This window comes from Saimiri boliviensis, chromosome 1 (assembly GCF_048565385.1).
Source record: "Saimiri boliviensis isolate mSaiBol1 chromosome 1, mSaiBol1.pri, whole genome shotgun sequence".
Lineage (NCBI taxonomy): Eukaryota > Metazoa > Chordata > Mammalia > Primates > Cebidae > Saimiri > Saimiri boliviensis.
The window spans coordinates 82,399,410-82,687,767 of NC_133449.1; the positions used below are offsets into that span (position 1 = coordinate 82,399,410).

A 288,358-nucleotide genomic window follows, 5' to 3' on the forward strand; every position below is an offset into this window, starting at 1 on the left:
ATAGGAGCTAACTTGAAGGGGATCCCAAGACAAATCTGGGACAATTTAAGCAACAAAATAAATAATGATAGTAAGAGGTTGTAACTTATGGAATAAAACAAATATCCATAAGTCTGGAGTGATAACAAGTTGAATAAATAAATCATTGGGGGAGTGGAGGAAATTCTTCTTTACAGTAGAATTCCAAGTAATAATTGATGAAGAAGTGATGGAAACAGAAAATTACCATTTGCCAGACACTACAATAAAAATTGTTTCAAGCAAGAGTCATTAACAAATGCAAAAATTGGTGGGCTAAAAGGAGAAATGGGATTTTTTACATAGTGTCACAGTATCTCCCCAGAAGATACTTATTAAATGGCAAAGAGAAAAATAATGTTACAGTAGAGAAATCTGGCAGATACTACCTTAATCAGGTGATCCAAGTTAATATCACAGTCATGAGGCCAACATATATAACCTGATTTGAATCAAAAAGAAACATCAGACGAAACCAAAATGAGGAACACTCTACAAAACTATTGGCACATACTCTTCAGAATTGTGAAGGTCACAAAAGATAAAGATTTAAGAAACTATCCCAGATTAGAGTAAGGAGACAAGTTAGATAAATGCATTGTGTGGTCTTTTATCCTGATCCAGGAAAAGGGGCACATAGGGAAAGTTGACAAAATTTAAATACAGTTCATAAATTCATTCGTGGCATTTAGTGTTATTTTCTTGGTTTTGATCATTTTACTCAATTATGTAAGATTAAACATTTGGGGAAGTTGAGTGAAGAGTATACAGCAATTCTTTGTACTATTTTTGCTATTCTTTTGTAGATCTACAATTATTTCATAATGAAAACTTTAAAATACATATTAATATATATATTCCTGTTTGTGAGTCTTTCTAGGCTCTTCTAATATATGTATTAGCAATAGACATATTTGTATAGATAGAGCTTTGTTTTGTTTTGTTTTACAGAAATGAAATTGCAATATACATGACTTTTCTTCCCACTCAACAATTGTATTAGCTCCTTTTTGGGTGTTGGCTTATCTCACAGAGACCTAGCTTGCTTCCTCCTCCTTAAAGATGGGCCCCAGACAGCCATAGCTCTGCTATATGACATCATTTCTTGGTTACAGATAATCAGACCATGTGAGGATATCTGACCCAAACTAGGACATCAGATTCTTTCTCTCAAGAATTTGAAATTGGACCGTAATATTCTTATTCAGACTGAACTATTCTCCTTAGTGAAGGAAATTTTAAAACTTCAAAGCGGAGGTTCAGCTGTAACCTGATGTATGAATTGAAAAGTAGAGACAGTTGCAAGGCAGAGAGATGAGACCAGAGAGACAGGGACAAGATGAGAAGACACTTCCCCTGCTTGAAAACCGTTTTCTTATCTCATGCTCTTTCTGAGGACTTCTGCCTTGGGATTCCACAAGACACATTCAAATTCTTTTTTTTAATTTTAATTTTTTAAAAAATATTTTACTTTAGGTTCTGGGTTACATGTGCAGATCATGCAGGGTTGTTGCATAGGTGCATACTATATTCGACATTTCTCCCCATGTTATCCCTCCCCACCCTTCCCCAAAATTTTTATAAGACATTTTCTTTAAGGCTCATGCCAGCTCTCAAGAGGCAGAGCTCACATCAGTTACGTTTTCAAGACTAATTTGAGGCTGGGCATTTAGGCTTACATCTGTAATCCTAGCATTTGGGAAGCCAAAGCAGGTGGAGGTCAGGAGTTCAAAACCAGCCTGGACAACATGATGAAACTCCATCTCTACTAAATATTAAAAAAAAAAATAGGCTTGGTGGTAGATGCCTGTAATCCCAACTACTTGAGAGGCTGAGGCTAAAGAATCGCTTGAACCTGGGAGGCAAAAGTTGCAGTGAGCCAAGATTGCACCACTGCACTCCAGCCTGGGCAAGAGAGTGAGACTCCATCTCAAAAACAAATAAATAAATATAAATTATAATTATTTATAAATATAATTTATAAAAATAATTATTAAAAATTATAATTATTTATGTAAAGAATTGCTGGCTGGGTGCAGTGACTCACGTCTGTACCCAGCACTTTGGGAGGCCAAGGTGGGCAGAACACTTGAGGTCTGGAGTTTGAGGCAGCCTGGCCAACATGGTTAAACCCCATCTCTTCTAAAAATACAAAATTAGCTGGGTGTGGTGACACACACTTGTAATCCCAACTACTGGAGAGGCTGAGGCAGGAGAATCAGTTGAACTCGGGAGGCAGAGGTTGCAGTGAGCCAAGATCCTGCCACTGCACTCCAGCATGGGTGACAAGAGTGAAACTCAGTCTCAAAAAAAAAAAAAACAAGAAAAATTGCTAACTAGCTACTGATGAACTGAAAGTGCAAAAGAAACTTTTCAATGAAAATTGAAATGTCAAAATTTGTTGACAATTTTTTGTTGAAAAATTCCTATAGAAAAATTACATGAATAGTACAGCAGAGTATCTGTATTCCTTTTAACTTGATTGATCAAATTGACTTTCTCCACATTTTCTTTCTTTCTTTTTCTTTTCTTTTTTCTTGAGATAGAGTCTTGCTTTCTCACCCAGGCTGGAGTGCAGTGGTGCAATCTTGGCTCACTGAAATCTCTGCCTCCCAGGTTCAAGTGATTCTCCTGTCTTGGCCTCACAAGTAGCTGGGATTACAGATGCCACCACCACACCCACCTAATTTTTGTGTTTTTGTAGAGATGGGGTTTCACTGTGTTGGCCAGGCTGGTCTTGAACTTCTGACCTCACGTGATCCACCTCCGTTGGCCTCCTAAAGTTCTGGGTAAACTATACCTGGCCTATTTTCTTCTTTTTTAAAACATTTATTGTTGAATAATTCAGACATATTTAAACACTAATTCTGAAGATTTCAAAATTTTCTATGAAAAAGTCCTTATTCATTAGAGATGCATACGGGAAGTATTTATGGCTGAAATGGCATGTCTGAGGTTTGCTTTAAGGTACATCGGCAAGGCCAGGCATGGCGGCTCATGCCTGTAACCCCAATACTTTGGGAGGTCAAGGCAGGCAGATCATTTGAAGCCAGGAGTTCAAGACCAGCCTGGTGCCAACATGGCAAAACCCCATCTCTACTGAAAATACAAAAATTAGCCAGGTGTGGTGGCCCACACCTGTAATCCCAGCTACTCAGGAGGCTGAAATACTAGAACTGCATGAGTCCAGGAGATGGAGGTTGCAGTGAGCCAAGATCATACCACTGCACTTCAGCATGAGTGACAGAGTGAGACTCTGTCTCAAAAAAAAAAAAGTACGTCAGCAAAAACAGACAAAAAGTTGGGGAGGGAGGTGTAAATAGATAAAGCAAAATCAGCAAAATAGTGACACACTGTTAAACCTAAGTCATGGGTTTATTTTACTATTTTCTCCACTTTTACATATGTTTGAAAAATTTAAACTGAAAAGTTAAAAAAAAAGTTCCCTTAACTATTTCATTTTTAAAAATAGATCAAACTGGAATCATTTGACATCATATTATGTAAAATCTAGCTCTTGGCTGGGCATGGTGGTGCAACCTGTAATCCAAGTACTTTGAGAGGCTGAGGTGGGAGGATTGCTTGAGCCCAGGAACTTGAGACCAGCTTGGGCAACATAGCAAGAGTCCATCTCTAAAACAAGAAAAATTTAAAGACAAATCAGCCAGGCATGATGATGCACACCTGTCATCCCAGCTACTCAGGAGGCTGAGGTGGGACGCCTGAGCCAGGGAGGTCAAGGCTGTAGTGAGCAGTGATTTCACTACTGCATTCCAGCCAGGGCACCAAAAAAAAAAAAAAAAAAAAAAACCTGAAAAAAGAAGGAAAGGAAGAAAGAAAGAGAGAAAGAGAGAGAGAAAGAGAGGAAGAGAAGGAGACAGGGAGGGAGACAGGGAGAAAAGGAGAGAGGGAGAGAGGGAGAGAGGCAGGAAAGGAGAGAGGGAGAGAGGGAGAGAGGGAGGAAAGGAGAAAGGAAGGAAGGGAGGGGAAAGGAAGGAAAGGAGGGAGGAAGAAGGGAGGAGAAGGGAAGAGAAGGGAGGAAGGGAAGGAAGGAAAGAAAAAAGAAAAGAATAATCAAGGTTAAATTAGCTTTATATAAAGAGTTAGAAAATGTTTCCTCTCTCTTTTTTTTTTTTTAAATTCATTGAAAATATATATGCTGTATTGTTACAGGATCTTTGGGATATAACTTTTCTGGTCAGAAACCTGTGGTCAGTGACACCTTCTCCCAAGTTATTGTCTGTGTCCAGGAAGAATGAGGTAGATAGACAAGTAACGGGTGAGCAAGATGAAGAGGAGCTTTACTGAGTGTTAGAGCAGCTCAGAGGAGAACTGTAGTGGGTGGCTCCTGTCTGCAGGCAGGTAGTCCTGACAAGCATTCAGCCCTCAGCAAAGAGGGTGGCTCTTCTTTGCTGCTGGTCGTCCCATTGTCTGCAGCTTTCAGTGGAGAGGAGGCCCTGGAGATGGTGGTTCCTCTCTGCAGCTGGTTGTCTCAACGTTTAACATGCTCTGGTTGAGTCCAGGGGTTTTTATGGTCTTCAGAAGGAGGAAGTGCATGCTGATTGGTCCATGGGCAGCCATGGGTGGGCCCAGGAAAAAGTGCCCTGAGTTCTGCCTCCAGTCCACAGGACTGGATGCCCAGCCCCCAGGTTTCAGGCCTTCCCCTGCCTAAAGGTGGGGCTTCACCACGTTCCTGTTCCCTTCTGCCCAGGAGCCTGTCTGCCTCCCCTGCTGTTCATGTTGCCCAGACTGTTTGCGCCAAGGGATACCAGCAAGCCAGCACTGAGCTGCCCTCAGCCTCCCCTCAGCTTCCCTCCCACACTCGTGGGTACAGAGAGTCTGGAGGGGCCTGGTATGTCAGGGCTGCCCCAAGCATGTACCCACCTGGCTGGGCTGCAACACCGCCTGGGCTTGGCCCCAATCTTGCTCCACAATTGGAGTGGGTACCGGGAGCAGGGAGAGGCCAGGCAGTGGGAGCAGGCACTTTGAGCCTGTGGGGGTGCTGGGAGGTCTTCCTGGGCCCCTAAGAGCACAGAGATGCCCAGGTTCACAGCCAGGCTTGGGCCACTGCAGCTGTACCCAGGGAGCTCCTGCCTCACCAACTCAGAAGGGGTGGGGCTCCTGCTTGTCCTTGGCTCCTGCCAGCTACATGGAGTGTGCAGTCCCAGACACACCTCCAAGATGGGAGTGGGCACTGATAGCAGAAGAAGCCAGGCAAATGGGAGCAGGCAATTCTGAACCTGCGAGGTGTGGTACTGGCACATTTATACTCACAGCTACTTGGGAGGCTGAGGCAGGAGGATTGGTTGAGCCTGCGAGGTCAACACTGCAGTGACCAGTGATCGTGCCACCACACTCTAGCCTGGGCAACAGAGCAAGAGCCTGTCTCCAAAAAAAAAGAAAAACGCTTTAGATTTTCTATTTCTTCTGTCAGCTTTGGTGAGTTGCGTTAGCATTTGTCTGACTCAAACAAATTGGAGGTTGGGTCTTCCATGGTTTGTTCTCTTATTCCACCCCTCTCCTCAACATCTGTAGGGTCTGTTGTGATGTTTTCCTTTTTCATTCTCAATATTGATAAATTTAAGTTTTGTTAATTTTCTGTATTATACTTTTATATCTCATTGATTTCACTTTTTCATTACTCATTTTTTCTACATTCCTGAGGTTTTATTTAGATATTCAGTCTCGAAACAAAGAAACAAGGAAACAAACAAAATTTTGAAGGTTTGTGGCAATCCTGTGTTGAGCAAGCCTATCAACACCATTTTTTCTTTTTCTTTCTTTTTTTTTGAGATGGAGTTTTGCTCTGTTGCCCAGGCTGGAGTGCAGTGGTGCCATCTCAGCTCACTGTAACCTCTGCCTCCCCGGTTCAAGTGCTTCTCTTGCCTCAGCCTCCTGAGTAGTTGGGACTACAGGAGCATGAGACCACGCCAGGCTAATTTTTTTTTTTTTTTTGTATTTTTTTGTATTTTTAGTAGAGACAAGGTTTCACTGTGTTAGCCAGGATGGTCTTTACCTTCTGACCTGATGATCTGTCCATCTTAGCCTCCCAAAGTGCTGGGATTACAGGTGTGAGCCACCACATCCAGCCTATCAACACAATTTTTTCATAGCATGTGTTCACCTTGTGTTTCTGTGTCACATTTTGGTAATTCTCACAATATTTCTATCTTTTTCATAATTATTATATGTTGTGGCGATCTGTGGTCAGTGATCTTTTTCTTATTTTAATTTTCTTTAGAAATGGGGTCTTGCTATGTTGTCCAGGATGGAGTGCAGTGATTATTCACAGGCACAATCATAGAGTACTATAGCTTCAAACTCTTGGCCTCAAGTGATTCTTCTGCCTCAGCCTCCTGAGTATGTGGGACTATAGGCACATGTCACCATGGCTAGCTTTGATCACTGATCTTTGATGTTGCTATTTAAATTGTTTCAGGGCGCCACAAACCACATCCATATAACATGGTGAACTTAGTCAATAAAGGTTGTGTGTGTTCTGACTGTCCCGCCAACCAGCCATTCTCCCATCTCTCTCCCCCTTCTCTGGCCTTCCTGTGAGACAATATTAAAATTAGGCTACTTAATAACCCTACAACAGCCTCTGAGTATTCAACTGAAAGAAAGAGTTGCATGTCTCTCACTTTAAATCAAAAGCCAGGAACAGTTAATTTCAGGACTAAGATTAATGTTAGTTCTCATTTTCTCAAGGTGTGATAAAAGCCAAGATAGGCCAAAAGCTAGCCTCTTGTGCCAAATAGCCAAGTTGTGAATGAAATGAAAAAGATCTTTTCTTTTCTTTCTTTTTTTTTAATTTAATTTTATTTTTTTTTTTGGAGACAGGGTCTTACTCTGTGGCCCAGACTAGAATGTGGTGGCATTATCATGGCTCACTGCAGCCTTGACCTCCTGAGCTCAAGCCATCTTTTTACTTTGACCTACTCCAAGTAGTCAGGACCACAGACATGTGCCACCACGCCTGGCTAATTTTTAAATTTTTTGTAGAGATTGGGTCTTGCAAGTTGCTCAGGGTGGTCTCAAACTCCTGAATTCAAACAATGTGTCTACCTTGGCCTCCCAAAGTGCTGGGATTACAGGCATAAGCCACTGTACTAAGTCTAAGAAATGTTCTTGAAAGAAATTAACATGAAAATCATAAGAATGTGAGAAAATTAGAAAGGCTGTTGGGAATATGGAAAAAGTCTTAGTGGTCTGGATAGATCAAACCAGTTGCAATATTCCCTTAACTTAAGGGAAGAGAGTTAGCAACTCTCTTCAGTTCCGTGAAACTGAGAGAAATAAGGATGCTGTAGAAGAAAAGTTGGAAGCTAGCAGAGGTTGGTTCATGAGATTTAATGAGGAAGCTGTCTCTAAAACATAAAAGTGCAAGGTGAACAGCAAGTGTTAATATAGAAGCTGCAGCAAATTATCCAGAAGATCTAGCTAAGATTATTGATCAAGGTGGCTACACTAAAAAGCAGATTTTTAATGTATATGAAACAGCCTTCTATCAGAGGAAGATGCCATGTAGGACGTTCATAGCTAGAGAGAAGTCAATGCCTAGCCTCAAAGAACAGGCTGACTCTCCAGGTAGGGGCTAATATAGCTGGTGACTTTAACTTGAAGCCAATGCTCATTTATCATTCCAAAATGTCTAAAGCCCTGAAGAATTATGCTAAATCTACTCCATCTATTCTATTCAAAAAATTCTAAGGCCCTGAAGAATTATGCTAAATCTATTGGAGGAACATCAAAGCCTGCCCGATAGCACATCTGTTTACAGCATGGTTTACTGAATATTTTAAGCCCACTGTTGAGACCTACTGCTCAGGAAAAAATGATTCCTTTAAAAATAACATTGCTCATTGACAATATACCTGGTTACCCAAAAGCTCTGCTGGAGGTATACAAGGAGGTTAATGTTTTCATGCTTAATGTTTTTATACATGCTTGCTGACACAATATCCATTCCACAGCCCACATATCAAGGAATAATTCAACTTTCATCTTATTATTTAAGTGATTGGAGAAAAACTCTCAAAGTGCTTTTTCTTCTGCTCTCACACCACAACAATCAACACTGAAGACTTCTGTGATTAAATTTGTGGAGATTTTTCCCCATCAACAAGCAGTGAGCAACATGTCTGACACTACTTAGAGACAGATCAGATCCCAAAGGTTGAGGTGTCAGTCCTCAAGATTGATCGTCAAGCTTCAGACACAAGTTGCAAGTCTGGGCCTGGTAAACTTCTGACTGTCTTAAAGTTGGAGTCCCCACAACCCCCTCTTTGGGTTCAATTGACTTGCTGGAGTGGCTTGCAGAACTCAGGGAAATACTTATTTATTAATACATTTACTGGTTTATTATAAAGGATATTACAAAAGATACAGATGAAAAGAAGTATACAGTGAGGTATGGGGAAAGGAGCACGGAGGTTCCATGTCCTCTCTGAGTGTACCACACTCTAGGAACCTCCACATATTCAGCTATCTGGAAGTGCTCCAAATCCTGCCCTTTTGGGTTTCAGAGAGGCTTCATTACATAGACATGTTTAATTAAACCATTAGCCATTGGTGTTCAGTTGACATTTGTCCCCCATCCCCTCACTGGAGGTTGGGGAAATGGGGTTGAAAGTCCCACTCCTCTAATCATGCTTTGGGCTTTCTAGTGACCAGTCCACTCTGCAGCTATTACTCAACATTAGTCAAACAAGAAGACAGCATTTTGGAGAGTCCAAGGATTTTAGGAGTTGTATGCCAGGAAATGAGGGAAAAGCCCAAATACATATTTCATGATATCACATTAAGAAATAAATTTTATAATGATATCACTGCTGAAGATAGTGATTTCTGTGATGGTTCTGGAAAAAAAATACATTGAATACCTTCTGGAAAGGATTCACCATTCTAGATGTCTTTTAGAATATCCATGATTCATGGGCGAGGTCAAAATATTAACATTAACAGAACTTAGGAAGAAGTTTATTCCAACCCTCATGGTTGACTTCAAGGGTGTTCAAGAGTTTAGGAGAGGAAGTAACTGTGGTGGAAATGGCAAGAGAACTAGAAGTGGAGCCTAAAGAATTAGTTGAACTGCTGCAATCTCATGATAAAACTTGAACGAATGAGTAGTTACTTTTTATAGATGAGCAAAGAAAGTGGTTTCTTGAGATAGAATCTACTCTCAAGTGAAATGCTATGATCATTGTTGAAATGACAGCAAGGACTTAGGATATTCCACAAAATTAGTTAATAAAGCAATGACAGGGTTTGAGAGGATCGACTTCAATTTTTAAAGAAGTTCTACTGTGGATAAAATGCTATCAAGCAGTATCTCATGCCACAAAGAACTCTTAAATGAAAGGAAGAGTCAATCAATGTAGCACACTTCATTACTGTTTTATTTGAAGAAATTGCCACAGCTGGAAATGGTCCAAGATGGCCAAATAGGAACAGCTCTGGGGTGCAGTTCCCAGTGAGAATGCAGAGAGTGAGTGATCACTGCATTTCCAAATGAGTTTTTACTGCCCACAGACCAGGAGATTCCCAGACTGAAAAGTGCCACAAGTCTCCAGCATGGCTGTTTCAGCCAGCACAGTGGGTCTCCACACAAAAACTCACACAAATCTGGGTGGCCATTTCAACTGGCACCTGAAACACCTGGGAGACAGGGTCATGCATTCAACTGAAAAAAAAAAGGGGGGGTTGAAACTGGGAGCCAGGTGATCTGGCTCGGTGGGTCCCACCCCTCAAAGACCAGCAATCTGAAATGCTCTGGATTGAGAGTTTCACAGCAAGCACAGCTGGACCCGGGACAGTCCAGCTCTGTGAGGAGAAGGGCGTTTGCTATTACCAAGGCAGTCCAACATTACTGAGGCAGTCCATCATTGCTGAGGCAATCTGCCATTACCAAGGCAATCTTCCATTACTGAGGCATTACTGTCTGCCATTACAGACAGTCTGCCATTACTGATGCAGACCACCATTACTGAGGCAGTTCTAACTATACCTCTATAAACAAAACTGCAAGGAAGTTCATACAGCAGCTGGGCAGAGGCCATGGCAGCTCAGCAATGCCTCTGCTGGCAGACTGTGAATAGGCTACCTCCTCAAGAAGAGCAAACAAAACCCAAGGTGCGTAATTGTCAGATTCACCAGGGTTGAAATGAAGGAAAAAAATGCTAAGGGCAGCCAGAGAGAAAGGTCGGGTTACCTGCAAAGGGAAGCCCATCAGACTCACAGTGATCTCTCAGCAGAAACACTACAAGCCAGAAGAGAGTGAGGGCCAATATTCAACATCCTTAAAGAAAAGAACTGTCAACCTAGAATTTCATATCCAGCCAAACTAAACTTCATAAGTGAAGGAGAAATAAAATCCTTTATGAACAAGCCATTGCTTAGAGATTTCATCACTACCAGGCCTGCCTTACAAGAGCTCCTGAAAGAAGCACTAAACATGGAAAGGAACAACCAGTACCAGCCACACTAAAAATGTACCAAATGGTAAAGAGGATCAACACAATGAAGAAACTGCATCAACTAATGGGCAAAACAACCAGCTAGCATCAAAATAGCAGGATCAAATTCACACATAACAATATAAACCTTAAACGTAAATGGATTAAATGCCCCAATAAAAAAACACAGACTGGCAAATTGGATAAAAAGTAGAAACCCATCTCTATGCTATATCCAGGAAACCCATCTCATGTGCAAGGATACATATAGGCTCAAAATAAAGGGATGGAGGAAGATTTCCCAAGCAAATGGAGAGAGAGAGAGAAAAAAAAAAAGCAGGAGTTGCAGTCTTAGTTTCTGATAAAATATTCTTTAGACCAACAAAGATCAAGAGACAAAGAAGGGTATTACATAATGGTAAAAGGATCAATGCAACAAGAAGAGCTAACAATCCTAAATATTTACGCACCCAATACAGGAGTACACAGATACATAAAGCAAGTTCTTAATGACCTACAAAGAGACTTAGGCTCCCACACAGTAATACTGGGAGACTTTAACACTCCACCGCCAATATTAGACAGATCAACGAGACAGAAAATTAACAAGGATATCCAGGACTTGAACTCAGATCTGGACCAAGCAAACCTAACAGACATTTACAGAACTCTCCACCCCAAGTCTACAGAATATACATTCTTCTCAGCACCACATCACACCTACTCTAAAATTGACCACATAATTGGAAGTAAATCACTCCTCAGCAAATGCAAAAGAATGGAAATCATAACAAACAGTCTCTCAGACCATGGTGCAATCAAATTAGAACTCAGGATTAAGAAACTAACTCAGAACTGCACAACTTAATGGAAACTGAACAACTGGCTCTTGAATGTTGGCTGGATAAACAATGAAATGAAGGCAGAAATAAAGATGTTCTTCAAAACCAATGAGAACAAAGACACAACGTACCAGAATCTCTGGGACATATTTAAAGCAGTGTCTCGAGGAAAATTTATAGCAATAAATGCTCACATGAGATTCAAGGAAAGATCTAAAATGGACACCCTATCATCAAAATGGAAAGAGCTAGAGGAGCAAGATTTTAAAAACTCAAAAGCTAGCAGAAGACAAGAAATGACTAAGATCAGAGCAGAACTGAAGGAGATAGAGACACAAAAAAACCCTTCAAAAAATTAATAAATCCAGGAGTTGGTTTTTTGAAAAGCTCAACAAAATAGACCACTAGCCAGATTAATAGAAAAGAGAGAAGAATCAAATAGATGCAATAAAAAATGATAAAGGGTATGTCACCACCAATTCCACAGAAATACAAACTACCATCAGAGATCACTACAAACAACTCTGTGCATATAAACCAGTAAACCTGGAAGAAATGGATAAATTCCTGGACACTTGCACCCACCCAAGCCTAAACCAGGAAGAAGTCAAAACCCTGAATAACAAGGGCAGAAGTTGAAGCAGCAATTAATAGCCTACCAACCAAAAAAAGCCCAGGTCCAGATGGGTTCACAGCCGAATTATACCAGACATACAAGGAGGAGCTGGTACCACTCCTTCTGAAACTATTCCAAATAATCCCCAAAGAGGGAACCCTTCCCAAATCATCTTATGAGACCAACATCATCCTGATACCAAAACCCAGCAGAGGCTCAACAAGAAAATAAAACTTCAGACCAATATCCATGATGAACATAGATGCAAAAATCTTCAATAAAATACAGGCAAACCGATTACAATAGCACATCAAAAGTCTTATCCATCACAATCAAGTAGGCTTCATCCCGGGGATGCAAGGCTGATTCAACATATACAAGTCTATAAATGTAATTCACCACATAAACAGAACCAAAGACAAAAACCACATGATTATCTCAATTGATGCAGGGAAGGCCTTTGACAAAATTCAACAGCCATTTATGCTAAAAGCTCTCAATAAACTGGGTATCAATGGAATGCATCTCAAAATAATAAAAGCTATTTACAACAAACCCACAGCCAGTGTCATACTGAATAGGCAAAAACTGGAAGCATTCCCTTTGAAATCTGACACTAGATAAGGATGCCCTCTCTCACCACTCCTATTCAATATAGTATTGGAAGTTCTGGCCAAAGCAATCAGGCAAGAAAAAGAAATAAAGGATATTCAATTAGGAAAGGAGGAAGTCAAATTGTCTCTATTTGCAGATGACATGATTGTATATTTAGAAGACCCCCATCGTCTCAGCCCAAAAATCTCCTGAAACTGATAAGCAACTTCAGCAAAGTCTCCAGATACAAAATCAATGTGCATTAATCACAAGCATTCCTATACACCAATAACAGACTTAAAGAGACCCAAATCAAGAACAAACTGGCATTCACAATTGCTACAAAGAGAATAAAATACCTAGGAATACAATAACAAAGGATGTAAAGGACCTCTTCAAGGAGAACTACAAACTACTGCTCAAGGAAATAAGAGAGGACACAAACAGATGGAAAAACATTCCATGCTCATGGTTAGGAAGAATCAATATTGTGAAAATGGCCTTATTGTCCAAAGTAATGTATAGATTCAACACTATCCCCATCAAGTTGTCCCTCTTCACAGAACTGGAAAAAACCACCTTAAACTTCATATGGAACCAAAAGAGAGCCCACATAGCTAAGTCAATTCTAAGCAAAAAGAACAAAGCTGGTGGTGTCACACTACCTGACTTCAAACTATACTACAAGGCTATAGTAATCAAAACAGCATGGTACTGGTACCAAAACAGAGATATAGACAAATGAAACAGAAGAGACGCCTCGGAGGCAATGCCACACAGCTACAACCATCTGATCTTTGACAAACCCGACAAAAACAAGCAATGGGGAAGGGATTCCCTATTTAATAAATGGTGTTGGGAAAACCGGCTAGCCATGTGCAGAAAGCAGAAACTGGACCCCTTCCTGACACCTTACACTAAAATTAACTCCAGATGGATTAAAGACTTAAACATAAGACCTAATACCATAAAAACTCTAGAAGAAAACTTAGGCAAAACCATCCAGGACAATAGGCATAGTCAAAGGCAAGGACTTCATGACCAAAACACCAAAAGCGTTGGCAACAAAAGCCAAAATAGACAAATGGGATCTAATTAAACTTGCTTCTGCCCAGCAAAAGAAACAATCATTAGTGAACCAGGAACCAACAGAATGGGAAAAAAATGTTTGCAATCTATCCATCTGACAAAGGGCTAATCCAGAATCTACAAAGAACTAAAACAGATTTACAAGAAAAAAGCAAACAAACCCACTCAAAAGTGGGCAAAGGATATGAGCAGACACTTTACAAAAGAAGATACACATGAGGCCAACAAACATATGAAAAAATACTCATCATAACTGGTCATTAGAGAAATGCAAATCAAAACTACATTGAGATACCATTTCATGCCAGTTAGAATGGCGATCATTAAAAAATCTGGAGACAACAGATGCTGGAGAGGATGTAGAGAAATAGAAACACTTTTACACTGTTGGTGGGAGTGTAAATTAGTTCAACCATTGTGGGAGACAGTCTGGCATTTCCTCGAGGACCTAGAAATAGAAATTCCATTTGACCCAGCAATCCCATTACTGGGTATATAGCCAAAGGGTTATAAATCATTCTATTGTAAAGACACATGAACATTTATGTTCATTGCAGCATTGTTTGCAATAGCAAAGACCTGGAACCAACCCAAATGCCCATCAATGTTAGACTGGACATGGAAAATATGGCACATATATACCATGGAATACTATGCAGCCATAAAAAATGATGAGTTTGTGTCCTTTGTAGGAACGTGGATGAATCTGGAAACCATCTTTCTGAGCAAACTGACACAAGAACGGAAAATCAAGCACCACATGTTCTCACTCTTAGGTGGGTGTTGAACAATGAGAACACATGGACACAGGGAGGGGAGCATCACACACTGGGGTCTGTTGGGGGGAAATAGGGGATGGACAGCAGGGGGTGGGGAGTTGGGGAGGTATAACATGGGGAAAAATGCCAGATATAGGTGACAGGGATGGAGGCAGCAAACCACATTGCCATGTATGTGCCTATACAATCATCCTGCATGTTCTGCACGTGTACTCCAGAACCTAAAGTGCAATTATATATATTTTATTATATATTAATATATATTAATATATTATTATATATTAATATATATATTAATTGCAATAACATATATATAATCGCAATTATATATATAAATTGCAATTATATATATATATATATATATATATGACATTGCCAAGCCACCCTAACCTTCAGTAACTACCATTCTGATTGATTAGGAGCCAGCAACATTGAGACAAAACTCTCCAGTAGCAAAATAATTTTGACTCATTGAAGTCTCAGATGATCATTAGCATTTTTTAGCAATAGAGTATTTTTAATGCAAGTATATGCATCTTTTTTTATACATAATGCTACTGCTACTGCATGCTTAATAGACTACAGTATAGTGCAAACATAATTTCCTGTGCACTGGGAAACCAAAAAATTTGTGTCTCCTGCTTTGTTGTGATACTCACTTTATTGCAGTGGTCTAGAACCAAACTACTTCAAGGCATGCCTATACTTAAAACAATGATGCCTTAATTTATTTGCTTAAAATATATTTGTATGTGTATCCTAAGCAGACAAATCAAGTCATGACTATTCATATTATTAGAGGTAAGTGAAGTTTAGAGAGAGATCTCCATGCTAGACCATATTCATTTCTCTCTTTGAAGAACTGTGGTTGTTATTGTCTACACTATCCGCTTCCTACTCTAAGTGTAATTTCAGGGGTATTCCTGTAATTTTAATATAGTGCTGATATATGTCTTTTTATGTTACCAAACATAATAAACATTATTTCAGGAAAATGGAAATACCATGAACAAATGAAATGTGAAATAATGCCCTTGATAGTAATTTATTTTCCTTTCTACCAATAGAGGGCAACATGAACAAGTTGCTGACTTGATGGTAGTGTCCAAACCTGTTTCAGTAAAGTTCAAAAAAGTCAGTATTAAACTTGAAACAAACAAAAGCCGTGCAAGTTGAAACTATAAAACATTAGCAGGAGGAGTTCCTGTCTGGTTTCTCTGCCTGCAGTCTCACCTCTTTCTAATCCCCCTACTATAGTGCTGCTAGAAATTTCTTTCTAAAAGAGAACTCTGATATAATTCCCTTGATTTTTTTTTAAAGCCTCAATTGTACTCTATGACTCATAGGATAAAAGGCCAAGTTCTTTAGTGTGACATTTGGGTTTCTTCTCAATATGACTTAAACTTTCATTTTTCACCAGTGTCCACTTTTGGAAACTTCTTTAGCCACACAAAGCTACTCATGGCTCCACAAACACAATATACTCTTCTATGATGCTTCGCTTTGGTGGTTCTTTCGCCTGAAATTCCCCGTACTTCCACTTCCCATTGAACACTTACTTTTCATTCACTGCCTGGCTCAAAAGTCATCTTTCTGTGCAGACTTTCTTGACTTTCCATTTTTGAACCTTCTTTTCCCCCAAAATAGTGTATATTACAGATTTAATTGTTTTAGCATAATCAGTTTGTATTCCTTAGCAGACTACAAGGTCTCTGAGGTTTCATGTGTCAAAAGGAAATATCTTATTCACCTTTGTGTCTCTAGTGCCTAGCATGCAGTAAATACTCAAAATGTGTGTTTGTTGAATGAACAAAGGAAAGAAGCTAAATAGAGAGTTTTCATATTGTACAAAACACCTCGTGTGAAATGTTAGACAGACATTGCAGCTCAGGCATGTGGATGGTGCGTCTCACAAGTTCAGGAAGCATCAAATGCTACTAAAAGATTATTTTTGAAATATATAAGTGTTTTTGGTGAATTTTAATTTCCCTACTGTCTCTTAGTAGTCAGGTTTTTTTTTGGAGTATAGTTAAGATGGAGGTTCTTTGGTGCAGAGGTACAGGGATATTATATTACTTACAATTTAGAGAAATCCTGGTTGCACTAGGTCACTTATTTCTAAACCAGGTGGAATTCTACTTTTCTGCTTCTCTGGAGACGAGGGATGATCTACAATCTGTGTGCACTTGGCATACTCAGTAACCAATTCCAGTCTCATTTATACCTGTTTGCTGAAATTAGCATTCACATATTGACGGAAGAAGAAGGTATTCCTTTTATGATTCTGCCTCAGACTTGTACACTGCAATACATTGAAAAACACATGATGTATATACCAGTACAGATGATGTTTTGCAGAGGTAATCATTGCTATACCATCTGCCAGGTTTTGCGGTTGGTTAAAAAAAAAGAAAGAAAGAAATTAGTTCAGCAGGATTTGCTTTTCACAAAATCATGTTGAATTTTGCCAGGTCTATGTAATTTGATATGCTCTTGCTAATTGAGTAAGAGAGAAATGCTTTCACATTGCACTGCAGGAAGAATATGGCCATTGTCCTTATGACCCTTGTTAAAAAAATATTCAATCATGAGTTAGATAGGGTTATAGTAAATAAAGGTGAAAATAAAAAAGACAGCTTAGTAACTAATTCAAAATTGTAACTAAATCAAAACTGTTCGTAGCTACCATAATAAAATTGATATACTACTGTCATGTCTTAAACTAAAAAGAATGAGGAAATTGAGTCTAAAACTAAGAGTAGGCTGCCTTCTGGGATCAAAATAGATCCAATCCAGGGCTTGGAGGTCTGTCTACTAGTAAATTTCCATAAAAAGTGTGTAGGAGTTTGTGATACATCACACATAATTTCTTCCTAGTTCAGAGTCGAAATCCTCACATGATGAATGTATTGCAAAATGTAGGCAATCTAGCTGATGATTAGAAAAAAAGATTTGTTAAGAGGTTTTTTGGCCTTTTTTTCCTTTTTTTTTCTTTTGAGACCGGGTCTCACTCTGTGACCGAGGCTAGAGTACAGTGGCATGATCACTGTTCACTGCAGCCTTGACTTCCTGGATCATCCCACTCCAGTGTCCCTAGTAGCTGGATTACAGGTATGCACCATCATGCCTGGATAATTTTATTTTACTTTTTGTAGAGATGGGGTTTCACCATGTTTCCCAGGCTGGTCTCAAGTTCTTGGGCTCAAGTGATTCTCCTGCTCTGACCTCCCAATGTGCTAGGTTATAGGCATGAGCCACTTTGTCCAGCCTACTATGTTAATTTCATAATGATTGAAATTAATTCAACAAATTTATATATTCCACTAGTAAAGAGCACATACTATATGCAAGACACTGCAGGACACCAATACTCTATATTCGTCAGTGAAACAAAAATTGTTGACTAGGCACTGTTGCTGACACCCGTAATCCCAGCACTTTGGGAGGCAAGGGCAGGAGGATGACTTAAGCCTGTGTATTGAAGACCAGCCTGAGCAACATAGTGAAACTCCATCTCTTAAAAAAAATTAGCCAGATGTGGTGGCACACACCTATAGTACCAGCTAGTCAGGAGGCTGAGGTAGGAGGATTGCTTGAGCCTAGGAGATCAAGACTGCAGTGAGCCATGATCATGCCACTACACTCCAACCTGGATGATAGAGCAAGACACTGTCTAAAAAAAAAAAAAAAGTTAATATCTTGAAGAAATAGATCATAGATGTTGACCTATATGCCATACATTTTTTTTTTCAAGATGGAGTTTTGCTCTTGTTTCTCAGGCTGGAGTGCAATGGTGCAATCTCGGCTCACTGCAACCTCTGCCTCCCGGGTTCAAGCGATTCTCCCGTCTCAGCCTCTGGAGTAGCTGGGATTACAGGTGCATGCCACCATGCCAGGCTAATTTCTGTATTTTTAGTAGAGACAGGGTTTCATCATATTGGTCAGGCTGCTCTCAAACTCCTGACCTCAGGTGATGCACTCACCTTGGCCTCCCAAAGTGCTGGGATTACAGGCATGAGCCACTGCGCCTGGCTATATGCCATAAATTTTATGGCAGTTTGTGAACATTACTTGTCAGCTCCCTCTGTTTTTTCATGACATTTTACCAAAAGCTAAAGCTTCTGTTAAATTGAAAATGATTGCCATATTATGAGACTTTGAGAAAATCTACAGGAATGGTTCTAGGTGTTCTCCACACCTTTCACATGTAGCTCTGTGCTACACAGTCTTCTTCTGGGGCTTCTGGTCCCACTCTCACTCTGTTCTCTGTGCCCTGAAGGTTGACCTCTATGGACAGCATCAACTAGGGTTTCTTGTCCTTTATTTCCATGGGGTTCAGTCAGAATGGCAGTACTGGCCTGAAATATAAGTGAGGAGGACAGAGAGATTGAGAAATTAATTTGCCTTTTTTCTGCATCATGATTATGGCAGTGGCTTCATGCTCTATGGACACAGTTCTTATTTAGTGACCCCTCTTCCAAAACTCCAGGTCTTTCAAGGTTCTGGCAGCAGTTTCCACCTCTTGCCCCTTCAGGCCTAGGGTTGAGAACAGCTCCCTGCTATTTTTCATCCTTGGGTGGTTCCCTGCTCCCATACTGGTTCCCTTACCTGCCCATGCCTCTCTGAATCATCCCTTCATTACTGTCTTTTCACGTAAACACTTTTTTTGTATCTCAACCAGTCTAAAGTTACTTTAAGTGTGCTCTCTGCTTCCTGCTAGAACTCAGGAAGATTAGAAACAAACAACAAAAGTTTTATATCCAGAAGAAGTTTTCAACGATAACATGCTGAGAGAATGAAGGCAATTTGAACTATATCTGAATCAGTAGAATAAAGAAATTCAGCTTCCAAGGAGCTTGTAGACCACTTCTGCAATTCCAGAAGATAACTATATGCAATATATAGTTGGATGATTCATTTAATTATTTGTAATCAATTAATTCACTGGGAAAAAAGTCATTCCTGTTTTTTGTTTTGTTTGTATCCTGTGTATTCAACAAGGATAGAAGTCAAACTGTTGTCTGGGAATCAAAGCTGGTCCCCAGATTCTTTTTAGAAACAGAGTTTTAGTAGAATACAGCCACGCCTATTTCTTTACCTAGAGTCGGTGGGTGCTTCTTGCTGCAATGATAGAGTTGAGTCACTGCAACAGAGACCTTATGGCTCACAGAGCCTAAAATATTTACTACCTGGCCTTTTACAGAAAAAGTTTGCTGACCTCTGAACTAATTGATTGAATAATATATAGTTTGTAGTTTTATTTCTTTTGGCCTCATTTAGACACAATCTTGTGTCTATGCTTTATGTGTCAATATGCTTATTTTATACATATGGTGGTTCAATAAATATTGATTAGTGAAGAAATTGAGAAAGCATGACAAACCTTGAACTCATGACCTCATTTTTATGATAAACATGGAGAATATATTTTAATTTTTTGTAAGATTTATTAGCCAAATTTTATACATGATTATAGAAATTTGGACTCTGATGTAAAAATTGTTAACCTGGGTTGGGTTTGGTGCCTCACACCTGTCATCTCAGCACTTTGGGAGGCGGAGGTGGGCAGATCACTTGAGGCCACGAATTTGAGACCAGCCTGGCCAACATGGCAAAACCTTATCTCTACTAAAAATACAAAAATTAGCGGGGCACAGTGGCCCATGCCTGTAATGCCAGCTACTTGGAGGCTGAGGCATGAGAATCACTTGAGCCTGGGAGGCAGAGGAAGCAGTGAGCCAAGACTGCACCACTGCACTCCAGCCTGAGCAACAGAGCGAGACTCTGTCTTAAAAAAAAAAAAAAAAAAAAAAAAAAAAAAAAAAAAAAAAAAATTGTTGACCTGGCAGTACAATACATTTAGTGTATTATAAATATCATTAATAAAAATGCATTTGAATTCTACTTATTGATTAATCCTGAGAATCATGTTCAGACTTTGTTTTTGTTTAGAGCAGGCATCCCCAAACTTTTTACACAGGGGGCCAGTTCACTGTCCCTCAGACCGTTGGAGGGCCGCCACAAACTGTGCTCCTCTCACTGACCACCAATGAAAGAGGTGCCCCTTCCTGAAGTGCAGCGGGGGGCCAGACAAATGGCCTCAGGGGGCCGCATGCGGCCCATGGGGCTGTAGTTTGGGGACGCCTGGTTTAGAGACAGGGTCTCATTGGGTCACCCGGGCTGGTGTGCAGTGGCACAATCATGACTCACTGCAGCCTTGACCTTCTGGCTCAAGCTATCCTTCCACCTCAGCCCCCTGAGTAGCTGGGACTATAGACACGTGCCAACACACCTGTCTAATTTAAAAATTATTGTGTAGAGATAGACACTCTGTCGCCCAGGCTAGAGTGCAGTAGTGTGATCTCGGCTCACTCCAACCTCCACGCAGCCTCCCAAGTAACTGGGACTACAGGTGCCTGCCACCATGACCAGATAATTTTCTGTATTTTTAGTAGAGAAAGGGGTTCAATATGTTGGCCAGGCTGGTCTTGAACTCCTGACCTCAGGTGATCCGCCTGCCTCAGTCTCCCAAAGTGCTGGGATTACAGGCATAAGCTACTGCACTGGCCTATTCTTAAGTTTTTTCTTTATGTGTTGTCAATTTATTTTCCAAATATGACAATGAAATGTATTATTTTTATGAGAAAATAAAATAATTTACAAAATATGTAAAATGGTAAACTTATTGTAACCGAATATTTTATATTGATATTTTAGTTGAAAAAATCAAAGACAGATATTTAGTTTGCAAAATTGTTGAAATAAAATTGGGTCTGAGAACTCTTCTCAAACTAATATTTTAAGAAACAATCAATTAGCATGTATTGACTAAAAATTGGGAAATAACATTTAAATTGTAAATTTTTTTAAGTTTCATGTGAATTTTAACTTTTCAACAGAACATCAATTACATAGTGGCTTATAAATGCATGCATTTCTAAATGTCTTCCTACCATTCACCAGAAGGAAATAAACTATCTTCAGATATCCTTACTTGTAATGTTTATTATCATCTGTAATTTTTTTTTTTTTTTTTTTTTTGAGACAGAATCTAGCTCTGTCACCCAGGCTGGAGTGCAGTGATGCAATCTCAGCTCACTGCAACCTCCACCTCCGGGGTTCAAGCAATTCTCCTGCCTCAGCCTCCTAAGTAGCTGGAATTACAGGCATGTGCCACCATGCCTGGCTAATTTTTGTATTTTTAGTAGAGACGGGGTTTAACCATGTTGGTCAGGCTGGTCTCAAAATCCTGACCTTGTGATCCACCCACCTTGGCCTCCCAAAGTGCTGGGATTACAGGTGTGAGTCATCGTGCCCAGCCTGTAATTTGTATTTTTTAATATGAAGCAGATCTTTGCTTTTCCTATGGTTCAGAGAATTTAATTGTTTTAACTTAGGCTTACTTTCAGTATCCTTAAAACTACCAATGGTTCTTTATGTGGAAATCTTGTTGCTCATTAATCTTAAAGGGAATGCTGTGTGAAAAATTTAAGTCATGTTCTAAAGATGGTATTATTACACCCAAGAATGCCCAGTTTGTGTTTCTTTTATTAGAAGGTCTTAAGCTTTTGTGTCATGCTATTTATGAGTTATAATTGTGATCTTCATCATAAGGCAAGTTCCCATTACATGGAATATTTATGTATTTTATTAATGATCCATCAGGTGGTCTGCCTAGGTTCTCTTTCAACTAGGTATTGCTAATATCTGTCTCTAAGATGTAAATGGTTGAATAGTAGAGGTTGGGAATAGGCTTATGATTAGAATCGGAGAGTTAATTTTTTTTCAACTTTTAAAAGTTTATTTTACAATATGTGTTCTTTTCTGCATATTTTTATTTTCTCCTCTTGACCCCTGGGCAATAGACTGATGCTGGTCCATAGCCATTTAGGAACTAGGCTGCATAGCAGGAGTTGAGTGGCGAGCCAGCATTACTGCCTGAGCTCTGCCTCCTGTCAGATCCGTGGCAACATTAGATTCTCATAGGACTGAGAACCCTGTTGTGATGAACTGTGCATGTGAGAGATCTAGGTTGCATGCTCCTTATCAGAATATGATACTTCGATCTAAGGTGGAACGGTTTCATCCTGAAACTATCCTCCCTCCCTGCCCAGGGGAAAACTGTCTTCCACAGAACTGCTTGCTGGAGCCAAAAAGATTGAGGACCACTGCTCTATAAGGTTTTCATTTGCTTAGTATCTTTCTGTTAGCAGTGTACTGTTTTGTTTTGGTTTATTTGAGACAGGGTGTCATTGTGTCACCCAGGCTGGAACGCAGTGGTGCATTTCAGGCTCACTGCAGTCTTCCCCTCCTGGGCTCAAGCAATCCTCCTTTGTTGCTAGCTGGGACTACAGGTGTGCTCCAACATGCTCTGTTAATTTTTTATTTTTCTGTAGAGTTAGGTCTCACTCTCTCTCTCCCTCTCTCTCTCTCTCTCTCTCTCTCTCTCTCTCTATATATATATATATATATATATATATATATATATATATATTGCCCAAGCAGCATCTTAAGAGGAAATGAGTCACTGCCTATTGCTTGGATTTGAAGAATTAAAGAAAGAGTGATGCCAACACAAGGACTGATTATATGATAGGACACTCATATCCTGGAAATACTCTGTAAGTGACCATTAACATACAGGACTTTTGCATCACACCATAGCAAACTACTTAAATAAACTGAGTAACACCCCAGTTACTTAGGTAAATAGAGACCAGGAAACTGAAAGTTAGCAAAAACATCGTACCAAGAGACACTTCAGGCCTATCACAAATCCATCCATTTTACTCACCAGAGAGCCTATCAGGACTTCCCTCAAAGATTATTCATCCTTTCAGAGTGTTTTAACAATGTGTGTATTCCTAGCATCCAAAAAATTAGAAGCAGCAAATTTGACTGGGGACTACAGATAGGTAGAGATACTGAGAATCCCAAAAGAAGATAGGAAAACTATTCAAAGTAAAATAAAACTCAAAACTTAGTTAACTGAAGACTGTGAATGCACCTTTGCACTTTTAAGAACCTCTGAATTTATCACACATTGGAAGCACCACACAATCGATTAGGTCAAATGTAGTGATACAATTTCTTTAAGAAAAGGTCAGTTTATGTTAAGAATATACTGTTCAACAAAGCTTAGCCACATTGTTATAAAATTTCAATCAACGTGATAAAAAACAAAAAATAGTTTAGGTGTTGAGAAGGATATATGTCATTACATGTTGCCTGAAAATTAAATATTATATAATGTTTATATATTCCTCTAAGCTTTTCTCTGAAAAAAAAAAAAAAAATATATATATATATATATATATATATATATGGAAAAAAGCTCTCTTGAAGGCTATTTTATGACCTCAATGTCCTTGGGCAAAATCTTTAGTTCTTCAAATTCAATGGCAAGCAAGAATCTAGCTAATGCCTCCTCAAGGTCATCAGTTAATGGAATAATGGAATAGTTCTCAGAAGTCACTCTGTTGTAAGCTCTTGCCAATTGTTAGGAATTTACATTGGTCACCATGGCAGGAGGAAAATTCTGATCCATTGACCGAGAGTGCCCTCCACGGCATGGCACGGCACTGCCCTAGACCCAGGGACACAAAGATGAATAAAGGAGAAGTGATTGTAGGCAAATACATGCCATTTAGAGCAAGTTGCAGAAATGAAGGGAAGATTCCATACTATGCAGACACAAAAAGGAGTGGTCACCTAAACCTGGAGTAGAGGAATGCTTCACAGAGCGCTAACACTTGAATCCTGAGCGATGAGTGGGAGTTGGCCTAGCTAGCAAACAGAAAAGAGTATTCTGGACAGGGCTGGTAGCATGTGCAGAGGCACAGGCATATGGAATATTACAGTGAATTTGAGAAGGATCACCTTGGAACATGGAAGTAGGGTGTTTGAAAAGAGCAATCGATACTGGCCTGAAAGGAGGACCCCTTCTCTATTCCCTGTCATAGCTTTCCAACTTTCCTCTCCTCTTCTCAGTTGAGTTTCAGGACAGAGCAATAAGTCCACTGGTCAAAGCAGAAGTCCAGTAGAGAATGAAACCAGTGTGCCCATTCTCTACTGGGGAAACTGATGCTCAAAACGGTTAAGCAACCTGCCTAATTCCTCTTTCTCTCTCTGTATTAGATTTCCTCTAAAAACTATGTTGGGTAATTAAAATATAAGCCTTCTGTGTTCTCAGATGATTTTAAAATCTTATTTATTAGATCAAGGGGCCCTTTAAAAAAGTCTATTAGAGACAAAATTTCTTGATGACTTAAAAACATCTTCATGAGGCAATGGTGCCATTCTTTTTTATAAAGCTTTATTGAGACGTAATTCACATTCCATACAATTCAGCCATTTAAGGTACATAATATTTTCATTTTCTCAAAAAGAAACTTCACATCCTTAAACCATCACTCCCATTTCTCCCCCAACTTCCCCAGCCCTAGGCAACCACTAATCTATTTTCTGTCTCTATAGATCTGTCTTTTCTGGACACTTCACGTAAATGGAATTGTACAATATGTTGTTCTTTATGGCTTTCACTTAGGATAATGCTTTCATCCATCTTGTAGCATGTATTAGTACTTAATTATTTTTTATTGCCAGATAGTATTATGTGGATATACTGCATTTCATTTATTCATTCATCAGTTCATGGACATGTAAGTTGTTTTCACTTGTTGTCTATTATGAACAATGGTGCCATTCTGTTGCTGTATTTGTAGTATTTTCCTCATACTAGCTTATTAATGTGATTAGCTTTGTAAATCTGTACTTAAAAATATTTGTCAGTCAGCAACCTGGTTCTGGGTGAGTCTATCACTTCCTACGGTGTAGATCAAGATAGACATGGGTAGAAGTGCATATGGGTGCTTTTGGTATAAGCATTGTGTTATTCATGTGCAACCTGAAGGAGAAAGCCTCAATTATAATACACAGTGGAGAGCCTTTCTCTAGTGATTTCTAAATGGGACCATGGTCCATTCTAACCATTTACTTTTGGATTAGAAGAGAGCTGAGCAAATAACGTACATCGTAACCAGATGGGTATGATTTTTCCAAACTCCTTTCTTGCTGGAACATTCCAAGAAAGGATGGATTCAGGACACATAAATGACTACAAAGTACAAAACAAAAGTACTTTGAAGAAATCTTAAGAAATTTCTTCCTAAGTGAAAGGTGGATAGGAAACTTTTGGATTTAATCTTACAGGATGTTGCAATTCAAAGACCATTAAATTGGGTATAAGGTACAATCCTTCTTTAGCCAGACAGAGAAGATTACTGATTATACTCTTGAGATATTATAAAGCATTTTTAAGGCTTCTGTTAAACTAGGGAATTGTGAATTGGTAGGTTTTCAAATAAGTTCTTCCAGACCTCGGTCTGGTCTAAAGTTTCCTGTTTTTACAATTAACTCCTCATGTTTCTTTGTTGAGTGTGTGCGTGCGTGTGTGTGTGTGTATGTGTGTGTGTGTGTGTGTGTGTGTGTGTGTGTGTGTAAAACCTAAAGATAGACCAGAAAGCATCTGGGCCATCTGGCTCTAGCGGAGAATCCAGATTTCTATGAGGGCTGGGTAGTAAATTTCATAAACAATAATATCTTAATGTATGATTCCTGTGCTAACCCTCAGTCACCACTTTAAAATACCCTTAACCTGCTGTATTTGGTGTTAATATATTTTGGGTTTTTGTCTATGAATGAAGCAGATTGATTTGTCCTAGGATAAACCCAGTTTAGGCCTAATTACTTCCATATTGTTTTATCAAGCTTCTAGGGGATTACAAAGAAAAGTGGATATGTCAAGCATTGGGCTGCTCCTGAAAGCAATGCTGTCTTCTTGGTGCCCACTCTCCTGTCTGCATTTCATTTGCCAGTAAAGTACTACTGTTAAGAAAGAGTCATCAGTCTGGGCGCGGTGGCTCACGCCTGTAATCCCAGCACTTTGGGGGGCTGAGGCAGGCAGAGACTGGCCTGGCCAACATGGTGAAACCTCCATCCCTACTAAAAATACAAAAATTAGCTGGGTGTGGTGGCGGGCACCTGTAATTCCAGTTACTCAGGAGGCTGAGGCAGGAGAATTGCTTGAACCCAGGAGACAGAGGTTGCAGTGAGCTGAGATCATGCAGATGCACTGCAGCCTGGGTGATAGAGTAAGACTCAGTATCAAAAAATAAAAAACAAACAAAAAAGGAGTCACCAAGCCAGGTATGGTGGCTCACATGTGTAGTCCCAGCTACTAGGGAGGCTGAGGTGAGAGGGTTGCTTGAGGCCAGGCGTTCGAGGCCAGTCTGGGCAACATAGTGAGACTACTATCTCTAAAAGACTTTTTAAAAAATCAAGAGCAGATGGAAAAGATTGCTAGCAACCAGGATGTCTCAAGGCTTGTGTACTGGCTAGGAGAATGTAAGGTTCTATTTGTATAGCTCCTAGCAAAGTGCCACATGAATGCATCCTAATTTTAATTAAGATGATTTTCAAAAGGCATTTAGTTCCCTACTCAGAGCAAGACCCTTTCTCCTGTAACTGAAGTGAAATAGAAGAGGTTACATTTCAAATTTTTCATAAAGCTTCTTATTTTGAAGGAATAATGTTAAAAAACAACATCAATGACATTTACAGAACATTTATTATAAGCTGCCATTTCACTTAACCCTATTATTAGCCCTGCTTTCCACGTGAAGGAACTGAAGCACAGAGAGGCTCAATAATGTGGCTAGATTCACACAGCTGGTGTGTATTGGAATCAGGCAGGAAGACTTCAGAGCCCAGGTTCTCAGCTACCCAGTTAAGAATTGTGCTGTTTCTTAATTGTGTTATGACAAAAAAATTTTACTGCTAATTTAAAATATATACTCTACATAAATATTTATGTGAACACAGCACACATTATAAAACTATATTATCTTCTCTCAAAAAAAAAAAAAAAAAAAAGATTGTGTTCTACATGCCCATGTTACCCCAGGAAAAAAGGTCTTTCTTTTCCTTTGAAGTGAGTGACATTTGATTTTGCCAGGGAACTTAAAATTATTTTGAGGTTCCAGTCGTGCATGGCATAGAGATTTATGACAAATATGTGATCTGTTTATTTGTCACCCAACTTGGATGACTTCCAAATCTTTCTTCTTTGTAGCTCTTGATTTTGCTTGGGTTTTTTTTTCCCCCAATGGCCAAATAGCAAAAAACCAAACCCAACCAAAAAACAATGTCTGAATCACGTTTGCTCCAGTCAAGGAATACCAACCTGCTGAAGAGAAAAGACAACTTTGGTTTTTAAAAATCTTACTGTATGTTATTTGCAACTTTGAAGAACATTCATGCTTTAGTAGACTGGGTTTGAAAGAAAAAAGAAGAAGAAGAAGAAAAAAAATCCCAGCAAGTTGTGGCTTAAGTCTCTCTGCCATTTGCTGCAGTGAGTTTTCCTATTCCATTTTGCTGGGGAGAAGGCATGCTTAACAGAACACATCAAACTGTCCGAAAACGGCTGTCTGCATCCCTCATGTTTAAAGGAGAAGGATTTCTTTCCCTTTCCTTCACACATCAAAGAAGGCACTCGGGGAGGAAATAAACCATAATTAGGCATGAGCAAGCGAGCAGACAGACCCCTTGCTCTGCCTTCCCTGTCCCCTCCCCCCAGGCCCTGGCAACGGTCCTGGGCTCAGGAGAGGAGCGGGCGCCTCCGCAGCAGCTGCAGGGAGCGCGCGTCCGCCACCGCGCCCGCGCCCGCGCCTGCCGTCAAGATCTGGGCGGCGGCGGGGCTAGGCGGGGGGCGCGCTCGCTCGGGAGCGCGCTCATGCAGCGGTTTTCTTCTCCCACAATCCAGAGGCAGCTGCGCGGGAGGGGCGGGGAGTCGGCGGAAGGATATCGGCGCGGAGGGAGCAGCCCGCTCCCTTTGACGGCGGATCCGCGGCGCTGGCGGGAGGCGAGGGGTGGGGTGTGATGCGGCACTGCGGTTCTGAGGCCGTTACTCCGGCTCCTCCATAGAGGGCGGAGAAAGCTGGAGCGCGGCGGAGATTTTGTGCCAGGGATTCCCAGGGACGCGCTGAAAAGGCTGGCAGGGCTTAGGAAGCTGGGGGGTTAGGGACACACATTCGAGCCCCCACCCCCGGGAGGGGAAGGGGGCTGGAGACGAGGCTTGAGGGCGGCGGAGGGATGGTGTCTGCTCTGGGGGAAGGGGCGAGCCCTGCCTGTTGGTGCTGAGGGGCTGCGGGCAGTGGAGGCTCCGCGGGTCGAAAGCGGCTCCATGCCCATCGGTGGGTGTAACGTGTAGAGGTCGGAACGCCGAGGTCCAGTCTGGCGGCGCCTCGGAATCATTAAACGTGGTCTCTGTCTAACGTATTTCATTTAGCCCACGTTGGGATTAATTCATTGGGGGCAGTTTCGCTGGTCTGGCTCCTCCAGGGGCTGGACAACCTTGACGGGCTTTTTGTCTTGGGCTCCAGCCCCCTTTCCCTTCCTCCTCCTCCAGATGCCTTTTCTCTGCCCCTCCTCGCCCGGTACAGACATTTCCAGGGCAGGCTGCTGCTCGTGGTGGCCGTCGTCGAAGCCACTTCTTGGGATTTCGTCTCGTTTCCCTCTGGGGTGTTTTTTGAGGAGGGAGAGTTTCCCCCTCCTGCACGATGGGATTTTCCTCCCTTGCCGAAATGGATTTTCATTGATTTCTACTTACTTCCACGTTTAGTGACCTATTCCCTAGGCGTATTTTTGTGGTAGTTCCTTTTTTTCAAATACATACTCTGTAAAATGGAGAACGAAATTTTTACTCCTCTTCTGGAGCAGTTCATGACCAGCCCCTTGGTCACTTGGGTAAGTGGAGTGTCCTTTATTGTATATGTTGCTGCGTTATTTGTGGCTGCAGAGATGGAGGTGGGCGTTCATGTCGTGGTGATCCTTCTGTTCTAGGTTAAAACGTTTGGACCTCTGGCTGCAGGAAATGGGACCAACCTTGATGAATATGTGGCTTTGGTGGATGGGGTATTCTTGAACCAGGTCATGCTCCAAATGTAAGTTCTTCCTTCTTTCCTAGGTGACTTGTTTTCTTTGAGAAATAGCATAGGGTGAACTTTGAGACACGATGTTTTAAGCCCCTAATTTGGTTTATTGGCCAGAAAAATTCAGGTCGTTTAAGAATCGGATCTTGAAAGGAATGCTAATATTATGCGCTCAGCCCATTATCACAACCTAGAAATTCTACATGTTAAAATTGTGAAACTTTAGCTTTTCATTCTGTCAACCATGTATCGTCACTTGTCTTCAGTACCGAAATCCAAGCCACATTGTGTCTTCTTTGATAATTTGGTAAAATAAGAGAGAGAATGAGAATCTGGTTTCCTAAGAGGAAAAAAGACTTTACTGTGAAGTTGTGTGCATTTGATGCAGAAATGTTTCTTATTAACCTTTATATCTAGAAATAAATGGCTCAGATTTTGAAACTGGTTAAGTAATAACAGATTTCAGAAGAGAAAATTTCAAACAGTTCTGATTGATGAGGATTCTCCCTGTAGTAAGTAATTTAAATGTCTAATAACTAAAGCTTGATGAGATGATTTATTGTGTGAATTATCAGGTTGCTTAATATTTTAGGGATCATTTTAAGGTATTCTTACAGGTTTTGAAAGGTAAGTAACAAGTCTTGATAACAATTAGATAATGACTTATTAGGCAAATCTTTGTCTTTTGTGTTTATAGTATTGGGTTTGTACTAAGTAGGAAAGTATGCTTTTGAGATGGGAATTGAATAGTGAAAGTGTATTGGTAGCTGGATCAGTAAAATTAAAACTCAGTTTTTATCTAATTGCAAATATTGTAGCATATGTGCATTCTCAGTATACTAATATAGTTCGTCAAACTGAATTTTTCAGTTGTGCTCAAAATAATGTGTACTTACACTTATTTCTCTTGAATATAATCTGATTAGAAGAGGTAGTTTGGAACTTTTGATTTGAAGACATTCTTTAATATGTATGGGAAATTAGTGTGTTATTAATAAATAGTTGTTACCAGAGAATAAGTCTACCATTCTTCTCTGATAACCTTATCAATTTTGTATTTTATTGTTTTAGATTTTTATGTTTAAGAGGGTAGAAGTCAAATCTATAAAAAATTGCTCTGGTGTTAACTTGTCTATGTGCTCAAAGAGATTTGTGAGCTGTTTTTCATGTACGTGTTGATCCTATAGGGAAGTCTTATACTACTATACATTTTCAACCAGTGTTTTATTTTCATTGGCACCCATAGAAATACATATGTTATCTAAATATATATGTTTATTTTTTCCTTAAGAAAGAAAAAAAGAGCATGGACATTATTTCCAGGGTCAATACATTTATTTTTGTCAACTGTGACATGGAGTTATTTTTTATCCTCAAAATATCTGACTATTTTCTAAGCAAAATGGTAGGATAGTAAACTGACTTCTATTTTGGGGAACCTACATGACAGGAAGGGCAGCCATTACAGTAGATAGTCAGAACTTGTTCCCCTATGTCTCTTTACGTGCTTATTTTTAGACTGAAAATTTTGAATTTGTGTGCTAAAAAATATGTGTGTTCACAAAAATAGGGAAATATATTACTTTAGTTTTCCACTTTAATGGTTTTTATTTGAATGATTCTTTTTCCAAAAAAATTTAGATTTTTTTTTTGCATCCTAAGTATGTAGCTGAGGTGCTAAAAACAAACACATTAGCTTGTTTCCACTTCAAATGCAGTTTTATGCTTAAAAAATATGTATATTTTGAAAAATGATGGTATTCCAAAGTAGTGGTTGCCAGGTTGCTGTTTTTCATGAGGACTAGCTCCTTTCCAAACCTCAAATCTGCTTCTGTATTTTCAGTTCCACCTCCCAGTTTCTTTAGATTTTTTTTTCAGTGTCCTAATTCTATTCTGAATGACCTATATAAATTAAAGGAAAAGAAAATTAAGAAAAAAGAGAAGTGTACTTTTTGCTTTGTTTGAATAATTTGCTAAAATAAGATCAACACAAATTTAACAAATTATTTAACTGATAGGGCAACAAAACATACATTGTTTTAAAAGCTATGTTTTGCTAATTTTGAAGTCATTAGGATTTCTGTTAAGCACTTTACTTAGGTTAATGTATACTTTAATGTACTGCGGTCTAAAGTGTCAGTTATAACTCTGTACCTAGTTAATGTAAAAGTTAGGCTTAGTCTAATTTCTACAGTACATTTAGTTCCAGAATTTGTGAGCAAGAACCCTTTGTAAATGAAACTATATATTTTCCATGTTTCTTGTGCTTGGAATTCGATGAGTGTCTTGGATCTGTGGACTTGCAGTTTTGATCAAGTTTAGAAAAGTTTAGTTCATTATTCCTACAAATGTATTTGTATATATTTGACCTCTTCACCCTCTTGGAAGTCCAATTACATATATGATGTTAGTCAGCTTGATAAATTTATTGATGTTTAATGCAATTTTCTTTCAGTCTTCTTTGTTTCATTTTGGATAGTTTGTTGTGATGTCTCCAAGTTTATTGATCTTTTTTTCTGTAATGTTTAATCTGCTCTTAATCTCACCCACCATATTTTTCAGTCCAGATATTATAGCTTCATCTGTAGAAATTGTCTTATATCTTCCACGTCTGTGTTTTTCGTGCTTTGTCTTTTCTTTAGCTTCTTGAACATAGGGAGTACAGTTATAATTGGCTTAATGTCTATGTCTACTAATTCTGTCTGTGTCATTTTGGGGTTGGTTTTGGTTGATTGGTATTTCTCTCCATTATGGATTTTGTTTTCCTGCTTTTGCATGCCTAATTTTTTTTTGTCTGACACTAGACATTTGAAATTTTAGCTTGTTTGGTGCTGGATATTTTTGTATACCATTAAATACAAAAATCTTGAGCTTTGTTCTAGCATGCATTAAGTTACCTGAAAACAGTTTGATCTTTTAGGGACATGCTTTTAAGTTTTGTTAGGCAGTACTGCTTTGTCACACTACTGAGGCAAAACTCTTCCGAATACTCTAGCCGGTGGGAACAGAACTGACTTGGTGGTGTTCACTCTCAATCTTTTTGATGGTTTTTTTCACGATCTTTGGGTAGTTTCCTCACACTTATATTCTGATAAGTACTCAGACTTGAGGGATACCCTCTGCAGATCTTTCTCACTGTGCATTTCTCTTAAGTACTCTGCCCTGTGTACTTGAGCCACCTTGCTGTCTCCAGACACAGTTCTGTCTCCTCAACTCAGACCATTGTGCTCTGCCTGGATTCCCCTCTTCCTGTTCTGTGGCCTGGAAACTCTTTCAAGGCTATAATGCTGAAGCAGTTGTTGGATTCATGCTTGTTTCCCATCCCATCTATTGGGGATCACTGTCTTTTGTTGCCTCAGTCCAATGTCTTGAAAAATGTTTTATGTATATGGCCCTTTTTTTCCCCCACTTGTTTCAGGGAGGAGGGCAAATTGGGTCTCTGGTCACCAGTAGAATATGTTTGTATAATTTTTTTTTTTTTTTCAAGACAGGATCTCGCCATGTTGCCCAGGCTGGAATGATCACAGTGCACTGTGGCCTCAAACTCCTGGGCTCAGGCCATCCTCCCACCCTAGCCTCCTGAGTAGCTGGGATGACAGGAACGCATACCATGCCTGGCTGTTGATATACTTTTAATTACATTTTGCTCTGCTAGTCTTACATTATTGTTTTTAGATGTGACATATACTTTTGTTATAGGAACTTTATTATTTAAGTTTTTTCATATAAAGTATTGATTAAGACTAAGAAAATGGATTAATTGAATGACTCTGGTGTTGCTGTTTTTGCACCCAGACCCTAAAACTGAAGAGCTGTCTTCTTCATGACACTGTTTACTGATTCTGCCTCACAATTTTGGAATCTGTTTGCTGACTTGAGATTTGCTATATTCAGAGATGAATCCTAAATTTCATTGAGTACCTTCTTGAATCAAATAATCTCTTTAAGAACTTGTAACATGGCATCAGTCCTCTTTAACTAATGAGAAGGAAGAGGGAAGCTATTTAGAGATCTGGAATGATGGGCCAGCTCTTCTGTACACTGCAGGGCATTTTCCTGCTTCAATGGGTCGAAATCTTATTTCTTTATTGCTAGTTACCAGTTGTAGGATTTGGTGACAGTAAAGTAGGAATAATTATTTTCCTGTTTGAGATGGCATTTAGTTCTGTAGCCAGTTTTTAATATTACTTACTGTGAGTTTTCAAAGAATTTGTGACATTGTAATTAATTTCATAATCCTAAAATTTTAAAAATGTGCAGTTACCTAAACAGGTGAAAATATGAATGTCTTAGGGTTTTCAGACTGAGAAAGTTGTTAAAAGTGTCAGAACAATATTTGGAATTATTATTTGTAATTCAACCCCAACCCCATTAGATAGTTACAGAAATCTATACTTGGAACACTTGGTAATGGTGATGTACTTGTTATGGCCTTTCTTTTCCTCTAGAATCTTGGGTTTGAAGGGACTTTAGAAGTCATCTACTGTTTTGTGTGTGTGTGTGTGTGTGTGTGTGTGTGTGTTTGAGACAGTGTCTTACTCTGTTGCCCAGTCTGGAGTGCAGTGGCATGATCACTGCTCACTGCAGCCTTCACCTTTTAACCTCCAGGGTTCAAGTTATCCTCCTATCTTAGCTTCCCAAGTAGCTGGGACCACAGGCACGTGCTACCACACCTGACTAATTTTTGTATTTTTTGTAGAGATATAGTTTTACTATGTTGCCCAGGCTGATCTCAGGCAATACACCTACCTTAGTCTCCCAAAGTGCTGGGATTACAGGTGTGAACCAGCCTGACTCTTTGCTTGACTCTGCTGACTAGCATGTGAGATTCCTGAAGCTAGGGAGTCTACCTTTAACCTCTGTATCCCAAGGACAGTGCTTGACATACAGTAGGTTCTTGATATATTTCCGTTGAATGGTTGAATAATAGAGCCATGTGTAGTAAAGTGGAATGAATTTGGGCCTTAATGTTAGACAGACTTGGGTTCATTTCCAGCTGTGTTGCTTATTGGTGTGTGAACTTAACATCTCCAAATTACACAGTTCCTACATTTATAAGATGGGAGATAATGTTTCCTTCCTGGTATGAAAGGATTAGACGTAATCTTTACTAAGGCAGGGACAGATAGGTCTATTTTCTGTTTTGTTGACCCATTATATCCCCAGTGCTGATTGCTGTCATTATTATTATCCTGTGCTATAGTGTATCTACCTACTTATGGTTCCTTAAGTAAGTCATGATAATTCACAGCTTAATTTTTTTGTTCCTTTGTTTTGATTTCTGAGATAGGATCTCATGCTGTGACCCAGGCTGTACTGCAATGGCATGGTCGCAGCCCACTGCAACCTTGAACTCCTGGGCTCAAGCAGTCCTCCCACCTCAGCTTCCCAAGCAGCTGAGACTGCAGGCATGTGCTACTGCACCTGGCTAATTTTTAAAAAACTTTTTGTAGAGATCGGGTCTTACTTTTTTGCCTAGGCTGGTCTTGAATTCCTGGGCTCAAGTGATCCTCCCATCTCAGGCTCCCAAAGTGGCTAGGATTACAGGCGTGAGCCACCACGCCTGGCCTACAGCTTAGTTTTGTATGATCTCTGTTAGTGTCACCTCTATATAACTGTACAATGTTTAGTAAGTTACTTAATTTATAAATGAGATAAAAAGAGAATCACAGGATTATTATGAAAATTAAACAGAATAATTTGTGTACAAGGCTCAACATATAGAAAGTGTCCAATAAATGTTAGCTCATCTTTATTGTTTTATTTATATCATTATCATTAGAATTATTTTTCTCTAGACAAGCAGTCTCCCAACTTTTTGGCACCAGGGACTGGTTTCATGGAAGACAATTTTTCCATGGACCAGGAGCGAGGGGAGTTTCAGGATGAAACTGTTCCATCTCAGATCATCAGCCATTAGATTCTTAAGAGGAGTGTGCAACCTAGATCCCTTGCATGCACATTTCATAATAAGGTTTGTGGTTCTGTGAGAATCTAATGCTGTTGCTGATCTGACAGGAGGTAGAGCTCAGGCAGTAATGCTTGCCTGTCCACCACTAACCTGCTGCTCTGTGGCCCCCATTTCCTAATAGGCTGTGGACCCAATCCGTGGCCCAGAGGTGAGGGACTCCTGCTCTAGACTGTCATTTCCCTTTTCTTTGACTAGCCAATTCTTGCTCTTCCTTTAATACCTTGTGAAGTCCCTTGGCAGAGTTGTTTTTTTCCTTATGGTTCTGAAATACCTTCACCTGAGTAGCTACTGCTCTGCATTATTACTGTTTAGGGGCTGGATGTTTTGTCTTAGCATATTACTAGCACCTAACCTAGTACTTAGCATGTATCACCAGCACCTAGCATAAAAGTTGGCATGTCATAAGTTTTCAGAAAATGTTGAAGGAATAAGTGAAGAGATCCTATAATTTTATTTATTTTCAAAATTTTGAGAATACCTTCTAGTTTTAGTACTGTAGAATGTAGTTTATTTTTTAGTTTGTCTCCTGTTTCTCCTTTTCTTTTGTTCTCTTTCTGCCCCCTTATTTTTTTAAATTACCTTTATTGGATATTTTTCCTGTGTATGTTATATCTCCCTTGAGGCAAGGTGATAAAAACAAGATGTCATGACCCATGGTATTTTAGAGTATTAGAATATACAGTGCTTTCACTTTGGTTTCCAGTGACTTTCCTGTTCAACATGTTAAGTTCTTTTTTTTTTTTTTTTTTTGAGACAGAGTATTATTCTGTCACCCATGCAGGAGTGCAGTGGTGTGATCTCGGCTCACTGCAACCTTCACCTACTGGGTTCAACCAATTCTCCTGCCTCAGCCTCCCAAGTATTTGGGATTACAGGTGCCCACTGCCATGACCGGCTAATTTTTGTATTTTTAGTAGAGACAAGGTTTTGCCATTTTGGCCAGGCTGTTCTTGAACTCCTGACCTCAGTGATCTGCCCGCCTTGGCCTCTCAAAATGCTGGGGTTACAGGTGTGAGCCATTGTGCCTGAGCCATGTTGAATTTTTTTTGTCCACAGCTTTGTATTAAACTGTCTTCAAGAAAAGTCCATTATGATTCCCTCATTATCATTATGACTCAGATTTAAACTACAGAAATGATGAGAACCTAGAGAAGAACAATTGAACTAGTTGTTCTACCTGAGAGTATTTTTAACTGAAAATTTTCTCTTAATATATATTATGGGAAACTAGTTCTCACAGGATAAATGGAAAGGAGGACCAGTTCTTTCAAAAGGACACCAGTTGATACTCTTTTAGGATCCATGAAACAGTTTGATAAAATTCTAGGCATGAACTTTTCAATATTTAGAAATAGTATTAGAGATTATACTTGGTATTGGGACATCCGTATAATAATTTATTAGTTAGTAAACTCCTGCTTTTAGAGAGTCAGAGCGGTAGGACGACGGCAAAAACAAAAACAGGGACTTGAGAATTTCAATCCTGAATCAATCGTTTAATATTTAACTAGTTAAAGAAACAGGAAAATTACTTTAAATGTTCTCTTTATTTCTGATTCTATTCCTATGCCTTCTTAGACTTATTTTGCTAGTTTAATAATTTTTTTTTTTTTTTTTGAGACAAAGTCTCTATTGCCCAGGCTGGAATGCAGTGGCACAATCTTGGCTCACTATAACCTCTGCCTCCTGGGCTCAAGCAATCTTCTCACCTCAGCCTCCTGAGTAGCTAGGACTACTACTATGCCCAGCTAATTTTCCTTTGCTTTTTTTTTTTTTTTTTTTTTTTTTGTAGAGGCAGAGTTTTGACATGTTGCCCAGAATGGTCTCAATGTCATGGGCTCAAGCGATCCACCGTCTCAGCCTCCTAAAGTGCAGAGATTACAGGCGTGAGCCACTGTGCCTAGCTAGCCTAGTTTAATAATTAATAAAAATAGGCTGATAAAACTCATTAACTTCACTCTGAGAGGAGATCTGACCCTAAAATTTGTAAGATCCTGGAGAAGCATTCATTTACCACAATAGGCCTAAATATTTAAAGTTTATAAACCAGGCCAACAAATCATTAAATATATTTTAGTCTTTTCGCTTGATAAATACACCTTCATAATGAATTAAAAGGAAGATTCAAATTAAGGTCCGTGGAATTTAGAATTCATAAATACACCATTTTGCAGCAGAATATGCTTAACCCCAACCTCCTCCCACCATCCGTGGCTCTTTTTGGCACTACGAAGAGATCTCATGTACATTCCTTGAATACCCTGCATGCATGCACAAAGTCCAAGCTCTTGTACTCCCTCAAACAACTACTCCTTGGCCTAAGGGTGTACACAAGTGTGGCACAGTCTATTCTAAGGACAGATCTAGGAAAGAGGCTATGTGGGCCCCAAAATTGAGTTAGAAGTGTTTGGGCAATAAATTGCAGAGTTCCGGGTACCTGGAGTGTCATTTAAAAGTGGGGAGGTAGGCTGGGTGTGGCTCACGCCTGTAATCCCAGCACCTTGGGAGGCCAAGGCAGACAGATCACTTGAGGTCAGGAGTTCAAGACCAGCCTGGCCAATATAGTGAAACCGGTCTCTGCTAAAAATACAAAAATTAGCCAGGCATGGTGGCAGGCGTCTGTAATCCCAGCTACTCGAAAGGCAGAGGCAGGAGAATCGGTTGAATCTGGGAGGCAGATGTTGCAGTGAGCTGAGATTGCACCACTGCACTCCAGCTTCGATAATAGTGAGACTCTCTCTTAAAAAAAAAAAAAAAAAAAAAAGTGGAGAGACATATAGGCACATCTCCTTGTTTACATGGACTTCTCTTCCAGTGGAAACATGTGGGCTAAGGAGGACCAGAGTGGGACTCAGGGCAGAGCTCTCTCTTGTCAGGATCTAAATGTAATACTCAGTGAGAGGGGTGCAGGGATAGTTCATTCAAAGATCAGTTAATTCGGGAATAGTTTCTAAATGCTTACTGTGTAACAAACTGTTAGATGCTAGGAATAAGATGCTTTGCCCACGATAAGGGGGAGGTAAATGTAAACAAATTGCAGTGTGGTATTTGTGCCATGATGTGGAATTATGTTCTTGAGACAGTGTTGGCACAGAAAGGGAAGTGATGATTTACATGGAGGAAAGGCTTCTTGAAGGATATAATGTTTGAGCTGGACATGAGAGCTCAGTAGGAGAAATCAGACTGAACAGAAGTCATAAGCAGTGGGATAGTGGGAGGAAGGACATTTTAAGCAAAGAAAATAACATGAAAAAGAGGCACGAAGATGTAAATAACGGTGGAGGAATTAGGAGGTTTGAGAAAAGTAGAAACATTTTACAAGGCTGCTAAGAGGAAATCACAAAAGGTGTCAGTTAAAGATGAATACAAGTATTGTCATGCAGGGTCGATGGCTTTTTGAGATTTGGAAACTACACATTTGTAGTTTAGCCAGTGAGCATGGTTGAGTAACTAGTAATGCTTAGCTGCTCAGAAACTGAATTCAGAATTCGATGATTCTGAAACATACCGTAGATTCTTAGCTGAATAGTTGAATAATGTGCAAGCATTAAAGTGAAGAAGAAAGCAAATATCAGGAGGAAGCTTATCGATTAAAGGTTGTGTTACTGGAAGGGGGTCCGGATCCGGACCCCAAGAGGGGGTTCTTGGATCTTGGGCAAGTCTATAAAGTAAAAGCAAATTTATTAAGAGAGTAGAGGAATATAAGTATGATTATTCCACAAGCAGAGCAGTCCTGACGGCTGCCGTTGCCCATTTTTGTGGTTATTTCTTGATTATATGCCAAACAAGGGGTGGATTATTTATACCTCCCTTTTTTAGACCAGATAGGGTAACTTTCTGCTATTGCCATGGCATTTGTAAACTGTCATGGTGCTGGTAGAAGTGTAGCAGTGAGGACAAACAGAGGACACTCTAGTCAGCATCTTGATTTTGGTGAGTTCTGGTCAACTTCTTTACTGCAATCTGTTTTGTCAGCCAGGTCTTTATGACCTGTATCTTGTACCAACCTCCCATCTCATCCTGTGAGTTAGAATGCCTGACTGGCTGGGAATGAAGCCCAGCAGGTCTTAGCTTTTATTTTACCTAGCACCTATTTAGGATGGAGTTGCTCTGGTTCAGACACCTCTGAGAGTTGTAATAAGAAGGAAGGAAGTGTAGGTTAGAAGAGAGGGCGTGAGAGAGGGCGAAAAGATAGGAGGTCAGAGTCAGAGTAGATTTTCAGAATTTGAGATTTTGGAGGGTGCAGTTCTGAATAGTGATTAGGACCAAGGTTAGACAATACTAATGGGTGGATAAAGTAGAATAAAACGAAGATAAGTAGAGTTGAGATAGAACTTTCTTCCTTATTTTTTTTATGAAACTGATATCTTGATTTAACACTAGAGGCAGAAGTTAGTATTTTGAATTAAAGTAGAAAGCTGGGGCCAGGCGTGGTGGCTCATACCTGTAATCTTAGCACTTTGGGAGGCTGAAGCAGGTCAATCACTTGAGGTTAGGAGTTCGGGACCAGCCAGGCAAACATGGTGAAACCCCATCTCTACTAAAAATACAAAAATCAGCCAGGTATGGTGGTAGGTACCTGTAATCCCAGCTACTCGGGAGGCTGAGGCAGGAGAATTGCTTGAACCTGGGAGGTGGAGGTTGCAGTGAGCTGGAATCATGCCACTGCACTCCAGCCTGGGTGACAGAGTGAGACTCCGTCTCAAAAAAAAAAAAAAAAAAAAAAAAAAATGAAACTAGAAAGCTGGGCAATAGAAATATTAAGGAATAATGTAATAGTGGGGAAGGAAAAATAAGGTAATTATTTATAACTTTTATTTCTTTTTATTTTATTTACATATATTTTTTGAGACAGAGTCTTGCTCTGTTGCCCAGGCTGGAGTGCAGTGGTATATTGGCTCACTGCCACCTCCATCTCCTGGGTTAAAGCAGTTCTTCTGTGTCAGCTTCCTGAATAGCAGGATTACAGGTGCCTGTCATCACGACTGTCTAATTTTTGTATTTTTAGTAGAGACGGCATTTCACCATGTTGACCAAGCTGGTCTTGAACTCCTGACCTCAAGTGATCCATCCACCTTGCCCTCCCAAAGTGCTAGAATTACAGGCATGAGCCACCGTGCCCGGCCCATAACTTTTTATATTAACGTAATCCTTAAAAATCAAACTTTGTGAAATATCTCAGTAATCCTTCAGGAAAATTTTTAGATAGTATATTTTTTTTTTTTTTTTTTTTTTTTTTTGGAGACAGGGTCTTACTCTGTTGCCCAGGCTGGAATGTAGTGGCATGATCTCAGCTCACTGCATCCTTGACCTCCTCGTCTCAGACGATCCTCCCACCTCAGCTTCCTGAATAGCTGGTACTACAGGTGTGTGTCGTCATGACTGGCTAATTAATTTTTTTTTTTTTTTTGTAGAGATGAGGTCTTACTTTGTTTGTTTCCCAGGCTGGTATTGAACTCCTGGGCTCAAGCAGTCTTCTTGCCTTGGTCTCCCAGAGTCCTGGGGTTACAGGCATTAGCCACTGTACCTGGCCTGTATTCTTAATGTGACTGACTTTCATAGTGAAGGCCAGAAAAAAAGTTCAACTTCACATTATTAATGATAACGTAATTGTTAATGTCTCCTTTCTCTGGGTGGTGGAGGACCAAGGAATTTGGTTTAGTTTTAGGCATTGGATACTAGTCCTTGATATTTTTTTTTCTGAGACAGGGTCTTTCTCTGTCACCCAAGCTGGAGTACAGTGGTTCGATCACAGCTCACTTTAGCCTCTGCCTCCTGGGATCAAGCAATTCCCATGCGGAAGCCTCATGAGTAACTGGGATTAAGGTGCGCACCACCACACCCGGCTAATTATTTTTTAATATTTTTAGTAGAGATAGAGTTTTCCATGTTGGCCAGGCTGCTCTCAAACTCTTGACCTCAATTGATCTGCCTCAGTAATCCCAAGTGTTGGGATTACAGGTGTGGGCGACCATGCCCGGTCACTAGTCCTTAAAAACTGAGTTATTACAAAGTAGTGGAGGATGAGAATTTACAGGGAAATACCAATGGAAAGACAAAACACCCACTTAATTTTTACCAGGATTGGTTTAAAAAGGGTGAACTACAGTAAAATCCCAGTTAACTTGAATAATCAGGGAAAATGGGTTGAGTTTTCTCATATTTGAATGTTAACTTAATTTTTTCCAAATCCTTATTTCCACCTTTGTAAATATAGTGTACAGGTAATGATTCAGAATTTGTATCTTTTTTTTTTTTAACTTAAGTATTAAGTGTAGCAGCAGCCCCCAACCTTTTTGGCACCAGGGACCAGTTTCATGGAAGACAGTTTTTTGCATGGACCAGGGTGGAGGGCATTAGATTCTCATAAAGAGTGGGTAACCTAGATCCCTCCAGGGCAATTCACATAGGGTTTTTACGCTCCTAGGAGATTATGCTTGCCTGTCCACTGTTCACTTCCTGCTGCTGTGTAGACTGGTTCCTAACAGGCCAGGGACCTGTCCTAGTCCTCAGCCCAGGGGTTGGAGACCCCTGAAACATAGTACTGAATGTGTATACTGACTAAGACAAACCTGTAGTTAATAGCGAATGATCCCAAGCAGGTATTTGAAAACAAATTTCTGGTTATTAGCTTGCTTTTTTTTTTTTCCTTTTCTTTCATTTTCATTTTCTTTTCATTTCTTACATCTGCATGGATTTCATGTTTCTTTTGAGAGAGAACAAGAGTGTGCTGAGAGAGAGAGTTGTGCCGATATGTGAACTGGAGTAGATTAGGGATGTCTAGAAGTTGTTTGGCCTCTGGAGTTATGGTTAGTCAGGGAAACCTATCTGTGGTGGAAGTTAGATTTGATTTAAACCTTGAAAGGTGACTGAACTTGGATAGTTATCCATGAGGAGTGGGGAGGGTATTTTAGGCCAAGGAAGTATTTTGGGGGAAAAGCATACTGCATGTATGATTTGGGAAATGGTGAGGAGACTAGCCTTAGTGGAGGAACCAAGTTGAGGAATAGTACAATACAATATTTAAAAATCTTAGGTTATTTATTCCTTTGCCTTTTAAAGACTATTTTGTTAAATTGGAGATCACCAAAACAGTTTATTTCTCTTGGACCATTTGTAGACCATGACTGCAAGTTTTTTAAACTTGTCTATTAATAATTCCTTACCTTTCTGTATGTGCACCTTCCCTCTAACTTGGTTCATCACATCTTGAATGTGTGTGGCTATTTTTTGTCTTCTATTTTACTTTTTATTACATTTCTAATTTAATTTTTGGTTTTAGCAGTGCTTTTTTAATAGGTATCTATTATTTTGCCTTTGATTGGTGGGTTTATAATGGAGTTAGCATTGATCCTTTTGGACCATTTTTCTGGTAACCGAAAAGGACAAACCAATATTATGGTAATCTTACTCTACTCTCTCTAACAGGAATTCATATACTTAGAGTTGTCCTGTATGGGGACTTTTAAAAAAATATTAGAGAAATTGTTGATTGGAAAGAAGATTTTCTTACCAGATTTGAAAACCACTCACTTAACTTTCTATGACTAAATTTAATTCATTAATTAGAAGAGATTGTTCTTTGTTTTTGTTCCTCATTTTTAAGAGCTTTCTTCTCAAAAATGAAAATGATACTTGTCATCCATAATTGATCAAGTGAACTATTTAAATTACCTTAGGAGGGGTGTACAGATTAAGAGGCCTTACTATACTGAATTGATGGTATGGGAATGAAAGGCATAGTAGGTAAGTCTGTTACTGATCAAGGGAAATAACTGACTGTATATCAGCTCACTTTGGAATTCCTTGAGTCTCTAGGCCTAAGCAGATCTGGAGCAAATGTTACTCTAGAATACTGATTAAAACAAAACCAACTTCTGTGACCCAATATTAATTAAGGCAATGGGTAAATGTTCCATCACAGATCAGTGCTGTCCATTGAATCGATAAACAATCTTTTTTTGTTTCAGTTACTGGTCATGAGGTTGGCAACCAGGTAAGTTCTGGATTAGCATAATATTAAGTCCCCAGGTCTCTATACCAAGAACAGAAATTGATTTGCCTGATACAGTAGTTCTTAAAGTAAGATCAGACCCCTGCTAGCCCAGAGATTCCTTCAAGGTTGTCTGTCAGGTCAGAATTATTTTCATAACAATGCTAAGATGTTACTTGCCTTTTTTTTTGGCTTGTGTTGGTAAAGTACTGATGGTCCACAAGCAAAGATGGGCAAAACTGCTGATATTTTAGTATGAATCAAGGAGTTGTACCAAATTATATGGACAATCATTGTATTCTTCTCATTATACAGTTGTAAGATATATATATAAATAAACCCAGTTTCACTTAAAAATGTCCTTGATGAAGCAGTAAAAGTTATTTTGTTGGGTCTTGACCCTTCAACTTTTTTAACATTCTATGGGTAACTTTTTAAACATATGGGAACCATATGTAATGTTCCTGCATAACAAAGTGTGATGATTATCTCAAGAAAAAGTAATCATGATTTTTTGAGTTGCAAGGTTGAAGTAGTCCCTGTTTTTTGGAATACCATTTTTATTTGAAAGAATGACAGACAAACTGTGGTTGTTAATACTTGAGTACTGGGCAGACATTTCCTCAGAAATTAGAATAAAGTGAGCCTGTCACTCAGAGAAAACAACTGATTGTATTTGCTGTCAGTGATGAAATCTGATTTGTAGAAAACATGAGCTTGACAGCTTCTCAATATTTAAAGACTTTTCTGATGAGATTGGAGGTGATATCAATGAGTGGTTTTTTTCTATAGAAATAAAATGTGCCAACATTTGGAAGATCTGTATAACTCAGAGAACCAATCATTTCTAAATGACCGATGCACGTTAAGAAGTTACGCATACGTAGTAAAAAGATCCATTCAACGTGGCAGGTAGACAATGGATTTTTAATGTAAAACATAGTAATAAAAGTTCATTGATGGAGTTTCAGATTCCACATTGCATTTAACCTTGAAGAAATAACTCCTACTGAATTTTGGTAATATCAAAGAAGAATATCAATAATTGTATGAATATGACAATCAAATATTCTTTTCTAAGTTCATACTTGTGTGAAGTCAGATTTCTTATACTTAAAGCAGAACAGTGTATCACAACACACTGCAGAAGTAGGTTTAAGAAGACAGCTGTATTCTATTAAGCCAGACACTAACGAGATTTACAAAGATGTGAAAGAATGTTATTTCCCACTAAAATGTTATGTTTTGAAAAAGTTATAAAAATGTTCTTTATGCTAACAAACACTTATGTTTAAGTGAATTAATATTTTTTAAAATTCTCTTTCAAATTTTAATATAGTAAATATATATAGATATGACCCACATAAACAAAAGCTCTTTGGGAGTCTGCAATAATTTTTAAGAGTAAAAGGGGGTTCTGAGACCAAAATTTTAAAAACTGCTAACTTAATATTTGAAGTGCTAATGTTGACTTATTCTAAGAAATAAAGGGTAGTTTCAGGCATTTTATTCAATTTGGATAAAACAGAAGTAAAGCATATGTATAGTACTGTTTTTTAATTATTTTGTGTCCATTTGCAGTTTTTTAATTAAAGCATTGCTTCTCTTTGTTAAATCAGCGACTATCATGCTTTACTGCTAGGTTAATCTTGGGCTAGCTAGAAGATGTCATAGATTTTCCAACTTTTGAAAAGGTTATTTACTGTGTATAAAATTATGATAATAAAAATATGAAAGGCTGTGTCTGTAATCTCTGAATGATGATTATATGTCATATACCTCTCCAAGAATGACTGTTCAGTCAGTGTGAAGATCAAAATAGTTAATATATGTGAAAATATTCTGTAGATAGGATTATTAGATTAATATTAGATTCATTATTGGCTATCATGCAAAGTGATTGAATTTATGAGAGCAGGAGAAATTAAGTTGAAGGAATACATACATGTTACACACACACACACACACATATGTATAGATAGATAGATAGATAGATAGACAGATAGATAGATAGATACAGAATCTTGCTCTGTCACCCAGGCTGGAATGCAATGGTAAGATCATAGTTCACTACAGCTTCTAACTCCTGGCCTCAAGTGATCTTCCTGCCTTAGCCTCCTGTGTAGCTAGGACTACAGGCACACACCACTATGCCCAGCTAATTAAAAACATTTTTTTGTAGGCATGGAGTCTTGCTATGTTGTACAGGCTGTTCTCAAACGATTCTCTGGCCTCAGCCTCCCAAAGTGATGGGATTATGGGTATGAGCCATCTCCCTAGCCAAGACATTTTTCCCTTAAAGCCACTAGTTTTCCTGAAATATCTTACTACTTGGATAACCCTTAATGGTAGTGCTATTTACCCAGTTAATTATTTTTTATAAAGCAAACATTCAGATTTATGCACATTTAAAGTTAGATACATAAATTAGTTATTTCAGATGTGTCATAGTGACATGCAAATATTATATAGTTATGTTACCGTATAAATTATCTCAAAAATTTTAAAAGACCACTCTACAAGCATAGTTTTAAATTACAGTACCATGATCAAAAACATGAGCCCATTAGGCAAAAGCACTGATGGTGCTTAACCACCATCAGTTAAGCACCAACACAGAACAGATGGTCCAAGAGGACATACAACAGGTTTACAGTCTGGAGGAGAAGAGAATAGAGCCATTAAAGCTATCAGATTTCTGTTTCTTATATATGTTTGTCAATGAATAAGTAAAGATATAATCCTTGGTCATACAAGGACCAAATCTTAGAGTATTAGTGTTGCAAAACAGTTAACTTTAACTTTTTCCTGATTTACAAATTGTTATATACAATGGTTGATCATACTACTGTCTGTTTATTATTTTAATTGAAATTAATGCAACTTGTCATAAGTAGGTCATTTATAAATGTGAAGTTGCTTGAGGCCCTCTTTTACTGCCATGTTGCATTTAACTCCTGGTTGGACAGATTTGAGCTATATTGCTAGGCTATTTGTTACTCTTTCAATTTTATTTTTACTTTTCATCTTATAAAGGAAGATGGTTGACTTGAAATTGTGTTGCCTTGGAAATAGCTTTGTATGATATGAAAGGTATTTGCCCACATTTCACATGCTACATGTATATGGTTTAATAGCTCATCTTGTATTTTAGAAAACGGCCTATCTTTAGCCTTTCCAAGGATACATTCTTTACAAAAAAAAAAAAAAAAAAAAAAGTGGTATGGTGTGCTTTCAAAGAGAGCCTGATCAAAACTCTATTAATTGTGATCATTTATTTTGAATTAATTTTTGTTTTGCATTTTAAGTATTAAACAAAATGAAAGGCAGAATATTTGGTATGTTTGATAGACTACATTTTCTTTTTAGAGAAATCTGGGGTCATACTATACTATTTGTTTAAATTGCTGTACAGTGATTTTTATGATATTAAAACTATTAGAATACAGGATTCAACCTGAGGAAGCTGACCAAAACACACACACACACACACACACACACACACACACACACAGGAGTGAGACTTTTTTTTTGTCTTTATATAGGATGCATTCTTTTTTTATAGCAAAAAATTTTTTTATCTTATTGTTTATGCTTAGTTTTTTTATTTTATTATTTTTTAATCTTATTGTTTATGCTTAGTCTTACAAATGTCTTATGACTCTGAATTCCTGGCATTGAATTCTGGGCAGATATGGCTTTATTAAATGTGCTTCAGCTAAGTAACAATCCAACACAATTATTAATATTTTTCTCTAGAAGTAAATGAAATAGGTTTCATGAAGCAACAAAAACACTTAAAAAATGTTTTATGTGGTTAAAAGATTAATTAATACCAAAAGGTTCACAGTGACAATAAAAAATTCTTTGCTGTATTTTTGCTTACATCTCAGTTCACTTCTCCAGAGTGACAACTTTTTAAACTTTTAAAAAGCAATTTCTTCGTTATTTAGCCCCATATATAGTGATAATATGTTTTTTCTGGTAGTTCTTGGTTTATTCCTTTTAGACATTACCTATTGACTTCCTGATAGTGGTAGATAAGATTTTATCTTTTTTATGCTCCTGTATTTCTTCTTACCCTGACCTTCTAATATATTTATCACAGGTTTATTTAAATCAGTCATCAGTATTTATATTATTATACCTATATAATATTTACTGCAAAGCCAGGTATTATTTTTCCTGAAGCTACCAATTATCTTGATTTACATAATTTTCTATAAATTATCCTTAAAGATTCAACTGGTTTTCATGGAGGTGGAGCTTAAGTCTGGCCTGCCTTCCTTCCTTTTTTTTTTTTTTTTGCAGAGTCTTGCTCTGTCACCAGGTGATTATACCAGAGAGTGTAATGGTATAATCACAGCTCACTGCAGCCTGGAACTCCTGGGCTCAAGTGATTCTCCTGCCTCAATTTTTTATTTTTATTTTTTTGTTGAGATGGGATTCACTATGTTGTCCAGGCTGGTCTTGAACTTCTAGGCTTAAACAATCCTCCTACTTTGGCCTCCCAAAGTGGTGGGATTGCGAGTGTGGGCTGTTGTTGCCAGCCCAGGAGCTTAGGACTTTTTTGGTAGTTTGACTTGAGGATAGTACCTCTCACATAAAGAAATCACATCCTTAGGGTGAAAGGGCCTGTTTTCCGTGATCCTAACATATGTCAGTATGACCCTTACTTAAATCGGGCATGCATCAAATGAGAAACCTAAGCCTTATAATGGGAAGTTTATTGCTTTCTAGATCCATGCCAAGAATGCTTAATGGTTATCCTGGGCTCTAAGTACAGAAAGTTTATAACAATAGACTATAATATATTGTCTGATGATGATAAAGAAATAGGAACTTTTCAGTTCTGTTTTCATACTAAAATAACTCTCAAATAGGTGCAGTGGAGAATTTGCAGATAGAGGCTTGCAGAGCCTAGGTATTAAGCCTATTCAAGAACTCCACTATTCTATTGGTTTTCCTAGAGTCAAACCAGAGCACAGAAATCCCTTCATATCCCATATACTCATTTTATAGATTTATAGACACAAAGCAGCACAGTTTTGTGAAGGGATATAGAAAATTTTTATTTCCCTGTCTTTACGATCCCCGTTGAATGTTAGGTTAATTTTAGGTGTCGAAGTACTTTTCTGTCAAGTATTTAAATTGTGTTTTTCATTTTTCCTCAGATTTCTAAAATTTCATCTGATATCATTAGTATATAACTATATTATTCCTTCCTTTTATACCTAGAATTATTTTGTTAAAAATAGTCTTTCACAAAGTCTAAAAAAAACTTAATATAAAACATCAATTTTTTTCCAAAAAATTCTTAAAACATTTTGATTAAACCAAAATTCTAAATTCTGAAAACTTGCTAATTCTTTAAAGAGCTTTCTTCAAAGACTATAGAATTTCCTGACAACTGAATAAATTTCAAGATAATATGTGAGGAATGTTAGACACAAAATTTAAGAAGAAACATTAATACTTTATTTTTAAAAAATCACTTTAAAGGAAGCAGAAACTTGATAACATTGTGTCAGGGACAAAGATAGGATTTACATTACAAAATGTATTAAAGGAATGATACCACCATGTGTTCATTAGAATAGTATATATCTAAAGTATGATATAATCCAAATTATGTATTTGGATAATCCAAATTAGTATAATCCAAATTGTATATTGTCATGCAGTAATGAGCCTGCACTACAAATAATATAGCTTTAAAATTTATGTCCATTTTTAGTTCTAATAATAAAATTTTCTTAGGCTGGGCAGGGTGGCTTATGCCGGTTATCCCAGCACTTTGGGAGCCCAAAGTGGGAGGATCACTTAAAGCCAGGAGTTCGAGACGAGCCTGATCTACATGGTGAAACTCTGTCCCTCCTAAAAATACAAAAATTAGCCAGGTGTGGTGGTGGACTCCTGTAATCCCAGCTACTTGGGAGGCTGAGGCAGACAAATTGCTTGAACCCAGGAGGCGGAGGTGGCATTGAGTTTGAGATCATGCCACGGCACTCCAGCCTGTGCAACAGAGCAAGACCCATCTTTAAAAAAAAATTTTTTTCTGAAGTACTTATTGTTAGATTTAAATACCCAGGTTTATAATAAAATATCACCACAGTGAACTGGAGGAGGGAAGGAAATTAATCATCTTTAGTTTGATTACCCACTGTAAAAACCGAATTGGAATATGCTCAAACAATAGAGTAAAACAGTGATATATGATGTACACTTGGATTTTAGGAAAAACATTGCCAAAACCTTTTTTTTTTTTTTTAAAGTCAGTCTTTTCTTTGTTTTCTTGAATGATCCTATAAGAGGAAAAATAAAAGAGAGTAAAAGAGTTCTAGGATCATAGACAGATTACTAGTTTGAACTTTGGTTTTCTGATTTATGGTGAAACCAGGTATCTCTAAAGTGTTTCTAGGTCTAAATGTGGTCAATGTATAATTAGGAGACAGTCTTAGGTGAGAAGTATATAAGGGTTTCAAATGTAGAATAAAGAAAATAGAAATATGGCTGGGCGCAGTGGCTCACGCCTGTAATCCCAGCATTTTGGGAGGCCGAGGCGGGTGGATCACGAGGTCAAGAGATCGAGACCATCCTGGTCAACATGGTGAAACCTCGTCTCTACTAAAAATACAAAAAATTAGCTGAGCATGGTGGCGCATGCCTGTAATCCCAGCTACTCAGGAGGCTGAGGCAGGAGAATTGCCTGAACCCAGGAGGCGGAGGTTGTGGTGAGCCGAGATCGTGCCATTGCACTGCAGCCTGGGTAACAAGAGCGAAACTCTGTCTCAAAAAAAGAAAAGATAGAAGAAGTCTAGAGAGGAAAGATATTTACTGAAAGTGATTGCAAATGAAATTTATATTACTGTAAATATAACTTAATTTTTTGTTACTGGTGTTGTTCTTACTCAGTTCTCCCAATTACTTTCCTCCACAATGATAGCTTGACTAGACCGAGCATTAAGTGATATGGCCAGTACAGTAGGTCAGTGAGTATTTGTTTAACTACTGACTAAAAAAGATACCAGACAAGAAAAAAGAAAAAAAGACAAAGATAGCAGAGTTGATTGCCTAAATAAAACAGGATTTTTCCTTTAGTTTTCCTTGACTTCTTGATGGTGCTGCTGTTTGTCTTTGTTTGCCATGACATGTGAACTGATTTCTACAATATAGCCTACTTGTTTTTATAAGTCTCTAGTTCTGGTTGATGCTTTTACTTGAGAGACTCACTTTACCATTTAAACTCTCATTTGCCTTGGGCTCTTCTGATATTTTTACTGTTTATCTTGCAGTAAGCACAAATCAGTGACAGGTCAGATTTAGCCTGCCTTACTAATATTCTTCCTTGTTCTACAGATCACAAACTGTACTTTAGGACTCTATTATTCAACTGATTGTTTGTTTGTTTTCTTCTCTTTTTTTTTATTTTACTTTTAAGTTCTGGGGTACATGTGCAGATCTTGCAGGATTGTTGCATAGGTGTTGAGACACACCTTAGTGAGAGTACCTATTCCAATAGAGTACCAGGCTGCCAACTGTGTTTTTAGCTTGGAGAATGTCAGCTGATAACTTTCAGCAGAAAGCAGTGGTTTAAAAAACTACTATGCTTTGTCTTTGTTTACTCTTATTTTTATTTATTCAGACAGTATTTGTGTTAGGAAATATGCTGAGTTTTAGAAATAAAAACATGAATAAGAAGATATGGTGCCCCTTGTCAAGGAACTTAGAATCTAGTGAGAAACTGGGAGTAAAAAAGACCAATTACTGGAAGACCTGTGACAGTAATGTACAAATAAAAGGGAATAGTTATGTTATAGGGTGGAGCTGAGAGAGTATATAATCTAGGACTTTAAGAATGATGTAACAGTGTAACTCACTATATTAACATATTAATAGACAAAGATCAGATGGGAATAGATGTGGGAAAAATTGAGTATGCCAGGTGTGCTGTGGCTTGTGCCTGAAATCCTAGCTAGCCAGAAGGCTGAGGCAGAAGGATCACTTGAGGCTAGGAATTTGAGGGAAGCCTGAGCAACATAGAGAAGCTAAAACATTTTTTTAGGCTGAGCACGGTGGCTCATGCCTGTAATCCTGGCAATTTGGGAGGCTGAGGTGGGTGGCTCACTTGAGTTCAGGAGTTTGAGATCAGCCTGGCCAACATGGTGAAACCCCGTCTCTACTAAAAATCCAAAAATTAGCCAGGCATGATGGCGCACATCTGTAATCCCAGTTACTCAGGAGGGTGAGGCAGAAGAATTACTTGAACCTAGGAGGCAGAGGTTGCGGTGAGTGGAGGTTGCACCACTGCACTCCAGCCTAGGTGACAGAATGAGACTCTATCACAAAAAAACAAAACAAAACATTTCTTTAAAAGTTAGCTGGTTCATCCATGTCCCTACAAAGGACGCAAACTCATCGTTTTTGATGGTTGCGTAATATTCCATGGTGTATATGTACCACATTTTCCCTATCCAGTCTATCATCAATGGGCATTTGGGTTGGTGGAAACCATCATTCTCAGCAAACTGACACAAGAGCAGAAAATCAAACACTGCATGTTCTCACTCATAGGTGGGTGTTGAACAATGAGAACACATGGACACAGGGAGGAGAGTACTACACATTGGGGTCCGCTGGGGGGAAATGGGGGAGGAACGGGGGGCGGGGAAGTGGGAAGAGATAGCATTGGGAGAAATGACAGATACAGATGAGGGGAAGGAAGGCAGCAAACCACACTGCCATGTGTGTACCTATGCAACAATCTTGCATGTTCTTCACATGTACCCCAAAACCTAAAATGCAATAAAAAAAAAGTGAAAAAAAATCTAAAAAGAAAAAAAAAGGCTATTAGAGCAAATAAATTTATTTAGAAAGATGAAGAACACAGGTGAATAAAAACATATTTGTAAAATTAGCAATGAACAATATAAAATGAAATAAAAAAGAAATTGTATTTTACGAAGTTAAAAAAAAAAAGTTAGCTGGGCATGGTGGTGCACATCTGTAGTTCCTACTACTTGGGAGACTAAGAAGGATTGCTTGAGCTTACAAGTTCAAGGCTGCAGTAAGCTATGATCATGGCACTGTTCCTGAGCCTGGGCAACAGAGGGAGACTCTGTCTTCAAAATAAATAAATAAATAAATAAATAAATTATAATACTGGATTAAAGTTCAGCACCCATTTCAGACGTTAAATAGAAATGAAAGGGAACTTAGCCTGATAGATGGTACCTATCAGAAAATTACAGTAAACATGCATTAATGGTGAAACATTAAATGTCATTCTGTTAGAGTACAACAAAATAAGGATATCTCTTGTCTCTATTTCTATTTGCTAATGCAATAAGTAAAGAAATAGAAATATAGTGCAAGATTGGAAAGGTAGAAATAAAGTGTCATTTACTGATGATGTTTTTGTTTTTTTTTTAACCTAGAAAAACCAAGAATGTAGCTGTGTAAACTTAAGTTTTGAAAGGTGGTTAATTAGAAATTTAGCATTCAAAAACTTTGTAGTTTCGGCTGGACACATTGGCTCACACTTTGGGAGGCCAAGATAGGTGTATCACTTGAGGTCAGGAGGCCAATATAGTGAAGTCCCATTTCTACTAAAAACACAAAAACATTAGCTGGGCATGGTGGCATGTGCCTGTAGTCCCAGCTACTCTGGAGGCTGAGACATGAGAATCACCTGAACCTGGAAGGCAGAGGTTGCAGTGAATTGAAATTATGCCACTGCATTCCAGCCTGGGCGACAGAGTGAGGCTCTGTCTCAAAAACAGCAAAAAACAAAACTCTGTAGTTTTCCTGTTGTACAATAGAACCAGTAGACAATGCAATAGAAAAAAAAAATCCATTTCACAAAAGCAACAAAAACTTTCTTACCCAAGTAAGTTAAAAAATCTTCAATATATAAGACTTTTGTGGGGAAATTATAAAATTTTACTGATGGAAATTACTTGCCAGTTTTTAATCAAATTGATGTATCAATAAATCCCAACAAGGTTTCTCATAGAACCTTATAAATATCCTAAAATGATAGAAAAGAGCACTATGTTTGATTAACGAAGACAGTGTAGAAAAAACAGCAAAGGAAAGGGGCTTAGTAGAACTCAGATCATAATAGGATAAATTTGAAAAAACAATTTAGTGAGGGCGTCTTGCCCTAGTATACATCAAAATGTAATGAACTATAGTTGTTAAGATAGTGCTGTTGCCATGGGAATATATAGATAGACCAGTGAAACACACTAGAGAACACAGAAACAAGCCAGGCCTATGTATTAATAGGATGCATTGAGAAGAACACAGCATCTCTTCTGTGTTTTTCCTGTTAAGGATATATAACCTGAACTTAATTATGAGTCAACACAGTCTTATCAGACAAACCCAGTTGAAAGTAATTCTATGAAGTAAGTGGCCTATAACCCTTCTAAAGTGTCTGGTTCATATATGTCAACAAAAGACTGAGAATCCTCTAGCCTGAAAGAGATTAAAATTGCACTCCAGCCTGGGTAATGAGAGCGAAACTCCTTCTCAAAAAAAAAAAAAAAAAAAAAAAAAAAAAAAAAAAAAAAAAATTGCAGTTCAGGCTAGCAAATGCTAAGTGTGATTTTCAACTGGATCTATTTTCTGTAAAGGACATCCATTCATTATTGGGACGAATAGGGAAACGGGAATGGATTCTTAACATTGGACTATGTAGTAATGTATGTTTAATATTGCCCCATAGATCATTTAGTCTCTGTTTATTCATTTCAACTTTTTTTGTTCTCTCCATGCTTCTTTGGATTATTTTTATTGTAATGTCTTCAAATTCACTAATTGTTTGCTATACAGTGTCTAATTCATTGTTAAGCTTGTGCAGTGAATTTTTCATTTCAGTTAGTTGTATTTTGCCGCTTTAGAAGTCCCATTTGAGTTTTGAAAATATAATTTACATTTCTTTCTACTTAATGTTCATATTTTTCTTTAAATCTTTTAGTAGGTTTATAATAGCTGTTTTAAAGTCCTTGTCTGTTATTTCCATGATCTTTTTCATTTCTTGGTCTGTTTCTGTTTACTGTTTCCATTTTCTTTTCTGGTTATGGATCACATTTTTCTCATCTTTTGAGTCTATTAATTTTTTATTGTATGGAGGACATTGTAATGATTACATTTTGGAGTATCTGGACCTTGTCCTTTTAGAATGACAAACTTTGTTTTGGCAGTTTGTCAAGTTACTTGCAATCAGTGTGATCCTTTCAAGGCTTGTTTTGTTGGTGGTGGGGTTCTTGAATAGCTTTTGCTCAGCTACTGATTTAGTCCTCCTAAGACCAATGACTCTTCTGCAGTCTCTGCTGTTTGGTCAGGATGTTCATTAAGGTCTCTACTCCACTCTGCTTGCCAGAACTCAAATTTCTCTCTGTACATTGTGAGCTTTGAGAATTGTTTAGCTTACAGCTTTCTTATATTTGATCTCTGCTTAGTCCTGTGGAGTTATAGGGTATGCATACACAGTTTAATATTCAGCCAAAATCTTGTTGGTTTTTTTTGTTTTGTTTTCGAGATAAGGTCTCACCATATTGCCCAGGCTGGTCTTGAATTCTTGGCCTTAGGCATTCCTCCTGCCTTAGCTTCCCAAAGTGCTGGGATTACAGGCATGAGCCACCACATCTATGCCTGTGCAAGGCCAAAGGCAAAATCTTAAAGGCAGATTTTTGGAGCTCTTTGTTAGTGTAGCTTCCTTTTCACTGATACTCTTTTCTGAATGTGTCAGTCAGTTCGGCATCCATGAACTCCAGCACTATCTTCTCTAGTTCAACAAGACTTGGGCTACCCATTTTCCTGTACCTCATTCTGGAAAGCACCTCACTGCCTTACTAGAGAGAACCCAGTCTTGCAGACCTGCTGTTCAGTCAGCAAACAGTTTTTTCATGCTTTGTCCAGTTTTCTAGTTTTTTTTTTATGGTGAGAAGGCATCTTCCTCCTTTTTGTAATAGCTACTTCTTCCTACTTATTAATAGCTTAGTTTGATTGCATTATTTTCTGAGCTCTAGTCCCTTGAGCAATCTAACTGTAAATGGTTGAATTGATCCAAGGTTGGGGATTAAGAATATGGGGGTGGGGTCAAAGGACAAAAGATCAAGATATTGGGAGTGGTGGCAAACAAATAGTTGAAGCAGTGGTTCTCAGTATGGATGGAGGATGCTTTTGAGGGTCCCTAGGGTCTTCCCACTACTAACTACATGTGAGGATGAAATGTCTTCATATACTTGAACCAAAATACTAAACAATGGATTAAATGCAGAAGCAAAGTTAAGAATCTGTTTTGCAAAAGTTAAACTACACATTAAAGAGATGCAGAAATAGTAAAGCAATACCACTCAGTTTTCTAAGTTCTTCTTGTTTGGTTTTTGTTAGCCTGTAATGGTTTTATTATTTTGTTACAGTGAGTTAGTAAATAAATAACTTTGAAATTTTCTTTCTTTTTTTTTTTTTTTTTTGGGATGGATTCTCGCTCTGTACCCCAGGCCGGAGTGCAGTGGCTCGATCTTGGCTGACTGCAACCTCCGCCTCCTGGGTTCCAGCGTTTCTCCTGCCTCAGCTTCCCAAGTAGCTGTGGCAGGGACTACAGGTGCCTGCCACCACACCCAGCTAATTTTTGTATTTTTAATAGAGAGGGGTTTCATCATGTTGGCCAGGATGGTCTTGAACTCCTGACCTCAGGTGATCCACCCACTTCAGCCTCCCAAAGCTCTAGGATTACAGGCATGAGCCACCATTCCCTACCTCCATCTTTATTTCTAACACAATAAATATTTACTATAGCCCACAAAATAAAAAATTGTTTGGAGTTATCAATTAAGATTATAAAGGGGTCTTGAGACTTAAAAGTTTGAGAATTACTGAAATAAAACACCATAGAGTCTAATCTGTTTAGGGAAGGAACTGAAGGATTAGGAGTGTAATGGACTGTGTAAAAAGAAAACAGATTAAAGAATGAGGTGTTTCTATTCAGTTTGTATTTTGGGTGGGTGTCAATTTCTTTTATTTTAAAGTATTTTTTTTTATTTCTTACAGTAATCCTAAATTGGAGAGTCAGAGAGTAAACAAAAAAGTCAATAATGATGCCTCCCTTAGAATGCATAATCTATCCATTTTGGTGAGACAGATAAAATTTTACTACCAGGTAAGTGCCCTTTTTAAAAATCTGGGGTTTTAATACTACTTACATTTTTGTATTATTTAGTATCAATCATCTAACAAATATTTAAGTGTTTATTGTATGCCAGATTCTGATCTATTTGCTAACATTAGAGTAGGAAATAAGATAGTTTATTTCTTTTTTTTTTTTTTTTTCTTTGAGACGGAGTTTTGCTCTTGTTACCCAGGCTGGAGTGCAATGGCGCGATCTCGGCTCACCGCAACCTCCGCCTCCTGGGCTCAGGCAATTCTCCTGCCTCAGCCTCCTAAGTAGCTGGGATTACAGGCATGCACCACCACGCCCAGCTAGTTTTTTGTATTTTTAGTAGAGACTGGGTTTCACCATGTTGACCAGGATGGTCTCGATCTTTCGACCTCGTGATCCACCCGCCTCGGCCTCCCAAAGTGCTGGGATTACAGGCTTGAGCCACCGCGCCCGGCCGATAGTTTATTTCTTATGAATGTTAAGGGCTTAAGTAAGCACTTAATAATTTTCTAATATTACAAATTGTTGCTGTATTTTATCTGTTTTAAAAATCAATTCCCAGTTTCCTGAGAACCTGCATAGCGTAATATTTTGTTGTTAGCTTTCTTGAATTGTGCCTTTGAAAAGTGTATTTCCATTTTTTGCAAAATATCTAAATTGGATGCATATTTTAGTTTTCAAATATGAACATTGTTGAGGCTTTCAGTATACCTCTAAGAATTGCTATATCTGCATTGCATAAATTTTGGTATGATGTGTTTTAAAAGATGATTATTTCTGTGCATTTTCTTATTTCTGCTATGATTTATTTCACGTATAAGTTACTTAGACGTATGCTTTTAAATTTTTGAACATGGTATTTTTTAGGTAACCTTTTGGTGGTTTTCTTTTGGTCAAAGAATGTGGTTTGTATTATACTGATTCTTTGATATTTTTTAAGAATTACTTAGCTTGGTCTAGTATGTTGTCAGTTTTCTTTAAAGTTCTGTGTGTGCTTGAAAAAGATACTTATTTTCCAATTGTTTGGGTGCAGAGTGATAGCAACCTTGTTTGCTAATTGTGTTGTTCAAATCTTTTATTAGCCTTATTGATTTGTCTTTTGAGCCATTAGTTACTGAGAAAGAGGATTTGAACTATGCCATATAATAATGAATTTATCAAATTTTATTTTATAGACTTTGAAACTGTTAATAGGTGCAAATGAATTTAAAATTGCCTGTAATCCCAGCACTTTGGGAAGCCAGGGCAAGCATATCATGAGGTCAAGAGATCGAGACCATCCTGGCCAACGTTGTGAAACCCCGTCTCTACTAAAAATACAAAAATTAGCTGGGCGTGGTAGCACACGCCTATAGCCCCAGCTACTCAGGAGGCTGAGGCAGGTGAATTGCTTGAACCTGGGAGGAAGAGATTGCAGTGAGCTAAGATTACACCTCTGTACTCCAGACTGGCGACAGCGCAGGACTCCGTAACATCCCTCCCCTCAAAAAAATTTTTAAATCATCCTGAAGAATTTGATTATTTATCAGTAATTGTTTCTTTTCCTATTTTTTTTTTTCTTTTTCTTTTTTTGAGATGGAGCCTCACTCTGTCACCCAGGCTGGATTACAATAGTGTGATCTCATCTCACTGCAACCATCACCGCCTGGGTTCAAGTGATTCTCCTACCTCAGACTCCTGAGTAGCTGGGACTATATGCACGCACCACCACGTCCAGCTAATTTTTATGTTTTTAGTAGAGATGGGGTTTCACCATGTTGGCCAGGCTGGTCTCAAATTCCTGACCTCAGGTGATCCACCTCCCAAAGTGCTGGGATTATAGGCATGAGCCACTGTGCCCGGTCTATCAATAATTATTTCTACATGTTTTTCCTTTCTACTGGCTTAAAATTTTTTCATTCTTCCTATTTTTACAGAGGTGACTTTTGAAATTATACATTTTATACTGAAAGATAGGAAAGGCCAAAATTAATATCTTTACCCTTTTATGGAATAGTACTATGACTTTAGATGTTTTAATTCTGGTCATTCTCTTTTATGACTTTTAAGCTCTTCTTGTCTTGTATTTTAGGGCTTTTTCTTTACAAATTAAATATTGAGAAGTACTGTTAAATAAAAAACAGTTTCTTTATTATTATTATTTTTTTGAGATGGAGTCACGCTCTGTTGGCCAGGTTGGAGGCAGTGGCACGACCTCAGCTCACTGTAACTTCCATCTCCTGGGTTCCACCAATTCTCCTGCCTCAGCCTCCTAAGTAGCTGGGATTACAGGTGCCCACTACCACACTTGGCTAATTCTTTTGTATTTTTAGTAGAGGCTGGGTTTCACCATGTTGGCCAGGCTGCTCTGGAACTCCTAACCTGGTATGATCCACCCACCTCAGTCTCCCAAAGTGCTAGGATTACAAGTGTGAGCCACTATGCCCAGCCCTGTTTCTTTCGATCAAGCTGCATGTTTTTCTTTGAGAATGTTTGTCTGAAAATGCCTTTATTTTACTCTTGTTTTTGAAAGATAGTTTTTTGTTTGTTTATTTTTAAAATAGAGATAGAAGGCTGGGTGCAGTGGCTCACACCTGTAATCCCAGTAGTTTGGGAGGCCAAGGTATGCAGACATAAATAAAAAAATTAAATAAATAAAATAGAGACAGAGTCTCACTATGTTGCCTAGGCTGGTCTTGAACCTAGGATTGCAGGCATGAGCCACCGTGCCCAGCTAAGCTGTCTTTTTTCTCTGCTAGCTGCTTTTAGTATTTACTCTTCTAATATTTCTCTTTTCTATTCTAATCCTATATAGTTCACATATTTCTATTGATATATATTAGACTTTGTTACTCTGTTTCTTGCTTATTAAACTTTTATTTATTAAGCTTGTGCCACATTCCAAGTCTTGTTTTCAGAACTCTCTAATCTACTAATTTGCTCCTTATTTGTGTCAAATCTTCTGTTTAACACATCTGTTGATGATATCTTTCATTCTGGAAGTTTTATTTGGTTCTTTGTACATTGCCTTTTCATTTTGTTCATTAATCATTTTCTTAACTCTTTCCTTTATTTCTTCAGATATTTAAATTTTCTCTATTTTAGATTTCGTATCTGATAATTCAAAAATCTGAAATATGTACAGATCTGAATCTGTTCTTTGTTTTCTGCTTGCTATTTCTTGTGGTGGTGATAGTAGTGGTGGCCGTGGTGGGGGTGGCAGTGATGTGTGTGTTTTAATTGTGAGCTCATTTTTTGGGGTGGGACTTTGTAGGAATTCTTTGTGTTCAAGTCATGGATTCGTTTCCTTTTGTGCAACCAACCCTGAACCACCTTTATTTTAAGCAAGTTTGGCAGGGGTGCAGTGGCTCATGCCTGTAATCCCAGCACTTTGTGAGGCCAAGATGGGTGGATCACTTGAGGTCTGGAGTTCCAAACCAGCCTGGCCAACATGGTGAAACCCTGCCTCTACTAAAAATACAAAAATGAAATGAGCTGGGTATGGTAGTGCATGCCTGTAGCCCCAGCAACTTGGGAGGCTGAGACACAAGAATTGCTTGAATCTGGGAGGTAGAAGGTACAGTGAGCAGAGATCATGCAACTACACTTCAGCCTGAGCGACAGAGCGAGACTCTGTCTAAAAAATATATATATTTAAGCAAGTTTATGTGAAATATGTATATATATTTAAGCAAGTTTATATAGAAGCAATATTGTTGAGTGTAGAAAATTAGAAAAAAGATAATATAGTTTCAGTGCCAGGAAATTACCACTGTTATCACCTAAATATATATACTTCTGGATTTTTTTTCTTTTTTGAGACAGAGTCTCACTTTGTCACCCAGGCTGGAGTGCAGTGGTGCAATCTCAGCTCACTGCAACATCTGCCTCCACCTGGATTTTGTTTTCCTTTATGTGTTTATAAATTACATATTTATTTGTTTACATTTTTTATTGATTGATTGAAACAAGGTCTCACTTCGTTGCCTAGGCTAAGATGCAGTGGTGCAGTCACAGCTCATTGTAGCCCAAGACCTCCTGGGCTCAGGCGGTCATCCCACCTCAGGCTCTCAAGTAGCTGGGACTACATGTGCGTGTCACTATGCTGTATTTATTTATTTTTTGAGATGGGGTCGGGTATTGTTGCCCATGCTGGAATGCAGTAACACAGTCATAGCTCATAGCTCACTGCAGTCTTGAACACCATTACATTCACAACAACCAATATTTTAAATTGTCTTCAGAAATGGGTCAGACATTTTATATATATAGTTAATTGGCTTACTGAAATAATTTTTTATTCTCTTTATATCAGAGAGGATCTGGTTTAATATATGACACATTGCCAAGTTAATATGTCCAAATCAATGGAGTTCTCATCAGCACTTCTATTACCCTGTCTTAGAAAAATCAGATTTTGGGGGAAAGGCTGTATAGAACCATTAAATTTTTTGTATGTCATATGCCCCTGAGAAGATGTAATTAAGATGAAATATTTTAGTACTTTTTTTTTTGAGATGAAGCCTCACTGTGTCACCCAGGCTAGAGTGCAGTAGCGCTATCTTGACTCCCTGCAACCTCTGCCTCCTGGGTTCAAGTGATTCTTCTGCCTCTGGCTTCTGAGTAGCTGGGATTACTGGCGCCCGCCACCACACCTGGCTAATTTTTTGTATTTTTAGTAGAGATGGGGTTTCGCCATGTTGGCCAGGCTGCTCTTGAACTCCTCAACGTAGATGATCCTCCCACCTCAGCCTCTGAAAATGCTGGGATTATAGGTGTGAGCCACTGTGCCTGGCCATTTTAGTACATTTGATTGTTCTGACTCATAAAGGGGAAGGTGAATTTGGGTAAGTTAAAATTCAAAAGTGTATGTTTCAAAAAAATTTTTTTTATACATTGGTAGGCATCAAGGTCATCTTGTAAAGATGATTCCCAGGGAGAAAAGCAATTTGACAGAATACCCTCAAATGATTGTTGGGGGTTATTTCATTTTATCTTTTTAGTAATGATAGGTAAATTTAAAGGTCAGTATGCTTTTTTTTTTTTCATTTTTATGATTTAGAATCTGTAAAAGCTCAGTACAAATTCTAATGTTGTTCACATTTTCCCTCTCCCATTTCTTGAATGCCAAACATTCTACCTGGTACTGGGGCTGCTTTGGTGCATAGGACATACCATGTCCCTATTTTCATGGAACTATGGTGCTAGGAGAGGAATAATAGGCAAGTAAAAAGCTAAATAATTTCTATTATGATAAGTAATATAAGACCAATGAAGTAGTAATATGAGAGGTCATGAGAGAGATAAGTGATAACATTAGATTATCAGAAAGTTCATCAAACATATACTTCATTATGGTTAAGTGGCAGTTCAGACCTTTTCAAATAATCACTTGATCCATAGCAAAAAAGGAAAAAAAAAAAAAAAAAAATCTGGCTGGGCAAGGTGGCCTATGCCTGTAATCCCAGCATTTTGGGAGGCAGAGGCAGGAGATTGTTTGAGTCCAGAAGTTCAAGACTGGCTTGGGCAACATAGTGAGACCTTGTCTCTACAAAAAATAAAAAATAAAAACAAATGAGGCAGGTGGATCACTTGAGCCTGGGAGGTTGAGGCTGCAATGAGCTGTGATTGTAACCAATGCACTCCCACCTGGGTGACTAGAATAAGACCCTGTCTCAAAAAAAAAAAAAAAAAAAAACCAACCTGCAATGACAGTCCTTATAATTTTGCTTCAAGGCAAGGAAACTAAAAATTCAAATGAAGTGGTCAGGCACAGTGGCTCATGCTTGGAATCCCTGCACTTTGGGAGGCTGAGGCAGGTGGATTACAAGGTTGAGTTCAAGACTCGTCTGGATAAGTTGGTGAAACCCTGTCTCTACTAAAAATGCCAAAAAAATTTATCTGGGTGTGGTAGTGGGCGCCTGTAATCCCAGCTATTTGGGAGGCTGAGGCAGAGAATTACTTGCACCTGGGAGGCAGAGGTTATGGTGAGCTAATATCGAGCCACTGCACTCCAGCCAGGGTGACAGAGCGAGACTCTTGTCTCAAAAAAAAAAAAAAAAAAAAAAAAAATTGAAGTGGAAATTTATTCCTTTAAGTCAATTTAGCTGTTACACACATAGCTATAGCATATTCTCTCTGAAGATAACTTGCTTTTAACTGGAACACTAATTCATTAAATATCCAAACTCTATATCATTCATGGAGTAAGTGATTTTAGCAATTTTTGATATTTGTTATTCTAACATGATGCATATATCAAGTAAGTACTTTTCTTTAAATGCAGTCATATTTTGGCAATAGTTTTTTAAAGAGCTAATACGCCAAGGAAATTTTTGAAACTTTCTTGGATGTATCTATAAAGAATTATAGCTAAGAGATGAATTCTAATTAGCATCTGGTGTCATGCCACCCACTGACCATCGGTAAGTGCTCTTAATGGATCTAGAATTAGAAATTTTTAAAAAGCAGTATAATTTAATTTTTCAGCTATTTTTCAAGGTTATTTGCTTTATTATCATAATACCAAGTTAAATAAAGGATTCAAAAAGAGTTGAATACTTTCAAAAACTTATTCCTCAGTAACTAGTTGTATCTGAACAGGTCAATTTATAAAGAATCTGTCATAGTTATTCCTTAATATTGCAAAGATTCAGTAATTATCACATGGCATCTATCTATCCTGTAGTCTAATTCATCCCAGACCCTTTGCGTATCATCAGTGTCAGTGGTTGTAATGACAGACACAATGTATTTCTTTATTTCTTCAGGGAAGAGTTGGTATAAACAGAAGGTGCATACTTTATGTATTACCTAAATTGAAGAATTTGAAAGCATTCAGTTCTTTCTGAATCCCCTTATACCTTCAGAATCTACATACATTCTTACCACTAAACTTTTACAGAAATTAAACATCTGTTATAGAAGAGAGAAATAATGGTTCACTGAGGAGGAACTGACTTTCATGAAATGATCATTAGATAGCATTTTTAATTAAGCAATTAGGTTTTTTAATTTTAATATCAATTGACATTTAAAAAATATAGCTCTCTCATTATATTAAAAATATGGCCAGGTGCAGTGGCTCATGCCTGTAATCCCAACACTTTGGGATGTAGAGGTGGGTGGATCACTTGAGTTCAAGAGTTCAAGACCAACCTGGGCAACATGGTGAAACCCTGTATCTACTAAAAATACAAAATTTAGCCAGGCATGGTGTTAGACACCTGTGGTCACAGTTACTCGGGAGGCTGAGACAGGAGAATGGCTTGAATCTGGGAGGCGGAGGTTGCAGTGAGTTGAGATCACACCATTTCACTCCAGCCTGGGTGACAGAGTGAGACTCCATCTCAAGAAAATTTTTAAAAACCACATATATATATATACATACATGTCACTGTACACATATGTATATATACACACATACACACATATATATGTGTGTATATATACATATGTGTACAGTGACAGTAATCATAAATTTGTATGATGTATTTTTAGTTTCCTCAGCAAGAACTAACGAGAACAAAAAGCACACATGCTCCAACTTTTATTGAGGAATGTTTCTTAATTTTGCTTGATCTTTTATTGAGGATGTTTCTTATATTTCTAGCACCTAAAACTTCAGATTTCCAAATAATAAATATTAGATCATTTTGACTTGGATGCTTTAATTTGGAGACTCCCGTCTGATATTTTTAAAACTTTATTATTGTTTGTATGTGTGTAGAGATGAAGGTCTAACTATGTTGCCCAGCCTGGTCTCAAGTGATCCTCCTACCCTGGTCTTCCAAAGTGTTAGGATTACAGGTGTGAGCCATTGCACCCAGCCTGATGTATTATTAACTTAAGCCTATCTGGTATTATAATTTAAGACCATATGTAACTTTTTTCATATATGTTTGTTTTAATTGCAGTATAGCACACCTACAGAAGAATGTACAAATCATAAGTTACAGCTTGATGAATAATTACCTAGTTAGCATTATCCATATAACAAGTATTGGATATCTTTTCACAGGAGACTTTGCAGCAATTAATCATGATGTCGTTGCCAAATGTCTTAATCATTGGCAAAAATCCCTTTTCTGGTAAGTATTAAAATTAACATAATGTGATAGTAATGTCTTATCTTTGTGTAATACTGTGGTGTTTATTTTTTACTAAGAGCTTGCTTACTTACATTAACTCACTAGATTTTTTTACAACTGTAGAAGTTGGAGGTCATGTTCCATTTTATAGAAAGAGACAAGCTTAGGATGTTTTTAAGTTGTAGGTAAGATCGGAGATAAATTTTACATTAAATTCAGTTTTTTTTCTACTATACCAAACAGATACTTTTCTGTGATGATTTTTAGTGTCTCATTATAGAGAAGTATAGAAGATGATATAGTTATAAACTTAAAGGAATATTACCTTAGAAAAGAAATGATTTTGAAATAATTTCCAGATTTCTATTCATACAGTATCTAACATTGCCAAAATTGTTGAATCTTAAGTTTTTCTGATTGATATAATTTACTTATTTATTTACTTATTTATTTTGGAGGTGCAGTTTTGCTCTCGTTGCCCAGGCTAGAGTGCAATGGCAGGATCTCGGCTCACTGCAACCTCCACCTCCAAGGTTCCAGTGATTCTCCTGCCTCAGCCTCCCAAGTAGCTGGAACTGCAGGCATGGCCACCATGCCCAGCTAATTTCTGTATTTTTAGTAGAGGCAGGTTTTTACCATGTTGGCCAGACTGGTCTCGAACTCCTGACCTCAGGTGATGTTCCTGCCTCGGCCTCCCAAAGTGCTGGGATTACCGGCCTGAGCCACCACACCTGGTCTGATATGTTTTAGTTTATATTAAACTTCTTCTGAATGGAAAGAAAAGAGGCAGTTTCCTTCTTTTTTCTTTTTCTTTCTTTCTTTCTTTCTTTCTTTTTTTTTTTTTTTTTTTTGAGACAAGAGTCTCGCTCTGTTGCCCAGGCTGGAGTGCAGTGGCATGATCTCCACTCACTGCAGTCTTCCTCTCCCGGGTTCCAGCAATTCTCCTGCCTCAGCCTCCTGAATAGCCGGGACTACAGGCACATGCCACCACACCTGCCTAATTTTTGTATTTTTAATAGAGACAGGGTTTCACCATGTTGGCCAGGATGGTCTCGATCTCCTGACCTCATGATCTGCCTGCCTTGGCCTCCCAGAGTGCTAGGATTACAGGTCTGAGCCACCACGCCCAGCCGAGGCAGTTTCTTAGATCATTTAAATTTTTTCTTCAAAATATTCTGCCCTTTCCCAGATTTTAAATGTGATATTTTAGAATTGTAATTTTTGAACAGTTGGGGAAATTAACAGCTACCTAACAGTTTCATCAGTGGACTTATCTTTACAGGTTATCCAAATTGTGTTTTCTTCTGCTCATACCTCCTCTCAGTCAAAACAAAACCAAATAAAAACTTAAATCGAGTAGCTATTTTTATAGAAGAAACTATTAATTAGATGGGGTGAATTAAGAGCTTAGATAGTTTTTAGAGATACCCTGGGATTTGATTATATAAATTTAAAAATGAAAAAAAAATCTCATATAGGATGGAGTTGTTTTCCATCCTATATGCATTTGGTAAGTACCTACCAAGTTACAGGGACCAGGAGTGGAAATAGTCTATGTTCTGAAGGCTCTTCTGGTTCGGTGAGGGATGCACAGATTATGTGGAAATCATGTAAAAGTTAGCATGAAGTAGAAATATGTACCAGATGTTCTGGCATATAAAATATGGAGCCATTAATTATTCTTAAAGTTGGCATATAAGTGAGGGTTGGGGACCATTGATGATTGGGTCAGGGAAGACTACACAGAAATGATAAGAACTATGCCTAGGATTGTGATTAGCAAGCAGTTCTCTAGCGGGATGAGGAGGTTGGGGAAGGAGTACAGGCAGAGGGAGCAGTATTAGTCAAGGCAGAGGAGTGTGTATATATGCATACTTAAGAGGAATGGTGATTAATGTGGCTCAGTGTAGCTAGAAAGTAGGTTGTTTCATTGAGAGTAGAAGGAAATGTCTGATAAGAAGATTGGGACTTTTTCATAGACAGATTTGCCTAGTGGTAAAAACCTGGCCCAAAGATGTGATTTTTTTTTTTCCAGCTGAATATTTTAAGAAAATCTTAGTTGAATGCTTTTGGATAGGGAATATTCTCTCCATTTATGCTATAGGGTGTTAGCTTTTACCTGGCTTGTTATATATATTTATTTGAACAACCTCACTGTAACAGACATTTAAGATTCTGATCTTCATGAACATGCGCAGTGGAAAATGATTTAAATTTGATAGGAAGATGAATCATAAGATCTGTGTTTTAACTAAGAAAATGCTAATAGGCCTAAGAGGAGCCAGACCTATTAGGAGCCATTTTGGCTGCCTTTGTGGCATGTCCCTATATCAACCTGACTTGGTAGGTTCTTGATTTGTTAGTCTGGTATAGTACAATCATTTATGGAAAAGGAGTAGATTCATAGTTAGCATACTTATTGCACAGAGCCTTGAAACCTCTTTATCCACTAGCCCTTCGAAATTGATATGATATCCTTGCCCATTTCTTCTGCTGTTACCACCTTGTACGTGCATAGAGCTGGTGTTTTAAATTCTCCACTATATGTGCTTAGACTGAATACTTCAGTCAGTCAAGTTACTATGCATAAATACCTCTAGAAGTGATTCTCCAAGTATAAGAGAGTTGAAAATACAGCAAAATGTCGTCCTTAATAAATTGTTTCTGTTTTAGAACAAGGCACAGAAGAAGTTAAAAAACTGCTTTTACTTTTATTGGGTTGTGCAGTTCAGGTAAGTTAAAATACTTTTTCATATTTTCACTTTAACAACCTCTTTATATCTTTTTATTAGGCTTTAGCTTCTGAAAGACTTATGGATGGACCATTGGTTTTCAAAGTCCTTGTTAGGAAATTTTCAATAACTATATAACCTCCTAACAAGATTACGTTGAAGAAAAGCACTTACTTTATTTCAGAATTTAGTTATATTATCATAGTCATATCATTTAAAATATTTAATTACTCTTTTCCTTATTTTGAGGCTTATCATGACCCTAAGTTTTTGAGTTTTTTTCCAGAGGTGCCGTTAGAAACCTCTCCCAAAACATCCTTATGATTTATGTTGTACTTGTGTATGTTTTAGAAGGGAAGGAAGAAGAGAAAGGAAGGGAGGAGGAAGAATTTATTTAAAAGAAAAAGTAAAAAAGGGGGCACAATTTGTGAAAAGGGTTTTAGGAGTCTTGGTTATTATTATATTGCTCTTTGATCAATAACTATAATGATAGCTGTGATTTGTTGAATGCTTTCTTTGTGTCAGATATTATGCCTTATGTAGATTTTCTCATAATATCTTTTTTCAGGTAAGGAGTTTGGGTAGGGTAGTATTTAAGTTGTCATCCAAATTAGGACACTTGTGAAAGTCAAAGAAGGTACTGTTAATAATTATAGTGGGCTGGGCATGGTGGCTCATGCTTGTAATCCCAGCACTTTGAGAGGTTAAGATGAGAGGATCACTTGAGGCCAGGAGTTTGAGACCAATTTAGGCAACACAATGAAATCTCATTTCTGTTTTAAGTACATATAATAATTATGGTGGAATGGCATGTGTAAACTGGAACTGTCTCAGGCAAACCAGGATGACCATTCTAAGTTAAAATTTAGGTCATGTTGCTAGTAGGCCAAAGAACTGAGATTCAACTCTGGTTGGACTTCAGAATCTATTATACTGTGTTGATTTTTCATTTCAGCCATTTTTGGATGAATTATTACAGTGTTATTTTAAACTGTTACTTCTTCGTGGAATGTTGTTATAAACAAATAAATAATATGTTACTAGTAATTTTTTTACATACATATAACAGAAATTATATATCCCAGAGAATATTGCCTTTTAGAGCTGACTACTTAGGAGGTATAATTATATAAATAATATATGTTATTAAAATTTCATGCTGTGTAATGTAGAGGTGTTCACTTAACAATTGAATAAATATTAAGTTGAATATGATGTTTGTAGTCTTCTAATTTGGTTATTAGATCCTGAGTTAGAAACACAGTTCTTATTTACAGCCTTTATGTACTATATTTGCTTTAAAAAATGTCCTGTGTTGGTGAATGTCGCATAAATTTAGATAGCAACAGCATAAATCTGGTTTTTATTGCTGGTTATTGCTTGGTAGTTATTGCTGGTTACTAAAATTGACAGTAGGAATGGAGCAGAACCAAGGACATTTTTTTGAGACAGAGTCTTACTTTGTCACTTAGGCAGGAGTGCAGTGGTGTGATCACGACTCTCACTGCAACCTCAACCTCCAGGATTCAAATGATCTTCCCATTTCAGGCTCCCAAGTAGCTGGAACTACAGGCATGTGCCACCATGCCTGGCTGTGTTTTTGTTGTTATTGTTGTTGTGTGTGTGTGTGTGGTTTTTTTTTAAAGAAATGGGGTCTCACTATGTTACCCAGGCTGGTCTCAAACTGTTGACCTCAAGTGATCTTCCTGCCTTGGCCTCCCAAAGTACTGAGGTTATAGGCATGAGCCACCCTACCTGGCCCCAAAGGATAAATTTATCTGAGAATAAAGAAAGACTAAAATTTTTTTTTTTTTTTTTTGAGATGGAGTTTTGTTCTTTATGCCCAGGCTGGAGTGCAGTGGTGTGATCTTGGCTCACTATAACCTCTGCCTTCTGGGTTCAAGTTATTCTCCTGCTTCAGCCTCCTAAGCAGCTGGGATTTACAGGCACGTGTCACCACATGCTACCACAGTTGTCTCGAACTCCTGACCTCAGGTGATCCACCCACCTTGGCCTCCCAAACTGCTGGGATTACAGGTGCGAGCCATCATGCCCAGCCAAATTTTTTCATATTTAGAGAGAATAAGTTTTATCAACTGTAGAAAACAAACCGAAGACTCAAGGAGACTGTCATTCTGACCTATGTCAGCATCATTCAAGGTTTTTGTAGAAATGAGGAGACAGAAAGGTTGTCAGACCTTGGTCTTTGATGTGATTTGAGCTTGTCAAGAAACTTGGAGACCGTCTTTATACATATTGTATGTCCATGTAGTCATAGCAGAATTATACTTTTATTTGAGAGCCCTTAAGACTTGCATCTATTGTGGTCCTAGAATGACAGATCTACCAATAAAGGAGGAAATATCAAATTTTGAAAAATATTGGTACCATTCGGTATTTTTAAAATGTTAGTGACCTAGTTTCTTTTTAATGCTTCCTATATATAAGGTGCTATAGTAAAGGATAGGGACAGGGATTTTAGAAAAAAGATGTAAATCTTAAGGAGTTTAAATTTTAGAGGAAAGAGAGTAAACAGTTTAAGGTGATAACCATAATGTAATATACATTGGTGCATAAAAGTATTTTCTTAAGTTTGCTTGTGGTATTAAGAAAGGCCTCTGACAAGGTAATATTTGAAATAAGAGCAAAGATGTTGAGAAAACAGCCGATTCAGGGAACGTAAAGTGTGGTTGGGCCAGGAGCAGTGGCAGGGGAATCACTTGAGATCAGGAATTCAAGACTAGCCTGGCCACATGATGAAACGTTGTCTCTACTAAAAGAAAAATACAAAAAAATTAGCTGGGCATAGTGGTTTATGGTTGTAGTCTCAGCTACATAGGAGGCTGAGGCAGGAGAATCGCTTGAACCTGGGAGATGGAGGTTGCAGTGAGTCAAGATGGTTCCACTGCACCTCAGCCTAGGGGACCACAAGACTTCATCTGAGAAAAAAAAAGAAAAAAAAAGTGTGGTTGAAAAGTAGCATTCATGGAGAAGAACGGCAGGAGATTAAACTAGTGAGTTTACATGAATTATGAAAGACTGGATTTGCCACTTTAAGATAGAGTTCAGATTTCAGGCCAGATGCAGTGGCTCATGCCTGTAATTCCAGCACTTGGGAGGCTGAAGCGGGTGGATTACCTGAGGTTAGGAGTTCCAGACCAGCCTGGCTAACATGGCGAAACCCCGTCTCTACTAAAATCACAAAAATTAGCCAGGTGTGGCGGTGCATGCCTGTAATCCGTGCTACTCGGGAGGCTGAGGCTCAAGAATCACTTGAACCCGGGAGGCAGAGGTTGCAGTGAGCCAAAATTGTGCCATTGCAGTCCAACCTGTGTGACAGAGCAAGACGCCATCTCAAAAAAAAAAAAAAAAAAAAAAAAAAACCAACAACAACAACTGTCAGCCTTCAGCTGTGACCGTATAAACAATTAGAAATCTTTGTTGATGCTTAATAGCCAGAATGTGCTTCAGGACAAGAAACTATTGAGGAAGCCAATCAGCCAACAAGTATTGTGGAATACTTTGTAAAATGTCCTCTCTATTACAGAAAATTTGTTCATCTTATAGTGAAGAGATTAAAATTCTAACAATTATTATAATATATAAATAGCATGATTCCCCACATTTTATCAATTTTATCTGTCAATCAATTTTATCTGTTATAATTGTTATTTGTAGGTAGAATTAGCAAGATAAAGTTGCTGACATGATTCTAGAGTTTAGGAAATCAGTGGGCCAAAGATTTCAAGAGATACTATATTCATGAAAAGAAATAGGGGCCAGGTGCAGTGAATCATGTCTGTAATTCCAGTACTATGAGAGGTCAAGGCAGGAAGATCACTTGAGCCCCGGAGTTTAAGACCAACCTGGGCAACGTAAGGAGACCCTGTCTATCAAAGAAAAGAAGGCGGGGGTGGGGAGAGAGGAGAAAGAGAAACAAACATTGGGAAGTTGAAAAATATGTTCTTCTTTTGAAGAAAAAAATAAATTCTTGAGAGGAAGCAGCATTTGAAAACAGTAACGTTAACCACTATCCAAAGATCTTACCTCACAGAATAAATTATAATTATGACTCTTAATCCTTGATTATATATAAGTAAAAGCCACAGAAAGAACTTTAAGTATGAAGAAAACTGTCGAAGGGTAGGCTTGGGTATTTTTGTTTTTGGCTGGCCAACTCAGTCAAGTTTCTTCAGAATCTTTTTCAATGGATAAACACAAGCCTTCTGAACCAGTTCTGAGCATCACCTAGAATTTCAACAGATCTGTGACTCTTCATCCTAGCCCTGAAGTAGTTGAGAGAGTCCTAGGTGAAACCATCCTATGCAGAAGTAAAATCGTTGCAGTGTTTTGTTTGGAAATTTCTTTTGTTCTAAGACTATGTGAAATTCACCCCTTTTTTAGCAGAACTTAAAACCTATATAAAACCTATTAGTGCAGGCTACTTAGTATCCAGAAATATTATTTATTTTGGACTTTCGCCAGGTTGGGTAGTGCTGAAAGTAACTGGGTGTTAAGTGTGGTTGGAATTAAAAATTTGACCCCTTTATGTACCCTCAAAAGGCATCTAACATTAGTATTTGATTCTGAAACCAGTTTTGAACTAGGTCAGTTTGACTTACTTATCAGTGATCTGTAAAGCATCTTAAAAGTTAGCATTTTATAACTTTATCATATCACTTTTTAAGGAAATAAAACTATTTCTGCTGGGTTCAGTGATGGACCTTTAGTCTCAGCTACTTGGGAAGATCACTTGAGGCCAGGAGTTCTAGGCTGCTGCTGTTTACTATGATCATACCTCTGAATAACCACTGTGCTCCAGCCTGGGTAATGTAGCAAGACCCAGTCTCTTTAAAAAAAAAAGAGAGAGAAAACAATTTCTAGCAAGATGTTTGTTTTTCTGAGTATATATAAAAATACAAATATACCTCAAAGAGGGAGACTTTTGTTGATAGACGTATTGTTTTAATATACGTGATAGGAAATTTACCATTTTAACAATTTTTAAAGTACATAGTTCACTGGTATTCTGATTGCTGTACATTCACATTGTTGTGTAAGCATTACCACCATCCATCTCCAGAACTTTTCTTATCTTCCGAAACTAAAACTCTGTATCCATTAAATAATGACTCCCTTTGTTACCAGCCATTGGTAACTACCACTTTACTTTATGTCTCTATGAATTGGATTGCTCTAGCAACCTCATATAAATGGAGTTCACACTGTATTTGTCCTTTTGATTGTCTTATTTGACTTAGCATAATGTCTTTAAGTTTCATTCATGCTATAGCATGTCAGAATTCCCTTCCATATTAAGGCTGAATAATATTCCATTGTTTATACCAAATTTTGTTCATCCATTTATCGATGAACATTTGAGTTGCCTTCATTTTTTGGCCCTTGTAAACAGTGTTGCAATGAACATGAGTGTACAAATGTCTGTTAGAATCCCTGCTTATTGCTCTTTGGTAGAACTGTGGTTTGTTTAGACATATATTACTAGTTTTCTTCTTTAAAACACAATAATGTGTTCCTTGTTTTATTGTCTTGTTCATTAGCTTGTTTTGGGTGCTATTTCCTCTATTTTAGTATAGTTTTTCCACGTAAACTGGTCTTCTTTCTTTAACATCAGAGAACAGTTACTGAAAATATGAGGAATTTGAGGAATAATGTATTAAGGGCTTAAGCTCTCTGGTGCAAGATGTACAACTTTAGGGTTAATGCATTTCTCCCTCCTACCCACCTCCCACCCTAATCACTTTGCTTTTTTCCTGTGTCCCAGTTTCCATATCATATTCTTTTTTTTTTTTTTTTTTTAATGAGACAGAGTCTTGCTCTGTTGCTCAGGCTAGAGTGTAGTGGTGTCATCTTGGCTCACTACAACTTCTGCCTCCCAGATTCTAGCAAATTCTCCTGCCTCAGCCTCCCAAGTAGCTGGGATTACTGGTGCTTGCCACCAACCGTGGCTAATTTTTTATATTTTTAGTAGAGATGAGGTTTTACCATGTTGGCCAGGCTGGTCTTGAACTCCTGACCTCAGGTGAACCACCTGCTTCGGCCTCCCAAAGTGCTGGGATTACAGGCATGAGCCACTGTGACCGGCTTCCATATCATATTCTTAGAATATCATGGTACTCTACTGGCTTAGTAATCAGTTACTATAATACAATAAAGTAAAAAAATTAATTTTAGTGTCCATGATAGTTTAAGAACATTACATAAAGATAAGAAAGCTTAATTTTAAGTGGAAAAAACAATTTGCTGATATTATTTAGTCTTCACAGCTGGAATAAAGCTAAATATCTGTTTTTAACACCAGACTTTTCTTATGCTCTAGGGCTGGGCTATTCTATCCAGTAGCCACTAGCCGAGTGTGGCTATTTAAATTTAAATTAATTACAATTAAATTAAAATTTCAGTTTCTCAGTTACACTAGCTACATTTCAGTTACTCGATAGCTGCATATAGCTAATGATCACCGTATTGGGCAGCTCTGATAAAGAAATTTGATCTAATTATTCAACTTAGAAGTTTGAATCTTATATTCTGTCTCTTTTCCGTCTTGACAGTCTTTCTCTTTTCCAGCCTTCAAAAGCCTATAAAATTTATTCTGTATTCTTTAAAGAAGCCCAACCTGTTTATAAAATATTTGAGAATGCTTAACTTATAAGAGTTAAATAAGGTGTGAGATTTAGTAGAAATTGTGTGTGTTAGAAGGATAAAGGAAAAATTCTCATTTGTGTTGAGACTGTGCTAAAGGATGAGCTCCTAAAGATAGTACAAGTAAAAAACCAGTTGCTCCAGAGCTTAGAAAGAGAAGTGTATCTATTTAGTTGAATTAAGGAACTCTTTTGGTGAGTCATAGTCATTATCTTTGATAATAAATTAAGCTGTTGTGTGTTCTGATAGGCTCAGAAACTTTGCATAGGTCAACGATTTTGGTAGTGTTAAATTTTAAAACTGATGTTACTATACCTGAAGAATTAATATTTTATATATGCTACAAATTTATGCTTAGAATGTAATTCTTAATTGTTCTCACAAGGCCTGTCAAGTATTATTTGCTAGACAAAAATTCTTGTGTTTAAACCCACTAATTTTTTATTCCATCCACCCAAATCTCGGACTTCCTAATCACAACTAGGAATTACACATTTCTGGCAATTTAGTTTTAACCATTTGATTATTCTAACAATTCTGTGTTACAAGATATAGAACTTTCTGCTGATGGAAGTATGTTTAAATTGTGTAGTAGTAGAAAATAGAGCATTACAATTTGGTAAAACAAATATGTAAAGTATAAATCAGAGCCTTTTAAGTTTCATGATCAAAGACCCAGTTTTTAATTTTGTGCCTATATTGTCCTTCCTGGTAGTTCAGTAATTGGCCCAGGAGATGCATCTAATTTAGACAAGGCAGTGCTGTCTATTTTGTAGACACTTCTCATTTGTTAGCAATAAGAATACAGTGATACTAGCAGCTGGTTTGCAGTATTAGTGATGTAGGTGAAGGCAGAGATTAAGATACATGTTAAATTGTTAATACTGACTGGAAGGAAAAGATTGTTTTGCATTTTAATATTTGTAATTTATATAAAGCTTTTTAAAAGTTACACTATAAAGAATTACCCCCTTTATTCCTTTTTGTTGCATGTGTACTTACATATATATTTTTAAATTTTGCCCCTGGTAGCTTTGCTATATTAGAAACAAATCAAATATTTATTAGATTACCTTACAAATCTTGAACTGGGCCACAAAAGTGGGTTTCTTTTATTAAGATTGTTAGGATGAAGATGTGAGAATGAATTGCAAGCTTGAAGTAAAAATTGCTTAAATTTTTTTTCCAAGAAGAAAGGCTGTGTTGTTTGGTTATAGTCAAGGACTGACTGAGCATTTTGGCTGTTTTCCGAATTCTGCCACTGACTCACTGTGTTTTTTGGCAAGCAACTTATCCTCACTGAAACAAGTTCTTGATTCTTTACTTCTCTGTGTGTAAAGTTGGCATAATAATATTGTGCTAACCTCAGATGAGTTGTGTAATGGTTTCCCACTTTAGAACTTTCCAGCATAAAAATAGTATGTATTTTCAGTGCCTTGCTTTTTAAAATAATTATTTCTAAATTGTTATTTGTTTATTAGGTAAGTATGTTAGACAATTTAAATGTAAAACAGAACCTTTACTGTTCAAAATATAGCAAACCTCATAAAGTTTTAGTTATATACAACATTTTAAGGACTATACCCTATAAAGTATGAATAATTATTTTATTCATTTTTTTTAGTGTCAGAAAAAAGAAGAATTTATTGAAAGAATTCAAAGTTTAGATTTTGATACAAAAGCAGCAGTTGCCGCACATATTCAAGAGGTAATGACCTATATGCAATTTTATGTGCTATTTATGAAGCTTGTGGTATGTTTATTTGTGCATCTCCTAAAATAATTAAAAATCATAGAATAGGTGAGAACAAATCAAGATCAAATATAGATGGTGCTGATTTTATACAAATTGTCTTCTCTTTAGAGATAGTTCCTTACATGTGGCACAGTGTTGACTACAAATATATTGTTGCCTTTATTGTATAGGCAGAAAGTGTTATTTGAGGAATGAGGTATATGTCTTGGTTAGAATGGATTACAAAGCAGTAAATGGAAATAGCAGAAAGTGGAACACTGCTTGTAATTCAAAACAATAGTGAGGTAAGATGACAAGCTTAGTATTGTCATTCCAGTGATTTTCTTTTGAATGAATAGACAGCATAATTTTTATTAAAGATATTACTTGAACTATAAACACATTAATGATTTGTAGCATTCATATAAAAACTTAAGTCTAGGGCATATTATGCAGTGTCAAATAATTGAAGTTAATAAAATTTATTAAAATTCATTTTAAAAGCTATTTCTGCATCTGTCTATTAGGCTTTTAATCTTATAAAGACACCTTAGAATTAGAATATGTTAAATTTTGTATGTTGATTAGAAAAGGGAAAAGAGAAAATTTTTAAATAGTGAAAATTGGTAGTATTTAAAGTATTCTTTATTTAGAAGACTTTTGTGTTTCATAGGTCATCTTTTCTCTTATTTAGCATTCATAAAGCCCAGATTTCTTGTCAGTAACATTGTTGTCAACAGTAAGCATATTAGTACTTTTTAAGATGTAATTTTATTGGTAGTCTCCCATTACACAGTACATTTTTGCTTTATGCTAGTTATGTGGTTTTATTTTATTCTGAATAAATGCTAAGTAATGCAAGTTACTGAATTTACCACTATCCTTGGAAGTATAATTCTTTTTGCTGCTTGTTATGAAAGTTAGAGCAAATTACTGGAATTATAGTGAGAAATGGAAGGCACTGATATAACTTTTCCATTCTTTTAAAAATCTTTATATTGGGAATCCTTTCTCCTAAGCTTCTATGACAGTGTCATCTTCAGAATCTATAAAGACTTAGATATTCAGTTACAACAATGCAGTAACATATATCCTACAAGGTTAAAAACGTTTTGCTCTTGAATTCAGGTAAAATAAATTAAAAATCTTATCCACAAAGTTCAGTTGATTTTGTTAAAGAAGTTGTCAGGATATATCAACATTACTTTCCTTTAAGAATGTCTTGAATTAAATATTAATATTTTATTTTTGTTGGCTAGAAAATGAATATTAATTCATTTGATTATATTAAAAATAATTGTTAGTTACAGTGTTTTCATCATGAATTTCAAATGTTCTCCTTTTAACATCATATTGACTTTTCATATTTTTATGGGATATATAATATTTTAGCTAATATTGTACTATAGTCAAATAGATTTTTAAGTGTTAGCCACTTTTTGGGTTGTTTATTTTGGTTACTTTTCTAAAGGTAACTCATAATCAGGAAAATGTGTTTGACCTGCAATGGATGGAAGTGACTGATATGTCGCAGGAGGACATAGAACCACTCTTGAAAAATATGGCATTGCATCTAAAAAGACTTATAGATGAGAGAGATGAACATTCAGAGGTTTGTAAATTTCTTTCAGTATATTGTGAAAGTTTGCTTTTCAAAAAAGAAAATAGTAGCTTTGGGAAGTTTTCAGAATCAATACTATTTCTTAGAGACAGGTAATAAAGGAGTGTCTTTTTTTGTATGGACTACAGAAACCTGAAAGGATGTGTAAGAACCCCAAATTGCCAATAAAGAAATTGCAGTTAGGTTTCTCTTCTCCTTTCCTTTTAAATTAGTATTATTCTGATTTTTTTTTCTGTTTTTCAAGTCATCCCCACAGCTTTGGCAACCATACAGAAGTCTGAAACTGAAAATATAGTTGATGTAAGTGGAAAAATCATTGCCATGAAGCATAAGAATTTGCTTAAGGCTAATTTCTTAGTTTTATTGCCACATGTTGAGGTTGGAAAAGTAAGTTTTAATAGAAGGAGAATAACAGGTGTTCTGAATAAAATGTCCCACAAAAGATCTCAAATGAGGTGTGATTTTAAAAAGAGAATTATTTTAAGTCCGTTAAAACAGAACTTTGCTTTTTAAAAAGAGTACAAGTGTACTAAGTTTTCTATCTGCACTGTCTGAAAGCAGTTTATAATTTTAAAGAGTCTAGACTTTAGTGCATGCAGTAGTGGGTGATATTTTCTTAATAGAAGAGCAAAGTACTCTGCCATTCTGCTGAATGTATAGCTTTTATTAGTTTCATTTACATGTGAGATACAGTTTTGAGCTTATTTGTAGAGAATTCGTATGAGTACCGTTGAGACCAATGAAAGACTACATAGAGAAAATTCCTAAGTTTTTTTTTTTCAATATAAAACTTTCTGGTCTCTCTGGGGGATAGTCAGTTCTAATGTGAATTTTCAATTTTTCTTTAGACATTAAACAAAAAGAAAGTATAGGAAATAAATATATTAGAGCAACAGTTAAATTTTTTTTAAGTTAGGACATTGAGACCAAAGGAAGGAAAGAATAAATTGGAAAACATCCCTACTATGTATCAAATTTATCCTGAGATACTTAGATCATTTCACTTTCAAATAGATTTTTTAGCCATATGCTATCTTTTTTTAGTGCCTTTTTACTGCTTTATGCATTTTCTAGAACATGTATTTATTTGTATTTCAGGTTGTTAAAGGTACTGCAATAAGGTATCCTCCAGTTTCTGAGGAATTATTTCTAAAAATCTGTACTTTCGTCTTATATTATTTTTTGTTATTTAAAAAATTTTTTGAGACAGAGTCTAGCTCTATCGCCAGGCTGCAGTGCAGTGGCACCATCTTGGCTCACTGCAACTTCCACCTCCCGGGTTCAAGCGATTCTTCTGCCTCAGCCTCCCAAGTAGTTGGTATTACAGGTATGTGCCACCATGTCTGGCTAATTTTTGTATTTTCAGTAGAGACATGGTTTCACCGTGTTGGCCAGGCTGGTCTCTAACTCCTGACCTCAGGTGATCCTCCCACCTTCGCCTTCCAAAGTGCTGGGATTACAGGTGTCAGCCACTGCACCCGGCCTATACTTTAGTTTTATATGACTGATGGGCAGGTATAAAATGTTTGATCTCAGGTTGGGCACGGTGGCTCACGCCTGTAATCCTAGCACTTTGGGAGGCTGAGGTGGGTGGATTACTTGAGGCCAGAAGTTCGAGACCAACCTGGCAAACATGGCAAAACACCATCTCTACTGAAAATAAAAAAAATAACTGGGTGTGGTGGCATATACCTATAATCCCAGCTACTTGGGAGGCTGAGGCACGAGAATCGCTTGAGCCTGGGAGGCAGAGGTTGCAGTGAGCCAAGATCATGCCACTGAACTCCAGCCTGGGCAACAGAGCAAGACTCTGTCTCAAAAAAAAGAAAAAGAAAAAAAAAGTTTGATCCCATTTAAGTGAATTGATTAATATGGGGTGAACAGAATACTTACCATTTCAGCAGAACATTTTCCTGAGTGATTTAAAAAAAAAAAAAGAAGAAGAAACAAAGAAAAGAGAATACTTACCATTACGTGACTCTGGCAAACTAAAAGGATTATGAAATACTATATAGAATGATTGAAATCCCTTTTAAAATATATTATCCTGCCTGTTTAAGCATTTTTGTTAATTTTTTTTTCAAATGAAGAAAAAGAAGTGGTCATACTCTTCTGTCTCAGATATTTGGGAAAAAAATTGATAGCTAGGGTAGGGTTGGGGAGAGATACCCAATTATCTGGGAATTTTCTTTCCCCCAATTTGGGCTACCAGTAGACTAATTTGAAAAGGTCATTTAAAAAACTGTGGAAAATATTAGACAAATGTAAAGGTAGTATGTAACTAGAATTCTGTGTCATTCAATTAGATTGAAACAAGTTCTTCCTTAGATTTCTCCTTTAACTTTTTTTGTTTTGACTAGCTTTTGTTATAATTCTTTAACTTGAGTCTAAAAAGTATGTATTTGGTCACCTTTTTTTAACATTTCTTTTTACTTTTGTATTCTTAATGCTATAGAACAAGTATGTCTTTAGTCCTCTTCTTTTACTAAAAACCGAATAGGAGAATTTAATGAATTTAAGATCTCCTTATTAGCACCGTTAATTTTATGCCAGACTTCGTGCTGTAAATTTAACATATACTGTTTTATTAAATCTGCATGAAAACCCTATTTTATAGTTGAAGATACTTGAGCCCCAAGTAGTTAAGTAACTTGCCAGATCTAACTCCAGTGCCTGAGGTTAGAAACATAATGTAATACCTTTGCCTAACTCCACGGTTGTACTGAGCACACCTCTAATTTCTTTTCCTTAATAATGAATTCTACAAGCAGAATTAATAGGTCATCTGTTTTTGTTTTTTTTTGTTGTTGTTAGCACTGATTTATCTTTTTAGGTTTATTCTTCAGTATATATTAAGACATACCTGCTTTTTGCAAGGGCTTATGTTTGGGAGCAAAAAACTGGCAAACTATTTCAAAAAAGAACCAAAGATTGTTATAGTCTAATAAGGAAGTTATTTTAATAAAATAACTGTAATAAAATTTTGAACATGGTAAGTACAAAAAATGATATATATCATTTTTATATATATTCCTATAGCATAAGTATATATTCCTATATATATTTATATATATATGTTATAGGAATTGGAGAGCTCACAAAATTAGCTATGCTTTAAAAACATTTCCTGTCAGATTATTTTGTTTTTGCATCAGACTATTTTGAAAATGTATTGGAAGTCTTGAGCTCAAGAAGTTACTGACATTAGAGTAAACAGTCAAAATATCTGAAGAATCTTTAATGGAAAATACTCTGGGAACTCTTAACTTTTGAAGTACCAGATTTCTTTCTTTCTTTTTAATGTTTTGTAATACATAGTTTATTGACTTCTTGGTAGATACCTCCATTTCACCACCTACTAACTTCAAATGTAGTATCTGTCTTCTGTACTTTTCTCCTGCTCTTAATTTTATGAATTATTTAATTGAATATTTTTGAGCATCCATTTTTGTGTAAAATACTATGCTAGATAAAATGAGAGATTGAGAGATACAAAGGAGGTGTAAGAAAGATGGTATCTGGCTTATTGAGAAAACTGCATCATTTGTAAGTCCAAAATATGAGCTAGCATATAATTAAGTGCTTGTTTATTTGTGCATGAGAAAATAGTAATACTTACTATCTGTCAGCTTTGTTAGAGTCAGGAGATGTTAGAAAGAAAGATTAAAGATAACTGAGACAGTGGCCGGACGCGGTGGCTCATATCTGTAATCTCAGCACTTTGGGAGGCCGAGGTGAGTGAATCACAAGGTCAAGAAATCAAGACCAACCTGGCCAACATGGTGAAACCTTGTCTCTACTAAAAATAGAAAAATGAGCTGGGTGTGATGGCATGCACCTGTCATTCCAGCTACTTGGGAGGCTGAGGCATGAGAATTGCTTGAACCTGTGAGGCAGAGGTTGCAGTAAGCCAAGATTGCACCCCTGCACTCCAGCCTGGTTACACAGCAAGACTCGGTCTCAGAAAAAAAAAAAAAAAACCAAAAAATCAAAAACAAAGATAACTGAGACAGTAAGAAAATATACAAATAAAAGTTGGCTCTGAGTACGTGGAGTCTGGGATACTATGGAGATTAATAACACTGTTCACAGGGAAGTTGGGATGAGCCAGCTGATCATGGGATAGAAGAGAATAGTGTTATTAGACATATGAACCATCCTTCAAAAAGTGCCAGGAAGGGAATGTGATTTTTTTTTTTCCTGGGTAGAAGAAACTTGGATATCTTTGAAGAACATAGAGAAAAAAGCCAATAAGAAGAAAAATTGAACTGTTTAAGTAAGGAATACGTATTAGGAGCAAAAAAATGCATAAGAAGAAAGGAGGTAATCCCAGGTGGTTTTGTTTCTTTGGCAAATTGGAGGAGAGGTGAAAGTAATGATAGCAGTTTGCAGTTGGAGGCTTAAGTAGAGAAGAAGTAATACATTTACATAGTCATCATAAAAATATTTGAAGGGAAATCAGCAAGGTTTCAATAAAAGGATAGATAGGCAGTGGAAAGAGTTTGATTGAAAATGGATGGCACGATCTGTACTAGGACTGTGTAACTTGTTTTTCTGTAAGAGCTTTATCATCTTGGAGCAAAAATAGAGAAAACTGATGGTGGGTCAGGAGGATAACAGTGTTAGAGTCAAACTTGAACTTAACCTCTGCTATCCTTATCACTAGTTGTGTGACTTTGGTTAAGTTATTTAATCTATATGAGCCTAAGTTTTCTCATGTCTAAAACTGGCATATTACCTCTATTGCAAATTATAGTAATCCCTCACAAGTTCTATAAATGTTAATTCCTTTTTCTTTTTTTGCAAAGAATGAGCCAGTAAAGAGCACAATAAGAATGACATTTAAGGGCCTAATTGTAATTCCAGGATGAGTAGGAACTCTAGAGTAGCCAGGAATAATCTCTTAAACTGAGTAAAACAGGGGAGGAATTGAGTGAATAAAGGTTCAGGAGTAGGTATGGTGACATGGGAAAATGATAGTAAAGGAGGCATACTACGTTGGAAGAATTGCTTCCTTTGCTGGAGAAAACTGTATGAACTGATATAAGGAGTGGACATGGAATTAATAGAGAGAAAAAGAAATGGGAAGTAATTTTCTGAGGTTCATCAACAGACATACTGGAATTGGAAAAGCAATAGTTACAGGCAGGAAGATAAGACGGACCTTGATACAGGTGCTGAAATGTATCCTGAAGATAAATCAATTCTGGTAGATGATTTAAGAAAAAAGAAAAAGAAAAAAGTAATGATTCAGGAAATACAGATAAAACTTGATGATAAGAAATAAATCAAGGATGCTATTTCATGATCCCAAGGTAGTAATCCTACCCATCCTTTCTAAAATCATAGTATAGCTGAAATTGCTACATAAGGCAGTTTATTTGCCTGAGAAGTTTCAAAGAAAAACCTGAGAAATTGGGTTAGATTAAGAGAATTTACATACAATGAAAGGAAAATTAGGGGAATTGAGAAGGAACATATAGCCCTTAAAGTTTAGATTTAGGAAAATGAAAAGGAGGTTTGTGTCCCATGGAGGGTCTTGGAAGAGAGAAAAAGAGAGAGTGAGAGAAAAAGAGAAGAAAGGGAGAAAAAGGAAGAAGGAGAAAATGGAAAGGAAGGAGAGGGGAGGGCCTTTGAGAGGGGAACCAGATTGGAATTAGTATTAGAGAGAGCATAAGATGTGAAGTCAGACTGGCATGGAGTCATAAGCTATTAGCTAGTTGTATGATTATGGACAAATCAGTCACTGTGCCTCAACTACTTACTGCAGAGTAAAGAGATTGAGCTAAATTTTTGAGGTATTGTTAGGACCCTCCAAGATCCCTGTTCATAATTCAAGAGTAGTGCTGTCCAATTCTGCAGTGACAGCAAGATTGTATTTCTCGGCTGTCCAAGATTGTATTACTGGGCTGTGCAATACAGTAATGGCTGTGTGCACTTGAAATGTGGCTAGTGCAACTAAGGAACTGAATTTTATTTTATTTTTTTGAGACGAAGTCTCACTCTGTCACCCAGGCTGTAGTGCAGTGGAGTAATCTTGGCTTATGGTAACCTTTACCTTCTGGGTTCAAGTGATTCTCCTGCCTCAGCCTCCCGAGTAGCTGAGCTTACAGGTGTGTGCCACCATGCCCAGCTAATTTTTTTGTATTTTTAGTAGATATGGGATTTCATGATGTTGGTCAGACTGGTCTTGAACTCCTAACGTCAAACGATCCGCCTGCCTCTGCCTCCCAAAGTGCTGGGATTATAGGCATGAGCCACTGTGCCCGGACTGGAACTGAATTTTTAACTTAAAAAATTTTAATTAAATAGCCACCTACGTTCGCTACTGGCTATTATGTTGGACAACATAGTTCCAGACAAATCACTCTTAAGTTTATTTCTTTCCTATGTCAAAGGGTCTTTTATGCCTTTCCAACATTGGCTATCTGATCATAATTGATTTATTTTGTTAAAAAACTAGGAAGGGAATAATAGCAAAGACATGGAATAAACCCAGATGTCCCTCAATGACACAGACTGGATAAAGAAAATGTTGTACTTACAAACCATGGATACTATGCAGCCATAAAAAAGAATGAGATCATGTCCTTTGCGGGGACATGGTTGAAGCTGGAAGCCATTATCCTCAGAAAACTAATGCAGGAACAGAAAACCAAATACCACATGTTCTTACTTAAAAGTGGGAGCTGAACAATAAGAACACATAGACACAGGGAGGGGAACAACACTCACTGGGCTCGTCGAGGGAGGCCAGGAAAAGAGCTAATGCATGCTGGGCTTAACACCTAGGTGATGGGTTGTTAGGTGCAGCAAACTACCATGGCACACATTTACCTATGTAACAAACATGTATATCCTGCACTTGTACCCTGGAGCTTTAAACAACAATAACAACAATAAAATTTAAAAACTAGGAAAGGAAAAAATGATTACCTTGTTTAGTGTTATTTACTAAGTAGCTCATGCATGAACTGTTGAATGAAACTTATAAAGAGTGACAACTAAATATGATAGTTAAGATGTTTTTGACCAATGAATTATTTTTAATATCGTAGTACAATTCTTACACCTAGTGCATAGTGTTGATGTGTCTTTTTTGCTAATATGTAGAATACTGAAAGTGATTCTGTGTGTATTTCTAGACTATCATAGAACTCTCTGAAGAGCGGGATGGTCTTCATTTTCTACCCCATGCCTCTTCATCTGCACAATCACCTTGTGGTTCTCCAGGCATGAAGCGAACAGAAAGTCGACAACATCTGTCAGTGGAACTGGCAGATGCTAAAGCCAAGATAAGAAGGCTTAGGCAGGAATTGTAAGTTGCTGATTTTTAAGGTTCATTGAATTTATATGGTCTCAAAGGTGATCCAAACAACATTTTTAAATCGTGGAAATATTGCCAGCTTGTGTCAGTGTTTTTACAAGTATGTGTCAAAATGAGAAAAATAAGGAAGCTGGCATAAGGTTTTCCTATTGCTAAATCTTACCAATTTAAAGGACGCCTTTTATTCTAGCGTTACGGCCTTTCTAGCTTTCTGATGTTAATGTCTTTTTTTTTTTTTTTTACGTAGAATAACTCCTCATTTGGCAGATTCAGGCTGTCAATTTTTTGTCTTTACATTCCTTGAAATCCAAATTATTAGGAACTACTGATGTAGGTCAATAAGTTTAACTCTTTTGAAATTAATGTTTTGCACCTAAAAAACTGAGTTGTTGGCATTATAGTATTACCAAAAAAATAGTTTTTCATGTATGTATCTTGGATTGAGATGCCTGAGCCACGTACTTAGTAAAGGTAAATACAGTCATGTGCCACGTAACAACATTTCAGTATACAATGGAGCACATATATGATGGTGGTCCTATAAGATTATAATGGATCTTCATCTAATGAAGCCTTGATGTTCCTGACCCTGTGTAGGCCTAGGCTAATATGTGTCTTAGTTTTTAACAAAAAACATTTAAAAGCCAAAAAGAAAAGAGAAGAAAAATGGTTATAGAGTAAGTACATAGGCTGGGTGCAGTGGCTCATGCCTGTAGTCCCAGCACTTTGGGAGGCCGAGGTAGGCAGATTGCCTGAGGTCAGGAGTTGAAGACCAGTCTGGCTAACATGGGGAAACCCCATCTCTACCCAAAATATAAAAAAATTAGCTGGGTGTGGTGGCATGCACCTGTAATCCCAGCTACCAGGGAGGCTGAGGTAAAGAGAATCACTTGAACCAGGGAAGTGGAGGTTGCAGCGAGCTGAAATCATGCCACTGCCTGGGTGACAGCGAGACTCCATCTCAAAAAAAAAAAAAAAAAAGAAATAAGGATATAAAGAAAGAAAATGTTTTCTTACAGTTGTACAATGTGTTTATGTTTTAAACTAAACATAAAAGAGTTAAGTTTAAAAATTTGAAAGTTTATGAAGTGAAAAGTTACAGTGAGCTAAGGTTAATTTATTATTGAAGAGACAAAAATGTCTTAAACTAAGTTTAGGGCCAGGCAAAGTGGCTCATGCCTGTAGTCCCAGCACTTTGGGAAGCTGAAGTGGGCGGATCACCTGAGGTCAGGCGTTTGAGATCAGCCTAGCCAACCTGACGAAACCCCATCTCTACTAAAAATGCAAAAATTAGCTGAGTGTGGTGGTGCACACCTGTAGTCCTAACTACTCAGGAGGCTAAGGCAGGAGAATCGCTTGAACCTGGGAGGCAGAGTTTGCTTTGAGCCAGGATTGCACCACTGCACTCCAGCTTGAGTGACAGAATAAGACTCTATCTCAAATAAATAAATAAATAAATATAGCTGGGCACAGTGGCTCACACCTCTAATCCTAGCACTTTGGGAGGCCAAGGTGCTAGGCAGATCACCTGAGGTCAGGAGTTGAAGACCCAGTCTAGTCAACATGTCAAAACCCTGTATCTCTTAAGAATACAAAAATTTAGCTGGACATGATGGCACATGCCTGTAATCACAGCTATTTGGGAGTCTGAGACACGAGAATCGCTTGAACCCCAGAGGCAGAGGTTACAGTAAGCTGAGATTGTGCCACTGCACTCCAGCCTGGGTGACAAGAGTGAGATTCCGTCTCAAAAGAAAAAAATACAATACAATAAATAAATAAACTTAGTGTATCATAGGTTTATAAAGTCTACAGTAGTGTACAGTAATGTTCTGGGCCTTCACATATACTCAGTGACTCATCCAGAGCAACTTTCAGTCCTGCAAATTCTATTTATGGTAAATGCCCTATACAATTGTACCATTTTTAATCTTTTATACCCTATTTTTACTGTACCTTTTCTATGTTTAGATACACAATTACTTACCATTGTGTTATAGTTGCCTACAATATTCAGTACCATTACATGCTATATAAGTTTGTAGTCTAGAAGCAATAGGATATACCATATAGCCTAGGTATATATTAGGCTATACCATCTAGATTTCTGTAAGTACTATATGCTCTGTGATGTTTGCACAGTGATGAAATCACCTAACTTATTAGAGTGTATTCCTATAGTTAAATGATGCATGACTGCATTCAGATTTGGTTAGTGCTGATGAAATTATATTTTCTTAAAAGACCATTACAGAAAAGCAAGTATAAATGTCATATAGGCATTCCTTGGTGAACCCCAAGTAAAGATGTGATCAATCTCTGCTGGAGATTTGTTTTTATTTTGTACTTTTAAAAGAACAAAGGATTTTTGTTGTGAGGGCTTTTTTGTGTGTGTGTGTGTGTGTGTGTTTCTTGGAATTTGAGCTTCAGAATATAGATTTTAAATTTATAACCACAGTGTAACAACTAAACTTATTTACTGATTATTTAAAACAGTTAAAGTGATTGAATATGTAAAGTAGAAAAAATATTATAGTTCACAGGAAAATTTGAAAATAAAAAATAACAGCTTTCATTTGTGGATGTATGCATTATTATGTATCTATTGAAATGAACACGCCCAGGATATTCTGTAAACAGCTGCACCAGGAAGATTAGAGAAGAGATTGCTGTTATTAGTTTGACTGGCAGTTAATGGATAGTCTAAATAGTGAACACTAGTTCGTTCCATATAATTTAGCACAATCTTCTCCAGCCTTTAGATAAAGCATGCAATTATATCTGTAATGATGGCTGTGAATTCATTTAAGGTTTTACACTATGTTAGAATTTAATTTTTAAATAAAATTTACTTGGCCATGGAGTATATTAAAATTCCAAAAAAATGAGGAGATTGATGAAATTTGGTTTTCTAATACTGATTAGAAAATGTAAATGGGTATTTTTTTTTTTTTGTAGAAAGTGATTTATTTAGAGAGAGAGAGAGAGAGAAAGAGGAACCAGAGAAGGAGAGAGAAATAAACAGCTAACTCTCAGACTGAGTGAGAGAATCCAGAAAGATGGAAACCAGGAGAGGAAAGTAGCTTCCACACTGAGTGGAAGGGAATAGAGAGAGATGGAGTTTAGAAGGGAAAGACAGGCTTCCACAAGAATGTTCGAAGGGGGTTCCAGAGGGAAAATCCAGGATAGAGAAAAACAGCTTCCACGAGCAAGAGAGTGTTTGTGGAAGGGGATCTAAACATGTAGTCCCGTAAATGGGTATTTTTAATGGGTAAATAAATGTGCCAGTATTCCCAGTAACTAGCTTTTCAACAAATACCATCTAATATCTTCATTTTTCTTTGAAAAGGTGTTTCTTTATGGACTTCTTCTATTATTAGACAGAAGTATATCTCCTGTTACTTCTTTTTATTGGGAGAAATCTCTACTAAAGTGAATGAAGTACAGAAATTATGGTGGACAAAAATAGCAGGTTGCCTTGTACCGAATGGAAACTATACAATAAGTAATTGCAACCAGAATGTGGAAATTAACAGCATACTCATTTATGGGGCAGTACATTATGATGTAATTGCTTTTGATTTATAAACATATGGAGTAAAAGTATAACTTGTGATATGGGTGAAAGAAGTAATTTTTTAAATTTAAAATAGTAATTTCACTTTTATATAGTAGTTAATACTACCAAAGACTCCCTTTAACTCTGCCTCCATAAGTCCCATGTTTTGAAAGAATTTTTCTGATACAAACTATTTATTATTTTTCAAAAAAATACCTTATTGAGATACAATTTGTAGGTCAGAAAATTCATCCTTTTATAGTGTACAATTCAGTGGTTTTAGTTTATGCATGGAGTTGTACAGTTGTCACACACCAATTTCAAGAAATTTTTGTCACCGCAAAAAGAAACCCCATATTCAGTAACAATTGCTGTCTCTCACCCTTTGCCCTCAGCTCCTGGCAATCACTAATCTACTTTCTGTTTCCATGATTTTGGCTATTCTGGACATTTTATTGTATAAATGGAATCATACAATATGTGTCTTTTGCGACTGGCTTTATTTACTTAATGCTTTCCAGGTTCATCCATGTTGTAGCATGTATCAAAACTTTATTCTTTTTAGAGTTGAATAATATTCCACTGAATAGATATACCACATTTTGATTAGCCATTTTTCAGTTGATGGGCATTTGAATTGTTTCCAGTTTTTGGATATTATGAATAATGCTGCTATGAACATTGAGATGCATCTTTTTCTGTAAACATCTGTTTTGAATTCTGCGTGTTAACATACATGAAGAATGGCCAACATTCAACATTGTGAACATAATTAATGCCACTGAATTATATACTTAAAAATGGTTAAAATGAGGCTGGATATGGTGGCTTGCACCTGTAATTTCAGCACTTTGAGAGGCCAAGGAAAGACGATTGCTGGAGGTCAGGAATTTGAGACCAGCCTGGGTGGCACAGGGAGACCCTGTCTCTACAAATAATATTTTTAATGTGATGGCACATGACTGTGGTCCCAGCTACATGGGAGCTTGAGGCAGGAGGATCACCTGAACCAGGAAGTCAAGACTGCAGTGAGTTGAGATTGCACTACTGCACTCCAGCCTGAATAACAGAGAGAGACCCTGTCTCAAAACAAAACAAAAAGAAAAAAAATGAAAAAATTCTAAATACTTCTGGGTCCCAAGCAGTTCAGTTCAGATAAGGGATACTCAACCTGTTTCAGATGCCTTTTAACTTTTAATGCACTTTTAGAAATCTGTCTCAAGAGCCAAGCATAGCAGTGTGCGCCTGTAGTCGCAGTTACTTAGGAGGCTGAGGTGGAATTCTTGGCTCAAAAGTTCAAAGCAAGGCTGGGCAATGTAGTGAGACCCTATCTCTTAGAAAAGAAGAAGAAAACTCTCATGAAATACACAGAATTTTATGTATAGTGATGAGCTTATTTACTAAAAGATTAAATAGTACTATGAAAAATGGAATCCACTTAATAAAGTATGGTTTCGTTAGCAAAGGGAATATTTTTCTACCATTAAAAATTGTGGTTTTGGGCTAGGCCCCATGGCTCATGCCTGTAATCCCAGTGCTTTGGGAGGCCGAGGCAGGAGGACTGCTTGAGGCCAGGAGCTTGAGACCAGCCTGGACAACAGAGTGAGACCTCATCTCTACAAAAAATTAGCCAGAAGTGGTGTCACATGCCTATACTCCCAGCTATTCTAGACTCTGAGGCAGGAGGATCACTTGACTCCAGGAGTTCAAGGTTGGAGTGAGCTGTGATCATGCCACTGCACTTCGTCCTGGACAGTGGCATGTCCAAGCTGTCACTTGTGACAGAGTGAAACCCTATCTCTTAAAGTATATACATATATATTTTAATAATATAAAAATAATATACACATATTTTATAACATATATTAATATACAATGGTTTTAGAAAATGTAAGGGCATGAATAGATGAGAACAATAAGTTGTTTTATACAGTGAACATTTACTTTTTTTATTATTAAAAAACAGAAGGTGGAAAAGTAGAGATAGTGAGTGGAGGCTTACTTTAAGGAGCTTGGCCATGAAGGAGAGAGAGAAAATGGGGATTAGAAGTAAAATTTCTAAGAGAAAAAATAGTAGAAGAAATTTGAGGATGTTTATAGACTAGGAGGCAGAAACCAATAGAGAAATAAATATCTTGTGTATCTTATGGTAATCGGAAGTGTATAATTTCATTTTAGCCGTTGTAAATGTTGAAAATAGTTGAAGAGCCTTATAAGTCTCAGACCCGGGTAGTACTGCCTTGCATGAAAATTCTTAGCTTAGGCCAGGCGTAGTGGCTCCCACCTGTAATTACAGCACTTAGGGAGGTCGAGGCAGGTGGATCACCTGAGATCAGGAGTTTGAGACCAGCCTGAGTAACATGGTGAAACCCCAGCTCTACTAAAAATACAAAAATTAACTGGGCCTAGTGGCGGGTGCTTGTAATACCAGCTACTGGGGAGGCTGAGGCAGGAGAATTGCTTGAACCTGGGAGGAGAGATTGCAGTGAACTGAGATCATGCCATTGCACTCCAGCCTGGGCAGCAGAGCAAGACTCTGTCTCAAAAAAAAAAAAAAAAAAATTATTAGCTTAACTATCTGTGACTACAGAAAGTAAGGAAGAGAGAACGAAGAGTGAAATAGAAGGGGTGGAGGGCAGGAAAGATGAAAAAAGAGAAAGAGAAAAACTGAGGCCAGGCGAAGTGGCTCACACCTGTAATCCCAGTACTCTGGGAGGCTGAGGTGGGCGGATCATGAGGTCAAGAGATCAAGTAAAACCCCGTCTCTACAAAAAAAATTTAAAAAATTAGCTGGGCGTGGTGGCACGCACCTGTAGTCCCAGCTACTTGAGAGGCTGAGGCAGGAGAATTGCTTGAACCTGGGAGGCAGAGGTTGCAGTGAGCTAAGATCGTGCCACTGCACTCCAGCCTGGGCAACAGAGGGAGACACTGTCTCAAAAAAAGAACCAAAAAAAAGAACAACTGTATTACGTATGCTAATATTAAGTACTATCAGAACATTAGCCATTGAGGTTAGCCTTTGGAAAACATTAGGAAGGAGGTTTGATTAATGGCATCTAATTATATAAATTCCTAATATCTGTCTTTTTTTTTCCCCCTCCTCTGCATTAAGGTTATGGCTAATACCATGTTCAACTAATACTAATTACTAGTTATTTAGTAATGATAATATATTTATATTAACAGATGACAATCACAATTTTCAGAAGTAGTATACTTACTGAATATATTTTTGCATTTAAGGGAGGAAAAGACTGAACAATTGTTGGATTGTAAACAAGAACTTGAGCAAATGGAAATAGAACTCAAAAGGCTGCAACAAGAGGTTGGTACCTAGAATATCTATTATTTAGGACCACCGAGTAATTGGAAATTGATTGATTTTCTTCCTTGTAATTTATAACCTTTACCTCAATGGTTTATATAAATAAATGAGGTTACTGAGGCTTCATGAGATTAGATCACTTTTTCAGAGTCTCTCGCTTCAAAAATGCCAGAGCCAACACTTTCTTCTATATTAGTGCTATTCAAACTCTGCTAAGATGTGTAAGAGCTACTTAGGACTGGGGTAGCTCAACATTTTTCTTTTTGACGTGTTTGGCTTCTGTGGCCTTGGAAGCTAGAACACCTCTACTGTAAACTATGCTCTTTATGTGTATCTCTGTGTGTTTCTGCTCCCTGATAGTGCTTTATGTTAACTTATATATAAGTAAATGCTTTTTGATTTTTTCACTCTTTTCCTATTAAATAAGATTAAAACTTTTTACTTTTTAAGCAGTATCCTTGTTTTAGAGTTGCTGCTTCTTTTTTCAACTTAAACCAAGAGTAATTATTAGTTCACTTTTACAATCACTCTAATGTTTCATTTTTATTTGTGGTTAGCGTGTGGCACTCTTTAATCCGTAAGTGCTAAGGATTGATATAAGGCTGGATAGTTGTTTCTTCCTTTAACTTCCCCATACCTTCCGTCTAATGCACGGAATACTACAATTGCAGGATCATAAACTGAGACCTTTGTAGATAAATGAGACTGGGCTTCATAATCTATTTCTAGACATTCTATGGCTGCCTTTCTACTTGTTGACAGTAGAGTTTTTTTATGTATGTTTGTTCTCTCTAAAGCAGTAGTTTTCAGTCTTTTTGGTCTCAAGCCTCCTCAGCACTCTTAAAAATTAATGAGAATTGGTTTAATGTGAATTATATCTGTTGGTGTTTACCCTATTAGAAACGAAAACTATGAATTTTTAAAAAATTATGTCTGGCCAGGTGCAGTGGCTGACACCTGTAATCCCTGCACTTTGGGAGGCCAAAGTGGGCGGATTATGAGGTCATGAGTTTGAGACCAGCCGGGGGGGGGGGGGTCAACATAATGAAACCTTGTCTCTACTAAAAATACAAAAAATTAACTGGGCATGGTAGTGGGCCCTTGTAATCCCAGCTACTCGGGAGACTGAGGCAGGAGAATTGCTGGAACCTGGGAAATGGAGGTTGCAGTGAGCCGAGATTATGCCATTGCACTCCAGTCCAGGCGACAGTGTAAGACTACATCTGAAAAAAAAAAAAAAAAAAAAAAAAAAAAAAAAAAAAAAAAATTAGGTCACTTGGGCTGGGCGCAGTGGCTCATGCCTATAATTCTAGCACTTTGAGAGGCTAAGGCAGGTGGATTGCTTGAGCCCAGGAGTTCAAGACCAGCCTGGGCAACATGACAAAACCTCTCTACAAAAAATGAAAAACTTAGCTTTGCATACTTGCACATGCTTGTAGTACCAGTTACTTGAGAGGCCAAGGTGGGAAGATCACTTGAGTCTGGGAGGTCGAGGCTGCAGTGAGCTGTGAATGTGCCAGTGATCAGCCTGCGTGACAGAGTGAGACCCTGTCTCAAAAAAAAAAAAAAGGTCACAAAAAATAACCACCAATTCCGTCTTAGACTTTGTCTCAAAAATAAATAAATAGGCTGGATGTGGTGGCACATGCCTGCAATCCCAGCACTTTGGGAGGTCAACGCAGGCAGATCACTTGAGGCCAGGAATCCAAGACCAGCCAGGGCAACATGATGAAACCCTGTCTCTACTGAAAATAGAACAATTAACTGGATGTGGTGACACACACCTGTAAGCCCAGCTACTTGGAAGGCTGAGGCACAGGAATCTCTTGAACCTTGGAGGCGGAGGTTGTAGTGAGCTGAGATTGTGCCACTGCACTCCAGCCTGGGTGACAAAGTGAGCTCTGTCTCAAAAAAAAAAGGGGGGGGCTGGGTGCATTGGCTCACATCTTTAATCCCAGCACTTTGGGAGGCTGAGGCAGGCAGATCACAAGGTCAGGAGTTTGAAACCTGCATGCCCAGCATGGTGAAACCCTGTCTACTGAAAATACAAAAATTAGCCAGGCGTGGTGGCACATGTCTGTAATCCCTACTACTCAGGAGGCTGAGGTTCAAGAATCACTTGAACCTGGGAGGTGGAAGTTGCAGTGAGCTGAGATTGCAACACTGCACTCCTGCCTGGGTGACAGAGCAAGATGCCGTCTCAAAAAAAATAAATAATAAAAATAAATAGGCCGGGTGTGATGGTTCACGCCTGTAATCCCAGCACTTTGAGAGGCTGAGGCAGGTTGGATCACCTGAGGTCAGGAGTTTGAGACCAGCCTGGCCAACATGACAAAACCCACTCTCTACTAAAAATACAAAAATTAGCTGGCCGTGATGGTAGGAGCCTGTAATCCTAGCTACTTGGAGAATCACTTGAACCTGGAGGCAGAGGTTGCCGTGAGGTGAGATTGCACCATTGTACTCCATCCTAGGCAACAAGAGTAGAACTCTGTCTTAAAAAAAAAAAAAAGTAAATTTATCAAATTGTGCAACAAAGAATGACAAGTTGATAACAGAAAATAGTATTTAACATAGAATTTTAAATTTTTATTTAGAACATGAATTTACTTTCGGATGCTCGCTCTGCCAGAATGTACCGAGATGAATTAGATGCACTTCGAGAGAAAGCAATCAGAGTTGATAAGCTTGAAAGTGAAGTCAGCAGATATAAAGAGAGACTACATGATATTGAATTTTATAAGGCAAGAGTTGAGGTATGTTGCATAGTTAACCATAATTTTTTTTCTTTAAAAGTGTTAGAATTTTAACATGTTTAAAATGCAGTAAATAAACATAAGAAACTCTTGAAATGGGGAACGAACAGTAAATACATTTGAGTATGTTTATTTTATGATAGATTAGCACATTGCTTTTAGTTAGACTTTTACAAAGGGATCTGTGGATATTACTAATTTTATTGAACTCTTTTGGCTCTTCTTTTATTCCTTTTCTTAGCATCATAGGTAGAGCAGGCCTTTTAAGTCCTTCCCTTATAGTTAAAATATTTATTTCTACTAATTTCAAACTCATTCCCAAAAGTGAAAGCAAAACATATTTCAGATTCCTTCTTAACTGAGATTACGAAATTAAGATTAATGAAGCCTATATAGATACAAACAACTGGAAACAAAAAACAGGTTTTTCTAACTTGATAGTTACAGTTCAGTATTACATGAAGTTGAGTTTGATAAGAATTTGACAGGTCAGGCCAGGCACGGTGGCTCACACCTGTAATCCTAGCATTTTGGGAGGCTGAGGCGGGCGGATCACCTGAAGTCAGGGGTTTGAGACCAGCCTAGCCAACATGGCAAAACCCTGTTTCTACTAAAAATACAAAAATTAGCCATGCATGGTGGTGCATGCCTGTAATCCCAGCTACTCAGGAAGCTGAGGCAGGAGAACTGCTTGGACCCAGGAGGCAGAGGTTGCAGTGAGCTGAGATCACGCCACTGCACTCCAGTCTGGGTGGCAGAGTAAGACTCCATCTCAAACAAAACACAAAAAAGAATTTGACAGGTCCTGTGTCTTTTTTTCTTTCAAAATTTTCTCATTATCTGTAAACAGAAGATTTTGGTCAGTTTCAATATCAGGATAAGAAGGAGGGTGTATACAAAATCAAGAAATGAAAACATAAAAGAAAGTAATTAGAACATTTTAGGTTGAAGGTTTCCAGTATGTAGGCCCAATAAGACTGTAGAGGTAAAGTACATATTAATTATTTTCCAGTTATTTAAAGACATGTGTATGCATGACACTGTTAAGAGATTCTCATGAATACCACTGTCTTCATATACTTTTCTAGATTTAAGTTTAGAAACCATAGGCATATAACTTAGCAAGATAGAATTGTGAACACTTATCTTCAAAACATGTTCAGGGACTTTTAAGGATTTCCTCAAGGCATGTTTATGTAAAATATTTATAAATAGAACTTTGGTTTATGATTTATTTGAGTCCTCGTTCAAGTTGTGGTATTTTACTACTAAAACCTCAAGCCCTTCACTTTCTAGTTATAGCTCAAAGTACAGAGAAATCTTTAAATCTATTTCAGTCAATACATTAAGCCTTGATTCCATGGAGATTTGTATTTTAAATATCTGGAAGACTACTTGTACTTAGTTAATTCCTTATCCTTGTGACTGAGGAATTTAAATATACCCTGACAATTTAATGTGAAATTATGGTAGTATTGTATATCTTAATATAAGTACTGAATGTTTTGTTTGCATTCTGGGGTAAAAAGGAAGCCAAGAAAACATTAATTGTATTTCTGTTCCTCAGTAGGTTTACTCATGTGTAGAACTGTTAATAAAGATGGCTTAATGTTTTATGATAATATTTATATTCCAAAACATTAAAAAATTAACAGATATTAACACATTTGTGATAAATAAGGCCTATATCAAATGTTTATAGGAATTAAAAGAAGACAATCAAGTTTTATTAGAAACAAAAACCATGTTGGAAGACCAACTAGAAGGAACTCGTGCTCGTTCTGATAAATTACATGAATTGGAAAAAGAGAACTTACAACTAAAAGCTAAACTTCATGATATGGAAATGGTAAGTTTTAAGAGGTATATCAGTTACATGGCTTGTAAGGAAAACTTGTAAGATTCTGCTGATTTCCCTATATTGGCAAGGATGGCTAGTGTCCTTGAGGCTTTAACGGAGAAGAGATAGCTAAATAAGTTAGAGCATCTAACTTCATATAACTATAGAAGTAGTAGAAATTTCTGCTTTTGTTACAGAAGCATGTTACGTACTAATTTTATCTTCAGCATTCAGTACCACAATAAGCTATTGTGTAAACATGTTTTTAAAAATACAGAAATAAATCTGCTAAAATTTAGCGTTGGGTTATAATTCTTTTGTTATATCACTAAAACAGTATGTTGACTATGGAAGAAGAATTTTCATTGTGTTCCCAAAGATCAGCTTAAAAGGTTGTCAGACACTTAATCAGCATGATGACCAGTAATAATTATAATTGCCTTCAAAATGGAAAAATTTAAGGAACTCGTAATTTATTATTACTGAGTTTTGGATAAATAAAAGTTGTGAATAATAAAGTGTTTGATTGAAATTGTACTGCTTCTTGGCTTTTTTTTCCTCTCTGTAATCCTTGCCAATAAAAAAGGAACGAGATATGGATAGAAAAAAAATTGAAGAATTAATGGAAGAAAATATGACTTTGGAAATGGCACAGAAACAAAGTATGGATGAATCATTACATCTTGGCTGGGAGCTGGAACAGATATCCAGAACTAGTGAACTTTCTGAAGGTATTCCCAGTTTTGTTTTATTTAAATTCATAATTGAATCATAAAATTGTGTTTATGTTTACTTGTGGTTCTTTATTTTCGCCAGTGGGGAGATACCTCAGAAGACTACCTGTCTGCATAGATATTATTTCACACAGTAATATATTGTTTGCCCTTTCTTGGGTCTGGTCCCTAGCTTTGCCTGTCCCTTAAGACTGAATTTTATGAATGCAATAACAGACTTGATAGGTTGCTTAGCCACTATTTCATGTTAATATCCTAAGAGGTTGCAATACCAGTTTATTAAATTATCTTAAGAAATATAGCCATCTAGTAAATATAACAGAAAAGCCATATTAGTGGTCAGCATGTTTTTTGACTATAGGAAGTCAAAGGGTAATGGACAAATTTGCAGGTGAAAATAAAGTTAGAATGAGTTAATTTAAGGATCTTTATGGCTACTTGTAATATGTATAATCTCCATTATAAGATTATACCTGCCAACCCTCCCAGCCTGGCTATCACCATGGATGGACCTAATGAAAGATCCCCCAGGTACATTTTTAATTTTTGCCTCTTTTTTCCAGGCTGCACATTGACTTGTCCTCTTTCTTAAAGCTGAGCATAATTATATACAGTACAATTGTTTGGATTATAGCTTTGGATATGTTAATATGGATTTCTGAAATTACAAAAAAAAAAAATTCACCAGTTAGGTCATATTTATTCAAATTAGGCTGGTTTCAAAACTCCTCAGTTTTGCCCAGTGTTAGATTGTTCTGCTTGCATTTCTTCAGCAGATATTTAATGAGTACCTACCATGTGTAAAATACTATACCAGACTTTGAGAATGTAATGTTGAGGTAGACATAAACTCTGAGATTTTATAATCCGGTGCTTACAGAATAATTACTTCTACAGATGATTCATCATATTGATTACCAATTAGGCTCTTACTATTTTAATTTGAGAACCTAATCCAAATTCTAGGGCCCCATGTACTGACTATAGAGTAAGTGATGATATTCAATCATTGAACTTGTGTTACTTAAAATATTTGTGAAACTTTAAAAATTATATTCCTTGTCAATTGAGTACAAAGAAAGCAATTCAAACTTAAATGTTTTCTACTAAAGGTAGTTAGAATTACTCTGTTCCTTAAGAGTTTCCTTACTTGTTAAGTGGGGTCAAAATAGTGAATATCGTCTAGAGTAGTGAGAATTAAATTGTTGATATTTTTAGGGCCCTTAAGTGTAGTGCCTGCTAAATAGTAAGCATTCAGGTATTAAATATCATTATTATGTCACAATTGTTTTGGAAATGATCTTAGCTGGGGTGGTAGAACTGAATATTTGCTTTACTGTAGTGTAGTTTTTATTTTTTTAAGTATACAAAGGACTTTCTTTCTAGAAAATATACAGAATTTGGGGAAAAAAAAAAGTAAAAGGCACTAATAATTTCTTAAGCCACTTTTCATTTCAAAAAAATTGCTTCAGAACTTTTCTACCTCATTTTCTAACCCATGTATCTTAGGAAAGTTAAAGAGAAATCTTAGAAGTTTTTAAACTGCCAACGGTGTTTAATAATCATCTAATGTAAAAGTTTGCAGTACTTGTGTTTTTAAGTTTCTATGGAATGTGTGGAAAATGTAAATTGGTTCAGCCATTCTGGAAAACAGTGTGGTGGGTCCTCAAAAAACTAAAAATAGAACTCTCATAGCATTCAGCAGTTTTGCTCCTGGGTATATATCTAACGGATATGAAATCGGTATATGAAAGAAATATCTGCACTCCCATGCTCGTTGCAGCGTTATTCACAAATGTCAAGATACGGAATCAACCTGTGTCTGTCAATGAAATGATGGATAAAGAAAATGTGATTTATATACGTAATGGAATATTATTCAACCATAAAAAAGAATGAAATTCTGGCTGGGTGTCGTGGCTCATGCCTGTAATCCCAGGACTTTGGGAGGCCGAGATTGGTGGCTCACGAGGTCAAGAGTTCGAGACCAGCCTGGCCAACATGGTGAAACCTTGTCTCTACTGAAAATACAAAAATTAGCTGGGTGTGGTGGTGGGTGCCTGTAATCCCAGCTGCTTGGGAGGCTGAGGCAGGAGAATTGCTTGAACCTTGGAGGTGGAGGTTGCAATGAACTGACATCACCCTATTACACTCTATTGCACTCCAGCCTAGGCAACATAGTGAGACTCTGCTCCCCCCTGCAAAAAAAACTGAATGAAATTCTGTCATTTGCAACAACATGGATGAACTTGAAGGGCATTATGTTAAGAGAAATAAGCTAAGCACAGAAAGACAGTAGTGTATGATCTCATTTATGTGTGGTATCCAAAAAATTCAAACTCATAGAAACAGAGTAAAAAGGTTGTTACCAGAGGCTGAGGGGTGAGGATATTGGGAAGATGTTGGTCAAAGGACAAAAAAGTTCACTTAGATGAGAATGAGTTCAAGAGATCTATTGTATATAATGGTGACCATTTAAAAACATCTCATCCAGGTTGGATTAACAATAATGCTATGATCAGGGAGTGATATATATTTAAACTGTTTCTATATTGTGTTTTAATAGATTTTATAAGACAGAACCAGATTTATAAAGGGATAATGAATGGAACTGGAAAAAAGATTTTAAAATAATTTTAGCATGCTCAGAACATTTTGAACTTTTAGCCAAAATAAAACAAGTAGTATTGTATTTTCAAAATCCATTTAATCCTTCATTGGTTGCTACTTAGAATAATGTGTCCTATAAATTTATAGTTAAATTTAAATAATCTTTTAATTAAAAAAACACTTGGACAACTAATGGAATTTTAAAAGTCAGTAACTATTTGGTATACCAGCCTTCAGTAAAAGATTAACAACATGATGACTAGAAAAGCTGGAAATAAAAATTGAGGTTTTCATAACTAAGGAGGTTATTTACTTACCTAATTTTGAAGAGATTTTATTCATGATGGGGGGATATGTTGGATGTGCTTGTGTTTCTTTGGTTTTTATGAAGAAGAATTTGAAACATACACAAAAGTAGACAGACCTGGAAATTCCCTCCAATACCTTCATTCATTTACTGTCTTGAAATCATAGGTCTCATATTTCATTTATAAATCCTAATATTTTTATATTAGCAAAATATTTAATGGGTCTACTGGAGCTCCACTTTCTTTAATCTAAATTTTGTGCTTTTTTTCTATAGAATGTTTGGATGCATTTAAAGTTAAAGATTTATCTCTTGGCTGGGTGCAGAGGCTCATGCCTGTAATCCCAGCACTTGGGAGGCCGACACAGGAGGATTGCTTGAGCTTAGTAGTTCAAGACCAGCCTGAGTAACAGAGACCCAGTCTTTACTAAAAAGTAAAAAAATTAGCTGGCTGTGGTGGTGTACACCTGTAGTCCCAGCCACTTGTGAGACTGAGGTGGGAGGATCCCTTCAGACCAGGAGTTTGAGGCTGCAGTGAGCTAGAATCATACCACTGCACCCCAGCTTGGGTGACAGAGAGAGACCCCATCTCTTAAAAAAAACACCTCTCTTATTGTGTTTATCTTATATAACCTCTTTGAATTTTTAATAAAGTTAAGGATCAGATGATGCAATGCATATATGCTCAACTTTTTAAAAAGAGTAAACATAGGTTTACCAATGGTGTATTTTTCAATATTTTAGCACCACAGAAATCCCTGGGCCATGAGGTGAATGAGTTAACCTCAAGTAGATTATTGAAGCTAGAGATGGAAAACCAAAGTTTGACAAAAACTGTAGAAGAGCTTCGGACTACTATGGATTCTGTAGAAGGCAACGCTTCCAAAGTCCTAAAAATCGAAAAAGAAAATCAGAGACTCAGTAAAAAGGTAAATTAAAACGTAATGTTTATTGTAATGTTAAAAAATACTTGTAAAAGTGTAAATAAATGGCACATTTATTTTCTACTTTTTAAATGCACCCTCAATGTTATTTTAACTTGTTACAGAAATTTTCAAATATACATAAATGTGGTGTGAATGAACTCTATACTTATTATTCAGCTTCAACAATTAAGAACTTACTAGCTGATCTTGGCCAGGCACAGTGGCTCACTCCTGTAATCTCAGTACTTTGGGAGGCCAAGGTGGATGGATTACCTGAGGCTGGGAGATTGAGACCAGCCTGGGCAACATGGTGAAACCCCGTCTCCACTAAAAGTACACAAATTAGCTGGGCATGGTGGTGGGTGCCTGTAATCCCAGCTACTTGGGAGGCTGAGGCAGGAGAATTGCTTGAACCCAGGAGTTGGAGGTTGTGGTGAGCTGAGATTGCACCACTGCACTCCAGCCTGGGCCATAGAGCAAGACTTAGTGTTAAAAAAAAAAAAAAAAAAAGAAAGAAAAGAAAAAAAAAGAAGAAGAAGTAGGGCTTGAGGAGTTATATTTACCAGTTTCCAAATAATGAATTGGTTCTCTCATATCCTCTTGAGACAATAAGTGAGTTTGTTATTTTAGTGTCTTTGTGAACCCATGAATTTAAAAATATTTGTATTATTTCAAACCACTGTGTTTGTTTTTCCTACTGTCTCAACCCAGGCTAGTGGAAGCCTTTTTAAAAGTTGGTTTGGTCTTGAACCCTTATGACATGGCCTTAGCATTCCCTTGAGAGTTTTCTTGCTTTCTGCCATGACAAAATATTCTAGGCTCAACTTGAATGTTTTCTGTCCCAGACCTAGAGACAGCCATTTCTCTAAAAAGCTCTTATTCCTTTTAGTGGAAAATGTTATTTAGAGACCACAATTTAGGCATTATGAAACCTGAATCTTAATTAGACTTTGGTTGAACAGAAATATTCCAGTTGTGCAATCATAAGTGTTTTATTTTTGCATATCTTTCCGTACACATAATTCTACATAAATAGAATCCCATCATAAAAGCATGCATGACTAAGAATTGTTTCTAAGAAGTTCCTAAGTGATGCTCATTCTGCTATCCTGGAATCGTGCTTTGAAACCACTGCCTTAGATTATTCATAGGCTCCTTGGTATTCTTGCAAGTTTTTTCATTTTTAAAATAAATAAATAATCTTAATAAGTGTTTGACAATATAGTGTTAAAGTAGGATGACCATTTAGAATTCAGAACAGTTTTATTTTGTTGTCATTATAATTGGGCTTATAGGGTACAGTTTCTTTTTGAAATTAGCTTTGAAGTTTAATTTGTAAATCCTTAGTGATTCACATATTTTTTGATCAATTAATTGCACAAAAGATTTTTTTGTAAACTGAATGTTTCACTTTAATGTCATTGATACAAAACAACAAATGAGTTTAAATAACTGTTATTCATATATTTCCATCTATGTAATGTGAGAACCAGATTAATTATTCATAGCTGAAAGCTTGCAGAACTATAAATTAATGTTGAATTGAGTTATTGGATAAGTTTTTTGACATGATGCTTTTCATATTATTGTTATTATTTTGAGCTAGGGTCTCACACTGTCACCCAGGCTTGAGTACAGTGGCGCCGTCTCAGCTCACTGCAACCTCCATTTCTCAGGCTCAAGCAATCCTCCCACCTTAGCCTCTCGAGTAGCTAGAATTACAGGCATGAGCCGCCACACCTGGCTAGGGTTTTTGGTTTTGTTTTGTTTTAATTTTTGGTAGAGACATGGTTTCTCTCTGTTGCCCAGGCTGGAAATATTATTGGAAGGTTGTTTCCATGTGTGTAGTTATTTCCATTAATGTTACAGTAGAAAAATTAAAATTGCTTTAGAGTGCTTCACTATTGACATAAGAATTTAAGTAACATTTAACTTGAAATAGAATATTTTATAAAGTCTTCTCAATTTTTTTAATTGCCTGGTTTGAATATGTTATATGACAATGGGAAAATCAATAGTCTTAGCATATTTTTAATCTAAATTTGCTATTTTGTACATATTAACTGACAATATTTTTATCTCTAAAATGTGTAATTCAAAAGAAATTTGAACCTAAAATATAAATATTTGCTAGTTTTCTTTAGTTCTTTTTTCTATAGTAGTATTCTTTTTCTCCCTCTTTTTAATTTTAAACCAAGTCTCTTTTTTCCTTCATTAAATTTATACTGTACTATTTCTCATCTTTTCCTTCATTCTTTTTATATCTTCTCCTTCCTTCTTGCTCACTGAAATTCTCTGAGTATAAGTAAAATTTTACTTTACAAATCCACTCGAGCCAAGAAAATCTTTTTTTTATTTTTTTATTTCTTTATAGCTTATTGATCTTTATTTTTATTTATTTTTATTTATTGCATTTTAGGTTGAAAAATCTTTAAATAAAACTTGTATAGTTCTCATAAAGCACATTATCATTATTCAGCTGGATCTGTCTTTATGTTTAGAAATTGAAACTTACCCCAGAAAATGCACAGGATAAGAAATCATGTCTGCATATTTTATACAGCTATGGAAATTAGCATGGAATGCTACTTGAATTTCTATGCTAAGTTCTTAAATTTTGACACTTAGATATTAAAACTGTATTTCATCCTTTATTCAGTTATCTTTTGTTTTGACATGTTTTCACCATTGTAGGATATTTAACTTATTGTTTTGTGATTTAATTTTCTTTAGGTTGAAATTCTTGAAAACGAGATTATTCAAGAAAAGCAAAGTCTTCAGAATTGTCAGAATTTAAGCAAGGATCTAATGAAAGAGAAAGCTCAGCTTGAAAAAACAATTGAAACACTGAGAGAAAATTCAGAGAGACAGGTTCATACATTTTTTACTAAGCAAACAATGTATTTTAAAATTTATTAGCAAAAGTTACTTAAAATATCTGCAAACAAAATGTTCATATAACATTAAAGGGAAATACTTTAGACTTTTTTTATTTTAAAGGAATTATAATTTTACCTCATTTTTTAACCTATGTATCTTAGGAAAGTTGAAGACAAAGCTTAGGGTTTTTTAAACTGCCCATGTGTTTAATAATCATGTAGTATAAATGTTTGTAGTACTTGTGCTTTCAAGCGTCTGTGGAATAGGACTGCAGATTCTAGGGCCCCTGAGTGGAGTTGGCTAGGAAATGCAGGTGTCCTCTTACCTACCAAAGAGGGAGAAATGTGGTGACAACCACACTGTCTTGGATATTATCAAATTTGTTTTCAAGTATTTATTTAATGTTCATTCTAATTTTATGTTTGAGGAAACTGAGAACTGGATCGATTGACTTTTTTTTTTGAAATATGCATTTATTTGAGACAGGGTCTGTCTCTGTCACTCATGCTGGAGTGCAGTCACACAATAGCTCACTGCAACCTCGAACACCAGGTGCAAGCAATCCTCTCACCTCAGCTGGGACTATAGGCATGCACCACCATGCACAGATAATTTTTTAATTTTTTTTGTTGTTGTTGTTAGAGACAAAGTCTCGCTATGCTCCCCAGGCTGGTCTCAAATCCCTGAGCTCAAGTGATATTCCTGCTTCAGCCTTTAAAGTGCCAGGATTATAGGTGTGAGCCACCATGCCTGGGCATTAATTTTTTAGAAGTAAAATTATTTTTTTTATATCATCCAGATATAGTCCTCAGACCAGCCATAAAAATGAAGGTTTCTTTACAGATACAGAACCAAAATTCTAGACTAAGCTTCAGTCTGCACTTTTGCAAGCTTCTTGGAATTATTTAACACACTAAATTTTGAGAATCATTGTATTAGGTCACACTATAAATGGGATGAATTAGTTCTCAAATGTACCCAGTGAGTTTTGTGATTTCAGTGCTTCCTAATTAGAATTCTTTTTGGGAATGAATACACGTACATATAAGCCCATATACACAAATATAATACAGCACATGTTTACTGAGGACCCACTATAGGCATTGGAAAAGTTACTTAGTAAAAGTAAAACCTTATGTTCTCAAGGAGCTATGTGTGTGTGTGTTATACCTGTATTACTATTTGAATTTGAATCATGTAACTATAAATAATCTGAAGACCATTTTGATTAATAGAAAATACATTTCTCAACCATTCCTTTAAACTGTGAACTTCCTACAGACATGAACTTTAATGACCTGGCAGTAAGTGTACACAGTGGTCTTCAGTAAATACTTGTCAGAATTAAAAGTAAGACAGACATTCTAGTACCCTTTTTTTTGTTCCCCTTTTCCTAGTAGTTTTTGGAAGGGATAAATCATAATTTGTTTTGACTGAATAACAGTTTTTAATTGTTTCCTTTTTCAAATTAGATTAAGATATTGGAACAGGAAAATGAACATCTGAATCAAACAGTGTCTTCCTTAAGGCAGCGGTCCCAGATAAGTGCAGAAGCAAGAGTGAAAGACATTGAAAAAGAAAACAAAATTCTCCATGAATCTATCAAAGAAACAAGTAGCAAGCTAAGCAAGACTGAATTTGAAAAAAGACAAATTAAAAAAGAATTGGAACTTTATAAAGAAAAAGGAGAAAGAGCAGAAGAACTTGAAAATGAATTGCATCATCTTGAAAAAGAAAATGAATTGTTACAGAAAAAAATAACTAATTTAAAAATTACTTGTGAAAAAATTGAGGCCTTAGAACAAGAAAATTCAGAGCTAGAAAGAGAAAATAGAAAATTTAAAAAAACATTGGATAGCTTTAAAAACCTGACCTTTCAGTTAGAATCCCTAGAAAAGGAGAATTCCCAACTTGATGAGGAAAACTTAGAACTGCGAAGGAATGTAGAATCTTTGAAGTGTGCAAGCATCAAAATGGCTCAGCTACAGCTAGAAAACAAAGAACTGGAAAGTGAAAAAGAGCAACTTAAGAAAGGTTTGGAGCTCCTGAAAGCATCTTTCAAGAAAACAGAACGCTTAGAAGTTAGCTACCAGGGTTTAGATATAGAAAATCAAAGACTGCAAAAAGCTTTAGAGAACAGCAATAAAAAAATCCAGCAATTAGAAAGTGAATTACAAGACTTAGAGATGGAAAATCAAACATTGCAGAAAAACCTAGAAGAACTAAAAATATCTAGCAAAAGACTAGAACAGCTGGAAAAAGAAAATAAATCATTAGAGCAAGAGACTTCTCAATTGGAAAAGGATAAGAAACAATTGGAGAAGGAAAATAAGAGACTTCGACAACAAGCAGAAATTAAAGATACCACATTAGAAGAAAATAATGTGAAGATTGGAAATTTGGAAAAAGAAAACAAAACCCTATCCAAAGAAATTGGTATATGTAAAGAATCTTGTATCCGTCTAAAAGAATTAGAAAAAGAAAATAAGGAGCTTGTGAAAAGAGCAACTATTGATATAAAAACGTTGGTTACGCTACGTGAGGTAAATATATTTACCTAAATTAAAGGCAAATATTATTTATATTTTCTACTCAAGGTTTCTTTAAGTTTTATGAGATCCTATCAGTAATTTGCATCATGTATTTTTTTTGTTGTTAAACTAAGAAATACCTATAGATTGTATTTTTAAAATAATTTGTAGTAATAAAGTTTCCTAGTGGTATCTGACTTATTGCATTATAATTTTAAACCTTTATTTCAATATAACAATAAATGCTTATTATTATAAAATGAAATGTTATTTCAATATAATGTTTGATCAAGACTCTTACTGAATTCTAAGTATAATAAAGCAGCATGATAGCAATTATTTATTGAGTGCTATGTGCCACGTCCAGGCTGAAAACTTCATATAAGTCACATATACATGTACATAATTTTTACAATCAATCCTTTATAAGTATTATATCTATTTTTTTTAGATAGAAAACTGAGGTTCAGAAACATGAAATAATTTACTCAGGATCACACAGCTAATAAATAGCAGAGTTGGATTATTGGATTCAAATGCAGATTTTCCAGACTCCAAAGCCCCATGAATTTTGACCTTGAAGCCAGAGAATGCAAATCAGGTTCAACTGTTCAACACTGAGCAACTAGTAGTTGCTTAAATCTATGTATCAAGAAGAATTATGAAATTTAGAGGAGTAGATTGACAGTATGTCCTGTGAAACATTGTTGGTGCAAGTCAGAAGATCTATGTTTTTGGCTCTTTTTTGCCATCTCTAAGCATTATAGTATGTGGTAACTCTTTAAGTTCAATTTCAAAGTATGTTAGCATTCTGGCAGAAGGTCACATTGGGCTGTCTGTGTTCTGCTAAAGAGGCATTGAGAGGGACCTTTTATTTCTTTCTTCTGTGGACTTACAGACATGAACAACAGGTTCCTCATGCCTGAACTTCTAAGAACATCCTCTAGTTTTTCATATCAGTATCACAGGGTCTCTTTCACTGGAAGAAGGGATCTGGTGGGAGAGAAGTGTTATAGTCAACATATATTTATGAGAAGAAATGTGCACTAACATTCACACTCATTATTAAAAAGTAAATAGATATGTTTTTCCCCCAAAATTTTAAACCTAAATGTGTATTCACAAGTAAAGAGTTAAACTCTCTTTTAAGGCTTTGTTTAAAGTATTAGCCAAAAAATAAAAAAGGAAAAAGTTATTTCAACTAGGTTATAATAATGAAGGAAAGGTTTATTGACATTTCCTGGTTCAAATTATATGTATTCCTAGATGGTGGCAATTAGAATCTTAGTTGACTTTCTTAGATGTTTATGCCCTTGACACTTACATGAGTTTTGTATTTCTTTTAAAATAAGGATTTGGTGAGTGAAAAATTGAAGACCCAGCAGATGAACAATGATCTCGAAAAATTAACTCATGAGCTTGAGAAGATAGGGTTAAATAAGGAGCGACTCTTACATGATGAGCAAAGTACTGATGACAGGTGAGCACTAAATCTATTTGGCAAACAGTTGAAAAAAAATTTTTTTTTTTTGCTCATACATTAATTCTTTTCTGTACTAGCTATAGAAAACATTTATATATTTTTCTCTACTTTTGGTTTCTTTCTTCCCTTAAAGTTCTATAAGGAAAAAAGAGGAATCATAGACAATATAATGTAGATAAAAGAAAACAAAAAAGTAAAATGTTACTATATAAATGCAGTTACAAAATAGGAAAACAGGATGCCACCCAGGAACCAGAAGCAGAGGCTGTAAATGCCTGTGAAAACAGAATAAGACATTAACAACAAACAAACCTCTGGCTCATCAAACACAGCCAGTTAAGCAACTTATTTTTTCTTTTAATCATGTGCTTAATTGCCTCTTTTCTTTGGTTTATTTGCCAAAATGTTGACTTAAAGATAAATGGAGAAAAAGTATGAAACAAAGAGAAAGAAAAGCAACTGATGTAAAAAAATAATGTGGAAAACTAAAGCCTGAAAAGCAGGATAAAAAATTAACTCATGCCCTTTAATTTTAAAAATGATCAGTATAGGTTTAAAGAAAATATGTATTCTCGCATGGTAATTACAATCTATTAAACAGAGTTAATATGATTTTCAAGTAGTCTATTATTTAACATCCAGTCAGCTCCATGGACCCAGCTGGAATAGAAGTTGTATACTGTTAAGAATATTGTTTTATGTAGACTCGAGTTTCATTCAATTTTTGTAATTATATATTTTATTTACTTATTACTGTTCCAGTATTTATAATCTGTATTCAATGTATATTGGAAAAATTGATGGTGATTACATAGGATTTGTTCATGTAATTTTGAGAATATTCAAAGTGAATAGGATAGAGTGATACTTAAAAAGTTAGCTGTGTAATAACAAAGAGAAACAATCTGAGTCATTTATTCTAGCAATCAGTTCAAGTCAAACAGTGATTATTGAATTAATTATACAAATATTTTATGAGGAAATATTTTTATTTGAATTAATCAGATAGTTAAGTGGAGATTTCGTTGACTTTTTTTTTCATTCAAACTGTTACTGGAGACTTTTTAAAATATAGATACTGAATATGCATCCCCTCTTTATTTAAACAGATTACCTATTATATGTAAGATACTGTACTACATGTTCTTTGCAAAAAAAAAGTATAGAATATTCTATATTGCTAATTGACTGTATTATAAATTTATGAACCCAGCTCTGGGTGGACCCTTCATAAAGTTTGATTCCTCTTCCCAAACCTTAATTCATACAGTCAGCCACTGTTAATTGAGCTTTTCTTTTCTGCTGATCACCTAGCATCAAAGCAGTGATAATGTTTCAACTGAACCTTAAAAAGTGACAGAGGTTTACAAGGTGGGAACAGTGGGGAAGGGCATTCCCATTCCATGTAGACAAAAGCATTTGTATAAAAGCACAAAAATGTGCTACACAATTTTTAGAGTAATGTAAAAGATGGATTACAAAAAGGATTAATTTGGAGGCACAGAGACCAGTGAGGAAGTGATTATAATGGTCTAGACAACATGTGTTGGCAGTCATTATTTCCATATATTTATTTACATAATGAAATAATTAGGCATAGGCATGGAGCTTTTTGGAAATAGAAAGTGGCTTGAACTACTAAACCAGCTTCTTTCTCAGCCAGGAAATTAGTCTTTATATCATTAAAAACAAACAAACAAACAAAAAAAACGGAAGCTCATAGACATAAATTCCTTTAATGTGCCATGCCCTCCACCTTGGGATTTATGTATATCAATCTCAAATGGTGTCCCTAATTCCTTTATTAGTCTAACTTTCCCATCTTTCTTTCTTTTTTTTTGAGCCAGAGTTTGGCTCTTGTCACACAGGTTGAAATGCAGTGGCACAACTTCAGCCTCCTGGGTTCAAGTGATTCTCCTGCCTCCACCTACCAAGTAGCTGGGATTACAGGCATGCATCACCATGCCTGGATAATTTTGTATTTTCACCGGCCAGGCTGGTCTCGAACTCTGGACCCCAGGATCTACCTGCCTCAGCCTCCCAAAGTGCTGGGATTATAGGCAGGAGCCACTGCACTTGGCCTAACTTTCTCATCTTTCTAACTTATGATATTCTCTCTGAATTTTTTTGAAGGTACAGCTATTATTAAGATGCTTATTCTTGCCATCAAGGAATATATAGTCTAATTTTGGAATTGAATGTATAAGTAGATAAATTTAAATGCAACAAAATAAATTTAGTAAGCCAGGCATAGTGGCTCACACCTGTAATCCCAGCACTTTGGGAGGCTGAGCCAGGCAGATCACTTGAGGTCAGGAGTTAGAGACCAGCCTGGCCAACATGGTGAAATCCTGTCTCTACTAAAAATACAAAAAATTAGTCAGGTGTCGTGGTGCATGCTAGTAATCCCACCTACTTGGGAGGTTGAGGCACAAAAATCCCTTGAGCCTGAGAGGTAGAGTCTGCAGTAAGCTCAGATCGTGCCACTGCACTCTAGCTTAGGTGACAGAGCTTTGAGACTCTGTCTCAAAATAAAGAGATTGATTAAATAATTAAGTAATTAATTTAGTAGTAGAGTTGTAAACAGAGGTGATCACTCTTATCTTCTGTCTTCTCTTTCAATATAGTTTACAGGATTATGTTTTCAGGTCTCTTATTCATTCATTCTGTATGCTAAGCATTCTCATACATCATCTCACCTGAGATCCTCATTTTTTTCTTACTGTGTATCTATCAGAATAGACCAGAAGCAACTCAGGTGTCACGAATTCAACATACCCCAAATCAGTCTCAGTAAATGATTTTTAAATGTTGGCTCCAGCCGATATAAAATGAGTAGATTTTTTCTCTGTATTCAATGAAATTAAAATCTAATTGAACAGAAAAATTTACATAAAAATTAATTCCAATAAAAGAATGTGGCAAAACTCTCATATACATATTTTAGGATTTTATTTGGTTTTGTCCCAAGGGTCCTCGGGTTTAAGCAATGGATCATAAATACTACTTTGTGATACACTCTGAATTGTGTTCATACACCATCCTTTTTGTGAAAAAAGTATTTGTTAATAATTATTCATGTATCTACCATTCAGAAAGATAATTACAATACTAACAGTCACATCCATCTCCCTCTTGCCACTCTGTCACCAGTATCCTGTGTCATAAGTACGTCATTTTTTACTGTAACTATTCTGTATCCTGAGATAAAGAGTCTTCATCGAGTTTTAAGTCTTAAGTGTTCACACATCCTTGCATAAATATTTTATTCATTAATATCATAGGCAAATGGCTTAATGATATAATGAATCCATCTACTTCGTCTTTCTATAGATTGTATTCTTACAATACTAAAAGGGATATTTTGGTACTTTGATCTTCCAGATTCCTTGAACATTAATTATTGCTTTTGATAATCTAGGCCATAATCTGGAGCTCTCTGTTCACTCAGTGGTTTTGTTACTTCATTATCAGGATTAGTTTTAAAAGGAGAATGGGGCAGTAAGAAGAGGATAATTTCATTTGCCTCTTGAACAAAAAGGCTTTTATAAGACCCATTTATGGCGTGAATATTTGTGGTCATAAATTATCTTTAAAAATAATTTTCTGACCTCCAACGATGAACTATATTACTTTGTACTTGGATAGTAGGTATAAACTTTTGGAATCAAAATTAGAATCCACTCTTAAGAAGTCTCTTGAAATAAAAGAAGAAAAAATTGCTGCTTTAGAAGCTCGATTAGAAGAATCCACGAATTATAACCAGCAGTTGCGCCAAGAACTTAAAACAGTAAGTAATTTTCTTGGAAAGAATTTTAATGATCATTTATTTTATAAATATTTGAACAGAAAAATATAAAGTAGAAAATAAAAATATAAACATTGATATTTAGTCTATTAGTATTCATAAACAGATGTCTGTCAAATGGATATGGTGTAGTTTATTCAGTACTATTTCGTGTGTATAATGTCCCACATGCTGTTAGGGATATATCAGAAGTGTGTGGGTGGAATGAGAAAGAGGCAGGCTTATTTTATTGGGGAAAGCTCTCAATGTGATACTGACATTTCACTCTGGCACTCTTTTCCTTTTGAGGATCCAGGGAAAATTCTGCTAGGCAAAATATAAGTTTGAGAATACCAAGTTAGAGGAAAATCATACGTATGTTATATAAGATAGCACCAGATCTCCTCATAAATTTGAGGTCTTTTCTAGATCTGTTTTCTTGTGATATTTGGAGGTATTCAATGAAGTAAGTAAGCAAGGCAGAGGCAACTGTTTATTTTTCCTAAGGAAGTAAATCAAAATATAAGGGACTTGCCTATTCCACAAGGCTAGTAGATAGTAGATTGGTAGAGTCATGTTCTGGTTTATTCACCCTTTTACCATCTCTGCAGTGCCACGAGGAGTGGTCTTAAGGTTAACTAAACACTCAGACTGACAAGATTACTGTAGGCTGCATTTAGAATCATTCTACTCAGAACACTGTAGGAAATACAAATATAGCAGGGCAGTGTCAGTCCATCCTCTTCACGTAGTCTTATGAGAATCATCTTCCCACCAGATGGTTCAGGTATAAGAAGAAACATTGGGTGTGTGCAGGAGCTTCCCTGGCTTTGAATGCTCATGCTCATAGCAGTCATTACCACTTGCAGCAATTCCAAAGGCATAGATTTAAGATCTCCACAATGCACATACCAATTATAAGAGTTGCTGCACTCAGAGAGAAGTTCAGAAATAGGGCTGCCTATTGGTATTTAAAGTTCTCCTAAATAGCCATTTTTTAAAAAATAACCAATGTTGTCTAGTAACAGAATGTTCCATTTACATCAAGTTCCCAGAGGAACAGTTAACCAAAGTTGAATTTCTTATGTAGAAAGGGAAAGGGTTTTTTTTTTTTTAATCACTATTTGCCAACAACATTATAGCTATTTGTCACAGACATTGCCATGGAACATACCTTGTTACAGAATAAATTTTACTTATTTATTTTTCATCCAGACATTCTCAGAGCCAGAGAATAAATTTTAGAACTGTGTCTGGTTAACTAACGGGAATATCCAAAAAACAAGTTTAAAAAACCGTACTTTAACCTGCTTTTTGTCCTGAATTTTTTTTACCCCATTAGCAGTATCATTGAGTTGCAAATAAAATCAACGTCATGAAGCTAATCAACCAGAGAATTGGTGTGTTTGGATATGGGTTTCGTATGTGTGTTTGAAGTAGATACTTATAATGCCATGGGTCACGCCTGTAATCTCAGTACTTTGGGAGGCCGAGGCAGGCAGATCATTTTAGGTCAGGAGTTCAAGACTAGCCTTGCCAACATGGTGAAACCCTGTTTCTACTAAAAGTACAAAAATCAGCCAGGTGTGATGGCGGGCACCTGTAATCCCAGCTACTTAGGAGGCGGAAGCAGAAGAATCGCTGGAACCCAGGAGGCAGAGGTTGCAGTGAGCCAAGATCATGCCACTGTACTGTAGCCTGGGTGACAGAGTGAGACCCCCTCTCAAAAACAAAACAAAACAAAAAAAATGCTATCATTGACTTCCACTTTCAGCTATTTGGCCATAACTGTTATGGACTAGCTCCTGCTATGTAGTCAACTGAAATGCTATTGTTATAAACTTTTAATACTATATGTGAAGAGGCATTTACTTTAAGATAGACTGTGAAAGTTAAATATGAGTAGTATAAGGGTTAAAGTAACAACTAAATTAGTATGACAAAGAGGTACAGGTAATATGATCAAAAAAGGGAGATAAAATGGAATCATAAAAAATAAATCCAGGCCAGGCACAGTAGCTCATCCCTGAAATCCCAGCTCTTTGGAAGGCTGAGGTGAGCAGATCACTTGAGTTCAGGGGTTTGATACTAGCCTGGGCAATATAGGGAGAGCCTGTATCTTAAAAAATCCAAAAGACAAATAAAGAAGAAATGGAACAAAGTACAGATTGGACAAATAGAAAACAAGCAGTAAGATGGTAGTTTTAAACTGAGGTATGTCAATAATTATATTAGCTATAAAAGGTCCAAACACCCCAGTTAAAAGGCAGAGATTAATAAATTAGACAAAAAGGTAAGACCCGTCTATATGCTACCTATAAGAAATCTGGGTGGAAAATTATATATAATTCTAGCACTAATCAAAAATTGCTTGATTGGCTGTATTAATGTTAGACAAAGTAAATTTTAGTGCAATGAATAGCACCAGAGTTAAGGTAATTCATTGTGCAGTTATAAAGGGATCATTCCAGCACAAACATAACTCATCTATTGTTATAGGGTGTTAAAAGTAAAAACAAAACAAAACCAAACCCAGAAAACTAGGATCATAGGGTACCCATTAGATTGCTTGCGAAACTTGAAGTCACATTCTATCTTGGCATCTTTTTAGTCTCACTAGTTTTCTAACTCGGTGGTGGCAGTATTAATTGTTGAATCATAGGCTTTCTTAAGTTGTGCATTAGATGTTGAATTATAAAACATTTCTACTCTTCCCTCAATGCAAAGGTTGGGGTTAATTTGAAATTTATTTTAGGGATCTCCTAGGATAAACTAGTGATTCAAAATAGTTTAATAATTCAATATAAGTACAATAGTAAATTTAAGCTGAAGAGAATTATTAAGTTAAATCTGGCAAATGTGGTAATGTATGATGAGTAAGTTGTTAATAGCAATCTAAGGATATAGCTTATCCAGGATTTTCTAGTGTGATGATAATCTAAGAGAGACAACTGAGAACTAAAAAATTCTGAATAAGATATATCCGTAAAATTAATAATGTGTCAAATCTTTGTGCCTTACATAGACATCTCTGTGAAATTTCTAAGTTGTTTATAGATAGCTGTAAAAAGAATTGCTGGTAATTAGAAACATACCTAAATCCACTTATCTGGGGGTATTTTCACTACAAACGATAGGATTTGACATTACAGGATACATTGTAGGAGCATGCCACGTAAGCAGAGTATATTTTATATTTCTAAGAGGAAAGAATTTGCATTTTAGAAAGCACAAATCATACATATTATTCATCACATTTAAAAATAAATTGCCTCTCATATTCATCAGACCAGCCCAGAGTCAAATTAATTGTGAGAAATATAACAGTGGTGATTTTTTTCTCCTCATCAAAATATTTTAAATAAAACTTTAGGTGAAAAAAAATTATGAAGCTCTCAAACAGAGACAGGATGAGGAAAGGATGGTACAGAGTTCTCCTCCAACATCTGGTGAAGACAACAAATGGGAACGAGAAAGTCAAGAAACGACTAGAGAACTTCTGAAAGTTAAAGACAGATTAATTGAAGTAGAAAGAAATGTAAGTATTTTTAAATTTTAGTAGGAATAGTTTTTTTAGAAATAGAGGATAACTGCATATATTTGGATATATTTATCTTAGATACATTTTCTAATATTTAAACAATTCATCACACTTAAGAAAATTCTAGTCACATAGGCCTTTTTCTATTTGTTCCTACCCTCAGGGGCCTTTCTTTTTGCTGCTTCTGCCTGAAACACATGACTGGCTTCCCTTAGCATTTGGGTGGCATATCATATGTCCTGCAGAAGGTCTTCCCTGACTTCTTCCCCCAGTAAAGTTCTTATCCTCAACTTAAAACTGTTCAGTGTTGTTCCATTTCTTAGTTTTTTTCATAGCACTTTTCACAGTTAAATTATATTTTGTATTCATTTATGAAAGCAGGTAATTTGTCTTTCTTTTTTACCGCCTTTACTATCTAGATTAGTGCCTGGTAGATATTAGACACTTAACAAATATTTGCTAAGTTAGTTCAATATATACTTGATAGTAAACAAGCAAATAAAGTGAACAACAAGTATTTACCCTTCACAAGTTGAATAAACTTAAGGAACTTACACAATAACAAGTAAAATATTTGTGGTGGTAGTTATTGTTTTTTAATTTAACACAAAAATAGTACCTTTAAAAAAAAAAACTAAGCTAAAACCAAAAATTAATCCCCACACCATTGATTACTACTTTCTTGTTCAAAAAGAATCACTATAAACAGTTTATCTTCCTAGAAAATGTTTTTGTCATTTATCTGTATGTAGAAGTTTATTTCTTTTACAAATTTATACGTGTGGGATCATGCTATACAAAATTCCTGTTTCTATTTTCAGTTAATGTTATCTTGGAGATATCTCTATTTTAGTAGATGTATGTATATTTCATTTTGTATAATGACTACCTATTATTCTGTAGTATTTTACCATAATTTATTTAAATAAATCCCACATTTCTGGACATTTAGGTTATTTTTAAACGTGTTGATAGAAAGCTAAATTTCTGACAGTGAAATTGCAAGGCCAAAGGATATATATATACGTGTGTGCGTGTGTGTGTGTGTGTGTGTGTGTGTGTGTGTGTGTGTTTAATTTTAATTGATATTTTCTATTAGTATTTAAAAATCACATCAATTTTCTTTCCTTTTTTTTCCCCCCTTTTCTGAGACAGGGTCTTACTTGTCTCCCAGGCTGGAATGCAGTGGTGAGATCATAGCTCACTGAAGCCTCATCCTTCTAGGCTCAAGTGATCCTCTCACCTCAGCTTCCCAAGTACCTGGGAGCACAGGTGCACACCACCACACCCAGGAGACTTTTGAATTTTTTGTAGAGATGGGAGTCTCACTGTGTTGCCCAGACTGGTCTCAAACTCCTGGCCTCAAGTGATCTGCTCTCCTCAGCCTCCCAAAGTGCTGGGATTGCAGGTGTGAGTCACCACACCTAGCCTAAAAATCATGTCAATTTTCAGTCTCACTAATAGAGTATACCTGTCTTTCCAGATGAACACTGAATATTACCTAGTGTTTAATTTTTGTTAAAGCAATAGGAGAAAATAATTTGTATGTTTAAAATTGTGTGTTAGGCATTACATATCTTTCATATATTTATTGGCCATTTATAAATGCCTATTTTTAATCAGTGATATATATACCTATGTTGCTTTGATTCATAATTATATTTTAGAAAATTGAGCTGGCATATGAAGTTCTATAAGGTGAAGTTTTTTTTCTTATTGACTTCCTTTATAAATTTCCATTGGAAAAAAATTACTTGGTATATTTTAGAAAACAGGATTGTAAAGATGGTTAGCCATATAATAGGCTGATAATTTTTATGTGTTTGCCAGTATTATATTTGCTAAGTTCTTTTTTTAATTTTTTTTGGTTTTTTTTTTTTGAGATGGAGTTTCACTCTTGTTGCCCAGGCTAGAGTGCAATGGCGTGATCGTGGCTCACTGCAACCTCCACCTCCTGTGTTCAAGCAATTCTCCTACCTCAACCTCCTGAGTAGCTGGAATTAATAGGCATATGCGACCATGACCAGCTAATTTTGTATTTTTAATAGAGACGGGGTTTCTCCATATTGGTCAGGCTGGTCTTGAACTCCGAACCTCAGGTGATCTGCCTGCCTCGGCCTCCCAAAGTGCTGGGATTACAGGCATGAGCCACCGCACTAGGCCTATATTTGCTAACTTCTTTCTTTTCCATTGTAATTTTTTTCCTGCTCTAAGATAATACCCTGTCAGCTATCTCTTCTATTCACTATAGACTATAGGTTTTTTTTCTTATTTCCAAACATGCCCGGAATAACCGGTAGTGTTTGTACAATTTAGTTTCTCAAGTGGTTAACTACAATAGTATTTCACATATATATGTGGAAAATGGTTCACCTCTTTGTACTGAGATGGTATATAAATTCATCAGTATTATCAGTATTCTGTTTTTTCTAGTACACATTTTTTCATCCATTTTATTTGAATAAATGAACAAAAGAGAAGTATAATATGATAACTCATCTTAAATCATTTTGTTTCCTCAGATTCAATTTTATGGCTTAATATGTGGGTCAAATCCTGACCTGCCTTTTACACAGTGACATGTAGTATACATAACGCCAATAAAATGAATGTTATATTTACATATACATGTGATAAAAGGATCTATTGTGATTCAGTTGTTAACTTCTTATGCATACTGCAGGGTAGACCAATTATGACCTTTTGTACATTAAAGTTTTATTTCTGTTTTCTGGAGGGTTCTTTGCTTATATATTGCTGATTTTTTTTATTATGAAATTTAATTTAGAAATAATCCTAAAAAATATTCATGACAAGTATTTTCATGTGCAATTTTTGATTTGCATAGTAATTCATGTGTTTAGCTATAAAACTGAAATATGGCCTTATGTATTGGAAAAACAGAAAATTGTGTGTTTTGTTAGGAAATGCTCCAGGAGTCTTACAGTTGAAATAGAGTTTTAATGAGTATTTTAAATCATGAGAAAAATTTTTAAAAATCTGTGTTAGGTCTGTTTTGGACTAAGATTGCTCCTGTAAACCCGCTTCCCTTTGAAGTATTCATGTTTGGAATATACTTAGTTTTGCCACTCTCTCTAGGACCACCACCCACTTATGTATATATTTGCCTTTGGGTAAATTAGAAAAGATACACCTCCTTGGTTAGACACAGCCCCATTTATTCTGAGCATTCCAGGAACGTTCAAGCAGTATTAAAACCATAAAACCGACAATTCCTTTCTAGTTTGTGCATTAATCAATATATTTAGAATGCGATATTTTTAGAATATTGTGATACAGAAAAGACACAGGCACAATATTAAGGTTTTAGTATTATGCCTTCTTTCTGATAAATGTTTACAATTTAGGATGGGGAAATGTTTTGGTTTTTTTCTCTCAAGATTGTTGAGGTTTTTATGGATTAAAATGCTATTAAATAGTCATTGTATGAAATGCAGTATATTATAGAAATATGTTTTATATTGCCATTATTGTTAATGTGTTTGGTTTTGGTTTTTGTTTTTTAAGAATGCTACATTGCAAGCAGAGAAGCAAGCATTGAAAACTCAACTGAAGCAGCTTGAGACACAGAACAATAATTTGCAGGCTCAGATTCTTGCACTTCAGAGGCAGACAGTGTCATTACAGGAACAGAATACTACTCTTCAAACACAAAATGCGAAGCTTCAGGTTGTAATATAATATTTTGGGAATATGCAACCAAACTCTTGAATTATGCTATTAAAATAAGGGAGGCTAAACATGGAAAGATTGTTTCTTAGTGAATGAACTTAACAATTAATTAAAGATAAATGAAAATATTTTTATTTAGTGCCATCAATTTTTTAAATACCAGAGCCTTTAAATATTAATAAATTCAGTTAATACATCTAAATAAAGATAAATTATATTTACTTTATGATCTTTTTGCCATTTCAGTAAGTTGATTATAATAATTTAGATGTAGAAACCCTTGCTTTAGAGTGTGGTTGCAGCATACTATTCCTTATTTCACTTTTGTAGGGATTTTTTTTGTCATTTTGTTAATGGAAAGCAGGACAGCATAGGAATATTGTCTTTAGACTTGTCATAAGTTCAAAGGATTTATCTTTCACTTAACACCACCAGTGTCTTTTCAAACAGAACAATCAGGTGGGGAAAAGTTCAACTCTCTGAAACCTCTTAAAGAGCAGAAACAAGTTTCCTCTCCAAAGCATTCCTCTTTCTGTAACTCTTTTCTATGATAGTGATTTTCATCTACATGAACACTTTGTTTGATAAAGAAAATACTGATTTAATTTGGACTCTTGAAAAATTTCCAAAATAATTTTTCACTTCTATCAACTTCTATCACTAAATTCTGGAAATGATAAACTAGCACTTTAAATTTCGTACTTTTCTGTAAGTGGAATACAAATGGTTGCTGATCACCTTCATTTAAAAGAAATTCAACCCAAAATGTAAAATACATATGTAAGTCTGTGTACACACACACACACACACACACACACGTATGTATGTATGTGTGTATTATAACACCTCCCAAAATCAAAATTAAATGGTAGCCTTATTCTTGGAAAGCTAAAATCCAAATATTCTCAGTATAATGTAAATATATCTTCTGTGATTTATTTAGAGTTTTCTTTAGTTAATATTGTAATCTTTATTTTACAAAGGAACATGAACTATTTTTCTTATGTCTGCTAATAATATGTATTCTTATAGGTTGAAAATTCCACCCTTAATTCCCAAAATACCTCACTTATGAACCAGAATGCGCAACTCCTAATCCAGCAGTCTTCCTTAGAAAATGAAAATGAATCTGTAATCAAAGATAGAGAAGACCTAAAATCTCTCTATGATTCTCTGATAAAAGATCATGAAAAACTGGAACTTCTTCATGAACGACAGGCTTCTGAGTATGAATCTCTTATCTCTAAACATGGAACTCTAAAGTCTGCCCACAAAAATCTTGAGGTGGAACATAGAGACCTTGAAGACCGGTAATTTATTATATTTTGTTGTATTGAGAATTTAAAACCAATTTTCTTCAAGTAGTGTAATAAATGTTATATATTAAACATATCTAATGTTAGTTTACATAGGAAATTTGTATAAATTTACATGTGTTTTAAATGATATTAATAAATTACTTATTTCCTTCATTTCTAAAATATCTTTTTTGGAAATATTATAAACCAAATTTTTTTTTCCCCCCAGTTACAATCAGTTACTAAAACAGAAAGGACAATTGGAAGATTTGGAAAAGATGCTCAAAGTAGAACAGGAAAAAATGCTGCTTGAAAATAAAAACCATGAAACAGTAGCTGCAGAATACAAGAAACTTTGTGGTGAAAATGATAGGTAATAAATAGACATTATACATAATAAACATATATATTTTATATAGAAAGTGTATACATATATTTGTGTGTGTATATATATATTTAATTTTGTATTATTCTTTACATCCAAAATATATACTTCCCCTTTGTAGTACCAACCATAGTTTGAGTTTAGAATTTTAAAAAATAGAATAGGCTGGGTGCCGTGGCTCACACCTGTAATCCCAGCATTTTGGGAGTGCGAGGCAGGTAGAGCACTTGAGGTCAGGAGTTCGAGACCAGCCTGACCAACATGGTAAAACCCCATCTCTACTAAAAATACAAAAATTAGCTGGACATGGTGGCAGGGACCTGTAGTCCTAGCTACTCAGGTAGCTGAGATAAGAGAAATGCTTACACTCAGGAGGCAGAGGTTGCAGTGAGCCATGATCATGCCACTGCACTCCTGCCTGGGTGACAGAGCGAGACTCCATCTCAGAAAAAGAAAAAGAAATGATCTTGCTCTGTTGCCCAAGCTGAAGTTCAGTAGCATGATCATAGCTTACTGCAACTTCAAACTCTTTTGCTCAATTAATCCTCCCACCTCAGCCTCCACGGTAGCTGGGACTACTGGCACACATCACCATGCCTGGCTAATTTTTAATGTTTTTTCAATTTTAACTTTTAGTTTTTGTAGAGATACAGTCTCACTATGATCTCTAAGGCTGCTCTCAAACTCCTGGCCTCAAGTGATGGTCCTGCTTCCACCTCCCAAAATGCTGGGATTACAGGCATGGACCATCACACCCAGCCAATACTTTCTTATTAATGCTTGAAACTTTGAGTACCTATACTTCAACAAGTTTAAAGATTAAAAAATTTTTTTACCAGTGTACAGGTGGGTGGATGAAAAAAAGAAATTAAAAATTCTTTTCAAGGGAAAGGTACTCAGAATTTTAAAAAATCTAGTTTTTACAGATTAGAAACTGATTTTTGCTAAGTTTAATAACTTAACGAAACAGTCTTTTATTCTGTCTGCCTTAATGTTATTTATATCATTTCATATTGTGTAAATTACACTAAAAGCTATTAAGATAATCTAATTATATTTATATGATTTCTAATTATAGGTTGAATCATACTTATAGTCAACTTTTAAAAGAGACTGAAGTTTTACAAACTGACCATAAAAATTTGAAAAGTCTTCTGAATAATTCCAAACTGGAACAAACAAGATTAGAAGCTGAATTTTCAAAGCTAAAGGAACAATATCAACAATTGGATATTACATCCACCAAGCTGAATAACCAGTGTGAGGTGAGCTTTAATAAGCTTAATCACTGTATCTTTCCATTAGGCACCAAGACATGCCTAAGAAATAAATGACTGTATTATAATGAGAATAGCAGTGTACATTTAGTGGAATATTTGTAAAAGATTTCGGTCAAGTATCATTGAAATTTACAAGTAATTCAGAACAACTTCCCATATCATTAATTACGATCTTTTTTTTTTTTTTTGAGACGGAGTTTCGCTCTTGTTACCCGGGCTGGAGTGCAATGGCGCGATCTCGGCTCACCGCAACCTCCGCCTCCTGGATTCAGGCAATTCTCCTGCCTCTGCCTCCTGAGTAGCTGGGATTACAGGCACGCACCACCATGCCCAGCTAACTTTTTGTATTTTTAGTAGAGACAGGGTTTCACCTTGCTGACCAGGATGGTCTCAATCTCTTGACCTCGTGATCCACGCGCCTCGGCCTCCCAAAGTGCTGGGATTACAGGCGTGAGCCACCGCTCCCGGCTAATTACGATCTTTTAAAAATTATTAGGTTAAACTTATGTCCAGATTCTTTGAAAATTTTAAAATTGTCTATTCATTTAATGAAAAAATGCTTACACCTGGCAGGAAATTATAAACCAATAGAAAAATTGGTTGGAAACAACATACGATTAATTACCTAACAAAGCTCAGAAAGTAATTCATTCTACTTATGATTTATAAAAGTCTAAATAAATTGTTATTAGGATGGCTTGCCTCCAGAATGGTAGAGTGAGGAATGTGGCAAATCAACTCTTTAAGAAACAATAAAATTGGATAGAATGTAAAAAAAACAATATTAGGACTCGAACTCAACAAGGGCATATAACAAATGGAGAAGCATTTCTTTTTTTTTTTTTTTTTTTTTTGAGATGGAGTTTCGCTCTTGTTACCCAGGCTGGAGTGCAATGGCGCGATCTCGGCTCACCGCAACCTCCGCCTCCTGGGTTCAGGCAATTCTCCTGCCTCAGCCTCCTGAGTAGCTGGGATTACAGGCACGCGCCACCATGCCCAGCTAATTTTTTTTTGTATTTTTAGTAGAGACGGGGTTTCACCATGTTGACCAGGATGGTCTCGATCTCTTGACCTCGTGATCCACCTGCCTCGGCCTCCCAAAGTGCTGGGATTACAAGCTTGAGCCACCGCGCCCGGCCGGAGAAGCATTTCTTAAAGCAAAACTATTCAACCCTGGGAAGGAACTGTGGTTGTCTGAGGCATTTTATCTTGGGGCACCTCCCATTTCTCTTCTCGTTCCCTGGTTCCTATACGTGATAGCTCTGAGAGAGAATAGGGCAAACTGTGAAAACCAGCAACTTTTCTTTTTTTTTGAGACAGTCTTGCTCTGTCATGAGTTGCCAGGCTGGTGTGCAGTGGTGCAATCTTGGCTCACTGCAACCTCTGCCTCCCAGATTCAAGCGATTCTCCTGCCTTAGCCTCCTGAGTAGCTGGGACTATAGGCATGCACCCCATGCCCAGCTAATTTTTGTATTTTTTAGTAGAGATGGGGTTTCACCATGTTGGCCAGGATGTTCTCAATCTCTTGACCTCGTGATCCGCCCACCTCAGCCTCCCAAAGTGCTGGGATTACAGGCGTGAGCCACTGTGCCCAGCCAACCAGCAACTTTTCTACTGGAGGAAACTGACTTGATTTGGAACAGAGCATAGAAAAGCCCCATGCCTGGGAGAGTTGTCAAAGGTCAACTCTCAGATAACTTGAGGTTGAAATATTGGTTGGGGCAAGTAAGAGATCAGTGAACTTGTCAAAAATTAAAACAGGAGTTTCAAGAAATGAATTAACCTCAGTGGATCTTCATAAGATCCCACATGTCACTGGTAGTCCAGAAAATATTCAAGAGAGACCAGAGAGGGCCCTAGCTATCTTTGCATCTCTGGCTAATTCTCATTAACTTGGGTCAAATGTTAATTATTGGCTGAGGGCTAAGTCATATAATGACATGATTTAGTGGAAAAAACTAATCTATGGTATAAGAGGTTGAGATAGTAGTTTACATTGGTGGGAAGGTAGAACAAGTGTTTCTGGAATACAATTAATATTCTGTTTCTTGATCCAGATGCTGGTTTAGCACGTATGTTATCTTTGTGATGATTCATATATATATACACTTAAAATTTGTTCTCCGGCCAGGCTTGGTGGTTCATGCCTGTAATCCCAGCACTTCGGGAGGCTGAGGCGGGTGGATCACCTGAAGTCAGGAGTTCAAGAACAACCTGGCCAACATGGTGAAACCCCATCTTTACTAAAAGTACAAAAATTAGCCAGGTGTGGTGACGCATGTCTGTAATCCCAGCTACTTGGGAGGCTGAGGCAGGAGAATTGCTTGAACTTGGGGGACAGAGGTTACAGTGAGCCAAGGTTGTGCCACTTCCCTTCAGCCTGGATGAAAGAGTGAAACTGTCTAACCAAAAAAACAAAAAATGTTCTTTTTTCTGTATACATGTTTTATCAGTTGTCTATTGACACCAATGATGCTCTTTAACAATGGGAGAACTCTTGGTGGCAATGGACGGTAAACATTTCTTTTTGCCTAGTGAGTCTGAGTTTGCTGAGCAGATATGCTAATCTACTCGATGTATGGGCCACAGGTTTGCTCCTGCATCTGTAATTAGCTGCCATGTATGCTGAGGGCTGGCGGGTCTATGGTGGCCTCAGCAGGGATAACCCTTTTCTCTTCCATGTGATCTCTCCATCCTCCAGCAGGGTTCCGAGAGTCTGAGCGGAAGTACACAGGCAACTTGAGGGCTAGGCTTGGAACTGTTATATCATCACTTCCTCTTGGCCAAAAGCATTCCAAATTCAAGAAGGGAAATAGATTCCACTTATTTACTGGAAAAGTGAGAAGTCACATTGCAAGAGGGCATAGGTACAGGGAAGAAAATAAATGCATTCAGTTTTTTAAGGAATCTACCACATGTGTTTCAGTTTAACAGAATACAGATAAATAAAACAAACATAATATGATATTGACGGTTACAGATCTAGATGGTTGCTTATGGTTATTTATAGCATCATTCTCCCAGATTTTCTCTACCTTTTGAAACTTTTCAAAATGTTTATTTTCTTTTTTTAGGATGTGGGTGGTGTAGGCAGGGTGGGTATGTGTTAGCTGCTTTTGCTTTTTTGATACAGATCTCTGGGCTTTACTTCAGACCTGCTGAATTTGAATGCTAGGGCCCAGATATCTACTCTACAAGGGATGCCAAATTTTTTGAATCACTGCTTTGGACCTTCTGAACTTCTGTTTGAACCTCTGGCCTAGCTAAAGCATATTTCCAGTTTCTACTAACTGGGTACAAAAGGCCCAGTGCTGCTGGCAGCCCAACTACTAGTAATGCCAGATGTTTATACCAACTATTGACTAAATTATCCGATTTCCCTTGATTAAGCCACAAAAACTTTACATAGACTTTTAAGGTTTCTTGAAAACAGTGGATGGAGTCCAGGCGCAGTGGCTCACGCCTGTAATCCCAGCACTTTGGGAGGCCAAGGAGGGCAGATCACCTGAGGTCAGTAGTTCGAGACCAGCCTGACCAACATGAAGAAACCCTGTCTCTACTAAAATACAAAATTAGCCAGGCATGGTGGTGGGCACCTGTAATCCCAACTACTCGGGAGGCTGAGGCAGGAGAATTGCTTGAACCCGAGAGGCAGAAGTTGCAGTGAGCCGAGATTATGCCATTGCACTCTAGCCTGGGCAACAAGAGCGAAACTCCGTCTCAAAAAAAAAAAAAGAAAACAGTGAATGGGGAAATTATGAGACATACTAAGTACTTAATGTGTGCTATATGCTTGCTACTAGATACTTTACATGTATTAATCCTTGCAACAATCTTGTGGGGTGATAGAGCTCATATGTATCCATCTTTCATAGATCTGAGAACTAACTTGTCCAACATTTCATAGGTAAATAAAATACTAGATATTTGAATCTAGCTTTTAGGCTATACTATAAGATAAATAGTTGTAAAGACAGAAAGCAGTGTTTGGGGAGTTATATAATTTATTATATATCAGACCCAGTGTTTGTAAGAATTAAGAAAAAAAAATATATATATATATATGTATATGGCATGTAACCCAGTGCTGTGGCTGTCATTATCACTAAAATAATAATGCTCTGATCAAAGTACAATCATCTAATTATTCAAATAGTGAAACACTTAAGTCTTTGTGTAGTACTTCATGTTTTTCAGATGGTTTATGTTAAATGTAAATGTTTTTAAAAAATGATTGTGTTTAAACAGTTGCTAAGCCAACTTAAAGGAAATTTAGAAGAAGAAAATCGACATCTACTAGATCAAATTCAGACATTGATGCTACAGAACAGAACACTTTTGGAGCAGAATATGGAAAGCAAGGATCTTTTTCATGTTGAACAAAGACAGTACATGTAGGTACCAAATAATTGTCACTCTGAAATACGTTACTCATGATTTTATCGTTGCCATACCCAGTGGTAGAGAAAATTCATGCTAATTTTTATTGATTTTCAACAAATATTTTTGAGTGCTTATATTCTATGCACTATCCTAATAACCAGAAATACTAACATGAAAACATGTGAATCTTGCTCTTAAGGAATTAGTAATATAAAGCAAGATATATCAATAAACATTTAAATACAGTAATTCTATATAATGGAGGTATATGTAGGAGACCATAGAAATACAGCATATATAGGGGCAGGAGTATCTTAGTCTGGAAGAGGCGAGGTGAACTTTCCAAAGATGAGACTTGAGCTGAGACTTACAGGTTCATAAGAGTTTGCTTAAGGAGGCATGCCAGGCCAAGAGAGCTGCAATGCAAAATCATGGAAGTGTGATGAAACTATGTTGTGGTGCTGTATAGGACCTAAAAATTAACTGTGCTTTCTGGAGCAAAATTGAGGAAATGAGGGGTGCAATAGAGAAGTAGCTAAATAGTCAGGAGCCAGTTTACAAAGGTTGTTTTATGCCACATAAAGGAGTTGAGATCAAGCTGCAAGACTTGTGAAAGAGAATTGACAGGCTTAGTTATTGGTAAGTTGTATCTGCAGAGAGTTAAAGAATCTGTTAAGACTCAGATTTTGGCCTAGGCAGCCCAGTGGTAGTCTTTGTATTACTATTTGTTGATTCATCTTTACTCAATATATCTCTTCTCTTTTCGCTGCACAAAAGAGAAGCACCATAGTGTAATAGAAATAGCTCAGATGTTGAAATCAGCTTCTGATTCATCTCCCAATTCATCCACTCACTAGCTATGTGACTACAGACAAGTCACTTGATTTCTTTGATCATTAGTCTCTTCTTCTCTAAAATACAGGTAACACTTACTTTCCAGATTATTCAAGGAGTGCATGAATTAGTATTCTATACCTTTCAGACTTGATATACAGAAATAGCCAGGACACATGTGAAACCAGGATACAGCATACATTTTTCTGCAGCACTGGTCTTACCAAAAAATTTCAGGCAGGGAACATTATTTCTACGTTAATACATAGGTATATCATGGAACAAAGGCAGAATTTGTGTAAACTTTCAAAGTAAATGTAAAACCTCAAAGAATTTCATATTTGTGGCTGGACACCTTGGGCTCCACCTTTAGTCCTTTTAGTTTTTTCTGGGTTATGTATTCCTTTACTTGCTTCCAAAAGAAGCTTTGTTTTAGGTTAAGAAGCTTTGAGTATATATAAAGCTTTTGGCATTTGAGTCTCCTGTCGCTTAAGCAGAGGCATTATCCAAAGCTTTGTTGTCGTACTATTCTGACCCTTGGTGACTAATACATTTCCAGGTAAAGGTGCTTATGTGTAGATAGTTGACTTCCAAAGATTATTATCTATTCTGACTTACTGAATTTAAATTACAAGTATCCATCTTACATGTCAGATATTTCTAGCTAAATGCCTCTGTCACATGGTCCTAGCAAGATGGCAGTGGACAGGCAGTACTGAGAATTTGAAGGTTCTTAATGATATTTCAACCAGTAAAAGGAGAAATGAATTGGGAGCTATGGCATTGGTTAATACAGCCATTAACTTTTCAAATGTCACCTCTTCTGCAGGCCTCAGATCCAAGCAGTTGGTTAATAATAAATGTAGGCTGTCTGCTGTTTGTGCTGTGGTATAATTGTTGGCAACATCTGTTCACAAGGCATCTCCTGCAGAATCTCTCAAGTTAGTTTCTCCCAGTCTCCACCACTGTAATTCAGCCTTTCCTCTCAAATAGACTGCCCCATTAGCCTCCTGAATGTTTTCTTATCTCCAGTCTTTTTTTATTTTTCAATCTTGCTCTGTCAGCCAGGCTGAAGTGGAGTAGTGCAATCTCAGTTCACTGCAAACTCCGCCTCCTGAGTTCAGGCAAGTCTCCTGCCTCAGCCTCCTGAGTAGCTGGGACTATAGGCAAACACTGTCGCACGCTGCTAATTTTTGTATTTGTTGTAAAAATAGGGTTTCATCACGCTGGCCAGGCTGGTCTCAAATTCTTGAGCTCAAATTATCCACCCACCTCCACCTCCCAAAGTGCTGGAATTATAGGCCCAAGCCACTGCGCCTGGCCTTATCTCCAGTCTTTCTGATACATCCTGTTCCATCAGGTTAAACTACTTTAAGCAAAGATTTCTTAACACTTTGTAATGAAACTTTCAATTCTTCTGATTTCCTCCTGAGCAAAATCTAAAACCAAAACTCTACCTCTCTACTTCCTCTCAGCCTACAACATTCAAGCTAAACATAATTTAGCATTTTTTTAACTTCCTACACTACACCACCATAATTTAGTATTCTTATCTTTCCCTTTCAGCCTATCTAATAATGGCCTTTTTCTTCATGGGGATTTATTTCGTGACCTAAGAGGGATATATTCACCTTCTATAAGTTCCTGTTGTAGTTGCACAGTATTTTATTTTGGTACTGCTACTTCCTTGGATTATATAGTCGTTTTACACACACACACACACACACACACACACACACACATATATTATATGTTATAGTAATCTGTGGGTATATCTTCTCCTGTATTATAAACACAGCTATTTATCGTTCATCCTTATATACACCTCATGCCTTCTTCATTGTAAATGATCACTAATGTTTCTTAAGTAAATAGTATTCTTTGGCACTGTGGGGTTTTTATAGAGACATTACTTTAGTGGCCTTTGATGTTTCTCTATTTAGTAAATACTACGGAGAATATAAAAATGAGACTAGGATGTGGTGACTCATACATTGCTGGAGTCAGGAAATAATTCTCTACAACTAAATGAAGCCTGAGTAATTTTGTCGAAAAGAAAAAAATCTATTTGCGTGAACATGTGTTTGCAAGATAATTTATTATATCTATAATTGTAAGCAACTATCCAACATTTTTATTTTTTGCTGCTATAAATTGTAATAGATCACCTTTCTTCCAAAAAAGGAAAAAAAAAATGTTGCAAATTTTTTAATCAAAAAGGGGAACATGGAAAAATTCCCATTGTTACTACCTAATTTAATCTTAGTTGCCAACCGTGGTATCTATATTTTTTTATGGTTTGGGAAGAAGTTAAATCATAGTCACAAAACAATTTAATATTTATAGCTGTACAAAATATGACACCTGTCCTAAAAGGTAATTTTTATTTTTATAGTGATAAGTTAAATGAATTAAGACGTCAGAAGGAGAAATTAGAAGAGAAAATTATGGATCAGTACAAATTTTATGACCCATCTCCTCCTAGAAGGTACCATTAACCAAATTTTATGAATTCTTTTTTTGAAAAAAACTTATTTTTAATATTGCGATGACTTCTAATTTTGTGAAGGATTTGTATGTTGAATTTTAAACTGATAACAATTTTTAAAATTCTGTTAGGAGAGGCAACTGGATTACTCTAAAAATGAGAAAATTGATAAAGTCTAAGAAAGATATTAATCGGGAACGTCAGAAATCTCTAACATTAACACCTACCCGCTCAGACTCCAGTGAAGGATTTCTTCAGCTCCCCCATCAAGACAGTCAAGATAGTTCTTCAGTAGGTTCAAACTCTTTAGAAGATGGCCAGACCTTGGGGACCAAGAAAAGCAGCAGTGAGTGCTTAAACTCTTTAAACATAGTGGTTATTTAGAATCCTTTCTAAAGATTTCTTAAAACTTCAGTAGTCTTTTGGGGGAATAGTCTGATGAATGGCATTTATTTTAATTTCATATGATTAATAAAATTAATTGTATACTGCATTAGTGTATAACCACACAATTTTCTGAGATACATGATACACAGAAATACTATCATTTGGCCAGAGGGGTAAAATATTGCAGAAAGAAAGTTGAAATAAGAGCTGGAATACCTCTGCCACTTGCTATTTCTGTTAATATGGGCAAGCCTTTTACCTTTGCTTCATACTTCACAGAACAATTTTAAGGAGCAAGTGAGAAATATGAGATGTCATTTTCATAATTATGTATAACTTAATGAGAATAATAAGACATTTTATAATCAGGTTTCTGCTCATATACTTTGATGGCATCATATTGGAACAAAGTTACATTTGGGGAAGCAAAGAAAAATAGGTATGAATTTGAAGAGGTGTTATTCAGTGATTTAGAAATTATACAACATTAAGAAAAGGATCTACTAAAATAGAGTGGTACTGGCTGGGTGCCATGGCTCACATCTGTAATCCTAGTACTTTGGGAGGCTGAGGTGGGTGGATCACTTGAGGTCAGGAGTTCAAGACCATCCTGGCCAACATGGTGAAACCTCATTTCTACTAAAAACACAGAATCAGCCCAGCATGGTGGTGTGCACCTATAATCCCAGCTATTTGGGAAGCTGAGGCAGGAGAATCCTTGAACCTGGGAGGCAAAGGTTGCAGTGAGCTGAGATTGCACACTGCACTCCAGCCTGAGTGACAGAGCAAGACTCTGTCTCAAAATAAAATAATAAAATAGAGACGTGGGGGCTAGTTGGAAGTGGCTCATGCATGTAATCCCAGCACTTTGGGAGGCCAAAGTAGAAGGATCACATGAGGCCAGAAGTTGAAGTCCAGCCTGGGCAACACAGTGAGACATTGTCTCTATTACTTTAAAAAAAAAAAATAGGTGAAGAGATAAACGTTTGTATATAAACTTGTGATGTAAATTTATTAAAAATTTAGAAGTACCACGTAACATGCCCTATACAATTATAACCTCTTAATTTCATTACTAGTATGCTTACACAGTAACAGCAAAGTAAAAGCTGTAGAAGTATATATATTTCAAGAAAATGAGAAAAAAGATTTAAAGATGTCTAAGAAGTTGACTACTACAAAGTTCCTACAAAATATGTGAACAGGATACTTTGAATCTTCTCACACTATCACCAGTGTCACTAATTGAACACACACACACACACACACACACACACACACACGTTTCATTCTTTTGAAATAGCAGGTAAATGCAACTGCTGCTTCTCCCAGGGGTAGACTCTCCAAATGGGCAACTCTCAAAACACTCAAAAAACTATTTATAGCATTTGGCTTCAGGTGAATTATCTCTGAAAATACAGTATTTTAGGGTATGAAATACTCTAAAATATTAGGCGTTAATTGCGGGGTATAGGCTGGGCGTGGTGGCTCATGCCTGTAATCCCAGCACTTTGGGAGGCTGAGGTGGGTGGATCACTTGAGGTCAGGAGTTCAAGACCAACCTGGCCAACATGGTGAAACCTCATCTCTACTAACAATACAAAATTAGCCCAGCATGGTGGAGTACCCCTGTAATTCTAGCTACTCAGGAAGCTGAGGCAGGAGAATCGCTTGAACCCGGGAGGTGAAGACTGCAGTGAGCTAAGATTGTACCACTACACTCCAGCCTGGGTGACAGAGCAAGGCTTCATCTCAAAAAAAAAAAAAAAAAAAAAAAAAAATCTGAAATATTTCAGAATGCAAATATAGCAGCCTAAAAACTAGAGTCCATAGGTAAGCAATAAAAAAAGTCATACACATTTACATACATATTTATATGTATATATTAGTCTCAAGAAAGCAGTTTAATTCTGTATCCCCACATAAAATTATTGTTACCTTGGGTCTTTTACTGTCTGATTTTGTCCACCAAGTAAATCTACATAAATCCTCCAAGTAGTTCTGTTGTAGAGAGATCATCAAGTTTTCTTTAAAAGATGGCAGATAAGTTAATTTTATCTGTTATCTTTAGATATAAAATATCTGGCATCTTACTAAATAAGAAATGGAGCCAGGTACAGTGGCTCACACCTGTAATCCCAGCACCTTGGGAGGCCCAGGCAGGCAGATCATGAGGTCAAGAGATTGAGACCATCCTGGGCAACATGGTAAAACCCCGTCTCTACTAAAAATACAAAAATTAGCTCAGAATGGTGGCACGTTTCTGTAGTCCCAGCTGCTCAGGAGGCTGCAGCAGAAGAATCATTTGAACCCAGGAGGCATAGGTTATAGTGAGCCAAGATCACACCACTGCACCCCAGCCTGGCGACAAAGTGAGACTCCATCAAGAAAGAAAGAGAGAGAAAGAAAGGAAGAAAGGAGAGAAGGAAGGAGAGAGGGAAGGGAGAGAAAGGAAGAGAGAGAAAGAGAAATTGTTGGCCAGGCATGGTGGTTAATGCCTGTAATCCTAGCACTTTGGGAGGCTGAGGCGGGTGGATCACCTGAGGTCAGTAGTTGTATACCAGCGTAGACAACATGGTGAAAACCTGTCTCTCCTAAAAATACAAAAATTAGCCAGGCATGATGGTACATTCCTATAATCCCAGCTACTCAGGAAGCTGAGGAAGGAAAATCACTTGAACCCAGGAGGTTCAAGATTGTGCCACTGCATTCCAGCCTGCATGACAGGAGAGAGACTTCATCAAAAAAAAGGTAACAGGCATACTTTTTTTTGAAATAGAGTTTCACTCTTTGCCCAGCTATAGTGCAATGGCATCATCTCAGCTCACGGCAACCTCCGCCTCCCAGGTTCAAGTGATTCTCCTGCCTCAGCCTCCCAATTAGCTGGGATTATAGGCATGTGTCACCACACCCAGCTAATTTTGTATTTTTAGTAGAGACAGGGTTTCTCCATGTTGGTCAGGCTGGTCTCGAACTCCCAACCTTAGGTGATCCACTTGCCTTGGCCTCCCAAAGTGCTAGGATTGCAGGCATGAGCCATCTTGCCTGGCCTACTTAATTTTGCTTTTAAAGAAGATTTCTTTCTTTCTTTCTTTCTTTCTTTCTTTCTTTCTTTCTTTCTTTCTTTCTTTCTTTCCTTCCTTCCTTCCTTCTTTCTTTCTTTTCTTTCTTTCTTTCTTTTTCTTTTTTTTCTTTTTCTTTTCTTTTCTTTTCTTTTTTAAGAGATAGAGTCTTACTCTGTCTCTTTGCCCAGGCTTGAGTGCAGTGGTGTGATTACAGCTCACTGTAGTCTTGAACTTCTGAACTCAAGAGATCCTCCTTCTTCAGCGTCATCCTCCCAGATAGCTGTGACTAGAGGAGAACAGCACTGCAGTGGCAATTATTGTTTTATTTAATTGTTTTTTACAGGCAGGATCTCACTTTTTTTGCCCAGACTGGTCTCAAACTCCTGGGCTCCAGCAATCCTCCTGCCTTGGTCTCCCAAAGTACTGGGATTGTAGGCATGAACCACTGTGCCTGGCTTTAAAGGAAAATATGTTAATTCAGATATAAGAGCATACACAAGAAAGGCACAAAAGTCTTTTTTTGAGGTCATCTTATCTATTTTAGGTATAAATCTGTCATTCTTTCATATTCTCTGCTGAAATACCCAGAATAAGAATCAGAAGGAAGTATTATTCTCCATTCCTGTGATTGTTCAGTTTTAGAATTTTAAAAATAAACTGCAAACCCAACAATACTAATGTTCCCTTAATTTTAATATGCTTTGGAAAATGAACATTGTATGTTCACAAACTCATTGCTGTAAGAAGAATCATTCCTTCCTGACAAATTTAAAACTCCTTTTATCATGTCCATTTTGGAAGAGTATCTGTCTGTAAAGCAGTCCTTGGAAAAAAAATTAAAAACAGAAAAAGAAATAAAAGTAAACAAGACAACATGTGCATGCTGCAACCACTCAGCTTTGTTTTATCTAAGTGTCCATTTTTATATTGCTTTCAGTTCATTTCTTTTTAATCATTGAAAACAGCTGTGTTTACTAAGCTTGAAAAGAAATAGGTCAAACTAAAAGCTTAATGAGTCATGACTGCTTCTAACAGCAGTCAAACAAGTTAAAGAGCTATATCCATTGCACTCTGTTTTTTTGTTTGTTTGGTTTTGTTTGTTTGTTTGTTTGACAGAGATGGAGTCTTGCTCTGTCACCAGGCTGGAGTGCTATGGCGCTGTCTTGGCCCACTGCAACCTCTACCTCCCGGGTTCAAGGGATTCTCCTGCCTCAGCCTCCCGAGTAGCTGGGATTACAAGTGTCTGCCACTATGCTCAGCTAATGTTTGTATTTTTAGTAGAGACGAGGTTTCACCATGTTGGCCAGGCTGGTCTTGAACTCCTGACCTCATGATCCACACATCTCAGCCTCCCAAAGCACTAGCAATACAGGCGTGAGCCACCGCACCCAGCCCCATTGAATGATACTTGTCAGTTTGTTAAAAGAGCTTTGATTATTTACATGCTGACAGCAAACAGAAAGAATGTAGTTATTAAATAGACAGTGTATAATATGTTTTTAGGTCTTTATGCAAATTGTTTTTCCTAATTCCTAAATTACATTTCCAAAAAGATATAATACTTTTTATAGTTAAATCTAAACTAAAATGTAGCTTAAGAATGGTTAGTGACTCTAGTGAATGTTTTTATTTTTGTTCTAATGACTCCTATATTTTAGTGATAATCCTAACTTTTATTCACAAAATCAAATTCCCTCAAAAATATCTAAAAATGTTATACATACTTTTCTCTCATTTTCATTTGCTTTGGGGTACCTCCTTATTTTTTAGGTTTATCAGAGCTTATTGCTAATGCTTATTACTACTATCAAAATATTCCTTTTTTCCCTCTTAGCCCCAGCCAATCTTTTGTAAAATGAATTTAATGTAATTGCTTATTTCATCTTTACAAATACTTTGGTCAAAAGAATGTTTATTTCAGTGGTGCTGCTAAATAATGCACCAGAATCCAGTTTAAACCAAGAAGTAATTTATTTTCTTTATTAAAGTGTAATAAACTAATGAAAGGTTTTTTTGAGGTTTTGTTTTGTTTTTGAGAGAGGGTCTCTCCCTGTCACCCAGGCTGGAGTGCAGTGGTGTGATCATAGCTCATTACAGCCTTGAACTCCTGGGCTCAAATGATCTTCCTGCCTCACTCTCCAGAATAGCTAGGACTACAGGTGCTTACCACCATATGGCTAATTTTTCTTAGAGATGGGGTCTCGCTTTGTTGTCTAGGCTGGTCTTAAACCCCTAGGCTCAAGCGATCTTCCTGCCTTGGCTTCCCAAAATGCTGGGATTACAGGCATAAGCCACCATGCTTGGACTTTTTAGTTTTTTAAGATTATTTTAAACATCCCCTGGGTACCCTAATTTTTGTTACTGTATATTAATAAAATACTGTGGTAGAATGTGCATTTTCCTAAGTTATTTTTGTTTTCCAAAATAAAAATTATGTTTAAAAAGTTAAAATAGAGACTTCAAAAGCCTTGTACATTTTCATCATGTAGACTCTGTGAACCACCAATAGCCTTCATTTTAAAAGTCTACCTTTACAATTTAACTAGGAAAATTGATCCCTGCATAAGTAATTCTAATCAGTTCCTGTTTTTATAGGACTATAACAATCCAAGCTTTAGAAGTATATGTTCCTCATCATTGTCTTCAGTGCTTTTCCCAGTATTTTAAAATATCAGAGTACATATTTCATATTTCATTATCACTCAGCAGCATGACAATAATAGCCTTAATATAGCACACATAGCTAAAACTCAAACATTCATTTCTGTCCTTAATTTCAACATTTAACTCCCATCTGTTCTTCTCCCTTTTTTCTTTCATTTCCCTGTTTCTGTTTTTCCTCATGCTCTGACATTAAAGTGGTTGCACTGAAAAGACTGCCCTTTTTGAGGAACAGACCGAAGGATAAAGACAAAATGAAGGCCTGCTACCGTCGTTCCATGTGTAAGACTTTATGACAGTTCAGCTTCTTTCAAATGACTACACTGGCTTTCATTACTAATTTTTCACTAACCTTTCTCTGGACTGCGCCAATTTCCTTATTTTGCAGAGGTCAGTCTTCCTCTAATATAAGGAGCTGGAAGAATTTTTTTTCAAGTGGCACTGAATTTGCATTATGTGTATGTCCACTGATACATACACATGCATATGTCTAGTCATACATGTAATGTATTCGTAAATTTCCAGTGCTTTCTAAAAATTGGCAGGAAAAAAACCCTTTATTTTATATGCCATAGAGATTTTTTTTCCCAAAAAAGTTTACTTAAGGAGCATATAACAAAATGTTTAGCATTAGAAATTAATTTCCTTTAATGAACCAGATTAATTAAATAAAGTGGCCAATAACCCTTGAAAATACTTGTCATTCTTTAAATAATAATATTCTGGATTTTCTTTTTTTATGTGGCATGGGTAGTTACATAATCACATTAAATGTCTGTCACTTTGGATATCATCTCTTTCAGGTTTTTATTGAATGGTATATTTATTGAGTCATTAAAATGAGTAATTTCTTCAGTAACCTGCTCTGACCAAGGACTTTCATTTTCAATAATTATGCTACATAAGAATTGCTCTCCATCTTACTTTTATTCATTCCATTTTTGTCACCACAAAACCACATTGTAAAGGCTTCTAATTGAAGTGCACATTCCCTGCACAGAAGCATGGCAGTCGTACATTGTAAAATTCCTTTCTCTGTCTTTTAAAGGGGGTGGAGGTGGGATAAAAGTATTTATTGAAATTTATCAGCCTTTGGCCCACTCATTTCATTTAGCTGAATGCATGTCATAATTTCAATGACCATGTGGTTGTAGTTTTTGATGTTTATTTGCATTAATTCATAGACAAAACCCAGCATATTTATACTACAAAATAGAAATACGAACAAATACATTAACCATGCTGATTCATTTGCTTCCATTTGCATCCCAGCCATGAATGACCTGGTGCAGTCCATGGTCCTAGCAGGACAGTGGACAGGTAGTACTGAGAATTTGGAGGTTCCTGATGATATTTCAACGGGTAAAAGGAGAAAAGAATTGGGAGCTATGGCCTTCTCTACTACAGCCATCAACTTTTCAACTGTCAACTCTTCTTCAGGCTTCAGATCCAAGCAGTTGGTTAATAATAAAGGTATAGGCCGTCTGCTCTTTGCACTGTGGTGTAACTGTTAGCAACAAGAATTTTAATTTGACTTTTCCCTGTGTACTTTTTAAAAAGCAACAACCTGAAATAATTAACAAAACATGAGCTGTATTTGATTTGGAGGAACTTTCAAATCATTTCAAAAATCTAAAACATTATACAAATAACTAAAATCTTTTCCAGGCCTCCTTTCATAATAAACAGCTAATGAATTAACAAGAAAAGGAGAAGTAAACCAGGTAAAGAGTAATAAAAGAAGGCAATGTTAGTTTTCTAAAAATTAAAAGCACTACACCTTCCAACAGAACTACCTAGAACAAGCCAGGCTTTTGCTTTGGTTGCAGGGTCAGAGGGGAGATTGTTTCATTGCTTCTGGTGTTTTCCCTAAGCAAGTCAACTTTCATTAGAGTTGCCATTTTTCTTATTCCTGGTTCCAGTTTCTGATTGAGTCTATGAAATATGTTAAGTCAAGCTGTGTTATACATGACTGAAAAACAATTTCCATGTTCTGTGTAAATAAAATTTTATAATTTTTTTATTACAAAAATATCTTTATATCCATTTTGCTATTTTATGTAGATACTACATCCTTTGAAGACATAAGTCCACAAGGTGTTAGTGATGATTCTAGCACGGGATCAAGAGTTCATGGTAAGATAATGAACTTTATTTAAAGAGTACACATTAAATACAGAATGGGGATGCTAGTACTCTTGCATTTAATAGGTGAATATGGCATTGCCAGCAAGCATGTTTTCTCTGTCCTGCATCTCATAGTTACCTCTACTGTTTCTTCAAAACTGATGCTCCTTTCTGCCTCTATTAAGATAATTGCTTCATCTAAATGTTCTCTGTTTTAGCCAAGGTCATTTATAAAGTATGCCTGCACAGTCCTCCAAGGTAATTTTGTGGCCATTTTTGTATAAGGTTAAAGTTATAGGAGTTGCATTTTACCATTGTTTTAAAATGCCAATTTAAAATACGTATTAGTTTAAAATATTAAAAATATCTGTTTTAAAGGATGAACTTTAAGAAACCAATTTTTGGGCCAGGTGCAGTGGCTCACGCCTGTAATCCCAGCACTTTGGGAGGCTGAGGTGGGCAGATCACCTGAGGTTAGGAGTTCAAAACTAGCCTAGCCAACATGGAGAAACCCCATCTCTACTAAAAATATAAAACTTAGCTGGGCATGGTGGCAGGTGCCTCTAATCCCAGCTACTTGGGAGGCTGAGGCAGGAGAATCACTTGAACCTAGGAAGCAGAGGTTGCAGTGAGCCAAGATCATGCCATTGCATTCCAGTCTGGGCAACAGAGCAAGACTCTGACTCAAAAAGAAGCCAATTTTGGAGCAGTGTTGAGTATTTCAGATTTCTCAGTTTCTGTCTGGAAAATCATGTCTCACCAAACTATTAGCAATAAGTGGATAACATGTTAAAGGAATTTTAAATGTAAGCAGGGTTTTAAGAGTTAGCATAGGGCAGTGTTAACTACAGTTGTTTCCCTTGTTATGGATAGGAATACAGGACATTAACTATATAAATGCTTATATTCCTCCTCTTCTTGGCATCTTTGCAATGTACAGAGTTCCTTGTCTGATCTGTCGTAAGTAAACCAATCAGTAGCATTTCGGGGGATCTGAGGAGATATGTCACTCTATTCAACTAAAACACTCCTGGCATATCCATCTAGAATTCATTTTCAAATCTAAATACGCACTTTCTCTCTCTCTGAATCTGAACTATTGTTTCAGAAGTGCCCTGCTCTAAAGTGTCTCAATGAATTATCTGGAAATTTGCTTTCTAATCTGTGGGCATGCTCAGCCTGTGAAAGTATGCATGATTGCTTCCTCAAAGCATTCTGTTATCAGAATGTAAAAGCTCATCAGCATCGTCAGCTAGAAGTTTTATCACACTGTCTCCTGATTTTTTCATTTAGCTTCAAGACCAGCCAGCCTTGATAGTGACAGAACATCCACTAGCAATAGCAATAATAATGCTTCCCTACATGAAGTCAAAGGTATGCTGTAGGTAAATTTATTAATGCACTCCGTCCATTTCCAGTATTTTAAGGTGGGAGATGGGATGAAGTTCCTGGGGTAAAGTATGAAATCCAAATCATCTATGTTTGGAATATTTTATACTTTTCACATTGTAATACAAATGTATTTCAATGTATACAAATGTAAAAACAGGAGCAGTTTTTTGGTTTCAGTTTTCAATCTTCACAGATAAAAGTCTTACGGTAATATTTATACTTCAAAATTATCTATACATCCTTATTTTACTGACATTTTGTCTGACGTGAAAATGGTTGTCCTTCGTTTTCTCATAATGCATGGACATTGAACTCACATTACTCATATTTTAGAAATATGTTTGGCTTCATTTATCCACAAAATAAGTGTAAGGATTTTGTGTTTAATTTGAGAAGCAACTGTTTGCGTGTGTGTGTATATATATATATAGAGAGAGAGAGAGAACAAGAACTATATAAATGCATTTGGCTCATAAAAAGAATTATTTCATGAATATTTTCTTAATTTTTAAATATGCATTCCAAGGTGGGGTATTTAAGTAAATGTCTGGAAACTTGACTGATACCTTTTCCTCAAAGATATACTGCCTACTCAGATTCTGGAAGTGGTTTGTTTGTTTATTTTGAGATGGAGTCTTGCTCTGTTGCCCAGGCTGGAGTGCAGTGGTGTGATCTCCATTCACTGCAACCTCCACCTCCAAGGTTCAAGCCATTCTCCTTCCTCAGCCTCCTGAGTAGCTGGCACTGCAGGCGCCAACCACCGCCACCCCCAGCTAGTTATTTTGTATTTTTAGTGTACACAGGGTTTCACCATGTTGGCCAGGCAGGTCTTGAATTCCTGACCTCAGGTGATCCACCTGCCTCAACCTCCCAAAGTGCTGGGATTACAGGTGAGAGCCACCATGCCTGGTCTGGAAAGTTGTTTTTTTGAGACAGGTTCTTGCTGTGTTACCTAGGCTGGAGTGCAGTGGTGCTATCTCAACTCATTGCAACTTCTGCCTCCCTTCTGCCTCAAGTGATCCTACCACCTCAGCCTCCGGAGTAACTGGGACTACAGAGGCCCACGCCACCATGCCTGGCTGGTTTTTTGTATTTTTAATAGAGACAAGGTCTCTAACCTTGTTGCCCAGGCTGGTCTCGAACTCCTGAGCTCAAGTGAGCCACCTCATCCAGCCTCGGAATTATTTAACCAATATACCATCATTATTCTCTAAACTCCAGAATTGTCAGGTTACAAGGTGTCTCAGTTGTAATTTTATTTAATTAATGCTATGACATTGTTACAGTGATCTGAAATACCTAATTTTGAGGTGGGACTTTTAAAAAAAATTTTATCATCATGTTTTTCAAATGTCTTTGTTCCTTCTCCAATCCCACTGCTTCACTTGACTAGCCTTAAAAGAAAGAAATAAATTAATTAAAAATGCTTTTATATCCAGGAGAAAAAATGTAGTCTAAAAAGATGATTTTGTTTCTGATTGGAAAATTTAAGAAACTCTTAATTTTGTAAAAATGTTAGGTAACAGCCGGGTGCGGTGGCTCACGCCTTTAATCCCAGCACTTTGGGAGGTCGAGACGGGTGGATCACGAGGTCAAGAGATCGAGACCATCCTGGTCAACATGGTGAAACCCTGTCTCTACTAAAAATACAAAAAATTAGTTGGGCATGGTGGTGCATGTCTGTAATCCCAGCTACTCAGGAGGCTGAGGCAGGAGAATTGCCTGAACCCGGGAGGCAGAGGTTGCGGTGAGCCGAGATCGCGCCATTGCACTCCAGCCTGGGTAACAAGAGCGAAACTCCGTCTCAAAAAAAAAAAAAAAAAAAAAAAAAAAAGTTAGGTAACTTGAGCCAAATTCTTTCATGGCCCACTTTACTCTGTGACTGGGAAACCATGGAAAGTTGCATCTTCTGCTTTGATATACTATGCAGTTTGTTAGTGATCAAAACAAATCAGTACTCTAAAGGAACACCATAGATTTGAGGGAGTTTAATTCTAGAACTAGCTAATTTGCATTTTATATAGTTGTTTAATGTCAACTGAGTCTTTTAAGCTTATATAGGCACCATATCAACAGTGGACAGCAGGAACAATAGATGATCAAGACATTTAAAAAAGAATAAAACACTACATATTTGATTTTATACTTTTACTGAAATGTTGTAAGTAATTGCTTCATGTCTCTATTTGACTTTACTTATAGGTATGATATTTAAATTTTTTAAATGTTTAAAGTTATTCATGTAGGATGAACAGAGAAGCCTTCAAGTAGTAATGAAGACTTCTTGGAGAAACAAAGAATTAAAATAGAATTTTCTACACTTAGAAGTTTTTGGTCTTAACATACTGAAATAATATAAAATCCACCTAAATGAGCCAGGCGCTGTGGCTCACGCCTATAATCCCAGCACGTTGGGAGACTGAGGAGGGTAGATCACTTGAGGTCAGGAGTTCGAGCCCAGCCTGGCCAACACAGTGAAAGTCTGTTTCTACTAAAAGTACAAAAATTAGCTGGGCATGGTGGCGCATGCCTGTAATCCCAGCTACTCGGGAGGCAGAGGCAAGACAATTGCTTGAACCCAGGAGGCAGAGGTTGCAGTGAGCAGGAATTATGCCACTGCATTCTGGCCTGGGCGACAGAGCAAGACTCTTGTCTCAAAAAAATAAAAATCATCTAATCACATTCTTGTCCTAAATTGTGAGGCATTTTATTTTATTTTATTTTACTTTTGGAGATGTAGTCTTGCTCTGTTGTCCAGGCCAGAGTACAGTGGCGTGATCTTGGCTTACTGTAACTTCTGCCTCCTGGGTTCAAGTGATTCTCCTGCCTCGGCCTCCTGAGTAGCTGGGACTACAGGCATGCACCACCACACCAGGCTAATTTTTTGTATTTTTAGAAGAGACAGGATTTCACCATATTGCCCAGGCTGGTCTTGAACTCCTGACCTCAGGTGATCCACCTGCCTTGGCCTCCCAAAGTGCTGGGATTACAAGCGTCAGCCACCGTACCCAGCCTGTGAAGCATTTTATAACTATTTGAACCTGAATTTTAAGAAATGTATTATTCACCCATTTATTTATTAATTCATTTACTCATCAAGTGTAGTGAATGCTTTGTCTGAAGCTCTGTTTAGGCTCTGAGTGTGGTGGTAAAGCAAGTCTTTGCCCTTGTGGAGCTTACAAGAATTGTCAGTTTGACAAAACAAGGAAGGCAGACAATTGTTAGAGTGATAAAAGATTGACATGATTTACTACGCATTTCTAAATAAAGCTTGAAAGTAAATTTGGCTGTTCCTATAATTAGGACACAGTTAACAAATGTTATTACTCATAAAGTATTAATTTCATTTCTGTTATTTAAATCTCAACACCCCATTTACTCCAAAAGCAGGTGCAGTTAATAACCAAAGCAGGCCACAAAGCCACAGCAGTGGAGAATTTAGCCTGCTTCATGATCATGAGGCTTGGTCCAGCAGTGGTAGCAGTCCAATCCAGTACTTGAAAAGACAGACCAGATCAAGTCCAGTGCTCCAACACAAAATACCTGAAACACTAGAGAGTCGACATCACAAGATCAAAACTGGTTCCCCAGGGAGTGAAGTTGTTACTCTACAACAGTTTTTGGAAGAAAGCAATAAGCTTACCTCAATACAGGTTAGTTTTGTCTATGATAACCTTAATTTAGATGAACACCACAAGTTTCTATAATTGAACTTAAGAACTTTTTTTTTAAGTTAAGGAGTGTCAAGAGATACCCACAATTTTATATTGCACAGGCTGCTAAATCAGAAAAGTAGAAACATGGCACTGTATTCACTAATCTGCTTTGAATTTTTTTTTAAACAGATCAAGTCCTCAAGTCAAGAGAATCTTTTAGATGAAGTAATGAAAAGTTTGTCTGTCTCTTCTGACTTTTTGGGAAAAGACAAACCAGTTAGCTGTGGTCTGGCCAGGTCAGTAAGTGGAAAAACCCCAGGGGACTTCTATGATAGACGGACAACTAAGCCTGAGTTTTTGAGACCCAGTCCTCGAAAAACTGAAGAAACCTACTTCATTAGTTCTGCAGGAAAACCTACACCAGGCACTCAAGGAAAGATAAAATTAGTAAAAGAATCTTCTCTGTCACGACAATCAAAAGATAGTAACCCTTATGCCACTTTACCTCGTGCAAGCAGTGTGATCTCTACTGCTGAAGGAACTACACGGAGGACAAGCATCCATGATTTTTTGACCAAGGACAGTAGACCGCCTGTATCAGTTGATTCACCACCAGCTGCTGCTGACAGCAACACCACTGCAGCATCTAGTGAGTACCATTTACACCAGTGGTCCTGTCATATACTTGACAGCCCAACACATACTATAGGTTCTTATTCCCAAAATGATTTAGCTACAGACGTGCCTGAGCCTCTACATGCCCAGGCTAGAAACTCAAGAATGGAAAGGTCACATTTTCTAAACCAAACTTTTACCACTATTAATATGCCAAGTGATGCATTCGGAATATTGGCAAAAGATAGCATAGGGTCATTTACTGTGGCTTATTCGTCTCAGCCATTTTTATCCCTGAATACAGAATTAGTTAGTAACATAAGTGGGTTACCTCCTAGGCCAGTCACCAGAATAACTGACCAGGCTTCTGCCTCTTTGGATAAACCTGCACAGAGAGATAATAAACATTTTTCTGATCATCAGAACCCTAGTAACAGTAACCTACAGTTTTCTATAAATAGCAGTAATCTTATCACTCCTGCATGCTTCTATCCTGATGACACAGAAGCCGAATTCTTGGTTTCTGAGGATAATAAAACTGTTTGGTATGAATATGGTTGTATATGATCAAAACTGCACAATATAATATGTTGATGTTATTTGATATATACTGCTCTAATATGATTTGAAAAGTTGCTGTTAACAAAGTAGCATTTGGTTAGGTTTATCTTTTTTATTTAAAATTGTTGCATAGTGTTCAGCTATACATGATGGCATGTATATTAATGTGAATGTGTAATCACACCAAAGCCTGCATGAAATATTAATTGCTTTGTCCATTTTCTGCATGCCTTTAAAAACCTTAACCATACATGCTCCTCCTTCACATTTTTTGTTGCCTGATAAGATTGTTACTTTGATATACAGAAGCATGTTAAAACATTGCATGCTTTCTTACCAGGAAGACATTTCTAAGTCATGTTTGCTTTGTTGCTTCTGGAAAAAGATGCTCATTTCCTCCCTCCCTTCCTCCTCTTCCCACCCTTCACTTGCTCTTCCTCTCACTCCTTTATTTTTTTCTTCCAGAATGTGTACTTTATATTGCACATGTACAGTATCAGTAGGAAAAATGTAAAATTACATCATTTTCTTTTGCCATTTACTTAGGCCGTCTGTGCTGTTTTATTTTTAAAGAAATAGTTAATAATGCAATACTTTATATAGCAAATATTAATACCCATATTTATAAAACATTTTTCAGATTAAAAGATTGTTAATACTTATAAACTTAGTGTTATTCATAGAAAACCCCATCAAATTTAAATATGATTTACACAGTGACTAGGAACATTTGTACTTACTGTTTCTTCTCTGCACTTTTAATCATCTGATAAATATAAGAGCTCAAGTAACTTGTCTTTTCTTCAAGATGACTTCTATACTTGAAATCAGTTAATACAATAGTTTTTCCAGTTCTTTTTTTATATAGAGTCAAAGAGAAATAAACCAAATTATATTCATTGTGTTGGAAATTTGTATTTTTACTTCTAATCAAAAAGGGTAGCAAGTTTACAAAGTGGTAAAAAATTGTTACTTCTATAATTAATCCATTATTAAATTACACATGTATGTCCTTAAAACAGAATTTTTAATAATGAATAATTGTACTAAAATGAAAAATTAGAATTGTAACCATTTAAACAAGTGTCTTTCTAGTAGAACAAAGTTTAGAACCAAGAATAAATACAGCCTGTAATCCCAGCACTTTGGGAGGCCGAGGCGGGTGGATCACGAGGTCGAGAGATCGAGACCATCCTGGTCAACATGGTGAAACCTCGTCTCTACTCAAAATACAAAAAACTAGCTGGGCGTGGTGGCACGTGCCTGTAATCCCAGCTACTCAGGAAGCTGAGGCAGGAGAATTGCCTGAGCCCAGGAGGCGGAGGTTGCCGTGAGCCGAGATCGCGCCATTGCACTCCAGCCTGGGTAACAAGAGCGAAACTCCGTCTCAAAAAAAAAAGAATAAAAACAAACTCTTTAGCTAAAAAATATATATATATATATATTTTTTTTTTTTAAACTTCGACTCTAGTGCAAAAAACTTTTATTCTTCTGTTCATAGTACTTTTAAAGCTGATTAGCTAAATTTGAATCTCTGAACTTCCAGAATGCTAAAAACAAAAAAAAAACCATAACCCTGATCCATTTACTTTGAGAGGAATACATCTTAGTGCTCTCTCTGGAACGTTTTTGCCATTTTGATTTAGCCTAAATATTACTGATAATGACACAGCCTGGCACCTGGAAGGAATGCCTTGAAATGTGACCATGTGGGGATAAAATTATGTTATACTTGTTGTTACTGTATTAAGTTGTTAATAACTGGGACAAAGAAAAAAAATCTATAGAGAATATTTGCCTAGTGAAATTTCTCCTTTATAATCATAATTTTTTTCCTTATAGCTATTACCAAAAAAAAAAAAAAAAAAAGGTTCTGGTGCATGTAATCAAATGAACACAATCAGAAGATTTTCATATTTTAGTACTACCTAATGTACTTTTTGCATCTTCTGTTTTATTGTTAATTACTGTGCAGTCAGTCCTAACATTTGAAATGTATTTGGTGCTAATATTTTCCCTTTTGTTTTTTCATAAGCTAGTAATAAAACTTAATGATAAATATAGTTGAGATTAAATGGGGCAATATATGATGCAAATGTTATAATTAGTGTTATTTATTTTCCATATTGAGTCAAAGATTATTTCACAGCTATTTCAACTATTTCGATATCATAAATCTGACCATAACAATTTAAAATATTATTCATTCAAAATTCATTGAGAAGTCACATGCTATTATATTAAAAACCATGTGATTATTTTACAAAATTAGACTTACAGGAAAGAACTATTTCCTACCCCAATGGCTATACATATATAGGCAGCATGTTGTTTTTTGTTTTTTGTTTTTTAATACACTGTGCCTGTAAGACAAATATATACCATGCCCATGTGTCCTGAGGACTGTTGGAAAATACAGTCTAGACTTTAGAAATCATTACCTGCTGTGGAGACATAAAATTCCCTCATAACACTTTCTGTAAGTGAAATCTTACATAGATGCCCCAAATTTTAAAAAAAACTAATTTCATTTGAAGTAAAAGTAAAACAACTCTGACTCAATTGAGCAGTTGCACTTATTTCCTCTAAGACACCTCCATAAATAGTCTACAGTTTACCAAAGGATTCTTTGTAAAACTATTCAAATATTCGGTACCCTAATTTTATAAATGATGAAGCTGGAGCTTTCAATATTCCTGGTTTAGGTTTCTGGAAATTATACCCGTTGATTTGTGTGACATAAACATATTATTATGTACTGCATCCCCTTTGACCAAAGCAATTTTAGCTATAACCAATGTAAGGAGGAACATTATTTGCCTATAAATATGTATCAAACCCTGGTTTTCTTAGTAAATAATACGAATATTTCATTCCAGATGGTTTTGCTACTGCATGCAAGATTATGTTTACTTTAAAACTGTATGGTGATCATTTAGTAAATAAACATAGTAAATAATGCTATCTAGCACTAAGGGGGGAAAATGTAATTTTTACAGTTTTTTTTTTTTTAAATTGTAGCTTTCCTAGGAATATTACTTACAGCTTTAAAATATAAAAATCAATCTTTAAGTGTTGAGATGCCTGTGAGATTAATATTTTTCCCAGACAGTTACAGATTCCTTCTCCTTTCCCTACTCAGTGAGAGTGCATTTCTTGTCTTCTGAATTGTATTTTGTTCAATCTTTGACTAAATAACATGAAATGCTTTTCTCCTGCAGATGTGGACAAAGTACAAGAAAGCAGAAATTCAAAAATCAGGTCTAGGGAGCAACAAAGCTCCTAATTCTGTTACCCACTACATGACATGTGGGCCAAGTGGTGAGTTTCCTGCTTAAAATGTAAATGAGATTAGTCTCATTTATACAAACTAACCAAATTAAGTATGAAACAAGTGCATATTGCATTAACAGATGTAACTATTGCTTGCTTAATTCATTGACTTTCTGTCCTACTTACTAGTGAAGCAGTATTAGTTGGCTGCCATAGGTTTTTACTTAGCGCAGGGAACAAGTATTTTTTTTTCTCACTTTACATATAATTTTACTAGTGAATTATGTTCTCCAAATTACTTTTTTAGTTTGAATTCTTTTGCGATAGGAATACAAGTTCCCACAGTTGTCTTGAAAATTGATGAGATTAAACTAAATACATTTTCTATGATAAACCCCACTCAAAAATTATCTCTGATTTTCTGTCATTCTCATTCTTATAGAAATATCTGGTGCATGCTGTTCTTAATAGTGGCTGCTCTGTATTTTGTATCTCTTATCTTCAAGCTTTTCTTATATTTTCTTTCTTCTTTCTACCTTCCAACTAAATACAGAGAGAAAAGTGTCCTTCAGTTTCTCAGTATGAAGCCTTTATTTCTGAAGTAACAAGACACCTAGCAACTATAGGAATCATTTTTAAAAATCTTTAAGGAGACTTTTAACAGTCCTTCGTGAATAGAGCAGGCAAGAAATACAAACCTTCATTCCTTGAATCAAGGAGCACTACTGGATTCAACTGCCAAAATTTTTAAAAGATTTTAGGACTTACTGTACCTTGTACTGTTAAGATCTACTGAATAAAGGACGATCTCTCGCTAAGGACCAAGTGTTTTAAAATTAAGTGTTTAAAGAAGTACTCGAAGAACAATCTACTCTTTTCATCATTTGTTTTATGAATTTATCCATGTTTGCTTAATGCTTCTGCTAAGTATTAGCCAAAATCTAGCCATTTATATTTAGTTGTGTAAATCTAAATTAAATGCTGTAGTATTTTGTGGAATGTATTATATAGCAAGATACAGAGAGAATTGTTTTGGCATGTCAGAGCCTTATTTCGTTAGCAGACTGCATGTGTTGGTACTTTTTTTTTTCCTTAAAGCCAATTATTTTGATGCAAAACAAATTCAGTTCATAAGATAAATCTGAAAAATCCATAATGAAATAGGAGTTATAAAAAATTCATAGGGATATTAACCTTTCTACATTCCCCATTAAGCAACACTAAGCATGCATACATTAATCCAAAGTAAAGAGTGTTTTTCTGAAACTTTTTTAGTAAGATGGTTTTCCAGCAAATAGCATTCCTAGGATAAAGCTATTGTGCTTTAACTCATTTCTTTTCTTTGGTATTGGGTTATGTATGTGTGTGTATTTTTTTAACCTGAGAGCTGACTATTGCTTAAGAAGTTTTCTTATGGCAAAAATAATGTAAATAACTTACTATGATCTGCATTTTGCCAGAAACTCATTTATAATTAAGGCTATCATTTATTAATGACTTTTTGTTTTTCTCCTTTATAATATTACATTAAAGTTGATAACTATTATTGGTACTTTTGAAATTTTTGTATGCATTTGTTACCTTTAAACATTTGGAAGAAGCACAAAAAAACAGATTTAGTTAATCCAGGGAAACATCAATTTTTTAGTAGTTCCAATTTTATATCACAGTTTTATTTTCTTATGAAATCAAAAAATACATTGATACTCATTAATGCAAATTCATTATTTAACATCAATATTGGTAATCTTCAAGGTCTGAAATGAGAAAGATACTGACTTTTTAAAATTTTAAGAGTGCACTTCTTAGGCTTTCATTACCAGCTCTAAAGAACTTTCTGGAATAATTCCATATTCCATAGTGTGTGGTTTATGAGTTGTGGGTTTCATCACTAACCCAGTAACCATGAGAAAAGTCTCTCTCCCTCCCTCTCTCTATCTCCCCTTCTCTCTCTCTCTCTCTCTGTCTCACTCTCTCTCTCGTAGACCAGTAGCAATGTTGTGTTCATAGTCTATTTTCCAAAAGACCATCAATAAAAAAGAGAGTATGTTTAAATTGAAATGGAACTTCAAGAACTTGAACTTACTTAGGTACTTCATTGCCACTGATAACTTAGGTTTTACCACCAAATGCTATTAATAATAAATGATTTTGAAACTCTTGGATGAAAGGTGCTATGTAAATGTAAATACAAAGAATTCTTACTAACATACAAATAATATACAACAGAAATATTTAAAACCTATTCTGTAGACTCTGAAACATTCTCTCTGTCATAACTCCCTGGATTCATTGATAATAGGTGTCAGAGCAGTCTAGAGACACTTGCATGTCAAAAATGTACATCCATTTTTAGGTGGATAAAAGTAAACACAGAAATTATGTTATGGCTAAATACAGTAAGTGGGTAACTTAGATTTATATTGGCTAGCATCTAATTTGCACAACTAGAATACATCCCAGAACAATTAATGAAAAGCTGAAATTTAATGAGTGGTGAGGTAGCCCAATGAAGGTGAATGATACCACAGCTTGACCTCTCCAGAACACTAATTTCCCAAAACAGAGAACATGCTGGGTTAAGCACATTAGTGCTTCAAGCAGAAAATGCTCAAGAACAGCCTGTAAAGTAGGCTGATCCTGAGAAGGAACAATTAAAGAGACAACCAAGGGAACACATTAAGACTAGAAAAATACGAATAATCTCAATTATATTCTTCACAATTTTCATACCATTTCAAGAAAAGATTAGATAGTAGTAACCACATGAATATTTTACTTTCTCCAATATACCTTGAGAAACAAATTTTATAGGAAGCCACTCTTTCCTTAAACTTCTTCTGCCAAACAATAATAAAGCCAACTGGAAACTAATTGGAGCCATTTTCATTTTCCTAACTGGGGCCTGACATGCTTTAAATTATCTGGCTCTATTCTAAATCAACACCTAAACCCCTAAAGAAACTGAAGAGTCAATATACAGGGTGATACCTTTGGCGCAGAGCTCCAATAATGTGCTTCAGATCTGGCCACATGGAAATGCTTTTGTCCAAATTTTTGAATTGATGGTTACCAAAGAGTTCACAAAACAGGTTTGTATGTAGCACCTTTCATGCAAGGCATATTAAAAGCCTCTTTTAAAATCACTGTGCATATTATAGAATTGTAGCCATCTCACAATGAAGTACTACAGCCTGTGCTGTCTTAATGGTTTATGTCAGGAAATGAAAAAGGTACTGTACCAAATGTGGAATTACAGTGGGGAGTAATAATGTATGCTAAATGACTTTTGTATCTTACTTTTTGTGAGAAAAGTGAATTTTTGTGTTTTTCTTTTCAGCTACACTTAGTCCTGAGATGTATTTTTTTTCTTTAATTCTTGAATTAATACAAAAGGAGCCCATTTTATATATAAACCTTGATGTACATGTTGAGATATTTGGACAATGAAAATGCCTTAAAAGGAATGCATATGGATAAAGTTGCACTTATAACACCCTTCAACAAACTCTGATTTTAAATTGTCTTTTTCTTTTCTATTAAGGGTTTTCTTTTTCATTGTCTACCAGTGTACTTATAACTGTTATTAAATAGCAAATCAAATAATATAAAAGCTGTAACATTTCCTTTAAAACTAATGCTAATAAGGGATTTAGAGTTGAATGGCAAAATGTTTATTACTTAGCAATACCTGATGTCAGTCACAGGTATCCAACTCATGACAAGAGACATCACTGTTTGATTGTTTTTTAAAAAACATTTTTCATTTTGTTTCTCCTTCAAAAATGAAGTTGGATTAACATTCACATATCAAACTAATATAAAAAAATAAAAACAAGAGGTGATTTTTGTAACAAGTGGTTAGTAATCATTTTAAAATGATACAATTTTAGCCAAGTGTTATTTTATTCCTTTCCCTTTTCGATAGAGAATTATTGTCAGATGTAACCCATAAACTTGTTTAGTTGATTGTGTTGTAATTCTTTTGGAGTAAGTATTAGAGGTTTGGAGAGAGTCTGTCAATTTTATCAATCCCAAAATAGGTTTAAATATAATCTAATAGACTGCACAAATTAATCTCTCATTCTAACTTACAGACTTTGGGAGACAAAAAGGCAACTGGCCTTGTCCTTGGGCAAGTCAGTTTTTCCTGGCCTGTTTTCGCCATAAGGTGGGGAGGGCAAGGTGGGCATGGTGGCGGGAGCCTGTAATCCCAGCTACTTGGGAGGCTGAGACAGAATTGCTTGAACCCAGCAGACGGAGGTTGTAGTGAGCAAAGATAGAGCCACTGGACTCCAGCCTGGGTGACAGAGCAAGACTCTCAAGGGAAAAAAAAAAAAAAGGGTGGGGAGGGTAATTAGACCAATTAAGCACCTTGGCGCTTAATTTCTGTGTATTCATTAGTACCTTCATTTCATATGCAAAGCAACCTAAAATGTCTACTTTGTGTTAGAAATAGAATACAGAGTATGTAAAAACTAATAAGAACCTTAGAATAAAGTTATCATTACTTTTATTTTGCCTTTTAGTAATACAACTTGGTACAAATTAAGTATTAATATTTCTACCAAGTGGAAACTGTTTTCTGAATGATCAAACTTAGGAAAATGTGGTTCTTTAAAGAATATCCCATTTCAGAAAAAAACAAAAACAGAAACAAAAGACAATCCCATTTTATTGTACCAGAAGGAAATACTAGAATTTTCATGACCACAAGAAGAGGAATAGCTTACATCAGATCCTCACACCACTAATGAAGGATTTTGTTTAAGTGAGGTTTAAAAAATGTCAAACTGGGCCAGGCATGGTGGATCACCTGAGGTCAAAAGTTCAAGACCAACCTGGCCAACATGTTGAAACCCCATCTCTACTAAAAACACAAAAATTAGCCAGGTGTGGTGGCAGGCGCCTGTAATCCCAGCTACTCAGGAGGCTGAGGCAGGAGAATAGCTTGAACCAGGAGGCGGAAGTTAACAGTGAGCAGGGATAGTACCACTGCACTCCAGCCTAGTGACAGAGCAAGACTCCGTCTCAAAAAAAAAAAAAAAAAAATCAATTTTTTTCTTTTTGAACTAGCTTTTATGTAACAGATGACTTCAGATTTTCCTGCAATTTTATGCTCTCAGATGACATACTGAAAGGGGATGAGTAAAACTTCATTGTAGCCTAGAGGACAGAAGAAACTTGGACAAGTATGTTCACATATATATATATATATTTTTTTTTTTTTGGAGACAGATTCTCGTTCTGTCACCCAGGCTGGAGTGCAGTGGGCACAATCTCGGCTCACTATAACCTCCAACTCCTGGGTTCAAGTGATCATCTTGTTTCAGCCTCCAGAGTAGCTGGGATTACAGGGATATGCCACCATGCCTGGCTAATTGCATGTTCACAATAACCTCTGAACAAAGACTAAATAAATCCTTTTTGGCGGGGTGGGGAGAAAGGGTCTCACCCAGTCACCCTGGCTGGAGTGTAGTGCCAGGATCACTGCTCACTGCAGCCTGGACTTCCTGGGCTCAGGTAATCCTCCCACTTCAGCCTCCCAAGTAGCTGGGACTACAGGTGCTTACCATTGTGCACAGCTATTTTTACATGTTTTGTAGCAACAGAGTTTCAGCATGTTGCCCAAGCCAGTCTTGAAGTCCTGGGCTCAAGCATTCTTCCCCCACCCTTGGCATCCCAAAGTGCTAGGATTACAGGCCTAACCACACCTGGCCTTGAATCCTTAATAGCGTAATGTATATTCCACTACTATATTTTTGAATGTAATATTTTGTTAAGACTAGTTAAGTGTAGTAGTAGAAAGGGAGGAAAGAGTTGAACAAGGAATTTGACCACTCCAGCCTATAAATCTAACTTTTTTTTTTTTTTTTTCTTTGAGACAGAGTCTTACTCTTGTCACCCAGGCTGGAGTGCAGTGGCAGAGTCTCGGCTCACTGCAACCTCTGTCTCCTGGATTCAAGCCATTTTCCTGCCTCAGCCTCCCAAGTAGCTGGGACTACAGGCACACATCACCATGCCTGGCTAATTTTTGTATTTTAAGTAGAGACTGGGTTTCACCATGTTGGCCTCGAACTCCTTATCTTGGGTGATACACCCACCTCAGCCTCCCAAAGTGCTAGGATTACAGGCGTGAGCCACCATACCTGGCCTGTAACTTTAATAGTACAGTGATTATGATATAACATATTCCACCCCTAGTTGTTTTTCTGGATTAAAATTTAATAAAGATATTTTCATAGAAAGTTGATTATTTTTCACTGAAAAAAATCACTAGTTTAATAAACAAACTCCAATAATGGAAAGTGTTTACCTTTGCCCCCATGTTTAATTATCTTGCTGGGGAGTTATTCTTTAATCCCCATTTCCCAAAAATAACCACTATCAAGACTCTGGCTTTTAAGAAACAAAGTCTCACAGTCACCCAGGCTGCAGTGCAGCGCTGTGTTCTTAGCTCACTGTAGCCTTGAATTCCTGGGCTTAAGTGATCCAGCTTCCCAATATGCTAAGACTACACAAGTGAACCACCACACTTGGCCCATTTTTCAATTTTTTGTAGAGATGGGGGTCTCTCACTTTGTTGCCCAAGCTGGTCTGGAACTCCTGGCCTCAACTGATCCTCCCTCCTGCCTTGGCCTCCCAAAGCAGAGATTACAGGTGGGAGTCCCTGCACCTGGCCTCAACAATATATTCCTGTATTTTGATTTTTTCCCTGTATTATGTACACTTATAATTTTATACATACTGTTTTACAACTTGCTTTTTTCTTTTTCTTTTTTTTTTTTTTTTTTTTTTGAGACGGAGTTTCACTCTTGTTACCCAGGCTGGAGTGCAATGGCACGATCTCGGCTCACCGCAACCTCCGCCTCCTGGGTTCAAGCAATTCTCCTGCCTCAGCCTCCTGAGTAGCTGGGATTACAGGCACGCGCCACCATGCCCAGCTAATGTTTTGTATTTTTAGTAGAGACGGGGTTTCACCATGTTGACCAGGATGGTCTCGATCTCTCGACCTCGTGATCCACCCGCCTCGGCCTCCCAAAGTGCTGGGATTACAGGCTTGAGCCACCGCGCCCGGCCACTTGCTTTTTTCAAGTAAAATAACACCCTAAAGATGTAAGCTAGTGGCCGGGCATGGTGGCTCAAGCCTGTAATCCCAGCACTTTGGGAGGCCAAGACGGGTGGATCACGAGGTCGAGAGATCAAGACAATCCTGGCCAACATGGTGAAACCCATTCTCTACTAAAAATACAAGAATTAGCCTGGCATAGTAGCAGGTGCCTATAATCCCAACTACTAAGGAGGCTGAGACGGAAGAATTGCTTGGTTGCAAGGAGCCAAGATCGTACCACTGCACTCCAGCCTGGACAAGAGTGAAACTCCGTCTCAAAAGGAGCCCTTTTAAGATGAAATACTATATTCCTCCTAAAGTGGTTTAGTCACCACACTAAGGATACCAAATATTCTTACACTTACAATGCTTTTTATAAATTACAAATAAGAAAAACAGCTTTTAGAAAGAAATTTATTCTAAACATTGACCCAATTAGTTGTTTTTATCAAAATTTAGTATTATGGGATCATGTCCTGTGTTCTTCACAAATGTGAGAAAGTCTTCAGGGCTCAATCCCATGGTTGCAGCATTGGTCATTGGATGAAAGTACACCTTTTCATGTACACCTTCCAGAAAAGCAGAATCCAGAACAAACTTCACATCTCCAGCATCACAGAAAAGTGCCAAGGGTGTAGCACAGCCTTGACCAACTTTGAGTTTTTCTAGCATGGCTGTTTCATCAGCAAACCGCAGATTTCCACTCCCAACACCTAACTGCTTGGCAAGCTCATTTAAATTAATTTGTCTATCATGAAGAACTGTCACCAGCCAATAACTCTTTTTCTTTTTGTCTTTAAGAAATAAGTTCTTACTATGTGCTCCTTTCAAATGCTGGATATGAGGCATCATTTCTTCAACTGTAAACACCTATAAAATATCACATAAGTTTAAAAATAATTAATATGCATGTATACATATACACACATTTATACGTATTTTGCTTGCTGGGTGAAAACAGCAAGGTTAGGGAGTGCTTATTGCCCTGAATTTCACTGGTAGAGACCCATCTCCAGCCCGTTACCAAATAATTATAAGCCCATGCCATCTCATTTTCTCATCTCAGGACCTCAGGCAGTTTCTTCGGCTAGTTTTCTATTCACATGTACTGGCCAAGTCCTAATATTCCTCAGCAGCTTTTTGTTATTTTTGAATTTAAGCTTTTGGTTCTCAAAGTTTATAGCAGTTCTGGACTCCTATTCCTTAGCATTCCATTACATCCAGACCATGTGACTAATAACCACAAAGAAGGTCAGTGGGCAGGCAGTAAGAACCCAAACAGAACATCAGAAAATCTGGCATATGCGCACATAAAGTGGAAGAATATATGACTATATGGAAGGGAGGAAAGTTAGAGAAAATGATTACAGTTTTGATGTTATATTTGTGAAGGTGAAGAATACTAATATATTCCTCTACTCTTTGTAGATCACCATATTTAGCCATTATCAACTGTTAACTCAAGCCTTGGGTAAACTTCATGTCCTTGCACCACTCAAGTTACACATTGGTTCTGTGAAATATTTGGAAGTGGCCCAGGGATGTGGCTCACTGGGAGGTTAAGGTGGGAGAATCACCTGAGGTCAGAAATTTGAGACCAGCCATGTCCACATGGCGAAGCCCTATCTCTACCAAAAATACAAAAATTAGCCAAGCATAGTGGAACGAGCCTGTAGTCCCAGCTACTCGGGAGGCGGAGGCAGGAGAATCGCTTGAACCCTGAAGGCAGAAGTTGCAGTATGCGGAGATGGTGCTACTGCACTCCAGCCTGGAACACAGAGTGAGATTCTCTAATAGTTGCAAGCAAGACTTCACATCAATGCACAACAAATGTTACCATTTATGAAAACACAGGCATGTATATTTTGGCAAGCACTTTTTGGGGTAGTGATGGTTTCTGCGATTTTGCATGCTTTGTGATCAACCTGACCACGGCAGAAAAAAATGTCACTCTGAACTTCAGTGTCCTGCTGTATGTATGGTGCCTGATCCGTTGTACCTACTGAACACACTATTAACCACTTGCTTATTTTATCTACACAAAAAGTGGACAAACTGACCTGACCAACACCCCAGACTGATAAAAGATGCACAGTCCTCCGTATGTTGTGCTAGTTCTCAACACGAAATGTAAGCAAATTACTCCCCAGAGGAAAGGTTTCCTTGCAGTGACCTCATGGTCCCAAGACGGAAGTTCTCTGCTGTCCCTGCAGAGGTCCCTTTCCTATTTTGAGACCCGGGAAATACTCCAGGAGCGACGTTCTCATGGTACGTTAATCCCGGGACACCCGATCTTAGCGGCCTCGCCCGACGGATGTGCAGCGCAACCCACCCCGCTCCTGCCGGGCCTGTCTCGGCGGTCACCCCTAGGGGCCTCACCTCGGGGTGCTCCACGACCTCGGTTTGGATGGCCAGAGCACCGAGCCGCTGCTCGAGCGCCGCCCTCAGCTCTGCGCCCGCCATGCCGCCGCTGTCGTGGCAATGGGCTGAAAAACTGGGCGCAGCTTTCCGCGGCTGCGCAGACCGCAGCCCGAGGCGGAACTGCTCAGAGGTATCTTGGCCGACGCCAGAAGCCCAGTTCTGCTGCCTACTGGAGGCGGGGCCGCTCTGCCCTGGCTCTTCGCCTGCTGGTCCCTGAACGTCGTCGGCTGAGGACTCAGGCTTATAAAGGCCTGCGGGAACTCTCATCTAGGGCCTCGCTGTGGGGCGGCGCCACTTCAGGTTCCCTAGATCAGCATTATCTTCTGTTGGGGTTTTGGGGGCAGAAGGAGGTCAGGTGAGCAAGACTTGCCCTGAGCTGTTCCTTAAATCAGTCTTAATTTTTTGAGTCTACCTACACCACTAAATTAGTGAATAGAGTCATGTTCAGTTGGGTTTTTTGTTTGTTTTGAGACAGTCTGATTCTTGTCACCCAGACTGGAGTGCAGTGGCGCAATCTGGGCTTACTGCAACATCCACCTCTCTGGTTCAAGCGATTCTCCCGCCTCAGCCTCCCAGGTAGCTGAGATTACAGGTGCTCGCCACCTCGCCCAACTGATTTTTGTACTTTCGGTAGACGTGGGGTTTCACCATGTTGGCCAGGCTGGTTTTGAACTCCTGACCTCAGGTGATCCAACCGCCTTGGCCTCCCAAAGTGCTGGGATTACAGGCATGAGCCACTGCACCTGGCCATATATTCAGTATTATAACATGGTCTGCAGATGGTTCTCACAGCAACCTAAGGAAACTGACTTCCATACAAAAGTACTGTAACAGATTTTTTTCCTACTTTGCATGTATGGACTAGGGACATTGTAAGTTGTGCATTTCAGAGTGATTGGTTTGACTGGATTAAGTTTATAGGAACTACTTTGAAATTTCTGTCCTAGTCGTAGTGGCCAAGAGAAATTTCCTGTGATTTTAATGCCTTAATTAACTTGCAAGTGAAATATATTTGCCATAAATTTTAATAAAAATATTAAGTTGAGATCAGAAATCACATATTATTCCTTTATCCTTGCTGGCTGGATTTATGATGGTAAATGCTGATTTGAGTAAATGTCAATAAAATATTTTGGAATGTGTTGGCTGTAAGAACAAAAAGGATCAGTTCAATTAAAAACAAACTCATATTCAGTATTTTTCCCAAACAAAAAAGTGTCTTTTTTTTTAACAAATTGCATGCATTATATAAATAAATGTTATAATATTGTACTTTAAAATAAAGATAAGTTAATGACATATATATTGTTAAAAAATTAGATAAAGGGCCGGGCGCGGTGGCTCAAGCCTTTAATCCCAGCACTCTGGAAGGCTGAGGCAGGTGGATCACGAGGTCAAGAGATCGAGACCATCCTGGTCAACATGGTGAAACCTCGTCTCTACTAAAAATAAAAAAAATTAGCTGGGCACGGTGGCACGTACCTGTAATCCCAACTACTCAGGAGGCTGAGGCAGGAGAATTGCCTGAACCCAGGAAGCGGAGGTTGCGGTGAGCCGAGATCGTGCCATTGCACTCCAGCCTGGGTAACAAGAGTGAAACTCTGTCTCAAAAAAAAAAAAAAAAAAAAAAAATTAGATATATATGAAGACATAAAAATTTAAATCACAGGTATATACAAATATTCTCATTTCACACATAATATATACACTGTAATGCTGTTTATTTCTAAAAGATTGTTTTGTTTTGTTTTGTTTTGTTTGTTTTGAAACAAGGTCTTGCTCCTTTTTGCCCAGGCTGGAATGCAGTGTTGTGATCACAGCTTACTGCAGCCTTGATCTCCTGGGCTCAAGCAATTCTCCCACCTCAGCCTCCCAAGTATACTACAGGCACATACCACTGCACTCAGCTAATTTTGTATATTTTTAGTTTTTGTAGAGATGGGGATCTCCCTATGTTGTTCAGGCTGGTAATGCTATTGATTTCTAATTTTTCTGATCAAGACAGAATTATATAATATGATATTTTATCATCTGCTTTTCTTTTTTCATCAAATAGTCTGTCAATAGAGCTACCTTATTACTTATAATGGCTGTATAGTATTTCATTTATGTACCCAACTCCAAGTTTGGAAATAGCCAATGTCCAATGACCTAAATGTTAGTCATTTCCAAATTTTCCATATAATTACAAATAAGGCTGTGATAATATGTGTATTTCTGTCTCGATATATATATATATATATATATGCATAATTATTTCATGTTTTCGTTAGAAGAAATATCAATAATATGCAAAGTTACACAGTTTACACTTTTTTTTTGGTTTTTGTTTTGTTTTGTGAGACAGGGTCTGGCTCTGTCACCCAGGCTGTATTGCAGTGGCACAATCTCAGCTCACTGCAACCTCAGCCTCCTAGGCAATCTTCACCTCAGCCTCCCAAGTAGATGGGACTACAGGTACGTGCCACCACACCCAGCTAATTTTTGTATTTTTAGTAGAGACAGGGTTTTGCCATTTTGGCCAGGCTAGCTTTGAACTCCTAGCCTCAAGTGATCCTTCAGCCTTGGCCTCCCAAAGTGCTGGGATTACAGGCATGAGCCACTGCACCTGGTCAATTTCCATTACATACTGTTAAAAAGACAAAAGGTAGCATTTATTTTATGAATCCTATTTATAAAAAATTGTAGCCATATGTGTATTTATTATCATTATTATTGAGACAGAGTCTTGCCCTGTTGCCCAGGCTGGAGGGCAGTCGCACAATCTCAGCTCACTGCAGCCTCTGCCACCTGGGTTCAAGTGATTTTCCTGCCTTGACCTCCAGAATAGCTGGGATTATAGGCACCTCTTACCATGCCTGGCTAATTTTTGTATGTTTAGTAGAAAGGGGGTTTCACCAGGTTGGCCAGGATGGTTTTGAACTCCTGACCTCAGGTGATCCACTCACCTCCGCCTTCCAAAGTGCTGGGATTACAGGCTTGAGCCACCAATATACATCGTATGTGTATGTGTATTTATTCGTGTTTTAGGATTTCCTCCCTTCCTTTCCTTCCTCCCTCCCTCCCTCCCTCCCTTCCTTCCTTCCTTCCTTCCTTTTAGAGACAGGGTCTCACTCTCACTCAGGATGGAGTCCAGTGGCATGATCATAGCTCACTGTAAGGTCGAATTCCTGGATTCAAGTGATCCTCCCACCTTGGCCTCCAGAGTAGCATAGAACTACAGCTGCGCACCACCATGTCCAGGTAGTTTTTTACTTTTTGTAGAGCAGGGTCTTGCCACGCTGCCTAGGTCTCAAACTCCTGGCCTGAAGCAATCCTTTGGCCTCAGCCTCCCGAAGTGCTGGTATTACAGGTATGAGCCACTATGCCTGGACCTTTCTTTTTTAAATCAACCTTGTAATTTTGGAATAATTTTAGATTACAGAAAAGTTGCTAAGATAGTGGAGAGTTCCCAAATGCCCTTTACCCAATTTTGTTAACGTCTTACATTAACCATGATACACTTGTGAAAATAAAGAAATTAACATTGGGGTATTACTATTAACTAAGCTACAGACCATTATTCAAATTTCACCAGTTTTCCCACTGATGTGCTTTTCTGTTACAGGATTCTATCCAGGATACCATATTGCACTGAATTTTCACGTCTCCTTAGTCTCTTCTGATCTGTAACAGTTTCTGAGTCCTTTCTTGGTTTTCCTAACCTTGACAGTTTTGAAGAATTCTGGTCAGGTGTTTTGTAGAAGGCTTTTTAATTTGGGTTTGTCTGATGTTTTCCCCATGATTAGAGTAGGGTTCTGGGTTTCTGAAAGGTATATTACAGGAGTAAAGTGTCCTCATCACATCATTTCAGGGGGATCCATGATATTAACACGACATGCAGGTGATGTTCATCTTGATCACTTGGTTAATGCGTTGTCTGCCAGGTTTCTCCACTGTAGTTACTTTATTTCCCCTTTACATACTGTATTTTTTTTTTTTTTTTTTTTTTTGAGACAGAGTCTTGCTCTGTCTGCCAGGCTGGAGTGCAATGGTGTGATCTTGGCTCACTGCAACCTCTGCCTCCCAGGTTCACGGGATTCTCCTGCCTCAGCCTCCTGAGTAGCTGGGATTATATGCAGCGCCACCACACCCGGCTAATTTTTCTATATTTAGTAAAGATGGGGTTTCACCATGTTGGTCAGGCTGGTCTTGAACTCCTGACCTGGTGATCCGCCTGCCTCAGCCTCCCAAAGTTCCGGGATTACAGGTGTGAGCCATCGCACCCAGTCTTCATACTGTATTCTCTAGAAGTCAGTCAGTCCAGGCCACACTAAGGTGGAGAGGAATTAATCTTCACTTCTTAGTGAAGGTTTTATATATGCATATAAAGGTAATAACCGGTTAACCGGTCATACTGAATATAATATCCTTCAAATAAAACCATAAAATGGGTGAACACATTGCTTGCTTGCCTGGGAAAACACTGGTTTCATGTAATGTGAACAAAACCCAGAGCACATAGTAGACAACAACCAGGGTAAGTAGAGAAGAGCATGTTTTTGAATATATATATATATATATATATATATATATACATAATTTTGAATTCTTCTGTAAGGAAGATTTCTCCCTTCTCTATTTATTTATTCAATTATTATTTATATCAGTATGAACACATGTAAACTTGATCTTCTGGGTTATAAGCCGGTACTATGCTACTTTGCTGCTCAAACATTTCCAGCTTTTGCCATTGGGAGCTCTTTCAGGTTGGCTTCTCTGTTCCTTTACCTGTTTTCATTCCCTCTTTCTCTCTTTTTTTTTTTTTTTTTTTTTTTTTGTCACTTTCTTTCTGTATTTTGGTAAATCGCTTGAATTTTCTTTTTCTTTTTTTTAGACAGAGTTTTGCTCTTGTTGCCAGACTGGAGTGCAAAGGCACGAACTCAGCTTGCTGCAACCTCCACCTCCAAGGTTCAAGCAATTCTGCCTCAGCCTCCTGAGTAGCTGGGATTACAGGCGCCTTGCCACTATGCCTGGCTAATTTTTTTGTATTTTTAGTAGAGACCAGATTTCACCATGTTGGGCAGGCTGGTCTCAAACTCCTGACCTCAGGTGATGTGCCCACCTTGGCCTCTGAAAGTGCTGGGATTACAGGTGTAAACTACCGAGCCCAGCCTATTGCTTGAATTTTCTACATTAGCATGATTAGAAAATATTTTATGATTAGAAAATTAGAGGAACATAAATGCATATATGATTATTTTCACTTTAATATTGTGGAAAAAAGATCTGGCAACTATTCTGATGGTTTACCAACCAATTTCTGCTTGTTTCTCAACTGTCTTGCAAGGCAAGTGAGAGAGCAAAGAACTACTTCTCACAGAAATTAAACTTCAGTAGCTATCTGTGAGTAGTAGGTAAAATAATAGTAATTGGAATAAACTTCAATAGTTTTCAAGTGTTGTGCATGTTAGGTTCAGTTTTAAAAAATGTCCAGGCTGGGCACGGTGGTTCATGCCTGGAATCCTAGCACTTTGGGAGGCCGAGGCAGGAGAATCACTTGAGGTCAGGAGTTCAAAACCAGCCAGGCCAACATGGTGAAACCCCGTCTCTGCTAAAAATACAAAAAACAACAAAAAAAATTTAGCTGGGCATGGTGGTGGATGCCTGAAATCCCAGCTACTCAGGAGGCTGATGCAGGAGAATTGCTTGAACCTGGGAGGTGGAGGATGCAGTGAACTGAGATGGTGCCATTGCACTCCAGCCTGGGCAACAGCTCGAGATTCCATCTCAAAAAAAAATTTTTTTTTTTCCTGGAGTGGGGTTTGTATTCAGTCATTCAATAACGCTGATTGCATACCTTTATAGTAGGTACTGGGAAGGTGGGAACAAAAAAGAGGGTTGTGGGTTGGGGTCAGGGCATGAGTTAGGAGGTCAGTTGATGGCAAGTATACTTTTGAGGCAAGTATTCCTTTGAGTAATGAACTTATATACCATACCATTAACCTAGGGCACTGGTAGATCTTAAAGACAAAGATTGATTAATTTTGTTTTCTTTTCAAATTCCTTTTACCAAAATACAGAGATAATAAAACAGTACTTATATTTGAGAGGTGGTGATGGTTGTGGTCAGGAGGACCAGCTAAAAAACATAATGTCCAAGCAAGGTGAGGAAAAGCTCTGGGGCAGACTGTAATAACTATAACAGCAAACACTATGACCCAGACACTATTTATCAACAGTTTATCAACCTGTAAAAGCTTATGACAGCTACGGAGTGGCTCATGCCTATAATCCCATCACTTTGGGAGGCAGAGGTGGGTGGATAACCTTAGGTCAGGAGTCAGACCAGCCTGGCCAACATGGTGAAACCTGTCTCTACTAAAAATACAAAATTAGCAGCGTGTGGGGGCGTAAGCCTATAATCTCAGCTACGTGGGAGGCTGAGGCGGGAGAATCTCTTGAACCCAGGAGGTGGAAGTTGGTTGCAGTGAGCTGAGACCGCGCCATTGTGCTCCAGCTTGGGCAACAGAGTGAGACTCTGTCTCAAAAAAAATTATTACGATCCTATGAACTAGCTGCTGTCATTACTATAAGGTAGATGAAGAAAATGGAACACGGAGAGTTGACAAAACGTCCCCAACCACGCACTAGGAATGATTTGGTACAGGAACCCAAACACTCTGGCTGTTACTCTAAATGCCACGCACAGGAGCTGACTTCGGAAAAAAGAGAAAGTACTGGTCGCACAATACTAACTGGTTCTACGGCCACTGTTCCCTTGCATTTTATTTTCCTTCTTGTTAGGAACACTTATCTTTGAAGGAAGTATCATTTCTCCCACAATTCATTTAACGTTTTCTGGAGTAAAAGCACCACCGAGGCCACTCACAGCCCCAGAACAGAAGTAATCTGCCTCCCAGAAATCTTCACTGTACGCAGATTCCCTCCCAGAGGAGCCATCAGTTCTCACGGGTGGCACTCTCTTCTCCAGCTGATTACACTTTTTATCTGTACCAGTTAATTTTTCCAGCTTCTAATTGAATAAAGGCAGTTTTCTTTAAAAAAAAGAAAAAGAAAAGAAAGAGACGGAAAGGAAGAGGAAAGAAAGGATAAAATGAAGGAAGGAAAGAAGGAACGAGAAGGAAAGAGAAAGGAAGGAAAGGAAAATAAGAAATAGGAGGGACCTGCAGAAATGATTCACCATGCGAAGCTGACCCTGGGAGGAGCCATATGATGAACCAGCGCCTCCCAGGCCGGACGCCCGCCGGGGACGCCGCAGACAGTCCCACCCCCAGGGGCGACAGCGACTCTTCTGAATTCCGGAAAGAACCTTTTCTAGAGGGACCGGAAGCCCGGTGGGGACCGTGGCGGGAACGGACTGCCCTACCAACTGTTCTTCCGGGTCCGGAAGGTGATCTCCGCCCATGCTCAGAATCCAGGGGCCTGGGGCCGTAGGTAGGAGTGAAATGGGTGGGGTCCCTTAACCTAGGTCGTCCAGTCCAGGTGGCGTGTGTTGTTTGGCCTAACGTGTCAGTGGCACAAATCACGCGAATTCATAAACATTGCCCGTTCGGAAGCCTTTCTAAGATGCATTTAATCCCTGCGTGAGCCCACGTGAGGTATTCACGAACGCATGTGTGCTGTTTTCTCAGAAGCCGCCGGCTTTTCCCTCCTCGCGCGCCGCTGCGGGTGCAATTCCTCAGGTCCCAGTCTACCCTGGGCCCAAGGGCTTCTGGGCTCCGATTTGAGGCGAAGCCACCCCAGAACCGTAATTTTTCTGCAGTCATTTATTTTTCACCTTTCAGGTAAGTTCCAAAGCTTCCAACTCACATTCAGACATTTCCACTAACGCAACTACATATTTGCAACATACTTTTTTTCAGATTCCTTGCCAAGAATATCCTAGCGGCGAAACACCACCTTACTGGGGGTCAGAATGACTGGGTTCTAGTCTTGACTGCCATTAACTAGCGGTATGACATTGGAGAAGTCTTTTTGACCCCTCTGGATTTCCCTTTCCTTTTCTGTAGAAAGAGGAGCTTGGAATAAGTGATAACTAAGTTTCCTTCTAGTTTTGACATTTGGGTTATTGCTTCCAGTGTGTCTTGCCAGTTCCTTCCTCGATTACATATCTGTGCTTTGGTTAATATCCTGTAGGGTCCTTCCCATCATTCCATCAATCTGTGCTTTTCTCAAATCTGGTTTCATACTCATTTAAAAATTATTTCCTCAAGTTATCCTGTGTTTCCCTAGCACTCTACTTCTTGGTCCAAGGGCACAAACCTAAGTAAGATTTTTTCCGTGTGCCATTCTTAAAAGTATTTAATGTGTGTAAATGGTTACTACAAATTTTTTTTTTTTTAGACAGAGTCTCACTCTTTCTCCCAGGCTGGAGTGCGGTGGCGTGATCTCGGCTCACTGTGGTCTCTGCCTCCTGGGTTCAAGCGGTTCTCCTGCCTCAGCCTCCTGAGTAGCTGAGATTACAGGCATGTACCACCCCGCCTGGCTAATGTTTACATTTTTAGTAGAGACAGAGTTACATCATGTTGCCAGGCTGGTCTGGAACTCCTGACCTCAGGTGATCTGCCCACCTCAGCCTCCCAAAGTGCTAGGATTACAAGCATGAGCCACCACGCCTGGCCTACATTTCTAAATCTTAATGTGTTTATTTCATTGGCATTAAGTCAGATTTTTTTGTTGACCTTTACTTGAATAAACTTCTTAAGGTAAAATACTTGCTCGATTACACACACATACACAACCTCATAATTGTCCAAAGGTAAACAAGTTAATGACTTGTGAATATTTTTAACTTATAAGCAATGAATCCTTAAAGCATATAAGCCAGTACTATAACATGTAATATGGTTTTAAAATAGCTGATGATAAAGTATATATATATCATCCCATTTTCTCCTCATAGTCTTGTAATAGGAAGGACAGATGTTCAAAGACTTATTTATTTTTTAACAAGAGATCGGGAAAATGAGGCCCACACGAAACAAGTGACTTGCCCAGTCCAGGTAACACTTACTATCAGAGTGAGTGTCTATCTAAGTTTCTTCTGTTACCTAGTAAGATTTCTTCACTGTATCGTACCTGTTTCAGTTATCATTTCTTTCTTTTTAAAAATATTCAGTATAGGCTGGGTGCGGTGCCTCATGCCTGTAATCCCAGCACTTTGGGAGGCCAAGGCGGGTGGATCACCTGAGGCTGGAGTTCAAGACCAGCCTGGCCAACGTGGTGAAACCCCATCTCTACTAAAAATAGCTGGGCGTGGTGGCAGGCACCTGTAATTCCAGCTCTTCGGGAGGCTGAGGCAGGAGAATTGCTTGAACCCGGGAGGTGGAGGTTGCAGTGAGGCGAGATCACGCCACTGCACTTCAGCCTGGGTGACAAGAGCAAAACTCCATCTCAACAACAAAAAAACACCTGGGAGGCGAGGTTGCAGTGAGCTGATAAGCACCACTGTACTCTAACCTGGGTAACAGTGAGACTCCATCTCAAAAAAAAGAAAAAAAAAAAAAAAAGAGGCCAGGCGTCGTGGCTCATGCCTATAATCCCCGCACTTTGGGAGACCAAGACGGGCAGATCACAAGGTCAAGAGATCAAGACCATCCTGGCCAACGTGGTGAAACCGCCATCTCTACTAAAAATACAAAAATTAGCTGGGCGTGGTGGTGCTAATCCCAGTGCCACCTGGAGACAGAGGTTGGAGTGAGCCAAGATCGTGCCACCGCACTCCAGCCTGGCAACAGAGCAAGACTCTGTCTCAAAAAAAAAAAGAAATGTAACATTTAATGTCTAGTTAGCTAGCAAAGATCACCTATCCAGAGCCTCAGTTTCTTTGGTCACATCAAATATTATCATTTGTGAACGATTTTAAAGAATAGTAGAAAATAAAAATATATTTGTATAATGTATGATATATATATATAAAACATAAGCATATTGTAGAAATCATTTACAATTTTTTTTTTTTTTTTGAGATGGAGTCTTGCTCTGTCTCCCAGCCTGGAGTGCAGTGGCACAATCTTGGCTCACTGCAACCTCTGTTTGCCAGATTCAAGCAATTCTGCCTCAGCCTCCTGAGTAGCTGGGACTATAGGCATGTGCCACCAGACCCAGCTAATTTTTTTTTTTTTACTTTTAGTAGAAACAGGGTTTCACTATGTTGGTCAGGCTGGTCTCAAACTCTTTACCTCAAATGATCTGCCTGCCTCAGCCTCCCAAAGTGCTGGGATTTCAGGTGTGAGCCACCGTGCCAGAACAAAAATTTTAAGACTTTGTAAAAGTTTAGACTTTTGTTCAAGATAGCTTTATATGGTTAAGGTAAACACATTGAAATAGTCCATAATTTTGATTCTTTTTTTTTTGTAATGCCAAAGAATATATGTGTCCCTCAGTGTCTGCGGGTCATTGGTTCCAGGACCTGCACCCCCATATACTAAAATCTACAGATGTTCAAGTCCCTTGTATAAAATGGTGTATTTGCACGTAACCTAAGCACCTTGTATACTTTATATCATCTCTAGATTACTTATAATACCTAATACAAAGTAAATGCTGTATAAACAGTATACTGTATTGTTTAGGATATAATGCTGAGGAAAAATGTCTACATATTCAATATAGACAGAACCATCCTTTTAAAAAATTAAAAAATTTTTGATCCACAGTTGTTTGGATCCACAAATCTAGAACCCATGGATACAGAAGGCTGATTGTAGTGTTTAATGATATAAAATAATATTCACAATATATTTTTTAGTGTAAATAGTTGTAAAACCAAATTAATATTTATTTTTGTAAGTAAAATAGATATGAATATAAATAAAAGAGTTGAAAAGATATAAAAATGTCAACTAAAGTTATTTCTGAGTAGTGAGTAAAAGAAAATCTGAAGAGTCTAAAAGGCTGTGCCCACTACTTGAAAATGTATTCTCCACTGACAAACAAAAAAGCCTTGAAATGACTTTACAATTTATAGAAATAATTTTGCATATTATTGCAATGAAAATGCGACCCTAGGTTATAATCAGTCACTGTATCTAGCATCTAGTATGCCTGAGATTCATTGTATTGGCAAGCTTGCTTTAACGACATTGAACTGTTTGTGCAATGGACCCTGGCTTATTAAACTTTGAATCAACAATATCAACCACAAAGCTTGGCATATGGTACTTAGGAAATGTTTCCTAAGAAAAAAACACATTCTTCTCTCTTTTTTTTTTTTCGCTTGAGACAGAGTTTTGCTCTTGTCACCCAGGCTGGAGTACAAAGGCATGATCTTGGCTCACTGCAACCTCCGCCTTCCAGGTTCAAGCTATTCTCCTGCCTCAGCCTCCTGAGTAGCTGGGATTACAGGCATGAGCCGCCACACCTGGCTGGAAAACATGTTCTTACATTGTTATTATTGTTCCTGCCCTTAAAAACTGAAGAGCAACGGTATAGAAATGCAGTCTTGAGAGCAGAGGCAATAGAGGCCACGGGGAGGAAAAGAACTATATTACTAATGAGGTCTGTTATAGTTTTCTCTCAAAAAACTCTTCTTTCATTCCAAGAATAATATTCAAAAGGCATTATTCAATAAATATTGGGTGTCTTCTTCGTACTATAAAGCATCTTTTTGGGGTGGCAAAATAGGAAGATGGAAAAGTGTTAGGAGTTGAAAGACAATTAACAACTAGAGGAAGTGTGTGCAAAAGTTCAGAGATGAGATGACAAACCATCAGAGATTATAGGTGGATTGCAATAACCAAAGCTTGAGAGGTAGGAGTGGAGAGACTCTAAAAGTGTAAGAAATAAAATGAGGCTGGGCCTGGTGGCTCTTGCCTATAATCTCAGCACTTTGGGAGGCCGAGGTGAATCACTGGATCCCAGGAGTTTGAGACCAGCCTAGGCAACATGGTGAAACACCATCTCTACCAAAAAAACAAACAAAAAATTGTCTGGGCGTGGTGATGCACACCTCTAGTCCCAGCTCTTTGGGAGGCTGAGGTAAGAGGATCACCTTAGCCTGAGAGGTCGAGGTGCAATGAGCTGTGACTGCACCACTGCACTCCAGCCTCTAGCCTGGACAATAGAGTGAGACCCCGTTTCAAAAAGGAAGTTGCAGGGTGTTTAACAGAGAGGTGATCAGTTCGAATTTGGGCTTTAGAAAAATCACTCTAGTTGCTGGGCACAGTGGCTCATGCCTGTAATCCCAGCACTTTGGGAGGCCGAGGCAGGCGGCTCACCTGAGGTCAGGAGTTCAAGACTAGCCTGACCAATGTGTAGAAACCCTGTCTCTACTAAAAAATACAAAATTAGCCGGACGTGGTGGCGCATGTCTGTAATCCCAGCTACTCCAGGCGGCTGAGGCAGAAGAATCACTTGAACCCGGGTGGCAGAGGTTGCGGTGAGCCAAGATCCTGCCATTGCACTCTAGCCTGGGCAACAAGAGTGAAACTCTGTCTCCAAAAAAGAAAAAGAAAAATTACTGTGGTTATGATTTGGTTTGCTGATATTTCAGGAGTGAAAAAAGAGCCTTTTATAGGTTGTTACCGTATTTCAATTCTGTCATAGAGGTAACATTAACAGTAATGATAATAGCTAGTATCTAGAGAGTACTTGGTATGGAATCCCATCTTTTGACGAGACTCAGTTTTTTCAGGGCAGAAACCCAGTTTTACTCATTGTTGTAAGTCTAGTGAGCTAGGTGTAGCCCAGTGCTATGCATGTAGTAAATATCCAATTAATATTTGCTAACTTGATGTGAATAGTATTTTAAAACCTTTTTTTTTTTTTGTCTAGGAGAAACATGAACCGGAAGCTACTGAAGTTGGAGAACTTGCTACGATTTCACACTATTTATAGGCAACTGCACAGTCTGTGTCAAAGAAGAGCATTAAGACAGTGGAGGCATGGGTTTTCATCTCCGTACCCTGTGTGGACAGCTCAGCTGTATCCCTGGCCCTGGCCAACAGATGTGCTCATTGGGGCTGCTTTATCTCAGCATAGGCTTCTAGTAACAAAAAAGGTAGTTACAAATTTCTGTAAGTTATTTTTTTATTTGGTTTGAGATGAAAGTACCTAGAACCATGAGTAAAAATCCATTTTGATTATTTTATCATTTACAGAATATTTATTACTTAATGCTGTACTCAAAGCAATAGAGCTTTGTGAGAAAGGGAAGTTCTGGTTAATTGTGTGGTGCTGATGAATTTGGTTCCTTGGAAATTCAGTGTGTAACAGTGAATTAAGGATGCAGGATTTTAGTTTCAGTCTAAGGTTTAACTTATGGGAGTGTTTGTTGGTAGAAATAGTAGCTATGGCCAGGTGCAGTGGCTCATGCCTATTATCCCAGCGCTTTAGAAGGCCGAGATGGGTGGATCACTGGAGGCCAGGAGCTGGAGACCTGGCCAATATGGTGAAACGCTGTCTCTACTAAAAATACAAAAATCAGCTGGGTGTGGTGGTACATGCTTGTACTCCCAGATACTGGGGAGGCTGAGGCAAGAGAACAGCTTGAACCCAGGAGATGGAGGTTACAGTGAGCTGAGATTGTGCCACTGCACTCCAACCTGAGTGACAGAGCAAGACTGTTTAAAAAAAAAAGAAAGAAATAGTGGCTATGATTGGGGTAGACATTCCAGAATAAATCTAAGTTCTCACTTAAGTTTTTTCTTCCTTTTTGATTATATGTTCTTATTTCCTTTTTTAATAGGAAGAAAGACCACAGAAATCTCAGTTATCTTCAACAAAGTCTAAAAAGGAGGTAGAAGTATGGTTTGGAATGACTGTTGAGGAACTGGGCAGGGCAATGGGAAAAAACACAGGTGAGTCAGGTATTTTTACAGGGCAAAATATGGGGATGTTAGAAGACTAGGCATTTTATTTGCAATGAGATTTAGACATTGAAAGATTAAAAACTACGCTGATACTTTAAAAATACATTAAGTCATCCCAGTATTCTTCACTTTAGGTCATAATCCCTAGTTAGTTTCTTGACTCTGCCAAATGTAGTTTTCTAAGATTTTGCTTTTAATGAAGGTGGAAAAAATTTTCTTATATGAATGAAGATTTCTTTCTTGGAAATTTTGTGGGCTATTAGACTAAATCCAATGAATGTTTTCAAACTGAGGAGCTATACTTACATACTTTCTCTTTGTTTTCCTATAATTTTCTTTATTATTTTTCTTTTTAAAATTTTTTTGAGACAGGGTCTTGCTTTATCCAGTGTAGTGGCACAATCATGGCTCACTGCAGCCTTGGCCTCCTGGACTCAAGTGATCCTTCAGCCTCAGCCTCCTGAGTAGCTGGGACTACAGGCATGTGCCACCATGCCTGGCTAGTTTTTTATTTTTTAGAGAGACAGAGTCTTACTATGTTGTTGAGGCTGGTCTTGAACTCCTGTGTGCAAGCAATCCTTCTGCCTCAGCCTCCCAAAGTGCTGGGATTATAGGTGTGAGCCACCATGCCTGGCCCTATAATTTTCTGATTTCCTTTTTTTCACTCTTTCTATCATTATTATTATTTGAGATGGAGTTTCACTCTTGTAGCCCAGGCTGGAGTGCAATGGCACGACCTTGGCTTGCTGCAGCCTCCGCCTCCACGTTCAAGTGATTCTCCTGCCTCAGCCTCCCAAGTAGTAGGAATTACAGGTGCCCACAACCACACTTGGCTAATTTTTGTAATTTTAGTAGAGACAGGGTTTCACTGTGTTGGGCAGGCTGGTCTTGAACTCCTGACCTCAAGTGATCTGCCCACCTCAGCCTCCCAAAGTGATGGGATTACAGGCGTGAACCACCATGCCCAACCTTTTCACTTATTTTGACAATATCTGTAAGGCCAGCAGAGAAATACTGGTAGTAATACATACAACTTGTCATAATACTATTTTTATTTATAAATGGAGCATGTTATGGTCATTTTTATATTCCCTTCATTGTGATGTATTTATTACCAATTTAGGATTTTTGAAACATAATTGAGTTTTCATTATAAAGTGACATTAAAATTCAATATATGAGAAGTAGCCTATTATTGTAATGAAGTGCAACAGACTCTTGGGGAAAAAAGGAATTAATAGTAACTCATATATGTTGAGCTGTTAATATGTACCAGTATTTTCTTAGCTCTCGTAGAGGCAGATATCCTTATTTACAGGCCAGGAAAGTAAAGTTTAGAGAGGATAGTTACCCACTATTTGACAGCTAATTTGTGGGAGATTCAGGATTTGAACCTAGGGAATATGGCTCCAGAGCACATGCTCTTATTCACCAACCAAATTATCTCTCAAGAATTATTTTGTAAATCACAGCAATGCTAAGCTTCATTGTGTTTCCTGCCTGGAAGTGTTAATGCTTTTTGTATATGTATATCCTTACAAAGAGTCCAAAATTATTAGAACACTGGCATTTTTAATAATTTTGCAGTTGGATTATTCAGTCATTTTATAACTAGAAAACTTTGAGAATAAATGGATATGGCTGTATCATTAAGAATTTTTCTAAGGAAAATTGTATTGGTGTGGTTTTATAAGTAGTATTGATGATAGGCTTAATTTTTAGAACTTTTTTTTAGATGGGGGTCTCACTGTGTCACCCAGACTGGAGTGCAGTGGTGCGATCACGGCTCATTGCAACCTCCACCTCCTGGATTCAAGCAATTCTCCTCCTTCAGCCTCTCAAGTAGCTGGGACTACAGGGGTCTGCCACCATTTCTGGCTAATTTTTGTATTTTTAGAAGAGACAGGGTTTCACCATGTTGGCCAGACCTGGTCTTGAATTCCTGACCTTGTGATCCACCCTCCTCAGCCCCCCAAAGTCCTGGGATTATAGGCGTGAGCCACCGTGCCCAGCCTAAAACTTTTTTTGTGACAGAATCTTGCTCTGTTGTCCAGGCTGGAGTACAGTGGCACGGTCCTGACTCACTGCAACTTCTGCCTCCGAGGTTCAAGCAGTTCTTATGCCTCAGCTTCTTATACGTCCGTAGCTGGGATTACAGATGTGGGTCACCACACCCGGCTAATATTCATATTTTTAGTAGAGACGGGGTTTCGCTATGTGAGCCAGGCTGGTCTTGAACTCCTGACCTCAAGTAATCTGCACACCTTGGCATCCCATAGTGCTGGGATTATAGGCATGAGCCACTGCACCTGGCCAAACTTTTTATTATTAGCAATTATCAGACACATATGATAGAGAGTGGAATAAGCTTAAATGTATGTATAAGTTAGTGACAACAGTTATTTTATTTTATCCATAAATACTTGAGTATATATCTCTAAAAGATGAGTACTCCTTTTTTTTTTTTTAAAAGGTGGGGTTTCACCATGTCGGTCAGGCTGGTCTTGAACTCCCGACCCCAGGTGATTCGCCCGCCTTGGCCTCCAAAGTGCTTGGATTACAGGCATGAGCCACCACACCCGGCCCTCCTTTTTTTTTTTTAAAACATTACCCCTTGCCCCCGCACACATAGAGGAACCCATAACCATTTTAGCATCTTTTAGTCTGACTAATAAATATATGATTAGAATATAAATTTATGCATTATTAGGCAAAAAATATATATATAAATTTAGTCTCATGGAGCAGTACTCTAAACCCCAAACTGATTTTCTGTGATGCAAACAAAAGGTATCTATTTGAAGCTTATTTCATATTCATATATCTTCTGAATTATAGTTTTCATGAGGTAATTATTTTTAACTACTATATACATTGGCGATATGAGTACGTTTTCTTCCTCCTCTCCTGGGTTAGTTAAGTAGCTTGTTGCAATATGTTTGACACTTTTCTACATGTAAATATTTATTTAAGTCTTGGATAAAAATAAAATAGTATATTAATACCATATGCATTTAATACAGAGGGTAAATGATTATCTCTCTATGTAAGCTACCTCTCAGAAGTTCAGTATAATATATTGGAAAACTAGATTATTAGGTATTTTTAGCATTATTAGAAATAGAATTGTACTCATAATTTTTTTTTTTTTTTTTTTTTTTTAGACACAGTTTCGCTCTTGTTGCCCAGGCCGGAGTGCAGTGGTGCAATCTCGGCTCACTGCAACCTCCACTTCTCAGGTTCAAGCATTTCTCCTGCCTCAGCCTCCCAAGTAGCTGGAATTACAGGTGTGCACCACACCTGGCTAATTTTTGTATTTTTAGTAGAGATGGGGTTTCACCATGTTGGTCGGGCTGTTCTTGAACTCCTGACCCCAGGTGATCCACCCGCCTCAGCCACTCAAAGTGCTGGGATTATAGGTGTGAGCCACCATTCCTGGCCTACTCAGTAATTTTTGTTTTGAAATAGTTTTATAGTTCTCTGAGAGCATATTCACATGGTAAATTTGAGTTGTACCATTCTAAAAATGTGTTTCCTTCAGAAAGCATGTGGTGGGGACATAAACAGGAAATGGTTTCTTGGCATTATTGTGGAGTAAGATCAGTGGCTTGCTGGTACTGACTTGCATCTGCTTGTGAGCTTATTGCTAAGTTATAAGGAACTATGTGAGCTGTCCATTAAACACAACCATTTAGTCATAAAGGTAGTAGAAACTCTTCACTGGCTGGGTGCAGTGGCTCATGCCTATAATCCCAGCACTTTTGGAGACTGGGGCGAACATAACGCTTGAGTCCAGGAGTTTGAGATCAGCCTTGGCCACATGGTGAAGTCCCGTCTTTACAAAAAAATACAAAAATTAACTGAGTGTGGTGATGTGAGCCTCTAGTTCCTGCTTCTTAGGAGGCTGAGATAGGAGGATTGCCTGTTTATCATCCACAGGGAAACATGACTGAGATTAAAACAAAGCACATTAAATAAAATGAAAAAGAGAATAAGTAAATATTTTTCCTATATTTCAAGAGTTTTTGGGTTAAGTGCAGTATCTTATACCTGTAATTCCAGAACTTTGGGAAGCCAAGGTGGGAGGATTGCTTGAGCCAGGAGTTCAAAACTAACCTGGGCAACATGTCAAGCCCCCTTCTCTACAAAAAATTAATAGCGTGTGGTGGTGGCACCTGTGGTCCCAGCTATAATGGAGGCCAAGGTAGGAGGATTGCTTGAGCCTAGGAATTTGGGGCTGCTGCAGTGAGTTAGGATTGTGCCACTGCACTCTAACCTGGGCAACAGTGCAAGACCCTGTCTCAAAAAAAAATTTTTTTAATAAAAAATAAAGACTTGGGCACTGTAAATAGATACATAAACAAGTAAATGAATTATGGATACATGTATTCAGAGATACATATTGTGGGTGTGTTGGTGTGTGTGTACATACTGTCAGTTCTCATTATGCATGAATTATTTATTTATTTTATGTGTCGATTCTGTATTTGAAAATTCACCTGCTTATCAAAATGTATTTGCAGCTCAAAAATCAGTACTTGCTGGGTGTGGTGGCTATGCCCATAATTCCAGCACTTTGGGAGGCCAAGGCAGGCAGATTACCTGAGGTCAAAAGTCTGAGACCAGCCTGGCCAGCATTGTGAAACCCCGTCTCTAATAAAAATGCAGAAATTATCCAGGGATGGTGGTGTGCACTTGTAGTCCCAGCCACTCTGGAGGCTGAGGCAAGAGAATTGCTTGAACCTGGGAGGCAGAGGTTGCAGTGAGCTGAGATCAAGCTACTGTACTCCAGCCTGGGTGACAAGAGCAAAACTCTGTTCCCCCACCCACCAAAAAAAATATTAGTACTCAAGGTTCCCTTGCAGTTATTACTGGCCATGTGCAGAACAGTGAAAAATTTGAGTTGTCTGTTGTGCATGTTCTGAAGCTGAGGTTGAATGACGTGACACTCTTCTTCAGCTCTTGCATTGCAAACAAGTATCCTTTTTGTGTTCTGTTTAGTGAAACACTTTTTCACATTTTTATGCTTTTTGTTGGTAATTTTGCTGTTCAAGATGGCTCCTAAATGTGGTACTGAAGTCCTATCTAGTGTTCCTAAGCCCAAGAAGGCTATGATAAGCCTTACAGAGAAAATATGTATCTCAGATAAGCTTGTTCAGGCATGAGTTATAGTATGATTGGCGATGAGTTCAATCTTAATAAATAAACGATATATATACATATAAAGAGTCTTTAAACAGAAATGCATAAAACAAAATTATGTATTGATCAGTTGATGAAGTGTGTCTAAAGGTTTGCAGGAACCCAACTCTATGTTTCCTTTCAGAGCAGTGGTTCAATATTTGCTGATTCAGATCTTTTGGTGACTTTATAGAACATAATTGGGCCGGGCGCGGTGGCTCAAGCCTGTAATCCCAGCACTTTGGGAGGCCGAGGCGGGTGGATCACGAGGTCGAGAGATCGAGACCAACCTGGTCAACATGGTGAAACCCCGTCTCTACTAAAAATACAAAAAAAAAAAAAATTAGCTGGGCGTGGTGGTGTGTGCCTGTAATCCCAGCTACTCAGGAGGCTGAGGCAGGAGAATTGCCTGAACCCAGGAGGCGGAGGTTGCGGTGAGCCGAGATCGCGCCATTGCACTCCAGCCTGGGTAACAAGAGCGAAACTCCATCTCAAAAAAAAAAAAAAAAGAACATAATTATTGCAAATAATGGGAATTGATTGTATATACACATACACATTCGTATATACAGGACATTTGTGACCTTAAATTTTCAGATAAATAGACTACAATCAATTATTATAAATACTAAATTTATACAACATGCAGTTTAATGTTTTGTTGATGATTCAGATGGCTTAGAAATATATAAATATTCAAATATTTGTGAATATGTAGAAGTCAGTTAATAGAAATGTATCATATTTTTAAAAATCTAAAAACATTTTTTAGCTTCTTTGTGATTTTTTAATATTAGAGAAACAGTTTGCATAGTTCTGTCATTGAGTGTGCTGTTTATATAGGCATTAATAGAGGTTACTTTCTGGAGCATTTAATTAATGATCCCAATAAGTTTTATTTTATTCCAACCAGATTTTGTATATGAAGCTTTGTTGAACACTGCTGTTGACATAGATTCACTGGAAGCAGACTCACCTTTAGATGAAGTCTGGATCAAAGAAGTGATAAAGAAAGCAGGGTTGAAGTTAAAGTGGAGTAAAGTAAAACAGGACAAAGTCAGAAAAAATAAAGATGCTGTAAGAAGGTAAAACAACTGTGTATACTGGCAGGGGTTGGAGGAGACTACATAATTATATTTACACTTTTTAATGGAATGATTTGCTTTAAAATTTCTTTTGTAATAAAGATATGTGTATAAACTTCTTCAAAGGACTTAAAGCACTAGAAAGTATACGTTCAAGTTATAAAACTTAGAGGATTTTTTTTTAGATTTGCTGAATTATTATGTGGTCTGAATTTTCAAATTTGATACAGTTCTACTCATTTTTATGAAAATGCAAACCACAGGTGGGTAGGCAGTTATTAAATCGTCTATTATAAGTCATTGTATGTATAGGAGGGGGAAATAGTTCTAATCAAAGCTGAATGTTGGATTTTATTGTTAATGGTAGCTCACAGAGATAACTGTGAACCAATTCACAGGTTATAAAGTATTTCTGATATTTAAGAAATGAAACTCCTTTGCTGTTAATTGTAGGCCCCAGGCAGATCCAGCTTTATTAACCCCAAGGTTCCCAGTTGTTACTATAATGGGACATGTTGATCATGGGAAAACGACGTTACTTGACAAACTTCGAAAAACTCAAGTGGCAGCAATGGAAGCTGGAGGCATCACTCAGCACATTGGTGCCTTTCTTGGTATGAACACAAATTACCTTACAATGTGCTTGGGAACCCCACTTACTATTTTCTTAAACCAAATGTCATAGTATAAAATACACAAATTCGAAGTAAAAGACAAGGCTAAAACTTACAGCCATTGGTTTGATGAAATGTAGAACAAATGGTTAGTAAAGGTGTTTTTTGTACTTTCTATAAAAAGAGAATTATGTTAACTCTTTTTTTTTTTTGAGGTGAAGTCTCGGCGTGTTGCCCAGGCTGGAGTGCAGTGGCCCAATCTCGGCTCACTGCAACCTCCACCTCCCGGGTTCAAGCAATTCTCCTGCTTCAATCTCCCGAGTAGCTGGGACTACAGGCATGAGCCACCTTGCCTGGTTAATTTTTGTATTTTTAGTTGATACAGGGTTTCGCCATGTTGGCCAGCCATGTCTCAAACTTCTGACCTTGTGATCCCCCCCGGCTTAGCCTCTCAAAGTGCTGGGATTACAGGTGTGAGCCGCCACAGCCACCCTAATTTTTGTATTTTTAGTAGGGATGGGGTTTTCCCATGTTGGCCAGGCTGGTGTTGAATCCCCTACCTCAAGTGATCCACCCACCTCGGCCTCCTGAAGTGCTAGGATTACAGGTATGAGCCACTGTGTCTGGCTGAAAATTGTTTTAACTTTTAATTCTCGCTCATTCTTAGTTTGATTTAATAAATCTAAAATTTTTTATTAATTAATTACATTTATATACCCTCCTGTGCTAGGTTGCAATAATGTCGCTGATAATAATTAAAAAATAGTTCCATTTTCGAGCACCTAGCATATGTCCAGTACTGTGCTGAGCACCTTATAAGTTTTGTCTTTTTTATCTTGACAACAACATTCTAAGGTAGGTATTAATAGTTACATTTTCAAATAAAGAAAGTGATACTTCTTCGAGTTAAGTAAGTTGCCCACAGTATGTAGCCAGTAAGTAGCATAGCCAGGATTTAAACCCAAGGTCATTGGTCTCAAATCCTGAGCTACTGCTTACTAAATTGCCTTTGTGTGGCTCAGGGAGTTGTGCAGCTCTGATTTGCTAATGTAAGAGTGGCTGTCTGTACAACAATTGGTCTGCTTTCTCTGCAGAATAGATATATCAGTTGGTACATTTATGAAAGTAGTCATGTTCTGGAAATATGAGACTTTAGTTTGAAATTATTACATGGAAAAAAACCCATAAAAGTCTCATTGGTATTTTATCACTTTTCATTGTGAAATGATGATCTATATCTTTCAGATTAAGATTAATGGAAGGAATAAAATTATTTTAAAGAATTGATGGTTTTTTATAATGTCACATATATTCCTTGGTATTAAGGAAGTACATGTTTGAGTCCTTGATGTTCTTGAATTTCTCTTTCCACAGTGTCTCTGCCTTCTGGGGAAAAGATAACTTTTCTTGATACTCCAGGACATGCTGCTTTCTCAGCAATGAGAGCCAGAGGGGCTCAGGTCACTGACATTGTCATATTGGTTGTAGCTGCAGATGACGGGGTGATGAAACAAACTGTGGAATCCATTCAGCATGCCAAAGATGCTCAAGGTACTGTGTGGCTGACTTAATGGATCAGGAAGGAAGTTGCTTTTTTTTTTTTTTTTTTTAAGGATCTACCACAGGCGTCCCCAAATTACGGCCCACAGGCCCCATGCGGCCCCGTGAGGCCATTTATCCGGCCCCCTGCCGCACTTCAGGAAGGGGCATCTCTTTCATTGGTGGTCAGTGAGAGGAGCACAATATGTGGCGGCCCACCAATGGTCTGAGGGACAGTGAACTGGCCCCCTGTGTAAAAAGTTTGGGGATGCCTGATCTACCACATAAAGTCAAAGTTCTGGGGCCATTTACGTATAGCTTATTTAGTCTTCACTGCAGTCCCAGAGTTATTATACCTGTATTACAGATAAGCCTCAAAGATTGTTTTCCCATAGACTTAAAACTCATAGGAAGGGTATAGCAGGATTCAGCTTGAGACTTGTGACCATAGTACAGACCACAAGTACAATCTTTACTATGCCTTTTTTTTTCAACTCTTTTATCATGGAAGTTTTAAACAGATACAAAAGTAAGAAGAGAAAAATGAAATTCTATGTACCAATCACCTAAATTCATTAGGAGTTGCATAGTGGTTATATTGTTATTTCCTGTTCATTTATTATCTGGAATTCATCTCTAAAGAGAAACTTTCTCTTTTTCTGCTTTAAATAAGTTCTTACCTGATCAAAGGTATAAAATTGAAACTTTTGGAAAATCACTTAACCATCTTCTCCCATATTTTTCTTTTAAAAATTGTAATAATAAATACCTGCACATATACTTACACTTTCTGTACATTCATTCTTATTCTGAAATGACCATACACCTACCCTTGCTGAGAAAATGTACCCAATGAAGTGTGTCATATTGCCCCCAGATTTACTGGCAAGATTTTAAAAAGGTTGAGAATTACTGAACTGCTCCACTTCTTTCATTTTACAGAAATGAAAGCTAAGACTCAGACAGCAGCCAGAACTCTCCCTAATTATATACAATTATACAGCTAATTTTCAATATGTCTGCATTTGGAATTTGGATCTGCTAGCTTCCAGTGTTACTCTCTTTCCTTTTTAATTCCTCAAAACTGCCTTTGTGTGATATACTATGTATTTAATGGTTCTAGGGAATACATGACAAGAAGACAGGGATAAATTTACCAGGGATCCCATTACAAAGCAATTGGTTGAGATAGGATAAATTCATTATATCAGGCTTTGTACACCTCTTTTCTTGGTACCTGTTATGTTCCAGCTCATCAGCAAGGAATGTACTTTTTCTTTTCTTTTTTTTTTTTTTTTGAGACAGAGTTTTTTTCTTGTCACCCAGGCTGGAGTGCCATGGCGTGATCTCAGCTCATTGCAGTCTCTGCCTCCTGGGTTCAAGCAATTCTCCTGCCCAACCTCCTGAGTAGCTGGATTACAGGCATGTGACACCACACCTGGCTAATTTTATATTTTTAGATGGGGTTTCTTCATATTGGTCAGGCTGGTCTTGAACTTCTGACCTCAGGTGATCCGTCCGCCTGAGCCTCCCAAAGATGTGAGATTACAGGTGTGAGCCACTGTGCCTGGCCAGAATGTACTTTTTCATAATAGTAGGTCGTGGATTGCAAAACTTGTTTGTATCTTTTAAAATTTCTGTTCCTTTGATATCTCAGAAAATTGCAGAGATGATGAAATGCAGCCACAGAATTATCTCGTAGAATTCTGTGTGATTTCTCTAAAAAGAGGATATGTCTAGTGATAACAAGTAGATTAAAAGATTACTTGGTTCATTCATTAAGTAAACATTTATTGAGAACCTACCATGTGTTGGTCACTGAGCTAGGTGTATCAATAAATAATATAAATCCTAAAGGAAAATTTGTGATAATGGTATTTAGTTTCAACCTAGGATGAAATGTTGGGTTTTAACAATGAGTTAATAAACCCTGGAAAGAAGAGGCAAATGATATAACAGTATTGAATTAGAATCTTGTTATGATTTTTTTTATCTCCAGTGTACTTACTAATCTTGCTTTTAGGTTAAAGATAGACCTTTTTCTACCCAAAATACAGTTGACCCTTGGACATCATGGGTTTGAACTGTGTGGGTCCACTTAACACACCCTTTTTTCAATCAAGCATAGATAAAAAATACAGTATTCACAGAATTTGAGACTTTCTTACATGACTTTTTGTACACACGGTTCTGCAGGGCTGGCTGCAAGACTTGAGTATGCTGAGATTTTGGTATAGGCAGTGGTGGGGGTCCTGAAACTAATCTACTAGTATACCTAGGGATTAAAAAACAGTTTTTTTTTTTTGTTTTTTTTTTTTTGAGATCTGGCTCTGTCACCTAGGCTGGAGTGCAGTGGTGCGATGTCGGCTCACTGCAACCTCTGCCTTCACAGTTCAAACGATTCTCCTGCCTCAGCCTCACAAGTAGCTGGGATGACAGGCGCCACCATGCCTGGCTAATTTTTGTATTTTTAGTAGAGATGGGGTTTCTCCATGTTGGCCAGGCTGGTCTCAAACTCCTAATCTCAGGTGATCCACCTGCCTCAGCTTCCTGAAGTGGTAGGATTATAGGCATGGGCTACCACAGCTAGCCCAACTATATTGTTTTTTTGGTAAGCTCAGGTGTCTGTTATTCATTCAGAATCTGCTTATAATTATACTTTTAATATCTTGTATCTTGCATTTGGATTTCTCTACGTGTAGAGAGAAGAGCAGGGTGGTATGACTCTGAAATGGGTCTTTTTGGCCTTTTTGTTAGATAAAAACATCCGCTGAGTAAAGAGAAAGCCAGAAGAGAAAGTTGGTGTCTTTTACTATGAATACCTGGAATTGAAGCTATCATCATTTTCACTCTTTTTAACTCTGTTTCTTTCAGTTCCTATTGTCCTTGCCATAAATAAATGTGACAAAGCTGAGGCTGATCCTGAGAAAGTGAAAAAAGAACTACTGGCTTATGATTTGGTGTGTGAAGATTATGGAGGTGATATTCAGGCAGTGCCTGTCTCTGCACTTACGGTAAATATGGGGACCTCATATGAATATGCCTGGATGGGAATGCTGTACATAATGCACACAGTACATTACATCTAAAGAACATTTTGATGTACATATTTTGTTGTTTTCAACAAGTTTTCTGGGTACCAGGCAAAGATGGTATTATCTTGGTTTGGCATATTAGGAGTTAGGCTCAGAGAGGTCAGTCACCAGCTGATCAGTGTGGAGTCAACTCTTAATGGAATACATTTTTTATTATGAGATACTTAGGAAGAGAATAAGTGGTGAATGATGTAGGGATAGGGAAATAGTAGAATAAAGAGATGCGATCACAGCTCACTGCAGCCTTGACCTCCAAAGCTCAAGTTGTCCTCCCACCTCAGCGTTTTGAGTAGCTGGAGCTACAGGCAGGTGCCACCCCATGCCTAGCTAATTTTAACATTTTTTTTAATAGGGATAGGGTCTCACTATGTTGCTTTGGCTGGTCTTGAACACCTGGCCTCAAGCCGTCATCCCACCTCAGCCTCCCAAAGCCCTGGGATTATAAGTGTGAGCCACTATGCCTCAGCAAAGACTTTTAAGCAGAAATTAAATCCAGTTGTTAATAAAAAAGTGCTTGTATTTCATGCCTCTTACAAGTGGAAAACAGGCCTTACAACATTTAAGAGATTTAAACAAAAATTTTATGAATATCAAGATTAAATGTTTAGGTTGATTTTGTTATTGATTGACTGTATGTTTCTGTGGATTAAATTGCTATATGTTTTAAAATGTTATTTATGATGAATTTCATTTGCTTTAAAATTACCGATTATTCTTGCTTGAATATATAAACACCAACGGAACTCATTACTTGCCTCATGTCACCATTTTCCAGTTCTCTTATCCTATAGAGGTTGCTGCTAAGTAACTGTTTCGTTTTTGTCCACCTATACTACAAAGTTTGTTTATAAATAGCCTTTCTTCTTTCTTCTGATTATTCACTGAAGGGATGATGTGTTACTCTACCACCTTCCTCCAATTAAATCTCATTTTATCTTTACTTTTCCTAAATGTGTTACTTCCAGGATACCTAGAAATTATGCCTCCAAATGGTAAAACTGTGCATCTTTTTCTCTGAAATTTATAAAATGCTACCTTACTTTGTTATTTTCTGCACTATACCTCAATTGTTACTGCACTCTGAATGCCAAATGTTAAGTTTACTACAATAAGATTAAAATATTTGGCCAGGTGCAGTGACTCACGCTTACAATATTAGCACTTCGGGATGCTGAGGTGGTTGGCACCCTTGAGCCCAGGAGTTCAAGACCAGCTTGAGCCACGTGGTGAGACCTCATCTCTACGAAAACATGAAAATTAGCCTGGCTTGGTGGCAGGTGCCTGTAGTCCTAGCTTTAGGAGAGGCTGAGGTTGGAGGACCACTTGAACCAGGGAGGTGGAGGTTACAGTGAGTTGAGATGATGCCACTGCACCAAGTGAGACCTTGTCTTAAATTAATTAATTAATTAAAATATTTGAAGGGTTGACCACCTTTTCTGGCTAGATAACATCAGATGAGCAGGTAGATGTAAAACTGCTTAGGCAGATTTGGAGGCATGTCCGAGAGGATTCCAAGGGAATGGAGGAGATTGGAAGAGAGAAGCAGGGTGGTGAGATGAGGTCTTCTTTTCCAAGATATGTAAAGGATTACTTTATGCAAGGAAACAACTCCAGTTCTGCTTTTTGGAACAGCATTTTGTAAACTGGAATAAATACTAGGAATAAGTGGGTGGGTAAGCAAAGTATGTAGTCAATTCTTTTTTATTTTTTTAAGTTGTTTATTGTTTTATTTTTTTATTTTTTGAAACAAAGTCTTGCTCTGTCTCCCAGCCTGGAGTGCAGTGGTGCAATCTTGGCTCACACTGCAACCTCCACGTCCGGGTTCAAGCGATTTTCCTGCCTCAGCGTCCCAAATAGCTGGGATTACAGGCATGTGTCACCACCACACCCAGCTAATTTTTTGTATTTTCAGTGGAGACAGGCTTTCACCATGTTGGCCAGGCTGTCTTGAACTCCTAACCTCAAGTGATCTGCCTGTCTCAACCTCCCAAAGTGCTGGGATTACAGGGATGAGCCACAGTGCTTGGCCTTTGTTGTTTTATACTCGTTAACAACTGTGAGCAATCTCTTAGCTGATACAAGGAGTGGAAAAATTCCTTGCCTATCAGTTCCAGTTCCATCACCAGTTAATCAGCTGTGTGATCTTGGAGCCCTAGAGAACATAGTAAACACAGACCATGAAAGATAAAAGAATCACCTACTTCAGCTTTTTCATTTTACAGTTGAGATAAGGAGATTCAGGGAAATGAGGTGATTTTTTTTTTTTTAAGGCCACACAGCTGGGTGGTTACAAAGTACAGCTTAGAGCTTGAATCTCTAGTTAGTACTTTTTCTCCTCATTTATTTAATAAGGGTAGCTTGATTTACTTTATAGGATTCTTGAGTGGATCAAATGAAATAATAGATGTGCAATCTTGTTCAGTTGGATAGAACTTAAAAAAAGAAAGCAAGAGGAAGCAAACACAATTGTAGAGATAGATGGAGAAGAAAGAAAATGAATGAAGCATGTGTTTATGAAAGGGTTAGTAACAAGCACCACCAGTGGTCATCCTTTAAAAAAAGTAGCCACTTGTTCCGTACAAGATCTGTCTGTGGCTCAGGTTTTCTTGTTGATCCCTCCCTCCCTTCCATTCTTCCCATTATCTTTTTTCTTTTGTTTTCCCCTCCCTCCCTACCTTTTTTTTTTTTTAAATTGGATAATCATGCTTTTAATGCTTAACGGGAAAAGTGTAATATAACTTGCATAGATTATGTGACTTTCTGTCCTTGGCATTTCATTTATAGATAGTATTTATTAATGTGTATTAACAACATTTGTTATTGTTAAAGGGTGATTTATAGATAGTATTTATTAATGTGTATTAACAACATTTGTTATTGTTAAAGGGTGATAATCTGATGGCTTTGGCAGAAGCAACAATTGCTCTTGCAGAAATGTTAGAACTGAAAGCAGATCCAACTGGTCCAGTGGAAGGAACAGTAATAGAGTCTTTCACAGACAAAGGAAGAGGGTAGGACTCTTAAAATGCTTGCCTTTTTAATTTGTTTCGTGGTTTTTGTGACTTGATTATATATTATTTTTGTTGCATGTTATTATTAATTCATGAACAATATTTTCAAAGCATTTGTTTTAAAAAGTATATTATTGTTTGTACTAACACAAGAACACAAAAATGCAGTTATTATCAGTAGACCGTAACAACTATCTGTATACATCTAGTAGCCATATTTAGATGACATAAGTAGTTAAATTTGCTTGATTTTTTTTCCCCCGCACTGACTCAACTGAATTGGTAAAATCTTATAGATAACATAAATTAGAATGAAATACCAATAGTTGCGTTTTAGGGTTTGTAAATTCTTTATGACCTTGCCCATTAATATAATATGCAGAAAGGTCTTTGAAGTGGTGTTCTTGAATTTTCCTATGTAGCTGCAAGAGAGGTTTTCTCATTGCTTTATACTCTCTAACAACTGTGAGTAATTCCTTAGTAGATGGACAGTGGCATAGAAAGTGGGTTAAGATTCTGTCAGAACACTTTAAACTCTATACCTGTTAAACACTAGTATCTCCTTGTCCCTGTCCCAAGCCCTTGGCAACTACCTTTCTGTTTTCTATTGTTGTTGTTGCTGTTTTTGAGACGGAGTTTCACTTTTTTGCCCAGGCTGGAGTGAAGTGGCCTCCATCTTGGCTCACTGCAGCCTCCATCCCCCTGGGTTCAAGTGATTCTCTTGTCTCAGCCTCACAAGTAGCTGGGATTACACGCGTCTGCCACCATGCCTGGCTAATTTTTGTATTTTTAGTGGAGATGGGGTTTTGCCATGTTGGTCATGCCAGTATCAGACTCCTGACCTCTGTGATCCACCCACCTTGGCCTCCCAAAATGCTAGGATTACACGTGTGAGCCACCATGCCTGGCCCTGTTTTCTGTTTTTAATTTGTGCATACTTTACATACTTCATATGAGTGGAATCATGCAGTATGTATGCTTTGATAACTGGTTTGTTTCATTTTGCATAATGTTCTAGAGTTACATTCATGCTGTAGCCTGTGACAGAATTTCTTTTTTAAAAAATTTATTTTTTATTTTATTTTTTCTGAAATCGAGTCTCCCTCTGTCACCCAGGCTGGAGTGCAGTGGTGCGATCTCGCCCCACTGCAACCTCTGCCTCCCAAGTTCAAGCAATTCTCCTGTCTCAGCCTCTTGAGTAGCTGGGACTATAGGCACATGCCACCACACCTGGCTGCTTTTTGTATTTCTAGTAGCGATGGGGTTTTATGTTGGCCAGGCTGGTCTCGAACTCCTGACCTCAGGTAATCCACCTGCCTCAGCTTCCCAAAGTGTTGGGATTACAGGCATGAGCCACCACATACATCTGCCAATTTTCTTCTTTTTAAAGACTCTATAATATTCCTTTGTTTGTAAAATCTACATTTTCTTTGGAAGTAATGTCCATTTGTCTTGATGGACATTTGGGTTGCTTCCACCTCTTGGTATTGCAAATAAAATTTTTTTTAAAAGATCTTGATAGGCTGACTTTGAATTCATGGGCTCAAGTGATTCTCTTGCCTTAGCCTGCTGAATAGCTGGGATTGTGGGTATGCCACTGCACCCAGCTTTGAAATGTTTTTATAGTATGAAAAACTGCTTAAGAAGTTGAGAAGTGGTGGAATTAACCTTGTGTACACACATGTTTATATAATTTAAACTTCATAAAGATATCTTTGCTCTACTTAAAGTACAATTACATCTTGATTATGACATTAAAATATACTTTTATTTTGATTCAGTCCTGTTACTACAGCTATAATTCAAAGAGGAACTTTAAGAAAAGGCTCTGTTCTGGTTGCTGGAAAAAGTTGGGCAAAAGTTCGCTTAATGTTTGATGAAAATGGAAAAACAATTGATGAGGCCTATCCCAGCATGCCAGTGGGAATTACAGGCTGGAGAAACCTTCCTTCGGCAGGAGAAGAAATTCTTGAAGTCGAATCTGAGGTATATCAAGCTTAATTCCTATATATTAGATATAATATAATGATTTTAAATGTCAATTTACAGTGTTATACCAAATATGTGTTTTAATGTTAACAAATAATTTAGATTATAAGGGGTTGTGAGGGGGCAAGTTGTGCTATGTTAGCCTTAGACTATAGAATTTTGGTGGGGAATAAGATTTTTTAAATCATTTCAAAGCTCTCAAAATTTTACATGTTTCTTAAAACTTATAAAAGTAGTTGTTTCTTACGTGAGTTAAGCTAGTTTCCTAATGGGGGAAAACATAAAGGCTTTAATCTAGCAGTTACTGGTATCTATTTCATTAAATAATGCATTTTTCCCCTGTAAAGCAAAGGGCACGTGAAGTTGTTGACTGGAGGAAGTATGAACAAGAACAGGAGAAAAGTCAAGAGGATATGAAAATAATTGAAGAAAAGCGAAAGGAACACCAAGCAGCACATTGGAAAGCCCGTGAGAAGTATGGCAACATGCAGTGGAAGGAGAGAGCATATCGAAAGTATTTAGAAGGAAAAGGACAAACATTCTTAAGGCCAAAAGAGAAAATGGAAAGAGATTCAAATGTACTTCCTGTGATTATTAAAGGTATGTTTTTAAAGATTTTACTTTACAGTTCATTCTTTGAATATGTGTTTTTTTAATTCTCATGATTAGTTTGGCCCTTTACATTTACATGAAAATTATTTCAGTATTTTAGAAGAGATATTCTTAGTCAACATATTTCTTGCTGATTTTGTTGTAAATGTATGTTTGGCTGATTAATGCTATTAAGTCAAGTAAGTATTTGTAATGCTAAGCCTAAATAAAAGTGGATTTAGTGGTAAATGACATTCCTATCATGGCTTTAAATTATTGTCATTTTTATGTCTGCTGATGTCTAATTCTTAAGACCCAACAATTGTAAACTTTTTTTGTATTTAGGTGATGTTGATGGTTCTGTTGAGGCCATTTTGAACATCATAGATACCTATGATGCTTCACATGAATGTGAACTAGAATTAATACATTTTGGAGTGGGTGATATAAGTGCAAATGATGTTAACCTTGCTGAAACATTTTGTGGTAAGGATTCCATTTCTTCTTGTTAATCTCTGTTCTCCAAATAACACTGAACCATCTGCTTCTGTGTTGTTGCTTGGCTTGTCACACCTGACATTTACTCCCATCAGCATCATCCTTCCTGCCATAGTCCAGTCCCAGCTAGCAGTTGAAACGAATAGGATGTGCAGTATTGTGGCCATAGCTCCATTTGTTGTGGTTGTATTGCAATTTTGGGGAACTATTTCAAGACCTGGTCATGTTTCTCCTTTTTTTGTTTGTTTGTTTGTTTCTCTATCTTTTGTTTTTTTAAAGTACCATTACTGCCCCCTTTCCCTACTCCTCCTAGTTCTTTACCATCCCAAGGTTGATTCTCCTGTCTTTCATTAGACTTCTGAATGTTTCTAACACTGTAATCAGCCTATTTGGTTCTTTCCTTCATCTTTTACTTTTGGCTACCTATCTTTAGTAATTGATAACTTCAAACGTCATATCTTTTTAGAGCAAAAGGTCCTTTTAGCTTTACAGGCCTAGAAGGCAAGGAACTGTCTTTATTAGTTGAACTTATGATACACTAAAAGGGGGATTCATGACTGTTGCATGGTCGAACACCTAGTAAAACAACAACACTGTTGAGTGATGATCGAACACCTAGTAAAACAACAACACTGTTGAGTGATGATCGAACACCTAGTAAAACAACAACATTGTTGAGTGATTATGAATCATTTAGGAAAGATACTCTTTGAAATCCTGACTTGATTAGAGTTAAATGTCACCTCTAGTACTGAAAAGGATAGAAGTGACATCTAACTGATTGATTAAAAGTATTTGGTAGGCACTGACTGCCCTAGCACTATGCTGTAATGTAGACAGTGTATTGAATGACTTTTTCTTTTTTTGAGAGAGACTCACTCTGTCGCCCAGGCTGGAGTGCAGTGGCATGATCTCAGCTCACTGCAGCCTCTGCCTCTCAGGTTCAAGGGATTCTCCTGCGTCAGTCTCCGCCAAATAACTGGATTACAGGTGTGTGCCACCATGCCTGGCTAATTTTTTATTGGTAGAGACAGGGTTTCATTATGTTGGCCAGGCTGGTCTTGAATTCCTGACCTAGGTGGTCCATCTGCCTTGGCCTCCCAAGTACTTGGAGTATAGGCATGAGCCATTGCACCCGGCCAATTGAATGACTTCTTTTTTTTCTTAAGATGGAATTTTTCTTTTGTCACCCAGGCTGGAGTGCAATGGTGTGATTTTGGCTCACTGCCACCTATGCTTCCCAGGTTCAAGCAATTCTCCTGCCCCAGCCTCCCCAGTAGCTGGGATTATAGGCATCTGCCACCACACCTGGCTAACTTTTTTATTTTCAGTAGAGATGGGGTTTCATCATGTTAGCCAGGCTGGTCTCAAACTCCTGACCTCACTCAGGTGATCCGCCCACCTCGGCCTTCCAGAGTGCTGGAATTATAGATAGGTGTGAGCCACTATGCCTGACCTACCATTAAGAATGACTTCTTAATGATAGGACTTTCAAGGTCATTGTGTTTTTCTCTTGATTGAACTATTTGGATTAATTTTTTTTCATACATTTTGTTTAAGGCAAGAGTGTTTTGCTTTTTTTTTCCTCCCAGAGTATTTACAATTAAATACATTACTTGTTTTTCTGGTAAAATGGTCAGCTCCATGAAACTTGCTTCTTAAAAATAACTCTTGAACTTTACCAATTAAGTCACTATCTTTCCCTCCACCCCTGTAAGTCACAATTTTTTAGCATCTTTTGGCCATCTGAATACCTGAGTACAAACCACAGAAATGGTAGACAATAAGATTATAATTTAATAATATAATTGTTACTAGAATGAAGCATATTTCAGCCCTGGTCATTCTTGGTGTTCTTATTTCTCTGGTATAAAAATCAAATTTTGTTAGCGTACTGCCTTACACGTTCCTTATTACTTACTGTTCCTTAAATGGATTTAAAATTACAAAGATATTTTCTTTGTTAAGCCACAATATAATTTATAAAATTCTTTCATCAATTGGAAGATTTACTAGTTTTGGTGAGAAAAGTATCATAGACCTTATCTCCTCTAATTGCTTTTTTTTTTTTTTTTGATGGGGTTTTGCTCTTTTTGTCCAGGCTGGAGTGCAGTGGCGCCATCTTGGCTCACTGGAACCTCAGCCTCAGGTTCAAGTGATTCTCCTGCCTCAGCCTCCCAAGTAGCTAGAATTACAGGCGTCCACCACCACACCTGGCTAATTTTGTGTTGTTAGTAGAGACGGGTTTCACCACATTGGCCAGGCTGATTTCGAACTCCTGACCTCAGGTGATCCACCCACCTCGGCCTCCCAAAGTGCTGGGATTACAGGCGTGAGCCACTGTGCCTGGCCTGTAATTGCTATTTTAATTTAATTTAGAAAATAAAACAATTTAGATTCAAGTTTCTGCTTGAAACACAAATTATTATAATATAATCTTTATGCTACTTCATTGATATTTCTCTTTGCTAGGTGTTATATATGGCTTTAATGTGAATGCGGGCAATGTTATCCAACAGTCAGCTGCAAAAAAAGGAGTAAAAATTAAACTTCACAAAATAATTTACCATCTTGTTGAAGATTTGCAAGAAGAACTGAGCAGCAGATTACCCTGTGCTGTGGAAGAGCACCCAGTAGGTGAGTTATGACTGAATGTTACTTTTAAAAATTAGTATCTTAGTTGCTTTAAATAGCACTTGAAAGAGAAGTTTAGAGGAACTGTTTTCCATGTTGAAAGATATATCCTGTGTTCTAGAAAAAAATGACTACCATGAGAATCCACTGTAACTTCTTACGTAAACACCTGCCCTGTGTAACACATTGTGCCTATGCTTTGAGGATACAAAGGCAAATAAAGAATTAAGAACTTGCCCTCAAGTTTAGATAGGAACAAATAATTATAACAGATTATGTTATCATGGAAAGCATAAAGATTATGAACAATGTCATGGAAAGAGCTGTTGACTTTGTCGTGGGGCTGGCAGAGAAGTCTACCACAAGAGGAAAATTTACATTTAAATATCAAATATTAAATACAGCTGGTGTGGTGGCTCATGCTTGTAATCCCAGCACTTTGGGAGTCCAAGGCAGACGGATCACCAGGTCAGGAGTTTGAGACCAGCCTGACCAACATGGTGAAACCCCATCTCTACTAAAAATACAAAAATTAGCCAAGCATGGTAGCATGCACCTGTAATCCCAGCTGCTCAGGAGGCTGAGGCAGAATTGCTAGAAGCTGGGAGGTGAAGGTCATGCCACTGCACTCCAGCCTGGGCGACAGAGCGAGACTCCCATCTCAAACAAAAAGAAAAATACATATATAATATTTAAAAATATTGTTTTTGGCCGAGCATAGTGGCTCACGCCTATAATCCCAGCACTTTGGGGGGCCGAGGTGGGTGGATCACCAGGTCAAGAGATCAAAACACCCTGGTCAACATGGTGAAACCCCGTCTCTTAAAAAAAAAAAAATTGTGTTTAGTATATTGTGGCCAGAGTAAAGACCGAGTTTATTTAAAATTGGTTAAGTCACCTTATCTGTTCTTTTTTCCTCCCCATGAAGATATTTTTGTTAACTTTTAATTTTAATAATAGTTCTTTTTTTTTTTTCTTTTAAGACGGAGTTTTGCTCTTGTTGCCCAGGCTGGAGAGCAATGGCACAATCTCGACTCACTGCAGCCTCCGCCTCCTAGGTTCAAGTAATTCTCCTGCCTCCCAAAATAGCTGGGATTACAGGTGCCAACCATCACACCTGGCTAATTTTTGTATTTTTAGTAGAAACAATGTTTCACCATGTTGGCCAGGCTGGTCTTGAACTCCTGACCTTGGGTGATCTGCACACCTCAGCCTCCCAAAGTGCTGGGATTACAGGTGTGAGCCACTGTGCCTGGCCCGATAACAGTTTTAAATTTCCAGAAAAAATTGCAAGGGAAATACAAGGAATTCCTGTGTATCTTTTATTTAATTCACCAGGTGTTTACATTTTGTCCTATTTGCCTCATTTTTGTCCTGCTCCATATACACACGATTTTTTTTCCCTGGACCATTTGAGAATGTTTGAGATACTGTGCCCATTTTCCTCGAAATATGTACATCTGCTTAGCACAAGGATACTATCTTACAAAACCATAGAACTGAGCAAACTCAGGAAATTTAACATTTATTTATACAATGCTGTTATCTAATATACAGTCCATATTCACATTTTGTCCATTGTCCCAACAATATCCTTTTTTACCCTAGTCTAGGATCATGGATTATAATATATCCATGTTGTCATCTCTCTCTAGTTCCATTTAATCTGGAACAGTTCTTCAATTTTTGTCTTTGAGATGGAGTCTTACTCTGTCACCAGGCTGGAGTGCAGTGGTGCAATCTCGGCTCACTGCAACCTCTGCCTCCTGGGTTCAAGCCATTCTCCTGCCTTAGCCTCCCGATTAGCTGGGATTACAGACATGTGCTACCATGCCCAGCTATTTTTGTTTGCATTTTTAGTAGACACGAGGTTTCACCATGTTGGCCAGGATGGCCTCAGACTCCTGACCTCATGATCTGCCCTCCTTGGCCTCTCAAAGTGCTGGGATTACAGGTGTGAGCCACCATACCTGGCCAATTTTTTTCTTTTTTGACCTTGACATTTTGAAGCATATTGGCCAGCTATTTTATGGAATGTACCTTAATTTGGATTTGTCCAGTGTTTCCAGTGAGATTTGATTTTGCATTTTTGGCCTAAGTGACAGATTATTTTAGTTTTTTCTGACCTGTTCAACATGATTGTACAGACATTTTTATGTTCTTGTGCTAAGAGCAATTTGGAAAACCGAGTTATATGTGGGCTTCTAGGATTAAGCAAACACACCAGTCAGATAACACTAACAAACAGCACCCTAGAAATTTGGTTCATTTTAGTGTGTGTTACTTCATTATTGGAATATGTTTTAAGTCAGTGAAAAAAACAGACTCAGCTAGGCACGGTGGTCACACCTGTAATCTCAGCACTTTGGGAGGCCAAGGTGGAGGGATCACTTGAGGTTGGGAGTTTGAGACCAGCCTATCCAACACGGAGAAACCTTGTCTCTACTAAAAGTACAAATTAGCCAGGCATCGTAGCGCATGCCTGTAATCCCAGCTACTCAGGAGGCTGAGGCAGAATTGCTTGAACCCGGGAGACGAGGTTGCAGTGAGCCGAGATGGAGCCATTGCACTCCAGTCTGGGCAACAAGAAGGAAACTCCATCTGAGGGGGGCAGGGGGGCAGATAAACCAGACTCAAAATTATTACTCCTAAGTAGATATAAATTACTTATGGCAAGATGAAAAACGAGGCCAGGCACAGTGGCTCATGTGTGTCATCCCAGCACTTCCGGATGCTGAGGTAGGAACACCGCTTGAGGCCAAGAATTTAAGACTAGCCTCCAAAACAAAAAAGCTAAAAAAAAAATGAGTTGGGCATGGTGGCATACACCTGTAGTCTTAGCTATCCAGGAGGACTGCTTGAGCCCAGGAGCTTGAGGGTATATTGAGCTATGATTATGCCACTGCACTCCAGCCTGGATGACAGAGTGAGACTCCATCTCAGAAAAAAAAAAAAAGTATAGCTGAAGAGTTTCATGCCTTTGTATTCTTAATATTGGTGAGGAAAATAAAGTTGGAGTTAAAGAAACCCAGACTTTTTTCTATGCGTGAATTTGGATTTTGGTCATACCTTTAATCCTTACACTACAGAATGTCAGAAATTGCACATTTCTCAGACTCTTTAGTTTAGTTTTCTGCACATTAAATGTTTTCTTATTCCTAAAGGTGAAGCGTCTATACTAGCTATTTTCTCTGTAACAGAAGGGAAGAAAAAAGTTCCTGTGGCTGGCTGCAGAGTCCAAAAAGGACAGTTAGAAAAACAAAAAAATTTTAAATTAATCCGTAATGGACATGTAATTTGGAAGGGTAAGCAACATGAAAATCTCCTTCTATAATAGTATATCCAAAACCTGTTGACCATATAATCGTCTGAAATCTGTTCATCTTTCATGCCCATCTCAGCTCAGGCCATTTATTGCTATAACTCCTAACTTGTCTACAGTTGATGGGCTCCCTTTGCCTGAGATGTTTATGTTGGTTTTACCCATTCAAGTCCTGAGTATTATCCTGTCCTCAGAAAAAAGTTGGCATCTACCTTTGAAATAGATTTAAGATATTTGAGGGGGTTCCCCTGGTATTTAGTCCCATCATTTAACATGAGGGGACCATAAAATTAAGAATTTCAGAGTAATTTTCTGGTAACACCATACAATGTAATGTTTAGTAGGTACTTGTCATTTATTCAATATACTAACCTTAAATTATTTTTTTAAGGCTTATTAACCTCACTGAAACACCATAAAGATGACATTTCAATTGTCAAAACTGGAATGGATTGTGGTCTCAGTTTAGATGAAGAAAATATAGAATTGAAAGTAGGAGATATAATTGTTTGTTATGAAGAAAAGCACATTGAAGCCAAGACTTCTTGGGATCCAGGATTTTAAAGTTACATTAAAAATGTAAATAACTCAATGTGTTGCTTTATTGAAGGTAGAAATGTACTACTACTGGCCAAAAAGTATCTAAGTTGTTCTACATGTATTTATACACGGGAACAAATTGTCAAAAGTGTTACTGAAATAGGAAATCTTACTTAAGGACTTCTCCCACTAGAAATCCTTGAATGGAAAGACTGGCAATATAGTAAAAGGGAATTGTTAATTACTTACACATCACTGATTTCTTTAAAGAGTGTGCCTTAATAAGAGTGTTATCAAGTGAACCACCTCTCCCTGAATTGAGCTCCAAAGATACGATACCCAAATCCTGCTTGAAACCAAACTGTCTCAGTGTTACCAGTACAAATAAGTTACCATTGCATTATAGGGATCCATCCTGTATCAACAAACATTAAATTCCCGAGTTGTACAACAGACAGCAAGCCTTCCACTGAAACCGAGACTCAGGATGCATTTTTTTTTTTTTTAAACAGGGTCTTGCTGTTGTCCAGGCTGAAGTGCAGTACATCGTAACTCCTGGGCTCAAAGGGATCCTTTTACCTCAACCTCCCCAGTAAGTGGGACCACACCTGGCTAACTTTTTTTTACCCTCAGAAGATGGGGGTCTTGCTATCGTGCCCAGGCTGGTCTTAAACTCCTGGACCTGGATGCAAGTGATCCTCCCAAAGCTTTGGGATTACAGGCATGAGCTACCAATCCCAGCCAGTATGCATTTTTGAGTTGGCAACTTTAGCCTTTAAGAGAACACTTACCACACAAACCTTGATTCTCAAAGGAAAACAGGAGATAGGCACTACTGGCCATTGAATGGGTGCAGGAAAGGGACAGAACTCATCACGTGACAGACCCCACAACAAAGACTTACCTATCCCTAAATGTCTGTTGTGCTGAGGTCCAGAAATGGATAGAAATACAAACTGGCTTCTATTTAGACAACTTACATTAAATAAACTTCTGCCAAAGTATAGGTAGCCTAAGAAGTTATTATGAATTGAAAATATCCAGACCTTTACAATTAGTTAGCACCTGGCAGGTATATAGAACCATTGGGTCACACAATCCCCAGAAGCACACTCACACAGTGACATCAGAACTACTAAAGGAAATGGTATGACCATCAATTTGGTGCTTAAAAATCATTCTTTAAAGCACTGCAATAATCCAACAATAAATGTTAGTTCATGTCTTTTATTAACTCAGTTACTTGTCTTCTGGTTTGTTGAAGCAGTAAGTCAGACAACACTTGCCACAATAATGTCTGTCAAAGTGGCTTGCCATAAACACTCCAGCACCACATTCATCAGAAGGGCACTCTCGACGAAGGCGACTAATTTTGCCATTCTCATCCACCTGAAAAGTACAAACTTGCTGTAAGATAATTTTACAACACATTCTGAAGTCTAATTTAACTGACTCAAAATATTTAAGTTTTTAGCTATATCATACTGGTAGTTTTAGTGCTTATAAACCAAAGCACCCTAAATTCTCACCAGTTATCACTACAATGAAAACATTCAGAAGTCTTGGGACTTTCAAACATTAAAGGCCAGCTTTCCAAGTGGTAAACGAAGGTAAGACCTGAACCCAGACCTAACTTTAAACTCAGAGCCCTATTATATAAGTGATTTCAAATATCAAACAAAAACCCCAGAAAGTCTGAATTTCCCATTTCCAGAATACTTCATTTAAACAAAAGTGGGATAATGTTGGATGCTTAATTAAGTCCAAGAAAATATTGACAAGTTACTATAAAGATTAAGTTTTCCAAATAAACCAAGACTTTGCTGACATTCTGCCCATCACTTTAACTGGCTCACCTTATAATATTTCAGAACAGCCAGCTTAACCTTCTTTCTCTTGTGCTTATTCTTCTTGGGAGTGGTGTAAGACTTCTTCTTCCTTTTCTTAGCACCACCACGAAGTCTCAACACAAGATGAAGAGTAGACTCCTGTTAATGGGAGAGAGAATAAAGCAAGCTTTCATGACTGCACTAAGAATGGGCACACCAATATCATGCATCGGATCTTGCTACCTCTATCCCAATAAAGTATCTGATTTTTAACTAACAGTTTATAGGGAGATTAAAGAATGCATTGAATTACACCATGGGATGCAACTTGCAAAATACATTTAAGAAACTATGGCAGTGCTTCAAGTATCAGTATAGGAGTCACCCAAAAAGCTATTGCTAATCTAATCCCATTCTCCCCACTTGTGTCCAAATGTCCAGAAAACAATGCAGGCAGTGGCTCACGTCTGCAACCCCAGCACTGGGAGGCCACGGTAGGAAGATCACTTTAGCCCAGGAGTCTTGAGACCAACCTAGGCATGCACGGAGGCATGTGCCTAATTAGCCCCAATTATAGGAGGCTGAGGTGGGAGGATCACCTGAGCCTGAAAGGTGAAGGTTGCAGTGACTGCACCACTCACTCCAACCTGGGTGACGGAGCCAGAGCCAGTCTCAAAAACAGTAGAATGAAAAATTTCCAAAATAAGATTTTAAGAGGCTGCTCCTTCCCCCAGACAGACCTTCTGAATGTTGTAGTCAGACAAAGTACGTCCATCTTCCAGTTGCTTGCCAGCAAAGATCAGTCTTTGCTGATCAGGAGGAATTCCTAATGAGAAAAAAAAAAAAAAAAAATCGAGTCACAGCACACCAAGCCTGATGTGCTCCACATTTATAAAGGTAACATCCCTTAATCAAATACATGATGATAACGGCTGATAATAAGCCCTTACTACAGGACATAGTTCTCAATCTTTGTACATTACATTTTACTGCATTTAATCTTAATGCCAATACTTGGCTGGGCGCCACGCCTCACGCCTGTAATCCCAGCACTTTGGGAGGCCGAGGTGAGCAGATCACTTGAGGTCCGGAATTCGAAAACAGCCTGGTCAACACGGTGAAACCCAGTCTCTACTACAAATACAAAAAATTAGCGAGGCGTGGTGGTGCACGCCTGTAAACCCCGTTACTCGGGAGCCTAAAGTTGCAGTGAGCCGAGACGCGCCACTGCACTCCAGCCTGGACGACAAAGCAGACTCCCTCTCACACCCAAAATAAGTAAGTGTCCAAATTCACACAAGTGAAATACACCTCAAGGATTCCAATCTAGGTACTGTGCTCCCGGATCATGAACATTTGTTTGCTGTGTTATTCCACAAGTATTACGCTTTGTCAATCTGACCCCTTCCCCTGCCTCACCAAGAGCAGACATGCCTAGCGCCTACTGGTAGGTTAACGTCTCCACAGGTTAATTTTTCTTAACTACAAAATATTATTTACCTTCCTTATCCTGGATCTTGGCCTTTACATTTTCTATCGTATCTGAGGGTTCAACCTGTAAGTGTTAAAATGAAAGTAGGCTGGTTACACATTAAGCAACTACAGGAGAACTCGTTTAATTCAAGCTGGTAATTACCAGTGAACCGAACCGGCGGCAGGGCTGAAAGCTACTCAAGGGAGCTGATTACCTATCCAGTGGGCAACCTCCCAAGTCTGCTCCCGGAGAGCACCTTCATCTCCCCAGCCCAGGGCGGGCGGCGGCTGCAGGGCCACATGTGCTCCCTCCTGGCAGGCGCAGCTCCTCCGCTTTAGCTAACTGGCCCGAACCCCTCGAGGGGCAAAAGGCCCAGCCTCTGGTCACCAAAAACCAGCTCTAGACCTTTGCTCAGCAAAAGATCCTCATTTCAGGGCTTAAATTTCAGAACCCAAATTCGTTCAGAATCATGGTCTAAGGCTTGGAAAGCAGCGCCAGTGCCAAAATCCACCTCAGGACCTTATTTGAACCCTAGCTTCCTCAGGACCACCTGACCCGTACCTCGAGGGTGATGGTCTTCCCCGTAAGGGTTTTCACGAAAATCTGCATTTTGATGGCGGCCCCACCTGAGGCTGAGGAAAAGGAAGAGACGGGTTAGGTCAGAGGACACAAATGCACGAGGCAAACGGCGCCTGCCCGAGAGCATGGGAAGAGGAGACACTCACCGCAGATGGCGGATCGAAAAGGAAGAACGCCGCGTAGGCTCACGGGGTTTCCCAGCGCCCCCGCCGAAGGACCCACCCCTTAGGCGACCACACCATATGCCCGACTGCCGTCTCAGCGACTGTCCAACCCGGTGCCAGACTGGAACGTAAACCTTGTTTCTCCTCTCCCTAGCCTGGGCTTATTTCTCACTTTAGCCTTCGGAATGCTTCCGAAATGGTAGGTTTAAACAACATAAAATATGTTTTAAAAAGGCTTTTCCCGCACAGTCAACGTGGCTAAGAGAGTCTTTAAAAGGAGGTGGGTCGATGGGGGCCCAGGAAGAGGGAGGAAATGGAAGTGTATTCTGGGAATTGTAGTTTTCCACTGCTTTCTTCTACCTTGGACTACTAGTCCCAAGATGCACTTCCCAGATTCCCTAGTTACTATCTCTAAGCACTGGAGTCGGTCTTTGGAGAAAGGGATTCAGGTGAGGACCGGCGGGAGGATGAAGCGGAATAACGCTTTCCCGAGCGTGGGATCGGGCCGGAAGTGACTAGGGGGAAAGGTTAAGGGGCGGGCAAAGAGTGCGGGGTGCGAAAGGTGTCCTTCACCCACTTGTAGAAACGATGAGGGGTACAGAATCAGTGATCTACCAGACGCTCCCTGGGCTTCCAAGGGAAGGGAATCTGCGTGGCCTGCTCCAGGCAAACGGAAAAATAGGTGAAATCTTCGGAAGCGGGGGTTCAGCCCTTTCTTGCCTGTAGCCCCTCCCTGCTTTCAACCTCCAAGTCTCTCCCAGCCCCAGCCTAGGGAAGAGTCTGGGTCTGGTGTGTCACTCCTTAGTGTGACACGCTCTAATATGTTGAAAATCTCAGGAGTTTTCAGATTTTCATATGAAGCCTTACGGAAAAGAAACTTGTAGAATGCTTATTTAGTTGTAGAAGTTTCAATTTTGGGCATTGGAAGTGTTGGATCTGAGAGGAAGTTTTTGGAGTATGGATGGGGTGCTTTTCCGGCAAGGAGGCCAGTTAGAAGCAAGTTGCCCCTGTCCTTTCTGCACTCCACGAACCAGAGTCCTTTCTGATGTACCCTCTTAATGTCTTCTGTATTTATTTATTCATCCTCTGCCGCCTGCGACCCCAGCCCCAAATTCAGACCTTAATTTTCCCTTGTAGGGGTTCAGTGTCTAACTCCTCTCTCCATTCTTTCCTCCTTTCTAACCTACCTTGACTATTGGCTCCAAATACTCATTCTAAAAAGTAAAAGTGATTATGTTATTATTCTACTTAAAATATCTCACCTTCAGGATACGATACAAATTTCTTAGAATGACATTCAGCCTCTGCCTTCCTTACAACCTAATCTGCTAAACACATTACTCTACTCTAAATTAGCTACTCTAAAAGAGCTACTCTAAATTAGCTCTTCAGTAAATCGAGCTAATTTAGTTTCCTGACTTACACTCTCCTCTGTTTTGGCATTTCTGAAGAATCCAATTGTTTCTTCTTGGAACATTTTTCATCCCATAGTCTGTCAACTAGTCTTTACCTTTACAACAAAATTTCCTAGAGCTGTTTGCAAACAGTGTCTCCAGTCTTCCCCTTCCATTGTCTGAACACACTCCTGTCAGGCTTCTGTCCCCGCCATTCTGATGGGATAGCTCTTGTGATGGTCACTGACGACCTCCATGTTACTAAATTAAATGGTCATTTCATCTTATTTGATCTGACAGCGGCATTTGACACAGTTGCTCATCCATTTCCCTTTGAAACCCTTTCTTTACCTGACTTCATCTCTTTCACTTTTCTGCCACCCTGGAGGCTCTTTTCCAGCCTCTTTTGCTGCCCCCTCTTGATCTGCCAGACCTCTAACCATGGAGTATCCCCAAGGCCCAGTCCCTGGGCCTCTGCTTTGTTAGCATTTTCTTAGTTATCTCATATTGTTTAATAACTTTTAAAGTATCCTCATATGCAAATGACTCATAAACTTATCTGTCACTCAGGCCACCTACCTCAACTTCATATTCACATATCCAGCTATCTACTCAGCATCTCTAATGGACAGGCCCCAAACTCTTAATCTCATGAAATTGCTCTTCCCATCTATATGTGGCAGTTTTCATTTCTCCAGTGACTGAGGCCAAAAACTTCATGGTCATTCTTGACTGCTCTTTTGTATCCCCCGTCTTATGTACCTTGGCACATCTTGGCTTTATTTTCAAAATATGTGCAGAACCCTTCCCACTACCTCCATTGTTACACCCTGATTCAAGCCACCATCATCTTTTGCCTTGATTATTGCAGTGCCTCCTAGCAGTACTTCCAGCTTTCACCCTTGCATCCTATAATGTGCTTTCCACAGAGCAGCAAGAACAATTCTTTGAAATGTGAGTCAGTTGTCACTTCTGCACACAGGCCTTGAAGGGCTTTGCATCTCACTCAGAGGAAAGCCTAAAGTCCTATGAGTGAGGCTCTTGCTCCAGCACTGTGGAACAAGTAAAGGCCACAGTCCGGTTTTGTTCCTCTTGCCAAGTCTGCCCAGAGAAAGGGACCTCTTTTACTAAACCGCACGGAAGTCCCCCGTGGGCCGATGGTAGTTCTGCCCTCTAGGCCCTACATCCTACATAATCTGGCAGTTAGCTCTCTGATCTCATCTCTTCTCTCCCATTCTCATTCTCTTCTAGCCCCATGGGCCCTCTTGCTGTTCCTCAAATGTGCTGTCCTACCCTAAGGCCTTTGGACTGGCTACTCTTTGCCTTAACTACTCTTCTCCCATGAATCTACATGACCTGCTATTTTCAGATTTCTGAAATGTCACCTTATCAGTGAGGTCTTTCATCTTTCCTGACTTACTGCCTTATGAAAAACAGTATCCTCCCACCTTTCTTACTCTCTATCTCCCATACCTTGTTTTATTTTTCTTTGTATAACTTAACCCTCATCAGTCATATTATATTTCTGTATATTTTTTCTTTTTCTTTTTCTTTTTTTTTTTTTTTTTTTGGAGAGATTCTTCCTCTGTCACCCAGGCTGGAGTGCAGTGGTGCGATCTTAGCCAACTGCAACCTCCGCCTCCCTGGTTCAAGTGATTCTTACACCTCAGCCACCTGAGTAGCTGGGATTACAGGTGTGAGCCACTGCACCCAGCTAAGTTTTGTATTTTTTAATAGAGACTGGGTTTTGCCATGTTGGTCAGGCTGACCTCGAACTCTTAACCTCAAGTGATACACCCGCCTTAGCTTTCCAAAGTGCTGGGATTACAGATGTGAGCTACCATGCCTGGCCTATTTTTTTCTCTTGTGTGTTGTCTGTCTCTACTTGAATATAACCTCTATGAGACTAGGGACTTTGTTTTGTTCAGTTCTGTATCTCCAGTGTTTAGAACAATGGCAGACAAACAATTAGTGCCCTCCAAATACTGAGGAAATAAATGCAGCACAACTTAAGCATTACCCCAGATTTTGTTTTACTAGATGTTTTCCCTGATGTTTCCTTGCCCCCTTCCACAGGCTAATGAGATGCCCCTCTGGCCTTCTGTGGCCTATTGTGCTCACCTCTGTCACACTGCCTTTTCTGCTCTGTAGAAGTGGCTCATATACTAGACCTGAAATGCTTGACTAGGAACCCTTGTTACTTGTCAACATATCACTAAATATCTAATATAAATGAATGAATGATAATCTTAGTTGGTTTATGTAACTCAGTGGCATTTTGTAGATGCTAAGGAACAATCACCTTAGCTGTGTTCTGGTTTGAGAATACCACAAGTCCAGTGTCTTATGAACCAACTGGATTATTGTTCAGTGATTATTGATTATTCAGCAAATACGTGTTTGCGTGCTGCTCTGCTAGGAACCGTATTACGCACTTGAATGCATATGGTGGAGGAGGGATAATGGGGAATGAGAACATTTTGTTTCCTGATCTTGTCAAGCTTACAGCCTAACAGACAGAATATAAACAGGAAGTCTGTAAGGCAGTGTGGTGGAAAGATAATACCATGATGGAGGAAGTGCATGGTATTATGGAGAACATAGAAATGGCATCTGACTGATTTTAAGGGAATCCAGGACAGCTTTCCTGAAACTGAAGAAAGATTAATAGCCAAGTGAATCAAAGTGGTAGTATGTATGTGTTTTGGGGATTGGGGGTAATACAGAAGGATGTTCTGCAGGGAGGGGTAGAGAATTATGTAAGATCCTAAGGTAGGGGAGCAAGTTCATGGAAGTGGGGATGGACATATGGGGCAAAGGACAGGGCCATGAAGAGAGTAAGTTTGGTTGGAGAACAAGAGTCCTTGGTTCCTGAAGGATACTAATAGGGCAGGTAAAGGAACTTGGATTTTATCCTAAGGGTAATACTGTAGGAAGCCACTGGTATCCAAATGTCACTGCCCACCTCACTAATGATTACACCGGTTTCTTCCTTCTTTTATTATTTGAAATTATTTATTTATAGTCTGTCTCCCCTACAAGATCATAAGCTCCAAGGAGCCAGGGACCTTATCTATCTTACTGCTGAATTCCTAGCTGTGAAACACTGCCTGGTGCTTTGTTGACACTCAATAAATACTGGCTGAATAAAGGAATTAAAAATACAAAATAAAAAAAATTTATTTCTCATTTAGGAAAACTTGATTCATTTATGAGTTATTCCCTTGCTGGAACTACTTTATATTAATTTATAAATTGACTCCAGTTCATCAACATGAAGATAAATCTGGTCTTTTAAACTTCAGAATTATTTTAGTGTCTCCTCTCCTAGTATATGGCTGTGGGCAGTATTTTTTGGCTATATATGTTATTTCAGATAACTAGATATCAGTTATATTACCAGAACATGATACAATAGATTTAGACATTTATTTATCATGGCATTGTTTGTAATAGTGAAAATAGCAGCCGAGTGCAGTGGCTCATGCCAGTAATTTCAGCACTTTGGGAGGCCAAAGTGGGCTGAGCACTTGAGGCCAGGAGTTCGAGACCAGCCTGGCCAACATGGTGAAACCCCATCTCTTCTAAAATTATAAAAAATTAGCCAGACGTGGTAGTCCACGCCTCTAGTTCCAGCTCCCTGGGAGGCTAAGGCAGGAGAATTGCTTGAATTCAGGAAGCAAAGGTTGCAGTGAGCCAAGCTCTGTAATCCCAGCACTTTGGGAGGCCAAGGCAGGCAGATCACTTGAGGTCAGGAGTTCAAGACCAGCCTGGCCAACATGGCATGAGCCACTGCACCTGGCCATGGTTTGCTCTTTCTATTGTAAACCATTTATATAGTATTTCTTTACATGAATTAATCCATTCTACTCTTGTTTAACATTTGGTTCTTTTGTTGTTGTTGTTTTAGATATTATGAATAAACCTTTACATGTCTTTTGGTGGCTATCCATTAATTTTTTTTTGTTATATTCTTACTTGATTTCATTTTGGTTTAAATGTGTTAATATGCCTATAAAGGCCGCCTTTACAGAGGAAGTATAACACACTCATCATACCAGCGAGTAGTGATAGAAAGCAGATGGGATGAAAAACAGAGATTATGAGTGCAATTGAAAAGCTTTCAGTTATAGAAATATAAAGAAAATGTGCTATAAATAAAAACAAATGTTCTAGTAAAATGCTATTTATGTAAGCTGGATGTGAGCCATGGCAGTGGATTCTGATATGAATAAAGTCCTGTAGAATGCTGAACAAAGAAGACAAAGAAGACAAATAAATGATTATACTGTAATCTTTGTGCTACTTCATTGATCATATTTCTGTTTGCTAGGTGTTATATATGGCTTTAATGTGAATGCGGGCAATGTTATCCAACAGCCAGCTGCTGTCAGTGAGTTTCCTTACAGAGAGACCATTGCAGCCACCTATGGTGCTCCATGGCTTCAACACAACATGGCATCTTCCCCCACATGCACCTGCTGGTGGCCTCTTAGGAGCTGTCCCACTGAAGGAGGTCATCCCTCTCAGTCACATCTGAGTAGCACTCACTCATGCCGCGGCCCTGAGGGGAACGCAGGGGCAACTGGCTGGGTTCCTGTCTGTCTGGCATCTGCCTTTGGACTACCTTCTTGGCATAGTTCCCTGGGCCTATGGCTGCTCCAAGCTGGGCTCCATCTCCCCTGAGCTGCAGTGCTGCTCCCAGTGGTCTAGAAACAAGGCTGGCACGGCAGCTCCCAGCTTAGCAGCATCCCTGGTACAGGGTGGCCTAGGAGCTCTGTGCAGGGTGCTGCCCGATGACCCAGCCCTGGCCGCACTCACCTCCGAGAACCCAGCTGGCTAGGGGGCCTCTAACGGAGCTTTCCTTTTCTTCAAGTCTTGCGGAATTTCTGGAGGAAAAGCACTAATGTTCTCCTGGACACAAGGGAGGCAGACTCTCTTGGAGTAGAATAAACTGTACTCCTTTCCAGTCTTCCTTTCCCAGCTTCTCCTGGACCGAGAGCTCCTCCATGAGCCTCAGACACTCCCTACACCACCCTGCGGAGGCTCCCTCCGTCGTGGCCCATCTGGTCCCTCTGGCTGTTGATACAGCTCCCCTGTGTGCACATCACCCTGTGGCAGATGCTCCGGGACTTCTCAGACTCCGGGATCACTCTGAGTACATTGGCCATGCAGCCTGCTGGAGAAACTGCAGCGTGAACCTAGAACCCCAGGGATCTCCTTGTCGGAGGTGCAGGGATCCTTCATGACAAAGCTTTCCTTCAAGAGGACCATCGACTGGGTGTCGGGGGGCTTCTGCCCCACGTAGCTGTGCGGAGCTGTCAAGGCAGACTTCACACTCCCAGAGGACGCCACTCTGCGTGGGACGCCATCCAGCCCCTTCTTTGACTGTGGAATCAAGTACAACGTTATCAGCTGGCCCATGGCTCCTGGCTGTGACCTCCTCTCGCCTGAACTGAGGTGGTGTGTAAGGGGGTATGGTATGGGCTTTGCCGCTGGGTGACCCCAGATGCAACTCCAGGAAGCATGGGTTACCAATGACTAATGGTTACGATCGGTCTGGTGCGGTGACTTAACGCCTGTAACCCCAGCAGGTGTTTGGGAGGCCGAGGCGGGGCGGATTGCCTGAGCTTAGGAGTTCGAGACCAGCCTGGGCAACATGGTGAAATCTTTGTCTCCACTAAAATATCAAAAATTAGCCGGGCATGGTGGTGTGCTCCTGTAGTGCCAGCTACTTCGGAAGCCGAGGCAGGAGAATCGCTTGAACTCGGGAGGCGGAGCTTGGAGTTAGCCAAGATCGAGCCACTGCAATACCGCCTGAGTGACAGAGCGATACTGTGTCTCAGAAAAAAACAAAAGTGCGTGAACCTGATCCTGCTTCTCTTCTGCACACTGGGGCGTCCTAGGCCCCTGCCGTGGGGCGGCGCCCTGTCAGCAGAGGCGGGTAAGTGGGTTCGGGGAGCTGGTGGTCCCCGTGAGCCTCGGCGCGCCCTTTCTCGCCCTAGCGCCGCCCGAGGTCAGGGAGGACGGTCCGCGAGCGCGACCACCGCTCCTCCGTGGCATCCCCAAAGCCGAGAGCGCCGGCGTGGAACTCAGTCCCCGCAGCGTGCTCGCCCTTCCCGCCGTCCATGGTTCTTTACTGAAAGTAGTGTAAAACAGCTGCTTGAAAACTATTCTCTGAAAAATTCTGTTATTTTTGACATCGAGGGATGGATTTTAGCAGAACTCTCTTTTTGCTTGGTACTTTAATATTAAAGATGAGGATTATAATAAAGTTTATTATTTATAGCTATTGTGTGCTGGATGAAACTAGGCCAGATAAGCGCCGGGGTAGTAAAGTATTTGACCTTGTTTGTGTCAAGAGGCTTACAAACTAGTTTTTCCACATGACACAAATAGATATAAAATACCAAACCGTCTATTAGAAAGCCTGAATTAGCGTAAGAGACCATCAGTTATACGATACATATGAGGAATTGTGCATAGTTCGGAAGAGAAGAGCTCTTAGTTGACTGGTGTTTGGTACTTCTGTTGTGGCAGTGAAATAGCACAGACCTTTTAATACATAGGTTGAAGTGTTTATCACAGAGACAGATGGGCAATTTTTCCTGAAATAAATATAAATTTTAGATCAATATTTGACTTAATTTAAAATGATTATGTTAATTGCTGCTCTTTTTTTTTCTTTCAGACTTATCAAAGATTTGACTTTGTTGCAAGAGCAGGTCAAGATTTAACTTTTCTCCAGTGAACAAGTGTGCAGATTGTCACCTATGTCAGTCTATCAAATAAGAAAACATGCAGTTCTCCCACCTATCGTTTGCCGAAGTGACAAGGAATTTTTGGAAAGTATGCAAAGATACATAATCACAGAAACTGAAAGACTGGGCTGTAATGAGGAAGGACCTGCTGATGAATATTACATCATATACCGAAATGTTTTTGACAAGGTATCATAATGCTCTTAGGACAATTAAGTTTTCATGAAGAGAGCAATGATCTGTCTTGACAACCAATATTCCTGCCCTAGTATCACCACCGTTTGAGTGATCACATTCCACTTGCCGATTTTGAGAAGTTCATCTAATTTCTCAGAAAGGCCTGAATGGGAAAAATGCAATTCTAGATTTCTGTTTCCTGACTGTGAATGAGTGTTTCATTTACTTTAGCTTGAGACCAGATTGTAAGTTTTCTTTATATGTTTTTTAAAGACAGAGTTTCACTCTATCACCCAGGCTGGAGTATAGTGGCACACTTATAGCTCATTGTAACCTCAAACACCTGGGCTCAAGTGATCCTCCTGCCTCAGCCTCCTGTATAGCTAGGACTACAGGCTTGTGCCACCACTCCTGACTAATTTTTTAAATTTTCAGTAGAGAGAAGATCTCTATGTTGCTAGGCTGGTCTTGCACTCCTGGCCTCAAGTAATCCTTCTATTTTGGCCTCCCAAAGTGCTGGGATTACAGGCATGAACTACTGGTGCCTAGCCTAGACTCTCAGTTTTTGATCAACTGCCTGACTGTATGCACCCTCTGATAATAATTTTGACCTTTTCATCTGAGAGTATCTGATTTATTAGGATTTGGGCTGCAAGTAGGAACATGGTACATCCTTGTTATTTTGAGTTTGTTTGTGGTATCATTAAATTATTGGTTAAGATTTGATCTACCATTAAACTGAGGTTCCTTGTAGATTGGAGTTCTGTCTACAACTATCTAGTTATGGTTTATAAGGAATTAGACTGGACTTAATGTTGGAAATACGGAGATCAGCTTACAAAATGCTGTGACTTTGTGGAACATATTTGATTTTGCTTTTTAATGTTTTAGAAATACCTATTATCCTTCTAAACAATTGCGGTTTTCATGTAACTCTTTTTTTCATGTAACTCTTTTTTCCCACCTTATCCCTAGAAGATATCCTAACAGTAAAGTAAATGAAATCAGCATCTTTCCTTTTTGCCACAGGAAGTACTTGCCTTAAGACTTCAGTAAACTGTTAGTCTCTGAGAAAAACAGCCACAGGCAAAATAGAAACTCAGTCTTTTGTTTGATCTTTAAACATTACACACTATGACCCTTATTTCTCCTCTAAATAAAAACCTAATGCCTCATGCTAAGGGAAAGTGAGCATAAGATAGTGATATATACCTACCAGTAGAATAAGGAAAGTTGATACATATCCATAGGAGTATAAAATAGAGAGGCAGAGTCTTTCCTTCCTTTTACATCATACAGAAAATCTGTCTTTTAGAATTGGTACGTTGGCAGGTTAGCTTCATTTTATATGCTGTTTGATCAATGATACTGCTTTTGTTTTAGTTATTAAGGAATGTATTGAACGAATGTTTAAATAAAGGTAATATATTGAATAGGTTTTATAACTATCAAGAGTCATGCTGTGACTCTACCTGTGTGAAATTAGCAAAGGAAAGTCATAACTGTAATGTGTTTATCTTTGCATGCTCAAGTGCTAACACTTGTCAGTGTTTTTCTTAAGTGAAGAGCTGTCTGCTTTACACTAATGTAGTTATAGTGAAGTCATTTTGGAGGTATTGTTGGTAAATTTAATTCTTAGAGAAAACATGCAATGTTAAATAGAAAATAATATTGATTATAATCCATGTTTCTTTTCTCCTGGTGAGGAGAAAAAATTTCCATTTGTGCTATTTGCACATTGCATAATTGTAAATTTTACATTGTAAAGAATTCCGTTTTTCAGGACTGAGAGGGGATCTAGAAATGGAAATCATTTGATACTTTGAGAAACTTTTCTTCTAGCTTCTTAATAACAGATAATTTACCTCTTTCATTTTCACATTATTTTTAGCACGTTGTTAATGAACTATTAATGACTATCTTCTTTAATCTTCTTTGATCTTAGAAGGAACTAGTTGGGCAGAAGATAAAAGTGTCAGCTTGCATCTCTGGGTACTTGGAATCAGGGAACAAATGCCAAATTGTGTTTAAAATCAAGGAGAGATAGTTTAACCTGGAGAATCATACCTGAATCAAAGTAAGGAGGTCTTGAGATTCATAACAAGAGTTGGGGGTGGATTGTAGGATAAGCCAAAAACCTAGTAAGCAAAGAAGACCAAAGCTCCGAAGAATGAGCTTCTTTAGAAATGGATGACTTACTGGGCTGGCTGCAGTAGCTCATGCCCGTAATCTCTGAACTTTGAGAGCCTTGGTAGGAGAATTGCTTGAGGCTAAGAGTTTGAGATCAGCCTGGGCAACATAGCAAGACTCTGTCTCTACTAAAAAAGAAAAAGGGGGCAGGGATATGGAGGTAGCTGGACTCTGTAAAGCGGCTGATGTTTTGTGTTCCTATAGCATATTGTACAGGTAGTTCAGATGCATATGCAGGAGCTGAGGTGGAATGAAAACCATTCCTCTTCTCCCTCAGACCCCTGTACCTGGTAAGTATAGCTATGGTCATTTTCTTGGATTTTATAGCAACCTTAATGCAGTGGTCTCAAACTTAAATGCCTGTAGAAGCCAGCAAGGTAATATAAAAGAGTTAAGTAGGCTGGCTATAAGACAATAAGGAATGGTGGGGATTGTGGTAAAATGAAAAACCAACTTAACTGAAAGCTCCAGCTATCATTGCCATTAAGGAATAGGCGTTTCATGTTGGTAGATTTTTCAGAGAGTTTTCAAGAGAAGCTGAAAATGTGGTTTTGGGATGAAGTTTCCTAAATTTTAAAATATTTTGTTGGTTAAGCAAAATTGCCAGCTGTATTCAACCTGTGGTGTGTCAGTTTGCATCTTCTACTTTAGCGTGTTTTCTGTGCATTCTTAAAGGTTCCCATGAGTGCTCTTCTGGAATCTGTTTCTTCTAGCAAACAGACATTGGAGCTGATCCTGATACCACTGCATATTTATTATCTACTCATTAATGTATCTGAGTTGTCTTAGATTGTTGGAGCGCACCCTGTTGCTCCTGGCCACAGATTGGAAAAGCCACAGATTGATAACCTCTATTTTGTCAAAGGTTCTTGATTTGGGTGGATAGGTAGTATAGTCATGTCATAAAGACCACCAGGATCACCAACTCAAATACCCTCTCCTGGCACTTGCCAGGAGATCAATGATCTTTTTATATTATTTGTTGATAGACTAGATGCCTTCCTAGATACTTTTTCTAGATATTGCCTAGGTAAAGAAAGCCAGTGGGGGATACCAGAGGCTAGAGATGTAGCAGGAATAGAAAGCATAATTGCAGCTTTCAGAGAAAATTAGGGATTAATCCTGTCTATTCTCCATATTCATCAATCCCTTCTGAAATCTTTATGTGCAGAATTTGGAAACCACACATTATTTATAACTTTTCTGATTTTATTTTTGACTTATTTAAAAATGTTTCCTTATTTTTGCATGGGTAATGCGTATATAAGATTAACAAAACATAAACGACTAAATAAACCAGTAAAGGAGATTGTGTAATGGAAAGTCTGGCCCTTCTCATCTCCGATTCTATTTCTCCTATCCTCCTCTGCAGGCACCCAGTGTGTCTGTTTTCTTCTGTTATCTTTCCAGAGATGTTTATTTTTTTGTGCTGAAACACCATTTGAAGCCATGAATGTAGAGTGATGAGGGATTTTTTTACAGTTGCCCATGAAATCCTGGGAATAGAAATGCAATTAGATATTGAGAATATTGATGAGTCAGTAGGAGCTGACTGGTTTGAAAAATAAGGAGGTGAAGAGAATCCAGGATTTTAAGGTTTAAATGAAGTTAGAGACTAGATTTGGAGGGAGTAAGAGAAGATACAGAATTATATTTAAAAGTTTCAGAACTGGGAAAATTAGAACTGGTATTAGTTTTAACTGAAATCATATGTATGTGTTCATACCAAGGAGAACAAAAATCTGTTCTTTTTTTCCTCTAATATTTAAACTCTGCATTATCTGTTGTAATCATCCACAAAGAGCACATATTTAGTAAATTTTGCCTTTAGTGTCCAATTACGTTTGAGCTTGCTGTAAAGTTTTTAGATTTCTAATTGCTAATCATGTTTCGTTAAAAAAATAATAATCTGTAATGGCTGGGCACGGTGCCTCATGCCTATAATCCCAGCAGTTTGGGAGGCCAAGGCAGGTGGATCACAAGGTCAGGAGTTTGAGACAAGCCTGACCAATGTGGTGAAACCCCGTCTCTTTAAAAAAAAAAAAAAAAAAAAAATCTGTAATGTTATTTGTAAGACTTTCAATCTATGGTCTTCTAGAAAACAAATCAATACCATAGGCAAAAAAATAATATTTCAGGTAATTGAGCATGCCACTGCATACAAATCCATTCTTACTTCAATCAAGAAAGAATATGATGCCTTTATTGAGACAATAAAGAAAAGCCGAAGAACTGCAGTCTGCCTTCATGGAAAACTTAAAGGTTTGGCAGCAGAGCCTACAGCTTTGGTATATCACAGGAAAAGAACAATCCAACTTGAAGCAAAGTAAGTATTTTAATAACTAGCCCAAAAGATGGGTAGTTGTAGCTTGATTATAGTAACTAGCCAGTGTAATTCTAGACAGTGGTTTTTAGTCTTACTGAATTTCAATTTTATTTAAATGCTATATTTTTATATTACCTCCTCTTAGTAACTGAAATTACTGTATTGTTTACTTATTTCAATTAAAAAACATTACTTTTGCTTGAGAACTTTTATGGCACCTGTTAGTATAATTTTTTTTTTCTTTTTTGAGACAAGGTTTCACTCTTGTTGCCCAGGGTGGAGTGCGGTGGTGCAATCTTGGCTCACTGCAACCTCTGCCTCCTGGTCTTAAGCAATTGTCCTTCCTCAGCCTCCTGAATAGCTGGGACTACAGGTGCATGCCATCATGACCGGCTAAATTTTTTTAATATTAAAAATAGAGATGGGGTCTCACTTATGTTGCCCAAGCTGGTCTCAAACTGCTGGGTCCAAGCAATCCTCCTGCCTTGGCCTCCCAAAGTGCTAGGATTACAGGTGTGAACCACTCTGCCCAGCCAAAAGGCAAGAGTGGGCAATTATAGTTTTTTGGTTTTTTTTTTTTTGAGACACAGTCTCACCCTGTCACCCAGGCTGGAGTGCAATGGCACGATCTCTGCTGACTGCAACCTTCACCCCCTGGGTTCAAGCAATTCTCCTGCCTCAGCCTCCTGAGTAGTTGGGATTACAGGTGCATACATCACACCTGGCTAATTTTTTGTATTTTTCGTAGAGACTGGGTTTCACCATGTTGGCCAGGTGGGTCTGCGACTCCTGACCTTGTGATCCGCCTGCCTCGGCCTCCCAAAGTGCTGGGATTACAGTCATGAGCCGCCGTGCTGGCCTATAGTCTTTTTGTTTGTTTGAAGCAGAGTCTTGCTCTGTTGCCCTGGCTGGAGTTCAGTAACCTGATCTTGGCCCACTGCAACCTCTGCCTCCCAGGCACAAGTGATCCTCCCATCTCAGCCTTTCAAGTAGCTGAGACTATAGGCACAAGCTACCACGCCTGGATAATTTTTGTATTTTTTGTAAAGATGGAATTTTGCTATGTCAGGCTAATTTTTGTATTTTCTGTAGAGATGGGGTCTTGCCATGGAGCCCAGGCTGGTCTCCAACTTGTGAGGTCAAGTGATCTGCATGCCTCAGCCTCCCAAAGTGCTAGGATTGCAGGCATGAGCTACCACGCCACAGTTTATTTTGGGGGCAATGAAACATTCTGGAATTAGTGGTTGTAGTTGCACAACTATACTAAAAAATTCCCACTTGACTAGTCTTAAATAAAAAATAAAAAAATAAAAAATAAATTCCTTGAATTAATACGCTTTACAAGAATGATTCTTAAGGTATGTTAATTGTATCTCAATAAAGCTATTATAAAAAGATACAGAGGACACAGTGAGAAGGTCATATTATTATGTCTAATCACAGCTCTACAATGAAGAGAATATGGGACACAGATAATATTTGAAGAAATAATGGCTGTGAGTTTTCTGGAACTGGTGAACAACACCAATTCACAGATTCAACAAACCCAAAGAATCCCAAGCATGATAAATACTAGGAAATACTCAATGAGGTTTATTTTAGTGAAGTTGTCAAAAATAGAGATCATAAAAGTAGCATAGACAGGAGCAACAATTAGATACCTTCTTATCCATGGGGTAACGTGTATCAGAACTTCATTCCTTTTTATGGCTGAATAATGCTCCATCGTATGTATATACTATATTTTGTTTATCCATTCATCTGTTTTTGGACACTTGGATTGTTTCCGTTTTTGGCTATGTGAATAATGCCACTCTGAAAATTCATGTACAAGTATCTGCTTTCAGTTTCTTTTGAAAGTCTGCTTATTTTTAACATATCTTCCGTTTATAAGCACAAATTTATTTGGAATAAAGCCAGTGAATATTTTATTTCCACAGTCCTTTAATAAATCCTGCAAGCTCTTTACTCTGAGCCATCAATAGTTGCCAAGAACGCTATATAATAGTCAGAAGTAGCCAGCAGTTATCTACTGACAAACTTGTTTTTAATTTGCCAAAAACCCTGTGACATTTGTATATTGACAAAAATTCTCTTCCAGATCAAATTTTACTGAGGTTCCCCTGAACCCTTTTCAACTAGGCCTGACTTTCAGACTTACGCATTTTCATCTCTGCACCATTCGGTTTTAGCAAGAATCCTGTAAAGTAAGTTTAGTCAGAAGCCCCATCCTTGATACATCACCTCCAGGTGATGTCTAGTTACTGTGGCCTGCCTTCAGCAAGAATCCTGGTAGGTCAATTTATCCAGAATCTCTCCTCTATTCTGAGGTTTCCTTTTAGTAATTTGTCACTCACTGACCCCCACCCTGCTCTTTAGCTATAAATTCATACTCGCCCATGTCGCATTCAGGCTGAGTCCAATCATTCTCCATTGTAGTAGTTCCTATACCTATTGCCATGGCCCCTCCTGTAAAAAGTCTTCCTTATCATACTTTAACACGTGTCATAAATAATTTTTCTGTAAGTGTGTATTTTAATATGTTATTTCTCCCTTGGGCCAACATAACTAGGAAGAAAACTTCAAATAATGCTTAAGAGAAGTTTATACTACCTTTTGGTCTTTAAAATTTCCATTTCTGGATAAACTTCATTTTATCTCAGTATAATGCTGTCTTTAGCTCTAGGATCAGAATTACGGCAGTGGACTGAATAACAATTCTCAAAGACATCAGGTCCTAATCCCTGGAACCCCTAAATGTTAACCTTATTTGGAAAAAGGGTCTTTGTAGATGTGACTAAAGATTTTGAGGCTGGGCGTGGTATCTCATGCCTGTAATCCTAGCACTTTGGGAGGCCAAGGTGGGTGGATCACCTGAGGTCATAAGTTCAAGACCAGCCTGGCCAATATGGTGAAGCCCCATCTTTTAAAAAATTAATTAATTAATTACAAAAACATTTTGAGATAGGGAGGTTATAAAAGTAAGCCCTAAATACAATCATAAATGTCCTAATAAGTGGGAAACAGGAGCTTTGCTACCGGAAGAGGAGAAGGCAATATGACTATAGAGGCAGAAACTAAAGTGATGAAGTCAGAGTGCTTACAGCCCCAAGGCTGGAAAAGCCAAGGAACAGATTCTGAAGGAGGCGTGGCTCTGCCAACACTTTGATTTTGGTCCAGTGATACTGGTTTTGAATTTCTGCCTTCCAGAATTGTAAGAGAATACATTTCTGTTGTTTTAAGTCACAAGGTAGTAGTAATTTGTTACAATTGCCACAGCAAAGTAATATAATTACTTACCAAAATAATTTTTAAATTAGAAAAGTAATTTTCTACTAAAGAAAATAGATAGCATTTTGTGGTCATATTATTATGATTAGCGTGAATTTCCAATATGGTTCAGAATCATAGTATGAGATTTTATCAATGCTCAGAAAGAAAATTGTTCCTCATTTGTGAGGCTAGGTAACTTTTTCAGGGCATTGCACTTAGTTTATAATGCTTCAAAATAATGTAACAATTTAACCTGTTTTACTTTAGATTTTGTGGTTCAAGAATCAAGTTAGTTGAAAGACATAATGAAGGCTTTCTGTTTTCTAGAATGAGGATTATTGAAAATAATTCCTCAAAGATTCAATCTCAAATACATAAAATCAAGCAGCATAAGGCAGAGTATGACACGAAAGAAGCAAAATATTGTTCTTTCTCCAAAGATCCTTCAAAACCGATTCCAGGTATTGTATTTTCTTTACAATATTTGAGAGAAACCCTATTTCCAAATTTTACCTAAGCCACGCATTAATATAAATATGCATCTGATGTGTGTGTACATCTTGAAAGTGTGTATACGCATAATTTTAGTCAGGACTCTAGGTGGATTCAAGGGAATGGAAAAACAAACTCTTAAAGACTGAGTTTAAGTCTGCTGGGTTATATAAAGTATAATGCAGTGGCTCCTGAAATGTGGTTCCCATATCAAAGTCAGCATCACCTAAAGACATCTTAGAAATGCAAATTCATGGGTCCCATCAGATCAGAGACTTAACTGTCAGAAACTCAATGGATGAAGTTCAGCAGTGTCTTAACTAGTCCTTGAGGTTTTTCTTTTCTTTTCTTTCTTTTTTTTTTTTTTTGAGACCCAATCTCTCTTGGTCACCCAGGCTGGAGTATGGTGGCGCAATCTTCACTCACAGCAACCTCCATCTCCAGGGTTCAAATGACTCTCATGCCTTGGCCTCCCGAGTAGCTGGGATTACAAGCACGGGCCACCATGCCCAGCTAATTTTTGTGGTTTTAGTAGAGATGGGGTTTTGCCATGTTGGCCAGACTTTTCTCAGTTTCTTGGGCTCTAGCGGTCCACCCTCCTCAACCTCCCAAAGTGCTGGGATTACAGGCATGAGCTACTGTGCTTGGCCGCTTCAGGTTTTTTGGATGCTCTTTAAAGTTTGAGAACCCTTGGTATAATATAAGGAAAACTGTAGTGTATTAAGTTCTGGTGGATATTGTTGATTCATGATGATGTCAGCATTCTCTGCTTCCACATCTTCAGTATAATACTGTTACCACATTTTAAGAAATTGTGGTATGTCCTGGAATTCATCTAGGATGGTGAGAAGTTTTTACAGTGAGTGGATAGAAGAATTACAGATAATTCATCTGGGAAAAAGAAAGACTTTGAGAATAGATAATAGTATTCCAAACTTTTAAAGATTTTGGTCAGTGTTTATTCTGAGGCAGGATTAATAGGTAGAAATTTTAGGAAGCCAGATTTGGTCTCAGTGGAAGAAGCTATGTTCTGAAGTAATGAGCTATGCTATGCTAGAGGATTTCAACTGAGGTTGAATAATCATCTTGTGTTTCATAAAAGTAGGAACTAGATTCGCTTTCTCTCTCTCTCTCTCTCTTTTTTCTTTTCTTTTTTTTTTTTTTTTTTTTTTTTTTTTTTTGCGATGGAGTCTCACTCTCTTGCCCAGGCTGGAGTGCAATGGTATGATCTCGGCTCATTGCAACCTCTGCCTCCCGGGTTTAAGCAATTCTTCTGCCTCAGCCTCCGAAGTAGCTGGGATTACAGGTGCCCACCACCATACCTGGCTAATTTTTGTATTTTTAGTAGAGACGGGGTTTCACCATATTGGCCAGGCTGGTCTCAAACTCCTGATCTTGGGATCCTTCCTCCTTGGCCTTCCAAAGTGCTGGGATTACAGGCATGAGCCACTGCGCCTGGCCTAGATTCACTTTCAAATATAAAATTGTGACTAGCAAATGACAAATAAGATACATATTAATAAGTACAGTATAACTGACAAATTGACTAACTGAGAAGATTGAGGGTAAGGGACTGGTTAAGATCAAGTAGCATCAATCCAGGAAAGTTTTTGGAGAAGGAGTATTTTGTGGTATGTCCTAAAGTCAACAATTGGCCCAAATGAGAAAGGAAGATGTTTAGGGCTTGTCACAGTGGATCACACCTGTAATTCTAGCACTTTGGGATGCTGAGTTGAGAGGATCTCTTGAGCCCAGGAGTTTGAGGTCAACCTGGACAGACACTGTAAGAGCCTTTCTCTATGTTTTTTTTTTTTTAAAAAAAGGCATTTGTAGAGAGAGAGAAAGTTATGAATAATAAGTAGAGGGGACAGTGAGAGAGAGAGAGAGGACTGAAGTTTTAGATTGCATTTACATTTTGTGTTGGGAATAATAAACTGATTACTCTGAGGTTAGCTATAACAGAGTAATGGGAGATTTGTTTAGAGAAATCTGTTGACAAATCCTGAATTGTTAGGCAGAAGCTCTTGGTGTTATTGAGTTACAGTGATATTTAGGGGTCTTCAGGCTGTATTAATGAATCACTAAAAAAATTGTTTTGAGATGCTGAGGTTTATGTGTTCTCAGACAGTCTTCACTGAATCTTCATTGACAATCTTTAAAACAGCTAACCTGAGGCCGAGTGTGGTGGCTCACGTCTGTAATCCCAAGACTTTGGGAGGCCGAGGTGGGTGAATCACTTGAGGTCAGGAGTTTGAGACCAGCCTGGCCAACATAGTGAAACTCTGTCTCTATTAAAAATACAAAAATTAGCCAGGCATAGTGACAGGCACCTGTAGTCCTAGCTACTCGGGAGGGTGAGGCAGGCGAATCGCTTGAACCTGGGAGGTGGAGGTGGAAGTAAGCTGAGATTGCACAACTGCACTCCAGCCTGGGAGACAGAGCGAGATGCCAACTCAAAAAAAATAAAAAGTAAAAAAAATAAATAAATAAACTGCTAGTCTGGCCTGGCACAGTGGCTCATACCTATCATCCCAGCACTTTGGGAGGCTGAAGTGGGCAGATTCTTGAGCCCAGGAGTTTAAGACTAGCCTGGGCAACAAAGCAAGACCCTGTCTCTATACAGTCAATCAATCAATCAGTCAACCAACCAACCAACCAACCTGCTAACCATTTACAAGTTTATGCTGATTTTACGGTATGTTCAGTAAGCTGCAAGTATATACTATGGTTTCTAAATGGTTTCTTAACATAGTGAACTATCTTGCTAAGACTTGCTCTTCGAACACAGGAGTCCCACACATGGCTTGGACTGCTTGATTTGTTCCCTTTTCCCGTAGGCATGACTGTCCAGGAATCCGTCAATCTAGATGCTCTCACTGAATACATGAAACATCTTGAAGATAAATATGCAGAAATTAAACAAGCTATGTTGATAAAATATGTGCCAGCTCAGAGGAAGGCTGAATTAGATGAAGAAATGATTGTGTTAGTAAAACAGCGAGATGCAGCTGAAAACCTGAACAAAAAATTACGGTTTAGGTATGGAAGTTGATTATATGTTTTTAAAGTTTGGAGCTTTTATTTGTGTTTATTCTAATATTCCGCGATTTGATTTTAGGCTCAGTATATAATTGATTTTTTTTATCTTTATAGTCATCAAAGACTGCAGATAGTTTCACAGGCACTTACTTCATGGATAAAATCTGACATGAGCATCCCATTTCAAGATTTTGTGGAGCAAATTCAGAAAACCAAATGTTTACAAGGTAGATTATCTATAGTTTTAAATTAGTATGGATAATGGAAGACATTTTTTTCCCTCTAGAAAGTTAGAATGGGGTTTTCTTAGGCTGAATTTAAAGAAAGCAAAAACATACTTCAGCTAGTTCTCTGTTACCCTGTGGGTTTTTTCCTTCAACAGCTAACAGGTAGTTAGTAAAGAATAGACTTGGTGAGCCAAAGACAGAATGCCTGAAAATGTACCTCAAGTAAAGAGGGAAGGAACAGGAAGCCACTAAGTTTCGGAAGAGGTTGATGCTGTTAGGAACCATAGCAATAAGTTGTTGGTATTAAACACATGTATGTTTATTATTTTCTATTGATAAGTAACCTTAAATATCTTTCAGTGGTACTTCCAATATTTACAGGTGACCAAGGCATTGTTGAAGAACTACTGGAAGATGATCCACACAGAGCAAAAGAAGCTGAAATGACACTTCACTACATTGAAAGGCAAATATATATTTTTTCTTTTTTCTTTTTTTAAATTGCATTTTAGGTTTTGGGGTACACGTGAAGAACATGCAAGATTGTTGCATAGGTACACACGTGGCAGTGTGATTTGCTGCCTTCCTCCCCTTCATCTATATCTGGCTTTTCTCCCCATGCTGTCTCTCCCCTATTTCCCCCCTGCAGACCCCAGTGTGTGATACTCCTCTTCCCGTATCCATATGTTCTCATTGTTCAACACCCGCCTATGAGTGAGAACATGTGGTGTTTGATTTTCTGCTCTTGTGTCGGTTGCTGAGAATGATGGTTTCCAGGTTCATCCATGTCCCTACAAAGGACACGAACTCATCGTTCTTAATGGCTGCATAATATTCAATGGTGTATATGTGCCACATTTTCCCTGTCCAGTCTATCATCAATGGGCGTTTGGGTTAGCTCCAGGTCTTTGCTATTGTAAGCTGTGCTGCAATGAACATTCGTGTGCATGTGTCCTTATAGTAGAACGATTTATAATCCTTTGGATATATACCCAGTAATGGGATTGCTGGGTCAAATGGGATTTCTATTTTTAGGTCCTTGAGGAATCGCCACACTGTCTTCCACAATGGTTGAACTAATTTACACTCCCACCAACAGTGTAAAAGTGTGCCTATTTCTCCACATCCTCTCCAGCATCTGTTGTCTCCAGTTTTTTTAATGATCGCCATTCTAACCGGCATGAGATGGTCTCTCAATGTAGTTTTGATTTGCATTTCTCTAATGACCAGTGATGATGAGCGTTTTTTCATATGTTTGTTGGCCTCATGTATGTCTTCTTTTGTAAAGTGTCTGTTCATATCCTTCACCCACTTTTGAATGGGCTTGTTTGTTTTTTTTTTCTTGTAAATCTGTTTTAGTTCTTTATAAATTCTGGATATCAGCCCTTTTTCTGATAGGTAAACTGCAAAAATTTTTTCCCATTCTGTTGGTTGCCGATTCACTCTAATGACTGTTTCTTTGAAAGGCAACTATTTTTAAAGCTTTAATTTTCCATTTTAAAGTGACCATATTTACTATTTATTTTGTATTTTGGCTCATCAAAATAAGTCATAGTCTCTAGCTTTCTTATCTTTATGAATTAGAAAACAAACTAGAATTATATTTTTTCATAAATTCTTTGTGAAAAAAATATCAGATTGAGAATCTAGGAGATTTTTCAGAGGAGATAAGAGGATTATAATGTTGATATGTTTTACTTATACAGGTTAAGCATTCCTAAGCCAAAAATTTGAGATCTGAAATGCTCCAAAATCTGAAAACTTTTGAGCACTGACACGAGATGGTGATACGTCTGTTTTCTGATGGATCAATATACACAAACTTTGTTTCATGCCCAAACTTATTAGAAATAATGTATAAAATTACCTTCAGGCTATGTGTATATGGTGTATGTGAACCATGAATTTTGTGTTTAGATTTGGGTCCCATCCCCAAGATACCTCATTATGTATGTATGTATATTCCAAAATATGAAAAAATCCGAAATCCAAAACACTTCTGGTCCCAAACATTTAGGATAAGGGAAACTCAACCTGTATTTTTCTTACATTTCCTAGCTATCAACCTGATGTTACAAAATGTTTTTGAGAATATCTTCCTTGCTGAAACTGTATTTGGAGACGAAAAAAAAAATTTCTTCCTGATTCAGATTATTCTAGCCAGTTCAGTCCTTTCTTTCTCATTATTTCTATCCCATGACTTATTAAGAAGGCGTATTTCTCCCTAACAGTTAAGTTATTATATATGGTATATAATAGAAAATTAAAGAGATCTTAGACTATATTCTTTTTTATACTTTGTTTTACTTTTTATCAAATATTTCAAGTGTACATAAAAATACAGAGAGTAACATTAACAAAATGAACACCCATGTGTCAGCTGTTTACCAGCTTTGCAAGAAATTAACACATTGCCATACTTACTTCAGCTCTTTTTATAGAAGTTTGTTGACATCCCGCTGTGTGTCATCCCTCCTATCTTCAATCCCTTTTCCCTCCTTTTATCCCCACATAGCTGCTCCCTGGTGTTTAACATGCCCTTAGATTTTTAAACATTTTTAATATATAGTAAGACTTATTCTTTAAGAGGTTAATTCATAGGCTATAAGGCTTATCTGTAATGAACGTATGTAATATTCCTGGTCTTACATGTTGAACAGTTTTTAGCTGCTATTTCAGTGGTTGATATGGTAAAAAGAGGGGGGTAAAGATAATTTTGGAGAGGGCAAAAAAGCTTGTGTTATTTCCTTGTACTGTAATGCTTCTCTAACAGTTTGATATGAGAGAAAAACCCTTGTTGAAATAGAAAGTTTTATGTATTTTGTTTAATATTACTTTAGTGGGTTTTCCTCCTGGGGTTCCACATTCGTTTGCAACACTAAGTAACTTCTGTTTGTCATATTTTTATTAATTGTGAGGTAAGGACTGATTTGAAGATCTTTTGCCATAGGAAGAGGAGTAGAGGTTTAAGTCATCATAACTATTATCTTTCCTTCTTGTGCTAATCTTTGATTGGGAGCCTGTTGCCTGGCAGAACAACATAGGCTTCTGAATGCCAAGGACACCTCTTGTTCTCCAATTTGGCAGCTTCTATGTTCAATTCATATTTCCTCGAGGCAGTGTTTCTAAGCAGATTGCCCTTCTTTCCCCTGATACCAGTAGTTTTTCATGTGGAAATGATATGAAGGGAAAAAATCTGAGTTAATAATACATTCAAGTTCTATTCTCTACGGCTCGCTGTAAGTGCTATAGGAATAAAGTAGAGGATCATGTTCAAAGTCAGCTAGCAATTGAGAGTTTTATTCTGAGACTTTAAAACAAACCCAACAGAATATTAGAGAAATATTTCAAAGAACGTCTTATAGAGTGAATGATTCTAATTATAGTTTATTAGAATTCCTTTTTGTTTTTCCATATCGTTATGCCACTGTATTTAGTCTGTATTAAACATTTCTAATCCGTTTTTTCTTTTTCTTTGTGTCATTGTAATGCATTATAAAATGTGATGGCTATAGATTTAATGAATTAATCTCACTTGGTGAATATGAAAAGGCAGCTAGTTATGCAGCCAACAGTCCTAGAAGAATTCTGCGAAACATTGGTACAGTGAATACATTTAAGGGTAAGCATTTCTCTCTGAACCTTACATATATATGCACGTTTACTACTTTTTCTGTTATAGAATGGAAAAAGCACTAAAAATCTAAAATCTAGGCCCCAGCCTAATCTCTACCATTTACTCAGTTTGCTTAACAGTAATACTAAGGGGTTTGATTAGATTTCCTAAATTGTATTATGAACGATTTTAAGAATATGGAAAAGTATGGAGAAACATTAACACCCATGTACTCACTCTTACGATTTAATAAATGTTAATGTTTTGTCAAATTTGCTACACATTCCTTTAAAACAGCTTTCTTGTGGTAAAATTGTCATAATACAACAAATTGTACATATTTGGTAAGGTTGGTTTTTTTGTTTTGTTTTGTTTTTTGTTTTTTGTTTTTTTTTGCGACAGAGTTTCACTCTTGTTGCCCAGGTTAGAGTTCAGTGTGCAATCTTGGCTCACTGCAACCACAACCTCTGCCTCCCAGGTTCAAGCAATTCTCCCCCAGCCCCACCTCCCAAGTACCTGGGACTACAGGTGTGTACCACCATGCCCAGCTAATTTTTTTATATTTTTAGTAGAGATGGGGTTTCACCATGTTGGCCAGGCTGGTCTCGAACTCCTGACCTCGGGTGACCCTCCTGCTTTGGCTTCCCATAGCACCTGGCCCAATTTAGTAAGTTTTGACATATATATACAACCATGAGATTATCACTCAAAAGTTCCCTCATGCCCCTGAGTATCCCTCTCTTCCCACTACTTCCTAGTTCTCTCACCCTTTTCTCTCCCACAGCCTCTCCTTCCCTGAGTCTGTCGGCAAACACTAGTGTGTTTTTAGTCACAATAGATTAGTTTGCATTCTCTAGAGTTTTATGCAAATTGAATCATACAGTAAGTATTCTTTTTGACTGATTTCTTGCACTCAGCATAATTATTTTGAAATTTATGTTGTTGAATCTATCCAGTAGTTCATTTCTTTTTATTGATGAGTAGTATCCCATTGTATGAATACGAGTCCTTTATCAGATATATGCCTCTGACTGGTCCAGTTGTTCCAGGACAATTCATTAAGATTTTTTTTTACTGAATTGCCTTTGTATCTTTGTTGAAAATCGGTTGTCCATATATATGTGGGTTGTTTCTGTTTCATTGATCTATTCATTTGTCCGGATAGAAATACCACATTGTCTTGAACACACACACACACACACACACACACACACACACACACACAATAGCTCGAACCTGTAATCCCAGCACTTTAGGAGGGGTTTGTGTGTGTGTGTGTGTGTGTGTATAAATATTAGCTTTATATTAAGTCTTGAAATCAGATAGTGTGAATCTTCAAGTGCTATTCTTTATCAAATTTGATTTTGCTATTCTAGAGCTTTTGTATTTCTGTACAGTTTTTTGTTTGTTTGTTTGTTTGTTTGTTTGTTTGTTTGTTTGTTTTTCAGACAGAATCTCACTCTGTTACCCAGGCTGGAGTGCAGTGGCACTATCCCAGCTTACTACAACCTCCACCTCCCAGGTTCAAGCGATTCATCTGCCTCAGCCTCCCAAGTAGCTGGGATTACAAGTGCAAGCCACCATGCCCAGCTAATTTTGTATTTTTAGTAGAGATGGGGTTTTACCATGTTAACCAGGCTGGTCTCACGATCTCCGCCTACCTTGGCTTCCCAAAGTGCTGGAATTACAGGCATGAGCCACCGCACCCAGCCATTTCTGTGCACATTTTTAGAGTCAGCTTTTTAATTTCTACAAAATAGCCTGCTAGAATTGGGATTGCATTAAATTTATAGATTAATCTGGAGAAAAAAGACACTGAATAGTATTGGATCTTCTGACCCAATCAACCCACAAAAATGATATATCTCTCCATTTATTTATGTGTTTTAAGTTTTCTCTCAGAAATATTTTGCAGTTTTATTGTTCAGGTCTGCACATCTTTTGTAAGATTTATCTGTAAGTGGTTCATATTTTCTTTTCTTTTCTTTCTTTCTTTTTTTTTTTTTTTTGAGATGGAGTCTCACTCTGTTGCCCAGACTGCAGTGCAGTGGTGCAATCCCAGATCACCGCAACCTCCACCTCCCAGCTTCAAGTGGTTCTCCTGCCTTAGCCTCCCCAGTAGCTGGGATTACAGGTGCACACCACCATGCCCAGCTAAATTTGTATTTTTAGGTGGGATGGGGTTTCACCATGTTAACCAGGCTAGTCTCGAACTCCTGACTTCAGGTGATCCACCCACCTCGGCCTCCCAAAATTCTGGGATTACATGTGTGAGCTACTGGGCCTGACCTTTTTTTTTTTTTTTTTCCTTGAGATGGAGTCTTGTTCGGTCACCCAGGCTGAAGTGCAGTGGTGTAATCTTGGCTCATTGCAACCTTCTGCCTACTGAATTCAAGTGATTCTCCCGCCTCAGCCTCCCAAGTAGTTGGGACTGCAAGCATGTGCCGCCACACCTGGCTAATTTTACTTAGGATAATGGCTTTCAGTTCTGTTTTATGGCTGAGTAGTATTCTGTGGAGAGAGAGAGAGAGAGAGAGAGAGAGAGAGAGAGAGAGAGAGAGATGTGTGTGTGTTCTGTGTGTCTGTGTGTTTTCTTTATCCAGTCATCCCTTGAAGGACACAGGTTGATTCTCTGACTTTGCTGTTGTGAATAGTGCCGTAATAAACATAATGAGTGTAGGTGTCATATAATGTTTTCTTTTCCTTTGGGTAGATACCCAATAGTGGGATTGCTGGATTGAATGGTAGTTCTACTTTTAGGTCATTGAGAAATTTCCATACTGTATTCCATAAAGATTGTACTAATTTACATTCCCACCAAAAATGTATAGGCATTCCTTTTTTTCCACATCCTTTCTAACATCTGTTGCTTTTTTACTTTTTGTTAGTAGCCATTCTGATTGGTGTAAGACGGTATCTCATTGCAGTTTTGTAGTTCCCTGCTTTGTAGATTTCCCTGCTTTGGGAAGTATGGCCATAACAATTTAACTATTTTTTTTAAACCCTTAAACAGCCCCACTTCCCCCCACCCAAGTCTCCTACTACCCTTCACAGCCTCTGGTAACCAACCTTTTACTATGTTCATGAGTTCATTTGTTTTTATTTTTAACTCCACAAATAAGTGAGAACATGTGAAGTTTGTCTTTCAGTGCCTGGCTTATTTCACTTAACATCATGACCTCCATTTCCATCCATGTTGCTGCAAATGATAGGATCTCATTCTTTTTTATGACTGAACAGTACTCCATCGCCTATAAGTACCATATTTTCTTTATCCATTTGTCTATTGATAGACACTTAGGTTGCTTCCAGATCTTGGCTATTGCGAACAGCGCTGCATTAATCATAGGGTTGTGGATCATATGGTATAATCATAGGATTGCTAGATCATATAGTAGCCCAATTTTTAGTTTTGTGAGGAACCTTCAAATTGTTTTCCATAGTGATTGTACTAATTTACATTCCCACCAACTCTTGTACACTTACAGGGGCTCCCTTTTCTCCACATCCTTGCCAGCATTTCTTATTGCCAGACTCTTGCATAAAAGCTATTTTAACTGGGCTGACATGATATTTCATTGTAGTTTTGATTTGCATGTCTCTAATGATCAGTTATGTTGAGCACCTTTTCATATGCCTGTTTGCCATTTGTATGTTTTCTTTTGAGAAATGTCTATTCAAATCTTTTGCCCATTTTTAATCAGATTATTAGATTTTTTTTCCTGTGGAGTTGTTTGAGCTCCTTATGTATTCTGGTTATTAATTCCTTGTTAGATAGGTAATTTGCAAATATTTTCTCCCATTCTGTGAGTTTTCTCTTTACTTTGTGATTTATCCTTTCAGTGCAGAAGCTTTTTACCTTGATGTGATCCCATTTGTCTATTTTTTTCTTCGATTGTCTGTGCTTGTGGGATATTATGCAAGAAATTTTTGCCAAGACCGATGTCTTGGAGAATTTCCCCAATGTTTTCTTGCAGTTGTTTGATAGTTTGAGATATTAGATTTAAATATTTAATCCATTTTGATTTGATTTTTATATGACAAGAGATAGTGGTCTAGTTTCATTCTTCTGCGTATGGATATCCAGTTTTCCCCACATCATTTACTCAAGAGACTGTCTTTTCCCCAGTGTATGTTCTTGGCACCTTTGTCAAAAGTGAGTTCACTACAGGTGTGTGGATTTGTTTCTGGGTTCTTTATTCTGTTCCATTGGTCTATGCCTCTGTTTTTAGTCCATTACCTTGCTGTTTTAATTACTATAGCTCTACAGTATAATTTGAAGTTAGATAATGTGATTTCTCCAGTTTTGTTCCTTTTGCTTTGGATGGTATTGGCTATTCTGGGTCTTTTGTGGACATGGTGATTCCATATAAATTTGGGGGTTGTTTCTTCTATTTTTGTGAAGAATTTCATGGTATTTTGGTAGGGATTATATTAAATCTGTAGATTGCTTTGGGTGGTATAGACATTTTAGCAGTGCTGATCTTCCAATCCATGAACATGGAATATCTTTCCATTTTGTGTGTGTCCTCTTTGGTTTCTTTCATCAGTGTTTTCTAGTTTTAATTATAGATATCATTCAATGCTTTGGTTAAGTTAATTCTAGGTATTTAATTTAATTTGTGGCTGTTATAACACAATTGCTTTTTAAAATTTCTTTTTCAGATTGTCGTTGGCATATAGAAGTGCACTGATTTTTATATGTTGATTTTGTATCTTTCAAGTTTACTGAGTTTGTTTATCAGTTCTAATAGTTTTTGTTTTTTTTTTTTTTGAGACAGAGTCTCACTCAGTCACCTAGGCTGGAGTGTAGTGGTGCAATCTCAGCTCACTATAACCTTCGCCTCCTGGGTTCAAGTGATTCTCCTACCTCAGCCTCCTGAGTAGCTGGGACTACGGGCACACACCACCATGCCCAGCTAATTTGTTGTTGTTGTTGTTGTTGTTAGTAGAGACATGGTTTCACCATGTTGGCCAGTCTGTCTCGAACTCCTGATGTCAAGTGATCTGCCTGCCTTGACCTCCCAACATGCTGGGATCCCCAGATATTTTTATGGTTTTTATCATGAAGGATGTTGAATTTTATTAAATGCTTTTTTCATCATCAGTTGAAATGATCATATAGTTTTTGTCCTTCATTCTATTGATACATGATATATGACATTGATTCATTTGTGTATGTAGAACCATCCTTGCATCCCCAGGATAAATCCCACTTGGTCGTGATGAATGTTCTTTTTAATGTGTTACTGGATTTAGTTTGCTAGTATTGTGTTGATGATTTTTGCATCAATGTTTATCAGAAGTATTGACATGTAGTTTTCTTTTTTTGATGTGTCATTGTCTGGTTTTGGTATCAAGGCAATACTGACCTTGTAGGATGAATTTAGAAGTATTCCCTCTGCCTCTATTTTTTGGAATAGCCTGAGTCAGATTGGTATTAGTTCTTCTTTAAATGTTTGGTAGTCAGCGGCAAAGCCATCAGGTCCTGGGCTTTTCTTTTCTGGGAGACTTTATATTATGGCTTCAGTCTCATTACTTATTATTGGTCTGTTCAGGTTTTGGATTTCTTCATGGTTTAATATTGTTAGGTTGTATGTGTCTAAGAATTTATTCATTTCTTCTAGGTTTTCCAATTTATTGGCATATAGTTGCTCATAGTAACTATATGAATTTCTGTGGTATCAGTTATAATGTCTCCTTTTTATCTTTGATTTTATTTATTTGGTCTTCTCTTATTGATTTAAAAAATTATTTTCTTCATTTCAATTTCATTTATTTCTGCTCTGATCTTTATTGTTTCTTTTCTTCTAGTAATTTTGGGTTTGGTTTACTCTTGCTTTTTCTTTATTCTGCTACTCCCTCCTCTTCTAATCACGAGGCAGCTTTACAGTGGGGTTATGTAAGGGACAGGAAAGGTCTTCTCAACGGGTGCAGTGGTCATTTGGCTTTGATGTTTCTTGGGTGTGGCAGATGCCCTGTGTTGGCTCCTAGTTGACTGCTTTAATCTATGCTTTTTAGTTAGGGACTTTCCATTGTGCCTTTATTGATTTGGGGGGTATTGCTTTAGCTGGCTGCTTATGATTCCCCTTTAGCTAATTCTGGTATTGTGTACCCCCAAAGACTCTCTTTAGTGGGGTTATCGGGTCCCACATGCAGACCTCTCTGAGAAGGTCTTTTCAAGACAACCAGCCTACCTGCCTTCCATGGAATCTCCTTCACCCTTGAGGAACATGCAATCTTGTGGAAGTAGAATTTGCTTCTACTTTAATTCTCTTTACTCACTAAAGCCTTTCACCTTTAAACTTTCCAGGCAAATATCAGGCTCTGGTCTTTTTGTTCTCTAAATTGTAAGACACCCATGTCCAGTTGTTCTCTCTAAAATGTCTCACTTGACTTTGAGGAGGAGAGTTCAATAAAAATCTAGGAAATAAGATATGGTGGTAAAATTATTTTCTGCTCACAAAAGAAAAATAATCAGATGAATTAATTAAGAATTCAAATTGACAGTCTTCCTCCCCTGCAAGTTCAAGCATTGAGTGTACATACAGCTTAATAAAAAAGGGAATTGTAGTCATGCTGATTTGAAATTGACATACTTTATTTCAAAAGTATGGTCAGTGGCTGAGTCTACATGTAAATTTCAGGATCCTAACTTGTCATTCTCCTTGAATTATTTTCAAAGTTAGGGTATATTAGACTAAATATATACCTCTAAATGTCCAGTTTTATATTTGCCTCATTTGGTTGGTCATTAGAGCAGGATAGTTTACATCAGGAATTTTACCCTCTGGGTATCTGCAGCTGCACCTTTTGTTTTCTTTGGTCATAGCAAATTGGCATCATTAACAGGAGAATCCTATGACTTAAAAGAAAAATATATTCTCTCCCAGTTCTGGAGGCTGGAAGTCTGAAATCATGATGTCAAGGGGTCACTCCTTCTGGAGGCTTTAAGGGAGGTTCCATTCCATGCCTCTCTCCTGGCTTCTGAGGGTTGTCAGGATTGTTAGCCTCCCCTGAGTGGTAGCAGATCATTCCAGTCTCTGCCTCCATCTTCACTTGGCACGTGATATTTAGTTATTATCCAAAGTATAAACTTTATAAGCATGTGTTAAAAATTATAAATGTATAATTTTAGATGGCTAAAGTTTTTGAAAAGCAAAGGCAGGAAAATAGTAATATGAAATAAGAAAAAGCAAACTATTTTTTAAAGTATTTGACTCAGAAAATTTTCTTCTTTCTGTAGCTATTGGAAAAATTAGAGGAAAGCCTCTTCCATTACTCTTATTTTTTGAGGCCCTCTTTATCACAAGTCATGCTTTTCGACGTCCTGTTGATGCAGCTCTAACCCTGGAAGGAATCAAATGTGGATTATCAGAAAAACGGTTAGATTTAGTTATCAATTGGGTTACACAGGAAAGGTAAGCAAAGTTAAGCTTTTAACTCAATTTTGACATTTGGTTAATAAAGTTGTTTGTTCTAAAAATATTAATAATTTTCTTATCAATACATTATTTGGACATTTGCTTCAGGTCCCTATTGCAATTAATCAGAAAATGTCTAGTGGTTGGGTATGGTGGCTTATACCTGTAATCCTAGCACTTTGGGAGGCCGAGGTGGTAGGATCACTTGAGGTCAGGAGTTCAAGATCAACTTGGTTAACATTGTGAAACCCTGTCTCTACTAAAAATACAAAAATTAGCTGGAATGGTGTCACACAGCTATAATCCCAGCTACTCAGGAGGCTGAGGCAGGAGAATCGCTTGAGCCTGGGAGGCGGATGTTGCAGTGAGCCGAGATTGCATCACTGCACTCCAGCGTGGGTGACAAAGTGAGACTCTGTCTAAAAAAAAAAAAAAGTGTTTTCTAAGAATTCATGGAGTATTGAGGCCCAGTCACAATGAGCCCAGATCGAGAGTTGATTCATGACAGTTCTCAAGATGATTCATTATGACTTAATGGTGGTTGGAAGTTGAGCAATGAAGATAGAGAACTGGTGGGTATCACACTGCTGGGAGGGAAAAGGCAGGAACCTAGTTCTAGGCAGGATGTGAGCAGATATAAAGGTAAACCCAGAGATAACATATAAGCCAGAAGGACATGGACTAAGGTCACATTTAGAACATACAAGCCAACACAGATGGGCAGGAGGTGGCTTCTTGGAGCTGGGTCTCAGCACTGATTGGCAAGTTTGTTCAGGGTTCTCTTAGGTTACGTTCTCTAGAACCAAAGCCTGAGACAGGAATTTGGATGCCCGTGATTGATAGATGGAGGGCTTCTCAGGCAGTACCTAAAAGGGAGTGAGTGAAGCAGAACAGAGAAGGGGAAAGAGCCAACCAAGGATGTGGCCTCAGGAAAAAGTGTACTTTTGGCTTAATTTAGAGAGTGATGACTCTGGAGCATAAACCATGATACAGAGCTGTTCTGTGAGGCACGGGGCCTGCCTCTTGTTTCTTTCTGCCAATCAGTCAAGGGCTCTGAGCTGCCTCGAGAGGGTGGGAGCACTAGCCAAGAACAATTGCTGTAGAGGAGAGGCACCTGTGAGCCATTGACAGTCAATACCCAGAATTGCAGGGGAAGGGTACCCTGCCCAGTAAGGAGGATTTCAGTAAGGAGGATGCCTTAGAACATCATCTATCCCAGTCAGCCATTTGCACAACACAGATCTATTTGTCTCTTTCCTTCTCACATTAAATTCACTCTATCTCGACACAGCTTCTCCAAGATTCCGTGGTCATAATTCCTGAGAAAACTCACTGCTGGAGGAAAAAGGCAGGAACCTGCCTTTAGACAGACTGTGAATACATGTAAAGGATAAGTAAGCCCTTTACATGGGAGGGTTAGTGGGATGAACAGTAACACCCTACGATAGCTACAGCTGGTCCTAAATCTGTAATTTTTTTTACAACTTTATTGAGTTATAATTTACATAAACTACATATATTTAAAGTGTACAATTGGATGAGGTTTTTTCTTTCTTTCTTTCTTTTTTCCTTTCTTTAGACAGAGTCTCGCTCTGTCCCCCAGGCTGGAGTACAGTGGCTCGATTTCAGCTCACTGCAACTTCTGCCTCCTGGTTTCAAGCCATTCTCCTGCCTCAGCCTCCTGAGTATCTGAGACTACAAGTGTGCACCACCATGCCCAGCTAGTATTTGTATTTTTTTTTTAATTTATTTTTTTTTATTGCATTTTAGGTTTTGGGGTACATGTGATGAACATGCAAGATTGTTGCATAGGTACACACATGGCAGTGTGCTTTGCTGCCTTCCGTCCCCTCACCTGTATCTGTCATTTCTCCACATGCTATCTCTCCCCACCTCCCCACCCCCCCGCCCCTCCCCATTTCCCCCCAACGGACCCCAGTGTGTAGTGCTCCCCTCCCTGTGTCCATGTGTTCTCATTGTTCAACACCCGCCTATGAGCGAGAATATACGGTGTTTGATTTTCTGCTCTTGTGTCAGTTTGCTGAGAATGATGGTTTCCAGGTTCATCCATGTCCCTACAAAGGACGTGAACTCATCGTTTTTGATGGCTGCATAGTATTCCATGGTGTATATGTACCACATTTTCCCTATCCAGTCTATCATCGTTGGGCATTTGGGTTGGTTCCAGGTCTTTGCTATTGTAAACAGTGCTGCAATGAACATTCGTGTGCACGTGTCCTTGTAGTAGAATGATTTATAATCCTTTGGATATATACCCAGTAATGGGATTGCTGGGTCAAGTGGGATTTCTATTTTTAGGTCCTTGAGGAATCGCCACACTGTCTTCCACAATGGTTGAATTAATTTACATTCCCACCAACAGTGTAAAAGTGTTCCTATTTCTCCACATCCTCTCCAGCATCTGTTGTTTCCCGATTTTTTAATGATCGCCATTCTAACTGGTGTGAGATGGTATCTCAATGTGGTTTTGATTTGCATTTCTCTGATGACCAGTGATGATGAGCATTTTTTCATATGTTTGTTGGCCTCCTGTATGTCTTCTTTTGTAAAGTATCTGTTCATATCCTTCGCCCATTTTTGAATGGGCTTGTTTGTTTTTTTTCTTGTAGATCTGCTTTAGTTCTTTGTAAATTCTGGATATCAGCCCCTTGTCAGATGGGTAGACTGCAAAAATTTTTTCCCATTCTGTTGGTTGCCGATTCACCCTACTGACTGTTTCTTTTGCCGTGCAGAAGCTGTGGAGTTTGATTAGGTCCCATTTGTCTATTTTGGCTTTTGTTGCCATTGCTTTTGGCGTTTTGGTCATGAAGTCCTTGCCTACACCTATGTCCTGAATGGTTTTGCCTAGATTTTCTTCTAAGGTTTTTATGGTATTAGGTCTGATGTTTAAGTCTTTAATCCATCTGGAGTTAATTTTGGTGTAAGGTGTCAGGAAGGGGTCCTGTTTCTGCTTTCTGCACATGGCTAGCCAGTTTTCCCAACACCATTTATTAAACAGGGAGTCCTTTCCCCATTGCTTGTTTTTGTCAGGTTTGTCGAAGATCAGATGGTTGTAGGTATGTTGTATTTCCTCTGAGGCCTCTGTTCTGTTCCATTGGTCTATATCTCTGTTTTGGTACCAGTACCATGCTGTTTTGATTACTGTAGCCTTGTAGTATAGTTTGAAGTCTGGTAGTGTGATGCCTCCTGCTTTGTTCTTTTTGCTTAGAATTGACTTGGCTATGTGGGCTCTCTTTTGGTTCTATATGAAGTTTAAGGTGTTTTTCTCCAGTTCTGTGAAGAAGGTCATTGGTAGCTTGATGGGAATAGCGTTGAATCTGTAAATTACTTTGGGCAGTATGGCCATTTTCACGATGTTGATTCTTCCTAACCATGAACATGGAATGTTTCTCCATCTGTTTGTATCCTCTCTTATTTCGTTGAGCAATGGCTTGTAGTTCTCCTTGAAGAGGTCCTTTACGTTCCTTGTTAGTTGTATTCCTAGGTACTTTATTCTCTTTGTAGCAATTGTGAATGGCAGTTCGTTCTTGATTTGGCTCTCTTGAAGTCTATTACTGGTGTATAGGAATGCTTGTGATTTTTGCACGTTGATTTTATATCCTGAGACTTTGCTGAAGTTGTTGATCAGTTTCAGGAGATTTTGGGCTGAGATGATGGGGTCTTCCAGATATACAATTATGTCATCTGCAAATAGAGACAATTTGATTTCCTCCTTTCCAATTTGGATACCCTTTATTTCTTTTTCTTGCCTGATTGCTCTGGCTAGAACTTCCAGTACTATATTGAATAGGAGTGGTGAGAGAGGGCATCCTTGTCTAGTGCCAGATTTCAAAGGGAATGCTTCCAGTTTTTGCCCATTCAGTATGATATTGGCTGTTGGTTTGTCGTAAATAGCTTTTATTGTTTTGAGATACGTTCCGTCAATACCTAGTTTATTGAGGGTTTTTAGCATAAAGGGTTGTTGAATTTTGTCAAAAGCCTTCTCTGCATCAATCGAGATAAACATGTGGTTTTTGTCTTTGGTTCTGTTTATGTGGTGAATTATGTTTATGGACTTGCATATGTTGAACCAGCCTTGCATCCCCGGGATGAATCCTACTTGATCATGGTGGATGAGCTTTTTGATATGCTGTTGCAATCGGTTTGCCAGTATTTTATTGAAGATTTTTGCATCTATGTTCATCATGGATATTGGCCTGAAATTTTCTTTTCTTGTTGAGTCTCTGCCGGGTTTTGGTATCAGGATGATGTTTGTCTCGTAAAATGATTTGGGAAGGATTCCCTCTTTTTGGATTGTCTGGAATAGTTTCAGAAGGAATGGTATCAGCTCCTCCTTGTATGTCTGGTAGAATTCAGCTGTGAACCCATCTGGACCTGGGCTTTTTTTGGGTGGTAGGCTCTTTATTGCTGCCTCGACTTCAGACCATGTTATTGGTCTATTCAGGGTTTCAGCTTCTTCCAGGTTTAGGCTTGGGAGGTTGCAGGTGTCCAGGAATTTATCCATTTCTTCCAGGTTTACTAGTTTATGTGCATAGAGTTGTTTGTAATAATCTCTGATGATGGTTTGGATTTCTGTGGAATCTGTGGTGATATCCCCTTTATCGTTTTTTATTGCATCAATTTGGTTATTCTCTCTTTTCTTTTTTATTAATCTGGCTAGTGGTCTGTCTATTTTGTTGATCTTTTCAAAAAACCAGCTCCTGGATTTATTGATTTTTTGAAGAGTTTTTTGTGTCTCTATTTCCTTCAGTTCTGCTCTGATCTTAGTTATTTCCTGTCTTCTGCTAGGTTTTGAGTTTTTTTTATCTTGCTCCTCTAGCTCTTTCAATTTTGATGATAGAGTGTCAATTTTAGATCTCTCCTTTCTTCTCATGTGGGCACTCATTGCTATATATTTTCCTCTAGAGACTGCTTTAAATGTGTCCCAGAGGTTCTGGTATGTTGTGTCTTCGTTCTCATTGGTTTCGAAGAACATCTTTATTTCTGCCTTCATTTCATTGTTTATCCAGTCAACATTCAAGAGCAAGTTGTTCAGTTTCCATGAAGCTGTGCGGTTCTGAGTTAGTTTCTGCATTCTGAGTTCTAACTCGATTGCACTGTGGTCTGAGAGACTGTTTGTTATGATTTCTGTTCTTTTGCATTTGCTGAGGAGTGATTTATTGCCAATTATGTGGTCAATTTTAGAGTAGGTGTGATGTGGTGCTGAGAAGAATGTATATTCTGTGGATTTGGGGTGGAGATTTCTGTAAATGTCTATTAGGTTTGCTTGTTCCAGGTCTGTATTCAGGTCCTGGATATCCTTGTTGATTTTCTGTCTGGATGATCTGTCTAATATTGACAATTGGGTGTTAAAGTCTCCCACTATTATTGTGTGGGAGTCTAAGTCTCTTTGTAAGTCATTAAGAACTTGCCTTATGTATCTGGGTGCTCCTGTATTGGGTGCATATATATTTAGGATCGTTAGCTCTTCTTGTTGCAGTGATCCTTTTACCATTATGTAATGTCCTTCTTTGTCTCTTTTGATCTTTGTTGCTTTAAAGTCTATTTTATCAGAGATGAGAATTGCAACTCCTGCCTTTTTTTGCTCTCCATTTGCTTGGTAGATCTTCCTCCATCCCTTTATTTTGAGCCTTTGTGTATCCTTGCATGTAAGATGGGTTTCCTGGATACAGCACACTGATGGGTTTTGGCTTTTTATCCAATTTGCCAGTCTGTGTCTTTTGATTGGGGCATTTAGTCCATTGACATTTAGGGATAGTATTGTTATGTGTGAATTTGATGCTGTCATTTTGATGCTACCTGGCTGTTTTGTTGGTTAGTTGATGCAGATTCTTGATTGTGTTGATGCTTTTTTACCATTTGGTGTGTTTTTGGAGTGGCTGGTACTGGTTGTTCCTTTATATGTGTAGAGCCTCTTTCAGGAGTCCTTGTAGAGCAGGTTTGGTGGTGATGAAATCTCTGAGTGCTTGCTTGTTCACAAAGGATTTTATTTTTCCTTCACTTATGAAGCTTAGTTTGGCTGGATAGGAGATTCTGGGTGGAAAGTTCTTTTCTTTAAGGATGTTGAATATTGGCCCCCAATCTCTTCTGGCTTGTAGGGTTTCTGCTGAGAGATCTGCTGTGAGTCTAATGGGCTTCCCTTTGTGGGTAACCCGACCTTTCTCTCTGGCTGCCCTTAGCATTTTCTCTTTCATTTCAACCCTGGTGAATCTGACGATTATGTGCCTTGGGGTTGCTCTTCTTGAGGAATATCTCTGTGGTGTTCTCTGTATTTCCTGGATTTGAATATTGGTCTGCCTTGCTAGGTTAGGGAAGTTTTCCTGGATAATATCCTGAAGAGTATTTTCCAGCTTGGATTCATTCTCTTCATCACATTCAGGTACACCTATCAGACGTAGATTAGGTCTTTTCACATAGTCCCACATTTCTTGAAGATTTTGTTCATTCCTTTTTGCGCTTTTTTCTCTGTTCTTGCCTTCTCTTTTTATTTCATTGAGTTGATCTTCGACCTCTGATATCCTTTCTTCTGCTTGGTCAATTCGGCTGTTGAAGCTTGTGCATGCTTCACAAAGTTCTCGTGTTGCGTTTTTCAGCTCCATCAATTCACTTATACTCCTCTCTATGCTGTCCATTCTCGTCAGCAGTTCGTCCAATCTTTTTTCAAGGTTCCTATTTTCTTTGCGATGGGTTAGAACATGTTCTTTTAGCTCATTGTAGTTTCTTACTACCCACCTTCTGAAGTCTGATTCTGTCATTTCATCACCCTCCTTCTCCATCCGGTCTGGTTCCCTTGCTGGTGAGGAGTTGTGATCACTTTTAGGAGGAGAGGTGTTCTGGTTTCGGGAGTTTTCATCCTTTTTGCGCTGATTTCTTCCCATTTTTGTGGGTTTATCCACCTGTTGTCTGTCTCTGTCCCAGGGAGTTGGAGCTTTATGAGTTTCCGTTGCACTACTACCTTTTTTGATTTTTCTTTCAGGTCGGACCCGCCCAGCTAGCAGCACGCCTAGCCACTGCCTGCCCGCAGGGGCTTTGCTGAGCTGCTGTGGGCTCCGCCCAGCTGCCCTGAGCTCTTCCCTGTAGTCCTTTTTATAAGGGCGTAGTTAGAACTGTCTCGGCAATGGTGGCCCCGCCTCTGTTATGTTGAACTCTCTCTGTTGTGGCAGGTTGCCTCGGCAACGGCGGCCTGCCTCCGTAGCGGTGGAGAGTCTCAGTAATGGCGGAAGCCCATCCCCCATGGAGCCGGACCATCCCGGTTCAGCTGTGCTTGGTTTGAAGGGCTCAACCCAGAGGGTTTCCAATTACTGTTTTTGTTTTGGTTGTTGTTGGGGGTGGAGGGGTGGGACCAACCGAGCCTGATCACCTGGCTCCCTGACTCAGAGTCTTTTCTTTTAAGTTGAATGACCCCGCGTTCCGGTCGCTTGTTGAAAAGGCGCCGGGATCTCCCGTGCTGCGACTCACGGAGTCGGCTTGAACTGCGGCGCCGGTTCCTGGCGGATTTTTTGCCTAGGAATCTCCTGGCCTGACTGGCTATTTCAGATGACTGGGCAACTCTGCCGTCTCAGGGCTCTGCTCGCCAGCTAAGAGGGCTCCCAGACCAGTGGCTTTTGTCCGGAGAACCGCAGCAACAGGGCGTGGTCACAGCAGCCGCGCGGGCGGAATCAGCCCCACGGGGGCCAAAACAGCCGCACCGGCTGGGACTGCGACGCTGGCGACCCCTCTGCCTGGGTATCTCCTGGTCTGTGGGCAATAAGAGTTCGTCTGGAAATGCGGCGTCCACTCACCCTCTGCACTTTCACTGGGAGCTGAAGTCCTGAGCTGTTCTTAGGCGGCCATCTTCCCAGCATTCCCCTTAGTATTTGTATTTTTAATGGAGACAGGGTTTTGCCATGTTGGCCAGGCTGATCTCAAACTCCTGACCTCAGCTGATCTGCCTGCCTCGGCCTCCAAAAGTGCTGGAATTACAGGCATGAGCCACTGCACTTGGCCTTGATGAGTTTTTCAAAAACCAGCCTTACTGGGATATAATTGACATACAATAAACCACACATATTTAAAGTGTAGGATTTGACAAGTTTTGACATGTACATATACTCATAACATCATCACCATAATTAAGATAATAAACATATGTTTCCTGATGTCCTTTTGTAATGCTTCCTCCTCCATCCTGTCTTCTCAGTCCGCTCCACTCTATCTCCAGGTAATAACTTATCTGCTTTCTGTCACTATAGATTAGTTTGCATTTTCTAGAATTTTAAATAAATGAAATCCTATAGTATGTATTCTTTTTTTTTTCCTTGGACTGGCTTCTTTCATTCATCTTAATTATTTTGAGATTTTTTTTTTTTTTTTTTTTTTAAAGATGGGATTTCACCATGATGGCTAGGCTGGTCTTGAACTCCTGACCTCAGGTGATCCACCCACCTGAGCCTCCCAAAGTGCTAGGATTATAGGCGTGAGCCACTGCACCTGGCTATTTTGCGATCTTTTTTTCTGAGATGGAGTTTTGCTCTTGTTGCCCAGGCTGGAGTGCAGTGGTGTGATCTCAGCTCACTGCAACCTCCACCTCCTGGGTTCAAGCGATTCTCCTGCCTCAGCCTCCCAAGTAGCTGAGATTACAGGTGCCCACCACCACACCTGGATAATTTTTGGTAAAATCGGGGTTTCGCCTTTTGGCCAGGCTGATCTTGAACTCCTGACGTCAGGTGATCTGCCCACCTTGGTGTTCCCAAAGTGTTGGGATTACAGGCATGAGCCGCTGCGCCCAGCCTGAGATTTATCCATACTAATTAGTATTCATTGTTTTTCTCGTCTATCACCCATTTTAGATTTTCCCCACTCTTGGACTTCTTTTGGTCTTGATAGCTTGCCTGGCAGCATGAGCCTGGTTACCATGACTTTGTCAAACTGCAGTTGTTAATTTACCCTCTAGCAGTTTTTAGTTGGCATGGAAGTACCCTGAGACATCCCAGTAGATAATTTGCCACCTATAACTGAGAACTGTATGCCATTCAAAAAACAGCTACTAGGTCATGCTAAAGCTGGAGCCTTTATCCATGGGACATCAGACTGTGCAATGAGGACTGCCCATCATGAATGGCATTCTGACAGACTCACCAACTCATAAGGTCAGGTAGGCTTTGAGGAATCCATCCAAAATCAGGTACAACCAAGACTGGGGTGGAGCAGGCCCAGAGCACATATATAAGCTTCATGAACAGGTGGCCCAGATTCTATGTCAACTACCATTGACTGGGAAACATTACTGCAACTCATACCTAGGACCTCATGAGGGATGGATTTACCTAAGACCAGCAGACTGAGAAAGAAAAAAACCCAAAAACCAAACTTGGTCCATGGATGGTTCAGGTGGAATCCAGGTAATGTTAGCTTGCCACTTCATTCTTTGAAGTGATGTCCTTTAGGATAAAGTATACTGTTTTTGGATTGGGTTTCACTCTGTCACCCAGGCTGGAGTACAGTGGCATGATATCAGCTCATTGCAACCTCCACCTCTCTCCTGGAAAAACCATTCCTTCCAACTCAGCCACCTACGTAGCTGGGACTACAGTTGTGTGCCACCACACACAGCTATTATTATTATTATTATTATTATTATTATTATTATTTTGTATTTTTGGTAGAGATGGGATTTCACCATGTTGCTCAAGCTGGTCTCAAACTCCTGAGCTCAAGAATATTTCTTTTTTCTTTTCAAATAGACCACTTCGTATTTAAAAGTTTATTTCTTAAACCAGAGACAATTGTAAATACTTAGATCTGCAAAATAAGACTGACCCTGCTCAACTTTCATGGCCAGTAGCCTACTTGAGGAATATATCAGTGTTCTCCAGAGAAACAGAGCTGATAGGAGATATATACCTATATCTATATCTAATATACATATATATATCAATGTATGTATGTATCTATCTATACACACACACAAATAAGAAATTGGCTCATGCAATTTTATGGAGGCTAAGAAATCCCAAGATCTTCAGTCAGAAAGCTCCGGAGACACAGGAGAGCCAATGATGTCATTCCAGTCAGAAAGCTAGCAGGCTAGAGATCCAAGAAGAGCTGATATTTCAGTTTGAGTCTGAAGGCAGGAAAAGACTGATGTGCTAACTTAAGCAGTCAGGTAGGAGGATTCCCCTTACTCAAGAGAGGGTCAGCCTTTTTGTACTGTTCAGGTCTTCAACTGATTGGATGGGGCCCACCCACTTTGGAGAGGGCAATCTGCTTTACAGTCTACTGACTTGAAAGTTTGTCTTTTAAAGAGAAGCATTTCACAGATTTTCAATGATTGAATAAAGCACTCCCCTTTCCATTTGAAAGGAAAATGGAAAATAAAAATATGCATCTAGTCCGATGCAGTGGCTCACGCCGGTAATCCCAGCACTTTGGGAGTCTGAGGTGGGCAGATGACTTGAGGTCAGGAGTTCAATAACAGCCTGGCCAACATGGTGAAACCCCATCTCTACTACAGATACAAAAATCAGCCAGGAATGGTGGCTTATGGCTGTAGTCCCACCTACTCTGGAAGCAGAGGCAGGAGACTTGCTTGAACCAGGGAGGTGGAGGTTTCAGTGAGCCAAGATCGTACCACTGCACTCCAGCCTGGGTAATAGAGCAAGACTCCATCTAAAAAAAAAAAAATGTATTTAGTTTTCTATAGAAATCTAATTTTCTTAGCAAATACACAATAAATTCCAAGTAACTTTATTTTCATATTGACTGACTGTTACCGGGGTGACAGAAATTGACAAGAGTTATCAACAGACACAGGCAAAGGGAGGAGATGCTTTAAAGTAGCATCTACAGGAAGATGGCTCCCATCTAGAGCAGAGAACAGAACAGCAACATTTCAACCAAATGTTTGACTTTCCTAGTCTATGAACTTTTCATACCAGTCACACAGCTGCAAAGGGTGAAAATCCTAACAAGTCATCGAAGAAATTAATCTTGGGTTTTCCTATAAGATTTTTCTCCTTGTGGATACTTCTGACTATAAGTAGAACAATCGAACAGTTGCTGTACCTGCTGGCTTTTCATAATTATTGGCAAACCATAAAGCAATTGTAGGAATGATTGTAAGGTAAGTGTATACTCACCCTGGGGATATACATATTTGAATACATATCTATCACAATTGTAAGCTTGGGAACAAGTAAGGACCTTTCACAGCACATTCACAATTTTCCCACTAAGAAGAATCACATCTTAAGGCCTGACAACCTGTCTCCATGTACCTAAAATTACCATGTTTAACAAAATTATACAGTTTATTCAGACACTGACTTTTTATTTATAAAATTTTTTTGGCTGAAAAAAATTTTTTTTTCTTAATTTATTTATTTTACTTTAGGTGCATACTTAATCTGGCATTTCTCCCCATGTTATCCCTCCCCACCCTTCCTTCCCTCCCCACCCCCCGCTCTCTCCCCTACACCCCCTAACTGTCCCCAGTGTGTGATGCTCCTCTCCCTGATTCCACATGTTCTCGTGGTTCAACACCCACCTACAAGTGAGAACATACAGTGTTTGGCTTTCTGTTCTTGTGTCAGTTTGCTGAAAATGATGGTTTCCAGATTCATCCAAGTCCCTCGAAGAACATGCACTCATCATTTTTTATGGCTGCATAGTATTCCATGGTGTATATGTACCATATTTTCTTTGTTCAGTCTATCATTGATGGGCATTTGGGTTGGTTCCAGGTCTTTGATATTATACATACGGCTGCAGTGAACATACATGTGCATGTGTCTTTATATAGAACAATTTATAGTTCTTTGGGTATATACCCAGTAGTGGTATTTCTGGGTCAAGTGGAATTTCTATTTCTAGGTCCTTGAGAAATTGCCACACTGTCTTCCACAATGATTGAACTAATTTACACTCCCACTAACTGTGTAAGAGTGTTCCTGTTTCTCCACATCCTCTCCAGCATCTGTTGTCTCCAGATTTTTTAATGATTGCCATTCTAACTGGCATGAGATGATATCTCAGAGTGCTTTTGATATGCATTTCTCTAATGACCAGTGATGATGAGCATTTTTTCATGTTTGTTGGCCTCATATATGTCCTCTTTTGAAAAGTGTCTGTTCATATCCTTTGCCCACTTTTGAATGGGGTTTTTTGTTTTTTTCTTGTATATCTGTTTTAGTTCTTTGTAGATTCTGGATATTAGCCCTTTGTCAGATGGGTAGATTGCAAAAATTTTTTCCCGTTCTGTTGGTTGCCAATTCACTCTAATGATGGTTTCTTTTGCTGTACAGAAGCTCTGGAGTTTAATTAGATCCCATTTGTCTAGCTTGGCTTTTATTGCCATTGCTTTTGGTGTTTTAGTCATGAAGTCCTTGCCTATGCCTATGTCCTGGATGGTTTTGCCTACGTTTTCTTCTAGTGTTTTTATGGTGTTAGGTTTTATGTTTAAATCTTTGATCCACCTGGAGTTAATTTTAGTGTAAAGTGACAGGTAGGGGTCCAGTTTCTGCTTTCTGCACATTGCTAGCCAGTTTTCCCAACACCATTTATTAAACATGGAGTCCTTTCCCCATTGCTTGTTTTTGCCAGGTTTGTCAAAGATCAGATGGTTGTAGATGTGTGGTATTTCTTCTGGGGTCTCTGTTCTGTTCCGTTGGTCTATGTCTCTGTTTTGGTACCAGTACCATGCTGTTTTGATTACTGTAGCATTGTAGCATAGTTTGAAGTCCAGCAATGTGATGCCTCCGGCTTTGTTCTTTTTGCTTAGGATTGCCTTGGCTCTGCGGGGTCTTTTGTGATTCCATATGAAGTTTAAAGTGTTTTTTTCCAGTTCTGTGAAGAAGGTAATTGGTAGCTTGATGGGGATAGCATTGAATCTATAGATTACTTTGGGCAGTATGGCCATTTTCACAATATCGATTCTTCCAAACCATGAGCATAGAATGTTTCTCCATCTGTTTGTGTCCTCACTTATTTCGTTGAGCAGTGGTTTGTAGTTCTCCTTGAAGAGGTCCTTTACATCCTTTGTTAGTTGTATTCCTAGGTATTTTATTCTCTTTGTAGCATGGGGAGTTCGCTCTTGATTTGGCTCTCTGTTATTGGTATATAGGAATGCTTGTGATTTCTGCACATTGATTTTGTATCCTGAGACTTTGCTGAAGTTGCTTATTAGTTTGAGAAGATTTTGGGCTGAGACGATGGGGTCTCCTAGATATACAATCATGTCATCTGCAAATAGAGACAGTTTGACTTCCTCCTTTCCTAATTGAATACGCTTTATTTCTTTTTCTTGCCTGATTGCTCTGGCTGGAACTTCCAATACTATGTTGAATAGGAGTGGTGAGAGAGGGCATCCTTGTCTAGTGCCTGATTTCAAAGGGAATTCTTCCAGCTTTTGCCTGTTCAGTATGATATTGCCTGTAGGTTTGTCATATATAGCTTTTATAATTTTATGATACGTTCCATCAATATCTAGTTTATTGAGAGTTTTTTGTATGAAGGGCTGTTGAGTTTTATCGAAGGCCTTCTCTGCATCAAGGTAATCATGTGGTTCTTTTCTTTGGTTCTGTTTATATAATGGATTATATTTATGGATTTGCATATGTTGAACCAGCCTTGCATCCCTGGGATGAAGTCTACTTGGTCGTAATGGATAAGCTTCTTGATGTGCTGTTGCAATCTGTTTGCCAGTATTTTATTGAAGATTTTTGCATTGATGTTCATCATGGATATTTGCCCGAAGTTTTCTTTTTTATTTGAGTCTTTGCCGGGTTTTGGTATCAGGATAATGTTGGTCTCATAAAATGAGTTAGGGAGGATTCCCTCCTTTTGTATTGTTTGATACAGTTTCAGAAGGAATGGAACCAGCTCTTCTTGGTACATCCAGTAGAATTCAGCTGTGAACCCATCTGGACCTGGAGTTTTTTTGGTTGGTAGGCTATTGATTGCTGCCTCTACTTCAGCCCTTGTTATTGGTCTATTCAGGGTTTCAACTTCCTCCTGGTTTAGTCTTGGTAGGGTATAAGTGTCTAGGAATTTATCCATTTCTGCCTGGTTTACTGGTTTATATGAGTAGAGCTGTTTGTAGTAATCTCTGATGGTAGTTTGTATTTCTGTGGGATCAGTGGTGATATCCCCTTTATCTTTTTTTATTGCTTCTATTTGATTCTTCTCCCTTTTCTTTTTTATTAATCTGGCTAGTGGTCTGTCTATTTTGTTGATATTTTCAAAAAACCAGCTCCTGGATTTATTGATTTTTTTGAAGGATTTTTTGTGTCTCTATCTCCTTCATTTCTGCTCTGATCTTAGTTATTTCTTGTCTTCTACTAGCTTTTGAGTTTTTTTGATCTTGCTCCTCTAGCTCTTTCAATTTTGACAATAGGGTGTCGATTTTAAATCTTTCCTCTCTTCTCTGGTGGGCATTTATTTATTGCTATAAATTTCCCTCTAGACACTGCTTTAAAGGTGTCCCAGAGATTCTGGTAAGTTGTGTCTTCATTCTGGTTGGTTTCAAAGAACATCTTTATTTCTGCCTTCATTTCATTGTTTATCCAGTCGACACTCAGAAGCAAGTTGTTCAGTTTCCAAGTGGTTGTGCAGGTTTGAGTGTGTTTCTTGATCCTGAGTTCTAGTCTGATTGTGCTGTGGTCTGATAGACTGTTTGTTATGATTTCTGTTCTTTTGCATTTGCTGAGGAGTGATTTGCTTCCAATGATGTGTTCAATTTTAGAGTAAGTGCAATGTGGTGCTGAGAAAAATGTATATTCTGTGGATTTGAGGTGGAGCGTTCTGTACATGTCTATTAGGTCTGATTGGTCCAGCTTTGCATTCAAGTCCTGGATATCCTTGTTAATTTTCTGTCTTGTTGATCTGTCTAATATTGACAGTGGAGTGTTGAAGTCTCCCACTATTATTGTGTGTGAGTCCAAGTCTCATTTTGGGTCATTAAGAACTTGCTTTATGTATCTGGGTGTTCCTGTGTTGGGGGCATATATATTTAGGATAGTTAGCTCTTCCTGTTGGATTGATCCTTTTACCATTATGTAGTGTCCTTTTTTGTCTCTTTTGATCTTTGTTAGTTTGAAGTCCATTTACCAGAGACTAGGATTGCAACCCCTGCTTTTTTTTTTTGTTCTCCATTTGCTTGGTAAATTTTCTTCCATCCCTTTATTTTGAATCTATATGTGTCTTTGTATGTGAGATTGGTTTCCTCAATACAGCACACCAATGGGTTCTGACTTTTTATCCAGTTGGACAGTCTGTGTCTTTTGATTGGGGCGTTTAGGCCGTTTACATTCAATGTTAATATTGTTATATGTGAATTTGATCCTGCCATTTTGTTACTGGCTGGTTTTCTTTCCTATTAGTTGACTCATTTTCTTCATTGCATTTTTGGTCTTTGCCAACTGGTTTGCTTTTGCAGTGACTGGAACTTGTTCCTTTCCATGCTTAGTGTTTCTTTCAGGAGCTCTTGGAGGGCAGGTCTTGTGGTAACAAAATCTCTCAATAATTGCTTGTCCACAAAAGATTTTATTTCTCCTTTACTTACGAAGCTTAGTTTGGCTGGATATGAGATTCTGAGTTGAAAGTTCTTTTCTTTAAGGATGTTGAATATTGGCTCCCACTCTCTTCCGGCTTGTAGGGTTTCTGCCAAGAGATCTGCTGTGAGTCTCATTGGCTTCCCTCTGTGGATGACCTAACCTTTCTCTCTAGCTGCTCTCAGCATTTTTTCCTTCATTTTGATCCCGGTGAATCTGACAATTATGTGCCTTGGGGTTGCTTTTCTTGAGGAATATCTTTGTAGAGTTCTCTGTATTTCTTGAATTTGAAATTTGGACTGCTTTGCTAGGCTTGGGAAGCTCTCCTGGATATATTAGCTGGAGCATGTTTTCCAGCTTGGATTCATTCTCCCCATCATATTCAGATACAACAATCAAGCGTAGATTAGGTCTTTTCACATAATCCCATATTTCTTGGAGGCTTTGTTCATTTCTTTTCACTCTTTTTTCTCTTGTCTTGCCTTCTCTTTTTATTTCATTGAGTTGATCTTCAATCTCTGATATCCTTTCTTTTGCTTGATTGATTCGGCTATTAAAACTTGTGTTTGCTTCACATAGTTCTTATGCTGTGTTTTTCAACTCCATCAAGTCGTTTATGTTCTTCTCTAAGCTGGTTATTCTAGTTAGCATTTCGTCTAACCTTTTTTCAAGGTTTTTGGTTTCTTTGCATTGAGTTAGAATGTGTTCCTTTAGCTCAGAAAAGTTTGTTAATTATCCACCTTCTGAAGCCTGTTTCTGTCAATTTGTCACACTCCTTGGTCAAGTTGTGATCCTGTGTTGTTGAGAAGTTGTGATCCCTTGAAGGAGAAGAGGTGTTCTGGTGTTTGATGGTTTCATCTTTTTGTGCTGTTTTTTTCCCCATCTTTGTGGGTTTACCTGGCTGTGGTGTCAGCTATTTACAATTTTTTTTTTTTTTTTGAGGCGAAGTTTTGCTCTTGTTGCCCAAGCTTGAGTGCAATGGTGTGATCTCAGCTCATCACAACCTTTGCCTCCTGGGTTCAAGCAATTCTCCTGCCTCTGCTTCCCCAGTAGCTAGAACTACAGCCGTGAGTCACCACACCTGGCTAATTTTTGTATCTTTAGTAGAGACAGGGTTTCTCCATGTTGGTCAGGCTGGTCTTGAACTCCCATCCTCAGGTGATTCACCCACCTTGGTCTCCCAAAGTGCTGGAATTACAGGTGTGAGCCCCAGCACCCTGCCAGAAATGTTTTGAATTTTGTTAAACTTTGAACAAAACAAGAAAATCAGTTTTGTTAGCTTATAAAGAAAATTTGAAGGCTGGTCATGGTGGCTCGTGCCTGTAATCCCAACACTCTGGGAGGCCAGAGTGGAAGGATTGCTTGAGCTCAGGGGTTCAAGACCAACCTGGACAACATAGGAGACCTTGCCTCTATGAAAAGAAATAGAACAAAATAACCCAGACATGGTGGTGCAGACCTGTAGTCTCAGCTACTTAGGAGGCTGAGGTGGGAGGATTACTTGAGCCTGGGAGAGCAAGGCTTCAGTGAGCTTGAGCATGCCACTGCCCTCCAGCCTGGGTAACAGAATTAAATGCTGTCTCAAAAAAAAAAAAAAAAAAAAAACCAACAGCAACAAAAATATACATTAGGGTAGGGGAAATGAGAAGATTTTTAAATGAATTATATTGTTTATTTTTGAAAGTCAATCAGTATTTTTGTGTGCCACTTAGAGGCCACATACTCTGTTAGTCATTTAAAATTGCTGTTATAATAAATCAGATTTTCATATAGTCTTAAGCCCCTCCCTCATTGGTTTCTCACAAAAAAATATTGGAATATTTTTCCTAGTGTAAGAATAAAGTAAGTGTGGAATGTAAGCATTACCTGCACAACAGAGCCAGTTGCCACAGAGTAAAAAGCTTGTATTGCTTGTGACATACTTTCTAATTTCCTGTTCTGATAATAGCACTAATGTCAAAGAAGGAAATCCTTAATTAAAATGAAACTTTATAGAATGTGTGAGTGACATCTTTATCAGATGAATAAAAGTATATATATTAATATTGTCATCTCAACAAAATTGACAAACTATATTACTTGTGCAATCTCTCTCATTTTTAGTACTGGTAAAATTACATTACAATTTGAAAATAAATACTTCCAAACTAAAAAAAAAGTTAATCTCTTCCCAAAACACCTCACGGACACACCCAGAGTAATGTTCAACCAAATATCTGGGCACCCTCTGGCCCAGTCAAGTTGACACATAAAATTAACCATGCCAGGGGATTTGTGTTTTCTATGCCTGCAACTTTAGTGTCTGTGAAGTTTTGACTGACTTGATTATCATCAACAGGTAGGACTGTTGCTGTATAACGGAGCAGAGGGAAATATTTTTGTCACTCAGTTTCTCTATTTCTTTGAAGAGAACTTGCAACTTGGATTAGGGTGCAGATTATTTACTAATAGATTACTACTCAGGAAAATTTTCAAAGGGAATGAAATAGGATAGGGCTTGGAAAAGAGCCAAGCAAGGATGTGAACTCAGGTCAAGTCTAGTATTAGCCATTATCACAGGGAGAGGGTTACAGAGCATAGACATTACACAGAGTTCTTTCCTTTTATTAAAGGGCTGGCCTTTTGTAAACCCTATCAGTCGGGGGGTTGAGTGTAGAGTATGAGGGGGTTGTGGGATAGGCATAATTTTCTGGGTGAAGTGGCTACAGACACCTGAGGACAATTCTTCAGAGAAGGTGGCAGCTGCTGTGAGCTGTTAGCAGTCAGCTGGAGAAGGGACACTGGTTCGGTAACTGGGGCCTGGATGAGGCATCAGAACAGTGTCTACCACAATGACTGAACAACTTATGAAGATCAATCAGAAAATAGTTAGCAGCTGCTTATACTGCATCTTTGTAAAGATGGGCTGGGCTGTGTGTATTGGAAGGCAGAGAAGGGAAAGGCCTCTCAGTAGTCTGTCTAGTAGGTATAGCCTGCTGCTGGCAGTCTAAGGGCTATGCTTACTTGGCTCTGAATGCATAGGGATGTAGAATACATACTACAGATTATTGAATGGTTCTCATCTTTAAGAAGGGTATCATAAGGAGATAGACGGACATTAGTAAGCAATTCCTAATTTACATACTACTGCCTACTGCCATTCATTTCAAATCCACCATTTCCACTGCACAATTCTGGATAAAGCTATCTTGATGGCACTATTTCCCAGTGCAAACTGTGTTTCTCCCACCCATTCTTATTATGGCCTTCATTTACTGTCCACCTAATAGTTAATTTTGTTTTAGGAAAGAACTTCTTCATATGCATGCCCTTCTTTTCTCTCTTTGACCTCTTCCCTGCCCGATCACGTTTCTACACCCTCCACAAAAAGTATGTATCAGGGAGCACTGGAAGTGGTTTGGACTTGAGGATATCATCCCAAAGTGCATGTTCTTTACCAAAACCTGTTTTTAAAAGTTCTAGTGCAGAGGTACTTCAGACGAGATTAAGTTTCTTACACATAATGATGATTCTTGACCTACCTCTTAGTTGTAAGAATTTGAATTCTTTAATTACTATGTAGTTCTGTGACTACATGTATTGAGAAAATGCCACCAGTTTTAAGGATCCTGAGATAATACAAGAGGGAATATTAAAGGCAATTCACATTCTTTATACTTAATCTGTTTCCCGTTTTCTACCTCTGATTATCTGGCCTCTGTCACATGGCTACCTTAAAAAGCCTTCCAGTTCATTCCCAGAAGCTCAGCATAGAGCTAGCCCTTTAGCAGCCTGCCTTATGGCCTAATCTTGGCTCTCTTAGTCATTCTTACCTGGGAAAAGTCTAATTACTTGACCTGAAAAGTCTAAATTTTAAGAAACCATCCTTTACTGGAATTCTCTTAATTGCAGACATTGCTCCCAGAAGATAAATACTCTCTGAAATTTTAACTCTGCAATCCCAGTCCTAGAAAATAACAGTAAATAAATTCTATGCATGGATTTAGAGATTGTATATTACCTTTATTTTGACATTACAAAATTTAAAAACCCAAATTCCCATCAATGATAGACTGCATAAAGAAAATGTGACACATAAACACCATGGAATACTATGCAGCCACAAAAAGGATGAATTCGTGTTCTTTACAGAGACATAGATGAAGCTGGAAACCATCATCCTCAGCAAACTAACACAAGAACAGAAAACCAAACACTGTGTTCTCTTTCATTAATGGGAGTTGAGCAATGAGAACACATGGACACAGGGAGAGGGACATCACACACTGGGGCCTGTGGAGGTGGAGGCTAGGGGAGGGATAGCATTAGGAGAAATATCTAACATAGATGATGGGTTGATGGTTGCAGCAAACCACCATGGCACGTGTAAACCTGTGTAAAAAACCTGCACATTCTGCACATGTACCCTCCAACTTGAAGCAGAATAAATAAGAATCAAAATTATATTTTAAGGACATCTCTTGGTGCTTGTTTTTACTCTAAAGATCATATATATAGTAACAACTTAAGAGACATAAGCTGGGCATGGTGGCTCACAGCTGTAATCCCAGCACTTTGGGAGGCCGAGGTGGGCAGATCACAAGGTCAAGAGATCGAGACCATCCTGGCCAACATAGTGAAACCCTATCTCTACTAAAAATACAAAAATTAGCTGGGTGTGGTGGTGGGCTTCTGTAGTCCCAGCTACTTGGGAGGCCAAGGCAGGAGAATTACTTGAAGCCAGGAGGTGGAGGTTGCAGTGAACCAAGATGGTGCCACTGCACTCCAGCCTGGCAAAGAGGGAGACTCTGTCTCAAAAAAAAAAAACAAAAAAAAACCAGAGAGACATAAAACTTACATTTTCTGGTAAAAAAAAAATTTTTAATCTAATTTATAATCAAATATGTATTAGATTACTATGGAGTTAAGCACATTTTATTTTATTTCTTAGCTGTTCACATTTTCCAGACCTAGCCTGGTCTCAGAACCACTTTCACAAGGCCCAAAAAGAGTCCTCTTTGAGTTAGGAGTAAGGGTGAGAAAAGTCAACAAGGGGATTTTAGGGAAACAGAAAGAGGGTATGATGAAGTGATCGGAGGGAAAAACGGGGAGGGAATTTCCCTGGCCCACATCCCAGCTCTGGCCTTCTCTAAGGTGGTGACTCTTCAAAAAATAATGGCATTAATAAGATAAATAAATACTAAAATACTGGCATTATGATTTTGCTGCAGTATTTCAGTCACTACATAGACTAAAATAATTAACTTGTTCAACCTCAGGAATTATGGCCAAAAACCTATATTTTGGTATTAAAGTGTGGAAATCAGAGAATTTCTTAACTAAATAATTAATTTGTACTCAGGCTACCTTTTGATGTAGACTCACCTCTCTGCTGCCCACCCCAATAAACACAGAAGGCTTTATTTACTGAATTTTCAGTAAAGAGACATTTTGTAGGGGCTTCAGGATTTCATTTTAATGTTATCATCATTTTTAGATGTATACAGACACCAATATCATATGATGCTTTTATTTTGTAACTGTTAATTAAAAATATAACGTAAGTAATTTGAAGTGGTATCTTTGATCATACCCACATGTTCTTTTGGCTATGCCTATAGTTTCTAGGTGAATTTACTCTTATAGCACATCAGATGATTAACTTCAGTTGGTTATAGAAGTGCTACATTAAAATATGACCAGTGAAATCTATTCAGTGGAGCCCTCTCAAAAGAACTGCTTCCTCAGTCTTTCCTAACAGGCATAATTATGTCCATTTTCCCCTCTTGCCTCTTATAAATCTATAACAAATTTTAAAAATAACAGTGCTGTCACACTTACTGTTTTCCTTTTAGTACAAATGCTTGCAATATCTATCTTTATGAGCTGAAACTGTTCTCACTATCTACAACCAACATTTAATAAGCTTTTGCATTCCATACAGTTTAGAATCTAGATAACTGCTTGAAAATATTGAGACTCCAATTATGAGAGCATTTTTGTTTACCTTGTAATTTTTAGACCTATCAGTCTTTTTAGGAGAGTTTTAATCTTGTTTGTGGATTTTTTAAAATGAGCTTTTGAGGAGCCAAAATGTCTTCCTCCAAGGGAATACGCACTGATTGGTTTTTGTTGTTGTTGTTGTTAAATCTCAGATATGTTTAATTTCTCCTACATCATCAATTGCCTATTAAATTGTAACTTGGAATTCTTACAGGCAATAGAAATTCCAGTTCTACTGTGCTGAATTTTCAAATATCTCAGTCTCAGCCACTCATCAAGAATTTTCTAACATGTGTCTTATTGATCTTCTTGTTCTAGACTGACATTTTCTGAAGAGGCAGGAGATGTGATTTGTGATTATGGGGAGCAGGATACTTATAATAAGGCCAAGTGCCTGGCTTTAGCTCAGATTATCTACAGTGAATGTGGGCTGCACAAGAAAGCTCTCCTTTGCTTGTGTAAACAGGGTCAGACTCATAGGGTCATGGAGTACATACAGCAGTTTGTTAAGGACTTTACTTCTGGTAAGTGAAGTCTCAATTTGTATAAATTTGAATTCTGGACTTTAATTATAAGAGTACCCATAATAGCAGGCAGTACTTTAAACTTATATTATAAAATCAATTTTATATATACCAATAAGTAGGAGATTTCTTTTGTAATTTTTCATGAACATAGGCAAGCTGGAGCTGATTGGCTTTCATGCTAGACATTAAAAAATATTATATATTTTCTCAAAATATAAACATTTAATAAATCAGATAGTTCTGGAAATATACAGTTTTAAAGATAAAATTAGCAGATATGCTAGAACAAACTACATAAATGATTTTTTAAAATAACTTATTTGTGATATGTAATGTTTTGAACTGTAACATAAGCATTAGAAATGATGAATTTCTAATTTATTTCAAAATTTTAAAACAATTGAACAGTAATGTGAGATTACAATTGGACAGTAATCTGAGAAAACTGTGGACCTTAGGGCGACTCTAGTTGGATGAGCAGATCTCTTACTCTGGATCTAGTTTGGCAGTGACTCTAAGTAGAGGCATTGCTGACATCTGCCCATCTCCCAGGCCAGTGCTAGTCCTCATCTGCAGGCGGTGTATCCCAGTTCTAAGAAGATGCAAAATGGAACCAAACATAGCCATTTTAGGTCACATTATTCCAGGAAAAAGGAGTTTTAGTGGTTGTTGAATATGGTCATTTTCAAGCAATTAATTGACTTTTTCTTAGAATCTATGTATTCTTTTAAAGTTACAAATCTCTTCATTAATAACAGCATGCCCTATACTATTATTGTAATAATAGCTAGGCTTTTTTTTCATGCATTATCTCATTTAATCCTCATGTTGACTCTATGGCAATGAGGTAGGTTTTGTTACTATCCCATTTTATAGATAAAAACAACGGTATGTTTCCACAGAGAAGCTAAGGCACAGAGAAGTAAGTGATTCGCCCTTGGTTATGTGGTGACAAAACAGAATCTGGCATAGTAGGTACTAACTAATATTCTATTATCTAAGTATACAGTTTTGGTTTCTGTGTTAACTATTATTTTTCCGTATGTAAAAATTGTATATGTTAATGTTTAAACATGGGATAGAGATTTTAATAACTCTTAGAATTTAAACATTTTAGGGATAGGGTCTGTAGTCCCAGCCACTCAGGAGGCTGAGATGGGAAAATTGCTTGAGGCCAGGCGTTCTAGGCTGCATTAAGTGATGATTTGCCAGTGCATTCCTGCCTGGGCATCGGAGTGCGACCTCATCCCTAAAATGTTTTTAAAAAGAAATAGATTTTGAAATATAGTAAGCAAAAGGGAGACAAGGAGTTCAAGACCAACCTGGGGCAATATAGTGGGACCCCATCTCTACATATTAAATACATTTTTAAAAACCTGAGGCCTTCAGAGTTCAAATTATGTCTATGGTAGTTCTTGAAAGGCTCTCAGATGTTATTCTAAAAATTACCTCTATTGTGGCCCCATAATAATATTTTTACTTAAAAAAGTTTAGGAAGTTAATACAAAGTTTATAAACTTAAGAATATAGAGGGCACGGTGGTGCATGCCTGTAATCCCAGCTATTGTGAAGGCTGAGGTAGGAGACTGAGCCCAGGAGTTTGAGGATACAGTGCATAATTATCGTGCCTGTGATGAGCCATTGTACTCCAGCCTGGACAACACAGTGAGACTTTGTTTAAAAAAAAATTAAGAATACAAATCATAATTGTAGCTTTAGATTACCTCAATGGTTAACTAGTAGATTAAACCATATGGAATTGCCCTTTTGTTGGTCAAATTTAGGCAGCTTCATATGGCTTCACCTCTAGCTACTTGAAACAGCTAATGGGTTCTTTACGTTTTCAATTTTTGAATTTCTAAGTACTTGATATTTTTCGGAAAAAATTACTGAGTTGCTTTTTCTATGCAAGGCACAGAAAGAAAGACATTATACTTACCAGAATTTGGTCCAAATATGAGCAACAAGATAGAGACAAACAAACTATAGTATTAGATGAAACCTTGGAAATTATCTCCAATTCAGGCTGGGTGCGGTGGCTCAAGCCTGTAATCCCAGCACTTTGGGAGGCCGAGGCGGGTGGATCACGAGGTCGAGAGATCCAGACCATCCTGGTCAACGTGGTGAAACCCCGTCTCTACTAAAAATACAAAAAATCAGCTGGGCATGGTGGCACGTGCCTGTAATCCCAGCTACTCAGGAGGCTGAGGCAGGGGAATTGCCTGAGCCCAGGAGGCGGAGGTTGCGGTGAGCCGAGATCGCGCCATTGCACTCCAGCCTGGGCAACAAGAGCGAAACTCCGTCTAAAAAAAAAAAAAGAAAGAAAGAAATTATCTCCAATTCTCACACTTTTCACATGTGAAAACTGAGTTCCAAAAGAATAAGTGACTGATGGAGCTATGATTAGGATTCAGGTTTCCCGATAGCCAATCTATATGTGTATTATACCACATTTCTTTTCATTATAATTATGTTTTGGGTACTCTCGTGGGTAGTTTTCCTTTGTTTTTGTTATGCTGAGCACGATTTTTTTTGATTGGGGGGCTTGGGGATAGTACTGTTGAGTTTAGGTTGGAGTGGCTCATTGAGGGCTTTGGAAGGATTAGAAAGACTGTTTATTGATTGGCAGGTATAGACATTAGCTAGTCCTGTTTCTAGTTGATTTATCATATTAGGATATTGAGATAAAGTTTTTCATTTTTGCCTTCAGATGACCTGTTGCAGCTATTAATGTCATGTCCCCAAGCTGAATTAATTCAGTGTCTCATTAAAGAGTTGAATGAGAAACAACCATCTTTATCTTTTGGTCTTGCCATACTTCATCTGTTCTCTGTAGATATGAAAAAAATTGGCATTAAGCTACTTCAAGAAATAAATAAAAGTGGGAAAGGTGAGTAGAGTAAAATGTTGTGGAAGAAATAGTGGTGGGTTATTTAGGGAAAGGTTTAAGATGATTATGCATAAGTTAACTCAGATTTTCCTAAGAGTTCCTTCTTAGCAAGAGTTAACTTTAGGAGTTTATAAATGTAAAGATTGCCGCCGGGCGCGGTGGCTCAAGCCTGTAATCCCAGCACTTTGGGAGGCCGAGGCGGGTGGATCACGAGGCCGAGAGATCGAGACCATCCTGGTCAACATAGTGAAACCCCGTCTCTACTAAAAATACAAAAAACTAGCTGGGCGTGGTGGCGCGTGCCTGTAATCCCAGCTACTCAGGAGGCTGAGGCAGGAGAATTGCCTGAGCCCAGGAGGCGGAGGTTGTGGTGAGCCGAGATCGCGCCATTGCACTCCAGCCTGGGTAACAAGAGCGAAACTCCGTCTCAAAAAAAAAAAAAAAAAAAAAAAAAAAAAAGATTGCCATATAAATAATAGTCTATTAGCAATAGGATATATTTCTTGAGAAAATTAGAATGCAGAGAGAATCTTTATGAAGCCTGAGGGGAAAGTTACAATAATTACAATCACTAACACTAAAAACTTTATATATATTGACATATGTATATATTTAGCCATCTTTTTATTTGTATTTTAAATGTTATGTAGACATAAACTATATGTTTTAATTCTTAAACCAAATGTATGTGTATTTACATAGGATATTCACCCTGAACCTAACTCTGCTGTAGATTAGAGAATAACTAATTAGGCTGGGTGCAGTGGCTCACCCCTGTAATCCCAGCACTTTGGGAGGCTGAGGTGGGTGGATTGCTTGGGCTCAGGAGTTCAAGACCAGCCTTGAACAGTAAAACTCCGTCTCTATTAAAAAAAAAAAAAATACAAAAATTAGCCAGGTGTGGCGGTGTGCACCTGTAGTCCCATCTACTCAAGAGGCTAAGGTGGAAGAATGCCTGAGCCCAGGGAGCTCAAGGCTACAGTGAGCCGTGATTGTGCCACTGCACTCCATCCTAGATGAGACCCTGCCTCAAAAAAAAAAAAAAAAAAAAAGAGAGGGAGGGAGGGAGAGAGAGAGAGAGAGAGAGAGAAAGAATAATTAAAACTCTTATTTTCTTTTTATTGATATAGGATGTTGAACAGACGACTTGATTTTAAATTACTTGAAAATGTATTTTAGAAGATAACTTTATGTTTTGAAATTATCACTGTAGATAACTAAAATATTTTGATAGAAAAATAATTGTGAAGGCCGGGCGCGGTGGCTCAAGCCTGTAATCCCAGCACTTTGGGAGGCCGAGGCGGGTGGATCACAAGGTCAAGAGATCGAGACCATCCTGGTCAACATGGTGAAACCCCATCTCTACTAAAAATACAAAAAATTAGCTGGGCATGGTGGCGCGTGCCTGTAATCCCAGCTACTCGGGAGGCTGAGGCAGGAGAATTGCCTGAACCCAGGAGGCGGAGGTTGCGGTGAGCTGAGATCGCGCCATTGCACTCCAGCCTGGGTAACAAGAGCAAAACTCCGTCTCAAAAAAAAAAAAAAGAAAAAAGAAAAATAATTGTGGTAGAAATAAAATTATAATGATGACAATATTCTGAAAAGAGATCCTCTTTTATGAAGTACCATAAGTAATGCAGGTAATAGATAAGAAATGAGTTCCATAAATTGTTAGATCCCTAAGAGATTTTACAAAGTAAATAATATGAAATTTCTTTAACAAACAAAATGATTTCATTTCCTTAAGAAAAATATTTGTTATAGAAGCCCCATCATTAAGAGGTCTCCATCTAGATACAGGATGAAGAGTTTGTCAAAGAATTCCTTAAGTCCTTGGGTTAGCATCACTAAGGCATTTAGTTAAGTGTTTGAAATTATGAAAACTTGACCTATAGGTCCACAGTTACTTGATGGTTTCTGGTGGTGCCTTATAGACTCTGAGAATAAGGATGAGCCCACACTCGTCACTTTCTGAGCTTCTGCCTTATAGCCTTCAGCATCTGCTACCTTAACAAAAAGGAGATGAGTGGAGACGTGGAATGTGAGAAAGTGGTGGAGGGTTGAACTGAGACATGAAGAGGTTAATGGTAAGAGAGGAGGAGAAGGAACTAACGCAAGTACTTGCCAAGAGCTAGACTGAGCACTGAATGTTATATCGTTGATCTTAGGGGAATCAGGTAGAGTTTAACAGTAGCTGAGATGAAATTATGTCTTTTTCTGTTTTTGAAGAATCATTAAAATATGGATTATCAAATGAGAATAAGTGCCATACTATAATATTTTATTTTTCCCCTACAGATGCAGTAGAAAGTCTTATGATAAAGGATTCATTTTGCTCTATAGAAATGTGGCAAGAAGTGGCAAGTATATGTTTACAGAATGGCTTTGACAAATTATCTAATGACATCATGTCCATTCTTCGATCTCAGGCTGCAGTTACAGAAATCTCTGCAGAGGATGACGCAGTCAACCTAATGGAACATGTGTTTTGGTAGTTCTATATCTCAACCAGTTGAGGGAGCTTGCACAACATTTTATGTATGCTGGTTGGGCAAACTGATTTTGACATAACTAACTTATAAATAAATCTAGAGTAAGAAGCTCTCAGAAATAAATCACACTTTTGTTATGATGACATTTAGATTTGTCTTTGAAATGTTTATACCATTGCTTCCTTTTCCCCATATGGTCATTTCTTATATTGAATCTTGATAAAATCCAAGATTATAACTTTGTGCAAAACAGTGTAGGCATTTTTAGCTAAGGGCATAAGCTAATGTCCAGATATATTACTTTCTGGTGATCTAATTTGATAGCAAGAACTGAGGAAGTGTGGGTAGTATCCTGTCGTTAGACTGTCTTCCCAAACATGAAATGCTACAAGCCTGACTTGACAAGCAGGATTTCATTTCAAGGTTGAACTTTCTGGCAAAAACCTAGAGTATAATAATTTTGTACTGCTGGTTTGAAGATGTGCCCCATGCTTTTATATATATATATATATATATATATATATATATATATATATATGGCAAAGCTTAAGCTTCTAGTATAAAAGCTGGGAATCTTGGCATGTTATTACTCAGAGAGAGAACCAGTCAAATTTTGCATAGAAGTAGACCTGTGATACCTATAGATATGGAAAATATAAAAAGTGATTTTGGATGATTTCAAGTATCTGAGTAAGTATTTGATTGAAAACTCTAAAAGTTCTATGCCATGGACAGGTATAATATTAAAAATATTTAATGATTAGTATGGCATGGGCACAAATCAAGCAGAACAGGTACCCAGTGAATTAGAACAGGCTTTAGCCCTTATGCCACATACCAGGGCATACTAGCTAAATGTCAGCCTTGACCATGGAACATGATTAAAATGAGCAGCTGGCTGGGCGAGGTGGCCTGTAATCCCAGCATTTAGGGAGGTCAAGGCAGGAAGATTGCTTGAGTTTGAGACCAGCCTAGGCAACATAGTAAGATCCTGTCTCTGTTATTAAAAAAAGAAAAAAACATTTTTCAAGCAAAAAATCAAAATGAGCTGCTATTAGAATAAGAGCAAAAAGCATAACTTTTCCCCTCCTAAATTTAAATTGAGTATGTATTTTTATGTTATGGTGGAAAGAAGATTAACAGGCAGTCAGATAGCTTCGTATTAAAATTCTGGCCATACCTCTTCCTCATTTATAAAATATAGGCAATCATCCCTTAGGCTTGCTGTGAGGATTAGTGATAATGTATGTGTATCGCTAATATATAAGTGTATAACATAACAGAGGAACTTAAGAAAAGGTAGCTGTAATCCCTGTGTAATAGGCCCAAGAAACACATTTCTCTATTAGTTTATACTTACTAAATCCCATATGTCTATTCATTTGTATTTATCTTTCTTTAAGGTATTTGATATATTGGTGCAACTTATTGCCGATATTCAGCTATCTGTCCACACTCGTATTAGGGTTGCCTGGCTTATCTTATAAATTCAGAAGCATTCAAGCTGAGTTTTTAATTTTTCTATTTGGTGCTAAACAGAGTACTGGATAATTATAATTCAGCTTTCTAAAGCATAGCATTTTTAAAGTAATACATGTGCATAGTTTTAAAAGCAATATATTACTAAAAGGCTTACAAAAATAATATTTTAATTATTGGCCTTCATACTGGCTGTTGAAAAGAGTAGATAAAGGATGGAGAAAGGGAATGGCAAGAGAGACGTGTTTCAGCGGCTCTGGTTCTTTGTGTACTGATGGCTTAGAACCTGTTTTTTTTTCCTTTGAGACCTATCCGATTGATAGAAAGCTATTATGTGTCCATTGACAGAGCTTAGAAAAAAAAATGTGTTCATGCAAGCCAGGGGGATAAAGTAGACGTATAAATCTAGACGAAGCTTAAACAGCCGCTGTTGTTGTTCTTTTAATTTTGCCTTGTTTTTCCTTTGCTCATTATTATTCCTTCTCGGAATTGCCTTTGGCAGCTTTCCCAAGGAAAGTAAAAGTTGTCAAGTGAATATAAATTTTTAAAAGCCTGGAGATGGAAAATGGAGTTGGGAGGAAGAGCAAGATTATAAAGTTAAGTGGAGAAGGAGAAAGAATTGAGTTGTGAGCTCCATAGGGCTTTGAAGCTCTAAGGGCCTCCATGTAAGCTACACTGAAGGAGGTATAATATGGGCCTCTGCACAGAAACTTGCATTCTAGACCAGCCCCACCACTTTCTAGCTATATGTCCTTTTCTTCACACTTAAGATAAATTTATTTTGACTAGATAACTCCTTTTGTCATTTCAAACTCTAAAATTCAGCAATTCTGAAAAGGTAGAAATTATTTCCCAGTGCTTCTTGACCTTCAACCTAAATTTGAAATAGTACAATTCAACGTGAGCATCAACAACATCTACTGAATACTTATTTTGCACACAGTTTCTGCTAGCAAGATTACAACTTGAATGGAAAGATACAGCATATTTTTTAAATTACTAATAATTCCTTAATTCCTTAGTATTATCTAATAGCCAGTCCATATTCAAATTTCACCAGTTGCTTAAAAATGCCTTTTAGCATTTGAATTGTTCCGATGAAGGTTTAACCCGTGTTCATGTGTTTTACTGGGTCTTGCTCACTTGAGTGAGTCTTCTCTCTTTTCTTCTTCTTGCCATTGATTGCTTTACATAGCAGGCGCGTAGCAAGGGCCATGATGAATTTCGTTTCTCTGAATCCATATTAGGTTTTCCTTCTGCCATATCAGTGAGGAAAGGAAGATATTTATTCCAAGGTCTAAAAGATTTAATTGTAACTAGTTACCTTTTTATTTATTATAGTCAAGCATGTATCAAAATGAATTTCTATTAAAATCATTCATTCAGAAAGGTTTAGAGACATTCTGAAACAGAAATCTAATAAAAAATTTTCTTAATATTAAGAACTTTTCCTAAATTCTGAATTAACTAAGAAATGACCATTAAGTTAATCACTTTTTTTAACTTTGAAAGATGAAAAATTGTTACTTTTTAGGTGCCTGGAATTCTATTAGATTGCTAAAGCATATGTTAAGTTAAAAATCAAAGCAGAGGCCTTACTTTTTTTTAACTTTGTACATTTCATGGAAAGCTCATACATTTCTTCCCTTCTCTCTCAGAAAAAAAAAAACAAAAAACAGCATTTAACAAATGTTTGGTGTAGCACTACTGAAAATATAAAGCTGTCATTTGCTGGTAGTTATAATTTGTTGGGTTCTTGAATAAAAACATATTGGATATATAATAAAGACATTGGAATTTATATAGTTTTTAAAGTTTTTTTTTTTAATTGATAATTATCTACAGCTACCTTCCCTACCTTGAGGATCTGTGTCAATCTTTCCTTGATGTTCTTTTCCTAGACTCCAAACAAAAGGTCACTTTCAAATACCTATAGAGCTCTGGCACTACTGTAAACGAGTGAAATGTATCACATCAGGGAAAGGAAGATCTGGGGACTTTTTGAAACGGACAATAGTGATAAATTCCAGGCAATTTTTATTATGCAGGATTGTGGACTTGGTGTACCTTCTTGAAAGCTGGAAATGTAGATTTGATGTAAGTAGTCCTGATTTTTCAGAGTACTGTGTGGGCCAAACAAAACACATCTGCAGACCAGACTTGACTTGCAGGTCACTAATTTGAAACCTCTGTCCTAAACAGGCTAGATTTAATTTCTTGTTTCCATCAACTTTATTTTTATTTATTTATTTAGACAGAGTCTTGCTCTGTCACATAGGCTAGAGTGCAGTGGTGCAATCTTGGCTCACTGCAACCTCTGCCTCCTGGGTTCAAGTGATTCTCCTGCCTCAGCCTCCCGACTAGCTGGGATTACAGGCGCCTGCCACCACACCCAGAAAATTTTTGTATTTTTAGTAGAAATGGGATTTCACCATTTTGGCCAGGCTGGTCTCGAACTCCTGACCTCAAGTGATCCACCCACTTCAGCCTCCCACAGTGCTGGGATTATAGGCATGAGCCACCACGCCAGGCCTCCATCAACTTTAAATGAAGCTTTTTGAATGGATAAAGAAAGTAAAGAATTATCATATTTTCTCATTTGGAAAAGCCTACTGCAGAATACCCAATTTACTGATGTGCTGGTAACAGAAGGGAGGATAAAAGGTAGACCTACTATCTGTATGCCAATCCAGTATGGAGACCATTTTAATTTCTAATGCCGAGGAATGTGGAAGATAGCACAGATGTAATTTGCGGGTAGAGAGAAGGGTACAGACTCCTTAGATAATTCTGACTTCCCCCAACCACACTCTAAAGGATACATCTGTAGCATTCTTCCCCAACTGTATGCCATAAGCCTCGTTAAGGAGCAGTACTATGGTTTTAGAATAGAGGCTACAAAAGTACATTTTGAAGATTTGCCTACATGGATCCTTCTCTCTATCCAGTTAGCTCTTTAGTGGAAATTCCACTGTGCTGTGGGGGGTTTCATTGTCAGGTTGTATATCAAATTGCATCAGTAGTCACCACCAACCATTTTTAGCTCTCCACTGTGGGCAAACTCTTTAAACTCCCATGTGTATTACTGTGTTGGGGCCACACTGAGAAGGATCCACCTTTTCCACTCAAGGAATGGTTGTATGGGTTAAATTCTGTTATCTTTTTTATTAGGTCAGATAATAAAGACACTATCATAGAGTGAACTTTAGGTGGATTTGTGCTTAACAGGAAGTGCATATCACCCTCCCAACACTTTGGCTGTACACAGATCAGAATGTATATTAACACATTCTCATCCATTTTCTCTTGGAACTCTTCCTTCACTTCATACTGCTCACATATCTTGACTATACTGTTGTTGTTTTGAGATGGATTCTCACTCTGTCGCTCAGGCTGGAGTACAGTGGCACTGTCTCAGCTCACTGCAACCTCCACCTTCCAGGTTCAAGCAATTATCCTGCTTTAGCCTCCGGAGTAGCTGAGATTACAGGCACCAGCCACAACGCCCAGCTACTTTTTGTATTTTTAGTAGAGATGGGGTTTCACCATGTTGGCCAGGCTTGTCTCAAACTCCTGATCTCAGGTGATCTGCCTGCCTTGGCCTCCCAGAGTGCAGGGATCACAGGTGTGAGCTACCATGCCTGGCCTGTTCACACATTTTGAAAATTACATTTTGGCAGCAGCCCCCAGCAATGGGACTGAATTATCGAAGATTTTTGCCAATTTTTTTTTTTTTTTTTTCACAGAGTTAAGCTCTTGTTGCCCAGGCTGGAATGTAGTGGCGCAATTTCAGCTCACTGTAACCTCTCCCTCCTAGGTTCACACAATTCTCCTGCCTCAGCCTCCCAAGTAGCTGAGATTACAAGCGTGCTCCACCGCACGCGGCTAATTTTGTATTTTTAGTAGAGACAGGGTTTGTCAGGCTGGTCCTGAACTCCTGACCTCAGAAGATCTGCCTGTCTTAGCCTCCCAGAGTGCTGGGATTACAGGCGTGAGCCACCGTGCCCGGCCTGCTCACACATTTTGAAAATATACGTTTTGGAAGCAGCCCCCGGCAGTGGGACTGAATTAGCGAAGATTTTTGCCAAATTGCTTAAAGAGCTAGGGTTTTATGAATTAACAATCATGGATTCTGACTGCAGGCCCTGACCAGTCCAAAGAGCAGTTTATAAAGTCAGCTTGAAAAGTCTGCATGCTGTTTTTGCCCAGCCTCCCTGGGGTGAGTACTTAACACTGATCAGCATCTAAACACAACATGCGGAAACAGGTTTGTGCTGCTACTAGGATCAATAATGAGGATGGCAAAAACATTGGCAGAGAGATTCCAGTGGCCTTCCAGATTCTAGTGCAGAGACCCTGCTTGCTAAGAAACCAAAGACAGGTATTAACCTTGGCATTAGAGAATATGACTCTCCCTGTTTTCTTGAGGGTGCAGGGACAGGGAGACTGATTGTCAAGGCTATTTATTCCTTTGCCCAGGTTGGTCCCTTGGAGATGGGAAAAACTCCTTTATGCTATTTGTGTATATAAAGAGTCTCCAAGTTTCTTCTACTCTCTGGGTATGCTTTTTCAGGTGTCAAATGAACATGATAATATTTTCTAAGAGATGATCTTCATGCTGACCACTTCTGTAAGGGACGAGAGATCTTGAAGAGCTCATAACACCAGTAGCAGAAACCAGAAAACGGTGCATATCTTAAACCCAAGTGACACCTAAATTAGACATCAGTAAGATTACAGCTACTCTCATTCTGTGATTTGTAATCCATGAAAAATTGCTTATAAAATGAGTATTTTCTAAATGAAATAGGACTAAAGTAGTCATTTTGAAGAAATTGTCCTGGGACTGCTCTGTGAAATGAATCACCAACTCCTAATTTATCTGCCTGGTAAATGCTAGGTTTGCCTAATGCAAGGTATCCCATTGATAAGGATCATAGCAGGGACCATAAACACTTCTTAAAATTACCTTTGCCTAAATGCTAAATAGAGTATTGAAACTAGTTTTGAGGCTTCACATTAAGAAGACTATTACTAATTTTGAGCTGTATAGATCATGAAGATGTAGAAAGAAGGAATGGGCTTATTCAATTTGGGAAGAAAAGAACAACAGTATTGTCACAGTTCTGCTTTTGAGTCTCCAAAAACCCCTCACATTAAGGTTATAACCAACTCTAGGCCACATGAGCCATAGACCTAAATAATAAACAATTCTTATTTGAAACAGAATAATTTGCTGATGATAGAGATTGTGAAGGCTGATATTGGGTGGATAAAAAACTTGTGGAAGGAGCTACTCTGAAGGCCTTAAAAAATAAACTACCTGCTCTCTTCTGCTTGATATAATTACGGTAGTTTCTGGGTTTTGGAGGAGTCCTTAAGAAAATTCTTGAGATGATCTTTTTGGAGAAGGCCTGTGTAACACAGTTACTTAATCCAACAACCATTTCCTGATTACCTACTAAAAGATGAACAAGACATCCTATGTATCTTGTGGGTAATTGCAATCTAGAAGTAAAGTTATCAATGATAGACTGGACAGGGAAAATGTGGCACATATACACCATGGAATATTATGCAGCCATCAAAAACGATGAGTTCGAGTCCTTTGTAGGGACACGGATGAACCTGGAAACCATCATTCTCAGCAAACTGACACAAGAGCAGAAAATCAAACACTGCATGTTCTCACTCATAGGCGGGTGTTGAACAATGAGAACATATGGACACAGGGAGGGGAGCACTACACACTGGGGTCTGTTGGGGGAAAATGGGGATGGGACGGGTGGTAGGGAGGTGGGGAGAGATAGCATGGGGAGAAATGCCAGATGTAGGTGAAGGCGAGGAAGGCAGCAAATCACGCTGCCGTGTGTGTACCTATGCAACAGTCTTGCATGTTCTTCATATGTACCCCAAAACCTAAAATGCAATTAAAAAAAATAGAAGTAAAGTTATATACAAACAGTTGTCATACAACATGGTAAGACTTCAAATGGAAACATATATGAACAATGACCCTTCTTGGTTAGGATTGACTAGAATATATGCCAGTTTGACTCAGTAGATGGCAGCAGAGATGCCAGCAAGAGATGTCACCTTCAGTGATTTGAATTGTTTTAAGGGGCAGAAGTAAGGCTGGTCCTATTGTTTCTCGTCGTATCTTTCAATACAGTCGTATCTTCTGGTTGGAAAGCTTGGGGGATTTGTATTCTTAAGAAGATGGCCCTTTAAAAAAAAAAGTTACTCTATATGAAAATATTTAAATATCCAAGCACTTTCTCATTTGTAGCTTTTCAGTGAAACAGGGATGAGGGCGGGGTGAGTGGGGTGAGTCTGGGCCTGGAGAGAGGGCTTTGTTTTCCAAACATAGGATTTATTTTCAAGACACTTCAAAGGCTGTATTGTAGTAGGAGCCTGCTTGTTAGGCAGCGATCCTACACTGTTAGACGCTTGACCAGGCCCCTCGTGGCTTGGCTGACTTTTCTGTTTGTGCTGCTTTCGGTGGAAGCACAGGCTAGCTGAAGGGCTGTCGCTGATGCCGTAACTGTAGCTTTGAAGCCTTTTGGCATGCCCAGTGTATTCTGCAGGAAACTAAGAAATGTAGACTTAAAAATAACCCCTGCTGGACACCTTGTTGCCAGATTGTGGGGAGTTTGTTTTCCCAAAATCACTGAGGTGGTTTCAGAATTAATTGAAGAGAGTGCCTGCTTATTCTGCTTGCACAGTGCTCAAGCCTGGATTCAAAGTGAGGCAATGAGATGAGTACAGAGGTGAAACCAAGAGGCATCTCTGCGTGACTCTGAAGCAGACCCTCGCCTAGGAGGTAATTCTGAGACTTCTTTGTTATTTTCTGACCAGAATCGGCAGCTCACGGATCCCCACACACCACGTAGCTTTGGAAGGGGGCCCGTGAGCCAAGGTTAAGACTCTTTCACCTCACAGCTGGGTTTTATTTGTCGTCTTTGTTCCTCAGCTCTCTCTCCATCAAAAACAAGATAATGAGCTTGTTGGTCAAGCAGCTTGTAATTTCCCTGGGTCAGCGAGCGCCTAGAGGAGGAGAAACAAGGCCTAGAGCAGGCGTCCCCAAACTACAGCTGGCCCGCGGGCCGCACGCGGGCCCCTGAGGCCATTTATCCGGCCCCCCCGCCGCACTTCAGGAAGGGGCACCTCTTTCACTGGTGGTCAGTGAGAGGAGCACAGTATGTGGCGGCCCTCCAACGGTCTGAGGGACAGTGAACCGGCCCCCTGTGTAAAAAGTTTGGGGACACCTGGCCTAAAGGTTCCTGAGTAGGTGAATGCATTTGGGAGGATAGAGAATTATTTGTAAGATGGAGTTTCTCAACCTCAGCACTATTTTGGATGGGATGATTCTTTGTTATGTGAGGCTGTCCTGTGGCCTGGTTGACACAGGACACTAGATGCCAGTAATCACCTCCCCACCCCAACTCCCTTGGTTATCAGAAATGGCTTTCAGCCATGTCCAGTCACTGAGGCAATTCTCCTGGCTCAGCCTCCCAAGTAGCTGGGATTAAAGGCATGTGCCACTATGCCTGGCTACTTTTTTTGTATTTTTAGTAGAGACAGGGGTTTTTCTATGTTGGTCAGGCTGGTCTTGAACTCTATAGCACCACTAGTGTGAGTTTGCCTCATGAGTGTAAAAACTCTACCATTCCACAGTTAAATATCATAATTACCGGGTGGTTCTGTAGAGAGGGTTAGAGATAGCAAAGCAGGGCCCGGACCTCCCTTATTTCTTTCTCCAACATAAATCACTACTTACCATTGCAGATCCCAGCTACGTGTGTGGAAACAAACAAACAAAACAAAACAGGCCTTATCTCACTTTCAGTTCATAACTCAGAAATCTGAGTATCTCAGGAATTCTTTTTTTTTTTTTTTTTTTTTTTTTTTTTTTTGAGATGGAGTTTTGCTCTTGTTACCCAGGCTGGAGTGCAATGGTGCAATCTCAGCTCACCACAACCTCCGCCTCCAGGACTCAAGCAATTCTCCTGCCTCATCCTCCTGAGTAGCTGGGATTACAGGCATGAGCCACTATGCCAGGCCAGGGATTCTTGGTAAGAAAGAAGTAACTGATGTGCTCAGATTTCTCTGGTAGGCAGAAGCATATCACCTTCAAGCATGAGCTGCCTGCCTTCTGAACTCTGCAGACCACCTCTTCTGTTCTCTGGGGCACATTGGCTTCTCTGTTCCTAGGTTTAACCTTTCTGCTTCCCACCTCTTGATCCCTTTCTATCTTCTGTTAGGAGCCCAGTCAGAGCCTGCAGGCCGTGGGAACGCTTGCCTGGAAGAGTGAGAACCAAAGTGCCCTCAGTGGCTTTCGAATGTGACTTGTTATTGCATCCAGTTGTGCCATTTGCCACAGAGGATGATAAAGATGGCTCTAGTAGGTAAGAAACTGGCATGGCCCTTCAACCCACCAACATTCAAACCAAGATTTATTACAGAAAGCTGCAGAGATGATAGGATTGAAAACATGACCTTTTGCTAGAAAGCTGTTGGCTCCCTCCTTCCTCGTCGTCTTCATTTCCCTCTTTCACCTCTCATTAACCTTGAAGAAATATTAAAGATGAACCATAAAGGATCACGGGACAGAGAACCTTATAAATGTTTTCTACTTCTGCTTGAGACAACACAAAGAAATTAACACAGGATGCAAAAACTAAATTATTGCAGGGAGACATTTTTGATAGTTGAGGTTTGTGAACTTCATAAGGGGTGACAGTACCAAAGGTGGGTTTGGAGTCCTCCTTAAAGGTCTTTAAGAATCGGCTGTGCCTATATCTGGCTATATCGAGGAAGGGTGGGTCCTGCAGGGGAAGGGAACACCTTTTCAGTTGGCCTGCTCTGATGCTTAGATGGCACAATACACATGTTGTGGTTGAACATGAGGTGGCATCGAACTTAATTCTCTAAATAAGGACTTGGGCAATGTTCTTCACGGTGTGACTTACCTGACCAGACTCAACAGATGACGATCTTTTCTCTGCCTTCAGCAGGGCTCTGCACATTTACATCATAAGCAGTGTTGTGAGTAGGGCTCCCCCAGCAGATGACTCTGAGACAGAGGTTGCATGCAGGCTGTTCATAAGGAAGTGCTCTCTGTACCCACACTGTGGAGGGGAAGAGAAGAAAGCAGGGCTGGGCAGAGGGAAAAGCTAAGCTCTGAAGCAGTCCCGACAAAGAGCTCAGCTGACCACTTGGAATGCACTGAAGCTGGGAGGGCCCTTCTGAGGTATCCCCAGTTAGACTGTTAAGCCAGGCCTTTAGACTCCTGTAGATGAGTCACTGGATGGGGTCTGCCACTGGGAGTAGGCATGACTTGGGCAGGGTGGTTTTCTTCAACCCAAGGATCTTGCTCTGGCAGCTTTTCCACCATGTGGGGGAATAAACCTTTCATTCATGAAAGGGGATCTGGGGAGCATCACAGCATCCACCATAAACAGCTTCCCCTGGCTGCTACTTGGGTCTGAGTCTTGCCTTCACCCTTTACATAAGAAGCCCTTTCCTCCAGGAACATATTTCCCTTCCCCTCATTCCAACCCACCCCTTTGCCACCCCAGTACAGGAAGTAAGTGCAGAGCCACAGATACTATTTGTTCAGAAATTTATTCCTTCCTTCCTCCCTCCCTCCCTCCTTCCTCATCTTCTTCATTTCCCTCTTTCACCTCGCATCAGGCAGATTCTCGGCCTTGTGACATCCGCCTAGATGGCAAGCTAAATGTCAAGCTGATTTCTTCCTCTTTGGAGAGTTTCCATTCTCCCTTTCGCGGCTGCAAAGTCCCTCTCTGTCCTCTGCAAACACCTCGTGGATGAATCCCCAGGGCAGCAGCCCACTCAACAGAATGCTGGACTGCAGCCTGCATGAGCTGGGGCACTCGTTTGTAGGAGCTCAGTCAAGGCCTGTTTCCTCCACTCGTTCTCCAAAACAGAGCGGCCATAAAACCGAATGATCTCCGTCACTCCTTCTAACTCCAGCGTTCCATCATATTTTGATACGAATAATTTTCACAACAGGAAATGGCAACAAAAAACATGCCAGATTCCCTAGTTAGTCTTTGCTGCTTCTCTCACCCACACAGAATGCCAAAGTCTCCTTTCCCAAATAAATGCAAGATGTGGGATTAGTTATGGCATAGCCTGAAGTGTCTGGGGGAGTGAAGTTTTACAACCCCAGGACATTTTGGAAACCAGTCTGTATTGAAATCAGCAAGTTCCTAGCAGCTCGTGTTGCAGCTGCACCTAGCTTGTCTGTGAGGCTCCTGTGTAAGGGTAAGTGAAGGTGAATCAGGACTTGGGTTGGGCTGTGTTTGAAATGCACGGAGCAGCACACTGCAGCAAGAGAGGTTTCCTGCTAGCTTCATTCTACCGGCCTCCCTCCCCTTTTATGAATCTTAATTTAAATGGATTTAGCTATCAGTGTTGGTATTTTCTGTAGCAAATTTTTTTTTTTTTAAAGGCGTGAGGCACAGCCACAGTAAACACCGGCCCTTAGAAGGAACTCGGCTCAGATACCAGGTAGAGACCTCCTTCAAACTGTCCTTTCTGTTCCCAGCTGGGTGTCTCCTTCAGTAATGACAGACTGATAAGTGAGTGGCACACGGTAAACACAGAGGAGGTAGAAGCAGGAGAGAAAAGGCTAGTGGAAAAGTGAACTTGGCTGTTCAGAGGGCAGAGCTGAGCTTGTTTGCATAGTAACGCAGGTGTGGTTACTTATTTATGAAACACGTTTCTTATGAGGTGTGGAAAATAGGCTACCTGTGAACCTGATTCCTGGCCTAAAATGCTCACCGACAGCAGCCGGAGTCCAGCAGGGACCCCTCTCCCAAACCCGCTCATTTCACCTCTGTGATTCCCTGCAGACGCAGCAGAATCCAGAATGTCTTGTTTATTTGTCTTTCCCTCCCGGCGAGACTCCCAGGTCCTAAAGAGCTGGGAAAAGTATTTGTTCACCATTGTTCTCCTTGGCACACAGCTGTCCTTCAGTAAATAAATGGGTAATGAATGAGCATGGGGGTCACCTGCTGAGTGATTTGGCAGTGAAGGTTGCAGCAACCTGGAAGCTGGAGGCAGGTAGATAGAAAAGAGGTGGAGAGGTTGGATCTCCCAGACTTAGACACCTACCCTGAAGTGAGAGGAGGGAGTCGTGTCAGAGCCTGAGGACCAGAAAGGAACCATCTGAAGTAGACAGAGGTCAGCTGGAGACACACGGCAGGAGAAAACCTCTAACGAACCTTCTTCCAAGTACACGGGCCTGACTTCTTCAGAACAAGGCAAGAGCCAAAACAAAACCTTAAAAAAATGCCCACCCTGGAACAGGAATTCCCCTAGACTCACGATAATGCCCTAGTTACACGGCAGAAAGAACAAAGAAGTGATTTAAGCATCCTGAAATCAAAACGGCTATTTGCTAAACGCCAGAGGATCAGCAGAATCGTTAGATTCCAGAAAATGCTGAACCTCTGAGGCCTCTGTTTTCTTCCATCCTGATGTGAGGTTGCTGGCAGCCCACGCTGAGCTGCTTTATGAGAATGTGCAGCTAGGCCACCGCCTCTAGAAAGATGAGGGAGGAAGGAAGGGCAGGCTGGACTTGCTTGGAATGTGGAAGCTCTGTGTTGAAGGTAAGTGAACCAGCACTGGACACTGTCGTCTCTCTGCTCCTGCTGACGAATGATACGGCCGGCCCTTTCAGTTAATTAGATGCAGGCATGGGTATCCGAGTATATATCTCAGTCAGAGCCCGCCTTACAGGAAAACAGAACTTATCCCCAAGGGTTTGAATAAAAAGACTTTAATAAAGAGATTATTAGCAGAGATTTGGGCAAGGTTAAGAGAACCAATAAGGAATGCTGGCTATGCAGAGGCTGCCTCGGTCAGGAACCACTACCTCCCATGGAGATAGGGCATCAGGAGGAAGGAAATCCCAGTTCCAGAAGCGGGGAGAGCTAGAGCTCTGAGGAGGGTCCTCCGTGGGAGCTGTCATCACGCAGGGCAGGGACTCAGGGACATGGCTTTCAGCCACTGTCAGAGACAAGGCACCAAAGCAAGGAAGGGGTGGGGAGATACCTCACCATCACTGGTGCTCTCACTGAGGAAGGAAAGGGAAGCAGAAAGGCCCGAGGCCGCGTGGTCCTAAACAGGACATGTGGGCTGGGTATGTGGGGTGCGTGGCTTATGGAAGATATGGATCTCCTCTGTTGGTCTGTTTCCCTGACTGACAGGCTGGATGGCTCCTACCATCATCAGTGCAAGCTGGTATGAGTGACCCTCCAGCGATTTGGGGGCAGCAGGCACTGTCATTAGGTCTACTTTACTGTAAGGTAATCCAGGCAAGAGCGGATATTTGATCTGGAACACAAGGTCTTATCACCAAATAAATATTTTATCATTCGAGTGCCCTCTGAGCTGATTCAGGGACAGGGCTTCTGTGCATGCCCGAGTCATCTGCCTCCTCTCAGATGTCGAATGACCCCTGTCCAGGGAAGGGGGTGGGGCTGGGGCTGAGCCATTAGAGGAGGTGGGAAAGGGGTGGGTCAGGAGACAGAGGCTGGGTTTACCTTTCGGGACTTCTGCTGAGGTGCTGAGTCACTTGGCTAAGTCATCTTTCTTCACCTTAGTTTTTTTAGCCGCAAAATGGAGATGATTTCTCAGCCCAGATCTAGAGTCCTTCTCTTTTCACAAAGATCAAATGTGATAACACGTGAAAGCATTTTGGAAGGTGGAAAATGCCATAACAAATTTTCCAATTATGAATACTGACCATATCTTTTCAGAAAAGTCCCTGAGAAGGTCTAAACCATAGCTGAGCTGCTTTTATTCATTCAACAGATATTTTATTGAGCACCTGCCGTAGCCAAGGGCTCACTCTCTGCCTTATGGATTGGCAGGGCTCTTTGTATATTCTTTTCCACTCACCCAGCCTGAACTTTAGAGGTTCTGTGTTAACCTCTGCTGTCTCGGGTTGACAGGGAGTATAGAAGGAAGTGGAAGGCTTGTCAAGGAGTGACAGGAAATATGTTGGCAGAAATGAGATTTCAACACCCGCTACTCATTACCTCCAGCCTCATTGGCATTCTGCCTTTTCGCTAAGGAGCTACAGGCTGGGTCTGCAGAGGGAGCGAGGCCTTGAGCGGCACTGCAGGGCACCATGGCAACCACACAGGTCTGCCACCAGGGAGTTCATGTCAGGTTGTACCTTAAAGCTCATCAGCTGTGGGCTCAGGAAAAAAAAAGGAGGAGGAGGAGGAGGAGCGGGAGGAGGAGGAGGAGGAGGAGGAGGAGGAGGAGGAGGAGGAGAAGGAGGAAAAGGAGAGAGAAACCCTTTCCCATTCTGTGAGGTGGAGAAATGGAGAAGAGAGGTCAGTGTGATGGATACAGCTCAGACCGGGTGCTGTCATCAGCACCCACTTTTGACTTTCAGTGGCACCTCTGCTGGTTGGGAACTTGGGAGGCCAGACCCTAGCATGGATAAAGTCACACATGCCTGGCTTGGGTTATGAAATGCCGGGATGTCCTGTCAGGATGTTAGCCTCTGAGCAAGAGTCAAAGGAGTAGATGGCTTTCCCATGGTGGGACAGTTCAGGAATCCCTGCTTGTCTTGAAGGGGAACTCCGCTGAGTGGGGCCTGGATAAACCACCCCCTTCCCCTGTGCCCCAGACCCATTGCTTCTGGGTGGGTAATATTTTGCTGTTTCTTTCCGTAGCTAATAAATCAGTCCTCCTCCCTCATTTATATCCTGGTAAAACATATTGGTGGGCACCCAGTGTAAGCCTAAACCTGGATTATCTGATGAAACTACCCCTAATCCAGAAGAAAGTTGTTGGCAAAGTATCACTAAATAAGCATAAAATAGTGTTGTTACTGTAACAGAAAAGGAAAAGAAATGTAGGGCAGGGTCTTGGGAATGTGATATGCCCTGGTACTTTTAAAAATGCCCCAACTCTAGGATACTGCAATCTGGTGAGGGAGACAGAAGCAAAGTTCTTGCTGTGGGCAAACCCCTGCCACCCTCATTTTTCCCAGAGGAAGGCCAAGGACTCCATGGAGTCTCAAATACCTGGGAGCGAGCCTTGTCTGCTGGGAATTTGTGCTGCTGCGCCTCTCTCCTTTTATCCTGCCTTCTGAGCCTTGTCTGCTGGGAATTTGTGCTGCTGCGCCTCTCTCCTTTTATCCTGCCTTCTGGTCATCCCCACACGGACATCTTTAAACATATCTGGCCTCTTTATTTGCCTCACCCACCTGCAGGCAGGCCAGGTGGCTGAGTAGGAGCGTGTCTAGTGGTGCAGCGGGGCTGATGTTGGATGAGGAGGAAGGTACAATAGCCTTCTCCTCACTGTCATTAGATAAGAGGGGCCAAATGATGATGGTGACGGACAGCCCTTCAGGGGATTTGTCTTATTTTTGCTTCCCTTTGCAGAGGTGCTTTGGGACTTTATAAAGACCCTCCCAGAGCTCTGACAATTTGTCTTTTAGACTTTCTCAGACCCAGGATACTCTATGGGTTTAGAAAGGTTGTTTGTTTGTGCTGCAGGAGGCAATGGCTGCCAGGTTCTTGGAGGAGAGGACCCATTGGTTGGCTATCTCCATAGGTGCTACACTGGCTGCGCAGTCAGTACTGATTTGTAGATTGCTCCTGTAATCACACTGCATTATGCTTCACTGGGCCTGTGCAGGGAGTTTTGAAACGTTTGTTCTCTGGAAGGTGCTAGTTCTCTCTTCCTTGGCTGCCCCTGCCACATCTGCTGGGGTTTCCAACTTGTCACTGACATTCTTCCTACTGGCTCTTCATTGAAGAGGTCTGAGAAGGCATCCATGCTGATGATTTTCTAGGCACGGCAGCTTGGCTTCAGCTCTTAAAGGTGCTTTAGTTTGGGAATATACGGTGGGAGGGGGCTGAGCTGAGGCAAGTTCTTGAAGAAAGATCATGCATTTATGTCAGAAACCTGCAGAGTAAGAGTTTGAAAATACCCTGGGGAGAAGAAATATACTGTATTTGGAAATGAAAATAAGGATTAGTGGCCAAGTTGTTCTTTGCTCAATTAGCACCTCGTCTATGCTGCTGGGAGCATTTGATGATTCAGTGAAAGAGGGTCCAGCCTGGGCTGCATCATGAGGCCCTGTCTCTACTGCAAATTAAACAAAAATTAGCTGGGCTTAGCCAGGCATGGTGGGGCACACCTGTGGTCCCCGGTACTCAGGACACTGAGGCAGGAGGAGTGCTTGAGCTTAGGAGTTCAAGGCTAAAGTGAGGTATGATTGTGCCACTGCAGTCCAGCCTGGATGACAGTGAGACTTTATTTCATAAGAGAAAAAAAGGAAAAGAAAGAAAGGGGTTGTGCTCTTCAGAAACAGACATAAAGGTCTTAGAAGACTCCTGGGTATGCAGGGAATATTATATAAGTGTTTAATAAAATATACAGCAGAACCAAAGGCTGGAATGGGACTGGAGGAGCTGTGGATAGCAATATGCAGCTGGTGTATTTGGGGTTTAGGGAAAGTTGTCACTGATGGTACAGAACAAGATGTATGAGGGGCTGTTGCTCCATAAGAATTCATGAATTGCCGCTGGAGGAAGGGACGCCCCTGCCCCCTTAGCTGAGTGAGTACCCAGCGCATGTTAGGCGCTTCCAGATATCATCTCAACGAATCAGCCCCATATTCTATGAAGCAGGTGTTGCTGTCATTTTTTTATAGATGACAGACTGCTGAGGGTCACACAGCTGCTGCCCGGAGCCACCTCTTCCTCTCTGAGGAGGAAATCAGAGCAGAGGACAGATCTGGGTTGTTCTCCCTCCCACCTTGTCATGGGGAGGGGCAGCACACCCTCAACTCCTTCCCCAATGGGCTCAGGGCCTCACGTTGGGAAGCAGGTCCCTGCCTAGTAGAAGTGGAGGGGCCAGGCCCTAGTGGCATCACTTTAGCACATGCTCAGGGGGCTGTGGCCACCCTCTCCCTGCAGTTCTCTAATGAGGCCCCTGACTTGTCACTCTCCTTCTCTCCAGGGACTTGTTGGCCAGAGGCCCAGGCTCTGCTGATAGAGAACTGACTAATTTCCTAAAATAGGAAGCCTCCATACCTACCCATTCTCTTCCTTTGGCTGAGCCAAGTGGGGGCCTCCTTAGTATAAATCTCTCTTTATGGGTTTGTTTTATCAGAAGAAACTTTGGCAAAAAAGACTGGGGCTGAATGGGTACCTGTGGCCATACAGGCAGTTTGCAGCCAAGGAATTTCTAGCCATTGAGCTTGGGGGTTAAACGGAGTGACAAAGGGGTGGTGGTGGCACAGGAGCCTGAGCCATCCCTGATTAAAAGAGGAAGGAAGCCCGAGAAGCCTCAGTGGCTACCCTGCTGATTTCCTCCCTTCTTGCAGCTGCCCAAAGCCAGGAGCTCCAAGTTTGGCAATAGAAGGATTTGAATTGCCAGGTGCAGCGGCTCACGCCTGTAATCCCAGCACTTTAGGAGGCCGCGGTGGGCGAATCACCTGAGGTTGGGAGTTCAAGACCAGCCTGACCAACATGGAGAAACCCCGTCTCTACTAAAAATACAAAATTAGCTGGGTGTGGTGGTGCGTGCCTGTAGTCCCAGCTACTCAGGAGGCTGAGGCAGGAGAATCACTTGAACCTGGAAGGTGGAGGTTGCGGTGAGCTGAGATCGAGCCATTGCAACATTGAAACAACTCCAGCCTGGACAACAAGAGTGAAACTTTGTATCAAAAGGAACACACACACACACACACACACACACACACACACACACTAAGAGTCAAATGTTATTTCCAGTCCACAGGTCCTAGAGCAAATCTTCTGAGTCTTGGTCTTCTCATTTGTGTAATGGCTGCAACAGTCCTTGTCCTGCCTACTCACAGATTTATAGCAAGGTGTAGAGAGGTAGCCTCTGTAAGCACTCAGTGCTGGGTGAGGTGCCATCCTTATACTGCTCAAGCTAATAAGAGATAAGCTTGTGTTAGCTCAGAGATAACACATGCACGCAGGGCCTGAACAGGCAAGGTGAGCCCCAGCCAGCCTTGCTGGTGTAGAGCTTCCTTTCTGCAGCTCCACCTGGATCAGCCTCTTTCCACAGCCCCGCCTCTCTTTCCCATGGATTTTAAGACTGGCCGTGCACTTCCCTGGTTTGCTGTTTGTTTTTGCTTGGCTGCTTTAATTCATCATTCAGTTACATGGGTTTTTCTCTCTTTCCATGATCAGTTGATCTGAAATAGGTTTTTCCCTAATGAAGCAGAATTTCCCACTCTTTTGTTGATGAGAGGTGTGGGTTTGGTTTTGTTTCTTAATCTTGTTTTGTTTTTACTGTTCAGAGTTTACCTGATGTACTACTGGGTTTCCAACTTTGCTTGTGATTAGAGGGAGAGGCCATAATAAGAACATCAGTGTGAAGGTCACTTTCCCTTCTCCTGTGTGTGTTTCTGCCTTGAAAAATAGTAAGGACTGGGAAGGGACAGACCTAGTCTTATAGTCAAAGTCATGCTTACATCATTCCTGTTCTTTACTGCACTCTATTAGTGGTGAATTTGGCAGAACAGACAGGGTCATAAACATGGGCCCTGATCCCTCTGCTGGTGGCTATGGGAATATTCTCGAGGACACAGTTGCTACCCACTCTCAGTAGAATAAGCAGGGGCTGGGGGAAGGCTTATCAGAGGGGACCCTGCTCCTCTCTTGGCATGGTTGGCTTTGGGTGTTTGGGGTAGAGGTGGAGAAAGAGATAACTGTGGGAAATAGAAGACAAAGGCAGAATGGCTAAACCAGAGAGGGCTCCCAGGCACCTTTCTAAACTCGAAGCAGAGTCTTGCCCAGAGCCCCTGGTGAGCAATGCAGTGAGACCTCCAAGCCCATCTTGGAGGCTGGAATCAGTACCCACTCCTCAGTGGCAGATATAAAAAAAGCAAATCGGGTCTCTGTGTGTAAGGAGCTGAAGATCTACCAGAGATTAAAATAATCCCCTAAGCATGAAAGATGTGACAATTCTTATGAAACAGCTGGGTGTGTGGGTGGCTCTGAGGACGGCATTTTCCCTGGGCTCACTTTGGCCTTCTGAACCAGCACAAGGGAGTAGATTTACAATCTGTCTGTCTCTCTGCTTCCCTCCTTGCTTCCCTTCCTAATTGAAAGCCTACTATTTGTATAACTGTGCTAGATTCTGGGTGGGGATTAATGTGTTCCAATAAGCGATTCAACAGTTTCTATGCAGGGGTGTCAGTGCCAGAGTTAGGGAGAATATCAAGCTATGCCACCTGAAGGAGCGGGGACTGGACTTTCAATACCAGTATCAGGACAAACAAGTCTTGTCCAAGGGCATCTTTCTGACTGACCACAACATCCTAACCTGAGCTTCTGTACCTGCTCTGTTCTTTCATTCCTGCCTTTGAATCCAACTCCTTTGCATAGATCTCTTCTCCACATGGGCTCTTCCTTTATCTCAGTGTCTGACTTAGAAAGACCCCTGATATCGCTCTCTGAAGCAAGGCTTTGGTACTGGAGCCCGTTTCTTACCTCAGCCAGATTCCCAGTTTGACTCCAGACAAATTGTGTGGGCTGACATTGAGAATAGAGAGCTTCAGTCTAATTGAAGAGACAAGACCTAAACACAGACCAAGGTGGTTTTTTGTTTTTTGCTTGGCTAATTGAAGAGACTAATTGAAGAGACAGTCTAATTGAAGAGACAAGACCTAAACACAGACCAAGGTGGTTTGTTTTTTTTTAAATCATATTAATTGCCCAAAGAACAGGGTTCTGTGAGATCTCAGAGGGCTTGATTTTGGTCCTGACAGTCGGGATTTGCATAAATGGAAAGGAGCAGGGAGTGAGTGCATTCTTGGCAGGAGAAAAGGCTTCAGCAAGGGCTCAAGATGGGAATGTGCTTAATGAATTCGAGAAACAACGAGTACACTGGTTTGCTAAAAATATTCACCAAACACCTTCCATGTGGGGGACATACCAGACACAAAGAAAGGGCAACAAGTGATCTTTGTCCTCAAGGATTCGGTAGGTATTTGACGATGAAATGTCCCCATCAGAGCAGAAAAGCCTGAAAGAAGTCTAAGGAATAAAGCTGGAGGCAAAAATTGAGGGTGCAGGAAAGTGTCAGCTCTCACATCCCAGAGATTCAGATGACTAAAAAAATGTGTGCTCAGGACATAATCTTAGTAAAGCTGCAGATTATGTTTAAAGCAAACATTTACAAAGAGAATTGGCATGAGGAATGTGCAGAGAGAGGGAGCAGTTCTGTGTTAGAGATTCCGAATTGCTGCAGAATTAGCCAGCAAAAGTGGAAAGAACAGAAATCGGAGTTCAAGCATGAATGTATTTTAATAGCAATCTTTGCAGCCTGGGCCAATGCTCCCCAATACTTGTTATGTTGCTATTGTCTTAGTGACTGTGGCAGCAAGGTCTTACAGGCCTGGGGAGACCAATCCAGCTTGGTAAATTCTTTGGCTTTTTGAGCTTGTCCCAAAACATTGCTTTGGTTTCCTCTCCCTGAGTACAGAGGAATGCCTATGGTCTCTGAAATGGAATAACAGTTGACAGGGCTCTTTGCTATTTTACCAGGAAAAATTACTAATGAGATGGATAATTTTGGTCCTTGCATTTGCTCTCTTGAGCATGGCTAAATTCTAATGACTTTTCTAAAGCAACTTAATTTGAACTTGTTTTTATAAAAGTTGGTACATCCTCACTCAAGGTACAATTTTAAAAAGAGTCAGACGTGAAATAAGAGGATAGGAATGCCAACAAAATGGACGTTCATTCAACAGATATTTCTGTCCCATGTTCAAGTCGCTCTGCTGGCACAGCACCAAATGTCTGCTTATAAAAGCCACACTTGTCCTATCCTACTAATGCTCGAGATCAGGCACTATCCAGCTAAATGAACAAGGACTTCCAGACCTAGTTCTTCCAATGGAAACATTAACCGTCCACATACGGGAAGGACACAGAGGCAAGGGAATTCGTCAGTGACCTCTGGCAGCCTCAACCTCCTCAGTACTTAGTGAGGCTACCAAGTCTCAGAAGAAAAGGCCCTTGTCCAGAGCTGGGTATGCAGAGACATTCGACCAGGAAAGATGGGAGAATAATCTGCAAAGTGGAGAACAAAACCCGATGTGGAGTCCTACAAGGTGGACTGATGGAGCGGGTCCCTTTTACGCAACAAGCCTGTTCTTGACCCAGGCTCAGTGACCCTCATCGGAATTCACCTGCTGAGAAGAAAGGTAACACACCTTTCCCCAGAACTGGCGAGAGTGATGCAAGAGCCAGGATTTGAAGGGTAGATAGATGTTTGGAGTAGACACTGTTCCCCGTAGGGCAGGGTGGGTCACTATCGGTTGAGTTTAAAAGCCATGGGGAGAAAGGTGTGCTGTGGGATGAGTCTTTTCGTGTCCTGCTCACTCCCATGAGAACCAGATACAACCAAGAGAGGCGGGATTGACATAGGATGGTGTCAGAGCATGTGCTGTGGGAGATGAGCCGGGGCCATCGGTAAGCTCTGGCTCATAAGTGGTAGAGCCAGATTGTAAGTCAGGTTCACCTGGCTCCGAAGCCCTTCCCTTCACTGGCTCCTGGCCACCTGTCTCAGATATCTGAGGGCAAATGAGTAGAATCTCCCCCCGCCAAGAGAAGGCGGCTCCTAGCAGAAAAGGTGGCTGCAGAGCCCTTGGTGTTGAGCACAGGTTCTAACGTTTACCTCAAGGTGTACTTAGGCTGGTTGTGGTGGGCACAGCACAGTGTCCTTTCTTTCCTTATGTCTGCCTTTGGCTGAAATGCCATCTGAAACTGAACTTGCCCTTTTTCGTGTAGAAGCCTGCAACGGATTCTGGTTCCCAGCAGCGTAGAGGACAGCAAAGCTCAGAAAAGGAAAGACTTTGTCGGGGGCAGACTCACTGCATACCCAGGTCCCTGTCCCCTCTTGCACTTTGAGGATACAGCAAGCTTCCTGTTAAGTAATCTGACCTACTTGTTGAGAAGAACAGAGGCAGGGGGCGCTGAGGATTGGGTTTCTGTCCTGATGCTTCCAGAAGGCCCAGTTTTCTGGCAATAACACTTACCTGGAAGCTGTTAACTTTGCCCTAGTTCATTTTATTGCATGCATGCTTTCCTTTTAGAGATACTTACAGACGGTGGGTGTGGTGACTGATGAGTTAAAACCTGTCTTAATTATGCATTGAAGCCGTGTTGAGGAGTGTTATTATTTGCTTAATGATAGCAGCTTGCAAAACCGTTTCCATGGTTCTCAGCACAGCCAGGCCTGCATTGCCATACATCTGCTGCTGAAAAGGGTTTACCATTTGAAAATGCAAGCATTTGGATCTAACAAATGGCACCCTGACAGTTATCCTAGTATTAAATCCCCTTTAAATGTCATTGTCTAGTGATTGGTGCTGGTTTGGGTAGCTCTTTCAGCTGCTGGGCTGTCAGCAGCCCCCTCGGGGGGGATTGCAGCCTTTGATACCTGGGGAGTAGCTGCTGGTTTTTAATTGATGTGTTGCCAGGACCAGAATTCCCCAGGCTCTAGCATTAGCTCTTCAGAGGAGTTTTTGTATACAACATTCAGAATACTTGTGAAGTTTCTGTATTACGAAATCATCATCAATATTGCATGTGTAAGACTTTTCCGTTTTGTGGTAGTTGCCACCTTAATACTCAATAACCTAGGAAAGATACTAAGTTACTTAGGAAAGACAATAAGGCAGACATTTAGAGCCAGTTTTTATATATGGTAATAGTTTACTTTTCTAACTTTCTAGCCACCTCAGGGAATGATATATTGCAAATAGTATATTTCTCTAGTGTCTGAAGTCTGTACCTCTTGAAGTACAAAATTTAAAGATTTTACACTTTTGTGATATAGCCTTGATTTTTAAAAATGTGTCATATTTAGGCCAGGCATAGTGGCTCACACCTGTAATCTCAGCACTTTGGGAGGCCAAGGCGGGCGGAACACAAGATCAGGAGATTGAGACCATCCTGGCTAACACGGTGAAACCCCGTCTCTTCTAAAAATACAAAATTAGCTGGGCATGGTGGCGTATGCCCGTAGTCCCAGCTACTAGGGAGGCTGAGGCAGGAGAATCGCTTGAACCTGGGAGGTGGAGGTTGCAGTGAGCCAAGATTGTGCCACTGCACTCCAGCCTGGCAACAGAGCGAGACTCCATCTCAAAAAAACCTGACATATTTAATGTATTATTTTTATTTTCATGACTTGGTACGGTCAGTACAGGAGACTGTCGCATAACACCACAGCTCAGTGATACCCTCAAGGCAGTAGAGATACATGGGGTTGGTCCTTTGTCCCCTTCACTAATTGTCCCCAAATAGCTATATTGTTATTCCCCTGGAGCCTTTCACACACTCTACTTTCATTTCTCGCTTTTGCTTCATGCTCTTTTGCTTCCAATCCATAGCCTTATTTCTCATACAGTACGAGTAAGAACTTGGACATGGCCCTCCTTTTTTTTTTTTTGAGACGGAGTTTTGCTCTTGTTACCCAGGCTGGAGTGCAATGGCGCGATCTCGGCTCACCGCAACCTCCGCCTCCTGGGTTCAAGCAATTCTCCTGCCTCAGCTTCCTGAGTAGCTGGGATTACAGGCACGCGCCACCATGCCCAGCTACTTTTTTGTGTTTTTAGTAGAGACGGGGTTTCACCATGTTGACCAGGATGGTCTCGATCTCTCGACCTCGTGATCCACCCGCCTCGGCCTCCCAAAGTGCTGGGATTACAGGCTTGAGCCACCGCGCCCGGCCGGCCCTCCTTTTTTGAAAAGTTAAGCACAGGGGTGTCACCTCTCAGAGACCCTCTTCCTTTACTCCAGAATTCTTTTCAGTCTGTGGTGGCAGGTGGAGGAAGATGGCACCCAGAGTTTTCCAGGGATTGCTGCAGTTGACATGAAGCGGAGTTGCCCCTTGGGAAAACACCTTCTGGCCTGTATGAGGACCTCCAGGTTGGAGACACCTTGCACGTATCAGAAGGCGAGGGCCCTTTACTTCTTGGTTTGCCACTGCTCTTGTTTCTATTTCACCAAGCCGCTGGTGGTTGGTAGAGCAACCTAAGCTTTTGCCTTCCAGTCTCAAGAGGGAGATATGACCTCTTTTGCTATGTATTACCCCTGAGGTAAGCAGGAGATGCCAACATGATACCATAGCAAAGAATCAACCACCCTGAAGTTAAATCTCTGGATTTCTGAGCACTTCCGAGGATACTTTGGCAACCCTCATCACGCATGTAATTTCCTGTTTAATGTGTATCTTTCACAACAGACTGCGAGCGTCAAGAAACTGGGACTGTGTGTCTTCTCACTATAGCCCCAGGGCCATCAAAGTGCCTGACACATTGTGAGTACTCAGAATAGTTGTTAGATTAAGTTTGAAAGGGCACTTCATTGACTGTCTGATCTGAACAGCCTGACAAGCATATTTAGTGGATAGAGATAGCCTTTGGACTAGGTGTTTGAGCTTGAAGAAAGGTTTTTAGGGTGGCAAAATTAGTGCTGTCTCCTGCAAGGCTGATTGGAAAGTCTACACCACCTTTCTGGCTTTCACCTCTGACTGTCGTCCAATCAGCAAGTGTCGCACCCTTCTAGGTGTTGCGATGGCTGGAAACTTATTGCAAGATGTTGTTCTTGCCAAAAACAAGTGTATACTCCAGATAGGGAGGCAGCTGCGCTCTCTTAGGTGAAATGTGATAAACACTCATACGTCTCGGGGGATCCAGAGAGGATGGACAATGCAGACTAGAACAAGGGCTAGGACCTCCACAGTGGACTCTTAGACACGTAGGTGATACAGACTCTTACCTTCTGCCTGTCTTTAGAGGACAGAGTCATTTGCACAGAAATCCTAGATCATTTTCTTGCTAGCTTATACTGAAACTTCTCTACCCTGGTCCTCTCTGTTGAGCTAGCTGCAGTCTGGGCAAAATAGATATTTGGCATCTTCCCATGGTGACTATTGTTTTTTCTTTTCCTGTCTCATTTTTCCATGTTATTGTTTTCCTCTTTCAGCCGCAATATATCCGTTTTCTTCACATGCCTTTTTCCACCTGCCCAGGCCTCAGGCCTCCAGCCTCCCCTCCCCCTGCATGCCTGTTGCCCATCTGACTATGCGCTGCCCAGGCAGGAGCCTGCCCAGCCTCCTTCTACTCACTTTTTTGTACCAATTACCTCTGTGGCCCTTCTCTTCTGGGCTTTGCTTTGCATTTTCCAAGGTGAGGTGAATTTTTGGATAATGCATTTATTTGCTTGTCAAACATTTCCTTTTTATGGTGAAAGTGCCATGATGGACACCACAGACAAGCAATGTCATGAGGATCCACCTCTTCAGAAACTCTAGGCTATCAGGAAAGGACATCAGCGCTTACCTTTTTCTGAGAATCTCCTAAGATTTTTCTGAAAAAAAAAAAAAAAAAAAAAAAAAAAAGAAAAGAAAATAACTCTGAAACTTAAGTTGAGTCCTAGGATTGGAAAATTTTCATGTATATTCATAATTATACACCAAGAGGGGAGACAATGGATGATCCTGATACCCTACATGGAGAAGGAACTGATCATGGGGTGGAAGAAATTTACATCCCTGTTTATCCTGACCTTATCCGGCTCACGGTTGGTAGGAGTAAGACATTGGAAGGTATTATTCAATACTGTCTTGTCTAGTTCTGAGAAGGCCTCAGTCATCTGAAGAGCTGTAAATATCAGATTTCTTTTTTCCCCCCATCTTTTCACAGGTGTTGAAAATATCAGATTTCTTTGGGAGATGGGAGGAGTCTTACAGGACTCAGAAACCATCGTCACTGGTCAAAAGGGTTGCTTCCCCTTCTACAAGGAACCACAGGAGCAAAAGCTGTGAGACATGGTGAGCAACAGGCCAGTGGGAGGCAAGGCGTCTGTCTCTGCTGCAGTGGGCTCTGTTGGTCTCCTCTTTTCACTAGGGGAAGCAGTGAGGGACCATAATTCATTCTCTCTCTCTCTCTTTTTTTTTTTTTTTTTTGAGATGGAATCTTGCTCTGTTGCCCAGGCTGGAGTGCAGCAGCACTGTCTCAGCTCACTGCAATCTCTGCCTCGCAAGTTCAAGTGATTCTCCTGCCTCAGCCTCCCAAGTAGCTGGGATTAGAGCCACCTGCCACCATGCCCAGCTAATTTTTGTATTTTTAGTAGAGATGGGGTTTCACCATGTTGGCCAGGCAGCTCTGGAACTCCTGATCTCAGGTGATCTGCCTGCCTCGGCCTTCCAGAGTGCTGGGATTACAAGCATGAGCCACTGTGCCTGGCTTTTTTTTTTTTTTTTTCCCCTTTCTTTTTATTAGTCACAGCTCACTGCAGCCTCAACCTCCTGGGCTCAAGCAGTCCTCCCACATCAATCTCCTGAGCAGCTCAGACTACAGGCATGTGCCATAATGCCTGGCTAAGTTTTGTAGAGATGGAGTTTCACCATGTTGCCCAGGCTGGTCTCAAACTCTTGAACTCAAGTGATCGTCCCACCTTGATCTCCCACAGTGCTGGGATTACAGGCATGAGCCACTGTGCCCAGCTTCATAATTATCTTGAGCAGTGTAGTCATGCGGCATGTTTGGGAATAGTGGGGACCCAGTGTGAAGCTTGAACTTCTAATAACCCAGTGCTGACCCAGTGAAGAATCAAAAATCAAAGACCCTGTGGTTTTACCATTAATTGTTTCCAAGGTTTGATAGGCACAGGAAATAAAGATTACATAAAGAAGAAAAAAACTATGGTTTTTGCTCTCAGAATCACAGAGTGATGGCGTGGTTAGGATAACTGACACACACGTAACACAGGGGAGTGAACAGAGCTGGGGCGATGGGAAAGGAGAGAAATGTTGTGTGTGCAGAGTATGGCATTGGCTGACCTCAGTGATGTGAATGGGAAGAGTCATGTTGTGGCCTCCTTGGAAATCTTTTAAAGGGATGGATGCTGTTTGTTCCTCTTTGTGACATCCATGCTCTCAGTAATGCTGATGACGCTGTAAGGACTGAACACAAAATCTCTCAGATGGCAAGCTCCAGAGGGTACTTAATGCTGTAGTTCAGAATTTGTCGAACTTAAATATGCACTAGAATCACCTGTACACGAGGGCTTGTTAACACACAGCTTTCTGGGCTTACCCACAGAGCTGGTTCAGTGGTTCCTGGGTGGGGCCCAAGAATTTGCATTTCTTTGTTGTTTTCTTTTTTGAGACAGGGTCTCTCTGTCACCCAGGCTGGAGTACAGCAGCATGATCTCAGCTCACTGCAACCTCCACCTCCCAGGCTCAAGTGATCCTCCCACCTCAGCCTCCCAAGTAGCTGGGACTATGGATGTGTGCCACCATGCTTGGCTAATTTTTGTGGAGTTTTTTTTGGGCGGGGGGAGTTTGCCATGTTGCCCAGGCTGGTTTCCAACATCTGGGCTCAAGCAATCTGCCCTCCTCGACCTCCCAAAGTGCTGGGATTATAGGCATGAGCCACCATACCCTGTCAAAATTTGCATTTCTAACAAGTCCCCAGATTATAATGGTCCAAGGACCACTCTTTGGGAACCACTGGTACAGTCATTCAGCAGCCAGTAACGGTTTGGAATAGGGAAGTAAGAACTGTGCATTTATCATCTTAAATGGACCCATTTGGAGAGTCCATAACTGTGCGATAAGATATGTAGGGAAATGAATTTGTGAAAGATGGATTTGGCTCAGGCAGTGGCTCTGTATTCAGTGGTGAGGTCTGATGAGAGCATCTCACGCATCCCCCAGCTGCAATGGGACTAAGGGAGATGATCCACATAACCTATATTCCTGAAAGGAGAACACTGAGCACCAGAAACCTTAGCATTGTTTATGAAGCTCTAGAGCAGAATTTTAAACACAAAACATGCACTTCTTAGTGTCACTTTTTGTAAAGACATTTATTATTTTAGCCATCAGTGACCACAACAGCTGGTAGGCGTGTCTTCTGCTCAGCCCTGGGATGCTCACCTGTAGGCGTTCTGTGCTCTGGTTAAGTAGAAAAGACCTTTCATTTTCGTGCCTTCCTGCCTTTACTCAAATGGCTCCTCTGCCTGGAATTATCTCCCCTTCCCTGCCCTATAGCTATTTGAGCAATTCTTTACCTCAAATATTTGATTGCCTTAAATGCTGGCAGGCCTGTTTCTGATGAGGGATGTTTTTCAGTTTTAGAAGCAAAGATGCTATCTCCAGTTATTCTCAGTCCCATTAATCATGCTAATAGAACCCAGCAGCACCCAAGGCTTTCTCCAAGTGAGAGTGTGCAAACAGCCTCTAATCAGCACGTAGGCTACCTGTCATTTGCTCATGGTTTCTCATTTCCCGTCTCCGAGCCTCCAAAGGCAAGTGTTGTGACAGAAGAGGAGATGATTCAGTCCAGACCTGATGGGAAAACAGGATATAAAATCCAATACCACTCATGTGCGCAATGAACAGTAAAGACAACCTATATTTAAATGGCATGAATCTTGATAATTATCTCTTGGAGTATCTAGCCTCTCAATCTGAATGCATCCTCAGGATGTGAAACACATTCTAGTACTTTAAGTACTAGTCTCATAAACAGTGCATACTCTAAGTGCATGACATTCTCAGCAATACATTCACTTTTGCCAAGGTTCATGTGCCCAAATGACCCCGCTTCATTACAAAGACTGCAAACAAATTTGAAGTAAAAATTCTGAATTCTTAGCTAGTCTCTGCAGGGCAATGATTAAAATGGTGTCCACCAATGTGACTCTTACTGTTTTCAAGACGTCACTCATTAGGTGTTCAACCATTTGAAGGGAAAAGTTTGGGTTTGAGTCAGTGTCACAATTTATTAGCTTTGCAATCGTGGAGAACCAGGCCATCTTTTACTCTACAAATGGATGCTAATGACTAACATCTAACACGTCTTGTTTCCTCTGCAGGGCCATTGTGAAGATCAATTGAATCATGGGTCTCCTTGTAAACAGCAAAGTAGAGTGGAAATATTAGTTAATGTTATTATTTTGATCACTCACTTCTTGCTGCCTACTCCAAAGCCAGAGAGCTTACTGTTTTACCTGCCAAACTGAAAGGTTTTGTTTGTTTTGTTTTGTTTGGAGACAGGGTCTTACTCTATCAGCCAGGTTGGAGTGCAGTGGCATGATCTTGGCTTCTAATCTCTGCCTCTTGGGCTCAAGTGATCCTCTTGCCTTAGCCTCCTGAGTAGCTGTAACTACAGGTTTGTGCCACCACACCTGGCTAATTTTTGTATTTTATGAGACAGGTTTTCGCCCTGTTGCCCAGGCTGGTCCCAAGCCCCTGAGCTCAAGTCATCTGCCTGCCTTGGCCTCCCAAAGTACTGGGATTACAGGCGTGAGCCACTGCACCCAACCTGAAATACTCAGTTAGTCCTGGATTATAACCTGAGGTGACTGGGGTTTGGCTGGAAATGTGTACCGGCTTTCAGCTGTGATATTTACTTGAGATGTTGTGATTAGGATGTGGAAAGACTTAGGACAGACAAATTTGATTCAAGCCACTGATGTTCCCAGTGTGATCCTTAGGGAAGTCTCTTTGTTTATACAACTGTGGGCTCTTTGGATTGGAGGGACTATGGCTTTTGGATTAGCAGTAGCTAGTCTAGCATTTTGTACATTTCAGAAACCCAAGCCACAGCATCGTGGCAAATGTCTTGCTTGGATACCTCTAGAGTTCTATGGGCTCATCCCCTCAATAGCTCATTTTATTGCTTGATATTTCCAGTTTCTGTAATATCCTTTCAACTTTTGAGCCAAAATTGGCCTTACTTCCAACTGCTGCTGCTCCTTGACTTACAATGGGGTTACGTGTTCATAAGTTGAAAATATTGTAAGTCAAAAATGCATTTAATGCAGCCAGCCAACCTAACATCACAGCCTCACCTAGCCTACTTTAAGCATGCTCAGAACACTTAAACATGAGCCAACCTGGCCGGGCGCGGTGGCTCAAGCCTGTAATCCCAGCACTTTGGGAGGCCGAGGCAGGTGGATCACGAGGTCAAGAGATCGAGACCATCCTGGTCAACCTGGTGAAACCCCGTCTCTACTAAAAATACAAAAAATTAGCTGGGCATTGTGGCGCGTGCCTGTAATCCCAGCTACTCAGGAGGCTGAGGCAGGAGAATTGCCTGAACCCAGGAGGCGGAGGTTGCGATGAGCCGAGATCGCGCCATTGCACTCCAGCCTGGGTAACAAGAGCGAAACTCCATCTCAAAAAAAAAAAAAAAAAAAAAAAAAAAAAAAAAAAAAAACATGAGCCAACCTTTGGACAAAATCATCTAACACAAAGCTTATTTATAATAACAAAGTGTTGAATATCTCATGTAGTTTATTGACTACTGTACTGAAAGTGAAAAACAGAATGGTTGTGTGGGTACTACATGTGCAGTTTCAAATAAATGCATATAGCTTTTGTATCATTATAGGCAAAATCGTAAGTCAAACCATTGTAACCTGGGACATCTGTGTGGATTTGCATTCCTTCCTCTGAGGGAACACACTGAAGGCTGCTCCCTTCTTGATATGGCAGGGCTTCCTGAGGACATAACGCACAGCTAGCATGCTTCCAGCAGGTCTTCTCTTGTTTAAATTAAACATACCCTGGTTTTGTGACTTTGCTTTGTTGATATGATTTCCAGAACTACCTCACAATCCTGGTTCCCTCTTCTGAATGAGCAGCATGAATGTTTGTAATGCAGTTGTCAGGATCATAATAGACAGGTAGGGAGCAACTAGGTCTTTGATGGTCTTGTAATACGGTAAACTTTTCTCTGAAGTGTCCCCCACCCCCTTACTGCAGCACACAACTACAAGAATTCAAAAATTTCAACCCAACAGTGACCGAACCTCCAGCATTCCAAGGCTCCCAGAAATCAACACAGTGACATCAGGCTACAGGGGCAGCCTGATTCTGTCTGATGGGCAGGATACACTCACTTGCTCTTGTTCCTACTGATTCT

At 38.8% G+C, this 288,358-nt stretch overlaps 5 protein-coding genes and 1 long non-coding RNA gene across 30 annotated transcripts; 4 read left to right on the top strand and 2 right to left on the bottom strand.

Moving 5' to 3' along the window:
• Positions 1–28,323: 28,323 nt before the first annotated feature.
• On the top strand, positions 28,324–150,901 carry CCDC88A (coiled-coil domain containing 88A). 11 transcript variants are annotated; one of them, XM_074399966.1, is made up of 34 exons: positions 28,325–29,200; positions 29,297–29,397; positions 56,412–56,520; positions 64,520–64,589; positions 67,263–67,321; positions 75,609–75,692; positions 77,191–77,331; positions 84,486–84,658; positions 91,470–91,551; positions 94,149–94,307; positions 96,010–96,156; positions 96,734–96,878; positions 100,543–100,727; positions 103,458–103,595; positions 105,077–106,147; positions 107,488–107,615; positions 111,267–111,408; positions 114,779–114,943; positions 118,475–118,636; positions 119,672–119,949; positions 120,167–120,310; positions 121,401–121,587; positions 125,851–125,996; positions 129,215–129,307; positions 129,439–129,653; positions 135,619–135,702; positions 136,693–136,893; positions 137,485–137,556; positions 138,841–138,921; positions 142,327–142,592; positions 142,785–142,891; positions 143,114–143,244; positions 146,993–147,092; positions 147,598–150,901. In XM_074399966.1, exons 1-33 carry the CDS (start codon positions 29,138–29,140, stop codon positions 147,055–147,057), a joined length of 5,394 nt encoding a protein of 1,797 aa, XP_074256067.1. In that variant the 5' UTR covers positions 28,325–29,137; the 3' UTR covers positions 147,058–147,092; positions 147,598–150,901. The 11 variants fall into 11 exon arrangements, with proteins under 11 accessions (XP_010331888.1, XP_074256067.1, XP_074256071.1 ...); XM_074399970.1 differs by having other exon boundaries at positions 111,270–111,408; XM_010333587.3 differs by having other exon boundaries at positions 142,785–143,244.
• Positions 150,902–154,555: 3,654 nt separating this feature from the next.
• On the bottom strand, positions 154,556–156,897 carry LOC101028125 (prolyl-tRNA synthetase associated domain-containing protein 1). Its single transcript, XM_003922729.4, has 2 exons — positions 156,535–156,897; positions 154,556–155,025 (listed from the first exon to the last, which is right to left on the bottom strand). Exons 1-2 carry the CDS (start codon positions 156,841–156,843, stop codon positions 154,591–154,593), a joined length of 744 nt encoding a protein of 247 aa, XP_003922778.4. The 5' UTR covers positions 156,844–156,897; the 3' UTR covers positions 154,556–154,590.
• A 7,044-nt stretch (positions 156,898–163,941) lies between these two features.
• MTIF2 (mitochondrial translational initiation factor 2) lies at positions 163,942–194,541 on the top strand. 8 transcript variants are annotated; one of them, XM_074400006.1, is made up of 16 exons: positions 164,272–164,363; positions 164,442–164,531; positions 164,923–165,044; positions 169,354–169,579; positions 170,267–170,378; positions 176,485–176,656; positions 177,110–177,270; positions 178,645–178,821; positions 181,684–181,823; positions 184,791–184,915; positions 186,697–186,901; positions 187,252–187,504; positions 187,841–187,981; positions 190,466–190,630; positions 193,792–193,932; positions 194,341–194,541. In XM_074400006.1, the coding sequence occupies exons 4-16, from the start codon at positions 169,361–169,363 to the stop codon at positions 194,511–194,513; spliced, it is 2,184 nt and encodes a 727-aa protein (XP_074256107.1). In that variant the 5' UTR covers positions 164,272–164,363; positions 164,442–164,531; positions 164,923–165,044; positions 169,354–169,360; the 3' UTR covers positions 194,514–194,541. The 8 variants fall into 8 exon arrangements, with proteins under 8 accessions (XP_039317618.2, XP_039317621.2, XP_074256107.1 ...); XM_074400010.1 differs by having other exon boundaries at positions 164,947–165,044; XM_039461684.2 differs by lacking the exons at positions 164,442–164,531; positions 164,923–165,044 and adding an exon at positions 163,942–164,013 and having other exon boundaries at positions 164,211–164,363.
• A 1,159-nt stretch (positions 194,542–195,700) lies between these two features.
• RPS27A (ribosomal protein S27a) lies at positions 195,701–198,615 on the bottom strand. Its single transcript, XM_010333594.2, has 6 exons — positions 198,518–198,615; positions 198,354–198,424; positions 197,819–197,873; positions 197,059–197,144; positions 196,346–196,477; positions 195,701–195,878 (listed from the first exon to the last, which is right to left on the bottom strand). Exons 2-6 carry the CDS (start codon positions 198,399–198,401, stop codon positions 195,729–195,731), a joined length of 471 nt encoding a protein of 156 aa, XP_010331896.1. The 5' UTR covers positions 198,402–198,424; positions 198,518–198,615; the 3' UTR covers positions 195,701–195,728.
• Positions 198,616–198,901: 286 nt separating this feature from the next.
• Positions 198,902–264,101, top strand: CLHC1 (clathrin heavy chain linker domain containing 1). Of its 8 annotated transcripts, none has more exons than XM_074400112.1 (13): positions 198,917–198,984; positions 204,263–205,873; positions 206,621–206,879; positions 211,196–211,383; positions 214,984–215,117; positions 217,986–218,187; positions 218,302–218,414; positions 218,775–218,880; positions 221,930–222,036; positions 229,277–229,451; positions 251,303–251,508; positions 254,222–254,401; positions 256,700–264,101. In XM_074400112.1, the coding sequence occupies exons 3-13, from the start codon at positions 206,703–206,705 to the stop codon at positions 256,894–256,896; spliced, it is 1,785 nt and encodes a 594-aa protein (XP_074256213.1). In that variant the 5' UTR covers positions 198,917–198,984; positions 204,263–205,873; positions 206,621–206,702; the 3' UTR covers positions 256,897–264,101. The 8 variants fall into 8 exon arrangements, with proteins under 8 accessions (XP_074256214.1, XP_074256213.1, XP_074256221.1 ...); XM_074400120.1 differs by having other exon boundaries at positions 218,796–218,880; XM_074400113.1 differs by lacking the exon at positions 204,263–205,873 and having other exon boundaries at positions 198,902–198,984.
• Positions 264,102–264,149: 48 nt separating this feature from the next.
• LOC141584677 (uncharacterized) lies at positions 264,150–283,328 on the top strand. The gene is made up of 3 exons (XR_012517918.1): positions 264,150–265,195; positions 266,637–266,780; positions 283,124–283,328. It is a non-coding gene; the product is annotated as an uncharacterized LOC141584677 (long non-coding RNA).
• The last annotated feature ends 5,030 nt before the right edge of the window (positions 283,329–288,358 follow it).

Excerpts from the sequence above, each read along its gene's own strand:
- CCDC88A (XM_010333586.2), top strand. The coding sequence starts at position 29,138 with ATGGAGAACGAAATTTTTACTCCTCTTCTGGAGCAGTTCATGACCAGC. Across the intron at positions 29,398-56,411 it reads AACCAGGTCATGCTCCAAAT|TAATCCTAAATTGGAGAGTC; the intron begins GTAAGTTCTTCC and ends TATTTCTTACAG. Across the intron at positions 138,922-142,326 it reads TTCCCTACATGAAGTCAAAG|CAGGTGCAGTTAATAACCAA; the intron begins GTATGCTGTAGG and ends TTACTCCAAAAG.
- MTIF2 (XM_039461680.2), top strand. The coding sequence starts at position 167,750 with ATGTTTCCTAAGAAAAAAACACATTCTTCTCTCTTTTTTTTTTTTCGC. Across the intron at positions 170,379-176,484 it reads GGCAATGGGAAAAAACACAG|ATTTTGTATATGAAGCTTTG; the intron begins GTGAGTCAGGTA and ends TATTCCAACCAG. Across the intron at positions 190,631-193,791 it reads TGTGGAAGAGCACCCAGTAG|GTGAAGCGTCTATACTAGCT; the intron begins GTGAGTTATGAC and ends TTATTCCTAAAG.
- LOC101028125 (XM_003922729.4), bottom strand. The coding sequence starts at position 156,843 with ATGAGAGTTCCCGCAGGCCTTTATAAGCCTGAGTCCTCAGCCGACGAC. Across the intron at positions 155,026-156,534 it reads AGGTCGTGGAGCACCCCGAG|GTGTTTACAGTTGAAGAAAT; the intron begins GTGAGGCCCCTA and ends GATATTTTATAG.
- RPS27A (XM_010333594.2), bottom strand. The coding sequence starts at position 198,401 with ATGCAGATTTTCGTGAAAACCCTTACGGGGAAGACCATCACCCTCGAG. Across the intron at positions 197,874-198,353 it reads GGAAGACCATCACCCTCGAG|GTTGAACCCTCAGATACGAT; the intron begins GTACGGGTCAGG and ends TAACACTTACAG. Across the intron at positions 197,145-197,818 it reads CAAGATCCAGGATAAGGAAG|GAATTCCTCCTGATCAGCAA; the intron begins GTAAATAATATT and ends TTTTCTCATTAG.
- CLHC1 (XM_074400109.1), top strand. The coding sequence starts at position 210,992 with ATGCCTATAATCCCAGCAGTTTGGGAGGCCAAGGCAGGTGGATCACAA. Across the intron at positions 211,384-214,983 it reads ACAATCCAACTTGAAGCAAA|AATGAGGATTATTGAAAATA; the intron begins GTAAGTATTTTA and ends TCTGTTTTCTAG. Across the intron at positions 229,452-251,302 it reads AATTGGGTTACACAGGAAAG|ACTGACATTTTCTGAAGAGG; the intron begins GTAAGCAAAGTT and ends TTCTTGTTCTAG.